We start from the raw sequence: 242,449 nt of genomic DNA, 5'->3' as shown, positions 1-242,449 counted from the left end.
GAGGACAAGCTCACATTTCTCTTATTCATGTTTTTATCCTAAGAATGAAAACAGTTTCTAGTATATTAGCTTGAGATTACTTATGAGATTAGTTATGAGCAGATGGAGAGGGACAGAGGACATAGAAACGAAAGAGGGAGGACTTCCTGGAATTAAATTGAGGTTTTCCCGAATACAAAATACTACCCTAAAATGATCATTCCCCAAAGAAATTGAGAGTTTCTAATAGAAGCAATGAAAGTTCTGAACAGTAATGTTTTGCTTTATATGAGATGTTACTTTATTATTTTCAGAAACAGTATAAAATATAAATTAAGATATAAGTATACTCCTGCCAAAATAGGCAAGTCAGTAAAAATGCAATTCAAGATCCCCTTTTAACAAGGCAATGTGTTGTAACCACAAAAATCCTAAGTCTGAGTTACACCTTTTATTTTGAACATTTTGCTCAAGAGAGATTTGAAATACTGGGCCCAAGTGATGACACATTCCAAACTAATGGAACCTTCCTGTAGCTTAAATAAGCAAATTTAGACCATCAAGTAAAATCAAAGCCAAGTGTATTTGGACAACTCAAGAATGATATGAATGAATTCGAACTTCAGTGGTTTATAATTCACCTTATAACCAACTTTGAGAGTCCTCTTAGTGGCATGATATTAGACTGTGCATTTCCAAGAGCCAAGCACACAGAATACTGTCTCTACTCACCTGTTAAAAGACTAAGAAATCTGATACAAAGATATGAAGTGACTAACGACATACCCTCGTCATTTACAGAGGAGTTCTCTGAGGTGATTCTGGGCCAATCATCATGATCAACCTTGTGCAAGCTCTCTTCCTCATTGGTCCTGCTTCCTACAAGTGGAATGATGTGCCATAACTAAAAGGGAACAGCTGTTGGTTATCTGTTCACTGTCTTCTTTCATTTCCTGCGAAGGCACCAAAAAAGCTCTTTGCCTAAATCCCCAAAGGCACATAAGGATATCTTGCTGTTTGAATCATTTGGCTGGAAAGGTCTTAAATCAGATCTGTTTGGTGAGGGAGACCAAGGAAGGCCAGAAGATCTCACTAATCTAGGACAAACCCAACTTCTGGTTATAAATGACCCCATCTCTACTCTTTGAAACTAGCTGTTACTAGGGAAATGTGACAAGAAAAGGAGCATACACTAAGTTTATGAGTCTCTTCCATTTTATTTTCAACAAGCAAATAATAGAACCCAAATCCTTCTCAAATATCTAGATTTTTCCTTTGTGAGCAAAAGATACATTTTGTTAGAGTCTGTTAGGTTCAATCTCATTTTCCTTCTTCCTTTGTAGAGTTTTTCAGAACTTTTTAAAGAGCAGAAGAAAAATGGCTCTTCAGTCAAATATTGGTAAACTATTGGCTAACATTTATTTAGCACCAGTCTTAAGTCTTGTGGGTTATAAACGGATGATAAAATTCTAGCAGTCTCTTAGGCCCAGATCAACTGCTTCTTCTGTTAAGCTTCTTACTACACCAGAATGAATGAATATATTAATGAATGAAAGAAATATTTGAATGCCTATCTAAAGGAAGCCAACTGTTGTTTTTCTGGTTAAAACTCAGCTAAGACTATAGAAGTTTAAGGTGACATTTAGAAATGCAGTAAAAAGAATCCACATCTGTTGTTTTAAAATTTTATTTGCTTATAAAAGAGAATGGAAATGGGTTTGCAAAAAACGTATCTGCATGTACAAAGTAATCCATGTAGATAAAGAGGGCGAGCCTTGGAATACTGCTAGAAAAGTTGTTCATCAAAATTGGATCTCTGCATCAGAACTGGTGGAAAGTCACTATTTTACATATCAAACCACTGAAAAACTAAAATCTATTTTTAAAATCACCAAATTCAAAAAGGTTATATTCTAATACATATTCTTAGATACCAGTAAAATGAGGTACCAAGTGATCTCAGAGCTGGACAGATCAGTTAATCAAGAGGTAGTTTCTCCAATAATATCCCTTTTTCTTTTTAGCACGGCCATAGGAGATAGGGATAAATGGCATAATCTTCAAATCTCTTTAAATCTTATTCTCCTAGGGCCCCATTTCCTTTGAATACAATCATAGCTGTCTTGATGCATTTTAGGACTTGAGATCATCTAACACAGAAAAGATTCCAGAGTTCAAAAAAAATTTTTTTTTTTTTTTGCCAATTTTTCTTTGAGCACTCTTCTCTGGAAAAACAAATAATCTGGCGTGACATTAAAATAACAAAGAAAAATAAATCCTGTGGTGTCATAGATTAAGGGGATTTTTAAAAAATATAATTTTTGTTAATAATAACAATATTAACAATATCCAAGGAGGAGATTTAGGTTGATGAAACAAGCCCCCAAAAGGTAGCATACAAACCACATAATGACATTCTTCTTGAATAAGTTTCTCTGAGTTCTTGTAGTTGGTCTTCAACTTTGTTCTGAGGCTATCAGATCCCTGAGCCCCACAGTTCCATGGCTTCCAGTTCATCTTGGACAGGAGTGAATTCCGGTTGATCAGGATGGGGAGCTAGAGAGGAAGAGTGGGGTGGGGACTTGATAGGACCCAGGAACCATAAATTGATATTCTCCCCTCATATGGGTCCATAAGAGACATAGATTTGGTCAATAAACTACAAAGAAAGCCTGCTTGGGTAGAAAAGTGGCTACCTCTACCCACCATGCCGCTTGCACCTTCCCCATGAGATTTCAGATGGTTAGTAAAGGAAGGGACAGATACATTACAGAAATTGTTAGAAAACTGGAATCACAGCCATCTGCTTAAATAGTATGTGTTTTATTTACAAAAGGAACCCTGAATCTCAGCAGAATTATAACAGAAAAATAAATTTTCAAAACTGATCTCTTGTTAGGAACCCATCACCAGGGGACGATCGGGAAGGGAGGGCATCCAAGGAGAATGGAGAGTAGGGTGGTCAGGAAGAAAGATGCCCCTCCATCTCGTGTGGGGACAGGAAAGAGGAGAAGGCACATTTAAACAACTATTACTGAGCCTTCGTGTAGAAAGTTTGGGCTAGATTCTCAGTACACAGTGATATACCTATATCCAGGCTGATACAGAGCAGTCAGTTTCTACTGCAGTGGACACTTGTGCTCTGGTTAAGTTCCAGGACTATCAGTGTATGTGTTTGGAGCAGGGAGGGCAAGAGATGTGACAGTGGGCAGGTGGGGAAGCAGGTGAGGCAGGGAAGCGGAGTGCCCATTGTTAGGGGAGGGGGCTGGGTGGCGGTGGTCAACAGGACAGTTCTGTATCCGCAGCCAATTGCCCAGGCCAATGTAATCAGAGTGGAGGAGTTCCACTTCAGTGCTGGTAATCATTGTAAGGGATCAGATCTTAATAAGGGACAGGGAGATTTGAGAGAACAGGGAGGGAAGAGATGAACAGAGAAAAACACATCAGCAAAACTCTGACCAGTTCCTCTGGCAAATAAGGTTAAATTTCTCCTAAAGTAGAACGCTTAAATTTTTTTGACTAAGAAGTTTATTGCCCCAAAGCAGACTCTGAACATCTCTCTCGATGCTTCCAAGAGTGACTATGTCAGAAAACGTCCCATTGCACAACTCGCCGACATGCAGGCTGCAGATGTTTGTAGGAAACATTATCTTTCACAATCTCAGGCCAGTAGTTAGTAATGAGGCAGATATAGCATGGCCACTCTTGTTCCTTCTTAAAACTATCTTTGGTCATGAAATGGTGGACATGTGACGGGCAGGATGTCACCCAAAAGAATCTAGGGGGCCCTCCACATTAGGGGAAAGTTCTAAGTTGTAGGCTTTTCCAGAACAAGAGTAAAAGATGACAGGGCATCACAACCACACCCAGAAGTAACAGAATGTTGGGCCTCCCCCCAAAAGTTCAAACATGTCCCCCAATGATCAGATATGAGGTTGGAGACCTAATTAGTGTGGATTGCCATTTGTAAACAAGGAAGATTTAGTGGTGTTATTATTTTCATTTTCCTCTTAAGGTCTTAAAGGGGTAACTTTTATAGTAAATTTGCACTTTACAGAAGAGTCTCTGGATAACTTAAGGTAATGAGGCATTCAAGTTCTGCTTCCCTCCCTGAATTGGTCTACTGTTCATTGCACCCTCATCATTATGGTTCTAACCATAGTGAAACATTGCTCAAAGCCCATGAGAGGCTGGCACTCACCTCCTACGCCATAGGCAGAACACGAAGAGGGGTCGCAGTATCCAGGCTGGCCAGAAGGACCCTGTGGTCCAGGTACCCCCAGGTGACCAGGTGGACCCCTGGGTCCAGGAGATCCAGGGGGCCCAGGGCTTCCTGGCCGACTCTCCCCTGAAGGTCCTACAAAGCACCCACAAATGAAAACAGTTGGTCTTTTACCATCACAGAGTGAACTTTGAGACTACCAACAAGTAAACTAACTCTTAAAAGGAACCACCTCATGCTTTCTTAACAATTAGGATAATATGTCTTTCTCTGCTTATTGAATTTTTATTCCACAATTGGATTTCCTGGATAGAAGATCATACTGTAATCATACATTCTCCTGAAGAAGATTTTCATTCAGCTCAGGAAACTGGAAAGCAAAATGTATTCTTTTCTGTCACCTCCTGGACATTAAAGGGTAAAGAAGATGCCACTGTCAGCCTGGTTTTCTTTATGGAGCTTCTGTTTCCTAATGCAGCTCCTTATGAATGCAGCGTACAGGCATGCATGGGCGTGCGTGCACACACACACACACACTCTCTCTCTCTCTCTCTCTCACTCAATCTCAGCCTCATAATCTGTACTGCTTTATAGCCCCAGGCAACTGAAATAAATTAGCCTGCGTGTGAAATAAATTATCCTGCAAGAGAAAAAGGAAGAGTCTGAAATCGGATCTAAAACACTAATCCAAAATTTCTTTAGGCTATCTATATCAGTTGAGAACTTAGACTGAGTGAAAATAGGAAGGAGATTAAAATTTTTGTGGTTTTAGGAAGTGTATCAGGCTGGGTGTTTTTCTTTGTTTTTATGGGTTTTTTTTAGACCTAGATTCCAATAGTATTTAAAAGGCATTCTTCAACCCAAAATGATATTCTTTAACTAGAATCTAAATGAAAACGAGGAACAAGTATCTTCTTGTTCCTAAATATCTGAAAAGGGTTGGAACTCTAAGTAGATCCAATCCCATTCAATCAGCACTCACCAACCATCTTTCTATGTAACATGTGATGCTAGACCAGCTTCTCACACAAGCCCTTAGTGATAGGAGCATTTATGCTCAAAGTGAATCTTTTCCATTAGGAATGCCTTCCAGGAAAAGTACTTTCCAAAATCATTAGGTTGGAAAGAAAAAATCTGCAAGCGCTTGATTCAGTGTGGCTAAAACTGAATTACAAATGTCCAATAGGACTGCACATTTACAATTCTAATAATGAGGATGATAATCTGGACACCATTAAAAAGCACACAGTAATACACACAAAACTCAAAACTGACACAAAACTCAATCAGTAAGGCTGCCACGGTGGCAGAAACTAAGAGTGTTTATCAAGTATCCATGTGTTCCTCTCTATGTGGAACCTCCCGTGTGGTTCAAATGAGACAGTGTGGCTAGTTCCAGCCAGTGAAATATGCATCTGTCATTGTCCATTTAGGAAGGTGAAGGTTGATGTGCCTCCTTTATTTTCCTGGAGGCCTTTTGTCCCAGAATGGGGAAAAGCCACCTCACCCACATCAAACTTTGGGGGAGTATAAAATAAACTTTTATTATGTCAATCTGTTAAGCATTTGGGATTGATTTATTACTACAGCATAGCTTAGCATGGCCTAACTCATGAAGCCAATAGGATCCCAGAATATGCTATAGGCTTTTGAGGCTTCTGTACTGGAAGGATCATCACTTGACAAACTCACCTTCCAATGAAATGAGTGAGAAATACAGCCATTCTGGTAAGATACAGGATGTAATATGGCCATTTTCCTCACTTGTGATGTCAGGTAAATATAAAGCTTTAGGATTTCCATCTTGCAGTTTCCTGTTAGGTAGGAAGATTTACCTGCTGGTCCAGGGGGGCCTCTTGGACCTTGGGTTCCAATGCCTGGATTTCCTTTTTCTCCCTTGACACCAGTTAGACCTGTTAAAAAAAAAAAAAAAAAAGGAAAGAAAGAAAAAAAGAAAAAGTCCTTAAAATAAAATCTAGGTAAAATCTTTCAAAAGGACCTCTCTGGTAAAGATCATGATGTGGGTTGGTTTGGGGTTATGGTTACCAGGGGGCTTTTAAATTAAATTCTGACACTGAATTATGTACAACCACATATAGAAGGCTGGTTCTGTAGCAGAGCATGTTGTCCATATTTGCAAGACTGCAAGTTTATCCACCTTCCTACCGAAGTGGTTCAGCCTGCCAGGAACCGGCCGGTGTCTTTACACGCACCAGGCCATTAGATGTATGCAGTTGGCACTCCACAGTCACACAATAGAAATCACAAGTGAACATGTCTAACATTTTCCTTTTGGTCCACCCTGTAATGTATCTGCAAAAGGCATGAATTATAATTAGGCAGCAAAGTTTTGAAGAGCGTGAGTTTCCATTAAAAACTTGGAAGCTTCAGGAAGGCCTGTGTTTGATTTGGCTGATTCAGCCCCATAAAAATCTAAACCTATTCATGTTTCTTTTCCACTGAGTGGACTCCTTATTCCAAATACTTTACAGTGCTATTAACAAACTATACATTTTCAGAGGCAAAAAAAATAAAGAAACATATACTCTGACACCTCATCATCCAAACAACTTCTATCACAAGACTGCTGGACAGGTGAGAACATGCTGTACTGAGGCCCACCAGTCCAAGAGAGCGTTGCATCAGATCGGGGGCTGGGTTACCCAGGCTCACATCACAGAAGGTCTCTGGTGCCTGTTTTTCATATACAACAATGCTTTGAAGTAGCAGAATGCAGAAATGCATCTGTGTGTAATTACACTTACAAAGAAATTATGTGTGAATTGGCAAAGCCTGGAATGAAACATAAATAAGTGACAATAACCAATTTGATAGGTGGCAGGCATGCAAGTAATTTAAAATGTTTAAAATTACAAATAACTTTTCGCTTTTACTAAAGGCAGTGCATATTCACTATAGACAAATTAAGAGATACAACAACAAAGATTCCAGCCCTTGAAAAGAATCACTTTTAACATCTTGGTTTACATCTTCCAGAAAGAAAGGCGTTTATGTAGTATTTGCGATGGGAATAGTTGGAAAAAAAAAAAAAGACTGGTGAGCAACTGGCACTTTTTTTCTACACTGCAAGCATAATGGCTATCCCTTGATATGAACGTTGGTGTCTGCTGTGTTCCTTGGGATCACCTTTTGGGGTCAAGGTATACTTGGCACCTTTAAAAAAAAGTCCTCCTTCTTTGTTGGTGGTCCTCAGGGTTGTTCCACCCCCTGTTATGCTTCCCCAACACTCATGCCTATTGCACATGGCGTCAGTGGTATATTCTGAGCTCACAAGACAATAGTACTATAGAGAGAGACAGGGCACTGACCACTGAGCTGCAATGACCTCCTGTTTTGGGTCTGACTCTTCTCTTAGGAAACCATAAGGAAGACAGTGGTTTCTCAAAAGCAAAAATACAATTTCATCTGAGCTTAAAAAGCACACAACATACTCAGACTAATTAACATGTAATGCTCAATTGCCAATCAAGTTGTTCAGAGAGAAAAGCACCCTGGGTACATCTACCAGATACTACCTAATCAGCTACTAGTTTTGCCATTAGTTTAGTAGCTAATTGGAATAAGTACTTTTTAGCTGGTAGGTGTTCTCTCAGTTGCAAATGTGCACTACCATGCTTTTGGGAATTTGGTAGAAACTGCCTCTTCTTCTGTTTGAATGAGAGTCACTTTCCCCACTGGGAACCACTAATTTTTAAAGAATTAGAACACAATAAAATATACAGATGACTAATGGCAGGCTGCTCGTGATTAAGTGTGTGGTGACTCAGAGGCCTCCCGTGACCTTATGGTACTCAAGGATCAACATTAACAACATTAACAACATGGCTTCTCAATGATCATCCGTAGTAGGAGATGCAGTTAATTAGGAATGAATAGGACATGCAGGAAAGTATTCTTAGGAATAATTCTCTGATAAGAGTTTCTTGACTTTTCTGTTGGTTCTTCATTAAGAAAGCAAAAGGTGAGGAAGACTGGGGAGTAGGAAATCTGGTTGTTTTAATTTTCTAGTTATGTAGAGAAGAGCAAGTGGCATTTGATATGCACCCCAATGTTTATAGCAGCAAAGTCCACAATAGCCAAACTATGGAAAGAGCCCAAATGTCTATCGACAGATGATTGGATAAAGAAAATGTGGTGTACATATATATATACATTGAAATACTACTCAGCCATCAAAAAATGAAACCTTGCCATTTGCAAGGATGTAGATGGAACTAGAAGATACTACGCTAAGCAAAATAACTCAATCAGAGAAAGACAGTTATCATATGATCTCATTCATATGTGGAATTTAAGAAACAAAACAGAGGACGATAGCGGAAGAGAGGAAAAAATAAAATAAGACAAAATCAGAGAGGGAGACAAACCATAAGAGACTCTTAATCATAGGAAACAAACAGGGTCGCTGGAGGGGAAGTGGGTGGGGGGATGAGGTAACTGAGTGATGGACGTTAAGGAGGGCATGTGATGTAATGAGCACTGGGTATGATATAAGACTGAGGAATCACTGAACTCCACCTCTGAAACCAACAATACATTATATGTTGATTAATTGAATTTAAATTTTAAAAATGAACTAATAAAAAATGTTGATACTACCCAAAGCAATCTACAGATTTAATGCAATCCTTTCAAAAAACTACCAGGGAACTAGGGAAAATTAGCAAACAATCCTAAAATGTGTATGAAACCACAAAAGACCCTAAATAGCCAAAACAATATGGAAAAAAGAAAAAAAAAAGACTGGAGGTGTCACAATTCCAGAATTCAAGTTATGTAACTAAGTCATAGTAATCAGAACAGTAGGTGTTTGGCACAAAAATAGACACCTAGGTCAATGGAACAGAAAACCCAGAAATAAACTCACAATTATATGGTCAATTAATCTCTGACGAAGCAGGAAAGAATATCCAATGGAAAAAAGACCATCTCTTCAACAAATGGTGTTGGGGAAACTGGACAGCAGCATGCCAAAGAATGAAACTGGACCACTTTCTTACACCCTACACAAAAATAAACTCAAAATGAACTAAAGACCTAATGTGAAACCATAAAAATCCTAGAAGAGATCACAGGCAATAATTTCTCTGACATTGGCCATAGTAACATTTTTCTATATATGTCTCATGAGGCAAGCAGGTTGGGAAATAAAAGCAAAAATAAACTGTTGGGACTACATCAAAATAAAAAGCTTCTGCATAGCAAAGGAAACAATCAACAAAACTGAAAAGCAACCTATGGAATGGGAGGAGATATTTACAAATGACATATCTATGATTCAGGGTTAGACTTAGGAATCTTTCCAAATTTCTAAAATGTAAAAAGCAATGTAGATATGAAAGATATTATCTGTGAGATGTTAAGATTAAAAATATTACTAAAACTAAGAGCCATACTGTAAAAAAAAAAAAAAAAAAAAAAAAGTAGGAGGGAAGAGTCTGGCAAAAATATTCCAGCCTCTCAAAATGTCTTGAAAAAATTCTAAGGATGTAATTATATTAACAGAGAATTTTAGATTTTATTATCCTTGAAATGAAGATCTGTTCCAACTACACACAGGCTAATAGATTAATATTTGTCCATGTGTTCACTTACGGTTCTGAGACTGAAGGAACATTCATGTCCACATAAAATGTCCATTTTTTGTAAATCTTTTTCTTAGAATAAAAAAAGTCATGTTGAAAATCAATAATTAAGTACCTAAGATGAGGACTGAAATTAAGGGCTAGACTTAGAGACTCTGAGGTCTCTAAAATTAGGTCTGCATTTTTGACAAGCCTATAAGCCATGATTAAAAGGAAACAAAATCAAATGTCCGAAAATGCTAGCCTGTCTTCTAAGATGTCAGAGGGCATTGGAACCTGGGCATAGTCAGTCTTTACAGACTAAATGCAGTCATCACCCATAATAAGGGCCTCCCCCATCAATCCCTTTGTGAAGACTGAAGGTGGAGCCATTTGGTGTTGAGATGGAGTCACCAGAGCCAACTGCAAGCATCCTCTCCACAAAGGCACTGGGACTCCTGAGTGCACAGGATACCCATCCTTCTGAAACACCCTTTTCACATTGGCTATCTCTATAAATACTTATTCTTCAAGACTCAACTCAAGGCTTCTCTGAAACCATAATGAGCAGAAGCACACTGAATTCAAGAGGACAAGAATTATCGATCTGATTCATGGCTATATCCCTGACACTGCTAGGGTGTTTTCCACATAGTATGAAACTCTGGGAAACGAACTAGGGGTGGTAGAAGGGGAGGAGGGCGGAGGATGGGAGTGAATGGGTGACGGGCACTGGGGGTTATTCTGTATGTTAGTAAATTGAACACCAATAAAAAATAAATTAAAAAAAAAACCTACAGATATTTACTGAGTGAATGAATGAATGAATGAATGAATGAATGAATGAATTCCCTGATTCTATACTGTTCATGCTTCCTCTGGCACCTACCCCATTGCACTGCTTGTCCTCACGTTCCCCTAGCCTAAGATTAGAAGCCTGATGATAGCAGGGATCACGTCTTACCTATCATTAGTGTCGAATCCAAGGTGAACCTCACACATAGTAGGTGGCCCAGTAAGTACTACAAGCCTAACTGAATGATTAAATGTCTACGCCGACATACAGCTGACCATTAAAAGCAAGTACGACCTTTGAAAGATCAACAAACAAAATTCCTTACCCTGGAGCTTTGCTTTTTTACTTTCACATGCCTAGCTAATGGGAACACTGCTTTTTCTAACAAGTTCCTTGTGTGGCAGTCTCAACTGCTAGTGTTTTTTTTTTTTTTTTTTTAAGATTTATTTATTTATTTATTTATTTATTTATTTATTTATTTATTTATTTATGTATTTATGATAGACATTGAGAGAGAGAGAGGCAGAGACACAGGCAGAGGGAGAAGCAGGCTCCATGCAGGGAGCCCGACTTGGGACTCGACCCCGGGACTCCAGAATCGTGTCCTGGGCCAAAGGCAGGCGCCAAACTGCTGAGCCACCCAGGGACCCCCTGCTAGTGTTTCTTAGAGATGAACATAATGGATCAAAATTAAGTTTCTGCCATTTCTAAAAACTGAGCATAGCTGATATAAGTGAAGCTCTTACTAAAAATATAGATTCAACTATCTTTTCTTTTAAGTAACCAACAATATTTGGGATAATCAGACAGACTATTATTATTCATCCACTCATCTGTTCTTTCTTTTAAAAATGTTTTAATAGATTTATTTTTTTTTTGTGGGCAGTTTTATATTCACAGTAATGCTGAATGGAAAGTAAGAGATTTCCCATATACCTCCCACCCCTACATGTGCATCATCAACATCCCCCATCAGAGAGGTACCTATGTCATATTCATTCCTTTTTTAGGCTCTCATTAGAAACCATTTCAGAGCTACCTGATTCTCCTTTACCAACAGCCTAACAGTGACCCTCCAATATTTTCTTTTAGTGTATACAAAGGCAGAGACCTGTTCTCATTATATTCCCAGTTCCAGGCACATACTAAGGCATTCAAGAAATATGAGTCAAATAAATGAATGAGTGAAATATTAAGTCCAATTGTAAACTTTGACAAACCAAGAATGTGGCTAGTCAGTTCATTTAAGTTCAGTTAAGCCTATAAACTACCTCAGCAGATTTTTTTAAAAAGATTTTATTTATTTATTCATGAGACACAGAGAGAGAGAGAGAGAGGCAGAGACACAGGCAGAGGGAGAAGCAGGCTCCACGCAGGGAGCCCGACGCAGGACTCGATCCCAGGTCTCCAGGATCACGCCCTGGGCCAAAGGCGGTGCTAAACTGCTGAGCCACCCGGGCTGCCCACCTCAGCAGATTTTAAACACTAGATGCTTGACATGTGTGAGCTCATTTAGGCTTCATAAGAACCAAGAGGGCGGGCAATACTATTACTCGAAAAGGAGGCTGTGATACCTGCCCTTAGCTAGGAAGAAACAGAGCCAAGATTTCAACCCAGGCAGGCTGGTGCTGAAGCCCAGACACTGAACCACTGCCCTCCTTGCCTTTTCATCCCAAGTGGGCAGGCCACATCTCTTGCCTTGCTCTTTGTAGTTGAGGCTTCCTGAACTGCCTGCCGAGCCAGTCTGCACATTCTCTCCAGCCCCGTGCTCAGGAATCAGCCCTGTGGTTATCACATTTCCTCAGCTTACTTCCCTCAGTTGGCATTCTTGTCCTCTGCTCTGAGTAACATTCAAGGTTGATTTTTAGAGGATCTCTCCTGCTCACGCTGACTACATGTCTAGCATCTGGCACTTGGTTGTCCATTTCCTATTTTCTTTGGCCTGTTTGTCTCTGAATAGAGAAGTTTTACTCATTTTTTCTGCCTCCTGACCACACCAAGCACTGCACACTGGAGTCTTATGCTACTCGATGGAGCACAGTTATTCTCTTGATCCCAGACATTTTGAGCAACTCTCAGGATTTATGCCCAGGCAGATATGCAAAGCCTGGGCAATGCTTTCATTGTAACCATACCAAAAAGGCACAGAAACAGTGAGACAGAGCTTCAGCTATGTTATTATATTGTCTGTTACCTAGGAAATGCTGACAATGAATGGCAAGCACAGTCTGTTTTCCATTCAAAATATGTTTGAAGCACTACTAGAAGCAAGGTCCTGGACAGGTACCTAGCTACAAAGTGACAGATTAATTGGACATAAATCACTAAATACTTGGTGCAATTTTCCAGAGTCTGCTCTTTCTACATTTTGGGCCTGTAGCATTAGTACCAGCATGTGGGACTCCATGTTTTGGCTAAGGTCTAGGTTAAGGGGGTTAAGATTGGAAAATAAATGACTGTTTCAAATGCAAAGAAACTTTGCAAACCATTGTTAAGGATTCCTATTCTTATTGTCTTTTTTTTATAAAATAACTGCCCATCTCCTATGACAGTATAATTCAGGATTTAGGGAAAGATAAAATATTCTAGATTGTTCAGGCAGAGAGAATTTAATCCAGAGACTTGTTTATATGGGTGATAGAAGGACTTAGAAGACAATTAAAGATGATGAGGCAACCGATAAATTAGCAAGAGCAGGAAGTCATTCTCATCTTTAGGAGCACAGTCGAAAGATGAATGGATAAAGAAGATGTGGTTTATGTATACAATGGAATATTCCTCAGCCATTAGAAATGACAAATACCCACCATTTGCTTCAACGTGGATGGAACTGGAGGGTATTATGCTGAGTGAAATAAGTCAATCGGAGAAGGACAAACATTGTATGTTCTCATTCATTTGGGGAATATAAATAATAGTGAAAGGGAATATAAGGGAAGGGAGAAGAAATGTGTGGGAAATATCAGAAAGGGAGACAGAACATAAAGACTCCTAACTCTGGGAAACGAACTAGGGGTGGTAGAAGGGGAGGAGGGCGGGGGTGGGGGTGAATGGGTGACGGGCACTGAGGGGGGCACTTGACGGGATGAGCACTGGGTGTTATTCTGTAGGTTGGTAAATTGAACACCAATAAAAAATAAATTTATTATTTAAAAAAAAGGGACAATGGAAAGAAATGGTGTGACTGGAGCCCAGAACCTAGAGTCTTCTGGTAGGGTCTAGAACCAGAGAGAGAGACTTCAAGTGGCAGCAGGAACCATGTCAGGGTTGTCACCACAACTGGAATTACTGGGGAAGCAGGGGTTGGAGTGAGCGGAGAATTATCCTGACTTCTCTTTGAACCCTCTAACCCTCCTTAATGCCTCCCATTGGCTCAGCCTTCCCAGGAGCAGGGTCAAGAGAGCCTGGAAAGGCAGTGATGCACAGCTAAAGGACGAAGAACAGCTGACTGAAGGGAAATTGCCTGGTCCTGCCCCAATATCAGGCTCTGAGTGTTCTGAGTCAAAAGCACCCTCTCTCACCATGCAGTAGAGAAATGGACAAGCGGAGAGCTATAATGCAGCGTGAGAAGAGCTACAATAAAATATGAAAGCACAGAATTGAGGCATCTGTGGAGAATCACAGGGGGCTTTCCAACAGAGCTGACCCTTGAAGTTAAGTCTTGGAGAACAGGCATTAGCCACACAGAGAAGGGCAGATGGAAGTGCATGCACCAAGTCTTGCAAGTAAAAGAGAACTGGGCATGCCTGGGGAACAACAACAGGTTTGGCAGGACTGTGTAGTACCAGGTTGGGGCAGAGTAAGTAGCTAGTCTAGGCTAGGTCATGACACGCTAAGGAGTTTGGATACGGCCCCTTACGTGCACAGGCCCCTTCAACACCATCTACCTAATTTTTTGTGTGTAACTTCACACTCTCTTTCTTAAAGAGGAGCTCCAAACTGTCTGAGCCTCAGGCCCCATAAAACCTGAACCTGGCCCTGCTGGGTGCTACAAAGCAATACAATTACTTATGGTGGACTGAAAAAATCCTGCAGAGCTCAACTCCACCAATAAACACTGAGCTCATCCCAGAGAAAAGCCAGAGGAAAACATGTCGAATCATTAAGTAGAGCTATCCAGTGGTCAAAGGAACCACTTCCAGATCAAGATCAAGACAATGGGATGTTTTGCACTTTAGGTTTTTCTATCAGTTAGAGACATGGTAATATTGGCAGGAGGTCCTTTGGTCTTTTGACCACACACATCTAACTTAGACACACCGACCTCTGGGCAGTGAGAGAGAAGGAAGTGCAGCAAGGAGAAGGGAGGTAAAAGGGGCAGGATGGAGGCTGTAAAGGGAGAATGGATTAGAGAGGAAAGAGGAGGAGAAGGAGGATCCCTCATCAGCACACACCAGCCCCCCTGTAGTCACCTACAGGTTGTTCACTCTTGCAGGTGTATGGCAAAAATGAACAGTGATTAAGTCTGGGACCAGAAATCGTGGATTTTCGTCCACACAGTTTTGCAAACTGATGCTATGATCCTAAGGGTACATAATAAGAGCATCAGACCAAACAGCCATCTACCAGTGTTAGCTCCAAAGTATTGACTGATCCCCCTTCAATGCCATTGTATTATTTCCAGCATGCACTGTTAGGAAAATTATAAATAATTCAAAGTGAACAGAAAAATGAGCTGATTTCTATGGCTTCAAAAATGAATATTTCAGGTTCAGCATGAATATTCAAGCAGTCAATGATATTTAAATTAGAGTTTGGTCTGCTTTCCATTCCTTGCCGAAATGAAAAGCGATCTGATGCTCTCTACTTTTGGAAAGGAAGAGAACTGTGTCAGGGCACTGTGATAAGGCCAGAGTCTTCAGAGTTTAAAACAAAATGCATTATGACCAACAACCCTTCATAATAAGCATGAAGAATACACTATTAAGATAAATACATCTTATATCTAGTTAAATTTAGGACCAATGAAAATGAAAAAAGTTAATGAATGTATCTTTTCTATGTATGTTTTCCCTCAGTTATACAAATGCATTTTGGTATAGTTATTTATTGTATGTATTACTAGAGGTGATATACACAGCTTTAGTTTTATCATCTAAATTAGTACATGCTATATTTCCATTTTACTTGTTTATGTTCAAGGCCAGAATTTTAGAAAATGGCTAAGTACAGTCCTACATTTAAAAGAAAGTGTCTCTTGGGATGCCTGGGTGGCTCAGTGGTTAAGGGTCTGCCTTTGGCTCAGGGCGTGATCCTGGAGTCTTGAGATCGAGTCCCACATTGGGATCCCTGCATAGAGCCTTCTTCTCTCTCTGCCTGTGTCTCTGCTTCTCTCTCTGTGTCTCTCATGAATAAATAAATAAAATCTTAAAAAAAATAAAAGAAAATGTCTCTGTCTCTGCCTCTCTGTTTGCCTCTATCAATATTTACATATAGATATAGTAAGCACACACACACACAGGCATAATAAGCAGAGGTCCCTTGATCTTTTGACCTCAGAAATCTAAATTAGACACTCTAAAATCTGGGCACTGAGATGTCCGAGATATTTGCTACTATTTTATATATTTTTCCTACTCAGTATAACCAAACCTCCTATTTAAAAATTTCACCTTTTTTTCCCCCTTGGACAAATTGACACAATAATGACTTGAAGAAAATGCTGACATTCTCAAGTTGGCCGTAACTGGCTATTAACAGGATGTCTTAGGATTGATGTACTATAGCCACATGGACTTCTGTTTTTTCATGGCTCTAGAGTGAAGGACAAATGGCAGCCAAAAAACTAGCCAAGTAGTAATCAACACCATAAATCCTTTATGATTCATGAAATGACTATTGCAATTCAGGTATTATGAAAAATAAAAGGAAAATAGGCATTAAGTTTGGCCTTTGGGAAACATGCAGCCTTATTGGTGAGACAGGATTAATAGAAGTGAAATCATTAATAAACAATTCAAGAAGGGATAGTCTACCTGGGGGCTAAATGATACGTCTTACACACTAGTGAGGTAGCCGTCTGTTCATGTATGGAGTTCTTGTTCAAGCTTCTGGAGGTGCGGAATATAGAGATGAAAGGCACAGCCCCACTCAAGGAACTCAGAGTCCAGTGGGAAGACAAATGAGTACACCAACAATTAGAGTATAATGAGAAACTGCTGTGGTGGAGACATGTGCTCAGGGAGCAAGAATCGGGGAGATCTTACTCAGTCTAGCTCAGCTGGAGTAGAGCAGGGTAGCAACAACCAATACACTGGCCAAACAAACAAACCAAGGGGAAAGATGAGCGGTCTGGAAGAGGTGACTCTTGAGATGAGTTTTGAAGTTTGAGTCTGAATGAGCCAGAGGAAGAAAGAGGGTTCTGGGGAATGGGAAGGGCAGGTGAAAATCCATGAAATGGCACAAGAACAGGGCACAGTGGGGATTAGCTTTGAGGGCAGTAGGAAAGGAAAAGACACATATGAAGAATGTGGTAAACTGAATTAATAGTCTGAATTCCTCATCACTCTGCAAAAGATCTATACACCAATTTTCTCTTGCTTTGGATCCATGCATCTCCTTAGCTCTTGGGTGTTGGGCTTGGCCATGTGACCCGCTTTGACCAATGAGGTGTTAGTGGCAATAATATGAACAGAGACTTGAAATATGGTTGGGTGGTTGGGTTGCCCTGTTTTGTTTCTGCCACTGCCATGAGGATTACCTACTCTAGGAAACTATTAGCCCCTCTAGCCAGGGCTCCAAGGAGAGCAGAACTGTCCCTGCTTCCCACAGATATGTGGTGAAAAAAATAATATTTACTGTTGTATCCTAGTGAGATTTTTGTGGTTTGTTATGCAGCAAAAGCTAACTAATACTGAGGCACAGAGCAGTTCAGTTTGGCTAGAGCAAAAAGTACATACTTGAAGTGAAGCAGAAAATATGAACCAGGACCATACAAAGATATCTTGCTGAGATGGCATTAACCTTGAGTGGTATTTCTAGCATGATATCCATTACCCCAGACAAGGACTGAAACCCAGTGCAAGAATCTGATAAGATCCACTACACAAGACCCTCCAATTAAGGGTTTCAAAATATTTTAAGTTACAGAAATTCTATTAGCTTTCATGGCAAAAAAAAAAAAAAAAAAAAAAAAGACAAAAGGGAGTGTAGCTCCTGCCGACTTTTTTTTTTAATAATAAATTTATTTTTTATTGGTGTTCAATTTGCCAACATACAGAATAACACCCAGTGCTCATCCCATCAAGTGCCCCCCTCAGTGCCCGTCATCTTGACTTAACCTCATGGAAGACTCTGAGTCAGAAGCACCCAGCTAGACCACTCCTAAATCCCTGACCCATAAAAACCATGATCATATATGCTTTGTTATTCTAAGTTGCTAAGCTTTAGGGTAATTTGTTATTAGTAATAAATTAGTATCACATAGACCTTCTCTCTGCAGCCATGTTGAATGTAAGGAGTCAATTTGTAATAGAGAAAAAAATAACCCTAACAAAATAAAAGATGATACAGTGAAGAAAAAGAAAAAAACATTCCTTTTCTATGCATTTGGGTTACTATACTTTAGGAAAAAACAATGTATCAAACCTTCAGAGAAAAGTCTTATTCCAGAGCACCTCAAGTTGGACTTTACCACATAACTATTGGGTGAGAAAAGAGAAAGCTACCTTTCTTTCTCTGGAGTTTATCTCTCAGGAGATGAGAGACAGAGGATGAGTAAAGAAACATGCATGTCAGCAGATTTTTAACAGCAATGAAAAGACTATGCCTTGTGCAACCGAATATCAAATATAATACAACATCACAGGGAAGACTTGTAAATATTTAAGTACCAACAAGCCAATTATTACAAGAGCCCTGCCAACCCTTTATCTTTAATCAAGTTGATCTGTCCCATAAAGATAATTCTTCCAGGAATAAGCCAGGATAAAAGGGACATCAAGAAGTTCCACAGATGCTTAGCATCAAGGCATTCCTGTCTGGCAACTGCGATGCTTTTACTCTGCATTTGTGACCAAAGCCTTCAGCCAAATTATCTTCGGTGCCAACAGCTCTTTTCAACCACAGAAATATTGAACACAAGAACCCTATTTCTCTCTCTCAGCTTCGAATCAGCCTGAGACCCAGCTCTCTCTAGCCTTCTTCACACTTGTTAGTTCACATGAAATGGGCATGAGCCTTAGGGACTCAGATTTAGCCATTTCTATGTTTCCAAAGGGGCTTGTCATTGACTTCCGGCAACCAGAGTATGGCAGGTTCCTTCTCTACATGTGTTTGCTTTGGGGGCTGGGTTGCGTTGCATCTTCTCATCCTTCTCACCCTTCTCACATACCCCCTTTCTCATTTTCTGGAACAGAGTCCATCTTCTTCAAATTAATCACAGTGCCTTAGGACTTATATAAAAAATTGATCCTTAAGTCTTATCTTTTTTTACATTCAATCCTTAGAAATGTGGTCTTCAGTAGCAGGGAAAACTAAAGGGGAATAAATTTGCAAATAATTTTGCAACTTCGAAAAGTCATTCAGGGATTATATCCTCAAAGAACAATACGAAATTAATCTGGGCAACAAACAGAGTGGGGAAACTGCCCTAGCATCAGGCTCTTAAACAAAAACATGAAATTTTCTTGTGATTAAAGATGACATTCCAACACTTATTTTTTTAAGCCTCAATACTAATATTGCATCCCAAGTATTTGATCCCACAGAGTAGGTATAAAGTGCTAATGACATTTATAGAAACTAATGCATTCCAATGTGGAAAATCTTTGGAATGATACCTCCCAGTCATTTCCACTCAATTTTTTTCCAGGCACTAGCATGGGTGAAGACATCACGACTGTCAATGGGTGGAAGGAGATAGTGGTATAGGGTTCTCTGGAGAAAGCCCCAGTAGGAAAAAGAAATATAATAGAAAAATCAAAAGATCTGTTAACCAAGGAACAGGTGTCTGAAAAAAGTAGATGATTTACTGATTTGCATAATGCCAATGATGTATTTGCTCTTACAATCTTCACTGTGAACACAATAGGGACAAATGCAGAATGACATGTTATTGATAAAGCTTGGCTACATCAGCCTGAACTTGTAGTTGTTGCATTCTCAGTAATTATTTAATATAAATACATTTTGACTTCTTCGTTCTGTTTCCAGTGTAATTATGATCAGATTGCATACTGGAATAAATGATTTAACTATAAATAACTTTCATTTTACTTCTTTACGTTACACTACATGGTACTCTAGTTTTTAACTAGTATGAAGGCAAGCTATATTTATTATCTATGAATTTCATTTTGGAACAGTAAAGGAGATGTAAATTATTTGTTGAAAACGAGACAAATTTTTGAGAAACTACTGTTGAGAATCATGGCTTTAAAAGTTTCAAGCCCTTTCCCACCTCAGGACCTTTGCACAGGTTATTGCTGTCTCTGCCTAGAATGTTCTCCTCTGACTCTCTTATTGATATGCCAAACTCCTCAACTTTCAGGTCTCAGCTAAAACATCACTGACTTGACAGAGTAAGTCAGAGTCCCCTCTTCTACATTTGCATGGCATCATGGATTATTTTTCCCCTGGCACTTACAACTTATGTAACTAGATGAAACTATTTGTGTAGTTTTTTTGTGTGTGTGTGTGTAGTTTTTGTAAGTCTGTTTTATACCTATGTCCATGCTAGGTAAGAAAAGGTAGAAAATGTATGCCCGGTTTACCACTATGTCATTAACATGCAGCACAGTGCCTGACAAGTAGCAGATGCTCAGTAAGTGCTGGTTCAATGGATGAATGAAGATAAAAAAAGATTAAATTGTCTGATTGGGATCCCTGGGTGGCTCAGCGTTTTAGTGCCTGCCTTCAGCCCAAGGCGTGATCCTGGAGACCCCGGATTGAGTCCCACATCAGGTTCCCTGCATGGAGCCTGCTTCTCCCTTTGCCTGTGTCTCTGCCTCTCTCTCTCTCTGTCTCTCATGAATAAATAAAATCTTTTAAAAAATTGTACAATTAATCAGCCAAGATTACACACCTAGTAAGTGGCAAAGCTCGGGTGCTGGCATATATGATTGATGCCCAAGTGACATCCCGTCCTGCTACTCATCTAAAGCAGCATCAAATAGTGAAGTGAAACTGGTTCCCTTCTAAAATACCACAAGTAAACTGGTTCCCTTCTAAAATACCACAAGAGGAAATTGCCTTGTTCCAGGTTTCTCCTCTATTTCCCCCAGGATTAGATGTTATAACAGAAGTATAATTCTATAGGTGCACTCTAAATTGCCAGACCCATGGCCAGTTTCCCTCCATGTAGTTTCCCTACTTAGACTCTTCTGTAGCCTGGGCACATGCTAAAATCCTAAAAAAAAAAAAAAAAAAAAAAAAAAAAAAAAAAAAAAAAATTCAAGTGCCAAAATGTAAAATCATGGAAGATTTTTTTTATCACATTCATATTTATCCAACAAATCACCTCAAAGTTGGTCATTTGCTGGTTCATGGATGTCCCAAGTCTCTCCAAATACAGAGCAGAGTGTGCAAGGAGCTTACAAAAAATACAACCATGACCCGCTGTGACATTCGGGTCAGTTCAGCTGTTGACTTGTTTGTGTGAACTGAGCCATGAATTGTGGTTAGTAAGAGCCACAATGAAACAGGGGTGACCTAGACCCTGCACGGTTCTGGCCTCTCCCATGGGAGTCCCCAGCAATAAATTCCAAGGTAGCCACAGGGCAGAGTAGAGCAAGCACAGATATTCTGGAATGATGCAGATTTGGACTTGAACTCTGGTACCCTATCGTCTAGCGATGTGACCTTGGATAACTAACAAACAAGCTGAGTCTGTTTTCTCACTTAAAAATGGAGCTAAGGGCACCAGGGTGGCTCAGCTGGTTGAGTGTCTGACTCTTGGTTTTAGCTCAGGTCATGATCTCGGGGTCCTGGGATTTAACCTTGCATCAGGCTCTGGACTCAGTAGGGAGTCTGCTTGAGATTGTTTCTCCCTCTGCCCCTCCCCCTATGCTTATGCTCTCTCAAATAAGTAAATAAATAGATAGATAAATTTTTTTTAAAAAATAGAGCTAATATTGACATTGTAATATTTTTATGAGCATTAATAATGTGTCAAGCAACTAACAGTCGCTTAACAACACTAGTTGGTTAAGAAACATTGGCACCTTTTCTTTTCAAAGGCCACAGTGATGTCTTCCTCTATATTCTGACAGCATCTACTTTCAACGTAACTCACTTAGCATTTTCTCTCCCAACCTGCATCTTCAGTAATGTTTCACATTCCTTCCTTATCCAGACCACGTCTTCTATTTTATCCAAATGAGAGAGTGTGTATATAGGACTGAGCACAATATTGGCAGATGCATTTAGTGCCTAATAAATGAAAGCCATAAATAATAGTATTATCTCACACACTATGAAGCCAAAAGCCTTACACTAACCCTGCATTCAATAAATATTTACTGATTTATTGTACAAAATAAACCAGATCTAAATTATAGCTTCATGGATGTATAATCTGAACACAAAAATCTTAAGTTGGATGGCTCCTATGATCCAATATATTTTGGAGAAAGATGGAAACAGAAGGGTTTGCATTAATACTGAGATCAAGAAACTGTCTCAGTTCTTTTCAAGTAAATAAGAAACTTAATTTTGCCAAATATAGACCCAACAAACTTATTTTTGACTGTGTTAATATATGGTTCAGGACACCAGAGTGAAATATGAGCATTTAAATAAATGGAATAAGGAAATATGAAATTAGTCATCTGGAAATGATACACAAAGATCAGAATTAGAAATGAAGTGGTCTTCTGGGGTCTAGTTAGAATCACACAAGGCTCTGACTGGAGAGTGAATTTAGGTCAGAAAAGTCAAGATTCGGTTGTTTCAGGTCAGGGAACAACAGAGGAACTCTAGAGCCTTTGAGAACTTTGGAAGCCAGGATAGAGAGCCATTTTCCTGAAGACAGTGCAATGTTTAATGGGGAAAGGCAACAAAATCATAGCCCATGGAAGAACAGCTTTTCTTTGCTCTGCATGAGCCATATCGTATGAGTGACAAGATGAAAAAGAAGGTGAGAAATTGAGCTGCATAACATTTTGCTTCTGCTATGCAGACGGCACCTCTTTACTTCTGGGTGCTAATAATCACACAAGTCCAAGTTGGAGTTCAAGCCTTAGATGAACAACATGAGCAACAGGAGTCCTTCAAATCCTTAAATTCTAAGGATTCTGTATATATTGGGATTCATTTTGTGAACACAGCTAAAAGACTGCTCCCCACAGTTATGAAAAAATACTTTGTTTAAGTTAAAGGAGACGAAGGGTTAATGAGAGGGAGATGGCTAATCAGATGGAGGCAAAATATAGTCTTCTGTTGGGTGCTTAAGGTAAGTCGAGAACAGTCTCTATTTCACACTGCTGATGTGGGAGTAGTATTTGTAATTCCTTTTCTGTTCTCCAAAAATGCATATTCTTTGGCTAGCTCAGTGCTAATGGTTGGGTTAATCAAAGATTTTGTAGTAGGGCAATGTATTCTGAACTGAGGTAATAAAATACAAGGCTGCCCCTCAACCTTTTTACAGAGGAAAACAGGAAATGATAGTAAGGATCAGTAGTATTCCTTTTTGCTTCAGTTACATACGCATACACATGCATACTGCATCATGATGAAAAATGTATTTCTTACTGTATATCCTATGTAAAAGAGTTCCAAAAATTCGTTGAAAAATTAGGGGTGCCTGGATGGCTCAGTTGGTAGAGCATACAATCCTTGATCTCAGGGTGATGAGTTGAAGCTCCATGTGGGCATAGAGCTTACTTTAAAAACTTTGGAAAATTATAAAAAAATAAAAATAAAAAATAAAATAAAAACTTTGGAAAATTATAATAAGGAAACCAGATGAAGCACTTCTTTTTTTTTAAAGATTTATTTATTTATTTATTCAGAGAGAGTGAGTGAGAGAGTGGCAGAGACACAGGCAGAGGGAGAAGCAGGCTCTATGCAGGAAACCCAACGTGGGACTCGATCCCGGGTCTCCAGGATCACACCCAGGGCTGCAGGCGGCGCTAAACCGCTGCGCCACCGGGGCTGCCCCAGATGGAGCACTTCTAATGAAAAATTAGACAAGCCAATGGAGTGGTGAATTTCTTTTATGAAGATTCATGTGGGACACACAGGAAGCCTCAGAAGAAAGTGAGGTTCACTTAAATGCTAGGCTGAAGTACTCAACAACCATATTTCTTTTCACATTGCTTTTGTAGTTTACCACTTATCTAAATGCATTCCTGAATAATAATAGTTATTTTTCCTTATTACAATATAGTATCCTTTCAAAATCATTTATAGAGCACCGTGATAATCATATTTTATATAGAAAACAACACCACCAACCTTACGATCCCTGGTTTTTATTTCTAGTCCTGATGTTGGCTGATTTCAAAATTCCTTGGGCTTCAATATTTTCATACACTCTCTTTTACACAAAATGAGGGTGAGGAGAAAAGATGGCTGAAGTGTTTTCAGGTTTAAAATTCAATTGTTTTGATTTAGCGGAAAGGTAGATATTTCTCTCTCAACACTTTCTGGGTATTTGGGCAATAAGATCAAACAAAAACTGTTCCTTGCAGTAACAAATCCCAATTGCAACAGGATTGAAATACTTTGCTAGGAATGAAAAGTCCCTTGGTGGGGTGCCTGGGTGGCTGCTGGTTAAGGTCTGCCCTCGGCTCAGGTCATGATCCCAGGGCCCTGGGATTGAGCCCCGCATCAGGCTTCCTGCTCAGTGGGGAGTCTGCTTCTCCCTCTGTCTTCCCCTCGCCCCTGCTTGAGCTTTCTCTCACTCTCTCTTTCAAATAAATAAAATCTTCTTTTTTTTTTTTTAAAGGAAAGTCCCTTGGGCCTTGACCTATAAACCCTAGCCTCAAGTTCAAAACCATTACTATCAATTGGCGATGATCTAAAATCACTTTCCCTCATGCTCAAAGGGCATGTCTCACTTTTCTGTTGCAGTGTCATCCTCCATGTATCTTCAGGACAGGATTTCGCTTGGTCTACTACACTCTAGGAATACATGTACATCGATACAGAGGTACAAAAACTATATCGTAGAAATTCATATTTCAAAAGTGGTCTGGGCCACTGTTTGAGAATTCCTGGAAGATTTTTCTCTGGTCTAAGCATTCATGTCCTCTTCCAGAGCAGAAAAGGCTAGTCAGTCTGGCAAGAACAAGAACAGGACTTCCAAAAAGAACAAGCACAACTTGTGACTTGCAAACAGTGACTCAGGCACTGGCTCCGGACCTCCTGCATCACAGGTGATCCATCACCGACACCATCAGAGGGTGCCCAGCTGACAGAGGTGGCCACCTTCCCAGCTGCCACCTCATCCGTGTGCTGTGTGAGAACTATGCGCTTCTCTACATCTGCTGATTTAGTGTCCTGGCACTAAAAACCTTCAGAAAAGGAAAACCAGACCCAAGCTGCCCATTACAGCAACAGCTACTGAATGAGGACTTATCATGTACTATACAATTCAGCCCTGATCTTGCTCTTGGCAACTAGGTGCCCATCTACACCTGGTGAGTGCGAAAATGGATGGGAAAGAAGGTCAGTGCATCAGGTGTTCCCGGGGGGTGGAGTCACACTGTCATCCGGGGCAATCAACAGAAACTTCATTCCTGAAACAGAAGTTCAGCTGAGCCTTGAGCTATGAGTAAGAACATATATAAGACAGGGAAGGCAAAGGACATTTCTGAAGTGAGGAACAATGTGTATGAAAGTGCAGAGGCAGAAATGCACATGGCCCGTTGGCATGGATCGAGAGTGGGCACAAAGTACTAACTTTGTAATCTGCAGTCTTACATCTCAAATGCTATAAAAGGAAAATATCCTACCCATCTCACCAAAGTTACAGGATTCACGGGGCAAACAGATAGGTTACCTTCTCCCAGATCTACATTCTATAAAATTGTATCTTAGAAAGTACTTTTAGCAGTTCTCTTTTTCCCCACCACTTTCTTTGTGGTTAATAGGTAACTCCAATTCCCCACATTTCTTTAAGTGGCTTCTGGAGTGGGAGATCTTGGTGAATTATAGAACTTGGTGAAATTCGATCAGTCTTATTATTGTATTATACAATGCTGCTAAGACCTATAGGGGAAAACAAGAGGCTGGGTAGATTATATAGACAGAAATATGATTTCTATTGTCAAGAAATTTTAGTAGGAAAGACAAAATGTTGGCCCACAAAACAAATAAAAAGCAACTTACAGGAAGATGAACCACAAGCAGTATTTTCATTTGAAGTTTATAGCTGGCTACATAGGCATATGTAAATCATACGTCAATGTGACTCATGACTCACCTGAGGACTGCCACCAACTGTTGCCCACTATGGGCACTGCACAAAAAAAAGCACCGGATCTAGGAAGTGAGCTCTCCACTTACCATGACATATGTGTGATGCCACATCTGTCCAGAGGAGGGCAGCGTTTTCTAATTCTACCTCCTGGAAGGGGCACCTGTTCCTAATTTCTCCATCTGGAGGGGACACCTTTCTCTTACTCGCTCAAAAGCCTCGGAGAGGTGAATTGGGGGTCCTGATCCTTCTTTTTCATATGAGCAGATATGGCTCTTGATGAAATACTTTGTAGATTACTCAACTTGCTCAATCTTGGGGATAAATAAATAAGAAGCTAGAGAAGAGATGAGGTGGAGTCAATTCACATTCATTATTTTGGACTTCATCATTGTATGAGCACCCCTGTTGCACTGTGCTTCAGTGTATGCACCTCAGTGGTGTTCCAATGAGAGAAGTGGCTCAGCTCACCTCGTTCTCCTGGGGTCCCTGGAACGCCTGCATTTCCTGGAAAGCCTGGGGTCCCTGGGGGTCCTTGTTCACCAGGGGTTCCAGGTGAGCCTGGTCTGCCAGGTTCCCCAGGAGGCCCTTGGATGGTCCGAACTGATGAGGATTGGCTGGGAATCTGGTTGAGGATGGCTGTGTACCTGGCCATGTGACCTGAGACACAAAGGGCAAAGACATCATTCATTGAACTGTCACACACAGAAAGGGAAGACTGGTGGTATTATTTGTCAAGGCTCCGGACAATTCTGTGAGACAACCACAAGAGGAAAAGCACGCCCCTCTGAAATATGCTGATTTCCAACTTAAAAATTATTACATTTTACTTTGGATGATACGAACATCTGGATCGTATTCAAGTCGCATCTCAAGTGTTTGGAATGCTACAGCTCACATCAGCATCCCAGTAAACATCACTGGGCAGAAGTCATATATTTGATCTTTGCCCCCAACATTTATCTGATCCCTAAACCCTCACCGAGCTGCCCCTTTGCTCTATAACAACATCCCCTCCTCCAAAGTATTTGTCTTTTTTCCAACCCACAAAGCCTGCTCCACCCTCTTGCTCACAAATCCCCAGACAAGTGTTTTGTTTCAACTCGACTCTTCGTTGCCAAGCCTTTTTTGCAGGAACCTTTACTTGGGTCCCAGCTGCAGAAACTCCCACTAGCTTTATTATTATTTTTTTTAAATCTGGCTTTTGCTCCTATAATCCCTTAACTCCGTTATGCCTGGAAGAATGTAGTTTAATAATCAGAAGTATAGACTGGTAAAGTGCTTGATAACATAATGCCTCAGTCTTCCGGCAACATTCGAAGATAAGATTTTCCCAGGTGAGTGGATTTTCTAGATGAAAACCTATCCTCTTTCAAACATTCAAATCTAAATAAAGGGTTGTAACCATTTTTAGAGGGGCTATTTCTAAAGTATATTCAATGCATTGTTGAGCACAGGACCATGATCATAACTGATGGGCCATCTGTGGGCATGTCCATGATTGTCCAAGTGGGGTGGATGTTCCTACATCTGCTTTTCCAGCTTCTTCCTTTGACAAGAGACTCTCCATTATCACTTCTCTAGCTGTCATCACTTTGGTCTCATATAGTTTCCCATGTCACCTTTCCTAGAGTAATTCTTCCAATCAGGCTCTGGACTAAAAACCAGATAACTGAGCATGTGAAGAATTATTTGCTAACTGAGGAATCAAGTTCTGAGGAGAAACCTAAGTAATGGAATAAGGAGCCCAAAGGAACCTGAAGAAGCATGTGGGAAGATGGCTGAGGTGTCAGCAACAGCCCCTGGGCAGGTTGGGTTTTGCTCATAAAGTTGCGTGCAATCTTTTCTATTTCTTTTCTCCCAACTGCATCGACAGAAAGGGCCTCCCTATTCTCCAGGCTTATTTCAGCTTCCTTGCATCACTCCCTGCCGGTTTCCATGTCCTCGAACTCATTCACAAGAAGCTGAGAATTCCAGAGGGGGAAAAAAAACTCAATTTTGAACTCTCAATTTTTAGGGCATGTCTTAAATGATCATATGTTTATATAAGATTTTTATTCTACAGTGGACTATGACAGCAACTATTATGAAATATTCCACATACTGTGGTCAGTGAGTCCTATCTGGATTTAACCCCTAGGCTTCCTTCAGATAATTCTCTGCTCATTTACACTGTATACTTGAAATGAGAAACCTACAGAATAATCCAAGGTGCAAGTGAGCTTTGGATGGGTTCCACTCAATGTTCAATTTAACTTTCATAATATATTGTGTTTTTAAAGATCTTGTTTTGGCATTAAACTTGAGTGGTTCCATTTAGAACTGGCAAATTCTCTTTCAGATATACATATTTAATTTGGGCAATATAACATAAATGAAATACAGTTAAGATATAGGGAGCATTACTGTTATGTTTAAAGATGATAGCTTGTACATGGTTTGTACAAACAATTTATGTTTTAATGAAAATCCCCAAGCTAATGTTTACCTTCACTTGATGCCTTCCCAAAGATGAGACTGGGTTTATCTACTACAGATGGAATTTGGGAGCCAGCCAATGGGTCTTCTTGGACATTTACAGGACTTGCAGACATTCCTGGGTCAAAAAAATGTAACCTTCCAAAGCTAATGCAGCCACTCAGGTAATGGAGGTGGAGTAATATGTTACAAGTAGGAGATCTGGCAGCAGAGGTAGGCCAGAGATGGCTGGGTTTGAATATTTCATCTCTACGTGGCCTTAGATCTATCTGGAATTGAACAAATTATTGACAAAGAAGGGCCCACACTAGTAACCCTCTGGTTAGATTATTGAGACAAAATGTCAGGGGGCCTGAGGAAAATGCAAAATGGGGGGAGGGGGTATGCAAGTGAATGAACACAAACCAGTAATTGAAATAGTGTCCTGTTGTAAGGTTCAAGTTTAAAATGAAGACATGGGGCAGGCATCATATACAGTATGTTCTGGTGTAATTTTTGTCATGAAGCCCAAGTGTCATGTAAGATGTAAGATGAAGGCTGCCCCTGTGTGTATGCGTATGTATATGTGTGTGGGGGGGTATTTTTGAGCATAAATGTTAAAGATCACATGAAGGACCTCGGGCTAACCAAAAGAAAAGGATAAAAAAAGCAAGTATTGATTTAAATCTAGTGAGTTGATATAAATCAACTCAATGACTCATCTTTCTGAAAGCAGCTTTTGATTCCTTCGTCCGGCACCTTTCAAGTGCTGAGAACTTGAGAAAACAAAAAACAAAAAACAAAAAACTATCCATTTGAAGACAAGGAAAGAATAAAAAATCTGGTCTGGGCAGTCAAATTAAATCTATATGGGCAAAAGGAAAGCTGTTGGACAGACGCCACAGAGGAAATTTGGTGTCTGTGACATCAATACAGGATCCTAGGGTGATCCGTAATGATCTCTTAAAGAGGTTAGTTGACTGTCATCTGTAAAGCTTGCCTATCTGCACCGAAACAAAGCTATAGCAGAGTTTTTGTGAGTCACCAACTTCTGGAAAAGGCAGATTCTCAATTGTACAAGTAACAGAGAACTGTAATACACTTACTCTGGATGAGCTGTTCGCACACCTGACGTGCCACTGCTCGCACCATGGCTTGAGACTGCAAGTCGCCCTGGATGGGAAAAAAAACCAAACAAACATCTTTCTTACTCTCAGCCATGAGCCTAGCCATGTGGCAAGACTTCCAGGATGCAGATCTGACTTAACCCACTGTTCCCACCTGGCCTCTTTGGCTCCCACAACAGATAGGATTGGTCACCATGATACAGAGAAGGAGTCAGCAATTTGATACTCATGGTGCAAAGATCCTGGAAACCTTTGTTAAATGAAAAATCAAGTAAGTATTTCTGGTCCCAGATTCTAAAAAAGTTCATAGTTTTGAAATAAAACCCATATATATTTAGTACTTTATTTTTAGCTCTTTAGAGCTTATAAAATATAACACTGTCAGCCAATGGCTTATTTGATATTGGCAACAACCCAAAGGAAAAATGTTAAACCCATTTTGTAGATGAACAGAGTTAAAGATGTTGCCCCAGGTTTCACAGAGGTAAGTGCATGAGCCCAAAGTCACTGCTGTTTCTACTACCAGTGACAGCACAATTTCTCAAAAGAGAGAGAAGGCTCCTAAAATAAACTGATTTAAGTTCAACAGCCAGTTCTTTGACTCTACGCCTGCCATTGGGTGCCAATATCAGCCCATCAGGGAAAACACAAGCCCCATTCTCTTACTTGGCATTGTAGAGCTTTTATTTTTTGGAAGCTTTTTTAGATCCATTATATGTCATCAAATCCACTTTGGAATTAGCGGAGTTTGATTCTCTCCATTTTATCCTTAAAGAAAGGGGCCCAAGGTCATCTAGCTGAATGGTAGCAGATATGCAACTAGAAACTAGGTCTCCTGACTCCTAGCCCATGGGGGCTAGTCCATCTGACAATGTGTTCACAGTCCAGTGAGTTGAGGAGAAGGAGGACACAGGGAATGGAATAAGAGCGATGAATAATCATGATAGTAAATGGTCATCCTTTGTCAGGCTAATGCAGTGATAGGTGTGCAGCCAGCTGTGCCTGGTAAACAGAGCCAGAAGATACTTACTCTTTCTCCACGCTCTCCCTTTGCCCCAGGGATACCCTGCAAAAAATTTAAATTGTCAAGTTACTTATTAACACTGTATTCAGCTGGGCATAATGAGAATGCATCTTTTCTAATTTTATTAAGATGTTTTTCTTAGCTCTAGAGATTCTGCAGCAAAAATAGATACATCATAGGAATAAACAGGGACGCCTGGGTGGCTTAGCGATAGAGAGTCTGCCTTCCGCTCAGGGCATGATCTCAGGGTCTGGAGATCGAGTCCCGCATTGGGCTCCCTTCAAGGAGCCTGCTTGTCCCTCTGCCTATGTTTCTGCCTCTATGTCTCTCATGAATAAATAAATAAAATCTTTTTTTTAAAAAAGAAGAAACAAACAGTAACCTGAAACTCCAACAAACAGAAGTACTTCTTTTAAACATCTTACTCCCCCAGCCTTTTAATACGCACAGTATTTTTTTAACACAAAATTTAGATCATGCAGCAATACTGCCTTGTGATCTCGTGTCACCAAATAGGTCATTCACATCTTTCCATTCTACATATCGCTCCATGAACTGTACTCTACTGACGCTTCATAATTTATTTTACAAGCCTCTGCTGAACAGCTACATTGCTTCCATTTTTAAAAGCATATCTCTCAAAAGAAGTAATGATCTTCCATCCTCAGGGATCAGGTAAGACATGAGATTTGTGGAAGCCCGTAACTGGACTCTGTTTTTCATCTGCGTCACAGCACACAGCTCCTTCTCCCTGATTCTTCCTGGTCACGTATTAACGTGAATTCTAAGCTGAATTATTGTTTTGTTTTGTGGTCTAGCTACTCTTTGATCTGTAAGAATCTGTGTTATTATTATCGTAAAAAATTTTACTGAAAAAATAATGGAGTTTTCAAGCGTTTCTGTAATGAAATTACACTAATAAGCAAAACGTGTGTGTTCAGAGCATTTTATTTTTTTGCTTCAACTCTGAAGCAATGTAATAGATTCCCTGAACAATATTTTTACAGTCTCTACCAAAAGGATAGCGAATACCATTTACAGATGGAATTCACCCACATTGTCAGACTGTTCCCCATTGTTACAATAAACTCAACAGGTCCCAACCAAATTCCTTCTCCAGAATCTCTATTCAGTTAACAGTCACCCAAATTCAGAATTCTGGTTTCAGAAATTGGCTTTCTGGGAAAAACAGACACCCTGACTTGCAGTGTTTGCTGCCATTGGAGGCGTAAATCCATCTACCATGGTTGATTTCAAGCTATAAATGTGCTATCACTGAAGACAGAGTTGAGAAAAAAAGAGAAGCACATAACCCACTCTCCTGAGCAGGTGCAAGCAGCTTGAGCCCACCACTGGTTCTGTCTTTTCTGCTCCCTTCCCTTGCATCTTGTGTGTCTATTCAACACAGACACACACACACACACACACACACACACACACACACTTTTTTGCATTGCAATATCTCATAGCCATTCCTCCATTCCATGACCCAGGTGCTACTCTCACCATCTCAGACCAGGGCATTTGTAACTTCTTTCTAATGGACTGCCCTAACAAAGACCCTCCCCCACTAGTTTGTCCCCCACATAACCACAAGTCCTTCCTCAGATACCACCAGCATACAACTTAGAAAGCTCAGGGCCCACTGAGTGAAGGCAGCACTTCCTCTCTTCAGAGCCACTCAGTGATTCTCAGCCAGCCATGTGACAAAGCTGGATTTTCAATTCAAAGTCTTTTGTTATTTAGCTCCAACCTTCCTAACTTCTACTCCTCAAAATTACACATTTGAGTTCCCACAGATCTCATGTACTCAGGGTATGAAAACATTTGAAATGTGAGAAAACTGTTAAAAGTATTTATAACCATAAATCTTATAAATGAAGTATCAACAGTAGGAATATTCTAATGCAGTACTTAGTTCAAATATCCAGTCAAATGTTCAATGGCTACAAGCCAACTCATGGATTTCTCTTCTCTCTGTGTGGATGGTAGTAAGATCTCTAAAACTGGAAACCATAATTTACATGACTTTATATTCCTAAAACCACTTAGCCCGTTTCCCACATAAAAGAGTTACTCAAACATTCAACTAAGTCCAAAATTAAATGGAAATATTCATTATAAATCTAGGACTGCTGGCTACTTCCTGATGTTGAATTTCCTTTTGTTCTGTTAATAAAGTGAGAAGAAAGATATTAGTCAACTTCAACTAGAAGAATAAATCCACCCTTTAGTGTACCATAAGATAATTTTTCAAGATTACAAATGAGATCAATAATCAACAGAGCACAAGAGAACTTTCTTGAAAAATACACATGCACGCATATACATAATAGTAGAATCTCAGTGCTGGGCATATACATGTTCACTCTAAATTCTGTCAATTTTGTTGGAAATTTTTCATTCTAATATTTTGGGGAAAAAGAGATGACATAATATCTGTAAGCCACTTAGACTCTCTGGGCTTCTTTGTCAGATCAAACCATTACATTAAATGGTCACTGGGGTTCCTTACAAGGCTAATGTGTTAGCATCTCATAATGTCAACATTATTTGGAACAATGTAGCACAAGGAACAGAATTTAGGAAAAAAATAGAGCTGAGGAGAATCTCCCCTTTTGCCAGGGGTAAATCTCAAACTCTACAAAGAAAGTATATCCTCGCGGTAACCACTCTGAGCACATCAGTCAATCTGTATCTAGCTCGCAAACTCCTGTCTCCCCAGTTCCTAGGATTGTACTTGGGCCAGGGCAGGTGTTCAAGGAGACATCAACCAAATGAATGAATGACTTAATTTTACTGCAAGTCTGGATGGCAGCCTCATTTCAACTGCCTGGATTGGAAAAAAAAAGAAAAAGGAAAAGAAAGAAAGGAAAGAAAGGAAAGAAAGGAAAGAAAGGAAAGAAAGGAAAGAAAGGAAAGAAAGGAAAGAAAGGAAAGGAAAGGAAAGGAAAGGAAAGGAAAGGAAAGGAAAGGAAAGGAAAGGAAAGGAAAGGAAAGGAAAGGAAGGAAGGAAAGGAAGGAAGGAAGGAAGGAAGGAAGGAAGGAAGGAAGGAAGGAAGAAGAAAGAAAGAAAGAAAGAAGAAAGAAAGAAGAAAGAAGAAAGAAAGAAAAGAAAGAAGAAAGAAAGAAAGAAAGAAAGAAAGAAAGAAAGAAAGAAAGAAAGAAAGAAGAAAGAAAGAAAAGAAAGAAAGAAAAGAAAGAAAAGAAAGAAAGAAAAAAGAAAAAAGAAAATTTAAGACATTCTCAGGTATTGAGCTTCTAGAGCATCAGAAAAATAGTTGATTTTGGAGCTCCTGGGTGGCTCGGTCGATTAAGTGTCTGCCTTTGACTAAGGTCATGATCCCAGGGGCCCAGGATAGAGCCCCACATTGGGCTGCCTACTCAGAGAAGAGTCTGCTTCTCCCTTCCTTTCTCCCTCTGCCTCTTACCCTGCTTGTGCTCATGCTCTCTCTCTAAAATAAGTAATATCTTTTCAAAAAAGAATTGATTCTATTAAAAAGTATCCAATTTCCTTTACAAAACTGTTTGCAAAAGTAAGATTTACAAGGCACCTTTCCCTCACAATTCTTTTGAAATATAGATATACCAGTGTCGTCCTCCTCCTTTCTTAGGCTCCACAAGGGGCCAAGTCCCTAGAGATGCAGTAATGTCCCCTTGAAGTTCTAGCTGGAGAAAAGACCTATATATGTTACCATGAAATAAGTCTTTAATGGAACCAGCTTTTCAAGAATTAGATGTAAAACAAAGCCCAAAAATCGGCAAACGAAAATAAGTAAATAGTCCACATTTTTAATATATTCAGAAAACATCTGTAAATACCAGCAGTTTAACAACTTAAGCTGCTTTTACCATGTTCCAAGCATTGCTCTCAGTGTGTTAACCCATTTAACTCTATAACAGCCCTATATGATTGACTCCCTTATTTAATCCTTAGAAGACTCCTATCAGATAAGAGTAATCTTAGAATAATCTAAGATAATAATAAGGTAATAATATAATCTAATTTATTCTTTGTGACAATGCTAGATGTTATTTCCACCTACACATCAGAAAAGTCACGAAGAGGTTAACTAACTTGCCCGTGGTCACACAGCAAGAAAATGCAAAATCTACGATGAGAACACAATCTGCTGGGCTCCAGAGTCCACTCTTTCCCCAGCAAAGTGTGCTTTTAGCAAAGTGAATGAGAACACTATTCAATAATTCTGCCGATATCTTCAATTCCGTTTCCTAGTTAAACAATAATAAAAAGGCAATCACAAGTCCCTCCAACCTAACCCAGGCAACCCAGAACTTGGTGTTAACCTGACACATTTCTTGAAAAACATTTGACCTTAATAAAAGTATTTTTATTTCTGAACCAAGACACTATTTGACGTCTCCATTGCTAGCTATTGTTTATTAAATTGGCCTCCTTGAAACATTTAAAACTTAGAAAAAGAAATAAAAGGGTGAACCCAAGTGATAATGAAAAGTACAAAGCAGCAGCCCCTTCTGGTACATAGGGATGGGTATGTTCAATCTGGCCTGAAATTCCAAAACTCAGGCTCATGATGCTGGTTATTAACTAGCTACAGGGCACAGCAAGACAGTCTCAGTGAAAGATCCATTTAATAGAATATCTGTACGGCAAGAAGTTATTTTTTATTTCAATGTCTCTGACATCCTTCCTTTGATTTTTGCAAAGTAAAACAAAAACAAAATAAAAATTCCTGAGCAAAGGAAGGTCTATAGCTGCACCAAAGTATGCTTTGAGGGAAAAACATATATTCCCTATAGACGTAGGCAAGAAAAAGTGGCACATTTTCCTATAATTTCAGGAACCCTTGAAATGTAAAGAAAAGAAACTACAGTAACTACATTCATAGATTCATGGGATTTTAGTGCTGAGGAAGGAGGAATGATCTCAGTATGGTCCAAGTCGCCCATCTTAAAGATGCCTGTTAACACAAATCAAAACATCCTAGCTTGGCTCTACAGGTCTTCCATGGTCTAAGCAGCAATCTCTAAGAATAATCTTCTAGTACTCCTCTGCACATCAGCCTACCTAGAATGCAAACATAGTTTCATTCTTTCTTTTTTTTTTTTTAACAAAGGCCTATGAAGAACAAAGACCTAACAAAAACCCTATTAAGAATATGAAACTGAGTTGGAATCTAGGAATAAAAACATGTGAGTACATGGAGTCTGATGACATTTCTGCCCTTGAGGGATGGATCATTTCAGGGGAGGGCTGGATGTGGACCATTTAAATGCAGTGTCTCTGCCTGAGGAGGTGAGGGAGGCCTCACACAGGAAGTGCACAGTTTTAAAAAGAATCTAACCAGAAGCAGCCCGGGTGGAGAAAGGAGGAGAAAACAGCTCAGACAACTGGAAGAGTTTCCCAAAGACTAAACCAGTGTGAAACAGGATGGCATGTGTTGGCAGAATTCTACATAATTCTACATAATTCTCCAAATGAAAAGATGGTGAGAGGTCAGCTGGAAGGGAAAGGAAGGAACCATCAGGAAGGGCCTTGTCTACCTGGTTGAATATTTGGGACTCATCCTCTGGTTACAGGGATCCAGTGAGGCGACTCAAGCCAGAGAAGGACACACCAAAGATGTGCTAGAAGGCTCACTCAGCAGCTGAGGAATGACAAGACCAGGGCTGGAGCAGAGGCAAGGGGGGAGGTTAGAGCTTCCTGTGATAAACTCTGTGAGAAACGAAGAGAGTATGGAATAAAATTGTGGCAGCGGCCATGAAGTAAGAGAAAGAGTTGAAAAATACTAAAACGTATAAAAGATGGGATGGGGTGCCTTGTGTTCGCTTTATGTCTTACCACAGTCCCCATCAATGCCATCTTCCTGTCTTTGTGGGCGGCAATCACGTCCACCTTTCAGGATCCGAGTGAAATGCTGCCTCATTCAGGAGCTATTTTCCCCATTCCATCAGCTCAGGGCATACCTGTTTATCCTTCCCTGTCTCTCAATGGGGCTTTCATAGCAATTTTGTTGTCTTTCCCTCAAGGCACTTCTCACTTCCTGCCTTTTATTATACCTACTTATAAAGAAACATCATTCTCTCTAGATCTTCCATGGATGTTGGAAAAATATTTTGGTTATCTTTGGCACCCCATGTATCTTGCACACATTGTGGCTACCCAGTGAATATTTTAAATGAATGAATCAGGAAACTGGCGTTCTGAGAGCCTATATTAATTGCTTAAGCGATGTGGCTTGCACAGCTAGTTAAGGTCATGGCAGGGCCACATCTAGAACCCGGGCAGCTCTTTAAATGATGAAGTGGACCTAACCAGCTGTACTGATTTCAAGCTAAACTCATGGCCCCTCTGACGTGTGCCTCATCACCCTCTGCTCCACTGCGGCAGAGGCACCACATCTCAGCCTAGTCTCCAACTTCAGGGAGGAATTAGGACTGCAGCAGCAGCAGTGCATGTTCCACCCATCCTTGCAAGTCGGTGGCTATGGCAGAGTGCACGAAAGCACACGTTCCTGGCACCGACCTAGGAAACACGTTGCTATTTTCAGTGGAGCAGTCTGTCTTTCTTGGTCTCTTTCCCTCCTGCCTTCCTAGACAGACATCCATGGGAAATCAATCAAGGCCTTAACACCACGACAACGAGCCTGCTTTACTAGTCACGCCAGTCTGGCAGCCAGCAGGCATCTGGCTGCTTACACCCCAAAGCACAAGGAAAAGTCTGGGCTGGACAGTTTAGAGAACAACTGGCTTTTGAGAAGAAACCCAAAGCCTACTACTGTGGCAACCCCACCCAGTGCCTATACACTAAATGGCTTCTGTCTCTGATAAAAATGCCAGTGGCATGGGCCCCCGTGCTACCATCAAGGGCCCTTTTCCATTGATTTACAATAATTGAAGATAATATTAACGAGTGTTTTATTTGTGGGGGAAAAAGTTTATTGACATTTCTGTATGCCCCATATTGAGAGTCTATTCTGGAGCTACAACAGACCAGTGGATGAACAGGGTGGGGTTCTACTTAACCTAATATATTCTCCACCCCTTGTATGCCCCACTTTCTTCTCCTTAGGACCTCAGCCAGCTCTTCTTTCTCATTCCATTCCTCATGGAGCAGGATCAACCCAGCTTGGGTTAAGGGAAACTAGTTCTAGGAGGTGTTGGCAAGAGTGCAAGGAACGAAAGAGCAGCTGATGCACACATATGGTAGACAGTGGCCTCATCAAATTAAAGCAGCTTTTTGTTTTTTCTCATTTCACTTCAGGACACCTCAAAGCTTTTGGTGTCCTAAAAATCTCATGGCTTTCTGAGAAACAGATTGTGTATGCATGGCCTCAGACACTGCTTTAACCAGCATCCCTTGCTCTCTGAGCCCTGTTGAAATATTCTGGAACTCTCGTTGCCAGGAGCACATTTTGGGAAGTTGACTGAAGCCTCATAGCAGAGATAATGTTTTCAGATGTCTTTTCTGGCGAGAAATAGCCTAGAGCCAAAGGAATAGAAAAGTTTGCAATGAAAGAATGGCAAAGACAGGAGTGTGTGTGTGTGTGTGTGTGCATGTGCACATGTATGTTTGCTTGCATAGATTACATGTGTGAGCGTAGAATATGTTTCCATGTCTGTGATCATTCTTAGTAATATTATTGTGGGTTAAAAAAATTATGTGTGAAGATAAAGCAATCAAATTTTTTTTCTGTGACCCATTATCAGCTGGATTTAAAAAGAGGAGATATAAAAGTGCTTTTGAGCAATGACATTGTATTTGGAACAAGTCTATCACTATATGAAGTGGCTGCTGAGGAGACCATTCATTCCGGTGTGTAAATAGGGACATGCTTGCTAAAGTCTGGAGGCATTCTTTTCTGTTCATATTTTGGGAAAGGACTCTGTGGATGAAATTTTATTGAAATGAGTTTTGAGAATAAAAAGTAATATGGCTCTCTGGGTAGCGAGAGGGAGAGAGGGGTCTTTCCAATGTTTCTGTTATGTTTTGTTCACTGTGGTAGGCAGAAAAAGCAACCCACCTCAAAGTGTCCATGCCCGAATCCCCAGAACCTGTGAACATATTACCTTATGCAGCAAAAGGGATTTTGCAGATGTGACTTAGTCAAGCATCTCCAGGTTATCTAGGGACACTATCTAAGATTATCCAGTGGCCCAGATACAGTGATATAGGTCCGTAAAGCAAAGAACCTTTCTGGACCGTGTTTAGAGGGAAATGTGATTACGGAAGAATGGTCAGAGAGATGAAACGCTGCTGGCTTTGAAGATGGAAGTAGGCCACGAGCCAAGGAATGTGGGAAGTCTTTGGATGCTAGAAAAGACAACAAAATAGATTCTCCACTACAAGTTCCAGAAGGGAAATGCCAGCACCTTGATTTTAACCCAGTGACTTATGATCTGCAGAACCATAAGTTAATAAATTTGTGTAATCTTAAGCCACCAAAATTGCAGAATTGTGTTATGGCAGCCATAGAAATTTAACTCATTAACCTCTTCTACCCTCACCCTTCAAATTTCACTCATGTGCTAATTCTTCACCTGTTTGCAGTAGTACATACATTTACACATCTCCAATTACTTTAGTTTGTGGATACAGACTCAGTATATCACAGATAATGTCAGAATGCTAATACCTGCACCTAGGAGAAACAATTTGAAAGTTACAGGAGATAACAGATGTGGCTTTGGAGGCATTTAATGCAACCACCTCAACTTACAGATGAGGAAACCAACCCGGATGTGCTCATTTCTTTCCCTACCCCTCCCAATGCACAGTTAAACACCCTAAGAGATTAGAGGCACAAAATTAGTTTCATTCATCTGGTTTTACTTACATTTACTTGCTTATATTGTTTTTTTTTTTTTAATTTATTTACTTGACAGAGAGAGAGCACAAGCAGGGGGAGAAGTAGGGGCAAAGGGAGAAGCAGGCTACCCACTGAGCAGGGAACCGGATGTGGGGCCTGATCCCACTACCCTGAGACCACGACCTGAACTGAAGGCAGACACTTGACCAACTGAGCCATCCAGGTGCCCCTAAGTGTGTGTTTTGATGGGAAATCTTGTCTTTCTCATAGAACTTAGAAAAATCCACTCCCATTCTTACTAATTCTTGAATTTCTCAGCTTTTTTTTTTTTTTTTTTTTTTTTTTTTACCCAGGAGACAGGACTAGTTAACACATAGCTGTTATACCCAAGCCCTGTAAAGATGACATTGAATTTACTTAGGCAAATACAGACTAGCAAACAATGGAAATATATATAAGCAGAAACATAGCTGATTATTCTCTATTGGGGCCATCTGTCTCTAGCCATGATATATGCACAGTCTGATCTTAATCTTTCCCCCAGGAGCTTCTCTGGTTTCCTTTATGGATGCCACAGAATCCAGTCCTGAATAAACATTTTTGTCCAACAGAGATGCTGGTAAATTGAAACACATAAACATGCCAAGGATGACTGGCTACTGCTGCATACTCACAGGTGGCCCCAGGGCACCTTGAGGTCCCATGCTTCCTGTGATCCCTGGGACTCCAGGGGCTCCAGGAATGCCCTAAATGGAGAGACAGGAAAATGGAACAAAGGTGAGGACTCACACATTCTTATTGAAGTCAGCCAGCTCTCAAGAAGGAGTAACACACACAGTGATAGCTTCCCTCCCCCTCAGCACCAAGACTAGGATCCACAGCTCATTCCTGTTCCCAACTTCCAAAAATGTAGGGGAGACATTTTTTAGGATTCACATATCAGTCAGGTGCAGTTCTTTCAAATGCAAGACTTAACTAGGTTCAACAAAAACAAAATCAATGCAGGGGATTGAATGGACAAAGTGGCTCTGATAGAATGATCAAGCCACATGGATATATTAGGGAGAGCTCAGCACCAAAGAGCGAGTTGTTACCCTACAGCAAAGATGGCTGCCAAAAAAAAAAAAGATGGCTGCCAAAGTGAAAGGTTGAGCAAACAAAAATTTCTCAAAAGAAATGAAATGCTTTAAAGCAGAGCACATCCTAGTAGTCTGTGGAAATACTTACAATTGGCCCTGGTGGTCCTGGAGGGCCAGAGGACCCGTCCTTTCCAGGAAAGCCCTGGAGAAAAGAAATACAATGTGTCAACTATGTAGTTGCTTGATATGGTTTTCAGAATCGATGTACCTAATTCCATTTAATATTTAGAGGGCAAGTCCTGTTGCTTGCTCTGGACTTCTAAGGATTCACTGCTTTTAAACCCTTCACGAGAATTGTTCTTGGCAAGACTTTTGTGTCTGTTGGCTCCTTGAAATTGTCCAGCACAAAAATTTTAGGTCTAAGACATGCTACTTAAAAACTAAACAGGAACTTGTTTCCAGAAAGTGGTTTTTATTAAAACAAGTATAACAAATGAAAAAGAAGATGAAGTCTCAGTAATTAATCAGAGAAAAAGATGAGTTAGTGTCTTTTATGACCTGGAGTCAGAGAGAGTTTGGGACAAAGACTACTATCAAAGAAATCTGCATTACAAATTACTACAAGATCTGAAACTGCAACTCTTCAGGAGCAGCCTGCAGAAGAATTGGGTGGGGGGGATTTCCTGTTGCAATGATAGTTTTGACTGCACGGCAAGCTTGCTCAGTATATGTCATCACGGGCTTAGAAATGAGTAGATGTTGGCTTCCCATTCCATGTTGGAAGTGTTTAAGGCAGAAAGCAAATTCTGTTCTTCCTAAAAATATATTCCTAAATTTTTGAATGTGGGTACGTGTGTGGTAGTTTTATGTGAAGAATATAAGGGCTTGGATGAGTTACCCTTAAATGCTTATAGTTCTTAATTGTGGATGCTGGTCTTTCCAATGCAGTTAAAAATAAGAAAGAGGTTCTTCAATCTCAATTTTGTAATAAGTTAATAAAATATTGATCAAAACATCATCTTCTACTACTTAGAGAAGTAAACTTTTTGTCTTGAGCTTTGTCTCTTTTTGGAATAATCCATTTCCATCTCAAACCAAATCAAAGCAAACTCTCTTTGCTCACTTGCTGTCTCTTCCAATTCCCCTTCTGAAATTAGTGCCAGTTTTCCAGTGAGCTGTTTTTTCCACCTGTCTTGTCCATGAAAATAATCTTCTTATAGCTCCCTGTCCACATTCAGATTATCTCTCCCTACCTCAAGGTATCAAATGAAAGGGTAAAGATGAGGCTAGAAGAAAGGAAATGGTTTGTGAACAGGGAGGAAAGGAACCAAAAGGGAGTGTGAAGAGGTGTGGGACAAGTGTGTAGGAAAAGCGATGGGCAGCAAGGTCTTCATGCTCTTAATACTGGCAAGTCTGAAAACCAGATAAGGCTGACAATTCTAGATCTCACCAACTTCATGATTTTCATTTTCTGCCCTGGGCACAGCGTGAGGCAAAATTCCCAGCCTCCTGTTCCAGCAATCATCTTGGAGCCACAGGGCTGAATTCTGGCCAATGGAAAGGGGCCAGTTCCAGTTCTGGCTTATGAAAATTTCCTGTGGGTAATCCTCCACTTTCTTTTCCCCTTTTGTAGCAACTTCAGAGCCCATGAGTTGAAGATGGAAGTCTTCCAAAACAGAGAGCCTGTAAGTTCCCAAATGACCATAGGAGCAGAGACTAGACCTCCCCACTCCTCTGTCTATGCTGTTGACAGCACTGGGTTGTGAATCAAAGATAGACTTTATTTTATTTTACTGCATGAAACCACTGGGACTTTAGGGTTGTTACAGCAGTTGTACTATACTAATATACAAGCTAGTTGTTTGTGTGTGTGTGTGTGTGTGTGTGTGTTTTACTACCACTTCTCTTTTTCCATTTCAGATACTCAGTCAAAAATATTAAGTCAGGGGGCACTGGCTGGTTCAGTCAGTACAGCATGTGATTCTTGATCTTGGGGTCATGAGTTCAAGCCCCACATTGGGCTTAGAGCTTACTTAAAAAAAATTAAGTCAGAAGGCTGCAGTAATAGACCTTGATACAGATTGAGTTACATGCACACACACATCTTTTTTTGGATTTGCTAAGCAAAAGGCAAAAATTAATGCTGACATAGACTGAAAGAAATTATTTCGCACATTGTTTAAATACAGCATGTCGGAAGAGGGCATAAAAAGTTAGAATATGTGAGACATGAACAGGACCTGAGAACTCCTCCAGTTCAATCCCTTCCCCTTATAAGTGAGAAAACTTGGAGCCAAGAGAGGTAAGGGGACCTTACAATTAAAAAAAAAAAAAAGGAATTAAAAAAAAATTTTAAAGGAATTCAGCAATTTATCCTTTCCTCAATAAAATTCACATACGAAAAAATGGACTCTGGGCACATATTCAATCATTTACAGAGGTGTTTTAAAAAGGACAATTTTTTTTTTCTTCCTGCCTTAAAACTCTTCCAGCAGTGGATGGGAAGCACACTCGCACCCATGTGTAGCCCACACAGGACACACAGCCAGCACGATGCCCAGCAATCAGCACTGCAGCGCTGCTGACCAGGCCTTCCCCCAAACCCAGGGGCAATTTGATTCACAGAGGGAGGCAAGCCAGGGCCTGTTCTCTTAAAAGAAAACTGTAGAAGGAAGATCTGCAGGAAATAACACATTCACACTCCCTCCCAATCATGTGGAAGGAGATGGAAAAGCAGAGATCTGTCTGTGCTCCTTCACGGAGCACTAAAGGATGTTCTTGTGAACTCTTCTGAGGTCGCCTGATTTCTAGACTCCACATGTGACTCAGCTGGAAGGGAAGACGGTGACATGTTCTTATATAACAGGAACTAAGTTTGGCGGAGGGGTTAGCTTTAGTGTGATCAAGAGGATACTAGACTCTATGTGTGTTCACTTTGTGTTCTTGAACCTACCAGAAGCTGAGAGGGCAGAAATGATTATTTATTCTTTGTTCCACTCCTAATATTTTCCTAGCACATTGCTGGCTCAAAATAGGTACTAACAGAATGTTTAATGTGAATAAAGTTGAGGCTCCTGGAAGAAGTGCTCTGATGATCATGTTGACTGAATAAGTATTAATCTCAGGTACAATCAGTCTGGAAGCATACAGGGCAGAGAGGAAATGCCAGTGTCACCCGTCCTTGCTCCTGAGCCCTCCACAAGCACAGAGGAAAGGCATCAGGAATTGTGTACCCTCAGAAGTTGAAATTTCATTTCTGTGAATATCGTAGGAGTAGCTTCCTAGAAGCAGACCTGGATGTTTTATTTGACTATAAATCAAATCCCTTTGATTTATAGTGAGACAGTTCTTGGGAGAAACCAGCCAGGTAGGAAGGAGCCAGGAGAGGGCAGGGGGAGAGGCATGAGAATTGGCTTTTGCTAAAGTCTGGCCAGTCAGCTTATTCCATGGGGAGAGCTAGAGTGTGAGTTACACCCCAGAGTTGACCCATGGTGAGGTTTTATCCACCCATATCAGTTACTCATTGACTGGGGCCAAGGTGACATTTCCAAGGGCAATCCTCCGTGGAAGGACCAATTCTGAACCATTAGCAATCAGCATCCATAGTAGTTGTAGGATATAATCCACCTCCAGGAAAAGGGGATTCTGTTTGGGACCCCAGCGGTGTCCGCTCCCATGCATCTTACTCTACCCCCTTCTTCCATGGATTGTCATGAACAATTGAACATTTTTAGATACCAGAGTTCAAGAGTAAAGGCATTCTTTTTTTTTTTTTTTTGAGTAAAGCCATTCTTAAGGTTACTGCGAGTTACCCGTTTCCTTGATTGCAAATTAAAATGTACTTGTTCCACTAAAAGGATGTTACTCCTAATACCATTTTAGAAACATCGTTAAACCCACTTTCCCCAAAGTTTCTTCCTAACCCTAGAATATAAACTTCACAGTTTTCATCATGTGCATAGTTCTACATTTTAACTTTTTAATCACAAGAATAAATTTACCTTTGAAAGGTGTACTTGTAAGCCTCGCGTTTGTCACATTAGGAAAGTATTCGCAAAGCTACTGTGTGTTGTGCATTCTGGTAGGTGTTGTGCATTGGGATAGCTGATGATGAATGAGATGGGCTTTCCAAGGAGTTTACAGTTTTGAGCAAAGCCAACAATCTAAAGAAAACGACAGCATGCTATGATGATGGATAATAGAGTTCCCTGGGAACATGTGGGAAGAACAGCTCATCCTGGCATGGGAAGGGAGGGAGGACTTCACTGGAAAGATGTTTGTTTGTTTGTTTATTTTTGAAAGATATTTAAATCAAAGGACTCAGGTTGGCTAGGGCACCACATTAGTCTCCCTGTTCATGGGCCACTGTGGCTCCATGTTACAGTCCATCCTTGTGAGCTAGGCAACGCTTAGTCAGGGCTCAGGTCACACTTCTCACCTCTTCATCTCACAGTGAGGGGCAAGGGCAGCAGTTTTTTTTTTTTATATATAAAAGCAATAAACTTGGTGAAACAAAAAGCTCCGTAAAATGTCTCCATGTTAAAAGGCAAAATAAATGGCAAATTCTAGCTTTGTGATTCAGCTTAATTTTAATCAAAGCTCATTGAATGAATGGTCTTCAACCCTTATCAGCTAAAAATGTGTTTGCATTCCACAGAATATTCTAGACCTATAAATTTTCCATTTCATATTAGCTAGCCAATCTGAGAAGATGTGTCTGTGGATTAAGCACCCTCATAAAAAGCAGAAACTCCAAGTAAGCAATGAAGAATGAAGAGCAGGGGATAGAAGAGTAAGTGATAAGCATAACGTAGAAATTCACTTAAGCTGACAAATATATTTTTGTCATGTGCATTTCAAGTGCATGAAATCAGCCATCCACAAACAGGCATGTTTTATAAAATGAATAGCTCTAGACATTTTTCTTTTTCTGAGATTCCTACCTCAAGGTATTAACATGCACTCACAACCCACATTAAAAATGGGTTTCGCTCTAAAAACTTGAAAGGACTTTTATAATTTTTTTTTTAAATAGTTGACTATGAGCAAGTTATTAAGTTATGGTTGGCTATAATTTATCAGCAAAGGGAAATAAACCCTAACATTTGCTTTCAAAATCACTGATATTTGAATGAATACTAAATTTACCTACGGCTGAAATTTGCAAAGTGTACATTTAATTAACCATTCATTAATGTCCATTTTGCAGTTTTCCTTTCTGAAATATATATATGAAGGTGGCAGGAATTTCCTGTAAGGTCTTAAAAAGTTTGTAGTTTCTAAGTTCTGTGTCTATAGCATTTAAAGGCTGAAACTGATGTGCCCACAAAGAATGTTGTAATTAAAATTAAAGTGAGAAGCTAGAATATTTATGTTTATGTAGCTATCACATAGCACTCAGAACTAGTGACTCAATCATGATACATACCACCCATGCCTTTTCTGAAGCCTGGAATGGTGAGTCACAGATATTAACCCTAAGATTCTGGAACATGCCAATTGTTACGGTCTCTGACTTACGCTACACTCTCAGGTATGGTGGGATCTTAAGCAGCTGCATCCAAGGAGTTTGTTTAGAGGAACCAAATCCAAGCAGTGAGGGCTAGAGAAACACTTGAAGAAACTCCTGTTATGTGATTTCAACCCTGTGGCATGGCTCTGGATGGCTGTGAGCACCAGGAGACATACCAGCATGGCAGTCAGCCATAAGAAATAAGGCTGCTACTTGCTGTGAAGGATTAAGACCAACCACCAGATTAAGAGGCCAAGCACCAAAAAGCCACAGACTCTATAAATACTGGCCCAGGCTAGATACTCAAGATCGGTCCTTATGTGGTACCATGTTGGGCTACCCTGGGGAATTTTCAGACACATACCTACACACGCACACACGCACACAGTATCTGTGTGTGCATACATATTATAAATAAACATGTGCACATATTTACATATATGTACTGTGCACTTGATATGTTCATATATGTACGTATATATTACATGTATAATTTAAATGTACATATAGAGAAAAATACAAACATATTTTTAGTAACCTAAAGTGATGACTTGCGTGAATTGAAACAGCAGCAAAATTCTATTCAAGGAATACTTAGACATACAATAGGCCTAACCCACTATACTATAGTGATTCTAAAACCTAGCTGATTATCAGAATCACTAAGCCTTTTAAAACAATACATTGCAAAGTCACACCCAAGACCCTGTGTATCTGAATCTCTGAGGTAGAAACGCAGAAATCAGTGTAGTTAAAAACAAAGCAAAACTTGAAACAACAACCTGATCTCCTAAGTAGTAGAGCTGCTGGTTTACAAATATAAAATCTCTGGCCTGATCCTGAAGGACAGCACTGGAACCAGAGTGCAAGGCAGACATTATTTGCACCCTATGCTTCAACAGAACTATCTGTAAGCCAGTCATAACATGTAACAAATTCCCTAAATAAGTGTTCTCAAAGGTACCCAGATGTGCCACCATCCAAATAAATGTGAAAAGTAATCGACACTATGTGTGGACTATCAACTTCATCAAGAAAGTAACCCAAACTGGGTTCTTACAGCCCAAAAATTCTAGGCAAGATCTCTTCCATCCATTTAATCTCTTCCATTCCATTAAATATCTTGAATGGAAGACTTTCCTACATGAACAAAATCCCCCAGTGACCTTTATTAAACAGAATTTTGTGGAAAGAAAGAGCACAGTGTTGGAGCCAGAGAGATGGATTATAATCCTGGCTTCCAACACTTCCTAGTTGTACGGCACTGTTCAAGTACTTCCATGTTTTAAGCTCCAGATTCTTCATCTGTAAAATGGAGTAACAGTGCTTAGCATTTGTGGCTATTCTGAAGATTGTAGACCTAACATCATAAAGCACCTGCACCTAGTCAATAATTAGTAATAGTGATTCCTGATATTTTTATTCAGATAAGCTGCCAAGTTCCAATTGCATGTACTATCATCATTGTGGTTGCTTTATAAAAAGCCATCTAGACCCACAAAAAAGAAAATCTAATCATCCTCTCCACTAGCTTTGCCATGGCTTTTTACATTACCTCTTCTGAATGAGGAAGATACTCAAGAGGGTTAATATCTTGAAATCTTCGTATTTAATAAAATATTCCTTAGATGGATGTCTTATCACCACTTAACATTTATGACAGGAATAAATCCAGATCATTGATTCAAGTTCCATTTCTCAAGTATATTTCAAAGTCAATTCGGTTTGATGAAATGGGACATTCATCACAAAAACAGCCTTGTATAGATTGAACCCACATCAAAAGGAGGAATGCTCCAAGTGTCCTTTCAACGTGGAATCCAAGGAAGTTAAACAACAGTAACAAACCGTTTGCATTTCCTTTAGACTCTTTTTTTAATAGTTCTTTAAAATCTTCTAAGGCATCTTACTATGCCAAGCACAGGCATGCTAAAACATTATACTGTCCTGATTTATTAGGTTTACATTGAAAATAGTGAATACTAAGATTAGCTAAAATTAAATTTTTATATAAAAAACTCTTTATGTGAATTAATTCCCACAGAAACCTTACAGAGTCAAATATTTTTTCCACTTCCCAGATGAGTAAAGTGAGGCTTGGAAATAGTAACTGGCCCAATGTCATTATGGTAAGAGTTCAAACTCAGGTCTGGCTAACAGCCCAAATCTATCATATTCACCACTGGCCCATCCCACTAATCATAACCTTGCAAGTTCAGCACAATTCATATGCGCAAGATTTTTTTTTTTTACTATTTCATCTTTTACAGCTGAGAAAAAAAGGCTGTGGTTATGGCACGGAAATGCAGGGAACCTGGGGCAAAGGAAACATTCCAAATTCAGTTCATCTGGAATTTAAAAAAGAAACCCTCTGTATAATGGAGGAATTACTACCTTCCAGGTGCTATCTGTCTATCTATCTATCTATCTCTCCATATATCTCCTTGTCATTTTTATTTCTTGTCTCTCTGCCTTTTTTATATAACCATATTAAGAACTGGAAAATAAAAATAATTTTTACAGTCTCTATTTGGAGCGTTTAACAGTAAACTTGTGGTCTTGGACGTAAGTAAACCTCAGAACTGGGAAAGAGGTAGTGTTTTCTATGCGTTCTTCCTTTTTTGGTTTTTCTTCTCACTTGTATTTATCACCCATGTCTTGCCTGGTCTTCCTAGTTTCACTAAGGACCACCTGATGTCTAGGGTGGGGGTTGAGAGACCCACCCTACATTAGAGGAGCTCAAAGGCCCCAAGAAGTCCCTGGCATCACAGACAGCAAGGAAAGAAGACAGGGGAACAAGAGGGAGGTGGTGAGATATAGAGTGAAAAAGAAAGATGAGCCCCAAATGCTGATGGCCAGAATGGCTCAGAATGAAGCTTACTACACTCTACTGTTGAGTTTCAACTTCACTGTTGCTTTCGATTTCTATTTACCTTCTTAATTTTTATTTTTTGAACATACAATTTCTTCTCAGCTTTACTGAGATATAACTGACATATAATGGTCTATAGGTACCAACGTGCTGATTCGATACATTTATATACTGCAAAATGACACCACCGTAACTTCGGCTACCACCTCCATCCCATCACATAATGACCATTTCTTCTTTGTGGTATGAACTTTTGAGACCTACTCTTTTAGCCATTGGTGCCTTTTAAAATGTGGTCCTGCACTGTGCTCTATCGCTTGCCAGGAGGCAGGCCGAGATTTATTCAGTGAAAAAGTCCAACTTTTGCTGGACTTGCTTATGGCCCCAGGCCCAGGGTTGAATATGAGTTGCCTTTAAGAGTCAAAGATTCCCCATGGGAATAGCCAGGATAAGCTAGAAACATTAGAAAACATGTTCCCTGTTTAAAGAGATGTTTAATTTTCTTTTTATTTTTGCTTAAGCTCTCCCTCCTTCCAGGCCAAATTAAGGGGTAACTGTGACACCAGCTCCAGGACAGAGATGCTAACCTCTCCCTAAGCTGATAGGCAAAGTGATGGTACTGCCTCTGGGCTGTAGGTTCTCACCTGTCAACAAGAGAAGACAAAGATTAAAAAGAAAGATGGATGAGCAGTAAGGAGTAACCTACTTTCTCACTTCCTGAGAGACTCCAAGGACTGAGAAGCACTGGCTGGACACTGTCACACAGATTTATCCCAACTGCTCCCTTCTCTGTCTAGAGTGGCCTTTCCTCCCTCAGGATCAGGGGCAATGAAGGTGTAGTAATAGGAAGTGATTTCAGGGGGTAGTGAGAAGAAAAGACAAAATAGCTGCTTTCCTAATTTTCTTTCTTTCTTTCTTTCTTTCTTTCTTTCTTTCTTTCTTTCTTTCTTTCTTTCATTTATTTATTTATTATTTTTAATTGGAATTCAATTTGCCAACGTATAGCATAACACCCAGTGCTCATTCCATCAAGTGCCCCCCCCTCAGTGCCCATCACCCTAATTTTCTAGACAGTCAAGGCTAACTGAGCAATTTTCTAGAAGTGGTTTTTCAGGAATTTCAGTGGGAAGTCTCATCATCCAGTGTTTGCTCTCAGTCTGTTCTATGCCATGGTTGTTACTGATATTTATTTTATTTTTTTCTTTTTAAAAAGATTTTATTGATTTATTTAACAGGGAGAGAGCATAAGCGGGTGGAGTGGCAAACAGAGGAAGAGGGAGAAGCAGGCTCCCCACTGAGCAGGGAGCCTGGAGAGGGGCTCAATCCAAAGACCCTGGGATCATGACCTGAGCCGAAGACAGATACTGCACTGACTGAGGCACCCAGACACTCTTATTTTTTTTTATGACTGAAGCTCTGCCTTTTAAGATGGCCAAAGGCAGAGGATGACTAATCATGGAGCTCTGTCCCTAGTGCTCTCCCCACCGTCAAACCACAGAGACCCGCTAACCCAGAAAGTCCAGGCCGTCCGCAAAGATGCTCCATGTCTTGGATCTGCTATTACCACCATAAACATTGGCTCTGGACCTCCTACTCTACAATCCTGCTAACTATAGAATTGTTTTAGACCTTTTACTTTCCTTAAGCCCCCACATATTGACTGAACAGATTGGAGCCATCTAAATAATTCTGTTTTCATCTACTTTTCCTTCCTTCTCTGTTGCCTCTGAGGAAGACCTGTTTGCTTTCCTGGCCTAGGTTAAAAGTCATGTTCCTGACACTACCACATTCTTCCAAGTCCTCCAGGTAGATGGTCTAATAGCTGCCTCCTTTAGCTATTGAAAATCTCCCCTCTTCTAGATCCTTCTCCTCTGGAGGCAGTAATGGACAACTCTCTAGGCTGAGCACAGCATATGGCATATAGTATGTGCTCAATTAAGATATGTGCTCAGTTAATATCCTATTCAATAAGATATATATATAGTCCCTCCCTCAAGCAGGGTAGCCATGTTACACAGTTCCAGGGGGCACCATTATATTTTATTCTGTGTGAATGGCACCCCCTAAAGTTCTACACTGGATCTGCACTGTCCTTTTCTAAAACAATGGTCACAGAATTTATATACATTGCATGTATACACAGAATTTACATTTTTAAACATGACCCTACAAAGAATGAGTATCTTCTGAAAGCCAGTTTTGAAAAGCAAATCCTTTTCCATCCAAGATTTTTTCAAAATAGGAAGTGAATACATTCTGAAAGTTTTTGGCCTCCTAATTGAGGAAAAGAGGAAAATAAAACCCACGTACAGATATCTTATCACTTTATTACAGCTCTAAGACTGGTCATTCTCTAAAAGAAAACATGTTTGAAGGAATAGCACAATAGATGCTATTGTCTGTTCTGTTCCTTCTCCAGGGAGCTTCTCTAACACCCCCAAAATAATTATAAATAATTATAAAATAATTATAAAATAATTATAAAAGGTCTGTGTTGGTATATTGGTTTTAAAAGGGAAAAAAAGAATTCTTAAAAGAAAGTATTCTAAAGCCAAATGATCCGAACACCAATCCAATATGTTTCATTTGGAAGTTTTTTGCCAAGACTTGTCTCCATGCATATATAAATCAAGTAAATTCACTGAACCAAATCTTTAGAATTGCCATTTTCAGAGCTTCAGGAATCATGAAAGAATCTAGGTGTGTAACCAAACAGGATCTTAGCTTAAGCCCTTTGCCAAAACATATAAATACTTCTAGACACTCCTACATATACAAGAAACCTACATAAATCTAACTTTTAGAGAATGCCTCCTTTAGATACAGTAATATGGACATGATTTACAGACAGTAGTTCCATTTAATGGGCAAAGACTAAACGGAGATTATAAGCAAACTAAAGTTTGGTGTAAAAAAAAAAGAACATGGAAGGAATTTAAGGCCACACACCTACATTTCTATAGAAAAACCAATCTCCTTATTCTTGAGCCATATAGCTATTCTGAGCTAAAGGCAAGTCTTGTTTGAGGGGAGAAGTGAGTTTTTCAGCCAATCATTTACTAACCCAGTGGGTAAGTTGTACCAAAAATAACCAGTGCATGCCAAATGTGCTGTCTTTGATTGGATTGGATCTAACTGGTTGCCACTCCACATAATTCAGTCTTGAGGGAAGCAGTGGAGCCACATATATCCTAAGTCAGTGACAGATACAAAAAAAAAAAAAAAGATTTCCTTGAATTTGTGTTTTTACTTCTCTCCATCTTCATTTCTTGATCATCTTTCCAAATCTAAGTGTGTGCATGTGTGTGTACACACACAGGTGTACACACTGCACTCAACTCTCCAGCCACACTGAACTCTGTGCAATATTGGGAATGCCCCACCTTCTCCTCATCTCCACGCTTTTTAAAATTCTGTTCTGTGCTTGTACCCACTTTCCAACCCTCATTCACCTAGCTACTTTTTGTCTCTCATTTGAGAGTTGGCCTTGATGGTGCCTCACTCAGGACGCTCTCCCCAACATTCCAAGACTGGCTTAGTTAACTATTCTTTGTAAATACCTCATAGGGCTATGCAAATATCCCCATTGTAGCATGCATTACAGATTCTTCCTTGGTTATATTTTCTCCCACTAAGCTATCAACTTTTTGAGGATAAGAACTTTAAATCTGGCTTAGTGAAAACCTGTTGACTAAACCAACAACGGATGTTAACTTATTCCTCTCCTGACCATCTTTATAATTTTTTCAATGCTGTTCGTTTGAACATGTTAAAAGACTAGGTAATTGACATGTATCAAATACAGGTTTGTGCCTAGAAAAGTGAAAAGACCGGGAAATTTGCTAAACCAACGCATACAATTCAGTGCAAATGGTAGCCAGGGTATGGGAACATTCAGAAAGAAGTGTTGCTAATTTTGGAAGATTTGATGAAAGTTCTCAGGTTTTGATGAATCTAACAGACATAGAAGATGTCAGTGAAGAGAAATAGACACAGGATTGGTAGAATGTAGATAAACAGGAAGAATAATTAGGGGAAAAAAAAAACCACCTAGTTTGACTTGCTTGCATAGAAAAGTACCAGAAACAAATAATGTCTTGGTAAGGAACCTACTGTGTTAACAACCCTGTGCAGGTCCTTACCCTCTGGCCTGGAGAGCCATCGCGTCCTGGTGAACCAATGCCTCCTGGGATACCCTAGGTAGAGCAAGGACCAAAAAAAGTCAGAATCAGAGAAATCAATTGCCTGCTTTCTTTCTTTCTTTCTTTCTTTCTTTCTTTCTTCTTTCTTTCTTTCTTTCTTCCTTTCCTTTCCTTTCCTTTCCTTTCCTTTCCTTTCCTTTCCTTTCCTTTCCTTTCCTTTTTTACGCTTTTATTTATTTATTCATGAGATACCCAGAGAGAGGCAGAGACATGGGCAGAGGGAGAAGCAGGCTCCCTGTGGGGAACCCGATGTGGGACTCGATCCCAGAACCCCAGGATCATGTCCTAGCTGAAGGCAGACGTTCAACCACTGAGCCACCAAGGCACCCCTCAATTGCCTTTCCACCCAGCTTCCCTGAAATAGATCAAGGCCTCCAAACACACCTAAGAGCATGAAGATGAATTCAGAATCCAGAAATGATTTACGTGAAATTTGCCCTCTGGAGCATCAGTATGACTCTCAGAGGAGGCTCGAGTAAATGAATACAGGCTAATAGTTTATAATACTTATTGCTAAAATCACAGCTGACTTTAGAAGCTACAACCATTTTCCCCCCTAGGCAGGGCTCTAGCGCTAAGAGCATTTTTTCTTTTCTTTAGGGAGGGGAGGGAAAGAAGGCCAAGGAGACAGAGAACCTTGAGCAGGCTTCATGCGGAGCCTGACATTGGGCTCAATCCCATAACCCTGAGATGGTGACCTACTTGGAAATCAAGTCGGTCGCTTAACTGAGCCACCCAGGCGCCCCAAGCCAAGAACATTTTTTTTATTATAAATTTATTTTTTATTGGTGTTCAATTTGCCAACATATAGAATAACATCCAGTGCTCATCCCATCAAGTGCCCCCCTTAGTGCCCGTCACCCAGTCACCCCCTGCCCACCTCCCCTTCTACCACCCCTAGTTCATTTCCCAGAGTTAGGAGTCTCTCATGTTCGGTCTCCCTTTCTGATATTTCCCACTCATTTTTTCTCCTTTCCCCTTTATTCCCTTTCACTATTGTTTATATTCCACAAATGAATGAGACCATATAATGTTTGTAGCAGACTTAAAAGTAAAACTCATACCTGGGGGCCAGGAAGACCAGTCTCTCCTTTTTCTCCTTTAGCTCCAGGCATTCCCTGAAGAGCCAAAAGTATGCAGAGTTAAGCTCAGGTAGGTAAATGCTTAGTCTTTTCTTTTTCTCCACTGACTGTTCTAATGTTTTCGACATTAATTCGCTTTCACACTAACATCCGAACACAGCACGTTTCACTTCTCACATCTGCTACCCCACGTAGGTGAGCATTCTTACAGAGCTGAACACTGATACAGCAGAACAGTGGAAACAGAACATATAGTCTGATGGGGCTGAGCCCATACTGTGAATCTGTGGAGGAGAGATTGAATTTCTCCATACTACTGGTTGTTTAGATTTTTAAAGTTCATATCTATCTAGAGTTTTGGTTGTGTTTTGGCTAGAGAGATACAAGAATGGAAAAGCAAACCGAATCTGGCAGGTAGCAAGACCTTCCCAAAGGCTTAGTAGTAGTAGTAACAATTGTATAACTGGCATGCCAATGCCTTCTAAGCTGTGAAAATTAACCCTGGAACAGAAAAGTTCTCAGCTAGGGAGATACAATCGTGTGCCCAGAAAGATTGCTAAAAATGTGCTTAAAAGGCTTGTTTGCATCAAATATTAATTTTAATTACTAGAAATCAGTTTTATTCTTTCAATCTGCATCCCTAGAGGAAGATTAATGAAAATCAGTGAGTTGCATTAAATTTGTCTTCATGATACAAATACCATGGCTATATAAAAGTATACTGTCTATAATATAAAACTCCAACTAAGTGCACTGTACGTTGATGACCATTGAGATAAAAATTAAAAATAAGTGGTTTTCATGAATTTATATCCATGATTACTACAAATACATAACAAACAACTTAAATTTAAGTAACATTTGGTACTTTCTAGATTTTATCACATTTGTTAAGGACTTGATCCAACAAGAAAAGGACGATACATATCATGGCCCTCTTTCTATAGACAAACTGCTTCTGGATATACCTACTCTGTGTGGATATATCTATTTGTAAAAGACCCTTGTATTTAACAGAAAATTGGCTAAGGAATGAACTCTCAGTTACTACTGTTGTTTCTCAATTCTCAATCCCAAGTGTTTACACACAACTCACAGGCATTCCTTGAATGGACAGACCACTTGGTCCTTGAAGTCCAGGGGGACCCTGAGGTCCTGGGGGACCTGTTTCACCCCGAGGGCCTTCTGGTCCCTGGAACACAAGAGAAGAAAATCATTCCAGAGGTAAGTTAGACTCTCGGTACTCAAAAGATATTTCTGCTTCCAGTACTTATAATTTATTTCCTTACATAAATTTTCCTAAGACACAAAATGTTGATAGGATAGAAAGACAACATGCCTCAGATGGTGCACCTGCCAGACAAGATGTCATCAGTAAACCAAAAGAGTAAACACATAGGGGTTGCCACAACTTAAATTTTTTTCTTCTGTAAATAAGAAGGCTATGCCAACTATGTGAGTAACTAGACCCCCCACACTCCATAACAAATCCAAAAGATATAAGTACTTCGAGACCACCCTCCTGGTCTGTGGTGTGCAGGTTCATACCATCCAGCTGAACTACATTCTCTCCACCTCCGCCACTGTCAGCTACTCATCTCGGGGGCACTCCTGCGTTACTGAAGACTTTGCACCCAGTCCCTGTTTTCTTCCTCCTTTTCATCCTCCCATCACTCCGTACCTCTTCAGTGTCTGCTTAATGACCTGCCCTAGTGCAGTATTACTTGATTTTCTTTCTTCTCAGGATCACGCACTCCTGTCATTTTAGCAACTCTTATTCCCATAGTTGGGCCTTGTTGTTTAGCTAAAGCTGTACCACCTCGGGAATCTTAGATCCAGAAAAAAATACATCCTCAACCCTTCTTCTTTTCCTTCTCTCATTCTGTGACTCCAGTGAAAACTAGTACAAGACTTCCAACACCTGGATATCATGTTAAATGTGATACTGATGAATCCACTAGTTGGGACAAGCAATACAGAAGAAAAGGTGGGGATAGATACCGAGCATAGTCTGTTAATTTTTAGGTTCATGGGGATAACTGTGTGGACATATTCATCGGCCCGGGGATCAAGAGATGTCTGAACTGGGATGGATTTTGGAGTAGTTGAAGATGTGTTTGTGGGTGAGGTTACTAAGGAGACTGTTGATAGAGTAGCAGAGGAAATTGATAGAGATGAGATGAAAAGCACATAGAAGGGAGAAGAAGAGAAGCCTGAGCAGTGTAGGAAAGGCCAAAGGAGGAGAAAATTTCAAATAGAAAGGTATCCAACCATGTCAAATGCTGTTGAGACCTCAAGTAAGATAGGAATTAAACCATAGTCTGTGGATTTGACAACAAGGAGGTAATCAGTGATTTTAATGAGAGCAATTTTATAGGATTCTTATAGGAATGGAAATCATATGCATGTTAAGTATGATTCTGGTTATATAAAAATGGAATCATATACTATGCACTCTGTTGGTTCACACTTCTTTCATGTGGCAGAGTGGTGCATTGAGGTTCATAAATTTTGTTTCATGTTCCCATACTATGTTCCTTTTGATTGCTGAGTGGTATTCCATTGCATGGATATACAGAAAATTGTTCATTTGCCTATTAATGAACATTTGAATTGTTTCCAGTTTTTTTGCTATTTTTAATAAACATGCTATGAACATTTATGTACCCCCCAAAAAGTATTTTGGAAGTGAGGATGCAGAAAACAAATGAAAACTCTTCTCACAAGAAACATAGTGTAAGAGGAGGGGAGACAGAGATAGCTAGATTTTAAAAATATGATGGCAAAGACAAGCCAGTAATTGATAAACATTAGTTAATGCTTATAATCGTTTAATCATATATCACTTAAATGTTATTGAGGAACTGAGAATGGAGCAGAAAGGAAGAACGGACATGGTCTCATTTTGTTCTGTACAGTAAGACAAAAATGACTAGAAGAAACCAGCAGCAGAGCTGCTTTAAGCTCCTAAATTCTTATGATCTATTTGCTACAACTGAAATATGGACCCATAAAATGGAAAATAATAGTGTGGGGCTTTCCATATGGAAGGTACACTTTATCTGTTCCCACACTATAACATTGGTGGACATGTGAGCATCCTTTGTCTAACAAGACATTTTCCTAAAAACACTTCACGCTTAAACCTGTGATTCATCAAAATCGTCGTGTAAAAATAACCACATCAGTAGTGGACCTGTGGAAATGAATTATCAGATGTGAGGGGTAAATGTTGGAATCATCAAACACATCTTTATTTAAACTCCTAATACGTTCACGATCAGAACCACCATCCAGTGAGAATGTTGGAAAAACAGTAGGATCATGCAGGAATCCCAATGGGAAGAAGAGGCCAGAATCTACAGGAACCCCTGGGCACTGCCCTGAGGTGGAACTGAGGGAGACCCAGGGTATTGCTGAGAAGAGACTTCCAAATTACTGGCCTTCCCTGTAGGACCATAAAGGAGAGAGCCAGGTATGAAACATCAAGTCCACACCTAAAATATGTGTCACAATCTCAGAAAAATGAAACAAACAAAAAAGGAGATATCTCATGATCTGAGTTTTGGGTTGGCTAGTGCCTAATTATCTTCAGACTTCTTTCAGTTACTTCTTTCCCCCCGCCCCCATATTAGCTCCTAACTTGCTTCACTTGTTTCTGATTTTATAGCAAAAATTTTTGCAGTGTTCTCTTCTACATGAAAAAATATCATGCAAATTTAGTAAGGGACCCTACTGAAGCAGTAAGTCAGGACTGCAAGGTGGGTGGAGAAGTGGATCATGTGGCGCAACAGGTACAAATGAAATAGGGAGTCAAATTATAGAGGACCTTGAATGCCCTGCCAAAGAAGGTGGATTTATTCTCAAGGCAACAGCAAAGGACTACAGGTTTCAAAGTATGATATGACCCAGCATAGCTTTAACAAAATAAATCTGCGGGCAGATGTGAAGAATCAATCAGAAAATCAAAATCACTGGAGCCAGGAGACCAGTTAGAAGATTTGCCAAAAGCCAGATAGAAGATGGTGAGGCCTGAATTCAATTAGTGGCTGGGCCCTTTAGGGCGCCTTTGTGCAAAGTAGGAAAACATGTGCCTGGACATGGCTGGGCAAAACTTGGCCTTCTCAGCTGATGCCTTCGTGCAGCACAGGGCCTAAACCAGCGCACTTGGTGGCCCTGGGCAGTGCGAAAGGTAAACAGAGCTGTGTGTTTGATTATGCAGAGTAGTGGGTAGGGGGGAGGACTCTAAAACTTGAGAAATTTCCTGGAAGTGCTGCCTAGTTGTGATTCAGTTTTGTCCTTACTGTTGTAGGTAGAGGAACAGAAGAGTACACAGGGAAGAACATTACCTCGGAAACTAAACCACTCAGAACACTGACATTCTACTTTTGGCCTGGAAACCAAGCTTTCTTCCACTAAGTTCTAAAATATTTTTATGAAAATACAGAAGTCCTTAAGAATAAGGGAAAAGACTTAGACATAACCTTCAGAAAAACATAAGGGGTTCTAGATTGCAAGGCGTAAATAGTACTATACTCCAAAATTATTCATTGCTAGTTATGAGAGAGACAGAGAAAACATTACCTTTGGACCCTGTTCACCTCGTTGGCCCTTTGGTCCGCGGAGTCCTGGACCACCCTGGCAAACAGATGTTAAGTATTAGCACAAAGACAAGTCTTAAAGCAGCATATTTCATCCATTTTCCTCAATAATATGGATTATGTAATTCTTATTTTGAAGAAAGGCCAATTCATTGTGTAATGGTATATGTTCATTATGATCCTTTCCTGGAAATCGGCCACCTAGACTCACCTCTTCCTGCTGATGATTTCATAGTTTGAGAAAGCTTTCTATGCCAAATCCTTTCAAGTTAAAAAAAGCTACAGTATTTTGAAATTCAGTGTGTAAGACTACTGCTATTAATGGATGCAAATAATGAAATACACTGTTAATCCGAAATTGTGCCTTAGCCACAACTTTGAGACTATTTAAATTATAAAAAACATATAAAAATAGTAGCAATTTAATTTTATTTACCCCATAAAAGGCTAATCAGTGTTATTGAAACTTCAGTTATTTGCATTTTCCCTAATATTTTTGCCCTATTAATGCACCATCTGCACAATTACTTACTATCATTTTCTTTATCTAGATAAATATTTACACACATATGTACATACGTATTCTTGTGAACATATTTTTTTACTTGTGAACATATTCTTTGTATATATGTGCATAAATATATATGTGCATACACACTGAATATTTTTCAATTGACTCCCTCTTTCACTTAAATCTAACCTTAAAAGCAAATATTACAGCGCTTTAGTTAATGGAAAATTGTCTTACTTATTAAGAATAGAAGGTAACAAAAAAAAAGAATAGAAGGTAACCTTAAAAATATACTATAAATAATGTTACTGAATTTAGCTAGATTTTGTCCCTATTGAAGCCTAAGAGTCATGAGCTTGTTTGTTGTTAAAAAGAGAAATGAGTAAAAGAGTGTACAGACTGAGAATATCTCTTTCACCTAAGCAGAAGGATTAAAAGTTCATTGACAATGGAATAGCTTTCTCAGTTGTGATTCCAATTTATTTCCTGCTACGCACATGACTACTGCAAAGTATGTTGTGTACCATCAGCGGAACACTTGCATCAATTGGGAAAGACTGGATTAGGTGACCTTGAAAATTTCTTTGGGCTTGTTTTAACTACTTAAATTCAGTCCCCTCCCCAATAACACCTGGTTGCTTATCTTTGAGTCTTTAAAAATACAAGTAGAAAATTGAATTTTATGTATATATGGACCTATAGAAAATATTACCTATAGTATTTTTGTGCTTTTATATAATGTATTATAAGTTACATATGTGACATCACACTTTTTAGCTACTTCTTAGTTTTTAAACTTCATATATTTTGGAGATTCTTTTCCATGACATAGCATATGTATGATATAACTTATTCTGAATGAGTTGCATAGTTTTCTGAACCTTGGATTATATAATCATTTGTTTAACCATTCTTCATTACTGGAAATGAAGGGTTTTCTTGGTTTTGTTTTTGTTTTGTTTTGTTTTGTTTTGTTTTTTTTCTGTTCAAACACTTCTGCAGTTAACATCCTTATCAAACCCTTAAGTACAAACTTTAACATTTAAGTGCAAATGTTAATATCTAGGATATCAACAAGTAGAATTATAAATGAAATTTGATGGATAGGAAGATATATCATCAAACTGTGCTCCAAGAAAACTGTGCCAGTTTACTCATCTACCAAGAGTTTAAGAAGGTTCCTGCTTCTTTAAACCTTAGTCACCACTTGAGATTGAAGGGGAGCAGAATTTGTCACATCACAGTGTGCCTCATTGGCATAAGAATTATTTTAGTTTGATTATTTAAGAAACTGCAGACACAGAAGCAGCCCTGGAAGGCAAAAACTAAGTTTTATAAGAGACCTTCACATTTATAAGGGAAATCTCCATTTGTACTCCTTGTACCAGGAAAGAAGAGATGACTCTAAATCTCTAGAAACTTACTTATGAAGAGGGAGAGACTGGGGTCTGCAAAACAACCTCACCCTTGTTTGCTGTCCCTTTCCTGGTAACCTCCCAAAACAAACTCCCAACCCCCAACCGCTTTTTTTTTTTTTTTTTTTTTTTTTGGTCTTTAGCAGAAGATAATGGTTAGAGTGAGGGCTTCAGGGATGCCTGGGTGGCTTAGTGTTTGAGCATCTCCCTTCAGCTCAAGGCGTGATCAGGGGTCCTGGGACGAGTCCCACATCGGGCTCCCTGTGAGGAGCCTGCTTCGCCCTCTGCCTATGTCTTTGCTTCTCTCTGTCTCTCACGAATAAATAAATAAAATCTTAAAAAAAATAAAGTGATGGCTTCAGCCACTACCCAGTTTTCCTGGGTATCTCCCATGTGTACAGGAGATATGTGTGTTATTAAACTCTTGATTGTTTTTCTTCTGTTAATCTTTTTTTTTTAAGGGTTATTATAGCCAAGAATCCAGAGGGGTAGAGGGAAAATTATTTTTCACCCCCACAATGTTGTCAAATGTTACATTTTTACCAAATTAACTGGTAAAAAATAATATTTTACTCTTATTTTAATTTTCATTTCCTTTAAAACTAATGGAGCATCTTTTCATAATATTTGCCCATTTGCATTTCATCTCAATGCAGCTACCAATTTCTATATTTTACTCAGTGTTCTAATGGGTTGCATGTCTTCTCTTCAGTGTGCAGAAATTCTTCATATATTGGATACCACATCTTTCCCTATTATATGGAATGCAGATATTTTCCCCCAGAGTGGCAGACACTGTTGGTTGGCTACCAAAGAGTCTTTCCTGACTCCCTTGTCCATTTTATTTCTCCTGCTATAAAGGCTAAAAAGACATATTTGCTTGCTCAGCCTCCTTTGCAACCAGGGATGGGCACATTAACTACTTTGGGCCAATATGATCAAGAGGCCACAAGCCTATGGAAAGGTAGGTGGGAAACTAGACAAGTTTGAGTCTTTGGGACCATTCACCTCTAATCTTTTGTTGAACAAACAATTGCCTAAATGTCCCAATGTTTTACACTACTGTGTCAGTCAAATTTCCTGTTCCTTGTAGCAAGTGCAATGCATCCCAATTAAATTAATGTACCATCAATATACCATTCAGGCACAACTCTAATTTTGTCTGTGCATCTTTAATGGTCCTTTTTTTTTTTTTAAAAAAAAAAAGACTTATTTATTCTCTTGAGAGAGAGAGGGAGTACAAGCAGGGGGAAAGGCAGAGGGAAAAGGAGAAGCAGACTCCTCACTGAGCAGGAAGCCCAATGCTGGGCTTGGTCTCAGGACCCTGGAATCATGACTTGAGCCAAAGGTAGACACCTAACTATCTGAGCCACTCATGCACCCCTAATGATCAATTTTTAACCACAGGTTTTGTCCAAATGTGACAATTTGGCTCACAGATATTCGTGCCAGAGGCACCAAGTCTGAAAGCCTGGAGTCTTTCATATTTCTAACTTATTTTGCACCTTATTCTTAGTCTTCAACACTGAGTGCATGACAAGAATTCAATACATTTTTTTTGTGGATGTTAACGTCCACCCTTTTATTTAAAAAGGGTTAGTCTAGGCGAAGGGAATATGGTTCATTCACCCATGCCTTCCTACAGCTCTTTTGTAGCTTTACTGGCACAAAATACCACTCTGTAAGATTTTTCTTTTGAATGAGAAAATCATCCCAACTACGTTCAATTAGAAAGGGTTTTATTCCCTATTGTTTGGGAGACTATTTCTTTTTCTTTTTCTTTTTTCTTCTTTTAAAGGAGAAGCATTTATTTATTTTTTTATTTTTTAAAGATTTTATTTATTTATTCATGAGAGACACAGAGAGAGAGAGGCAGAGACACAGGCAGAGGGAGAAGCAGGCTCCACACAGGGAGCCAAATGTGGGACTTGATCCCGAGTCTACAGGATCACGCTCAGGGCTGAAAGTGGCACTAAACCACTGAGCCACCGGGGCTGCCCTGGGAGACTATTTCTTGAAGAGTTTATTATACTTTGAATATTCAAAAATTGCCATAGCTTTTCTCCTATTTTAAATCTTTCTCTCCAAGTCAAAGCTCAATCCTTCTTTCACTTCTCCCTGCCTTTTTTCTCATTACAAAGGTTGACTCTTAGCTCATATGTAAATAGTTTATAACTTGTTCCAGCAATATTGCAGATGAAAAAACTTGAAAACCCTCCAGCAAAAAAAGCCTATTAATGCTGCTTAAAATAAAATAAACATTATTATCATTAAGAACTGCATGCATAAATACCAGGAATGAAGAAGAAACAAAAAACCAGAGAAGCAAGCATGTGCACAGAGACCGCCCTTGGGGAGGATAAGGCAAAAGGTTCAAGTTTGCTGCCAAGTTTCTATTTTATAGCCCACACAAAGCAAGGAAATGTGAACTTACGTCTATGATAGGTGGGGGTAGGGTGGAAAACGAAATGTTCTTTAAAGCTGAGGAACTTGAAAGGCTGCACTGTGAATCAGCTAGAAAAAAAAAGCAAAACTAGCAGGTGGATGACCAAGATGTTTCCAATTTAGCTATGAGAGGAGTAGGAAATGTCTCTGCTAAGAAATATTACCCAGAAGCTGATTCTCATACAATCCAGGGATCAGAGTTATTCACACTGCCTGTCAGGAGCAAACAAAACTCCAAAGTCAAATGTCTAAGGTGGATTTCAATTGATTATATATGAAAGAGCTTAGCAGGAGCAGGCACAGATATTCTCTGGAGGAATACAGCCCAAAACTGGCTCAAAATATCCCCCAAGATAAAATTTCAAGTAATACAAACTCAAATATACACCAAAAAAAAAATCACAAAATACTTATCAAAACAAGATAGCATAAGAACCATCAGCAGGAAAAAAAAAAAAAAGGCTCAGAATCACATACAATGCAGATATTGAAATAATCAGATTAAAAAAATAAACTTTATTTAAAACATTGAAAGAAAAAATATTTTTGAAGTGTCACAAAAGCAGAAAGACTATAGAAATGCCCAGAAGGTTTGAAAAGGAACCAAATAGAACTTCTAGCTGTGCAAAATATAATCATCAAAATCAGAAATACAACAGATAGTTGAAACAACCTATTAAAGATAGCTAAACACAAAATACACTAGAAACTAAATTTGAAGAAATTACACAGAATAGGCCTGGAAATACAAGCAGAAATACATCAAAAAAGTTAGGAGACATGAAAGTAAAAAAAGTACATCTAATTGAGTTTCATAAAAACATAATCAAGATGATGGGAGGGAGACAATATTAAAGAGGTAATAACTAAGAAAACTGCAAATTTAATGAGAAACATTCAAACTCATGAAGTCATAAATTTTCCAAAATGGCAGATTAACAACATCAAAACCCCTCGCCAAAGCATACTGTAGCAAAACTTCAGAACACCAAAGACAAAGGGATCTTGAAGATCTTCCCTTTTATTAGTTTGGGAAGTTGTTTGACTGCTTTAATTGAGGCCAATATTAAATTTTTAAGTAAGACAAAAGGCTTATTATTCTCTTATATTAAAATCAGAGCTGATAACTGGTTCAGTGTAGTAGCTTTACCAAGTAAGACAATGTGGAAGCTTAGCTTCTTCATTTTATTGCTCTGCTATTTTCTAGAACACTGCTTACCAAAGTGAGCCACTACCACATGTTCCCAGAGTAGCCTTTTAGAGAGGTAAGAATGGATAAGGAAGGTATTTTGTTTACATTTAAGAACAACGTTGAGGTTGACTGCATATACCTTTTTTCTCACTTGCCAAAACTTGGTCATAGGTCAATACCTACTCATACAGATGCTAAGAAGTCAAGTCCCTAGTTGAATGGCTATGTGTTTAGCTCAAACTCAGGGAATTCTACTTTGAAAAAGGAGTGGCAATGATTATGGGGGTTACAACAACAATCTCTGTAGCAACCATTAAAACTATCTTTTGATAATATGGGAAATAAAAACATTAAAAGATGAACAAAAATTGAAAATTTACTACCAATGGTCCCTCATTAAAGAAACATCGTGGGGCGCCTGGGTGGTGCAGTCAGTTAAGCATTCGATTTTTGGTTTGGGCTCAGGTCATGATCTCAGGGTTGTGAGAACAAGTCTTGTGGAGGACTCTGTCACTGGGGAGTCCGCCTGAGATTCTTTCTCTTCTTCTCCCTTTGTCCTTCCCTCTGTTGCTTTGCACTCACTCTTTCTCTCTCTAAAATAAATAAAATCTTTAAAAAAAAAGAAGGAACATCCAAAGGTTGTGTTCCAGGAGATATAACAAGATACCAGAAGATATTGTGAGCAAAGAAATAGAAAGTATGGAAGCAAGTCTTAACACACGTTATTTATAACAAGTACTAATAAAATGTCTAGTTTGTGATGCTAAAAAAAAAAAGTGCCAAAATACTGGATAGCAACAGCACATAATTATAAAAAGAATGATTCAAGAGAAAAAAAAATTCCAAGAACATCGTATCGGTTGAAGTAAGGGTGAAAATCTTGATTCTTTTTAGACTTTGTTAAGCTACATATGCTTGTTAAAATCTCTTGGTTAACTATCAAAAGAACAGCTACAGAGAGTATGATTTCCAAATTAGTGGAGGGGAGAAAAAGGAATAACAACAAAAAGCTAAAAAGTGTAAATAAGTAAATAAAATCTCAAACAACCAAGAGAGCCACATATATCATGTGGGACAAATAGAAAGCAAAAACTAAAGTGACAGATACAGGAATACTTGCCCAAAGAGGTTAATTATCACAAACAATTGAATGAAAGAACTAAACTCTAAAAGAATTGCAAAACCAGATTGAAAACAAAATCTACCCATATACTATTTAAACAGAACACATCTCAAACATAAAAACATGGAAAGGCTAAAACCAAAAGGATAAAGAAAATGGGCATTAAGGAGAGAGCACATGATGTGATGTGCACTGGGTGTTATAGGCAACTGATGAATCTTTGAACTCTACATCTGAAATTAATGATGTACTATATGTTGGCTAATTGAAATTAAATTTTACATATATATATATATATGGCACATATTTGTATATATGTATATACGCCAGGAAAATAATCCAAAAGAGCAATGTTGATATTGCAAATCACTAGCAAGATGACTGTTCTCAATTTTCTGTATGCTGTAGCACAATCTTAGGATATACAATGCAAAATTACAAACAAATATAACAGATTGAAACTGAAGTAGAATATTTTAAACATCTATCTCAGCAATTGAAAGATAAAGAATTAATGCAGATAAAGAAAATTCTAACAAAACAATTTTTATAGTTTGATTTACTGGATATTTATATTTAGAATTCTGAACTCCACAATCAGAAAACATACATTCTTCTAAAGCATACACAGAACATCTGTAAAACTTGACTAAAGGCCATAGAACAAATGTCAAAGAATCAACAAATGTCCAGATATTGGTACTATACAGACTATCTTCCATAAAAAAGTGCAGTAAAATTAATACAAGAAAAAAATGTAAAAATTGCACATATGAAGGGAAATTTAAGAAGACACTTCTAAGTAAACCATGGCTAGAAGAAGGTATAAAGAAAAACAAAAAATGATAGCTCACAGAAATATCAATTTTAACTACACTGGCATTAAAATTTCTATATAATAAAAAGTCCCATGAACAACAAGCAAGCCATAGATTAGGAAATGATATTTGCAAACCATATCATTAATAGAGGATTAGTGTCCAGAATGCATAAAACCACTTAGAAACCAATAGGCAAAAAATCTGCACAACAAAAACCAGAAAAGTTTATAAACAGATATTTATATAGAAAGGAATCCAAATGACTCAGAGACAAATGAAAAACTGCTCCATCTTCTAGTACAAAGGGAAAGTCTTATTTAAAATAACAACCACAAGGGCACCTGGTGGCTCAGTTGGTTAAGCATTCAACTCTTGATTTTAGCTCAGGTCATGATCTCAGGGTCTTGAGATCAAGCCCCAAGTTGGGTCCTGTCTGCTTAAGAACCCCTCTCTTTCCCTCTGCCCCTCCCCACTCATTCTCTTTCTCTCTCTCTCAAGAAAAATAAATAAATGAATAAAATAAAATAACAACCACAGAGGATTTTACAGTCATCAGACAAGCAAAAGCTCTTGAATTTGGCAACATCACAGTGCTGGTGAGATGCAGGGAAACCAGACCTCTTCTAGAGTTTGTGGGAAAGGATATTGGGACAACCATCTAGAAAGGCAATTAGCAGTTTCTTCATGAAACTGAAGGTAAACCCATCCTTTTTCTCCAACAAATCCGATCCTAAGTATATGAGCACTCAACTCATGGGCCAACAAGCTGTAGTTCATATAATGGAACAATATGCATTACCCTTGATAAAGTTCAAATACATACATTTTTTTAAAAATATATTTATTTATTTATTTATTTGAGAGAAAGAGAGAGCATGCATGAGCACAGAGGGTAGAGGCAGAGTAAGAGGGAGAGGGAGAAATGATATTAAGGAGATTCCAAGCTGAGTGCAAGTCCCACACAGAGCTTCATCTCACAACCCCGAGGTCATGACCTGAGCAGAAACCAAGAGTCAGATGCTTAATTGACTGCACCACCCAGGTGATCCTCAAAGACATACTTTTGGGTTAAAAAAAAAGCAAGCTATACACAGCTGAAAATAAATCTGTGTTTCCAATTCCAAGATTAAACTAAAGACAAACTCTTACATTTGATGGAAGTTTTATAATGTACAGAATACTTATGTGCATATTATCTTGTGTATTCCTCAGAATGTCAGAGAGGTGGTTGCTATTTTACATATGAGGAAATGGAGGTTCACAGTGGTTCAGAGACTTGCCTAGTCTTACAATTTAAATTTAATGCTCTTACCATCACTCCACATTTGCTTTTTTGGGATAAAGAATCTTCTGTTAAAAAAAAAAAAAGAAAGAAAAAAAAAAGAAAAGGATTTGAGTTCTACATCTGCACTTGAACAAATGTTCTATGTGCCAAAGGTAAAGGAGGAGAAGCTATTGGGATGTATTTCAGATACATTCAGCAGGTTCTCTTCCTTTTTATTCAGTTCAGGAAATGTGGTACACAGATAAAAATTCTAGTGGAGGGGGGCCAACCTGGAGTGAACCTTCATGCTGCCTGTGTGATCTACTGCATGCATGTTGCTGGGGTCCGCCTGCCTCCCATGAGTCAATGTGCAAGGGCTGGTGAGACATCAGAATATTCCTCCAGTAAGGTCTGGATTTTTTTTATTTGCTTGTGCTTCTTCTCCCTGTTTTCTCTCTCTGCCTTGATCCATTTGCCATTTCTTAACTACAAACCAACTGTATACTACCTTAAGGAAATACCCATAGCCCCAGGTTAGCAGGTCAGACAGCAAAGGAGCACTTGAACACATTAAATAGAAAGATTCACCAAGGTAAATTCAAAGACCCAGGTCATAAAATTATATATATTTTAGATTTTACAAAAAAAATGTTTTTTTTTTTGTCTCTCTACCTTCTACCTTCTTCCTCCTCCTCTCTCACCCCCACCCCCAACCAGCCAATCTCCCCATTCCTTCTTTTTTTGCAGGGAGTTCCCATCAGCAGTGGAGAACTTTATGTTCAGAAGGGGTATTTTTCCTGGAGAATTCAAAATCCTTCCTTCACCTATCAATTTTAACACATGTGAGGCAAAGGGAGGGATACACAAATCTTAAAGGTACAAGTAGAGGGCCGATGTTTGAAACATTCACATTGAAAATAAACCACAGGCTATTAAAGGGAAGATTTGAAATATGTAACAATTTGAAAGATAGTTTGGTATAGAGGTTAAAGAGCATCATATATAGGAGTCATAGAGACCTGGATTTGAAGAGAAGCTGTGTTCTTTAGGCAAGTTTCTTAACATCTCTGTGCTTCAGTTTGCTCATAGGATTAAGTACGTGTTTAGCATAGTGGCAAGCACATTTAAGACACACAAGTGATACCTATTATATTATTAGAGAACACTTAAATATGAACTAGGCAAGACTTACTGGTGGGCCTGCTGGTCCGAGAGTCCCTGTATTGATTTCAGAACAGGAACAGGAATGTGGTAGCTCTGGACAGGTCTCCTCATCCCTCTGAAGAGAAAAAAAAAAAACAAAAAAAAAAACAGCATAACTGTTAACAAGACAATCTATACAAATGGCTTTATGAGTTCCAAGGAAAACACTTTAAGACACTTTAAAAAACCTTTTAAAGTCAATATTGGTATGGAAAGGAAAAGAATACCCTCTCCTGCCCACAGAATATTCTCCTTAAAGAAAAATGAATGAGTGTCTCATGAGTCATTGATGATCATCATTACCAAAGGATGTTGATAAAATGACTTGGGGATGTAAGTAAGGAAGGCAGAGTGGGTGTAAAAAAAGATCCCAGTTACGGGATCCCTGGGTGGCGCAGCGGTTTAGCGCCTGCCTTTGGCCCAGGGCGCGATCCTGGAGACCCAGGATCGAATCCCACGTCGGGCTCCCGCTGCATGGAGCCTGCTTCTCCCTCTGCCTGTGTCTCTGCCTCTCTCTCTCTCTCTCTCTGTGTGTGTGTGTGACTATCATAAATAAATAAAATAAAAAAAAAAAAAAAAAAAAAAAAGATCCCAGTTACTATTCCATTCAGTTTAAGTAAGAGTACTCTATGAACTTAAGGTTTGGAAAACTTTCTGTTTTCTATTTCAAAGGATTAAAAAAAAACCCATATTGGAATAGTCAATCAGAATAACTGCAGCTAACTAAAACACACAAACCAAACTAAAAACAATGCTTAAACACATCATCAATTCCCTGCAACAACTTTAATTATGACTCACGTTTGAGTCATTTTGTGGTTGAACATAAGGAAACACCACAGCATCGATCTAAAAAGCTTTGGGATTGGAGCTCATTTTTCTTCTCTTCAACAACCTTTTCAGCACAAGACATTACAAGATATATTATGAATGTCAGGCTGAACATCTCTGGATGAGTTACTGGGGTATGAAGACAGAGCACCTGCTAATAGCTATCGAACCATTTGTGAATATCCTATTTGAAGTATCAGCCAAAATGAAGTCTGCACCGGAATAAGAAACTGCAGAAATAGGGCTCACTAGTCCCACTGGATAGAGAGAAAATAAGCTTCATTATTTAAGACTTGGGGACAGGGGGTTGGAGGTGGGGTGGAACTAAAGCTGGAACTAATAGAGCACGGATGACAATTAAGTGATCAAGTAGAAAATAAACCCAGTCTCTGAAATGTTCACAACAGAAACTCAAAAAAAGCTGAGCAGAGGGCCTCTCTATACTGTATATACTTCCCTCTAAATGTTGGACAATAGTCAAAGCTTTCAGCTCATTACAGGAAACCCCCCTGCTAACACTTCTGGCCTGATATCTGGGCAGCTAGAGTGGAATACAAACTGAAAGAGCCCCCCAATAAGGCTAATATCAGGCCTCCTGTGACCAGAGGCTAAATAATGGCTTTGCCATTGCTGCCGACTCTATCTCCACCCATGTCTTCCTACCGTGGAATTGGCATGTCTTCAGTGATAGAAATAAAAAGAAGAGCTCTCATCAAACCTGGGTTGTTCCTCAGAAAAGTGGTGATCACATTTTACTTGATACAGGATAGGCTTCTGAGTATTTCTGCTTCCAATTTCCAATCCATCTGTGCTTAAGCCTAATATCACAGTGTCTCTGATTTAATTCACCAGAGTTTACTTGAAAATTAGATGTGATGAAGGAAGAGTAAGTTACAGTTAATTCTTGAGCAACATGGGCTTGACCCACACTGGTCCATTATATCTGGACTTTTTTCCCCAGTAAATGCAGTACAGTACTATGTTTATTTTTCTCTTCCCTGATTTTCTTAATCTTCTTTCCTCTAGACTACTGTAAGAATTCACTATATAATACATATTACATACAAAATACATGTTAAGCAACTGCTTATATTATCAGCAAGGCTTCCAGTCAACTGTAGGCTAGTAGTAGTTAAGTTTGGGGGAGTCAAAAGACATACACAGATTTTTGACCGAGTGGGAGAGGGAGCTGCTGCCCCTGTTGTTCAAGGGCCAACTGTATTTCCTTCTGAAACACAGTCATCACGAATTTAATGCCTGCAATAGATGTTGTAATCTGGTGTAAATTTAAAAAGGCAAATCTCTTAGACTTTATAAAGGCTGCTCCATGCCCATCTTCAAGTTCAATTATTAAGACATGAGTACTGTCCAACCGTAATAGGGTCATCCATTTCAGCTCACTGTCCCTAAGGATCCTAAGATAGGAATCTGTTTTTATTTTTATTTTAAGATTTTATTTATTTATTCATGAAAGACACAGAGAAAGAGAGAGGCAGAGACACAGGCAGAGTGAGAAGCAAGCTCCATGCAGGGAGTCCGATGTGGGACTTGATCCTGGGACTCGAGGATCACGCCCTGGGCAGAAGGCAGGTACTAAACCACTGAGCTACCCAGGGATCGTGAAGAATCTGTTTATATATATACAGGTATAACCCTGTGAATTATACTTGGTATTCATAATGACACCTTAGCAAACTTCCAGAAGTACCATGAACGTTTTAAAAACTCAAGAGAAATAGCAATATTTGGTACCCATTGGACTTCATATGAACAACTAGCTCAAGGCAGTTCATAGTCATAACATTAGATATTAAGATACTTTTTTGATGATGTCATTTACTTGCAGATCTGGGGTTCTGGCAGTTGCTATGATGGAAGGTAAGTACCATGGGAAAAGTCAATGTGGAAAAAGAAGTGAGGGTGGCAACGTCCAATCAAAATCCAGGGTATGAAAAATTGTGCATAGGCCCATCCATCCCATTAGTACATAATTGTGGTTATTTAAGAATAAAATAAAAATGCCATTTTTCTCTCAAATCATGTGTATTATTCTTTCATATGGTTGGTTACATTAGTTTTTAGAGTATAAACATTTAAGATTTCTGGGCCTAATGAATTCATAGATGGAATTGTTCAGCATTTCTTTTGCCTGAAGGGTATCATGAAAAAATTATTGCAACACCAAAGGTTTTCTGAACCAGGAAGTTTGAGAACATCTGGACTCTGTAAATGGCAGCCCCTGGAGCTGTGCAGCCCCCACCATGTATGTATGTCAGTATGTCCTGCTGGTGTCAGACATGCCTCCTTCTTAGCCTCTTCTGATTTTCATTATCATCACAATGAAATAGCTTGTTCTGAGTTTTATGAAATAGCATTTCATTTTCAAAGAAAATTAAATACAACTTTAGAACATTTCAATAAAGAACAGACCTACTAATAAAAGAATTCTTACCAGGCCTGGAAGTTCACAGCATTTGTCTCTATCGGCCCACGATGTGGAACAAATAATATCAAACATTTGTAACTGGAACTGCAAGTTAAAAGAAAATTGTCACTCAATAAAAAGGAGATGCGCTATGTCTATAATTATGATTACATATTCTCTATCACATAATAGAACATGGATACATTTGCAATATAACCCGACAGTAAATAAAGTCATTCTAACAATATCTAACTTTGTTCCTCAAAGATACAGTGATTTAAGATTTTGTCTATAGTTAATCCAAGCAGCCTCCAAACTCTCTCATTTATTACAACTTTCCCTCTCATCTCTGCCTAAAGAACTTAGCACCCCTGCTAAAACTCGGCCTGTACTGCCCTCACGGTTACTACAAGCGCCTCTGTAGTCTCACAACACTCCATATATCTGTCCCATAGCATGTCTCCCACCATAGTGTGATTATTTACATTAGCTCCTCTTTAGACTGTGAGCTTTTCAAGGGACAGAGAATCACTTATTCATTTTCGTGTCCCCATATGTGGTGGGTAGTAGATATTCACGAAGACTTGTTGAATGAATTCTGGCTTCCATCGCATATGCATAATTCCACAAATTTTTTCTTTAACGGGTAGTGCAAGCCAGATACTACATCAACCTTTAGAATATGAAAATGAACAAAACCAAAATCCTGCCCTCAGAGATCTTTACCAGTGGTGAGAGGTAAGCCCATGAATACTGTTTATAATTGTCATGACAGGATCATGACAAATTCACAGATTGTACTCTGAGAATCTGTGATGAGTGTATTTTTATTGGAGCCATTGATCACGCCATAAATACTTACTCTTGTTCTACTCATGTATGTCGGCAAAACTCAGTGTACATTTCGAAACAAACAGAAACATCATTAGAATGTTATTAAGGGCTAACAACTCACTTCATGTCCCAACCACTTGTAATATTATATTTCTTCCAATATTATTTTCAAGTATTACAAGTATCACCAAATGCAGAGCTGGGGGAAGGATGCAATCTTTTCACTTTAAATCTATAACCTTCCTTCAGCAAGTGTTTTCACCAAGTGCTAAAAACTCTCTTGGTGCCTTATTTTCTCCCAAAGAATACTATTCATCCCTGTCAGGGGTCCTATGGATGAAAATGAGAATGCCCAAGTGCATCGTACTCCTGAAAGAGTTACTAACAATGCATGCAGCATCACAGAAGAGTCTGCTCTGACAGTAAAGAGAATAAAGTCAGGCTTTCTCTTGTAGTACATAAGAACTGTGCTTTGCTGCAAATATCCTTTCCCAAGTGAGTTATGCAAGATTTATAAAATAAAGCTTAAATTTTGAAAGCAGATCCATGAATCAAGGCATCAGTTTTTTGTTTGTTTCTATATACAACTCTTGAGTTGTCTGAAGAAATATGTGCATGGTTCATACTCTTTTCTTCTCTATTAAAAAAAAATTCCCAATGGGTAGGATATCTAGTCTGTGGAGGGCAATCATACAACAAAATAATGATCATTTAAGAATTTGGTTTTTAAGGTTTTCAGACCAAGAAAAAATGTTTTTTTTAATTAAAACATTTTTAAGGAATGCAGATGTTGATTTTTATGAACAATAGCAACAAAAATATTTCAAGGGTCATAGGGGTTAAAAGGCTATGGAGCTAGACTGCCTGGGCATAAGCCTCGAATCCTCCATTCACAAACTAAGTCATTTTGAAGAAATTATGCAATGTGTTGAAGTCCAAGTTTTCTTCATCTGCAAAATTAGTATAATAATAGTAGCTCTTTAGTAATAGCCATTCATTGGTGTAATAGTAGCTATAATAGTAAAATGAGTTAATTTAGACAAATATGTGTAACAGTGCCTAGAATATAGTTATGGTAAATAATAAATGTTATTTAATCTTTAAAAGATTTTATTTATTTGAGAGAGAGAGTGAGCAGGGGTGGAAAAGAGGGAGAGGGACAAGCCGACTTTATGACTTTATGCTGAGTGTAGACCCCAGCACGGGGCTCAATTTCACGACCCTGAGATCATGACCTGACCCAAAGTCAAGAGTCAGATGCTTAATCAACTGAGCCACCCAGGCGCCCCTAAATATTATTTTAATGGAGCATGTACAGCTCTTTCATTATTGAATTCATTAAGGTACAGAAGAATATAATACAAAGGCCAAAAGAGTAGAATCTAAATGGAAGTGCTATGTATTGAAGGCAGAAATATAACAGTAGTTTGTTTCCACAATAATCATAACTGTTTAATTCTTTGGTTGAGAAAAATCTAAGCAAATAATGACAATAATAGCAGTGAGCATTTGTTGAAAACCTACTATGTGTGGGGCACTACCTAAAGGACTTTGGCTGTGTCATGCAATCCTCAGATGACCGCTGTGAGGTATAATAATAGTAATACCAACCCCATGCTGCAGATTGGGACCTGGGAAGAAAAAGCCTAAGAAATGTAAGCACATGTTGAAAGTCGTGTTCTGGCTTGGGATTTGAATAGCACATTTCATTTTCTTGTGGTTCATTTTGCAGTGAAAGGATCTTTGGTCTGTTTAAAATGCAGATACTCCAGCCTAATTAACATTACAATGCCATTTGTCTGGGGGCATTTATTAAATGGGTCCCATTATGACAGTATTAGATAGATTCAGTTCAATCTGTAAGTCATTCATCCATTAAAAAATTCCCCGTTTCTGAATAGAGCCCTCAGTGTAAGGGCATTTTCCTGAATGGAAAGATATATGTATAGGAAAAGACTTTCACTAGCTCCAGTAAGGACCAGGCTTTCTTGAAGTTTTTCAAATAAACATTCACCACCTAATCACCTGTAACAGTTTAGTGTCAACATACAGATCTCTGGCTAAACTTCTGTCCTATTGAATTAATGGGATTCTTATGAGTTTGTTTTATTTATTCAAAGGCTTGAATGCCTACTAAGTGCTGAATGAAACCAATACTATCATTTGAAGAATCCTTGTGGGCTTTTCATCTCCCAGTTTGATGCAGTCAACAGCCTTTTGTGTGTGGTTGTGAGTACAACAAATTTATTCATAATTGTTTTGGATTTGTAATAGCTTAGATTCCTTAGGCTTATTTAGGGACTTCTTTTCCAGGGCACATTTCTGAAGATTGATTAAAAAAACTTTCTGGCTTTTATTCTAAACGTAAGACATACATATTTGTAGAAATCATGTAGGAAATGGTACAGACACGGTATGTTAAAAGATCTTATATTTGAGTACCTGAAAATGCGAGACAATGTGGTTCCAAATGAATCAGACTTCCAGCAACTAATGCAAGAGTCAGCCTTTTTTTTTTACTTTTTGTAACTTCTTTCCTTTGTAACTAACTGGACATTATAAAAAATTTATGTGCGAAAAAGAGAGAAGGGGGTGCATAAGCTCCTACTTTAACTTTTTATAATACCTTCCAAGGGAATGCTTAGCCAATTACAAAGGCTCATTTTTCATTATTGGACATTTTGGTCTGGGTGGAAGACAAAAGGCAAGTCATTTGGGGTCAAATGTTAGCATGAAAATAAGATTAAAATATTTCTCATCAGTTGGGTCACTGTGATCTGTGAATGGGAATAAAAATGTAGCCTGGCTCAACTTTCCACTCATTACCACATTTTATCCTCTGATTTTTCTCCAGAATAGTATAGCTTAGTTTGTAACTTGAAGTCAAATTGTACCCGAAATCATACAAATATTTACAGAAATTTACATTGCACAGGCATACTGGAGAAAGAGCACCGAGGACATCGGTCATCTTCTGCTTTAATTTGGTGTTTAACTTTTACTGACACCATCTCAAAGCTAAGATTTATTAAGCACTTACCCTTTTCTAGCCATTGAGCAAGGCGTTTTTACTTGCTTTCAGTCAATTTATTGAAATTAAGGGAGACTCATTCAACAAGGAGATAAAAATAAACAGCCGCTGTACCTCTTGGTAGTCACTAAAATATTTAGGTTTAGGCATACTTTGTGGGGAAACTTTTTGATTGCATATACTTTCAAGGTCAGAGTTTAAATAATGGTGAGTCTTTGAACATGTCAGTGAAGAGACAGGGCATAGGCACAGACCAAACTCCCTCCTCTGCTTTAAGTCCCTTAATGATCCACCTGACCCCATGGAAGAGAGCTTAGCATGGCAGGCAGGAAACTTTGTGCAAGTCAGATATAGTCTCATATCTTACTTTCCTCACTTTTTATTTATTTTTTTAAATAAATTTATTTTTTATTGGTGTTCAATTTACCAACATACAGAATAACACCCAGTGCTCATCCCGTCAAGTGCCCCCCTCAGTGCCCGTCACCCATTCACCCCCACCCCCCCTCCTCCCCTTCCACCACCCCTAGTTCGTTTCCCAGAGTTAGGAGTCTTTATGTTCTGTCTCCCTTTCCTCACTTTTTTAAAGGGGATCCCCCCAACTTCTTCAAGTCTCAGTTTTTGAATATATAAAATGGGGATAATATAAATACCTCTTCCCATGGCTATTGGAAAATTAAATAAGATAATCTCAGAAAAGCACACACTGTCTGGTCCATAGTAGGCATGCAATAAATATTAGCTACAATTATCATTTTAAGAGTTCATATGTAATTCATATGAAAGCATAACCATTTTCTTATAATTTAAAAACTCTTGTTTCCACAGCATCATTGACTAATCTACTGTTGATTCTGACATCAAAGCTTTCACTCAGTAAGTTATGTTATAAAAAAAACTCTATAACATAACTTGTATTTGTCTTTATTTACATAGCAGAGAACTAAACCAAAGTCAATTGGATAATCATATAAGTGTTAGATTTGAAAAGGGGGAAGAAGGATACTAAGAACATAGTCACACACCAGAAGCTCAAAATATTTTTTGGATCATCACTGGCAGCATTATAATTTCATCAGGTATCACAAAAGGTAGAAGAAACCTCTTAGGAGAGAGAGGAACAGAAAGTAGAAGCACAGTCATTAAGTTTCTTCTCACATGTGTTCTGACAGCTGAGTCAAGCCAACTTATTAGCTTACTCCTCACTAGGGATTTTTCGCCGTCTATAAAATCTTGCATCACTGCACGCAAGTTGTTTTTATTACAATTGCGAGCAATTTCAATATAGTTACTGTATCCCTAAATCCATCAATCTCTCCTCAACTCAACTTTGGTTTAAAAAGAATTTATTTTCTTTAAGGACTGAATATTTAGAGGTTTTCCATCATCTGGCATTTTGTGAACCTTTGCTAAATTTGTCAGGGAATGTTAACCTATAAATTACTAATCTTTCTTATATGATAATTACTGATCCTGGAATAATCCAAAACTTGCATTTACATGTTCCCTTTTGCTGGGTATTGGGTTCCAGATGTAAATTAAGATTATGTTACCAATTTGTGACTTCTAAATTGAAAACTGAAGACTGAAGCCTCTCTCCTGCTTTGCACTGGAATAACTAAGTAATAACCCGAAAGAGCAAGTGAGTTTCCGATCACATTCTTGAGATCTAATCTAATATTATCCATTTCAACGTAATCAAATTCTTCAAAAAGTGGGCAGACTGAAAATCTATTTAGTAATCCTTTGTAGACTTCTAGATTCTAACAAAACCCACATCTTTTTTCTTAGTGGCTTTACAAAGAACTCTTTAATTATTGACTTCTATAAATTCCCCTTTGTCTGCTACTGGCTGGAAGTTACCACAGAGGGTGCTCTGTTTAATTGCTTTTCTTTCATGTCCCAAAGTAAAGATTTATTACTGGTAGACTTAAAGCCTACAGGCATTTTTGCTTTCAGAAATAAATCCCATGATATTTAATTGGTCATATATTTGGAGTACAATTATTACATAGAATATAATTTGAAATATGATTCTTATAATAATTATAAAACTGTAATTGTAACACACAAATTTTAACTAGGAAAAGGTAGGATATACATAACTGTCTATTATCACTGCCACATATGGAATATAATATATACAAACAACATTTTAAGAAAGACACAATAAACTTCAAATAGATGACATTCTATTTAATTTCTATCATGTGTTACTTGAGAACCGACGCTGTTCATCTGAATTTATTAGATACTGTGAGGTAGGGTAGAAGGAGTTGTAAATGAAGACCATAATATGGTTTCTATTTTAAGGGATTTATACTTTGGCTAGAGAGGCAAAATGTAAATATATGGAAAAGTGAGAAAATAATAGATGGCTACAAATAATCAAGTGTTAAATAAGCATTAGAGGTTTAGAAAAGGTGAGATGGAGAAGGCAACATTGACATCCTTCAATAAGAGCTGCTCTTCATTGAATGCCATTAAATGTCAGGGATTTTATATGCATTATTTCTAAAATTTAAAAAAATAATATTATTAAGTGATTTGGGCCCAGAATCTCAAACTCTAGAATTATTTGTATTTCTTAAATTGGAGTCTATTCATTCACTCTCGCAAGCACCCATCTATATAAATCCACTTATCCCTACAAGATATCCCTAGTTTGCTAATTATGGAGCCTTATAAACTCTGGAGTATGCGATCATAAAAGTCTCTTCCATGAAGCAGAAGATGGTGTGTTTCTTAATCAGCACGAAAGACAAAACACTAAGAGTTGACAACTCCTCAATATAATGTAAACATTCTTTTATTATGGTGAAAAAAATTATATTTATATTTAGCCAGCTGAACTCAATAATCCTAATTTTGCTGGCAACATTCAAAGCATCATAGTCAGGAGCCAGTCAAACATATGCATATGCCTTCTCTCCCCTGGTCCTGACAAAAGAGCTGACCTTGGCCATGACAATGTCATTGAGCTTCTTTACAGCCTGTTTGATTTGGTGCTTTATGGCTTTGACATCTACAATGAACACATGTATGTTGTTGTCTTCTGGTTTCCTCATGGCTGACTTGGTGGTCAGAGGGAACTTGATGATGGCATAGTGGTCAAACTTGTTTCTCCTTGGGGCACTTTTTTTGAGGATATTTGAGCTGCCTGCAGAAATGCAGCACCTTGGGCCCTCAGAAGGAGGTAACATGTGGATTTTTTGTGTGTGCATCTGTGGATGCCTTTCAGCACTGCCTTCTGGGCTTCAAAGATGTTGCATTGGCTTTGGCTTTGGAAGGAGCAGGGGCTTCCTTCTTTGCTTTCAGCACCATCCTCATGAAAGCATTATTAATGTTAACATCCTTAAAAGTCCCTTGCCATAACTGAAAACAAGAGAGCCTTCCATAGCTTTTATATTCTCTCTTTCTGAACATCTAATCCATGGTTCTCCAAAGGTAAGTAGAAACAAAAGTACTTTTAAAGATACAACAAAGCTAAGTGTTACACTAAATAGCACATATCTATCAAGGTCTGAAAGTATTAATGTTCTCCTATGTACACAAGGATTTTCCTTGTATTGTTATCACAATGAGAAATGCCACTAAATAGTGAAATGTCCCAAAGTGAATCACATTATTACTCTGGGACTATTTGGGGGTGTATAAAGTGAATGGGTCATACTAGAATAGTGGAATTAGAACTGTGCTTCTTGAAGCTCCCTTAGGGACCTTTAGAGGGTGGGAATACCTGCTACTCCAGATCCTCTTGCCCATTCAGTTAGCATGGATGTGTTTTAATCTTATTTTTATATGTACTATACTAGAAGATTTCATTTGTACAAAGTGATCTTCAGCTTAAAAAGACTCAGAACCATCACAAGGCATTCTTCAGTTCCATATATCTGCCTAGTTCTACAGATTGAGAAAGCATAAGATAGTAATAGTGACTCATAATTAACCTGATTATTCTGTTACATAGAAATGTTCATTAAAATAATTGGAATTGTTTACAAGAGTAAAATGCTCTCCAGGCCAATTGGTTCTAATTATAGAATGACTCAAATTAGAAAATGTTGCTAATTAGCTGTGAACACATAGTGTTAAAACAAAAGCTTGTGTACACTATTCTTTTTTTGTGGGTAGTGAGAGAAAGGAATGTGATTTCTTTGCCAATTGAAAGTCTCCTGGTCTTAAATTCTATGTTATATGATAAAAAATATATTATCTTTGAATGATTTGTTACTTAAATAGCAATTAAAGGGTCAACATCACATTAGCAAATAACAGAGAGCTATTTTAAAAGTGCCCAAATCTAACCCAAATGAGAACCTTACATAAATTTCCTATATATACTATGCATAGTGGTCACGTATTTTGTATGAATTTATATTTGCTTATTTAGAGTTCTAATTTACAGTCTTGATTCTCATTAACAAACATTTTATGCCATAAACCATTTCATGAATATTTTACTATTTGCACTTTTAAATGCCTTTAGAAAACAAACTAGTTTAATTCCCAGAGCATTCTCCTTATTATAATATAGTAGAATTATACTGCCGAGAACTTTGAATGTATATTTTAGCTCATTTAAAGAGGCTGTTATCTATTTATCCATCCATCCATCCATCCATCCATCCATCCTTATACCCAACCATTCATTCATCCATTCTCTTGTCAAATTTTCCTCCTGGAAAACCCTCCTTTTTTTTTCTATAATAAACAACACAGCTCCACTTGTTTATCCACTTACTGGTGCAGAGTTTCCATTTGGTCCCCTCGATCTGACCATCCTCCCCAGGACTTCAACACCATCCGATGTGATATTAGCTGAGGCATTTATTGCCTTCTCAGCCACATGCTTGCAGTCAATAACCACTTGGACCAAAGTCTTGCTGACAACAATGTGTATCTGGGTAAAAGTAAAGATGTTTTAGGAGGCGGGAAGAAGGAAGAAATATCAATCAAACATATAATTTCATGACTTATCACTTAAAAGCAAGAAAGAAAAGGAATTCCGTCACTATGCATTTTGCTAGAAGAGAAAGGTTCTACTTTTACCACCACCATGATTGTCCCACATTCGGGTTGTATTTCCACTTTTATTTACTTAATACTTTCTTTAAAATGACTTTTTTTAAAAAAGATTTTATTTATTTATTCATGAGAATAAATAAATAATAAATAAAGAGAGAGAGGCAGAGACACAGGCAGAGGGAGAAGCAGGCTGCATGCAGGGAGCCCAATGTGGGACTTGATCCCGGGTCTCCAGGATCACAGCCTGAGCCGAAGGCAGCGCTAAACCGCTGAGCCACCCAGGCTTTGAAAGGACTCTCAATCTAGCCTTCATCTAAAGCAGCAATATCCTGAAATGACAGGATTGGTGGGCTGGCTATGCCTTTCCTGAATGCACAAGAAAATGAACATAAAAATTTTAAATGAGAAAAGCTAATGGATTTACCAGCAAAGGTACTACCAGTTATTGGCAAACCACACTTTAATAATATTTATTTAATTTAAGATGAGGAGAAGAGATCTAGAATCTGACAGGGAAGGAGGAATGCCTTCTTGTGACTCCAGGACCAAAAGAAATAAAGCTCTTTTGCTTAATGTGTGGTACCATTTTCTCAAAGGAATTTCTAGAATCTGCATGTCTCCGGTAATATATTCAGGAGTCTACAATTCTTTGTGAGGATCTGTAAAAATGTGTGTCATCTTGGAGGTGATAGTCAAGGGAAAGTATATTCTAAATGAACCACATTGTAAGCAAGTTCCGCCATGAATTTTCAGACCTTTTAAGTGTATTTCAGTTGATGATGCTCTTTGCCTCACAAGTATTTCTTTTTCGTGGAAGGTGACTTTTCAGGGAGCTTAAAGAGTGGAATTAATAGGCAAATAATCATTTCACGTTAAGTGAAAGTCAAAGAAAGTTACAAACAGCTACATAAGGGAAGGTATGGTAGTTTGAAGAAAAGGTTATGGGAGTTAGAGCAGCTAGGACCAGTTGTAAGTAGAAGTCAAATATCATGAAACATCATCTTTCATATTAAAATAGCATTACTTTTCACTTTATTGGTCTTTTAAAAAGATTTATTTATTTATTTTAGATAGAAAGAGTGTGCGAGTGGGGGAAGGGGCAGAGGGAGAGACAGCAGGAGCCTCACGACTTGGAGCTCTATCTCAGGACCATGAGAGCATGATCTGAGCTGAAAACAAGAGCCAGACGCTTAACCAACTGAGCCCCCAGGCACCCCATTAACCTTGCTGGCTTTATTCAATTTTTATTTTTTTATTTTATTGTTTTTTTATATTCTATTTATTTACTCATGAGAGACACAGAGAGAGAGGCAGAGACACAGGCAGAGGGAGAAGCAGACTCTCTGTGGGGAGCCTGATGGAGGACTTGACTCTAGCACCCAGGGATCACACCCTGAGCTGAAGGCAGACGCTTAACCACTGAACCACCCAGGTGTCCCTCAATCTTTATTTTTATTTCATAGTTGCACTGGATCTGGAAACATAAGGATATATATCAATTTTTACTGAATGTTTTATTTATGTTACATCATGACCAAAATAATTTAGGTCAACAGGAGAAGCGCTTGAGAATTCTTTTTCCTGCAAAGAGGAGTTAAACCATTATTCAACTGGAGAAACACTGCAGGAGTTTTTCCCGCACATTAGTTCCTTCATACTAACATCTCTCTCATGATCATTTAGAAGGATCTAATTTGACTCTTGTGTATTTTTGAGACTTGGAATACTTTCATTATTACGAATTACAGAAATTTTCATGCTGGGTGCTAGACAACCTCGTATATAATATTCATGCTTTAAGAACCATTAACCTAAAAAAAAAAAAAAGAAAAGAAAAGAAAAGAAAAGAAAAGAAAAGAAAAGAAAAGAAAAAAAAAGAACCATTAACCTGTGGGGAGACTATCCAGGTTTGTTTTTTTAAACAACTTTTGCTTTACAACAGGAGACACTGAAAACTTTTCAAAATTATTTTGCTTCTTTGATTGCATTTAAGGATCTTTTTACATAATTATCAACTTTTGAAAGGCGTTGGTTGGGGCCATACTTCATACCCAAAGTGTAGAAATTAAAGCCAATTGAAAAATAACAAATTAAGGTAAAATATTCATTCAATTAAATACAATTCTATGAACAAATCAAATTTTATCTTTACATAGTGTACTTGCATCAAGATTTTCCATTAGTAGATCTATTAACAGAATAGTTTGCTACATGATAAGCTTTTCCTTTCTGGTTTGTTTTGCTGTTTGGCTCTATTAACAATACTGAAAAGAGTAGAGGAAAGGTCTTTAAAAATAACTTTAAAAAACTGGAAGGATTTTATAAATTTATTTTATTTATTTTTTAAAATTATTTATTTATTTATTCATTCATTCATTCATTCATTCATGAAAGACACACATGGAGGCTGAGACACAGGCAGAGGGAGAAGCAGGCTTTATGCAGGGAGCTCAATGTGGGACTCGATCCCAGGACCCTGGGATCACACCCTGAGCTGAAGGTAGATGCTCAACACTGAGCCACCCAGGTGTCCCAGGATTTTATAAATTTAAAACTAAGTGTTTAATGACTCTTACTTATAAGGTCTTTATGATCTTCCAGTAAGGTAAATAAAGCTTAACATTCACCTAAGGCTCTTTTTTTTTTAATTTTTTAATTTATTTATGATAGTCACACAGAGAGAGAGAGAGAGGCAGAGACACAGGCAGAGGGAGAAGCAGGCTCCATGCACCGGGAGCCCGATGTGGGATTCGATCCCAGGTCTCCAGGATTGCGCCCTGGGCCAAAGGCAGGCGCCAAACCCCTGCGCCACCCAGGGATCCCCACCTAAGGCTCTTAAATGATTCTTTGGAATGAGAATTACAAGTTTATGTTAAGATGGCAATGTGTTTTTAACACTCATGAAATTTCACATCTCCCTTATTATTTTTCTTGACAACTTCGCAATAGATTTTGCTTAACCAAGAAAAAGTCTTGTCAAGACAAGAGGAACTTGGTGAGTAAGTGCTAATGGGACTATTTTGAACTATAAACTAAGAAATCTCTAAGTGCATCTTGTGTTTTTAAGGTATTATACTTCTGATTGTACAGTCCTATTCAACAACAACAACAAATTTTTGAGTGTAACTTTTCTGGTATACAGTTGTTCTCAGGCAGTTAGGGTATTCAAAATCCCATAAAGTAGGAATATTGTGCAAATTAGATGGATTTGACCATGTTCTAGGTCAGGAGATAGCAGCCAAGAAGAAGTTTGCTCTGTAACATCCCTTTCTCCACTCAACACACAAAAGGGAGGGTCAAGAGACAAGGCTTTTTGCAGCACCGCCTATTAAATGCTCTGCTCTCCCTGCAGCCTTGGCAAGGTTGCATTCCTTAACAGCCCAGAGATCAGTGGGATCATTTGCTAAACACAAAGGAAATAGTACATGTTGGAATGAAGCATGGCTATTCTAGTGATCAGCAAAATTCAGTGTTTCAGAGACATGAAGTGGAAAGGAACAGAGTTCTAGTACAAACACCAGGTAGAAATAAAAACTACAGACAGGTTACAAAGTTCCTCCTCAGAATAACTTTTATAATGGTAGTGATGAGTTGTCTGTATTTATATAAATATATCAGTACAAACTATCTTCTACAACATGAACTGGCTGGTCTGTACTATACCACCATCTGTACTGGTGGCTGGGTAGACCAGCAATCCTTTCCGAATCACACATACTGTAGTGAATTAATAATTGTCCTCCTAGTAATGCAGTATCCTCTACCATACTGTTGCTCAGAGCATGAACCTGGACCACTTCTAACAACATTCCTTATGGTACCTGGTAAAAATGCACACTTTGCTTTCATATATTAGAACTACAAAGTCAGAAGAAGCTCACAGATAATTCTTACTCCAATTAAAATATGAAATCCAAAGCTCTATGGGATTTATTTTACATTTCTCTGTTGCTTGGCCCACAGCAAATAGAATATAAACAAGTAAATAAGTAAACAAACAAACAAACAAATATACATGTTGGAAGGAAGCATGGCAAATAAATAAATAAATAAATAAATAAATAAATAAATAAATAAATAAATAAATAAGGCGTTACTCACCTTGTGAAAGCTACCATGGAAAATTTTCCTAATTTCAGGTCCTTCAAAAGTAACTGTTTGAAAATCCCCACTGTAGTCGTAGTTGAAATACGTTAAGGTTTTACCTCCATCTAATCAAAGAAAAATAAAAACAGTTCAGAAATTATTATAATGGGTAAATAATTTTTCTAAAATTCAAGCCAAGACAAAATAATGCATACTTTGTTTTGAGGCTGTGTTTAGAACAAAGTGATGGAAAAGTAAGGAAATGTTGATCTATAGTCCTTGGTTTACACCAGGCTTTCAATTGGAGAATTAATTGAAATAACTATGTGGCAATAATAGTGACATACAGACACCTATATATATTCTTCCTCTGTACTTCTTTGCCTATAATCTTATGCCCAACACCCTCCTAGAAGATGGTTGTCTAAAACTGGGAGTAGAAGTAGACAAAAAGGGACAATAAAGTTAATCATATCTTAAGACTCAGAAGCCAAACGCTTTGCTTTATTAACCCCTGGAGCAACCAACTTTTCCAGGACATGGAACTTACACCACCTTAAAAGTGATATTCCGGTATGTCTTTTATTATGAACAAACTAAATCCACAAACAAACTAACTCTTCCTAATCTTCAGGACTTCATGTTAAAAGGAATTACAAAAAAGAAAAAAAAAAGGAATATTTCTTAACTAATTAATTCCTAGGTTACAATTTAATTACTCACTGGAATTTCAAAAGGAATAAGCTAGTCTCTTTTTAAAGATTTTTTTAAGTTATTCATTTTAGAGAGAGAGTGTGTTAAATGTGAGTAGGAGGAGGGGCAGAGGGAAAGACAGAGAAGCGGACTCCCTGCTGAGCATGCAGCCTGATGCAGGGATCCATCCCAGCATCATGACCAGAGCTGAAACCAAGAGTGGCATGCTGTTATAATGGACTGAGCCACCCAGGCTCCCTGGAAATAAGTAGTCCTAATCATTTTGAGAGGTTTCTTTCTTGTCAAGTCTCATGTGAAGATGGGGTTAGTTATGTATACTCTTTTAATCTACGCTTTCCCTTAGTTTCAGTATGTATGCAAAATGCTTTACAATATCATATTCAGTCATTGATTCATTTCCATGTACTAGAAAGTCCTTTTACAAATACTGGTTGGAGATAAGATTAAATACATTTTTTATCCAAGTATGTGAGTTAGCACCTAACAATAGCCACCAAATTTTGGTTACTAGCTTGACTGGAATCCTAAACAAAAAGGTATTTAGAAAACTTAGTGACATTAACTGAAAATATGATGATCCTCTTAAATGGTCTTCATGTGTGACATCCAAGAACATGTGATTGAGAAGCTTTTTCACTGATTCCCCTCATCTTTCCAAACTCCAAACAATAGAATGCCCCAGGCTTCAGACCTATTCTCTTCTCCTTCCAGATTCAATCTCTAGATGATCTCACACAGCATCATGGCTTATATGCCACTTATATACAACTTGCAAATGTATGTCCCCATCGCAGAATTCTTCCCAATATATGCTGCTGCAAATCTGGAATTTTTTTCTGGGATATGAAATAGGCATTGTGATATTGCAATTTATAAGAAATATATATATGGTCATTCAAATATATATGAAAAATATGTATTTGGTCTTGGTCTATGGTTCCTGGCTCACAGCTCCCAAAACACTTGGAATTTTCTGTGATAAGAGCTATTAAGATGTTTCTTGTTACATTACTGAAGTAACTTTCAGAAAACCGTAAGGTAACCTAAGGATGGAAGGCTGGTTGTCAAGAGAAACAACCCTGTGATGAGAGGGCTGGTACATTCAATTCCACTTTTTTCTCCCACCGCTAAGGAGTGCCTAGAGATTGAGTTCAATTGCCAATAGCCAATAATTTAATAAATCATGCCTACATAATGAAGCCTCAATAAAACCCAATGGATGGGGTTCAGAGAGCTTTTAGGTTGCTGAATACAAGGTGAATATTTGCCTGGAGAGGATATGGACCCTCTGTGCCTCTTCCCACACACCTTGTCTTATGCATCTCTTCCATCTTGCTGTTTCTAAGTTATATCTTTTTATAATAAAGTAGTAATCTAGCAAGCAAAATGTTTCTTTAAGTTCTGTGAGCCATTCTAGCAAATTAATCAAACCCAAAGAAGAGCTTGTAGGGTTGATGATTGATTTTTTTTTTTTTTTGTAAAATCTCTGATTTATAACTAGTCAATCAGAAACACAGGTAGTGGGGGTGGAGGAACAGTCTTATGACACTGAACCCTTACATAGGGCATCTGATGCTATCTCTGGATAGATAGTATTAAAACTGAGTTGAATTCTCAGCATCCTCCTGATATCTGAGAACTGCTTGGTGTTAGGTGTAAAATTTCCACTCTCCTCATATCCCCAACACACATTGGAATTGGGTTAAGGAACCCAAAAGAAAAATCTTATACTTATCATATCCATGTGCAAAAAATGATTCTGGTTTTACCCCTCCCAGTGACCTTCCCAACTCCCCCAATCATCAATTTTGTTCTTCCTGCAATCCTTACTATCCCAGTAATTGTCTCTTTCTGCCTTGCCCACTACTGAATCCCAGAGCCTCGTGCTGGCACATAGTAGAAAGTCAGTGAATATGTGTTAAAAGGACGAGTGGATGAATGGATGAAACAACTGTTACATAATTTATTGCTAGTATTTACTCATGGCTTAAGATAAATGAGTTACTCTACAATATATAATTGACCCTTGAATAACGTGGGGTTGAAAATCCACATGTAACTTCTGACTTCCAAAAAACTTAACTACTAATAACCTATTGTTGACCAGAAGCCTTACTTATAAACAGTTGATCAACATATATTCTGTATATTATAGGCATAATGTATTATATTCTTACAATAAAGCAGGCTAGGGAAAAATATTATTAAGAAAATTATAAGGAAAATTAATTTATAATATTTTACTACATTTATCAAGAAAAAAAGCCTTGTAGAAGTGGACTCATGCATTTCAAACCCAGGTTGTTCAAGGGTCTATGGTACACAAAACAGGCATGATGGCATGCCATAATCAGAGAAGGACAAACATTATATGGTCTCATTCATTTGGGGAATATAAAAGTTAGTGAAAGGGAATAAAAGCAAAGGAGAGAAAATGAGTGAAAATATCAGTGAGGGTGACAAAACATGAGAGACACCTAACTCTGGGAAACGAACAAGGGGTAGTGGAAAGGGAGGTGGGCGGGGGATTGGGGTGACTGGATGATGGGCACTGAGGGGGGCACTTGGCGGGATGAATACTGGGTGTTATGCTAGATGTTGGCAAATTGAACTCCAATAAAAATTTTTTTTAAAAAGATGGCATGCCATATACATTACTCATTACTCATACGTGTATATGCAAATACATAAATATACTTACTATCTAAAATGACTCCAACCAGTGGGTCAGAATTTTTATTTAAAATCTCCCAAAGAGCAAATGGCTCTTCTGGAGTGTCAGGAAGAATCCGGAATAGAAAACTCATTGTGTAGTCAGAGGGCAGTCCTTCTGGATGCAAATATCTGAAAAATGGAAAGAAAATAACATTTTCTTGCATCCCTTTCAAAAAGTTATTTATCTGTTTATAAAAGCAAATATGTTTTAATTATATAAGATTTGGAAAAACAGAAAAAACACAGAGAACTGTTAATCCCATCCATAGGTGGCCACTGTTTTGATGTGGTACATTTACCTTCAGTTTTTCAAGGATTCTGTAAGTATTTCTCCAATCTGTATAATGTTGCCCCTTCTCTTTTCTTAGCACCATTTACCACACAGTTTATATTTCCTTAAATATTTTTTTAAAATATGATATTTAATGTCTGCACAAACTTTTCTTGTCTGGCTATTCCATAACTTGTCTAACTGGTCATTTCTTATCAAACATTTAAGTCATCTCAAAAGTTTTGGTATTATAAATAATATTTACCTACAGCCTTTTTGTAAAACTTAAGACATTGTCACTTTCTACTATAGGTTGTAGTTAGTTGCATTCCTGTCCATGCTTCTTGCTGGGATGCAACATCTAGATCTACCTTCAAGAGTTAAGAATAATACTCTTCCTGTTGCTGGGAGTGCTGTAGGTAGACAGCTCTCAAATGCCAACTCCCTTCAGAGACTGCCTTAGCAGAAGGAAGGACCCTCCCCAGGTCATGCCAACTTTTTTTATGGCACCTGTTTTCAATGACTGGTCTTTGGGGACATATGAGGACCAGAGCCTTTCATTCCAATGGAGGTAGCTCCATTTTTCAGAACTCCTCTATGTTCACCAATGGAGACTTTCAGTGAGACTGTTTCACAGCTTGACTTTTCTTCTTTGTCTCCTCTCATGTCCTTCCATTACTTTCCATGAGAGCATGTCCACATCAACCTCCTTGAACCCTCATCTCCACACCTCGATCTGCCTCTGGGGAACCAAACCTGTTACACCATCTTATCTTTCCCTAACAATTAAGTGGATCACTGATGTACTTTTAAATTTTTTCTCAAAGCAATAAATATAGGCCTTTACATATGTAGGAGCCCTAATTAATAGTTATTAAGTGGTTAGATTTGTGAATATGAGACCTCAGCATTAATTTGAAAATGAGATTTTGGTTTGCATGGATAAAAATCTTTCATTCATTTTATTTATATATTAGTTCATTCATTCATTTGTTCATTCAACTAACATTTATTGTGTCCCTACTATGTGCCAGATGTTGTAATAGGACTTAAGATACATCAGTGAGTAAAACCAGCAAAGCACCTATCCTTGTAGAAGCACTTAAATTCCAGCAGGGTGAATTATACAGTGTGTTAGAGGTAAGCATGCCATAGAAAAACAACAACAACAAGAAAAATAAAACAGTTTAATGGGGATTGGGAATGCTAGAATGTATTATTTTGCAATGTCAATTAAAGTCATCACCACTGGCTTCACTTAGAAGGCTCACTGAGGTTACATCTGAAGAAAACCTCCAAAAAGACAAAAACATCCAGCTAGCCCAAAGACACCAAAGTGGAGTGTGCCTGGTATATATGGAGAATGGACTGAAGAAGACAGGAGGTAAAGTCAAAGAGGTAATAGGTACTCAGATAATGTAGAGCCTATGGGCCATTCAGTAGTTTTGACTTTTAATGCAAGGGGAATGGGGAATCATTGCAGATTTTGGAGTGACATAATGTACATTTTGAAAAAATCACTCTGACTGCTACTTGGAGAATAGACTCTGGGAAGGCAAGGGTTGTCGGAGCAGGAAGAAGCCTGCTTCAATGAGCCTGGGAAGAGATGACAGCGCCTGCTTCAATGAGCCTGGGAAGAGATGACAGCGCCCCATATGGGGTGAAGGCAGTGGAGATGGTGAGAAGGCACAGATGACAGGATTTCTTGGTAAAGTGGATGTGGGATATGAGGGAAGAGTCAAAATTTTTTGCCTGAGAAACAAACTAGTTAGATGTAGTGATCATTAAGATTGAAAAGGTTGTAAGCGAAGCCAGTTCTGGAGCGAAGGTCAGATGGTCTTGAAATGCAGAGTCTGAAATGCCCATTTAGATATCTTGAGTGAGATGTCTAGTATGCAATTAGATATGCTAGTCCAAATATGGGGGAAGGGGTCTGGACTAGAAATATAAATTTAGGAGTCACTGGCATATAGACAATGCTGAACACCACTCAAAAGATTGCTAAGGAATAGGTATAGACAGAGAAAATGAGAATGTCAAGGATCCTCCAGCATGAAGAAGTGGAGGTGAGAAGAGGCAGCAGTGAAAAGAACAGCTGGCAATGTAGGCAGAGCTCAAAAAAGTGTGTCCCAGAAGCCCAGTAAGGAGAGTGAATCCAGGAGGAGGAAGTAAGTAACTGTGTCAGATACTTATACTGGTGGAGTCAGAGGAGGCCTGGGAACTGGTGAATGGATTTAGCAAAGGTAGATGGTATTCACTGGATGAGCCATTTCAGTGGGGTAGAAAGGATTTTCCCTTAGGCAATTCTCATTTTTGGTCAGGCCTCCACAGAGGATTTCTTTTAAGATTTTATTTCTTTATTTGTGAGAGAGACAGAGAAAGCACGAGTGGGGTGAGAAACAGAGGAAGAAGCAGACTCCCCACTAATTAGGAAGCCCAATGCAGGTTGATCCTGGAACTCCAGGATCATGACATGAGCCGAAGGCAGATGTTTAACTGACTGAGCCACCCAGGTGCTCCCACGGAGTGTTTTTCAAATACCCATTTTAATATTCAACCCTAAACTCTGAAAAAAGAAGCTCTCCTAAAAAGTAACACCAGATGTTGGCTTTATCTAAAAGCACATAAATTCTATAGGTCAAAGGCATTTATAACAATTTTCCGGAAAATGAAGCTACACTTACAACAGCAAATATTTTATATTATTAATAGAGGTCTGCTTATTTCAAATATTATCCTCCTAAATGAAGCACAATAAAATAATCTGGGTAGTACTGAAATAAGCTAGAATTTAATAAACAATATTTTCGAAGAAGATAGGAAAGCAATTTGTGTATAATTTGCATAGATGAATTTAATACTCTAATATGATCTCCCCCATTTGTTCATGCACATGTGCACACTACATCACAATCTGGGCACTGAAAATGTTTCACACTGGAATGGAAAATAGCAGATAACATCTTGAGAGATGATCCCTTGAACCAGAAATTTGCTGTAAATGGGCCCAGGAATCCCTATGTACATCACAACTGTAAAGCGAGTAGACAATGTGGTTTGTACATAAACTCAATACTACTCTTCAACTATATGGAGTCGCTGTTATGACTTCTCAAAGATGACTTCTTTGACTTTGTCAAAGAAAAATGAGCTGAATTCATGGCACTAGCATGAAACGGCTCAGGGTGTGGGCTCCGGGGCCTGATTGCCAGATGCAAGTCCCAGCATTTTCGCTAAGCAACCATGTGATCTCACTTGAGTCATTTAGCTTCTTTGTGCTTTAGTTTCATTATTTGTAGAATTGAGATAATAACTGAATCTAACTCACAGAGCTGTTTGGAGCTTTGAGTGAGTTTATATATATAAGCACTTAGAACAATGCTACGTAAGTATCAACTGTCTTTATATATTTTTCAGACTAACAGATAAAGTTAAGCAAGCATTATGCATGAGTCCAGTGTTTCTAAAACAAAGAAATCTAATAATTTGCTCTTATCATCACGGAAAATCCTACTGGGAACTATTACAGCATATTTCAAGCTGACATCATTTTCACATTGAGATATAATAACAAATGATTGGCTTTAATATCTTGCAATGGAAACATACTTGGTTGGCTGGGAAACCAGGGCATCTTTATGAATTCGGTAACAGGGATACACATTGAAGGTACCGGGCTCCATGGAAACCCCTTCCACAGATGAAAAATCCTTTTCGACCAAACCAAACATTTCCATCATCTTAAATCCTAAAGAGAGAGAGGGAGAGAATAGGCATTTTAGGATTTTAAATTTCAAAATTAGTCTTTTAAAGATAGAAAAAACAATCTGGACCCCAAATGGGAGTTAATATGTTTGTATTTGGAAAAAGTATGATAATGCATACCTGCAAGGTCAGTGCCATCCTTGTACAACAGTGGGCAGGCTAGGAAAAAAATAAACAATATAAAACCCTAATTTAGATATTTTCCAAACATATTTTTTCCCTATCCTGAGAACAGGAAGCTAACATAATCTTTGCGGAAGTCAATTGTGAAGGGAATTCAAACCAGATGTGGCTATGGTTTTTTGTGGATTCCTAAAGACTGAAATGCTCTCACTTGGCTTCTTACAACCAAAAGGACATGGCTTCCTTCTCCTCTTGCAGGTCTATTAAAAATCGATGGTGGTCTCTTGAGAGCATGTGTTGGGAGAAGTCTCACTTCTAATGTGTTACCCTGATGAGCAGTCTTACTAGATTTTGAAAACCATTTGCTACAGCTGTTTCGGGAGAGTTGCTTTCAGACATAGGCTCTCATCTCATTAGGGAAAGTATCCACCTAAAACTCTACATGGGGGAGAGCGGAGGTTTATTTCCAAATACTCAAAACCACAAAACTTAATGTCTGCATAATAAACAGCTCTGCAAGTCCATATTCTTTTCTCAGATCAAGATGGGACTCATTATTTAACTGGTATGAAATATTTCAGCCATTAAGCAACATGAGTAAGTACAAATTCCAAAGAACTAACTTGCTGATGCGGTTTCGCAGACAAAAGTAATCAACTCATCTTCAATTTTCTTAAAGGCGTCAAAGTCATCCACAAAGAAGACGTGCCGTGAACTGGGCTTGCTGCCAATGCTAACCAACTCTGAATAATCTGCATCAGCCACACCGACTGCAAAGATGCTGTAGCCTGTGGCAGGAGGGGGAGAGATTTTTGATTGTTTTAAACTGTACAAAATACAAATAATGCAATGTAAGACACGTCCCAGTGTTTAAAATGTGTTTATGAAGAAGGCCTGGTTGGGGGGATGGATAATTCATTTTTTACAGTCCACCAGAATTCTGCATATCCATATGCCACTATATGATACTTATTCCATCATCCCCTAAGCAATTTTCCATTTTAAAGAAACTCAAGGTGGTCAATGCCCCAATCAGTGCTTGAGACAAAATAGTTGCCATTGAAGGAGCATCTGTATGCTACATATTTCTAATAATTATTTTAAGATTTATGGGATGAAATGGAATTGAGACAGAGAAACTTATCTCAGGTGTTTTTTTTTTTTTTTTTACATGTAATACCTGAGATATTAATCGACTAGCAACCTAAGGTGGGTCATGATTCCATTCTTGGCAAATAAATAATAAACTACTATTCGCCAGACAGGTCTTAAAAATGGAATCTTCATGAAAATCCTATGAGAATCTCCATTTTAAAGATGAGAAGGCTGAGGAGTTTGAGGAGTTTCCATGATCAGGTTCCCTCCCTGACCCTGCATATTGGTCCTTTGCACAGTTTTGCACTTAATTGATGCTCTCTCTTACATAAAGTGCCCTATATGTAACAAAAGTATTAGAGAAAATGTAGCAAAATATTGGATTTGTAACTTGGAATGTTTTTAAAAATTTGCATCATCTAGTTAATATTAAGAAAGATTTAGATTAAATATTAAGAAAGAGAAACAATTAAGTCGTTCAGATGTGGCCTATAAATTTGTATTCAGAAAACGATGGCAACATTACTATCGGTGGCTTACCATTTGACTGCATCTCCCCGGAGATTTTGTTCACATCATCTTGTGACCTGCCATCAGTTATAACCACAATGACCTTCGGGATGCCCCTTCTGGTCCCTGACTCTGCCGTGAACAAACTATCTCGGACATGCTTGATTGCTTTTCCTGAAACAAAGGAAGGCAACTGTTCAATTTCATTCTTTTCCTTGTTTGTTTCACTGGGGAAGAGAGGGTGGGAGTGAAGTTCTTAGATGGGTGAAAAATCTTTTTAGAAAATCTCTCTCTATTACTATGCCTCCAAAAAAGTCATTTCAGTAATTACTAATAATGAATTACTTTTGGATTTTTGCCGAGTTTTGTTGTCTTACCTGTTTTTGTATTTCCCCCTTTGTATGAAATATGTTTAATTGCATCAAGAAGGGTCTCTTTGGTGTTGTATGCATTTAGTTTAAATTCTGTTCTGGGGTCATCAGTGAACTGAACCATTGCAACCTGGAGAGAGACAACGTATTTGTTTTCATATATATAGAGACTTCCTCTGGGCCAGAGAGCACAGACAATGGTATGATCACATTACATTTTTAATTTCTTTCTTAACCCAAACCACAATTTCTTTGGCTTAAAATTTCACACAGGTTACAGAGCAAATCTGACAGCACATCAAATGGCATTTTTGTTCTCTAAGTATTTTTCAGGAAGCAGTTTATTTTTAAAAACTTCTCTCAGTCTCATAAAAATCTTTCACTAAAGTATGTAAGCCTTTTGCCACCTCGTTTGACAGATGGAAAAAATGTAGCCTTATAATTTGGCAAAGGTCAGAGAATCAGAGGTGGATTCTTTACAAGGATGTCCTCCTGAAACAAACCTGTGAAGTAATTACTACTCTTCCATGTTTTATACAAAAGAAAATGGAGGCACTTAGAGTCACGTGCTTTGGACAATATCCCAAGAGTAGAGCCCACAGTTGAAGCCAAGTAAATCCTACTTCAAAATCTGTGTTTTCTTTTTTTTCTTTTTCTTTTTCTTTTTTTTTTTTTTAAGATTTCATTGATTGTGGTTAATTTAGAAAGCAAGTGGGGGAGGGGTAGAGGGAGAGACAGTCTCAAGCAGACTCCCTGCTGAGCATGGAGCCTGCCCTAGGGCTCAATCTCAACATCCTGAGATCATGACTTGAGCTGAAATCAAGAGTAGAACATTTAACTTGTTGAGCCACCCGAGTACTCCCAAAATCTGTGTCCTTAACCACTGTGATAAAAACCTTCTTGGCTTCATTTCCTATTGTTTGCTTTTATTTCAGTGGAATTTGGGGGGCCATCTTTAATTTATTGGGCTTTTCTTTCTTTTTTTGTTTTTTCAGCACAGTCATGGAGGGAATAAATACAGCATCTTCAAAGTGTTTCCCTTGTGTGAGCCTTCGGCTGCTACCCACTTATCAGGGCCACTGCTACACATCTCACCATCTCTAGGAGCCACATCTGACCCCTCTATCCAAAACAAATTTCTCCTTCCACAAAATGCCTCAGCACTTTATGAATTTTCCCTTATGGTTCTCCTTACATCCAAATTTTCTCAGCCATTCCTCCATGACACATTCCAAAACGGCTCCTATCCATGAATCTCCTTGCTACCACCCATGCCCAGGCCTCCAACTCATCTCTTTGTTGGACTATGGTCTCTCTGCTTCCACTCTTATCTGTGTTACTATTCACACTCCACAAAACAGTCAGAATGACCTTTTTTAAAAAATTTTTATTTATTTATTCATGAGAGAGAGAGAGAGAGGCAGAGACACAGGCATAAGGAGAAGCAGGCTCTATGCAGGGAGCCCGATGTGGGACTCGATCCTGGGACTCCAGGATCACACCCTGGGCTGAGCAGGTGCTCAACCACTGAGCTACCCAGGGATCCCAGAATGACCTTTTTAAAAAAGCAAATTAGATCTTCCCTCCTCAAAACTTTCCAGTGGCAGGGGCGCTTGGGTGGCTCAGTCGGTTGAGTGCCTAACTTTTAGTTTCTGCTCAGGTCAGGATGTCAGAGTCATGGGATCAGGCCTGTATGGGCTCTGGGCTCAGCGGGGAGTCTGCTTGAGATTCTCTGCCTCTGCTATTCCCTTCACTCAAGCACACACACACACATACACAGTCTCTCTCTCTCTAAAACATAAATGAATCTTTTTAAAAAAAAAAAAAAAAAGCCTTCCCAATGGCTTCCCACTGCAATTATGATCACATCAACTCCTTCAATGGTTCATAGCAGTCAAGATGGTCTGGCTTTTTTTTCTTCTGCCTCTTTTCCTACTCTCCACATGCTCATCCACTATGTTCTAGCCACAAGTTTTGGCACCTGAAGCCTCAAAACTCATTTTCCTTTTGGGCCCCTCGCACTTACTATCTTCCTTTTCTGGAAATTCTACACTTAGCATTCTCTGCATCATTAGTATCTCAATTCAAAGATCACCTTCTCAAAGAGGGCTTTTTTGACCACACAATTTAAAATAACCCCACACACAAATTAAAATAACTTTTAGCTAATTTAAAATCATATAACTGTTTTAAGTAGGTTGCATCCCTACCCTGTGAATTTATTTGTTGCCTATTTTACATCTGTCTCTCATCCTCATCCTCTCCCTGCCTTTAGTATTATGAGCACTCTGAAACTGGGAACATTGTCATCACCATTATGACAGTGCTCTACTTGACCAGAATAAATCCTCAATAAATATTTACCTGATTGAATGGATAAATTAGATTTATGTTTTATGTGCTACTTGATCTACAGGAATTTATGGCCACAACCTTTCTCTTTCAAGATTTTAATGTTCTGGGGCACCTGGGTGGCTCAGTCAGTTAAGCATCTGCCTTCCACTCAGGTTATGATCCCAGGGTCCTGGGACTGAGCCCAAATCAGGCTTCCTGCTCAGCAAGGAGTTCACTTCTCCCTTTCCCTCTGCCCCTCCCCACCGCTTGTGCTCTCTCTCTCTGTCAAATGAATAAACAAAAAAATATTTTTAAGATTTTAATGTCCTTGAAGGCAGGGGCAATATTAGGTGTATCCTTAAAGGAGCTGCTCTGTCATAGTACATAAAAGAAACATATACTGATGTGGCTGTTCTAACCTTTCTTAGTTTTCTGAACTTAACAGCTTTTAAGAATTAACCTCTTCTCAAGTTTTGTCATGCATCAGTAAGCTGCCCCCAAACCCAGACTTATCTATCCTCTCATCTAGCGGTCAGATCTCATCCCTATATTACCCATATCAGCTGACAAGTATCCATAACAATAGCTTGGAATAATTTTTTAATGCACAGAGTAAACTAAAGATTGTTCAGCCTTACTTGAGTTCCATCTGCACCAATCTTGTTCAGGGCTCCAACAGTGCTATACAGAAAGTTAATGATCTTATTGAAATTTTCATCTCCAATACTCCAGGATCCATCCACCATAAATACCAGGTCTGCCTTGGCAGCACGACATACTGAAGACCAGGAATAAATTTTGAATTAGAGACAAGAATAAAACATAGTAGTTATTACAACCAACAAAGTAGATGATGGTTTCCTTCTGGTAACTGCAGCTGTTTCCCAAAGGAAAGGTATAACTCATATTCCCAACTCTTACTCATTATACCTCCTGACAAGCATTTCCTTCTCATAGTCAACTTTCTATTCACAACTGGAAGCTTTTCTCAAACATGTGGAATTAGAGAGGAAGAAAAAAATCCACCAATCTCAGCCCCCCAAGACAGAAAATGAAAGAATAGAAAAATGAGCCACTTATTAGAAGAGAGTCCAAGCTACTACTCTAGGTATCCTATTCTCTGCTTATTAAGTCAGTAACTTCAGAGAGATTCAAATTCAGAAGGAAGGCACAGGACACAGTGGAAGCAGATTAATCTCCAACCTGATATGCATGATACTGCTGATACCATAAGCAAACTTCCAGCTTTGCTCTCAAATTCTGTTTCTGCCTTTCTGCCGCCAATTGGTACTTGTCAAGAAATATACACTAATGCTACCCTGGGGAGACTATTATCAGTAGTTATTACTGATACCAACATAACAAGCAAAAACCACATGAACAAAACGCACCCCACCAAAAGCATTTTTCAGTAGTCCTTTGTTGGTGCCCTGTGTTGTTTCAGATTATCTATGCCTGTCTTCCCCTCATTAGGGTGTATCATTGTGGTTGATTCTGTTTTATGATGAAACAAACAATTTACTCTTCAATAATATGAATCTTTTAATCTTAGGCCAGTTGCACACAAATATGCTCTGAGATAATATTGCCTTTCTCCCTTTTTTAGGAAAAAAATACACTTGGTTTTTATTTTATTAAGCACAACTTTATCCCTTAATGCTATTTATAATACAGAATAAACCATCTCCAGGTGAGGTAATACTCCAGGAACAATAAGGATCTGGTAAGGTTGTTTTTCTTAGTTCTGAGATTTATAAAGTCTTACAAATTTGTGGTCTGAATTTAAAGCTGAAATGGATCACAAGATCTGCTAATTATAAGCTTATGAAAGAAAACCTGGTCCGCTGTATCCAAGGACAAATTAAATCAAGATCAGATGTCAACTTTGAAATGAGAGCGAAATCTATTTGAAGATATACTCAAAACGAAAATTTTATTTAATAAATCAGAGCAAAAAATACACTAAAATGCATGAAGGAATTACCTCTGGGATATGAAATTCTTTTCAATTTTCTTCTTTGTACCCTTTTCTACTTTTTAATGTTTGTTTAAAAAACAAAACCAACAGAAACTCTAAACCTAAAATTACAGCATTATCATCTTATTTTTTACCTTCCTTCGCTGGTGGAATGGTCGGAGGAAAAGTAGGTGGTTGAGTAGGAAGTGATTCTGTAAAGTAGAGGGAAAAAGAACATTGATTAGCCATCACATCTGTGGTGACAAGAGGGAGGTCATGGAGTAATAATTCTTCAGGAAAGTCAATGATTTTCACCATTGTCTTCTTGGAGAATTCAGTGAATCTGGGGACTACTATAAATCAGCCACAGCCTGTGAAAACTCGCTCCAGCCACCCCCTAAAACTCACACCGAAGGCCTGAAATGCCATTTTGCCACAATTCAGTTTGCCCAGCAGGAGTCCATGCAATCAAAGTGTCAACTACAAAGTGGTTCTAATGCTGATTTAAGGCAAGAGTCTTGCCAATTCATTTCAGATTAGTCTTTGGCTGCCTTCACACATACAATAAACTTCATTTCCATTCTGCCTAAGGACTGACCATCAATCCTTGTTCAATAGCACCTTCTCCCCTTCTCACCCTGCATCCACAGGATGTGGTGCCCAGTGGAACCTAGCTTGCTCTCTGTTCTGCTCAGACTGTGTCTGGAAAACTTTCAGTTTTGAGGACCAAATGTCAGGACACTGGGAGGCTATCATGTGTCCAGATCAGTTCAAACTGGATGATGAGGGATGAGAAGTCCAGGTAATATGCAAAATGGGATTGGCTAAAGGAATGGGAGATAGTTACGTGACAGTGGTGACTATCATAGCAGTTCATGTGGCAAAGAGCAAGGAAATTATGGCATCATTAGGTAAACATCCTAAATGTTACTATATTCTTTACTTGTTCTTATTTGACGATAAAAATGTAAGAAAAACTGAGAAAATACTTTTTGTTATCTCAGTTTAATATGAGGAAAGCTCTCAACTAATCATAGTCATTCAACCTGGAGACTCGTAAAGCACCAAATATCTGGAAAGATCTAAGTTGAGGCTGACTAATTTTATGTCAAGAATATTGTAAGGGGAATTCCTTCACTGACAGGAAGGTTTGAAGGTTTAATTGTAAGGTCTCTTCCAATTCTAAGAGGCAATGAGATAAAACTTTCTGAGTAAAATAATTCAATATTTAAAAAAATGAAGTAACTGTATATTTACTGAAATAAAAAAATGTTTGAGATTAATTAGTATGTGAGATGAAGTTAGTCACAAAATACCATGGCATGATCCCTTTGTGAAACAAAAAATATATATGATATTTATATATATATGTATATGATATATATCAACATATCTGCATATGTCTATATAGCTATAGATTAGGTAGATAGATGATAGAGTAGAATTTCTTGAAGGAGACCAAGCTGGTACAAATAGATATTTCTGGGAAGGAAGGATAGGAAAACAGGGAGGTCAGCAAAGCACTTTTTACTTTCTACTGCATTATTAAGGATATATATATCCTTTCTACTGCATTATTAAGGATATATATATATATATATATATATATATATATATCAGTTTTATCTTTTAAAGGCAATTTTTGAAGCTAAAAAACACCAAAAGTAAAATAAAATAAAATAAAAATTGAGAAATCTTAATACCAAAACTAGGATTGTAAAATTTTCTTGAAAGTACCATAAAATGCTTCTAAAGCCAGATGTATTTATCTTAAAACCTATGGAAGTGCTGGATCATTTTTATAATTGTCCATGTTCTTTAATGTGGAAAACTGAGGCATATCCTAAGTCCTAAATTCCAAGAACCAAATTAATGAGAAGCAATGGTAGATAGGTCAATATGTCTGGGTAGAACACCTGGCCAAAGACTCTTCTGGGTAGGAAGAACCACAATGATATGGTGACACACATTCATATTCTCTATGTGGCACACAGATGGTCCCTGTCTTCAATGTGAGAGGCTGTCATAGAGAAGAGGAAGAAGTCTTGATCTGCACTGATTCAGAAGGTTAAACTAAATCCAGTGGGTAGAAGCTACAAGAAGACAGACATCTCCAATGTAAAGGAAGCATTTACATCAAACAGAGCTATCTAAATTAACCCTGGATTCGTAGTTATCACTGGTGGAGTTAAGGTTAGGGGATGTTGAAGTAGACCAGGGATTGAAAACTCAAATTTTTTTAAAGGTCAGGCAGGTAATGAAAATGAACGAAGAATTAGCCTAAACATCAACAAGTAGCAAACTTGAGAACACATACTGTGCAAAAGAGACAGCAGTTGGTCTCAGTAGATTTACACCATGGTATATGTATCCTGTGTTGTCAAATCTTTCGAACTTTCCTCAAATTCTTTAAAGCATGGGGGCAAAAAAAAAAAAAACTATGGTTGAGAGAAAACCTCTCTCATGGTGATATCTTACCTATGGCCATTAGTTTGTAACTTCTAAGAAGATAGCCATGGTGATATCAAATACTTTTCAGTAAGATACAGGTAGAAATTTCCTCAACAGATTATCTTGGATCTTTACCATCACCACACGGGATAAGAAGGCAAGTGTTAAATTTTACTGCTGAGCAAAAAATGTTTAGAGATGTGGGACTGCCCAAGGCCTCAATGTTAGAAAGGGTCTCAACCAAGTCTGTTTGACTCTAAATCTTGTGCACTACCAGGCCGCCAGTAACTTCAAAATTATATGATCTCCTCTCCATAAAACAGAATTCTTTTTTTTTTAAAGGCTTTACTTATTTATTTATTCATGAGAGACACAGAGAGAGGCAGAGACACAGGCAGAGGGAGAAGCAGGCTCCCTGTGGGAGCCCAATGAAGGACTCGATCCCAGGACTCTGGGATCATACCCTGAGCCAAAGGCAGATGCTCAACCACTGAGCTACCCAGGCATCCCTATAAAACAGAATTCTAATCAGCGACAAAAAGAAACATACTACTGATACATTCTACAATGTGAATAAATCTCAAAAACATATGCTAAGTGAAAGATGCCAGATGCATCTTTCAAATGTCCAGAAAAGGCAAATGTATAAGAAAGCAAAGAGCCTGGGGCTGAAGATGGGACAGAGATTGTGGATGAGTATGAAAGGTCCCTTTGGGTTGATGGATATATTCTAAAATTGGATCATGGTAATGACTATACAGCTCTTTAAACGTACTAACAATCACTGAGTAGTACACTTAGGTGAATTTTACGATGCATAGATTATACCTCAAAACTATATATGTGATATAAAATGTGGAATATTTTAGTATCATAAAATAAAATCTTCATATTAGAAAAAAATTGGATGATTCCATTTATTACGCTTTCACTGTCTGTTTCTAAAGGTCACACGTTGCTACTGATTCCTTCCTACTTGTGCCAGACCAACTGAAAGATTTATACATAGACAGAACTTTCCAAATGTCAGATATAAGATGGAGGGGCTACCAAGAAAACCCATCGCCCACCACCTATTCAGAAACAAATCCTCAGGGACTTTGAGTCTAAGTTCAAGATACTGAGTTAAGTACATAAATTTCCCAGAATTCACTACAATTAAAACCATTTTCATGTTTCTGGCCTTTACGTCAGGAATCCTTGATTAAAAGCCATTCCAAGAAGTTGACACTCTCCTTGGTCTTTAGAACATGTAAAAAGTGCTTTGTTTTAATTTTATAATTTGCCTTTCCTTTCAGTACATCAGATCTGTAGCCAACTTGGAAAAAGTGCAAGAGCCTCTTAAGTAGGCAATAACTTGAGGGTCAGCCATTTGGAACATCTTGGCTCCATTCCCACCTCATAGCTGTGGTAATATGCCATTGTTTGAATGTCAGGACCGGGTCCTTAAACTTCATTTCACACACTGCATACCACAAACGTTCCTTATGGATATAGATCACAATAAAGGTCATTGTTTCAAGCACTTTGCTATCTTATGGCCTTACAGTCCCTTGTGAAACATATGGAGGATGGAAAAAAAAAAAAAAAACCCATACAGATGACATCAGTGGGCCACATGCAGTGAATTATGGGACTGGAGAAGAGGAAGAAAACTTGTATTACAGATATGCCTGGGCAGCAATAGCTAACATTTTTCTAAATGGAATAAAGCTTTTGAATCAAAACAGGATGCCTAAAATACTATTTGTCCACGGAGACAGGGATCAGGAGAGGACACATTTGACTTACGTGTTTTTTCCAGTATGCTCACACTGGGTCCCTCAATCTCCTGAAGCTTTGTGTAAACACTGATTTTATATTCTGAATCGGGCTGAAGTCCATAGAAGCAATGCCTGGTTGTCCCTCCGCTCACTGTGGATTCTTGCTTTTTTGTGTCTATAATAAAACAAAATGTACACACAGGAAACTTTTAAAAAGAGATAGATAATTTGCTTCGAAAATGCCTAATATGCATGGCCTAAACAGATAACTTCAGAATGAATTATACTTGTTTAGGTATTGTACCTTTTTCTAAAGAGTTAATACATCCACTGAGTTTTTTACAATTGAAAATCACATTTTCATATGCTCAAAAATGAGAATAAAAGACTCCTGAATCAACCCTTTAATGGAAAATTATTAGTATGTATAATGGTGTGTACACGTCGTAACTGATCTTTTGGATTGATGTGGAGGTGAGCACATTTACTTTTTAAAAATTGGAATATTCTTACACAGTCAACCAGTTACAAATTGATAAAAAGACACATACTCTTGGCCCCATACCACTTACTACTATTCAACAAGATGCTTTCCGGGCAGGATCCTAAAAGTATAAGTATGCTGGGGCACCTGGCTGGCTCTGTCAGTAGAACGTGAGACTTAATCCTATCTAGGGTGGTGAGTTCAAGCCCCACATTGGGTGTGGAGCCTACTTAAAAAAAATAAAAATAAAAATATAGGTATGGAGTTAGGAATTATAGAGGTCTAGGCAGTCCTTTTGCCTCTGGATGAAGAGATGTGCTTCCAGGGTCTCAGAAGCTTTATCCACAGGTCTAGATTATTTCCAGAACTGCATAAATGCAGGCAAGAGTTTGGAGTGGCACAGAGACAGCCAGGAAGTCCCCAGAATGCTCAATTTCCTTCCTCTCAGCCATGATTTCTAACTCATGATTTCTCTTAATGGCAATGAAGACTCCTAGGAAGCTCAGAGGAAGAAGGATCCACTCTGAAAATCATTTCCTAGTTTCAAAATCATAACTGAGTAAGCAAAACAGAGTGCTTCCATGGCTTAGGGCCCCACATTCTGTAGAACTCCCCACTCCTGGTTTCAAAGTTCTTTTTGTTCTACCAATAAGACAGCCATATACAGCCACCTCCACAAAGGATCTTCTTTCTTGTCTCTCCCATGGCAGAAGCACAGAGAACCTGGCAGATCCAATTTAACTGTTGACTACTTTCTTCATTCCTACAGGCCAGATGGCTTTGCCTTCCTGGGGAAATTAGTACTGGCTCTTGGGTCTGTAGTCCAGGGTAGCTAGAGTAATTATACTCATCATTTTCTGAAGGCTTACTATGTGCCAGGTTCTATGCTTTGTATTTAATGAAACAACAAGATGATAATAGCCAATCTTTAATGAGCATTTATCATGTGCCAGGCATTATTCTAAAGATTTTATGTGTACTGACTCATTTGATCCTTATAATGTTTACAATTATCCTCAATCTAAAGACAAGAAAGGCCAGAAAAGTTAGTAACTTAATCAAGTCCAGATGATAATAGTATAATTGAAATTAAATTCAGAACTCTAAATCACAGTCTCAGAGGACACTGCTTTAATTTCTATTAATATATCATAGAATAACAAAAGTTACACGTATGGTTTTTCTAAAGAAAGCAGTTTGAGAGCTGCTGAGAGCCTATGAAGTAAGCAAACTTGATAGCTGGCAGAGATTGGATGAGGATCCCTATGATTCAGTGCTTTCTCTCCCCACTGGACAAAGCTGCTTACTCTGGTGGTTTTAATTGCTGAAGGGTTCCAAATGGGTTTTCTTCATTGGTATATAGGTGTTTTTCTTTCTTTTCTTTTTTTTTTTTCTTTTTTACCACATGGATAATTGGTTAAAAGGAAGAATCACTGCTACCATGAAAAGAACAACTATTTAAAAAGATCTAGATTGAGCTTTATTTCAGCCATAGTTGTATCCGTCTATTTAATGTCTTATGTAGCTTTATTTCTAGGAATTTAAAAGCCTGTGTTATGACTGAATACGTTACATATATTATTTAGTGGTTAAAAAGAATTTCAAAATGTTCATTGCAGTTTCTTAAGTATAAACAAAACATAGAAAACTTAAAAACAAAGCAATACAAAATACAAAAAATGTCAAATAGTAATTCTTCTATTTTGATTGTATAATACCTATTAAATTTCAATCTATATTTTAATATATTGGAACAAAACATACATCTATTATAATACACATGTATCAGAACAAATCTGATGTATGTCATTTAAAATTTGTCTATGCACAAAATCCTTTTTGAAAAATTTTAAAATAAGATTTTTAACAATATAAATTAAAGCAACTTGTTAAATGGAATTTGAAATGTATTTTTTATGATTGAGAATATAAAGGAGTTTCAAAAGTGAACTTTATGATATAATCTTTCATAATATATTTGTTCAGAATGAATTAAGGTCTACTTCAAAAATTTTCTTTTCACCGAGGCTCCTTCCACAGTTTGGCTATTGTGGACATTGCTGCTATAAACATCGGGGTGCAGGTGTCCTGGCGTTTCATTGCATCTGTATCTTTGGGGTAAATCCCCAACAGTGCAATTGCTGGGTTGTAGGCAGGTCTATTTTTAACTCTTTGAGGAACCTCCACAGTTTTCCGGAACATAAAGACTCCTAACTCTGGGAAACGAACTAGGGGTGGTAGAAGGGGAGGAGGGCGGGGGTTGGGGGTGAATGGGTGACGGGCACTGAGGGGGGCACTTGACAGGATGAGCACTGGGTGTTATTCTGTATGTTGGTAAATTGAACACCAATAAAAAATAAATTTATTATTAAAAAAATAAAAAATAAAAAATAAAAATAAAAAATATTTTTTTTCTTTTCAAATATACTACCAAATGATGAAATTAAAAAAGTTGCTTGGAAAAAAAAAAAAAAAGTTGCTTGGGTGTTTTTGAAGTCATATCTCACTGTGACAGGAATTCAATAGTAAGAAAATGCTTGTAAACCCTGAACTCTGCTTTACTCATGCCCAAGTTCAGTCTGTGGCTCCTAGGCCCAAAACCCCACACGAGCTGCTTCTTTCTAACCTTTACCCACAACTTTGGAACCTCTTGCAAGCTTTTGTGAGTCACCTGTAAAACAAACATCCTATGGCATGGGTATTAATCCATCTCCATAAAACCTTCCAGGAACTCTCCAGGAATCAATTCTAGAAAGTGCTTTATTGAGATCCCTATTTCTTATGGATACGCATGTAGTTTATAGACCCTCGACAATAGAATATAAATGGATTTTACCACTAAAACAACAAAGAAATCTCAAAACCATTGGAAAACTGGAATATGCACTGTAAAATTATTGGGAAATGATATTGCTTTAATTCCCAATAATAACAAAGAAGGGTTACATGAATGGGGATGTATCCATGTTGCTTTTGGCATGTGTGATTTAGGTCTAATGGCTTTGCCTTAAAGGAAAAACATTTAAATTGATCAAATGATGACTAATTTCCTCAACTCCTTGTTCCAAAAGCAAGGAGTCAATTTATTTCTTGGGAAACAGGGAAGAAATTCTCTCTTGGTGCCTTCATCCTTATGAAGCAAGGCTAAATACATCGTCTGGGTTATTACTCTGCTGATACCAATGCCACCAGCGTGACTCACCAAAATGTCCTAGGAATAGTTACTGAGACCCACAAGCAAAGAATATCCAGAATCCAGAATACTCCGCTGGAATTTTATGACATAAATGCTTCCATCCCCAGGTCCCTCAACTACCCTGACCCGCAATCATGATGTTACCACTTCAAAAAGTTTAATCTTGAGGACATGTTTTCTTATGATCTTTTGCTTTGGATCTGGCACCTGAAAAGGAAGGCTCTCCACTATGCTGTGATTCTATTTGTCAATGATACTATAAAACTGGCATTTCAACACCCAAAGACAAAGTTGAGCATCATGTGAAACCTTCCTTAAGCAGTTTAGAAAGAAATTCACCAAGTTATGGAGATTAGGAAGGGAAAAAAGTATTTGGGACCACGTGGAATCTAAATACGTGAACTTCAAGGTAAATGCTATACCCAACCTTGGGTGCCAAGTCAACTCAAAAATAGCTAGAGAGAGGGACAGAATTCCAGAACATCAACAGAACAAATGGAGGCTCTCTTGATGTGTCTGAGCTACCCAAGATCAACTAGAAGTCTCTGACTTTTTTAACGAAAATCCTACTCTTTAATTTGGCATGTGGATGAGTGACTCAAACACAGATTTATTTCAGTTTCTCCTGAGAGGACCTCATCCTTCTGGTAATCTTTTTTTTTTTTTTTTTAATTTCTTGGCTATAAAAAAAGTCATAATATTTACATGAGAAGAAGACATCTGTTGTTCCTGCCTGTTTTGCATCTATCTCTTCTTTCTTTGAATCTGTTGTTCCCCACTCTTTGTCTTTATGATTTGGGAAGGACTGAATAACAACCCTCTTCCCCTCCAGATACAGAGGTAGGAGGCAACCAAGTCTGACCAGTCAGTTTATTTCATGCCCTTGAACTCAATGACAGATTTAGGGGCATGTGACCCAAGCCAAGCCAATATGACTCAGTTCCTGGACTTTTGTTGGAATTATTGAGAAAGAGAAGCTCTCTTTTCACTCCGACTGGTAAAGCTGTAAGCTGGGAGGATGTCATTCTGGATCTGACTGGGGCCAACTCAGAGAATCCGGGTGAGCATAAGTGCAGAGCAGAAGAGAGCAAGACTTAGTTTTGATGACATTATGGGAATACTTAGATCCAGATGTGCCTGGTGCTAGACACTTCTAAAACTCCCAGCATATTAGCCAATAAATTGACCCTTTGCTTAAGTCTCTTTTACCTGCATTTCTACCCTTGACAAGCAAATCTGAATGATACAGCCTGACTACTTTATTCACAAAAACCTTGGAAATTTGTAGGTATTACTTCAGATAAAAGCCTTAGAAAAAGTAATTTAAAGAAACTAAAGCCCAGAGAAGTTGATCAGCAATTATGGTTAAAACAGAGGCCTCTCCACTGACTTCATCTCAGAATACAAGGGCATATGACCAGACCATGCAGACTATATTTTTAAAAAACTGGAAAAAATTACCTGTCAAACAGTAGGAATTTGTCAGAAGCATTCAAAAATAGGTCACTCTGGGACCAAGCTTTTCTCTAACACTTGGAGGAATTAGATCTCCTTTCTCTCTAGTATCTCCTCTGAGGTAGAAAGACTAAAATTTCTGCCCAGGCAGCATATGTAGCCAATGGGAGATATTACAAAGTTAAAACAAAGGGGGCTCTGAAACTCCTCTACCTATGGAAGAAACTCATCTGACCATAAGTCCTTCAAAGACACCCATGTGGAAAATGGCTGCATTTCTCTGTAAAATAAAGGAACTCAACCTAAAATCAAGCTCATAGATACAAGAACAGCTTCCTAGTTGCCAGAGGCAGGAGTTGGGCTTGAGGGGATTGGGGCATGGATGGATAGGAGAAATGGGTGGAGATCAAAATATTTTTAAAAAAATAAAGAAAAAAAGCCCACAACCTAATTCCCCCTTACTCTAAAGTAGGAAGACTTTTCCTTGATCTAAACTATTCGCTAAAATATTTAAATGTATTCCTCACTGCTATCCCCACACTCCCTTCCCACACCCAACACGCCTCTTTGAGGCTGTGAATTACAAAGTGTTGCTGTCTGTTAATTAATATTACTCAGTTAGACAATTGGGTGAATGAGATGTAAGCTAATTGGACTCATAAATCTCTCAGCTACAAATGTTGATGAAAAATCAATTGAGCAACACTTTGTTCATTCTTGTTTAATTGAGGCTTCTATCAAGGCTTAGTTGAAGAGGTTTTTGGCAGCCTGGAAATAATAGTGAGGGAGTACAAGTTAACTTTGCTAGAAGATAAGAAAGAAATGTGGACTCATTTTTTTTTTTTTTTTTTTGCTAACAAAGGTCTTGGCTTCAGAAAGAGCTCTTTGAGGTTTTGGACTACCAGATCAAGGCTATCAGATATACCCATCATATTCTCTGAGAAAAATCCCAGTGCAGTTTTACAAATGTGCTAAAGACATTTAATTTAAAAATAATACATATGGAGCTCACTAATTCCATTGATAAAGCCAGTTTTGACATATCTTTATGTCAGTCTATATAATTATAATCTTTATGAAAGACAATGAATATCCATAGGAGCCTATGTCCCTTCACGTCAACTTCTTAAATAGCATAAGAGGATAAAAAAAAAATGTGGGGTAGAGAGTGTGATTTTTATCCTTAGCGTTTTTCTTAAAGCCTAACCAATACAACTAAATGTCAACCCTTCCATATGAAAATGTGGCTTAGCTGGTTTTATAAAGATATATGAAACATAATTCTTTGAGATTTTATACTTGTTTCTCAAACAGTTGCATGGCTATCATATACTTTTGCTCACACATCCCATAAATCATATTAAATTAAACCAAAAAATCCGTATGACTTGTCCCGAGTTTTCCTTACTCTGTGTTTATCCCAGAATAAAGCCACTCCCATATGTTCAGTCACATCAGGCTAAAGGGATCCTCATAAGATCACAAACAGGGAATTACGGAATTAGAGACTTAGCACGTCTATTGAGACAGTGCCTTGGCTGGGGTTGGCAGGAGTCTCTTCTTATGTTGCTTATGTTCTATTTTCATATTCTCCATGTATCTCCAAATCCTCTCACCACTTTACTAATCTGTGCTTTCTACTCTCTGGATTGAATAAGTGAGATTTCTGCACTTTGGATGTAGTTATAGCCTGATATATGGACTACTAAGCCCAGTCCCATTCAAACCCCCAGAATTAGCTCCTTCTGCTTTTTTTTTAAATGAGAACCATGATCATTTGTCAAGAAAGAAAATTTTTAACAATTTTATTACCAAATTTGAAAGATATTAGAAAGACCACTCAGGATTCTCCAGTGTCTCCTAGAATCTCCCCCAAATAACAAGACATATATTTTCTACTGATAATACAAATCAGATAAAAGTAATTTTTCATTATTTGATTTCACATTATCCAAACTGACAGTGTGAAAACAGGATGAACAGTCCCTAGAAACTCACTCTTTGGGAATCAGCCTTTGGCTGTTGTTCTTGAAACTTTTAATTGAAGTAAGCAGACATTTTTAGTGTTCCAACTTTCAAACAAAATCCCCAATTGTAAATGTACTTGAGAAAGGCAATAATAAAAAACCTGCCCATGATGGTATAGATATATTAAACCATCTCCTGAATGAATCTGTTGTTCACCAATTATCCCCCAAGATAAAATGAGTCAGTAAGGGAAGTCAGTAAAGTCAAACTGAGATACCCATGGAGTAAATACCAAAATAATAATACCATATAATTTTCCTGTGTGTTAGTCCTGGTTATTTGTCTCTTACTACCAATAGCAGCTAACATTTCTTTGGAACTTAATGTGTCCAAAGCACCGTTGTAAGTGTCTCACATGGATTCACCTCAGCTTAAGCTGAGAATACCATACCATAAAATTGGCACTGGTTGTAGCCATTAACATATGAGAAAATGATCATTTGGAGACGCTAAGTAATTGGCTTAACTAGCCATCCTGACTCCATATCCTTCATGATCCATAATACAACACTGCCTCCTCAAGGGAGGGCTCTGGTCTAATGTAACCTACATGTTGTCCATAGAGATTTGCCTAGAATCAAGTAAATGAGTGCCCAACAAAATCACCTGTGATGGGTTGCACTTACCCTGGAGTGATTCTATAACCACCCTATAGGCAGTGGCATGACGATGCACCTGCCATCGAGCACACAAGCTGGTCATTTGAATCTGGTCTGCTTGAAGATTGGTCACACCTAAAAACACTATAATGAAATAGAAACATATTTATGTCACACTAAAGACAATGCCATAAATGTCCCCAAGTCTGAAATTAACTTTATTTAATGCAATAAAATTCTAATTCAAAGTTCACATAGCCACTGGTAGGAAATTCATCAACTCATAATAAATTAGTACACAAAAGATAATTATTTTATTACTGAAAAAACGCAGCTGCAAAACATTATGTGTAATATGGTCTGTCAGATATTTGTAAACAAAAAAGGAAATATCTATTTACAGGGAAAAGACCAGATACAATGGATGGGGAATTCTGGGTAATTTTTAGTCTTCCCTCTTTATTTGTGTTTTCTAAATATCCCACAATTAATAAATAATACTTTTATAATTAAAAAATTAAATACCATATGCACTTATCAACCACTGAAGGATGGCCTTGGCTTAAATAAAAGAGACTACAAAATTGACAAAAGGTAAGTCTTACTCAAACAGGAGCAATCTCATAAGGACTGGCCTTCAAAACACGATTGAAGGAGAATGAACACAGTTTTGTTTTGTTTTGTTTTTTAATTTTTTATTTATTTATGATAGTCACATAGAGAGAGAGAGAGAGGCAGAGACATAGGCAGAGGGAGAAGCAGGCTCCATGCACCGGGAGCCCGACGTGGGATTCGATCCCAGGTCTCCAGGATCGCGCCCTGGGCCAAAGGCAGGCGCTAAACTGCTGCACCACCCAGGGATCCCCGAACACAGTTTTGAAGATGTAAAAATGAAAGATTTAACACATAAAAAATTATAAAAATAAACAGATTCCTATTTATTGTAGAACACTGTGATATACAAAAATGATTCATAGAAAGGTTTTTTGGGGAAGCAATAAAAATAATATTTCTTCAATACAAGAAGGAAGTAAATATATCTGATGTTAATCAGTTAGACTCAAACAGAGAAAGTAGAAAATTAATGTTTACTTTCTCTAATGACTTCTGACTTTTGTCCACAACTTTTTCTTACTTTTATCTACCTCACATAATAAAAATAGTTTAAAATTAGTTTTCAAAATGGTAAAAATGATCTTGTCTCATCAATATTTACATCTTCACATTGTTCCTTTCTGTTAGATCAGAGAGAGAGGACCCCTTTTCCTAAGACCAAATCAATAAGCCTTCTTGTTCCATTAAAAAGAGGAAATCATTGATGATTTATGTCCCCATGCTAAATTTTAAAAAACGTACTCAATTAATTTATTTGCCATTGTATGGGCTTTTGCTTGGCTTGGGATAAAGAAAGAAAACAAATACTAAGCCCATCTAATTTTTACTTTAAGGACAGAATATAAAACAATACCATCTGTCTTTTAAAATATATTTGGGGGCACCTGGCTGGCTCAGTGGTTGAGGGTCTGCCTTTGGCTCAGGTCATGATCCTGGGGTCCTGGGATTGAGTCCCACATCCGGCTCCCTGCAGGGAGCCTGCTTTTCCCTCTGCCTTTGTCTCTGCCTCCCTCTCTTTCTGTGTCTCTCATGAATAAATAAAATTTAAAAATCTTAAAAATATATATATTTGGCATAACCAACATACTTATTGAAGGAGAGAAGAGGGTTGGAACAGAAGACGGAAAGAAGCAGAGAAAAGAGGGCAGAAAGTGACAAGACAGATCAGGGAGGGAGAAGAGAGACCAATAAAAAAAAAACTCATCGAGACAGGAAAAAAAGTGGCCCAGACAGAAAGAGTGATCTAGAAAGGAAAATGAAGATAAGCCAGTGAAGGGAAGAGATGGGGTGGGGGAAGGCACAGGAGGTTCTAAGTGCTCCTAAGGAAAGATGGTGGGATTGCTAATAATAGAACACCAGAGGGAATTCCCTTGGAGATCACCATGGTGCCCAGAGTGGCATCACTTCACCATCCCAGTACAAAAGTCAGAACCACAGGCCAAAGCCTTCCTAGATTTGTTGGGACAGATTATTTCTTCTAAGATTAAATTGATTTTGTAACCCAGCCTTTAAGGTCTTAAAATAATCCATTAAAAAAGATCCAGGAAGCCACTTCTAATGAAAAGCCTGGTCCTATCCAAAATGCAGGTGGCTAAACATATAGTCCTGGTTTAATATAGGTCCCATTCTTGCATCATTCTATTCATCAGATTAATTATTTGATTAGGGATGAGAGTGATTTATGGGCCAAGAGTGTAAAGCACAATTATTAAAATAATAATAATGGTTATTCAGTAGTGCTTGCCATATGGTAGCCACTTTTACATATTATTTCTATAAGCCTCACTATCAGCCTGTTATCTTCATGTTAGAGTCGAGAAACCTTGAGCTCAGAGAAGTGAAGTAATTTGCTCAAGGTCACAGCTGATAAGAGGCAGATTTAAGGCTTCTACTTTTGACTATCCTTCTCAAGTGTGGGGCATGCACAGTGGATAGCACTCAGCATGATTTTAATTAGCACACAGCCACCCCATTTTTATTTTCATTATTTATGTATTATCTTAAATGTGTATTAAAAATGCTGGTCTTAAAAAAATGCTGGTCTTCTGTTGTGGATAATTACGTGGTTTTGAAAAGTATTTAAGTTAAAAAAATTTAAGTCTATTTAAAGAAATACATTAAACAAAAAAAAGAAATACATTAAACAGATGGTGTGGAAGGATAACAAACATGAGGAATATGGAATATACATGCTGGAGTTTGGAAAACGTTGCATTATACCATGGGAGTCTGGACGTGGTATATGCCAATGAGGAGTCCCAGATGGTGTGCAGACAGCATGAAAACCCTTAAAAGGTAAAGAAGGAAGTCCTTTTTATATTTTTTTTATGGGCAAAAAGTGTGTGTGTGTGTGTGTGTGTGTGTGTGTGTTCACGTAGGGGGGGAAGGCAAAGACTCTGAAGAAAGGCAAACTCCCCCTCCCCACCACCCAACTTTGACTGGCGTTGGCCATGTCAGGCTACAGGCTGGTTGGAAAATTTCACCTAATGTGAAAAGTGCCAACAAAGACTTTCCAGAAGGAAATCCTATCCACCACCATCAAGTGATTTGAATGCCAGGTTCTGACATTCGGCCTGCCAACCGGGACTCTGAACTCCAGCCCTGAGTGAGGAGCACACCTTTCTTTCCATGAAACACCATCGAGAAAGGGCAATGCTGAGGAAAATAAAAACCCACTGCCAAGTTGAAGCACGGCTTGTGTTACAGTGAAAACAAAGCAGCAAAACCACATGCAGGGGCTGAGGCAACAGGACATTAGCCTTACGTGTTTTCACCACGCCCGTCAGAGCATCGCTGAAGCCTGAGGCCTGGGAAGCAAATATTTTCACATTGTAGTCCATTCCGCTGAGGAGGTTTGTGATAAGAATGGTGTTAATGCCGGATCCCACAAAAGTTTCTAGGGTCGGGCCAGCAACTGAGGGAGAAAGAATATATTTCAGTTACACCAGAACATGGAAAGATAGAAACACTCTTGACAGGATTTGTATTTACTCGACCGTGTTTCAGTCACCCAGGATTACATAGAAGACAAACAGCAGAGTTGGGGTTTGAACTTAGCCCCGTCTGGCTCTGAGAGTTACATACCTGAATGCCATGCAAGGGCTCTTTTTAGGGAACTAATCCTTTTCTCAAATATAGTGCTTTCCCTCGTGCTTTCTTAGAGAAGCTGGTCTGCCTCACAATCCACCATCACCATGTTGTAAGGCCTTCCCAGTGGAGCTACCATATTACCATAGGCTTTGGGGCCCTTGCCAAACTAAAAAAGTCATTCTCAACTGTCCCTTTGAAGACACCCAGCCTTGTCCTCCACAGGTATGCAAGGGGCAGTAGCAACAAATTTTATCATGGACACTGTACTCTACCTTGCCACATGGGGGTCCAGCGTAAATGTTACCACTACCAGTTCTATCCCCTCCTTTTAGCATTTTTTTAAGAACAAACAGATGACACTATTATTCCAAGGCCCTTGACCAGCTGGTTTCTTTGGGCCTTTACATTTTCACCTCTTTGTCAACCCAGTGGAGTCTTTGATTTAGCATTAAAAACATTCCTGGCTAAGTCCTATACAAACTTATTTACCTCTGCCTTTTCCCATCTGTGCTCCTTCGTTAAGAGTTTTGAGTTACTAACAAGTTCCTAAAATACTCCTCACTTTATTTCAGAACCCCTTCCAACAATCTGTTTCTGTATTTCCGTATGTATGTGTCATTTCAGTAGTGATTTTCGCATGTACCAAACTCTTCATTCAAATGACCACATATAACTCTTCCACTTGACTTAGAGCAAGATTTCTCAACCTCAGTGCTAGTGACATTTTGGGCAGGATAATTCCTAATTCTGGGGTGTGGGGAGCAAGTATTGTGACTTGTAGATGCCTAACAGTATTTGCCTGATGCCAACAGCAACCCCCGCCCCAAGTTGTAGCAATCGAAAATCTCTCTGTTGGGCATCAAAACTGCATCAGTTGACAACCACTGGCCTCAAACAAAGCTAGGCTGTGCCTAGGTTAGGTGCATAACAAGTATGTATTCTGCTGATAAACATGCCCAGTCATTTTTTAAGTAGGGTCATAACTCCATCCTTCTAATAATATCTACCCTAACACTGACTATACAAGGAAAAACATTTTTTTTAAAAAAAGTAAGACCCTTCCCACTTCTCAAAACTAAAGATAAAATCAAAGATAGAAAATCAAAAGAGAAATAATTTATCTTAAAAACCATTCCAGATGCCTAATCATGGTAATAATATTTTTTACAAAGCATTACTTACCACTAACAGGTTTGTAGACAATCCTATAGCCCTTTACGGGGGAAGATGGGGGATCCCATGTAATGCGCAACCTGTTATACCATTCATCTGAGACCCGTAGGTTTTGGGGACCAGAGGGAGGCACTGCATAGAGAAAAGGGAAAAGAGTGGTTTAGTGTGGTTTCCATCTTTACAAACTACACTGTTAACAAAATGTAAGCTAGCTTCTCATAATGTTAAATTATTTACAAGTAAAAATGTATTTAAAAACACAGATTTTGAGAGTCTGTGGTTCTAAAAATTAAATAAATAGAAAATAAATGCTCATGATGAAACATTTTCATGTGAAGATCTGCACCTCATCCAAGGTCATTCTTGTTCCTTTTTATTCAGTTTACTATGAGTAAAACTGAATTGAACAGTGTTTATTACACATTTCTGTCTATTCACCACTGTGTTTCACTGTCAAGGTATGTTTGTACAGCAATATCAAGGGTGCTCCCACCATGGTAATGATGGTAATTATAGGAGGTAAGATTGTGGTGATTTTTTTTTGCATTCACTTTCATATTGTCTGTATTGTTTGAAATTATATATTATCAACCGAAAAGCTGGGGAAGAAACTTGATTTTCTTTTTTACATAAACCAGAAAAACAGCTGGTGTGCAGTTTCCTTGTTGACCTCAGTAAATGAACTGAGCTGAGAGTGTTAATTCAGATTCAAGAAATTATCTGAATCTTGGTTTGTACATATGCATATAGTAATTACAATATATTTTAAGTCTATACTGTAGACTTACAATCTATATGCTTTTATATTTTTATATTTACAATCAGATAGCTTTTATATTTTCAATTGTGTACATAGGCTCTTCCCACCCTTTTCAACATCCGTTAATTGGTCTTTGTAAACTGGCATTGAAACATTACAACAATGTTTTGTTGCACCAACTTTATAAACTTTTACAGTGCAATACATATCATTTTTCTGAGACAAACCAAAGGGTAACTTCTCAAGGTTCTTGCTGCCTGCCTTGGGAGCATTTGATAGGAGGTTCTTTTATATACATTTTTAATAGATGAAAAATAAACCAGATTGTAAATCCCTTTTTTTTTTTTAAGTTTAAGCCAAGCTTTTGGTCCAAATTGTGTAGGATAAGTTAAACTTAAATTGCATTCTATTAACAAATATGATTGTATTTCTATTAGCATAGTTATGTTGAAATAAAGTCTTAAAAAGAAAAAAAAGAAATTATACATTATCGTTTACCAATGTTTTTCTTTTTCTTTCTTTTTCTAACTTTTTATCAAAACAGTAATCTATATGTGGACAACCTTTGTTTTTGTTTTATAAATTTTATTTTTTTTTTAACATTTTTATTTATTCATGAGTGACACAAAGAAAGAGAGAGGCAGAAACACAGGCAGAGGGAGAAGCAGGCTCCATGCAGGGAGCCTCACATGGGACTCGATCCCGGGACTCCAGGATCACACCCTGGGCAGAAGGCAGCGCTAAACTGCTGAGCCACCCAGGCTGCCCTGTGGACAACCTTTGTAAACCAGTGTGCATACTGACAGGTACCACCATCATCATTTTTGTTGCTATTGGTGGAATGGAGTTGTGTTGACTACCGTTCAAACTAAGATCATCCACGAACATCTTGAAATAATTTTACTATATAGATATTGTTACATGTGGTGGTATTTTTGCAATGAGATTTAAGTCATAGTTCTATAGTAAAAGTCTTTAAATGGTTTTTATTTGTATGGCTGTATATATTTGCTCATTGTGGAAGCCTTTTACATATTACGCTAATTTTTGACATATGAAAGTTAAAAGTAGATCTTTGAGCCCAGGGCAACAGCAATTAGATGAAGCTCCTTTGCCTTCCCATCACCTCCTTTCCTTCTCTTTCCCTCCCCTCCCCACAGTAGCAGGGTTTACAGTAACTTTATGAGGTATTAGGGTGTTAAAAATAATCCCAAACCAACTCAGAACAGCTGAATTCACTAATGCTTATTTTGAACCAGCAGCTAGGGATGACTGGGTAGCTCAGTGGTTGAGCCTGACTTCAGCCCAGGGCATGATCCTGGAGTCCTGGAATTGAGTCCAATGTTGGGCTCCGTACATGAAGCCTGCTTCTCTCTCTGCCTATGTCTGCCTCTCTCTCTATCTGTGTCTCTCATGAATAAATAATTAAAATATTTTTTAAAACCCAGCATCTACAGGATTTTAATGACTTGTACACTTAACTTGAAAAAGCCACACTTAGGTGCCCAAGTACAGAATTCAGCCCTTGCCACCATTCTGCATCTAGTTGCACATAACTGCTTGGTAACTGTGGTGGATTAAAGATGGGTGCATCTTTAACCTTCCTCCCAGTGGGTGGTGGAGGCAGGCAAACTTCAAACCTGGGTGGGTTCTATGAACACCTCGCCCAAAAAATTACAGCAGAAGTGACACTGTACCAGTGCCACACATAGCCTTTAACTTCCCTGACAATCTCTACTTTCCACTCTTAGGCTTCTGAGTCATCACTTAAGAAACTATGACTCTCCTGCTGGAAAGAGCACACGGAGAGGCTCAGAGGTGAAGCAGAGAGAAAGAGAGAGAGAGAGGCTCAGCTGAGTCCAGCTTTCCAGGCAACCCCACCAACATGCCAGACATGTAGGTAAAGTTGTCTTGGATGCTCTAGATCAATCCAGCCACCAGGTGACCTTAATCCGTACCAAGTGGAGCAGAATTTCCAGCAAGCCCCACCTAATTTCCTGACCTATAAAATCATGTACTGGAATAAAAGGCTTCCCATTTTATGTCACCAGGTTCTGGGGTAATTTATGCCAGCACAGACAACCACGCAGTAATGAAGACAGCTAAGACTTTGTAGTACTGTAACCAAGGGTGCTCCTTGGCTTGATCATCATGGCCAATCTACCCAAAACAGACACTGAGTGGTGCCCCCTCCATGCCACACAGAGCCACAGGGCCTTTGCACAGAAAAGCAAACAGTAGGAATGAAGTCCTGGGCTTCTGTGATGTGTTCTCCAAGGAGAGACAGACAAACAAAAAATACTCCTGTATTTGAGTAAACAGAAAATATCAGATGGCAATTAGTGCCATAGCATGATAAAACAACAACAAAATAACAATTAAAAAAAAAAAACCCAGGTTGAGAGTTTAGAGAGCAAAAGCTACTTTGCATGGAGTAGTCAGAAAAGTCTGAGGAGGTGACTTTGAGCTGGAATCAAAATGACAAGAAAAAGCCTCCAATGCAACTACCTGGGGAAGGCCATTCTGTTTGGGGGAAATGGCCAGTCCATCAGTCCTAAGGTGAAAACAAGCTTCAAATGTCCAATGAAGAGCAGGAAAGGAGGTATGGCTGGGGCATTTGTGAAGGGATGAGATTACAGAAATTGGCAGGGCTCAGGTCTTAGAGCACCTTGTAGGACCAAGGGAAGGATGCTGCATTTTATCCTGAGTACAATGGGAGGCCCTTGGGAAGCTTGAAACAGAAGCCTGACATGAGATCATTTTTATTTTGAAAAGCTTCTTGGGCTGCCATGAGGAGAACAAAGGATCCAAGAGTGGAAGCACTCATTTTAGTGACAGAGAGTGAGGCGTGGATCAGGGCGGAGCAGTCAGATGAAGACAAGACGATTGGCCCGAGGAACACATGTTGGAGAATCAACAGAACTTGTGATGACTTAGATACTAGAAGAGGAAGACTTAGTTGTTTGTTAAGTCTTAGCTTAACTACACAAGAGGGATCCCTGGGTGGCGCAGCGGTTTGGCGCCTGCCTTTGGCCCGGGGCACGATCCTGGAGACCCGGGATCGAATCCCATGTCGGGCTCCCGGTGCATGGAGCCTGCTTCTCCCTCTGCCTGTGTCTCTGCCTCTCTCTCTCTCTGTGACTATCATAAATAAATAAAAATTAAAAAAAAAAATTTAACTACACAAGAAAACTGAAGCCCAGAGCAATTGCTCACCTTGCCCAAAGCCATACAGCTTGCCCAGGTAGAGACAAGATTCAAACATGGATTTTCTGTCTCCAATCTCTTTTGCTCTTTTCACCCCGTGCTTTCAGGGCACACTACCGGGGATGGGCATTTTCAATTAATTAGTCAGCTAGTGTGCACAAGGAGAAAGCTTCACTCACAGGTTTTTCCAGGGGCAGAGACGCTGACACCTTCTCCATCATCATAGATGGGAGTCACCGTGACTTTGTACTCCGTATTGGGAAGGAGAGGCTTCAGAAGGAGATTGTTCTGGCTTCCAGGCACCATAACCTGAAAAGAAAGGCAAAGGGTCATGGTCTTAGTGAAGACCTTTGTTTCTGTTGGTCTACTAATGGAGCAAGACGATGGGGACCTTGAAATAATCAAAAGCAAGGCAATGTGGTTGGACAGTGATGAGAAAAATAAGCATCCATGCAAAAGCATTTCTCTCTAGAATTCCCCTACAGCAGCCCTTAGTTTATAACTTCTAATGCAGGTTTCAATGTGAAGAAAATAAGCTCTGGGGACAGACATCTCTCTTGACATCTCTTCTCTTGACATCTTTTCAGCATGTGTAAAGTACCTAGAAGTGAGAATAGTCGTCTATTTGGAAAGCAGGTGTTTATAGCTGAGGAGTGTTCATTCTATAACCCAGCCTGCTTATCATTTTTTATTCTACTTAAGTATCCTCTTGAAAATCCAGCCTTCTCTTCTTTACCCTCTCAGACATAATCTAATCCCAGTACTTTAGAAAAGAATAGAAGCTAGCCAAGAACAACCACACATTAAATCCATGTTTTCCAGAGGGGGGGAAAAATGTGGCAGGCTTATTTCTAAAAGGAGATTCCTTCTTCCATCTGAAATCACCATCACTCTACCTCTCAAGGCTGCAAAAAGTGAAATGCAGTGGCGAGATCCACGCTGCACAAGCATCAGTGTAACATGCCATGTGGCTCAGTGGTGCAAATTCTGGTATCCCTAAATGAACATATGGACCACATGAGAAAAGCCACATGTTCTCAATGTTAAAACCACAAAATTTTTTGCCTCTGCTTCTGCAGTCAGATGCTGACACACCTCTGGGCCATTTAAGGAACTTAATCGTGGCTGGAAAAATGCTATGTAAGAATCTAAGTACTGACCCAAACGTGTTTAAAGGAATCACAAGACTGGGACAGCTGGAGATGCTTTTTGATTCAAGGGCTGGGTAAAATGCCAGCAGGCAAAGGGCTGTGCTGTCTACTTCTGGATGAGGGAAGAGACCAATAAATCATGGAATAAGCCCTAGGAAGCCTCAAGTTGAACCCAGAAGCAGCTGTTGCCAAGATACCACTAAGATCTAAAAGCAATTTTATAAAATATATTGTTAAAAATGAAGTCTCAATTAGGTGATCTTTTATTGAATTAGTATGATTTTACTCCTTATATGAAAGGGACATTGAAATATACTAGAGTTGAGTTGATGTGGACCTGAGAGGGAGTTTTTTTTTTTTTTTTTTTTTTTTTTTTTTAAGAGCTCTGCTTTATTTTCGAATGAGTGAGATAACCCTGGCATTAAGACGGGTAAAGGAAGAACAGTGGTTGCCCTGACTTGCATTACCCCATCAATGTAGCTTCCTCCAGGGCACTTCTTTTAAATAGAACTCTTCCGAAGCACAGAGCCTGGGCATTCCATCCGAGCTGTCTGTTTAGCAAACCACCCATGTTGATCCTCCTTAAATAAGATCATCTTGCAAACTGAGAAATGCATGGGCTTGGAAGCAATCACACTTAGACTGTGGGATTCCAAAAAGCAATAGGGCCACTGTGGAGGAATCACTGAGCTTGCTAGGAAGTAATTGCTGTGGTTTATAATAACAGCCATCTTTTACCCATCAATTATTATATGCCAGGTGCTACCCTAAGGATTTTAGTATAGTAATTCACTTATTCTTCACCACAACCCTTGGAGGTAAGGAGAAACATTACATTACTTTTACATATGGGGAAATTGAGGCCCACACAGCTTCTGAGTAAAGAAACCATCCTGAAATCCAGGATATCTAGCCTGAGCCTTGCTTTAACTACTATACCCTGCTCCCTGTGGCTACACCACTTGAACCTTTTTACCCTAATGATATTCCATTCCAAGAATAAAATGTAAATCTCCTCTTGGAAATGCAAAGTCCCTTCTGCTTGGCCTCTGCTTGTTTGCACAAAGCAGGGTAAAGATGGGCTCATACCAAAAACAGATGCTGTAGATCATAGCAGATGGTGGTTTTGTTTATAAAACAATTCTATAAAAGATGCTTATGGTTAAATGAGATGCAAATCTAACCAGTGAACTTTCACGTTTTAAATTTTCTTTTAGAAATGGAACTTCATGTCTGGCTCCATTATTGCCCAAAGCTGTTCAGAGCAGCCTGGATCCCATCAGCAGAAAGAGGGTTCCCTGCCTCTCCTTGTGTTCCCATCTTACAAAATTCTGTGTCTAGACAGTGATTCAAATGCTATCTGCGGTAGAGGACTAGGTAGCGTTGGCACTGCTGTTTTAATTCCAATCAACTGAAGACAATATTTTTATAAAGTACAATAAAACAAAATTGCTGGTAGAAACGATCATGTTCCTGGATGTTGCTGCAGTGTCAACTCGCTACAAATGTTTATAAAAGCTAAATCTTAATATCCCAACTTATCTTGTAAGAGACACAGACACACACTGAGTACACATACGTGTTCTGGAACATTTCTTGCAAATTAGAATTCAGGTCATGGTTATTGATGTTGACATCCAGGCTCTAGAAAAGTCTGAAATCCTGATCAGCCTCTCACAAATAAAGAAGTGTGAGACCTCCAAACCCTGACAACAAATTCAGGTCAAAGTCATTGCTGGCCAAGAAGCATTACTTTCTAAAAGTTCAAAAATATTTTATTGGAAATATTTGGTAGATTTGATTATGTTTAGAAAATACATGAATACTTCGCTTACTCAGCTGGAAAAGGAAATTGGATTCTCCTTGTTTTACATATGCTAAAGTTGTACTTTGGTTTACAAATGTTATATACATATAGCATTCTCTCACTTGATCATTTCCTCAAGCAAATCTAATTAAATTTTATAGTTAAGGAAATTTTAGAAAGATGTTAAGAGGCATTTCTCTTATCTGGACACATCTCCTTTCTCACTTTTATAATGTGCTTTAGCTCTCTGCCTTTCACAGTCATGCATTATTACTTAAAGATACTCAATTGGTGTTGGTAGTTCAAGGGCTTTGGATTTTGATAGAGATCTGCATCTGCCTGCCCTACTTTTGCTTTATAATCTAAATCTATATGCACCCACTTTCTACCTCTGGTAATAATACACTTATGAAGAAGTAACATTTTCTAAAACACGGAGATAAATTCTCAATTAATCCTCAACTGGGTCCCTGAAAATATGCCTGTAAACGAAGTGTGCACAAATCCAATTCAAATGGAATTGAGTGAAAGAGCTTGAAATTTAAAGAATTCTACACTACTTTCTTCTGTTTAGCAAAAACACTTCTGCACAGTAAAAATCACCACCAAATTTATCAATATTTTTCATTTTTATGAAGAGTTTGCTTAACTGGGGCATATGTGTGTTTCAGACTTTTGATCTTTTTTTCCTTCATGTAGGTGTCCAAGTGTTTCAAAATAAACAGTGTGAAATGAAAGAAACTAGCAAAGGGACTATTATCTAGAGAACAACCCAAAGTAAATATTATTATTATTTTACCTTGCATAGCTTACAAGTGCATGCATGAGATTAAATTGTTAAATCTTTCCAAATTAGAAATAATAATTTAGCAAGAAGCTTAATATGTTTCTTGGAAAGAGTAGAAATAAAAAAACAAAAAAACAAAAATGAAACTCTTACTCTGGGAAGTTTTTATGGGTCTCATTTTTAGGGACTATATAAAAATATGGGACAATAATAGGGAAAATTAAAACAACCAAACTATGTCCCTACTTACCATTGGTAAGTACAATTTTATTTTGAATTTTTCAATCATGGACCACTTGAAATGTATTATCTGAGTGAATTTATAATTCAATTAATTTTGTTTAACTATCTAAATATTTTATTAGCTTTAACTTTCTAAAGTACTTTCATTAATTTTCTAAAAGTACTCCCAGACCAGTTTCAGGGACCTTCTGGTTATTCCCAGTGGACGTGGCTATCTTCAGGGGTATCACTGTGTTCTGTAACAAGTCCTGTACCAACCCGAAACTAAGTACTTTCCTGAGACAATTTTGGGCTCAAATCATTGTTTATGTAAGCACATAAATAAATATAATTTTCCATCAAAGGCTTTATATGTGAGGAGGAGGAAAAAAGGATAATAGTGTTATTCTTGAGCAATAATGAATTTGGAGACGTCTCTCCTAGAGTGTCTCAAAATAATGTAGGCAAAATAATAAGAAGAAGAAATGCAAGCAATGAGGCTAAATAAAGCATATTCCATGACTAAAAAGAAAAGTTTCTTTTGGATGAAAACTGGAGTTATTTGGTCTGATGGGAAGCATGTCCAGGAAACAATGGAATGATATAAATTAAGAAAATATGGGAAGGCCATGGCTAAAAGTGTACCCAGGTTTCTAATACAGAAAAACAAACAGGTTTCTAATACAGAAAAACAAATTAAACCAAACAAGGAAAACTCAGCCTATAAAAATCCAAGTTCCCTAAGGAAAACACTCATATTTAAGAATAAGCTAGAAATGACTATAGAACTAATCAAAGTGAGTTGATGTCAGTGAAAAACATAGCTATGCATTAATGGATGCTATTATTAGGAACACTTCAACTATGTAAAAACAACCCTTCATGCATGCTTTGCATAGAAGATTTAATCATATTCCCAAGGGTGAAAAAGTTTAATATATGCGTATATATTAAAGTTTATATGTTAGAAGCCTATACACACACACACACACACACACACACACACACATATATATATATATCCGTGGTTGATCCTTGAAGAACATAGGAGTTAGGGCTGGCGACCCCCTACACAGTCCAAAACCCATATATAACTTTTGGCTCCCCTAAGACTTAACTACCAAAAGCCTTCAGTTGACCAGAAGCTTTCTCGATTTGTGAAAATAGTCAATTAGCACACATTTTTATATGTTATATGTGTTACATAGTGTGTTCTTACTATAAAGTAAGTTGGAAAAAATGTTATCCAGAAAATCACAAGAGAAAATACATACACAGTACTGTGCTGTATTTATAAAAAAAAAAAAATCCACATATACATGGACCTGTGTAGTTCAAACCCATGTTGTTCAAGGGCCCACCATATATACACACAGAGACAGTGTACCGTGGACTACATATGACCCAACATTGGTGCTCTAACTAATTGTCAAGGCAGCATGGAAGACAAGGTTCAGAAGCTTTATCAGTTTGAAGCAAGTTGTATGTGGAGCAAATTCTAGAGATAGAAAGGTCATCAAGAAACCAGTATTTAAGTTTGGATGAATAGAAAACATTAGTTTCTCGAGATGGTAGAGTCACCAAGAGAGGAGGGGTAAAGCCTGCACTGATCTGAGGATAGCCTTGTTAGGTCTGTTAGTCAGGAAACCCAGTAGTTTCTAGCCAGTCGTATGTATACAGACAGTTCCTACCACTTCTTCCGTATGGTCCCCTGGAGCAGTCAGATAGGTCACCCTGAACTGCTGCACGTTGCTGTCTGAAATGTCCCATTTTACCCGCAGGCTAGAAGTGGTTTCATCATCTACAACCAGGTTTCTGATTCCTGTTCGGAAAACTGGAACAAGCACAACCAAGGATTAAAGGCCTATGAACCCATCATATTCCACAATGAGCTCCAGAGACCATTTGTGGACATGGCACCAAGTATCACTTCATGTATCTCTTTAACATAGAGCCATATGAAGAGCAATTCAGCTTTAGTAGGTAAGGGGGGTGGGGAGGCCATCACACCTACTGGTAGCAGGTAGAAATGAGTTTCAGAGATGCTTACAGGGTGAGACCATGGACCCCCCCTATCAGTTCTGTATATACACCAGTAAGGGGAACTGGGGAGAAGCCATTAGACTAGGAAACCTGATGGGGAGCCTCCAAGAGAGCATGCCCACCAATACCTCCCACCAGTGCTCTGCTGGAGAAGCAGAAATGAGGGACCAGATGTGGTCAGTCTCAGTGTGCGATCCAGCATCCAATATACATCCTATTCGCCTGTACCCTCATTTCTGTTTCAAGACTTGTCACTCAAAGCACTCATCTCTCACCATGGTTGCCTCTACCCATTCAGCCCACATAGATATTTATCCTTTCTCTAGTATCTGTCCAAACTCCTTCACCCATGGTCTCTGACACATTCCTTCTCCTCTCCCGAGATGCTGACTCCCTCATTTATCCCACCTGACTTCTTTATCTCTCCCTCATTTATCCCACCTGACTTCTTTTTATCCTTCTCCAGTGACACTTTCTTTTCTTCATTCATTCAGAAAATATTCACTGAGTTTTTCCTTTGTCAGACTCTGTTAGGCCTTTGAGACATACAGGGATTGACACTTGACAAAAATACTAAAAGTGTCACAGAGAAGCAAGAGAGTGACATGTAGCAGTCAAAATTGGGGGAGGGTACCAGGCAATGCCTCACCTTCAGGGCTAGGAGTTCTAGCTGGGAGAAGGAAATGGGAGAGCTTGAAAAACATGGTTGAATCCAAGAAGAAAAGCAGAAGGATCTTGAATGTTATGACAAAGAGATTTGGGAGCACCGTGATAAAGAAGAGCTCAATAAAGATTCACTGGAGAATGAATGAATCAGTGAATGAATGAATGGGTGATGGACAGCCACTGAAGGGTTTTAGGTAGAAAAAGAAATGGTATAATCAAACTTGTGTTTTACCTAGTTGACAGACAGCTAGTTGGGGGACAGGGCGGAAGTTAAGTTGAAAGAGAAAATAGCTGAGGTAGAAATCCCATTCTGTGGGTAACTGAGACCTATCAGGTTAGGTTACCCATAGAAATGCAAGGATACCATAAAGTGAATAATTCTCAACAGACAGCAACAGAAGTCACTGTGATCAAAAGAAGGGATAGATTCCTGAGGCATTAACACCTTCTAAAAGACTAGGAGAGTCTAAAGACTTGGAACCCAAAACAAAGATGGAAGTAGAGAGATGTCACAGTAAGGTCTGAAGACTCATTGGCCTTTAGGGCTAAGAAGAGGTTAAAAGGTTCTAAGAGGATTAATTTTTGAATTGGGAGGCCCCACTTCTAAATAATAATATAAAATAAATAAAACTGGGATAACAGCACTTCTATTAAATCAAACTTTTCTTATGGGGAAATGGGGACAAATTCTATTCATCCTTACCTGAGGTCACAGGTCTGGTGGGGGCTATGGTTGTAGATGGTTCGGTCCAAAAACTGTCGACTAAAAAAATATTCATTACTTTAAAATTCTGCAATGATTGTAACTACACATTTGCATATAGCATTTTATAGTTTTCAAAGAAAATTTCATCTATATTATCTTACTTGCTCCTCTCAACCATCTTGACCGTGGTTGCAAGAATGAAGAAATGAGCTGTAAATAAAGCAGACAAGGCATCTATTCTGCTGATAAGGAAACTGAAACCCAAAGAAGTGAATGTTTCTAATCACAGATACCAGCTTTCACATAAACATTTGAATGACACATGCAACTTTGTGAAACCTCCCAGTTACTGTGAAATGGGGCATAGCTATGGTAATTAAAGGAAAATAAACAAGCTGTAGATCAAGCTATGAAAGGGCTGCCAAACAAGACCACCAAGGGGAAAATAGGCATTATTTTCTATGTCGTGTATTCACCCTGGGCATGGGAGCAGTTGTGCAGTTCTCCACCCAGAACCCCTCTTCACAGTCAACATGCTCATCCACAGCTTCTGGAATACTGGCTGCCAATGGCTCAGAGCTCTGGGAACTGCCTCGCCTCAGGTCACAGACACTGTTAGGGGATGGCCCACCTCCAATGACTGGAGATGGAGGGATACAAAGACTCAGCCCCATTGACTCAGTTTGGGACAACTCTGGAGGGTCATCCCAGGTCCAGAACTCCTCAGGGAATTAGCCAAAGGCTCAGTTATAGCTTCTCCCTATGTCTCATTCTGCCATCCTTACTTCCTTACAGATCCTCTCCCCACTACAGTCTTCAATTAACCTTCTGGATGCAATTTTCTGTTTCAGAATATGATCCCAGGGAACCTCATCAAAGAAAATTTAATATGTGGTTAATACCTCATATTTAAAAAATGAAGGGATGAATGAATCAGCGAGTGAACTTTCTACAGGATTTTTGGAACCAAGATTGATTTGGGAAATTCCAAACGCTCTTGGACATGCTTGCCCTCAGTTTATTTGTTCACTCATGTATTCATTTATAAATTATCTTACCCATCCATCCACCAATTCAACAAGTATTGAAATATAACACAGTAAAAATATAACAAGTACTAAGCTCGATACTGGGGATATAATGGTGAGCAAGACAGAGATGGTCTCTGCCTCTATGGTGAGAATACCCTAGGATTCTCATATGCTTCACATATCGGTTTCATTAAAGGTGAGAATATATGAAGAATTCTGGGGGACACAGAAATTGGAGCCTCTGTAGCCAGGAACAGGTGGGCAGGAAACCAGGTGGGTGGGAGGCTATAGGAATGACCACTGGTGATGTCCACCTCAGCCAGAAAGACACTTACGCGTGGTCCCCACAGCAGTCACCACCTCACTCTCACTCCCATCATCCAGTACAGCCAATAGCGAAACTTCATATTCGGTGCCGGGCTCCAGGCCTTCAATAACATATGAGTCTTGGTCTTCTTTTAGGAGAACCTGAAAAGCATCTGGTGCTTAGTAACTGGGTTTACTTAAATAGAGGTGAAAGTTAAGAAAAAAAATAATAAAAAGGAAAAAAGGTATCCTGAGCATGAGCAAAAAACTAAGTATACAACACTCCAGGGCCACTGAACTCAATTTTAAAGTCAAACCAGAGACTTCATTCCTTTCAATTTCCCCAACAAATGTGCTATTAATATTGCAAAAGTGCCAACTGAAGCTTTATTCAATGTCATTTATCAAAGAACCTATAAATATATTAAATATATGACTAAGGCCCAAGGGGGAAAAAATGCCATTTTAATCTTACAAAAAAAAATCATATGATTTGACATTTATAAAACTCCATGCCAGGCAAAATATTAATTACTTCAAGGATTCTTAATCTCTTTGAAAGTGAAGACCAACTCAAATGTGCAATGGGTATCCACTTCCAGAGAAAATGCTCCAGATTACTTTCCAGGCTGTTTCAGAAACTCACTTCTTCAGTCTTCCCACCATAGACTGGAATCCACATCAACTTGTGCTGCCCTTCATCAACTGAAAGGGGATGCCAGGTTACTCTGAAACCATCTGTCGTCACTTCATCAATTTCCAAGTATTGCTGGGCTGGAACTTCCTCTGTGAGCCAAGCAAGGAGACCTTGTTAGAGAATGGAGAAGCCAACAAAGCCAAACTCAAGCAGCTCTCAGGGCCACAGGAAGAAGACTCTGTGAGGAGCCTCTGGCTTTAGGGAAGCCCATAGAAGTCATAAAGCAGTGCCCATGGGTCCAGTGTGACCTCAAGTTTCTGGTGCCATCATTTACCCACAGTATCAGGAAGACCAGGGAAACACCACATTTCTTAAGTTTTCCAATAATTTCCAGAACTCTTAGATTCTCTCTTTGGCTCTTTACTTGAACTACAAAAAGTAAGAGTGTCACATTCATTACTTTACAAAGATATTTTTTCTTTATGTTGAGGAAATTAACAAATTGGTGCCTTTGAGGCCTGGGAAATGTTCCTTTTAGTTTTATTTGCTTTCGTGCCTAAATTATCCGCTAGTAATAAGCTAAAGAAAAACCTTATATCTTTTAAACCTTGTACATATGGGTGCCATCGGAAGTGAAATATAATTTATCAGACCTTCCAGAATTTCATATTTCAGGGGTGTACAACAAGAGCACGACATCCAACTGCATGTCAGTCATTGTAAGTCACTGATTTTTATTACTCGAGATTAGAGATTTTAAAACTCTTTCACAAGACACCAGGAGAATCCCAACTGGAGTCAGTCCTCAGGAAGTTCTGTGGAATTACTGTACTTTTTTCTGTGAATATTATTTCTCAATGGAGCATATTTCTCATCTCTCCAAAATAGTTTCTCATCTCCTCAGTATAGCACTCAATTGTTTTCCCAAGCACAATTGTTTAACTTTCCTTGTTAAGTTCAGGAAGCAAACAATAGAATCATTGCCACCATGAGGCAAAAATTTTTGTATTTATTAACTACAGGGTGTATACAGGAAAGGAAAATCGTGCGGTCATGCCTTACATTTTTGTTTTTGTTTTTAGTATTTAAAAGATTCCATATTCTTATATTAATAGTCAGGCTGCATGAATACATTATTGGTTACAGAGTGATGTCTTAGGTTAAACAGCATGAAACTTTCATTCTTGCAGGTCAAAATATTGTTGGGTTATCATCAATTTTGGGAGTCCATCTTAATATGCATGCACATGAAGACAGAAGAAAGCTGTGAAGTTTTTAGATTCATAGAGAAAGAAATGGTCTAAGATTAGGAACAGAACGGTACACACATTTACTTAACTGAGACTTTTTGAGTTTAGATGATCTTTCCTCTTTTTGCTTTGATAGAAAATAATTAGGCAATACACATTCTAGTCACCTAACTGGTTGTTAATAATAATACAATGCAGAGGCACCCGGTGGCTCAATCAGTTAAGTGTCCAACTGCTGGTTTTGACTCAGGTCATGATCTTAGGGTCATGACATGGAGACCCAAGTAGGGTTCCGTGCTCAGTGGGGAGAATCTCTGCTTGAGATTCTCTCTCTCTCTCTCTCTCTCTCTGCTCTCTGCCCAACATGTGTGCACACACACTCTCTCTCAAATAAATAAATCTATAAAAATAATAATACAATATCAACAAATATTTAAATGCAGTCTCTTCAGGCACCTGGATGGCTCAGTTGGTTAAGCCTCTGCCTTTAGGTCAGATCATGATCCCAGAGTCCTGGGAATCTCTGTTCAGCAGAGTCTGCATCTCCCTCTCCCATTGCACCCACCCTTTGTCCCACTCATGTATGCATGTGTGTATGTGTGTGTTCTCTCTGCCTCTTTTCTGTCTCTCTCAAATAACAAATAAAATCTTTAAATAAATAAATAAAATAAAATGCAATCTCTCCAAAATCACAACTGAAGAATCTGCTCCAGCTTCTGATTTCTGTATAGTTACTCTTGGAAATGTCCAAACCATGACAAGGCTCACCTGTGGTAAAAATTCCAGTCAGAGGCTCTGACTGTCCCTCATCATAGATAGAGAAAATGGCAACAGTGTAGTCTGTGAGTGGCGTCAAGCCCTTCAGAGGGAAGGTAGTAACAGGATCAACTTCAACCTGCAAAGCAGAGAAGTCATAACAGCTACCTCAGATACTCTCTAGACACGGGCGACGGAAGGCATTTTATTATTGTCTGTAGTTTACTTGGCTTGGCAGCAGAGCTATAAAGACTTCAAAAGTATTACTGAATTACATATAAAACCAGTCTGCTTCTAGATTACACATTTCTAATTTTCACCTTTAAATAGATTACCTCTCAGTTAATTCTCAGGACATTTTTACAACCAATATTATTTCCACTTGTTGAAGATATGGAAAGGAAAGTGCACACAACTTACAATGCCACTAGAAATAAACATAATGCTTCCAGCCTGATCTTCTAGGAGCAGCCAGTTTTTGGCTTCACTGCCTGGGCTCCACTGACCCATGACTAAATATCACACATTACTCCTATCGGAGCTACACAGACGAGCAACCAGCAGGGAAAGAATCAGGAGATATTCATACCAAAGATCACTGTAAATATTTGAAATATTCCTTTATATTCCACGGGGAGATATATTTGGGAAAAAAATATGTACCAATCTCTTTAGAGTACATAAGGGGTGAAGTGCTAAGGATAAGGACCAAGGGTATAGGAAAGGGAAGGATCAGAAGAGGAACAGCAAAGAATGAAGAAAGAAACCATAAAGTAAGAAGAAATGCAAGCAGGATCTAGAACACAGAGCCCTGAGCAAAGCCATCCTCAACAAAGAGCAAAAGCAGACACAATTTTATCACTGAAAGGTTGGGTCTTGGGCCTCTGAACCCCATAGCTCTGGGGGCATATTATAGACCAAGTAAATGGTGCCACACGTATACATTTTCTATACCTTGTCTCAATTAACCCTTACAAAACTCCTGTAAGGGAGGTACTTAATAAGACACTCTAGCTATAAAGATACTCCAAGGAATTGAAGAAGTGAACCTATTTACCTAAGAGGAGACTCTGCCAAAAAAGATCATTTAAAATGTTTTCAAGAGACATTTAGAGCAATTTCAGTACGATCTGTCATTTACAATACTATCAATGACTAAACTTGATAGCACCCGAGGTTAAAGGGAAGATAACTACGCTTACTGTATAGATTTGCTCATGGCAGTCAACGTGACCTTTACCAAAATATGAAATGGGTCACTGTCCTACTTAAATTTCTTTAGCTATCTATGGCTTTCCAAATCAAAACCAAGCATCCTGTGATGACCTCTTGGCTTTTCATAATCTGGAGCAGGCTCCTTTTTCCTGCCATGGTTCTGATCACCCACTGGCCTCTGGCTACACTGGCTTGTCAGCTCCATGTCTAATTCACCTCAGGGCCTTTGCACATGCAATTCATTCTGTTTGGGACCCTATCTCCCTAGCTCTTTTCAAAACTAGGCCTTTGCCATCTGTCAGGACCATGCTTAACTTTTACCTCCTCACAGAGGGTTTCTCTTTCCACCTATCTCAGTAGGGCTATCCCCTAACACTGCCCTTATTTGTTTCCTCCCAGCACCAAACAGCCTGAAATCATTTTATCTCCTATATACCTATTTATTTTCTCCTGCATAAAGTGTAAGCCCCTTCAGGATAAGACCCTGTTTAGCTTCCTCAGTATTGCATGTTGAATTATATTTGTTTTTGAGTGAATAGGGGAGGCACCAAAGATCATTTTTAAGAGAGATGATAATGGGCTCATCGGAACTCAGAGCCAATCCAGAAACCATATACATCACTAAGAAATCAATAGCAGGTAAAAAAGACAGTGTCAGTCCTTCAGGAAGGAGCTTCCACTTTCATACTTTTGGAACCCTGAGCCACTCTGCTGGAGAGGGCCAACCAACCTCAGCCTTCTCAGCCACCCCGGCTAAGATACCAGACACAGGAGTGAAGTCATCTTGGAAGTTCTGGCTCAGTCAAACTCCCACATGAATGCAAGAGTCACCTCAGCTGACACCACATAGAGCAGTAGAGCCAAGCTGTCCTTGCTGAGCTCTGCCCAGGTTGCATAACCAGGGGTTATTATTTTAAGCCAGGGTGTTAGTTCCGTAGCGGGAATTAACTGAAAATATGGATTCTCTTCTTCTGAATTTGGGCCTGATAAGATTATAGGCCATTCTTAGCACTTAATGTTTACTTTGGTTTGGGTATTGTCTGCATGCTTCCTGTGTAATAGCTCTTTTGATAGGTAGTACACAACGTTGTAGAGTAGCTAATTGTCAACTTTAATTTGAAGATAGTAAAAGTGAGAGTCTGAAAAGTTAAGGAACTTGCCCAATGGAAAATCAGCTAGTACCCAGTGCTTCAACATAGGTATTTTGGACTCAAAATCCTGCGCACAGAATGGCTTCATAAAACTCACAGAAAAGACAAATCCATATTTAAAATATTAGTTCAAGACATGTTCTTCAAATCATATTTATGTATTGCTTTGGATTATAATAGCTGAGTTTACTGAGCACTTAAATATGTCAAGGACTTTATATTCATTGTTGTGTTTAGCCTCCTCTTCCCCCTCAACCAAATTCTAGGTACAAACAAGGAATGTGAAGCCCAAGGACTTGAACTAATTTCCCAGACAGAAAACTATTAGCTGGAATGGATAGTTATGCCTTGACCTTTAAGTCTCAAATCTGTGACAAACAGGAATTTCATGAGGATATCAAACATACACAAAGCAGTTAAAAATCAAGCCATCTTACATACACCAAGAGACAAAAATATGCATGTTTTCCCCTTATATATTCTTATATATCTATCTTATTTACTAAAGCATTTTATTTGACTCTGAATAGACCATATTTTATGCATTAACTATTGATCATTTTATTCCATCAAATGAAAACTCTAAGGTGTCACCTATTTTTATTAGTTACATTATGTTTTAGACTAAGTTCTGCAACTGATTTTTTTGGTAGTATTTTTAAGAGGTAGGAGGAGAACAATTTGGGAAAATGATAACAAGTGACCATGATCTCATGTTTATATAACTATTTTTGAAAAATTTTCAGTCTGGCCTGAAAGCTTAATTTCAGTCTAATTCTGGGAGGGATGAAGAAAGAGTCCTCAACGAGGAACAAGGGACTGGGCTCCGCTCTGGGCTCTCTCGTTGAGTCATAGCTGTCGGGAACTGGACTTGCATCTGAGTCTAAAAACTGGCCTTTCATTTATAAAACTCAAATGGCAGCACTTTAGTTTTCCATCCTGTGTGTACATTTCCCCAACCCCTCTCCCAGCACATACTCTCTGGGATGGCCCTGTCGTCCGTTGACAAGTCATGCTTCCAGCATGTTTTCTCTAAGGATTGCATTAAGGGGGCTCTCTGTAAAGCTCTCAGAACAGTGGCTGGCTCAAGGTAAGCACTCATCATGTGTTAGCACCATCATCGTCATCATCATCATCACCATTGACATTTGGGTGCCCTGTTTCATTTTTGTTCCTTTGTCTCCAAGCAGTTGGAGAGAGGGATAATGCAGAAAGAACAAAAGGGAGAAAGAGGAATTAAAGGAAGGAGGGGGATCCCTGGGTGGCGCAGCGGTTTGGAGCCTGCCTTTGGCCCAGGGCGCGATCCTGGAAACGCGGGATCAAATCCCACATTGGGTTCCTGGTGCATGGAGCCTGCTTCTCCCTCTGCCTGTGTCTCTGCCTCTCTCTCTCTCTCTGTGACTATCATAAATAAATAAAAATTTAAAAAAAAGCTTTAAAAAAATAAATAAAGGAAGGAGGATGGGAGGAACAGAAAATAAAGCAAAGAAATATAAATTGAGTCAAAAGCAAAAGCTTCGGGGCACCTGGGTGGCTCAGATGGTTAAGCATCTGCCTTCAGCTCAGGTCATGATCCCAGGGGCCTGGGAACAAGCTCCACATCCGGCTCCCTACTCTGCCCTCTCCCTCTGCCTGCCACTCCCCCTGCTTGTGCTCTCTCTCTCTCTGTAAAATAAGTAAATAAAATATATATTTTTTAAATGCAATCAATTGCATATTACAATCAGTTGCATATTACATACTAAGCATATTTTGGTTGGGACATTTTTAAGTTCATTTTTAAGTTCATTTTTAAGTTCCAGAATGTTTTGAAAGTTTCCCAAAAACCCAAGCATTATCTACAAATAAAAGCCTAATTAATACAAGTTAAAGCAAAATATAGTAGGAATACTCATCCTTAAAGTCATATATTCCAAAATTAGACAAAGTAATATTACACTTAAACAAAAGACATTTGTCTAACAACATTTAGTCTCAATTGCATGGTTAAGAATTAAGAAATAAGAACACATACACACACACACACACACACACACACACACACACACCAAATTGGAAATGCCACAAAACCACATATTGTTTATGCATTTTGCTCAAATAAAATTTTCTCAGATTTTCATTTGTAGACCATTTTCTCATGTTTTAAATTCAGTTTTGCCAAATACAGTTTTCTAGTTTCCCAGCACAATACAAATTAGGAATAGTAAGTGCCAAAGGCATCCCTAAGATTAAAAAAACACTACAAAAAAGCACATGTAATTCTCAACTAATGTATTAGTCTGGGGTCATTCTTTATAATGGCAAATAACCTAAAATAGCATAAGAGGCCACAAGATCTATAATTTTTTTGAGTGGATGTTAAGTACATTTCTTATGCTGATCATTTCACAATATATACAAATATCAAATATTAGCAAATGTGCAATATTGTGTATTCAATACCCAATGTCCCATGTGAGGGGGCATTCTGCAAAATATTGCTTGAATTTAATTGTAGGAAACTGTACAAATGAAAATAGTTTCTTCATTTGGGCAGAAAATAGAAGTGATGTAATCCAACATATTTCTCTCTTGGTCTTAACTTCTTGGACCAAGTTGAGGAAAAATAATAACAACTTTACTAACTATCCTGCTAACATAATATTCGAAAGGAAAGAATTTGTGAAGTTTATTAGTGACTGAGCATAAGATACTGTATCTTCATGAGTTCTAAGAAGTTCTATTACTTAAAAGCATCTTCCTACATAAAACTTGAATTATTCAGTTTTGTATTTATCTAACTAGCATCTTTCAGATGTTTGTTTACTCAAAAGCAGAGGGATAAAGTGGATGACACTGACATTATTTCTGGGGTACAACATCTAGGAAGATACTTACTTCCCCACCCCCTGCACGGGGCAGACGGTATATTTCAAAGATGGTCAGGTCAACATATATCTCCCATCCCACCTGCCTCCCACCAGAGGTGGGACCAGTGCTCCTCCTCATGTTGAATCCAAGTGGGGACTTGTGATATCTCCTACCAGTGGAGTGTGGCAAAGGTGGTATTCTGTGACTTCTCTAACTAAAGGTGACACCGCTTTTACCTAGCACTCCCTCATGCTCTCTGTCTCTCTTTGGACATATGTCTGGGGACTCCTGGGCCCGCATGTAAAAAGTCTAGCTCCCCTAAAGCTGCCATACTGGAAGGATGATGTGAAGAGTCTAGTTAGACATAGAGAGCTGCTCTGGCTCCCAGCTGATCTAATCTTCCCAGACCAGGCACCAGACATTTGAATGAAGAAGCAGTTGTGATGACACCAGCACCAGCCACTATCCAGCTATGATCTCATGAGTGACCCCAAGCCAGAAGTATAGATCCAAGTAGTTGATACGCTAATTCCTGACACACAGAAACCAGGAGAGAAAATAAACAATTTGGATTGTTTTAAGCCACTGTAGCTTTGGGATGATTGGTTATGCAGCCATAAAAAGCTAATATACAACCACTAAAAAGAAACCAGACATTGTGATCCACAGCTTACCTCATTAATTTCAGTGCCATCTGCATTGTTATATACAATTCGATAACCACTGATCTTTCTTGAAGTTGGGTCCCAGGCTAACCGAGCACTGTTAGAGCCAACATTGGAGATTCTCAGGTTTCTCGGGGGACTTAAGGGCACTTTGCAGTAAGTGAAATAGAAAATAATTAAAATGTTAAATAGCATATATATGTATATAAAAAAGCCAAACAAAAACCCCATCATCTTTGATTTTGAAACTACTTAGACATGAAAAATTTCAACCAGATAACAAAGAAAATTAACAAAGAAAAAACTTCCCTTGTAAAGAATGAATAGTATTAATAAATTATACATGCTTAGAAAGAAATAAGATTTAGGTACATATTGTGTCTTTCTTCTCCTATCAACGCTATTATTACAGCTGCTATAAATAAAAAACCAGGGCACCTGAAATTAAATCGTAGCTATTTCACTCAACTGTTGTATGATCTCTCTTGCTCCTCTCTACGATTTCCCATGTGTAAAGGAAGGTTGATGGCCTCTGTCCACTCCACTCGAGTATCTACTAGGCATTTCCAGCTTAACCTGTGCAAAACTGAACTACTAACTCCTGCCACCTCTTCTAATCTTTTCTCTGAATCTCTCCCTCTGAGCAAATGGAAACTCCATGGAAAGCCAAAATCTTTGAGTTATCCAACACTTAGGGTTTTGAACATATGTCATCTACCCATTGAGGCTTTTCAGGATCATCGTATGTAAAATAATGCTTCTACCCCAATGCTACCTGTCCCTGGTTTATTTTCTATATTGTGCTTTTATTGATCTATTGTCTCTCTTTCTCAATATATTCTAATTTCGGACAATTAGAGATTGATTTTGTTCCCATCTTTATCTCCAATGTAGCAAGTTCTCAATATACATTTGTTGACTCCAAGAGTGTAGGAGTCCTGCCCTGAATAAATGCCCCTGGCTTTGTGAGACCAAGTGAATACATTGCTGTTGCTTTAAAATTATTTAAAGAGAAAAAAATTATTTAAAGAGGCACTGTATTTCTGCAGATTCTTAATATCAATTCCATAGCTTTTTGCACTTCTTCAAAAATCCCCTTCTGAAAAAAAAAATCCCCTTCTGATTCAATAGATTAAAATTTGTCAAGAATCTTTGAGAGTTTCATGAGCCTTTGTAGGTTTATAGTAAAACCAATTGTTAAGGTTTATCGCATGCCCTTATGAGTCTGAGAAGCTCTGGAACTAATCATTATAACTCATGTTATCTCATTAAACCCTTACAATAGGCTGCAAGGAGACTACAATATCCCCATTATATAGGTCATAAAACTGAGGTAACTTGGCCAAGGTCATAGTTAGTAGGAGCAGAAGAGCAGTTAGAGTTTAACCAAGCAATCAATCGATTGATTTGAGAGACCGTGATATAGTGCTGATAAAACCAGCACAGCAAAAACCTAAAAGACAAATGATGACAGTTGTCAGCCACAGCCACAAAGTATGATGCTTCCTCACCCAATTAGTGAAAAGACTAATTATTTTCACTAATTCAATACATATTGATTATTTGGCAATAAAGAGCCTACAGAATTTAGTGACTCTCATACTACTCAAGGGGCTAGAGAGAATGCATAAGAGAGAGAGAGAAACAATATAATTATTTAAGTGTTGTACACACTTAGCTCCAAAATGTTCTGGAGTTCAGATAAATTTAGCAGTATGGTGGAGCAGTGCCTAGTTTCCATACTGCACAAAAATGCCAGTCCTAGGATCACGTACCCAAGGACATCATTTTTTTAGGAGCATCAGAAGGATGCCTTTTTAAATCAACTAATACATATCCTGCCACTAAATAAAATGCACATTTTCTTAAGTTACAATTAGCTTTTAAGAGGTTTCAACCTAAACCAGAATTTCCTATTTAGAATCCCAACGTCTTTTTGGGCTTTTATTCCAGCATTTCCTCTGAATGACTGAACTGCTTACGTGTTGTTTCTTGGCCTGTAACAGGATCACTGGCCTCTTCTCCAAACATGGCATAAACTGTAACTGTGTACTCCGTATTGGGCAACAATCCTCTTAATTCAATATCTGTGTGGGTCTCTCCAATTTTCATCTGAAAAGAACACATGTTATGAGATTGTTGCCAATGTGTGCCATTCATGTTGATCAATGTGCAACTGAGTAAAGGTAAGACTCCATGGAACAAGATTTCATCTCCTCACAACCCCTTATTCAAATGCTTTAGCCATAATCTTTCATTGTCTTGTATCATTTTATATTAGGAACAGATGCCATGGAGCCATATAAAGCTGAATGTACCCATGTGTGCTGTTTGAGGATAACTCTTTACATCTGGACAAGTGGGAATCTGAGCCAGAATAACAGTGTCAAAAATTTAGTCCTCAGAACAGTGTGGGTGGAACTGAGTTAGAAATGTTGTCTAGAAAGAGTACAAAGTCTAGGGCAGCACACTGGGCACAGAGTCAAGTGGGCATCTCTCACCACTGGCTAATTCTAACCAGTCGCTTGACTGGTTGCCCAGTTTTCACTTCAGGCCTAATTGAGCTGGACCAGTTTTGTTGCCCCATTCAACAAAAGGGCCTATGCACTTAGATTGCGAGTTCTTCCCAGGATACAGAAGAGATCAACCCACTTTGACATCCAATGTGGCAATTTGCTTTTTGATTCTGGAATGATTTTTCTGACCCTTGGAGTCAAATAAACTAACCAACATTCTTAGTTGCGTGACAACTGCATGATAGCATGGTTTTATTTTGTTTCGGAAGGAAGAAAAATATCTCCATAATCAGTCTCCAGTCACACAACTGCCAATGTTATTGTCAAATTTGAAATTGTAATTTTGAAATAGCTCAATGTATATATAAAATAAATGTAAAGAATTTAATTCACCTTGATGCACCCACCACTCAAATTCAATAAATATGAACATTTTGTCATAATAACTTCCAGTCATATTTTAAAAAGAACTAATATATTTATTTATTTTTTAATAATAAATTTATTTTTTATTGGTGTTCAATTTGCCAACATACAGAATAACACCCAGTGCTCATCCCGTCAAGTGCCCCCCTCAGTGCCTGTCACCCACTTAGATAAAACAGAAGCTCTTTCTCATACTTTCTGTTCACTATCTCTATCCTAATATTGAGGTGTACCTTATTAATCCAGTTCTTTACTTCTACTTTGTATATAGCTGTAATAATATATAGTTCTGTATGTTTAACAATATATAAACGGAATCTTATCAACATAATTTTTGCAACTTTTTTTCTGTCAATACTATGTTTCAAGATTTATTCATGTTGACACACAGGGATAGAGGTGACATTATTAGTCCCCTTATGGTATTCTTTTGTAGAAATATTCTGCTCTTTTCCATCCTTCTGTTGATGCACATGTCAATCAGTCATTCCCAAAAAGCCGTGCAGGAGGTTTCCTTATGATACATTCCTTAAAAAATTATACATATCTTCAACTTGATGATAGATTTCAAATTATTTTCCAAGGCAGCTGTACCAATTTACATGTCAATTTACATGAATAATTCTATTTCCCATATGCTCACTAATATGCAGTTATTAGTAAACTTTAAAAACGTTTTGCTAATCTACTGGGTGTGAACTGGTATTCCTTTCTTTCTTATCTTTCTCCTTATTGGTGAAGTTGATCTTCTTTCTAGCATCATTTGCTAAGTATCCCTTCTGCCAAAATAATTCAGATCAACATTATATCCAAATGAACTAAAGCTGTCTAAACCTTAGAAATAAAACACACACACACACACACACACACACACACACACACAATCACCAATGCTCTGCTCCTGATACTCAGATTCACCATACTTTTGGCCCTAAACATTTCTGTCACCAGAAGCAATGTTAAAGAAAATGGTTAAACAATATTAAAGGGGATCCCTGGGTGGCGCAGCGGTTTGGCGCCTGCCTTTGGCCCAGGGCGCAATCCTGGAGACCGGGGATCGAATCCCATGTCGGGCTCCTGGTGCATGGAGCCTGCTTCTCCCTCTGCCCGTGTCTCTGCCTCATTCTCTCTCTCTCTCTGTGACTATCACAAATAAATAAAAAATTTAAAAAATAAAAAAATAAAAAAAATAAACAATATTAAAGATTTGAGTTCTAAACTCCCTCTCTTGACCACTCTATCTGCCTACTCAAACACTCCCAAGTGTTACAGACATTTCCTCATCATTCATTGAATATCTACATTATAGTAATTGTTCCCCATAAATTAAAAACAAAGACTAAAATAAATCATTTGAAAGTCAAAGATTCATTCATTAAATGTAAAAAATATCCATGCATTTTTCTACTTCTCATATTCGTAAAAGAAAAAGTTTCTTAAGTATGGGGAAAATAGCCATTTGTGAATCGCATACAGCAATATAAATTATAACAAATTTCTCTAGGATCATTTGCTAATACTCCTTATAAGCCTTAATAATTTGCATGCCTTTGAAAAAACAGACTCCACTTCTAGGAATTTATCCTAAAGAAATAATCTGACAACCTTATAAAGTCATATGTTAAGAATGATCACAAAAGCATATTTATACAACACTATCCTAATGTCTAATAACGTGAAATTAATTGATCCTGACCTAGTACAAAGCAACAATGTGATACTATAACACCCATTTAAAACAATCATATAAAACATTATTTAATGGTATGGAAAGATGTTCATAATAAAATGAGAACAAAAGACTACAAAATCATTCCCATTTGTTGTGTTAAAAAATCATTAAAAAGGACTTAATTAAGTGTTAATAAGAGGTATTTCTAGGTGGGGGGATTACAAGTAATTTTCCTCCTTTTACTAATGTGAATTTTCTAAATTTTATACATTAAACTTTAATAATTAAAAAACCTTATTTTCAGGGAGTCAACGATTCTAGGACTCTAGTAGGCAGCAGATACTTACCTCTTTTTCATCCCCAGCCAGACCCTCTGTGAGAGGAGCATAGAGAATCAGGTATCCTGATGCTCCAGGCACTGCATTCCATTTTGCCCTCAGACTGTTCTCAGTTACATCGTACAGTTCAAGGTTGGAAACCATGGGTAAAGCAACTGCAAGAGATTTTTTTTAAATGTTCACCCATCTATCAATATGCTGTCTATTTCAAAGTATCTACGTGTTACTATTTACTAAGCAAACATAGCTTACTTTTCAGATAATATTCGTCCTGAAATAGGTTCACACAGTCATGCAAACCCCTTCTGAGAGGGTAAACATAAAGAATGCTTAAAAACAGGAACAACATCTTCTAGTTACTTATATTCTACTACAACGATGGGCACATTTCTCTGGGAACCAGTCAAGAACAAGGTGACTACTCAGACTACTGTTTTATGCCCATTGCCAAGCATAGTGTCTGATATGAAGCAGCTATTAAAAACAGTCATTGCGTCACTTAAAGACAGAATGGGTGGCCGGATGAACAAATTCATGAGTCAATATATACTCATCAATGCAATCAGAGACAGTGAGGAGATGTGAATGAGTCAGTGGTTAAATTAGTTCATAATACACATTCACTAAATATTTGTTTATTAAATTGATACATGTATTTTGCACCCTTCACCATCAAGATTGCTCTCTCCTAAACAAAGCAGAGTTTATAATGTCCCTCTCAATAGCATCTGCAAACTGTAACTGCAGCATGCGTCAGTACTGCATAGAATACCACAACTATTTCCTATGAATTGGATTCAGGATGGCCATCAATACAACCTGAGCAGAATTCCCGTTTAAGAAAGGCCACCTAAGCAATGCTGTACAAGGTCAGATGTGGGGTAGAATTCAATACATACGTGTGGTTTCGGTTCCCCGTAGGCCTTCACTAGCCGTGTGAGCGTATATTGCGAAGACTGCTATCTGATATTCAGTTAAAGACATTAAGCTTTTCAACACCGTGGAAGATACACTTCCATCCACCACCACCTGATTAAAGAACAGTTCGAGGAATGAGAGTGTGGAATATCTCACATGCAGAATTGAAACCAAAAAGCAAAACATTTCTAGCAAGAACATGTCATTAAATATTTTATTTGTGCCACATCCTCTTTTCCACTGTGGCAGTCAATTCTCCTTGAATTCCTCCATGAAGTGATATACATTTTATGGAATATGTCCAAAAGTCCCTTATTAATTCATATCTAATGGAGTGTGTCTTTCTCAGGCTAATTGTTATCTTAAACACCTCCATTTAAAACAGTTGACATGTGATATTTTTCCATGGGGCTTTGGGAAGCATTTAAAGAGCTTATTAGGCATGAAAAAGATAGAACCACTGGAAGCACTCAAGACTTCTTTTTTAGTCGAGATGATTTAAATATCCCTGATCTACTGCTTCTCTAACACACACACACACACACACACACACACACACACCAACCTAAAAATCTTGTCATAATAAATAAGAATATTATGAAACATGCTGAGGTCAATCAAAGGTTAGAACAACAAAAGATTTTCACTTCAAGAAAAGGGGGGGAGGGAGTTCATCACATTTTAACATATTCCTTGGGATTACTCTGTCAGAGATAGGAAATGGGAAAGATCCAATCATCTGGCAATAGGTGTTCTCTCCTGTGATGGCCAAACCATGAAAAAGGCCAGCGACAGATACTTTATTATGGCTTCTCTATTGCACTCGTCTCGATAAGTGTCCAGGAAATCCCAAACCTTGGAGGACTATATGACCACATAATTTGGAACACACAGACTTCATTAAGGCAGAAAATCCAGACCACTTCCAAAATAGAAAGAATACATGAATAGCAAAAAAGAGTTCTGGCCATATAATTAACTACTGATTCCTTCTACTTTAGAACTTGTTAATTTTAAAAAGGAAAAAAAGTGAAAATAAGTTATGTAAGAAATGAACACATGACCAGTTCTGAGGGTTATTTGATAGAGGTGGGAGGAGAAAGTATAAATGCCATACCAGAGAGATGGGAGAACAAAGTAAACACTTGGAAATGTATTTCAGTCCAATGAATTTTAAATGTTTGTGACAGAATAATCTCCTTATATATGCATTTCTGTCTTGTCTTCACTACTGTGGAAGACTTGAAAGAATGAAAATAATGGTTTGAAAATATCGTCTCCTTATTACCTCGTCTGGTTTTCCACCCCTGGCAGGATAATACACGACTCTGTATTTTTCCACTTTTCCTGGGGCATGAGTCCAGTTAACCATAAAGCTTCTGGCAGTGACTTCAGAAGTAATCAGCTCTGTAGGCGGCCCAATGGTGGCAAGAGCTGAGGCTAAAGTAGAGAAACACATAAAGTGAACCTCTTTCCCAGTTACTTCTCATGAGCCTAAGATACTCCATTAGTCAGACATGACTATTGACCTCGTGCTCCCTCTGAGATTTCATCTCTAGACAAGTTGACTCAATTATTGACGCCTGCATTTGTTCATTGAAACACTTAAGTGCCTATTATGTACCAATCACTATGCTGGGTTCTGAGGATACAAACTTAAATAAGAGTCCTTGACTCTAAGAAACTTTCTTAAAGACATTGTCATAGGATAATTTTTAAAAAGCATAGAAACACAACAATGGTTGACCATGTGTGTATCTAAGAGTACTCTCCTGAGCTCTTTAGAAGTATTATTTTAATTCTCAATAGTTATTATTATTGTTTCCATTCTGTAGATAAGAAAAACCAAGGCACAATGAAGTTAAATAACGTGACCAAGTTTCACGATTAGTAAGTATCAGAGCTGAGATTGATAATTGAGTTTTGGACATAAGAGCCTGTGTTTTTAAGCATCAGGGATACAGACTCTTTATGGAAGCCTTCAGTTCAACAAATGGCCAGTATCTAGAAGTAAAAGGAGAAGAAAAGGTAACTAACATAACATATATTGAATGTTCCCTATAAGCTAGACACTATGTAAACACTTTGTTTGTGTTACATACATGTTAAAACAAATGACTCTATAAAAGATTTGGGGCATGTAGAGTTCAAAGTCCTTGAACTTTAGGATTTCTTACCCTCTAGAGACTTACCCAAAGGGACTTTAGTAACCATATTAATGAGAAAAAAAATATGTATTGAACACAACTATAACCAGGAACTATATTATATGCTCTATCAAAAACCACAGGTATAGAGTTTTTTTGTGGGAAAAATTGGTCTCTAAAATAGTCTCATTAAGAAGCTCAGAGAAATGTATTCAAGAAACTATTGCTTGGCTGTCCAACCTATCCCAAGAGATCTGGTCCAGAGAAAGAGGAATGATGGAAGAGATGTAGCCAAATAGAATCATTCCACACCCTGAACACAATGAAGGCAAGAAATAAAACCAAATTCTCAAAGGAGGATCCTGATATTACCTTCTCAGTTCATATCCCTATAAGCCAGATATAACCTCTAGATCAATGATATCATAACAGACAAAGGTTAAAAAGTACATGATGGTTGTGCTTCATCATGGAAGCACAGGAAGATAGGACTGATGTACTTTCCCTATTATTTCTGCTAAGTACAACTAAAAATTCTGGAAATTATGTAATAAGACAAGCATAAGAAGACACTAAAAGAGAGAAGAAAGTATGTGGGTAAGAGATTGCAGAACCCAAGGAATGATATAGTGATGGGTCCCCAGAGTTTTCCTTTTACCTCATATGTCCTAGACATGGAGTTAAAGAATCTAACTACCTAGAAATACCAATAGATACAGACAAAAAAAAGCCCCAACAAAGCCTGCTCTCTCTAGCCAAAGGACAAGGAAAGGGCCAGCCTGCCAAGATAGAACAATTTTAGGCAATAACTGCTCTACTCTAGACAAATAGCACACAAAAACCTGTGGCCCCACCTCTATTCATGTCAGCAAAGGCCAAGTGGGGAGTCAACACTCTCAACTTTCTTGGCTGTAATGGCATGTCCCAGCATTCAGCCCTTCCCAGCCCACAGCCAGAGTAGTGTAAGAAAAGACTAAGTAGGGAAGAGAGATAATCATCCCTGACAGATGGTAACAAATCTTTCTACCACATCCCTATCTGTGATACAAGTGGAGACCATAAGGAGAGCTTGGACATCCAACCCCACCTACTAGTACTAAAGCACCACTCCCCTTCCTCTTTGGGATGTTGTTGGAGGAGATCTAGTGATGGGTTAGTACTTAAAGAAATAATGACTGAAATTTTTCCAAATTTGGCAAAAACTATAAATTACAGATTCAAGGAAATGAGTAAATGGTCCCGGATAGAGCCACAGAAACTCACACCAAGGCATATCATAGTCAAACTTTTGAAAACCAAACACAAAAGAAAAATCTTGAAAGCTATGTGGAACAAATGACACCTTAACTATAGTGGAAGGAAATTCTAATCACAGCAGATTTATCATCAGAAATCATGTAGGGCAGAAGAAATTGGCACATTTTTCAAGCATTAAAAGAGCTGCCAACCCCGAACTCTATATCTAGCACAAATATCTTTCAAGAACGAAGGGAAAATCAACACATTCTCAGATGAAATAAAATTAATAATTAAAAGAATTTTCCACCAGCAGACCTATACTAAAAGAATGACTAAAGGAAGTTCTTTAAACAGAAAGAAAATAATGAAAAACCAGAAGCCTAGGGCCACAGAAAGGAAGAAAGAATGAGGACACAAAAATATGGATTAATACATTTTACTTCTCCTTTTGAGTTCTCTAAATTATGTTTTATGATTGAAGAATTATAATACTTTCAGATGTGTTTCTGAATATATAGAGGGGGTATTTAAGCCAACTATATTATACACAAATATGATAAGGGGACGTGAAGGGAGGTAAGGTTTTTACACTTCACTCAAACTGCTAAGTGTCAATAGCAGCAGACTGGAATGAGTTATATGACTATATAATATTATACTTACAACAACCACCAACAAAGCTATACAAAGAGATTCCAGAAAAAAAACACTATGAATAAATAAAAATAAAATTATAAAAACTGTAAGTAACCCACAGGGAAAGAAAATAAGGAACACAGAGAAATGAAAATCAGAGAGAACAGCAAGGGGAAAAAACCAACAATAAACTAAATATTAGGCTTAAGCCCCATCATGTCTATTATTACATTAAATGGAAATGGCCCAAAATACCAATTAAAAGAAGGATATTAGCCGAGTGGATTACAACATATGACCAATTATATGTTGTCTATCTAAAATCCACTTCAAATATGATATAGGTTGGTTGAGCATAAATGGATTTAAAAAGTTATATCATATAAACATTAATCGAAAGGAACTAGAAATGGCTATACTAGTATCAGATAAAGTAAACCTCAGAACAAATAAAATTAGTAAAGATATAGAGGGACATTACATAATAGTAAGTAGCTAATCCATCAAGAAAACATAGTATTCTAAATGTGTGTGCACCAAAAAGCTGCAAAATATATAAACTAAAAACTGATAGAACTGAAAGAAGAAATAGACAAGTCCACCTTTATAGATGGAGACTTCAATATCTCTCTCTCTCAACTATTGATAAGATGGTGGACAGAAAATTAGCAATGATATAGAACTCAACAAGACCATCAACCAACCATCCAGTCAAAATTTATAGAACATTGCACATGACAATAGCAGAATATATGTCCTTTTCAAGCACCCACAGAGTATATAGCAAGATAAACCATATCCTAGGCCATAAAACAAACCTCAGAAAATTTAAAACAATAAAAATTACACAGAGTGTGTTCTCTAATGACAGTGAAATCAATTATCATTTAGAAACCAATCACAAGGGATCCCTGGGTGGCGCAGCGGTTTGGCGCCTGCCTTTGGCCCAGGGCACGATCCTGGAGACCCGGGATCGAATCCCACGTCGGGCTCCCGGTGCATGAAGCCTGCTTCTCCCTCTGCCTGTGTCTCTGCCTCTCTCTCTCTCTGTGTGACTATCATAAATAAATAAATAATTTAAAAAAAAAGAAACCAATCACAAAAAGGTAACAGAAAAACACCCAAACACCCTGAAACTATAAACAACCATTTCCAAATAATCAATGGGTCAAGTAAGACAGGTCAAAGAAGATAAAAAAATATTTTGAAATGAATGAAAATGAAAATACAACATATCAAAATTTGTAGAGCACTGCTAGAGCAGTGTTGACAAGGAAAATTATAGCATTTTTAGTAATTACATTAGACAAAGCAGAAACATGGCAAATCCATAATCTAAGTTCTCATCTCAACAATCTAGAAAAGCATGAGCAAGAAAAACTCAAAACCAGTAAAAGAAAGAAAATAAGAAAAATAAGTGAAGAAATCAATGAAATCAAAAACAGAGTAAAAATAGAGAAAAATCTATGAAACCAAGAGCCAGCTCTTTGAAAAGTTTTTTTTTTCCCTAATGAACAAAGCTCTAGCAAGCCTGAGAAAGAAAAAAAAAAGAGAGAGAGAGAGAGAGAGAGAAGACAATAATTACCAACATCAGGGAAAAAAACCCACAGACTATCACTAGAGACCCCGCAGACATCAAATGAATAATAAGGGAATACTCTGAATAACTCCACACATATATTCTACAAATTCTATGGAAGGAACCAATTCTTTGAAAAGCAGAGAGTCTCCCCCATAAGATGGGGTAGAAGGCAAAGATGTTTATTCTTATCATCACTCTTACTCAACATAGTATGGGAAATTTTAGCCAGTAAAAAGGCAAGAAAATAAAAAGCACAGAGATCAAAAGCAAAGAAATAAAACTATCTATTTGCAAAGGATATGATTTATTTCCTATGTAGAAAAATCCCTGAAAATCTAAAGGGAAAATTCTTGATTAATTAGCAAATTCAGATAAGAAGGTTATTGGATACAAAATAAACATACAAAAATGTAATTGTATCCATATATACTTGCAATGATCATGTGGACACCAAAATAAAAAATAAAATATAACTAAAATTTCTCAAAAGAAATTAAATACTGAGATGTATACAGAATAAAACCTGTATAGAACTTGTATCCTGAAAACTACAAAATGCTGATGAAGAAATCAAAGGATATCTAAACAAATGGAGAAATTTACCATGTTTGAGGACTGGATTCTCCACCCAGTAGTGATTAACAAAAGTCCAACAAGATATTTTGTAGAATAAAGATTTTTCTAACATTTGTATGGAAAGGTAAAGAAAGTGAAATGCTGAATGGAGGGATCCCTGGGTGGCGCAGCGGTTTGGCGCCTGCCTTTAGCCCAGGGCGCAATCCTGGAGACCCGGGATTGAATCCCATGTCGGGCTCCCGGTGCATGGAGCCTGCTTCTCCCTCTGCCTGGGTCTCTGCCTCTCTTTCTTTCTGTGTGTGACTATCATAAATAAATAAAAATTAAAAAAAAAAATACTGAATGGAATTTTCAAACAATAATCAAGTGGGAGAATTCAGTCTATCGGATCTCAAGACTTATATAGCTACAGCAAATCAAAATTGTATAATATTGAAAGAGGGTTAGACTCATAGACCCAAAAGAACAGAATAAAGAATCCAGATATAAACCAACAAAAATTTGCCCAACTAATATTTAACAAGGTGCAAAGCAATTCAATGGCAGAAATGGAGCATTTACAGGAAGTAGTATGCTGATAGGCAAAAAAAGAAAGAAGAAAAGAAAAAAGAAAGAAAGAAAGAAAGAAAGAAAGAAAGAAAGAAAGAAAGAAAGAAAGAAAGAAAGAAAAAACAGGCCTTGAACTAAACTTAAAATCTTTTACAAAACGTTAACCTAGGTCATGGACTTAATGTAAAACATTTTAGAATAAAACTACAAAAGAAAATTTTTAACATTTATGGCCAAATAATCCTTCAACTTGATACTAAAAGCAATAACCATATAATGAAAAACTGATAAATCGGACCTCATTTAAAACTTTTGCTCTTCAAAAGACCTTGTTAAAAAGATGAGCAGATAGGCTACAGGTTGGGGGAAAATAGTAACAATTCATATATCTAACAAAGGATTTGTAGCTAGAATATAAATGAATTGTCCAAACTCAATGGTTAAAAACTTAACACATGCACACCCAACTAACTAATTAGAAAATGGGCAAAAGACATGAACAGCCAAAGAGCAAATGCATATGTGAAATAAGCATGCAAAAAAATGTCCAATTTCATTAGCCATTAGGGAAATGCACATTAAACTGACAATGAGATAGGATTACATACTTATCAGAATGCCTAAAATAAAGCGTGTTAACAACAACACATATTGGTGACAATGCACAGAAACATAAGCACTCATATATTGCTGGTGGGAATGCAGAATGCTGCAGCCACCCTGGTAAACAGGGTGCAGTTTCTTAACACTAAGCTAAACTAAGTGTGCTACTACAATATGATGCAGCAATTGCAGCCTGGGCATTATCCCAGAGAAATGAAAACTTATATTTACACCAGAACCTACATCAACATTCATAGCAGATTTGTTTGTAACAGCCAAAAATGGAAACGACCCAGATGTCTTTCTTCCTTTTTAAAAAATAATTGTATTTTATTTAAAATTAATTAATTAACATAGAGTGTATTATTAGTTTCAGAAGTTGAGTTCAGCGATTCATGAGCTGCATATCACACCCAGTGCTCATTCTGTCACATGCCCTCCTTCAAGCCTGTTACCCAGGTACCCCATCCCCGTACTCACCTCCCCTCTAGTAACTCTGTTTGTTTCCTAGAGTTAAAAGTCTCTTATGGTTTGTCACTCTCTCTGATTTCATCTTATTTCATTTTTCCCTTCCTCCTCCTATGTCATCTGTTCTGTTTCCTAAATTCCACATATGAATGAAATCATATGGTATTTGTCTTTCTCTGATTGACTTCCAATCTGTTCATGGTTAAACAGACTGGTTCATCCATACCATGGAATATGACACAGCCATAAAAAGGAAAGAGCTACTGATACATGCAACAAGTAGGATGAATGGCCAGGGAATTATCCTGAATGAAAAAAAAAAAAAACTAGTCCCCAGATATTACATACTGCATAATTCCATTTATACAATATTTTCAAAATGAAAAAATATTTAGAGATGGAGCACCAATCAGTGGTTGTCTGGGGTAAGGGAGAGGTTGTGGATAGAGATGAGTGAATTGGCCATAAAAGGACAACAGGAATGATCCCCATGGTGATGGAAGTGTTCTGTATTGTGGCTACCAAATCCAGTATCCTGCCTGCGATACTGTACTGTAGTTTTGGAAGTATGTTACCATTAAGGGGAACTGGCAAAGTGGACACGATCTCTCTTTACATTTTTCTTAAAATTTTATGTGCCTGTACAATTACTTCAAAATCCAAAGTTTAGTTAAAAAAAAAAAAAAAAAACATGATGGTCTAAATGTAACACTATGGAGAAAATTATGTAGTAGTTAAACTATTCCTCCCCCATGGGATGTCAGTATATTCCCTTTCTAGTCTGATGATTCATGTCTTAGGGGAATAAGGATTCTATTTAGAAAGTCAGCATGAAAAATGATGAGAATTTTCATAATCCACGATAGACTTTTGAAGAGTAATATCCACATGCACAGAATGACCGCCTTCTGTTCCTCGCTTTACCTTTGATCTCTCTGTCTTGTTCTTCCACCCGGGAGCAGACAGTCCTGGTCAGGCTCTCCACTACTGTGTGCATCAGGTCAAATTCGGCGACATTGTACACATGAGTGCTGTCTGGTTCAGAGGCGATCTCCCGCAGCTCATTCTCATCCGCGTTTTTCACCCCTTACATTGAGGACAACAGGGAGGGTTGTCACACTCATGCCCCATTTGAAAAACCAACCTCCATGAGCCTGTCCTGAGCCCATCAGTACCCCCTGCCATCGAAGCATTTGCTCCTTTCAAGAGGTGCATCTCATGTCAGTTTTGTAAAATTCACCTTCAGAATCATTTTTAAATGATTACATCCTAACTTAGGTGTATCTTAACAGATAATGTGTTAATGAAACTAACTTCTGGGGCACCTGGGTGGCTCCATGGTTGAGCGTCTGCCTTTGGCTCAGGTCATGATCCCAGGGTTCTGGGATCAAGCACCATATCAGGCTCCCCACAGGGAACCTGCTTCTCCCTCTACCTATGTCTCTGCCTCTCTGTGTGTCTCTCATGAATAAATAAATAAATAATCTTAAAAAAAACACCAACTTCTGTCTTGGATGAATATTGCAGAGGCAATAATAATTAAACCAGCATTCTAAACTAACAAAACCTTTGGTTTAAAGTTCTATAAAATAATTTTACTTAAATTAAGAGTAACTGTAGAATAAAAATTAAATATATATATATTTTTAATATTTACAGTACCATTATATAACATTAAAGGAAAGCTTGGGAAAAAAATTTTTAACATATTCAAGTACAACTGGCTGACTAGTAACCACTGCAATTTTGCTAATGCAAATAGGGAAGCTCTGCTTCTTCCACAATATTTGTAGAATTCCATTGCTACAAGTCAAGCACAATTCTGGGTGTTTGGAATGTAGCAGGAAACAGAGTGAGACACAAAACCTTCAGCTCCGCACAACTTTTCCAGTCTGTCTTAGCAGTAGATGCTAACACTTACAGGGTACCTGCTATGCCCCAGGAACTGCAATGGTTTAGGTGTATAAATGCATTCAATCCTAACAATCAACCCTATGAGTCTGGCACTATTGTTTCCCCCAGTATATGAATCAGTAAACTGTTGCACAGAGAAGTTAATTAACTTGCTCAAGGGAACACAGCAGTAGGTGTATAGCTGGAGTTCCCACCAGGTAATCTAGATCCAAAGTCATATCCTCTTAACTACTATAACACACCCCTTCTCAGAAGATCAACCATTAAAACAAGTAAGAGAAATTTTAAATAGAAAAGGAAGGCATGGGGTTGGGTTTTATGGGCGTAGAGGTAGATTTCTCTTCCCCAGGGTTTAGCAAACAAGGAGCCTTTCTTTATAAATCCATCATTGCAATCATCTAAGGGTATTTTTTTAAGGTACTATGGAAGCAAGGAAGGGAGATTACCTAGGGTAACATGAATGACTTCTCAGATGCCTGGCTGTGCCATTTAATTTATCTTCTAACTTTGACATATTAAGTGACAAAGTGTTGGCTGTCTCTGAACTATGTGCTTTAGAGGGTTATAAGATAATAAATACTAATGATTTCCAGGTAATTTCCAAAGAAAAAGTCCAAATTACATCTGTATGAGTTCACACAAAGTTTTGTTTCAAAACTCATCCATTTATTATCAACAAGACCACAGAATGGAAACTAAACACATAAATTAATCCCATTAGTTTGTCGTCTATAAAGATTCCCCTTGGTGACGCCTGGTGGCTCAGTGGTTAATCCTGGGTCCTGGGATGGAGCCCTACAAGGGGCCCCCTGCTCAGCAGGGAGCCTGCTTCTCTCTCTCCCTTTGACTACTGCTCCTCCTGCTTGTGCTCTCTCTTTCTCTCTGTCAAATGAATAAATAAAATCTTTAAAAAGATTGCCTCTGATGGACAAAAGGATAGTATAGTAAAAAAAAAAAATTGATTAATTTCTCTGATGTTTCCTGCCTGAAGGATTTCAACAAAAGCTTCTAAAATATACAGCTGGATCTGTGTGCACAGGAACAAAATAACACTGAGTACTTAAAGAGACAAGCAGTTTAATGTCAATAATGCTTTTGATGACTTTTAGGTAAAATCAACAAGTTTGCATTCATATAAGAATATACTGGGGAAAAAAAAACCCTACCACCATCACCAATGACAAAAAGTATATTCTAGGGGAGCTAGTCCCAAATCTCTACTATCTCTCTCTCTCATCTTTCCAAACTGAATAGTTTGTTGCAAACAGCTTGGGAAAGGGAAGAAGAGGTCATGATGACTTGGAAGGAATTTGTTCTGTAAGGATTTTGCCTTGCTCATCTTCGTGTCCCAGCACCCACCACAATGCCCGGCACACAGCATTTAAGCACAAACATCTTGAATGCAGCACTCTATAAACTATATTTCCAATAGAAAATCTAGGAATGGGTCAGATGAACTGTTTCTTGTTTGGGGATTTTGTTTTGTTTTATTTTGGTTTGTTTTGGTTGGTCTCTACTAAGTAAAAGACCTTCCTGCTGCCAAAGAAACTGTAAATATTTTCATCAAGAGCGAAGTTGCATCATCTAAATGGTTTGCAGTTATCCTGAATGTGTGCCACATGTCTCCTTTTCCACAAGGGTGATACCTTATAGAGAGTTAGTTTCAAAGAAATAATATTGCATAGCTAGAACTTTATGCTTTCCAAATAGCTGCAGGACCTTAATCCCTTGAAAACAATAAACTGGTTTCTCCTCTATACTACCAGAGAAGAGATTGCTATAATGTGATACTAAAGAGAAAGTCCTGGGGTGCCTGGGTGGCTTAGTTGGTTATGCATCCACCTCGTGGTTTCAGCTCAGCTCATGATTTCAGGGTCTTGAAATCAAGTCTGGGTCAGGCTCTGAGCTCAGCAGGGAGTTCGCTTGAGATTCTCTCCCTCACCCTCTGCCCTACTCTTCTATGTGTGTGCACGCTCTCTCTCTCTCACACAATCTTTCAAATAAATAAATAAATCTTTCTTTAAAAGAGAGAAAGTCCTTACTAATTAAAAGCTAACAAACATGACCTAACCTTTGCATGCTACTTTATGCTTTTCACAGTACTTTATGGATGGCATCTCATCCAGAGATTCTCATGCTATGGGGTACATGAAAGTTACCACCGCTTCAATCTTAAATGTAATGATGTTGGGCTCAGAGCACAAGACTGGCTACCACTAGAGCCAGGACTACAAACTATTCAGGTCTCCTGGCTTTCAATGAAGTGTACTTTGCACTATATATTGTTTTAAGTGGTTGTGTGTCTGTGCCCATTGTTGAAATAGGACCACAAAAAGTACATACCTATAGCAAACAGTTCTACACCAGATTCACGAAGGTTTCTAGATGGTGGAATTATATCATCTTGGGACTTTCCATCTGTGATTAAAATGCCAATTTTGGATACTCCAGTCCTTGCTCCTGCTTCTGGTTTAAAGCTATTTTCAAAAATGTAGTTCAAAGCAAGACCTGGGGGAAAACAGGAGAAAATAAAACAAACCAACCACCTCTAATAAAAAGCTTTCCAATTCTGAAAAATGTAACCACAAGATGAGTAACTTATTGAGCTAAAAGTTTTTCAAAAGATATGAACTTTCATCTTCATTTTTACAATGACCTTTTTCTCAACAGACCTGATGAAAACCTAAAATCCACCAGAATACAGATAACATAAATAACTGAATAGTCCATCATTTCAGAAGCTAGCATTTATAAAGAACATTAAATTCATCGCCAATAGATGTTTACAGAATTAAGTACAAGAAAACCTAAACCTTTATAATTTAGGATAAAGCAGGAATACCCACACAGAAGCAACAATCCTAAATATTAACAAAACCTTGTTTATGATGGTCTAAAGAACCAAATTCTCTTTCTTTTTTTCGGGATAGTGGAGGCAGATCCAAAATGATCACTGAATTCCTGCCTTTTGAGTGTGACACTTTTCATTCAGAAAAAAATAATACATGCTGCAATACTGTTATAAGATTTGTGTTTAATAAAGTTTCCTGCTTTTAACAAAAAGATTATGCCTCAAACTGGCAAAGCAATTATCAAGATTTCAATGGCTTACTTAAAAGTCAATGATAGCATCACTACTCTCTAAAATGAGTATCTACATTGTGCACCCATAGAAGAAAATACCAGGTACTAAGGTTAAAACCTGTGACAACCCCTTGTGGCTGGAATAATTATAATCTAGATATTCTTATATTCCTTGTTTATCAAAAAATGGGTGAGCCAGGGATGCACAAATATTTTCATGACACTACTGCTTGTAGAATAAGGCAAAGAAAATACCTTCCTTGAAAGTAAATAAGGTAAAAATTTGTTTTCACTTAAAATGATGGGATGGCTAGAAGCCCTGGGTGGCTCAGTTGGTTGAGCGTCCAACTCTTGATTTCAGCTCAGGTCATGATCTCAGGGTCCTGGGATTGAGTCCCACTTCAGGCTCTGAGCTCAGGACAGAGTCTGCTTGGAATGCGCTCTCTCTCTCTCTGCCCCTCCCCCCACTGGTGCACATGCATTCTCTCTTTCTAAAATAAATAAATAAATAAAGTCTAAATAAATAAATAAATAAATAGAATGATGGGGTGGCTAGAGGAGAAAAGAGGAAGGGAAATGAACTGGCAAAAGCTAAGACACCCGCAGCTAAGACAGTCGCTGAAGATTGTCAGCATCCAGGATTGCTCCATCTCTTCCTGGCCCAGCCAAGTCCTTCTGGAGACATTACATTCACACAGCGAAAGGAATGGTGGGGGGGGGCGGGGGGCGGGTCTGGGTTTTATTTTATTTTTTGGGGGGGGGTCTAGGTTTTAATTCTTAATGCTAAGTTTGAGAAAAGAAGCCATCTAAGAATTTTAGATTTTAGTTTGGTTTAAAAATACTAGACCAAGTCTTATAAAGTGGCAGATTAAGAAATGAAACTAATCTTTGGCAAGATACGTTGCTAAAAACATGAAATGAATGAAACATACCTGTTAGCGTATTTCCTCCCTTGTATGGTAGATTTCGGACGGCTTCAATGACCTCATCCTTTGTGTTAAAGGCATTCAAGTGCCACTCTATTCTGGGGTCACCGCTGTACTGTGCAAGACCTGGTAAAAAAGATGAGATAGCCCAACCAGAAATGATGGGTTAACTCAAGCATCTAGTGGACTATTTGTGAAACCAGAATAATAAAGGGCCTGATCTTTTTAGCAATTCTTTCTCTGCTTCACTATGTAATTTCAAAAAGAATTCTTGGCATCAATTTAAGGAATTAGTTTGGACATATCTTGGGACAGGAGGAATGTACATGTTTTCTAGCCATTTAGTAGTGAGCACCTAATTAGGTACTTGGTATTTAAAAAACAAATCTGATTGTATTTGTAGATAAAACCTCTAATTTATTGGTTCATTTTTGTCCTCAAAGGAAGGACTTTCCTTAATGGCTATTTAAAAGTGAAACTATGAGACTCTATATGATAAAGTGAATATATTGCTCAAAGCTTTATAACCTTTTCTTTTTATCTTGGCTAGAATTAACTTGGCAGAGATTATTTTGTACTATAAAACTATTTCCAATTCCCAATTTTCTTAGTTCAAAATTCCAATGGATTCAGCTGTTTCTTTTAAATAAGAAGGAAACTTCTACCCGAAAAATTCTTAAACCTGTTACAACTTTGTTATTATTATTATTAGGCAGACAACATTTTGACTTTTTAGAAAACTGAAATGTGTTCAATAATTAATTGAATGACAGCATCCTTCAGCATAAATTAGCAGGAATTCATTGATCCAAACTTGTGCTCTTAGGAATATCATGAAAGTTGATCCTATAATTCTGAATGTCGCTCCGTAAAGTTTTTGAAATCTCTTATGAAGCTTCCCAGCAGATTTACACTGACAGCTGACTTCTGCTAACAACAGAATATGTACCAATTCGTGTCTTCTCTGAGCCCACATTGAATGCTGTAACCAGGTTTTCCAAGAAAAGCCGAACCAGTCTGAAGTTGAATCTTCCAATACTCCATGAACCATCCACCAGGATTACAATATCAGCAATAGCTGGAATTTCACAGAAAAACTTCACTTCTGCAAAGCACAAACCAGAAAAATTTCTATATCACTTCTGCAACTTTTTAAAAAAGTGATCCTATTTTATATCTTTCAGATAACTTAGTGCTAATAATACAATAAAATTCCCATTAAAGCAACCATGTTTTTACAACCCTTCCCTTAAATGCATTCTTACTAGGAAAAAATTGTGGTAACAGCTGGCAGCAGAGTCAGTGTTCTGGAAATAGTTAGCAAAACACTGGCAGGTTCACACTGTCCTGGCGACTCAAGCCTTCTGCGTATTTTAGAAAAGTAGTGTCTGTGAAAAATCATCCAGCTTTGGGTTTTAGCCTGTAGATTCTTTCCAGGAAAGGTCTTAGCAACCAGTGGTGAAGGATTCAGCAGAGATGGGACGATGGCCAGAAAACAGAGAGGCAGCTCTCCTGATAAGCGCATGCTGGCGGAAGTGATATAAAAGAAACAGGAGCTTCCTGAATTTAATCTATGCATGCCATGCATTTAATCTAAGAAAGGTAAGGGCACCTGAGTGGCTCAGTGGCTGAGCGTCTGCCTTCGCTCAAGGAGTGATCCCTGGGTCTTGGGATCAAGCGCTGCATCAGGCTCTGCAGGGAGCCTGCTTCTCCCTCTGCCTATGTCTCTGCCTGTCTCTGTGTGTCTCCATGAATAAATAAATAAAATATTTACAAAAAAAAGAAAGGTACACAATGTGATGTGATGAGCACTGGATGTTATATGCAACTGATGAATTACTGAACTCTACACCTGAAACTAATGAGGTACTTACTATATGTTGGCTAATTGAATTTAAATAAATTTGGTTTAAAAAAGAAAAGTATGCAGGCCTTTGCCAAAGTAGGAAGGGTTTGTGGAAGAAGAAAATTGGGAAAAGGCCCAGGAGTTTCCCTATATTCAAATTCTTTAGCATACTGCATGTGACAATAAGATTTTGTCCCTAAAAATCATTTAGCATTTGATTTTTTTAAATGGCTCAATTAGGCTTTAGAATAAGGAGCTAGAAAAGGATGCCCAGGAGCCAGAGTAATACTTAGAGACCCTTAGAGAAAATCACAACTGGAGTTGATCTTTGCAACAAACGAGGAGGCTGTGGGCAGTATGGTAGGTCTGTGCTTGACTACATGTTGTCACACAGAGCCAAGGTATTAAAATAGTCTTCATGTAGTTCAGAACCTGTAGAGATTTGCAGTCTTGTTAGCACCTTTAGTAGCATTGCTTCCTACTCTAGTTTGTGCTTTCAAATGGGCTCCTTAACTTTGCTCAATGTTCATATTAGGACTGGTGATCATAAAAAAAAAAAAAAAAAAAAAAAGGACTGGTGATCATGAACAGTGTGTGTATCTTTGTGTCCATGTCAACTTCTTGAAGTTGCCCAGCAAATCCCTATTTCGTGTGTTTTCTAACATTAAAATGACAGTAAAACAATATTTGAAATACAATACAGTTTATGTACTGAAAACTGAAACACAGAAGTGTTTATGAATAAACTGACTAAATTTTTCCAGCAGGGAAAAATAATCAACCTACTATGTTTGGGGTAGGCAATATAACAGATACCCCTGCACCTACCAGACTACATTATTCCCGAAAAATCTTAGTTTTCTTCCCCCTTCCAGACATAAGTATGCAAGGAATACCTAGATCCTTTTACCAGAAGGGATAAAATGTACTTGCCAATGAAACAATCAGATACTCATTATGGAAGCTAAATAGTACAGCTCAATCTGAAGTTTACATATTACATTTTTGGGCACCAAATATCCCTTCATTAATAACCAGATACAAAGCCACTACGCTGAAGTATTCTAAGAATTATTTTAAGAAGCCATGAAGTAAAAATTAATTTGGTTTTTGGAAATAATCAGGGAAAACTGAAGTCTTGAAGCTCTAAGAGTCTATTTCTCTTGGTATTTATGGGGAAACTTACTTGAAATGGAGAGTCCTCTCTTTTCCAAAACTGTTGGGGGGATACTGTTTCACTCTTTAACTAATTGTTTGGATGCATTGCAGACAGGGTGTTAGAAAGGGACCTATTTCTCCCTGGTTATTTAGAAGAGGACTATGAAAACCTGTATTTTATGTAGGAGCAAAAATAAATGCAATAATCTGGATGAATCTTAGCAACATACTGCTCTTTGGTAGGTAGCAATATTTGGGGATGGGGAGGAATAAGTTCCAAAAGATTGCTATTAGCCTGACATCTTTTTATAGAGATAAAAATAACTAATATAAAAATACTCTTTTAAGAAATATATATGGATGCCATAGAACTATGTCTAAAAGTGAGAGGAGGTTGGGTGATGAATACAGAGTCCAAGATAGTAATTGCCTTGGGTGAAGAGAACCAAGGAATTGGGATGACAGCAGCACCATCTGGTTATATGTGGGTTATGGGCAAAGTATTAGCTTTCCTGGGGGAGAGAGAGGGATCTGTATGATTATTATGCCATTAAAAGTAACAAATTAAGTAACTAATCAAAAACAATCCTATCTGGAATGCAGAGAATATTGACTATAAAAAAAAATTTAGTCTTTATGTCACACAATTTAAACACCAAGCCTTAAACACAAGGTACAATTCCACACACTTGATTTGAAATTAATGGCCTATTCATGCCCTGTTTTCTAACTAAAGACCAGTATCTGTTACATCAGCAGAAAGACACAGTTTTTAAGATGTTGGATTTCAGAAATCAAAATATATCATTGGTTCTGCATTCCAGAGTATGATTTTTCTTCAAGATTAGTGCACATGCACTTGGGAACTCTGAAAACACTATTTTTTAAAAATGCCCTAAACCCTGGTTATTAGCCCTAAGATCTATCCAAGCACAATCACCCTAAGGGCTATTTCCCACTATGGCAGGCACGAATGCAGCATGTCCAACTCCACTAAGATTTACTGTAGGTAGAACAAACTCTGTACATAGTGTGCACCATGCTTACCCTGCCAAGTATGTTTGTGCCAGAGGCAGACAAATGTTCGAACACTTCAAGCAAGAGGTGTTTTAAAGCTGTCATGCTTGAGTTCAATAACCACACATCTCAAACATGATTCCAGCTGCTCTAGTGAATCTTTTAAAATATATACTCACATTTTACTAAATGTTGAGTATATTCAAATTTTATTAAAAATAAGAGCGCAGATTCAGCACTGATGACAAATATTCTCCTTCTACTGGAAAATATGTTATCCACGTCAGCATTCTCCAATGGAGAGAGACCAGTCAGGGAAAAAAAAAAAATGAAGCATCATAAAATGTGTTAAGGAATCAAGTGGTGGAAAACCAGACAGACCTGGAAGCCCAGATAAATGTCATGTAAAACTCTGTAGGCAAATGTAATTTAAAAATGCATTTAAAGGGATAAGTACATGTCTACAACAGCCAAACTATGGGAAGAGTGCAGATGTCCATCCACAGATGAATGGATAAAGATGTGGTGTACACACACACACACACACACACGAGGAATATTATCCAGCCATCAAAAAATCTTGCCATTTGCAACGGAGCTAAAGGGGTAATATGCTAAATGAAACAAGTCAGAGAAAAACAAACATCATATGATTTCACTCATGTGGAATTTAAGAAACAAAACATTAACACAGGGGAAAGGAAGGAAAAATAAAAGAAGATGAATCAGAGACCGACGCAAACCATAAGAGATTCTGAGCTCTAGGAAACAAACTAAGGGTTGCTGGAGGGAAGGTGGTAGGAGGATGGGGTAACTGGGTGATGGGCATTAAGGATGGCACTTGATGTAATGAGCACTGGGTGTTATATGCAACTGATGAATCACTAAATTCTACCTCTGAAACTAATAATACAGTATATGTTAATTACATAGATTTTAAATAAAAAGAGCCCCCCCAAAAAACTTGTGAAATTCCAGTTTTGCTAGTTATCAAACTGCAGATCAGCCAGCCATCAAACATGACTGTTAGTTCCTAAAAATCAAATTACAAAGAGTTTACTGGTAAAAAATAAATAAATAAAGTCATTAATATCTTTTCATTGTTAAAACAGTATTCTGTAATTATTTTATTTTTTTAAAAGATTTTATTTATTTATTCATGATTGAGAGAGAGAGAGAGAGAGAGAGAGAGAGAGAGAGAGGCAGAGACACAGGCAGAGGGAGAAGCAGGCTCCATGCAGGGAGCCCAACATGGGACTTGATCCCAGGTCCCCAGGATCACGCCCCAGGCTGAAGGCGGTGCCAAACCACTGAGCCACCTGGGCTCCCTGTAATTAATTATTTTAATAAATCCTTTCTGCCCCTCCATATTGTATATAAAGTTAAAGCAGAGGAACAGGGAAAATTATTTCTTTAACTGTATTTTAATTCAGCTCTTAACATGGACTTTATCTAAAATGCAATTCTGGAAATGCGGGGAGTGCAAAAAGAAGAAAAGAAAGCTAAGCAGCTGATGGCAATCAGCTGATAGCAAAGGAAAGCACCCAATCTATGTGTTACATCACAAACATCACACTGATGTCACACATGGCATCAGAAGGAGCAGCTCCCAATCGGTCTTATACCCTCTGGATGTGCAGGATGAAGAGGCCTGGGAGAAACCAACAACTTCTTATCTGAAAGTTATGCCCATCATGACATTAAACATTAAGCTCTCTATGCCTATCTATTGATTTAGTCCTCACAACAGCTCTGTTAGGTGCCATTTTTATCAGCCCAACTTCAGGCCAGAAAGTATGATATACATGGGTTGAGTGATTTGCCCAAGGGGTCACACAGGGAAGGAGGGGCAAACCTGGTGTTTGGATCCCAGTATCATGTGTTTAAAATCTAAGCTTTTAGGGGCTCTTGGGTGGCTCAGTTGTTAAGTGACCAACTCTTGGTTTTGGCTCAGGTCATGATCTTATGGTCTTGGGAGATCGAGCCCCACATCAGCCTCTGTGCTCAGTGGAGAGTCAGCTTGAGATTCTCTCTCTCCCTCTCCTTCTGCCCCTCACCTCCATGCTCTCTCTGTCTCTCTAAGAAGGAAATAAAAACCTTTTAAAAATAAAATCTAAAAAATAAAAAAACAAAATCTAAGCTTTTAACAACTGGGCTGTATAGACTTCTTTAAAAAAAGATTTTATTTATTTGCGAGAAAGAGAGAGCGCGAGTTGAAGGAGAGGCAGAGGGAGAGGGAATTTCAAGCAGACTACTCGCTGAGCATGGAGCCCAATGTGTGGGTCAATCTCAGGACTCTAAGATCATAACCTGAGCCAAAATCAAGAGTCAAACACTTAACCGACTGAGCCGCCCCATGCCCCATGGGCTAGATAGGCCTCTATAAGGCACTCTACAGGATACAAATTTAGAAAGCGGAGGGAAAAGTCTTCAATACGAAGCTGTATCCCCACAGAACTGGCCTCTGCTGTGACAGCTGCAGCTAGTATGTACCGTTTGCAAGCATTTCTAATTGTCTGTCTAAAACTTTTTCCCTTCCAAATGCAATCACCTAGTACTTAAATAGCCCATGCGAAAAGCATCTCTTTAACAATAATTTTATACCAATTTTACTATGCTGCTGACATCCCGAGAGAATTTTGTGTTGAAAATACAAGTGAATTCAAGCACCCTAGCTGTCTGCAGGGCTGTCCTCCAGGCCAATTCCTCCAGAACCAAGCAGCAGGACTGAACCCTTCCCCACCACCCACTGCCCCAGGGTTTTTAACAAAAGTTTTGCAGTTGTCCACAAAAAAAAAAAAAAAGAAAGAAAGAAAAAAGAAAGAAAAGAAAAAAAGAAAAGAAAAGAAAAGAAAGAAAAGCCAACAACCCTGAATTAAATCAGTCTTACTCTAAATTTGTTTATTAATTTGATAGTATGAGATGAATTTTCTGGATAAAATTTATTTATTTATGAAAAATGTATTTAATATTTACTGTATACCAAGAGCTGTTCAGGGCAACTGGGTGGCTCGGTGGTTAAGCATCTGTCTTTGGCTCAGGTCGTGATCTCAGGGTCTAGGATAGAGCCCCATGCTCAGCAGAGTGTTCGCTTCTCCCTCTGCCTTTGTCCCTCCCCCCTGCTCATGCTCACTCTTCTCTCGCTCAAATAAAGAAATTTTTAAAATAAAGAAATTTTTAAAAATAAACATAATGATATAGAGAGTGGCTGTGTATGTGGAAAAGAGGTGTTACTCTGGTGAGAATGACACAAAATTACCAAATTAAAAGTCTTTCTTTTATACTGTATTATTATTTTTGTTCTAATAGCATTCAAAGTAATAACCTAATTGTGGCTTAAACGGAAATATACACAATGTATTCATGAATAAAAGCAATTAGTTCACCAATTTAGTTAATGAAAACAGAAAAGAGAGAATTGACAGAAGCAGCATTTTTCTTCCAGGCAAACTCCTATTCATCCTTCAAAACCCAGTCACGCTTCACAACTCCATGTAGCTTTTCCAACAATCCTCAGACAGGACTCACTATCTGCCCCTCATTACTGCCTCTGCATTTGTACATGGTTTGCTGTATTCATGACACTGGACTATTATGATTTGTTTCCATTTCTACCTCTCTGATTTGATTGAACTCATTGTGAGAAAAGAAGTTGGCATCTAATCTTTTTCTCTCCTTTCTCTGGCTCAGCTCTTGGCATGAAGTACATCAACAAATGTGAACTACATTGAATTGTGTTGTTAAAAAGGAATTCCTCTTTTCACATAATTTATGCCTCCAGCAAGGCACTAGAAAAATAAACCCTGACGGCTCAATTAAATGTGGTCTCTCCTCCCACCCTGGCACTCTACCACACTAGGAAAGTGGATTATGGATATTTAGGGATCATAGACATTATATCAGGTTTGCCTGTCTTCCTCACTATTTTTCCGATGTGTGAGGCAAAGCTGAATTAAAGGGGAGTGTGTACTATTTTCACTCACATTATCTCAATATGCACTAGGAAAATCTCATGATGATTTTTACCACAACTGGTCAGATTCATTTAGTGGCTTTAAATTATTTTTTCTATGCCACTAGCAAAATACCTAGCGAGGCCATTCATTAACCAAGACATCTGAAGGAAAACTGTGGTCACTTAACAATTTTTCACTTAAGTCTCCCATGAGGTTAAGTTTAGATCTCCAAACCAAAAGCTCACTTCCAAGATTGGCTTCAGCAACATCACTGATGATTTTTTTTTAAAGAGTTAACATTATTTTACCAATGGTTCTAAAAAGGGTTTTTTCAGTACTTTGGCACATTCTGGTTCTTTTCAATGTTCTTGGGGGTGCTATTATTGTTCTCATTTCTCAGAAAAGAAAGTGAGGTTCAGAGAGACAAATGAATGAATCAGTGGTTACCTCACTCAGGACTGGATGCCAGGTCTTCTAAAGGTTTGGTCCAACATGCCTTTTTCATCAGACCATGCTACCACCACCACCATAGAAAATGTCCTCAATGCAACATGGATGGCAACTAGTTATCTGTCATACTAACGTTACAAGTTGTCCATCCAGAGGATCCCTGGGTGGCTCTGCGGTTTGGTGCCTGCCTTTGGCCCAGGGCATGATCCTGGAGACCTAGGATGGAGTCCCACATCGGGTTCCCTGCATGGAGCCTGCTTCTCCCTCTGCCTGTGTCTCTGTGCCTCTCTCTCTCTTTCTCTGTCTAATAAATTAATAAATAAATGCTTAAAAAAAAACAAGTTGTCCATCCAGTAGGTGGGGAGCTTACCCTTCAGAGCATCCCTGACAGGGGACTGCCCTACCTAAAACAGCACCCCTCTAACACTCTCTTCCTTTATTCTGTTTTTTTTGTTTTTGTTTTTGCATAACTTCTTGCTTTCTAGAAATATGATATACAGTAGAGTGGTTAATTTTATGTGTCAACTTGACTGGCCCACAGGGTGCCCAGACATTTGGTGGAAGGTCATTCTGAGTGTGTCTGAGGGTTGTTTCAGGATGAATTAGCATTTGAATCTACAGACCAAGTAAAGCAGTTGCCCTCCCTCATGTGGGTGGTCATCATCCAATTGGCTGAAGACCTGAAAAGAACATAAGACTGAGTAAAACGGAATGGCTTCTGCCTAAGTGCCTTGAGCTGGAACAGTGGACTCGAACTGAAACACTGGTTCTTCTTGGACATTGAGCCTGTCAGATTTCAGGCTAAAATTTACACCATCAGCTAGCTCTCGTGTGTCTCCAGCTTGCTGACTGCAGATCTGGGGATTCTCTAGCCTCCATCATCATATGAGCCAAGGGACGCCTGGGGGGCTCAGTGGTTGAGCGTCTGCCTTTGACTGAGGGTGCGATCCTGCAGTCCCAGGACCGAGTCCCACATCAGGTTATCCACAGAGAGCCTGCTTCTCCTTCTGCCTATGTCTCTGCCTCTCTCTGTGTGTCTCTCATAAATAAACAAATAAAATATTTTTTAAAAAATCATGTGAGCCAATTCCTTATAATTAATCCCTTTATATTTATCTATGTACATATACATGTAGATAGATACAGAGACAGAGGTAGATATAGATACTAATATAGATACAAAGGTATATGTTATTATAGTTACATAATTACATATGTATATGTGTAAATGGATACATATATGTATATATATGTGTGTGTGTGTATATACATAGTTATTTATTTGTTGACTGTGGCAGTTTTCATTGCTTTCTTTTTTTTACAATAATAAAAAGACCTGCCATTTAGTGACTGCTTTCACCACATGCTTTGCGTATGTCTTTTCCATTTAAGCCTGATATTAATCCTATGAGGTAGATGTTTTTCTCAATCCAATGAAAGGTTAGAAACTTAGAAAGGTTAAGTAACTTGCCATCATCAAACAGTGAGCAGGGGGCAAAGGTGAAATTCGAATCTAGGACTGACTCCTAAACCTGAACCACTTAGTTATTGTGCTTTGCAACTCTGTTCACAGAAGTATTTGCAAGGAAGGAAGGAATGGAGGGAGAAAGGGAGGGAGGAGGGAGGAAAAAGAAAAGGAAAGGAAAGGAAAGGAAAGGAAAGAAAGGAAAGGAAAGGAAAGGAAAGGAAAGGAAAGGAAAGGAAAGGAAAGGAAAGGAAAGGAAAGGAAAGGAAGAAGGAAGGAAGGAAGGAAGGAAGGAAGGAAGGAAGGAAGGAAGGAAGGAAGGGAAGGGAAGGGAAGGGAAGGGAAGGGAAGGGAAGGGAAGGGAAGGGAAGGGAAAATAGAGGAGAGGAGAGGAGAGGAGAGGAGAGGAGAGGAGAGGAGAGGAGAGGAGAGGAGAGGAGAGGAGAGGAGAGGAAGGAGGGAGGGGGAGAGAAGGAAGGAGGGAAGGGGAAAGAAGAGGGGAGTTTGGAAGGGAGGGAGCCATTAAAAAGAGCATGAAATCAACATCATGCCCACTTGCCCTACATCCAACTGGGATGAATAATACCATGACATCTTGTAGGCATGTGAAGCTCAATCCCAGAACCACAGCAGAAGGAACATCTCAGCTGTCACTCAGAGCCCTGCATCTTAACAGTAACTTGACAGTCCCATAAACATCACATTCATTATGTTTCTTCTCTGCTCAAAAGCCATAAGGGACCAGGAGAAGACACTACAGCGGTCTCCAAATATTTAAAGGACTGTCATACAAAAGAGGGATTAGGAGTGTTCTATTTGTCCACAAGAAGACAGATTTCAATTCAACTCAAGACAGAACCAACAGTCAAGATTTCCATAGATCACCGCCTGGGGAAATAGTAAGATCCCTGTCGATGAAAGCAAATGCAGGCCAACCCTCAAGGCCATGACTGCAGAGTCTCAACCATCTTCTCAACCTGATGGAACTAGACGGCTCTCCAGGTACTTCCCAATTCTTAATTTTTTTGTATATTTTTTTTACTGGAGTTCGATTTGCCAGCCAATTCTCAATTTTAAGATTATTTCTCCCCTCCCTCACCTACCAAATTAAACCTAAACTATTCATTGTGCTCTTCAAAGCTGTCCATAACTCAAATCCACTTGACCTATCCCTATTTATTTCACACTTCATTCCAATAAAATTACCCTCCTCTCTCCCCAAAACACTCCCATCTCTGAGACTTTTGATTCAGTTTTTATCTCCTTCTGCCCTTCCACCATTTCTTCCTACCTATCCTCTCCAAATTTACTTACCCTTATGCAAAACTCTTAAAATAGATCTTCCTTCCTTGAAAAATATATGGTCCTTTTAGAATAATACTTTTATATAGAATTTGCTCTAAAATTTATTTGTACAATTATCTGGTTATTTCCTGATTTTTCTAAGATAATACAGACTTAAGAGAGACTATTTCACCTGAACAACATTATTTAAAAACAAAACTTGCTCAACTTCAGAAGCCAGTGTATTATATTCACATTTATTTTCACCTCTGTATATAGTATAGTACTACGTAATGGTAGATGTTTACTTTGGTTGTTAGTTGATTTTCTGAAAAGTGCAACTCAAATCATCTCTGTAATTCCAATTTGTCCATAACAAAGATTCTGACATTTTGCGATTTCTGAGGCTGAGACACCTGCTCAATTTGACACCAATAGTCAAGCCTGCAGGTATAGAAATAAGATGTTTAACATGAAATTCTTAGACAAAAAGAAAGGTATCATTCAGAAAAGCTCAAGCATTCCCACAGGGGACAGACTACCAAAATCTCTCCGAGTGCTCATGGCTGTAAAGCATCTGATTTTTTAAAAATACAAGTTCTTTTGAAAATGATGACATTTGAGGGGTACCTGGGTGGCTCAGTTGGTTCAGCATCTGTCTTCAGCTCAGGTCATGATCCCAGGGTCCTGGAATCAAGCCTTGGGTTGGGAATATCTGCACAGCGAGGAGTCTGCTTCTCCCTCTCCCTCTGCACCCTCCCCCACTGTTGCTCTCTCTTTCTCTCTCTCTCACTCTCTCAAATAAGTAAAATCTGTTGAAAGTGAGGATATTTGAAAACTTATTTAAGGAAGAACTATGGTCTCTTACTACTGGAGAAGTCACGGGTTAACAATGATAACATTTGTTGGAGGTCCACAGACAAGGTGTCAAAATCCTTCTAAAATGTATTACTTATCAAGCTTGGGAGAGGAGGACTAAGAAAACTGGAAATCTATTGCTAGAAGAATCTCATCCCCTTGCCCTCAGGAAATCTTGTCATTTTATATATACACAGGTATAACGTACTTGGCAGGTGTTCAACAATCATTTTCTGAATGACTGATTCTGCCTCATGTCTCTCTGAATTCCTGAAAACATGAACTGTAATGTTTCACATCACAGAAAAAAAAAAAAAACAGAAATCAACTTTCTACTTTTTTACGATAAAAACATGCTTTCCATTAACACAGTCTTTCCTGACCTTCTGCACAGGATTGTGACCCTCTCTCCTTGAGTCTAAAACAAGCCACATCCAGATATTCAACAAATAGCTGTTGATGATGGAAGACACTCTGTTGCATCTGTATGTTATTTTCTCTTGGAAATGAAGACATTGAAATAACAGAAAATGGAAACTGGGTTGGAAACTGACAGTCTTCAGGTGCCTGGGATGTCCCAGGTAGGTCATCTACGTGATAGTGGTTCATCCTCACATGGCTGTAAGCTTATTTTGACCATCATGCTGCTTTTGCATAAGAAATTAGAGCTTAGAGAGGTTTATGCAATAGTTCTCCCTCACCCATGGTCCTCCCTTATCCTGTGGTCATCACGGTCTAGAAGCAGGCAATCCTCTCTCTGAGGTATCACCAGAAGGTCAATAGTAGCCTAATACTTCATCACAATGCCAACGTCACTCCCCTCACTTCCTCTCATCACGCCAGCATTTTATTATCTCACATCATCACAAGAAGAAGGTGAGTACAGGACTATCAGGCAATTTCGACAGAGAAAGAGAAACCACATTGACAGAACTTTCATGACAGTGTATTGCTATAATTGTTCTATTTTATTAGTAGTTATTGTTGTAAACCTCTCACTGTGCTTAATTTGCAAATTAAACTTTATCATAGGTATGCACATATAGGAAAAAGCATCCTATATAGAGCATTTGGTACCATCTACGGTTTCAGAAGGCACTGATGGAGGGTCTTGGAATGTATTCCCCTGCAAATAAGCGGCGGGGGGGGGGGCAGGGGGAGACTGCTGTATGCCTAAGATTGCATGGCTAAGTAGCAAGTGAGGGAAGATTTCACTCCAAGAGATGTTTGACCACAAAACCTGTGTGTGGTATTCTAAGGCATAGTGATCTCAAAAAGTAATAAGGAATAAAGGGGGGAAAAAAGAAAGTTCGGTATGGAAAGGAATAAGTAGTCTGATGAAAATGTTTTTATTTATTCTCTTAAACCTCAGGCTGGAAAGCAATCCATATCATCTTCTGATGTCTCCTTTGAGCAAGTTTACCCAGACTCAGGGACCTACAATGTGTCTACTGCCTTATGCCTGATGGACAATCTTTGCTTGCTCTGTGCTTCTATGAAATGTTATGGAATGCTTGGAGGCAAGATGTGAGAAGAAACAGGGACATACTTATGTCATAGTTTTTCTGCTACACACTTGTAACAGATCAGGATTTCTCAACCTTTTTTTATTAATAAATTGTTTTCTTCCTCAAACACGTCACCAGTTTATTGAGCAAGCTGAACTTGCTGAACTTCTCAACCTTTTTGTTAATAATAAGTACAATTACCTAACATCACCTTTTAAAAACAGTGGGGTTTTTTTTGGTGGGGGGTGCAGAGGGAGAAAGAGAATCTCAAGCAGTCTCCAAACTCAGTGCAGAGCCTGACATGGGGCTCAGTCCCACAACCTGAGATCATGACATGAGCTGAAATCAAGAGTCAACCGACTGAGTCACCTAGTTGCCCCTGAAAACAGGGGTTTTATTTAACACATCAAAAAGCTGAAGAACATACAACAGCACATAGCTAGATCTCTATCATTTACAAATGGCTTCAACCAGTCCATCTATTTCTCTTCATTCTGATTTTGTCTTTTGAAGCCTTATGTTTGAATCTGGCATTCTACATTTTCCCCAGTGTGGATTCAGGGTGGGGCTATCTATTAATGTTCTTCATAACTCTTCATGCTCGATTTGATTCTTTCTCAAATCTACATATTCTCTTTTTCATAGTCTCTCAATTTTTTCTACTCTTGTTTTGAATATTTCTAAAGCTTTAATAATAGTGTTTATTTATTCTTCTGATTCTAACTCATAGCACATGGTTTACTTTTGTATTTCAAAAGTTGGGATTACGTGTTCTTTCTTGGCATTGCTATATTTGTGGCAATCTTTAGAATTTGAGTTATACGTATGTACTTCAATTGTGATTTTGTGTTCGCATCTTCCAGCACCCTCCTTTTACCAACTCTGAGCAATTTTTATAATAATCTCTTGAATGGAAGGATCCCAGAGTATTTGAAGACTATAGATTTGAAGGCTTAATTTGAACGTAGTACAGGCCCACGATTATGAATTCTCAAGAAGTTTTCCTCAATTCAGGGCACAGGCATGAACAGAGATGCTTCCTCAATTTTCCCCATGCATTTTAGCAGAGATGTTTTAGTCTATCCTGGTGCTGTGACTGGTACACTATATCAGCTGTCTAGATACTAGTAATTATAACAATAAAGGAAAAAAGGAAAAGGAGAAAAAGGAGAGTGAAGCAAAATAAGAAGGAAAAGGAGGAGGAGGTACATCTACAGAGCATATCCAAGGGCCGGGCAAACTTCTAAACACTTTAATGTATGAATTCCAGACCGCAACCTAATTCCAATGTTCAGGTTATGAATGGACCCAATTCCTCCGCTCTCGCCTTTAGGAGTCAAGATCTGGGCAGCATTACCTTTCAAATCCTGCCCATTCCCCTTAGGTCTGGCTGATTTTCTGACTGCGGCCTTACCAAAATTCAGATCCCAAGTAGTCCCAGTCCTGTTGCACTGAACTCATAGACCTGGGTTTGGTAGACTTGAGACCCAGAATAACTGATGGAAATGGTGGTAAATTTTCAAATTTATTTTTATTTATTTATTTTTAAAGATTTTATTTATTTATTAGAGAGAGAGAGAAGAGAGAGAAGTAGAGACACAGGAAGAGGAAGAAGCAGGCCCCATGCAGAGAGCCCAACATGGGACCCAATCCCGGGACCCCAGGACCACGCCCCAGGCCAAAGGCAGGCGTTAAACCACCAAGCCACCGGAGCTGCCCTCAAATTTATTTCTTAACTGTAAGCCAAGAACTCATAAAACTATTAACAGGAAATACGCAATCCTAGTAAGTAATAATACACTTTCAAAATTATCATATGTTCTGGCTGTGCTCAACCATAATGCCAATACATAATGCAGAATTGACTTTTCTCCTGAATCCTTGCCAGAATATGTTAGTTGAGTGAGGGTAGGATCTTGCCTACTGTGATCACCAGTTAAATCCTACTGAATAACTCAATGCTCAACACTAAATGATAATCACCAAACCTCCTCTACACACTTATTGTTAAATCAATGACATAAAAGATTGGTCTATAGCTATATTGATTCTTGCAAACTATCCATTGTAATATCAGTAACCAATATCTATGTAGCACTTACTATGTTCTAGGCACTTCACACATGTTAACTAATTTAATCCTCACAACCAACTTTTGGGAGTTATGTTTCAGATTTTTAAAAAGTCAAACATGTTAGTATGAGCATTAAGATCCACTGTAGGTTTATATGGGAGAGCACAACCTATGTAATTCTTACTGGAAATGCCAACATAGACCAGATGTCCTCAGAGAAGCAATGAATTACTCGGGTCATCAAATGACTCTGTTCCAACACATTCAAAAGCAAGGAACAGGGATGCCTGAGTGGCTCAGTGATTGAGCATCTGCCTATGGCTCAGTTGTGATCCAGGGATTCTGGGATCAAGTCCCACACCAGGCTCCCCCGCTCCCCGCAAGGAGTCTGTTTCTCCCTCTGCCTATGTCTCTGCCTCTTCCTCTGTGTCTTTCATGAATAAATAAAATCTTAAAAAAAAAGCAAAAAATGACAATCTTTTTCTGAAAAGAGCAGGATAGAAAATATTTTAGTCTTTGCAGGTCATGTGATACCTCTTACATCTGTTCAACTTGGGTTTTGGGGGAAACCAGTAACAGACAATACATAAAGGACTGAGCATAGCCATGTCCCAAGAAAACTTTTTATAAGAAAACAAGATTGTATGTGGCCTGTAGGCCATAGTTTGCCAATCCTCAAAAGAATAACTTGTACTCATCTCATTTTTTTCCTAGGAAAAAAAAAAGACCCTCTTCTTATCTTCTTATTGTAGAAAACAAAAAAATTTTTTTTCATTAAAAATTATTTCATTAGGGGATCCCTGGGTGGCTCAGCGGTTTGGCGCCTGTCTTTGGCCCAGGGCGTGATCTGGGGATCCAGGGATCGAGTCCCGTGTTGGGTCCTGGCATGGAGCCTGCTTCTCTGTCTGCCTGTCTCTCTGTCTCTCTGTCTCTCTGTCTCTCTGTCTCTCTCTCTCTATCATGAATAAATAAATAAAATCTTTAAAAAATTATTTCTTTTTTTTTTCATTAAAAAAAGCCAAGCAGGTCAGAGACTTAATTAAAAAACCACTAAGAGGGGGAAAAAAAAATTCTATGTGGACTTTTCCTATCTGTTTCATAATCTTCAATCTGGCTTTGCATTCTTGTGCAAAACACTAAAAATAACTGAAGAAAGCTGTTTGGACAACAAAGGAGAAATAGCCGTTGAGGCAAACATGCCAGTATTATGCTCAAAGGCAAATACCACTTTTGTTTGGGAGTTTGTTTTGGATTATCGAAGAAACATGTACAGTAGATGGAAAGCAAGTAACTATTTAACTGCACAGCGACTTCTGTTAAGGATCTGAGCTCTTTATATTTAAGCTAAAATTCTAAAATATGTGAAATATGTATGATTGTATCTGAACCACTATCAATGTAGACTCTTGGACCAAAAGTATAGAGTGTAAACAAAAAAAGAGCAGCATACTTCAGTGTGAATTATGGAACTGATACATTTGGAAGAGGGGAGGTGGTGAGTGGCACATCCCAACTCGGGTGGGGAAAGGCTTCTTGTTGCCTACGGGCCCCATGAACATTCTTCCTCAATCTTCTGGGAGCCCTAACTCTTGCTTGGATTGTTACCACTCTTTATAACTTACTTTTTAAGACAATTCTCCCCCATAGCCAGTGCCCTCACCATCCTCACTGTCCCTGCATATGCCTCACAGGAGCCCCTGCCAAAAAGAGGAAGCCAACATTTTTTTCCACAAAATTGCTGATGGTCTTCGTCCTAAACCAGGTCCTAATCACTGCAATAAATACTTTGAAACAGTTCCTGGGCTCAAGGAAGGCCCCGCCATAATCATGTTAAGTGAGTAAAACAAATCCTCTGCTGAAGGAATGGTCCTCTGGGTATTCATTTAGTTATCAAAACATGTTTGCATGTTACTCTTAATTTTTCAATTTCCATTTTCCTATATTTAATTCACTTCACCCAATCTTTCATTTTAGAAAAGCAGAAGGAAGGTGAATCAAGGGGAAAAATGAAGAACTTAACGATATGTAAGAATAGCTATAGCTAAACCTGGGGTCAACTCTAATCCATGGATAGAATATGGATTTCACCTTGAGTGCCATTCTTCAAGCACCACATGGCAAAGAATGCTAAGCCAAAACTCAGCTGAGAACTTACATAAAATCCTCCAGAAAATTATTTACAAATCTGTTTTTTTCCAAAAGAAATAGGAAAGATAAATCAGAAACTAATGAATTTGGTTATTTAGAAGGGGGGAGGGGTAAAAATAGGTAGGCGAAATAAGGAAGTGATACTTCTTCTGAATAAAGTGATACTTCTTTTGTATAATTTTTGCTCTCAGAACCACATTAATGTCTTATGCATTCACAAATTAACCTAGCAGTATTAAAAATGAATAACAAAACCATGGTGAATAGGGAGGAAAGGAACTAACCCATGATACTTTTGAACACCTATTTTATTATATACCCACACTAAAAGCAAATATTTAAACTTTTTAAAAAGACTTTATTTATTTATTCATGAAAGACACAGAGAGAGAGGCAGAGACATAGGCAGAGGGAGAAGCAGAGGAAGAAGCAGGCTCCATGCAGGAAGCCCGATGCGGGACTCAATCCCAGAACCCCAGGATCATGCCCTGGGCCGAAGGTAGACACTCAACCGCTGAGCCACCCAGGTGTCCCACAAATATTGAAACTTAACTAATAATTTTTTTTACAGTGTGTATAGATTAGAAATTCTAAAACTTTTTCTTTAATTTATTTATTCATGAGAGACTCAGAGAGAGAGAGGAAGAGACATAGGCAGAGGGAGAAGCAGGCTCTCTAGGGGGAGCCTGATATGGGACTCAATCCCAGGTTCTTGGATCAGGACCTGAGCCAAAGGCAGATGTTCAACCACTGAGCCACACAGGTACCCCTCTAAAAATATTTTTATGGTTGAGCATGTAAGTAGATATATTTAAGACATAGGGAGCCATGTTTCTAACTCTCTTGCAAAAGGGTTATTAATATGGAAACAGGAGGACTAAAATGAACCCTGTGATAAAGGTCTAAGGTAGATACAAGATAGAATAAGACAGATGATAGATAAATAGATAGAAGAGTGTGCATACGTGTGTGTATGGTGCATGTGTACCTAGAGAAGAGGACCTAGAAGCAATGACAATCTAGATGCAATAAGCACATCTCATGTCCACATCTTGGCTTCTAAATACCATTTTCCATGAAAACAAACCAGGACTTTCTGACGATTAATTTCAGAGAAGCAGAGAAAACAAACAAACAAACAAAAAACATGACTCTGGAATGTAAGATTTGTGCCACAAAATAGGCAAAGCTTAAAGAATGATAGGCATAGGGGACAGCATGAAATAGCTCCCACTGAACAACTCTGGAAGAATTTGAGCATCAAAATAAATAATGATAGTAATGGATTATAATCCATCCCATAAAATAAGAATCCATGGGTCCATATTGATACAAATAGACAAACAAATGTAAGAGAAGGGAAAGATCTCCCTTACAGGAGAAAGCCAGCTATTATATGCAGAGTAAACAATGAAGTTAGGAAAATTACCATTTTATAAACAGCACAGCAGTAACAGATTAAGAATCATCAATGAAGGTTAAAACAAGTGGTAAAATTTTAATGAAAAAAAACAATATTTTCATAGTCTCAAAGTATTTCTTCACAAATTATTTATTGCAAGGGGGCAGATTTCATATTAACCAGGAGTTTATAAGTCAAGAGGTTCAGCTAATGGTCATATAGGAACAAGAGACAAGACCTTGTATGCATTCAAAGTAGGAGGCTGAAATTGATACTTCTCAAGTGAAAGCAGCACCCTCAATGGGCTTAGAGAAATAATGGGCTAGAAAAAAATATCTGCTTTCCAGCAAGGGAGATAATAAAGAGTTTGTATTGGCCTAAGCTCTGTGTGGAAGAAAACTACCTCTCCTATGAACTTGTAACTGTAAACAACCTCTGAGTGTCCCAAGACAAAAAATAAACATAAATAGTTACTACCAAAGGGCACCTCTCTGGAGAGGGATACTCCTAAACCATGCTGTGAAGAATTCCCACAAATAAGCTCACAAACCAATGTGACACATCAAACAAGAAAACAAGCACCATGAATGAAGACCAGTATGGAAAAGAAAAAGAAGAATGTAGACTCCAAATACTTTAAATAATATAATTATTGGGCTCAGAATATAAAACAAATATGATGGAGATATTGCAAGAATTTTTTAAAACACTAAAATAGAACAAAGTATCATAGAAATTTATTAAAGACTAAATATAATTTCCAGAAAGAAAAGATTTACTCATTGAAAAGTACAGGTTAAAAAGCAGATTTGTAAAAGGAAAAGATATAATTAGTGTGCTAGTAGAAAGGTAAAGGAAATTACTCAAAATGTCATTGATAAAATCAGAGAGGTGAAAAAGCATGAAAATGAAGAGACATTGGAGGAGATTATCTATGAGAAATCTAATTTAAATACACAAAAAGAGTGTAGACAGAAAGGAATGGATAATTGGGGGAAAATATTTGAAGAGTGAAATGTTAAGAATTTTCCAGAACTGGTGAAAGACAGAACTCCTAATTCTGGGAGCACAAAGAAATCTGTAACTAGGCTGTTGTAGTGAAACAACAGAATGCCAGAGAAAAGGGAAAGAAGACTGAAAAGCAACTAGAGAGAAAAGAGAAGTTACCTGAAAACGACAACCTTTAGATGGATACAGGCTTGTCAAAAGCAGGAGCCAGAAGATAGTGACACCATAAATACAATCAAAGAGGTTAAAGATATGCATGTTACAACTGCATAATTCAAAATCTAGGTATACACTCTAGAGAAATTCTACTGTGTGTACAGAAGGAGACATAAACAAGAGTATTTATAGCAAGTCTGTAATAGCAAAATGTTGGGAACATTAAGAGTAGAAGGATTAAATACACTGGGGTTTATTTATCCAATGGGATTCTAGTCTACACAACAAAGATGAATAAATTGCCTCTACATAAGTAATGTAAATAACTTTTAAAAATCTAATATTGTGTTCTAAAAAAAGGCAAGTTGCAAAAAAGGTACATATAATAAAATGTATATAAAATTTAAGATATAAATGTATAATTAAAATATGGTTTCAGGATTCAGATATATGTAATAAAATGATAAAGACACATATTGGAATGATAAACACTGAATTCAGAATACTGATAGCCTCTTATGAAGAGGGGAAGGGCATATGTAGGGATACACAGGGAGCTCCAACTATATTTTAATGCATTTATTTTCTTAACTGGACAAAGACATTTATTATGTTATTTTTATACTTTTTGTATATCTGATATATGTAACAATAAATTATAATATTATAGTTAAATATAAATATAAAATGATAAATTATTAGACAAGAAAATGTTTCATAATCTAAGAAAGTCACAAAGCCATCAAGAAAAGGTAACAACAGTACAATTGTCATGAATTTTTTAAAATTGTATTAAAAATTCTCAAAAAACAGGATGCTTGAGTGGCTCAGTGGTTGAGCATCTATCTGCCTTTGGCTCAGGGCATGTTTCCAAGATTCCTAGGATCAAGTCCTGCATTGGGCTCCCTACAGGGAGCTTGCTTCTCTCTCTGCCTATGTCTCTGCTGTCTCTCTGTCCCTCATTAATAAAAAAATAAAATCTAAATAAATAAATAAATAAATAAGTAAATATTTTCAAAAAGCATAAATAAAGTTGCAAGGCAAATAATACATCAAGAAAAGATATTTTCAACAATATGACAATATAAGAGAAAAAGTTTTAGCATCTCAAATGTGGAGATAGAAAACTATTCTTAGAAAAAAACAAGGAACACAGAGCAAAAATAGACCATGGACCAAAGATGGGAAAAAAAATACCAATGACCACTGAAGATATGAAAAACAAAAAGGCTCAACCTTACTAGTAATTAAAGAAATCCAAAGTAAAGCAATTAATATTGTGGAGAAAATTTTTTAAATATTGGAAATTCCAAATATTGGAAAGAATTTATTTTTAAAAATAAATTATTGGAAAAAGTATCACTATGATAGACACTTTCAAAAATTCTAAATATGCATATCCTTAAACACTGAAATTCTATTTTTATTTTGTTTAAAGATTGTATTTATTTATTTTAGAAAGAGAGCGAGCACAAGAGGGAGAGTGGCAGAAGGAGAGGGAGAGAATCCCAAGCAGACTCCATGCTGAGCACAGATCCTGATACAGGACTCGACCTCACAACCCTGGGAGAACCGAAACCAAGAGTCAGATGCTCAACCCACTGAGCCACACAGGCACCCCTCCACTTTTAGAAGTATGTTTTTCCAGCAGGTTTGCAATAGTGAAAACTATAAAGTAACTAAATGCTCATCAGTATGGGAAATAGTTACTATATTATCTGGCCCTTAAAAGGAATGAGGTAGATTAATATTGACAGCTAACATTATTTACTGATAGGCAGTATTATAAGTATTTGACATTTGTCAGCACAGTTAATCTCTAAGAAGCCTATGAAATAAATTCTAGATGAAGAAACAAAGACATAAAAATTAGAATAACCAGCATAAATCACCCAAGCTTAAGGCAAAGACAGCATAAATCACCCAAGCTTAAGGCAAAGCTTTGAATTCAGGCAGGTAAATGGCATGTTGATGCAATTTACCTCTAGGCTATCCTCCCTCCTGTATGCAGCAACATAGAAAGTTCTCAAAGTGAAGAAAAAAAACAATGCAGAGAACAACAAATACAATATGGCAGGCTGTGCATATATGTCTGTATATTCACAGAAAAGTCATATGTCAAAGCATGAAAATAATCACTGGGGCAGGTTATTGGGTGACTATATTTTTAGCAATTCATATTTTGCATTCTTCATAAACCATTTAGTTGTCTTTGCATTCAGTGAATATTAACTTAGACTCCTGTTAGGTAGTAGAAATTACTAGATACTGAGGAGTCAGTAAGGAGCAGAAACAGACACAATCTTATTCTCTTGGATCATACAGTCTAGTGGAAAAAGCAAAACATTCCAATTATAAGTAAATGTAAAATTATAACTACAGCAAATGCTGTGAAGGAAAATTAGTTGTTGTTTGAAGGCCTGGAAAGAAAGAAAGGAGTCAGGGAAGGTTTTAAAGAAAGTGATGACTGAAATGAGCTTTGCAGGAAAAAGAGGCAGTATTTACCTAGAGCAGTGATGGGGGAGAGTGTCTCATGTAGACAGTGCAGCAGAGAGAAACCAGATCTTTAAAAGATCTGAATGAGCCAGCGGGGCTAGACAGCAGTGAGCTGTTTGGTGAGGAAGGAGAGGAAGATACAGGTAGGTAGGCAGGGCATGGAGGGCCAGTTAAAAAGTTTAGCCTCTGTCCTAAGAGCAGTGCAAAGCTCTTGAATGAGCTTTAAGGGGTGTGCAGAGGGAGCATAAGGTCAGATTTGTTTTGAAAAGATTCCTCAAACTTCCTGGTAGAAAATAAATGGAGAGTGTGCTAACTAATCCTTTATGCCAGAAAAGAAACTTAGCTTAGCTGAGTATTGGCAATAGATGTGGAAAGAAATGAACAGATCCTGCCAGTATTTTAATAGAAAATAAATCCACGAGAACTTGGTAAGGTACTGAAGACAGAGAGGAAGGGAGAGAAAAGTACTGGCAGTTACTAGATGTGAGGAAGGGAGGAGTGGCATAGGGCTGAGGGAGACTTCTGTATCAGATCTGCACTCTTCTGATGGGGCCAATAGCCAGGTGTGTATATATCACTTGTGTTAATTAGAACAACTCAACCCCCAAAATAAGAAAATCCCCCCCCCAAAACAAAACAAAAAACTGACCTTCTTCTGGTGGAGACGGTTTGTGCCCATTTCCTTTATCCACAACCTTGACTCTGGGTTTTGGTTCCTTTCTTTTTTCCAAATCATTAACTGGAAGAAAAGTAGAAACACAGCAGCATGTCATATTAAAGACTAAAGGAAAATATTCCATAGCTAAAACTCTTGCAAGTATTGAGAGTATTAAGTAGAAATTAGCTCCATGATAGGATTCCATTCCCAAAGATTAGAAGTGCTATTTTGTTTCAACCCTGCCACGAGAAGGTGTGGAAGACACTTAAGAAATTATTTTGGTTGAGTACTCACTACAGGCAGATGTATTAAATAAATCCAACCTGTCATAATTGTTATAAAATCAGCATGATTACCCCCATTTCATGCATGAGAGAAGGAAAGACCAGGAGGCTAACTAATTAAAACATATTTCATAAAACCAGGAAGTATTGGCCCAGGATTCAAGACATATCTTCTGGTCTCTGAAAAAGGCCTATGTGATGGCCCCTGTTCTAGAAAGATCTTGGCCATGAAGATACTCATTTGGAGTTGGTCTATCTGCAACTAGAGAGTGGAAAACCCAAAATAATTTCCTTTCAAACTTAAAAAAAAAAAATCCCTACTAAGTAGCAGTAGAATTTCTTTGTCAGTACCAGTATGAAATATTCAGGAGCCCAGAATTAATATATCCATACCAATGGATATATTACTACTCTCTCATACCTTCACTTCCCACTGCTTAAAACCCCACAGAAGTTTCCTGCTATTGCTTGGCACCCTACCTTGTTTTGAGCCAGTTCAGACCACTACCAGTGGCAATGGTTTTTGCACAAATAAAATATCCATGAAAAGGAAGAAGTGATCCTACAGTGAGATATTTAATTTAATTGTTGCCTTCACTTCATGGAAATCAGCAGATTTATTACAGGGTGAGCTAAGAAGGGGAAGGAAGGATTTCCTCTGAACCATCCTTCTTGCCTTCTCTAGGGCGTTATTTCATTAACCCTGTCTTATCATCCCTCCCTCCTCCTCTTCATTGTACTGGTTTCCTTCCTTTTGCTGAAAGGGTTTGAGATTTGCCAGCTGCCAAGGTCATGTTTGCTCTAGCTCTATTATTTGTTTCCTTAGAAACCTTCCTTGGCTTTGTGGTACCTAGAGGTTATATTCCAAGATTAAAAAATAATAAGAAGAAGATGCCTTGATCCTATTATTCCCACTGACCCTCTAACTTTCTAAATCCATTTTTTTCAGACCTCACTCTCTGACTTCTTTATAAGCGTTGACCACTTTGGAACACCTCCTTCTTTAAATTCTTTGTCAGTTTTTACAGAGGCATTATCCTGGATTTTCTTGTATTCCTCTGACTCTTCCTTTATATTATCATTTTTTTTGGATCCTTTTTCTGCTTCCATTCCTGAAACATGATCATATAGTAAGTTTGCCCTACATCTCTGTACACCCCGCCTATAATTTTATCACCCCACAATTTTAATGTGCACCCTCCTGTGGATAATCTCCAAATCTATATCTTCAACCCCACCCACCCATAGGCCATGGCCTCAAATTGCTTACATTCAGTAAAAGAAATCTGCAATTTTAATATGAGAACAACTGTGCTGAGTGGCGATAGAAGCAGAAATAGATCTGGCAAAGAATAATTCCAGAGGAGGAAACTCAGGGACACTTCATAGGGAACATGATATTTGAGCCAGACTTTGAGAGATGGGCATGATTTTACAGGCAGAGATTAGCAAAATATCATTCCAAAGAGGAAAATGATAGCCAAAAAGAAAATTTGCCAAATAGGGCCATAAACCATTCTGCTATATAAATATATCAAAACAGTCACTTTCAACTGCGTTCCTAGGTTTTATATATAAGTTGCAACACATATGTCATACGACACTGCTCTCTTCTTCATGCAGGAGGCAAATTAAATTGGAAAACAGACTGTCATAAGCAAAGTGGCCTTAATCATGACAACAGCAACCATGTCCCTAGTATGTGTTGAAGTGAGTTAAATCCATGCAGTAATAGGCTATATCATTACCCCCATTTGCAGATGAAAAAACTTGAGGCCATGCTTGATTTGCTTGGCCAAATGCATACACTACATCAGACATGCCTTTCTATCTTTAAAAATCCAACAGCATTGTCTCATGCTTCTCTGTGTATCAGAAGATGGACTCGTGAGGACTCTACACTAATTATAAACCTAGATGCACAGCATTTGTTTGATTCATCATTTTCCTGGACCTAACCATGGAAGTTTTCCAGGGAGTGGAGACTAGACTCCATCTCACAAGGAGCAAAATGAAAAAGAAAACCATCCAAAGTTATTTTAATTTTTATTTGGGAACAACGAATCCTTGACAATAATAATGATGTAATTAAGAAATATATACACTTACATATAAGTGAATCAACTACCAGTTAGACTGTCTTAATAAGATGATTTCAGCAGAGCTAAGCAAGCTGAAAACAACTGCATTTCCTTTGAAGTGCTTTGAGTAAATAGCTATTGGAAAAGCTTTCTTAGGTTACCTGTTCCTTATGCTGCTCAGCCAATGGACTCTCTGGAATCATAAACTGCAATACCCTCAATCTAAAGTAAAATGTCTCCTTGTCCGTCCACTGTTTCTCATAAACTTTAAGAAGAGTTATTTCGCTTACTCATTTCGGAATGTCGGAGGCCAGAAACTGAAGCACAGTGCCAATAAAAGGCAGACAGAGGCTGATTTATATTGGAAATTACATAAAACCCTTTTCCAGAGCTTCCAGACAATGTGAATCTCAAAAGAATGTCATGTTTAAAACATCTGCATGTCCTACTGACAGGTGGATTCACCAAATGTCTTTGTTCAGAAGTTTCAAGCGGTAGCTGGTGAACAAAGTTGGGGTTTTTTTTTATTTCGAAATCCCAAAATATGTGTCATAAAACATTACTTAGAAGAGGAAGGGGGAAAAAAGGAGAGAGGGGCAGAAAATCCAGCTAAAACACTGTTGCACACGCAGTTCTAGATTCGTGGATGAATCTCACAGCCTCCCAGATTTGTGGATTAAGCTAATGGCAGGATTTGAAAAGCTATTGTGATTTGCAATGAAGTCCAGAATTTGCTTCAAAACTAGGGCAGAGTGGTGGGGGGAGGATAAAAGATGTAACAAGATGGGCTGTGAATGGGTAATTATTGAAGTGACTGATGGATACTTTGGGGGTTTTTTATACTACCCTGCTGATTTTTTTAAATATGTTTAAAATTACCCTTTAATAAGGTGGAATTTTTAAAGAGTCTGTAGTAACAATGAAGTAACACAGAAAGTTAACCAGGACAGGCCTCATCTGTTTGCATTCACAATACACAAAACTTTGCCATCCACATATGAATGGCCACTCTCAGGAAGAGGGAGTTACTGTGGTCTCTTCTTAGAATAAAAGGTCCACAGGGGCAGGGATTTGTCATGTTCCCAGGGTCGAAAATAAGGCCTGACACTTAGTAGTCATGCAATATGTACTTGTTAAATGTGGGGGAAGAAAAGAACACATAAATGAACGAATATCTATCTCCCCAAAAGCAAAAAAATCACAGCCTGTAAAAACAATTTTTACACTCAGTAAAGGGGAGGCTTTCTAATGACAGGGATTAAGTACCTCAAGAGTTTTCTCCCCTGCTTAGAATATCTCTGCATGCCTACCCTGCCCTGTCTTCCCAACTTACTATTTGATAATTGGCTCAAATATGAAGCCATCCCCCATCCATTCTCATCCTAGCCCATTATTGGGACAGACAGAACATCTCCCTTCACAGAGCCCTGAATTTAACTATCTCCTTAACATTTACCATGTTCACAAAGCTGTTTGTCATGGGACCCAGCACATAACAGGAAAACAGTAAAAGTCAACTGATTCACTATTAGAAAGAGTTGACTTCCTTGTTGTATAGATTGTTTATGTAGAGGCTAGACTGGCACTTGCTGGGGATACCATAGATCAGGTGCAGGCATCATCCACTGAGTCATTCGGTGAGTGTTCACTAAGCACCTACTATGTACCAGGTCGACGAGATGTCTGCATAAGGTTCAGAGGACAGTGTGAGCGAGAGCATTTAAGAAGTAAAATTTAGAGGATTTAAGTAGGCATTCAGTGAAATGGGTTAAGGGAGGGACAGAGGTGTATTAGTGCTAGAAGGAAGATTTCACTAAATATCCTTCAAGAACTCTTCAAATCTAAGTAATCCAATTTTAACCTGTTACAATATTTACCACAGACTCCAACTCAGAGCTGGAACAGAGTCCCCTGGTAACACTTTAAGAACTGTAAATACGTACTTCTGAATTGACCTTGGGCTGGCTTGCTTTCTTTGTCTTTACTGTATGCAATAATTTGAACCGTGTAATTCTGGTCTGGCATAAGACCTTGAATAATTGCTTTAGTTGCAGTGTTCTGGAGATTCAACTGATTGGTTTTTCCACCTATAGTAAAACAGAAAGGTAAGTCAGTACTAAGTAACAGGCCAATTGCATATATTATGAAAATATATTAGTAAACAAGATTTTCAAGGTAAAAACATTAAAAAATATATAAGGGTGTCTATGGACACAGAACTTACTTTTAATATATTGTTCTTTCTCATTCTTAGTTGTACTTTTTGCATTAGGTAACTAAAACAGTTGTCCAAATTAGATAAAATGCATCTACAAAAATCTTTCATCATAATGCAATTATTGCTTTTATACACAGGAAAAGCCATAGTACAGGATTAGAGGACAGTAAGCCCTCGACATCAGATACAGTCTTGAAGGAAAGAACTCCACTTAAAAGTGAAGGGAAAGATATGAACAGACTGAATGTCATTACCTACCCTGGAATTTTTGCTGTGGTCTCTCTAAACTGAGTCAAAGCATCCCCGAAGCATTAGCAATTTAATTGTCTTAAATCTGAGCATAACTGGCTCAGTGTGTTGATGGAACCAATCATTGCCCGGCTACTTAAAAGTTAGCTTGGTTCGTGAAAGTATTTCAAACCTCCATTATCTCTCCACCAAATTAGACTGACATCTAAGGCTTTCCTGGAAACACTGTTGCTTAAATACTCAACTTTTATGCAAAATTCCAAATATGCCTATCTTTTCTAATTTCTGGCAGCAGTTACTGAGTCTGAGAAGGGAGAAGTTTAAAACTTCCACCCCGCTAGCACTAACAGCAAAGAGGATCTGAAATTTGCTGAATGAATTAAACGTAACACAGATTACAATATATTTTATATCATAGTCTCATAAAATTAATGATGTTATGTCTGAAATTTGATGCTGCTATCATCCACGCAGCCTGCTACTAGAAGGCAGAACTGAGCCTTTCTCTTGCCAAAACCCATTCCTTTAAACTCATTTATGTGCAAGATGTTAAACCTGGTTTCACAAACTTCTACTATTTAGGGCAGCCCTGGTGGCGCAGCGGTTTAGCGCCGCCTGCAGCCCGGGGCTTGATTCTGGAGACCTGGGATGGAGTCCCACGTAGGGGGCTCCCTGCATGGAGCCTGCTTCTCCCTCTGCCTGTGTCTCTGCCTCTCTCTCTCTCTCTCTCTCCTCTGTCTGTGTGTGTGTCTCTATGAATGGATAAATAAAATCTTAAAAAAAAAGACCTGTATTTAAAAAAATGCTTCTACTATTTAAAACTCATCTACTACAAAGTGCACCAAATAAATCTTTCTTAATGTGTGTTTCACTAAAAAAAAAGTATTCTTAGAATACTCTGTATTAGAATCCCTCTCTGAGAGGCATAGGTATATTACTAAAGGTGTTGATAATTCTACAATAAAAGAAGCTTTAAACTCTTTAAAATAGGACTTCTTAAATTTCTTTGACCATTAACCCATTTGGTGGTATAACAGCTATTAGGACCTTGCAGATTGCCATGGAACACACTTTGGGAAAGCCTGGTATAAACTATACTTAGAACAAGTCTTGCAGTGCTAAAATGTCTACATTTTGTGTCTAGCTACATTGATAACTCTTTTTATTTACTCTATTTATTTTATGCTTGATCAAGTAGATACCAGAGTGTCAACACTGTCTTATTGGCTTGGGTCACTGCATAAAGACATTGGGTCGCTGGACAAAATATAGCCAGTATTCATGAAGAAATAATTTGCTTTCATTCTCAATTTTTATTTTTTGTCTCTGGAGGTGTTTAAGTAAGAGCTGGAGGTACGCTTTGTGGGTGTGCGATGGCAGAGGGGATTGAAGGATCTGGCTGAGATTTGGTTCGGAGATTACACAAATTACTTCCAAGGCTCCCTGCTTCCTTAATGATACCTACGTGGGGTACTCAATAGTTTAGAATTATCAGCAATTGATCAGGGAAAATTAAAATGCCAGTTGCCTGGAGGAAAAAGAATAAACTTTCAGGATCAGACATGGGGAATTCTCAGAGGTACCACAAATGGAAACTTGTTTTTTGACCTTTAAGCTCATAATGATGTTCACGAATCTCTTTTTTTTTTTTTCTCACAAGATTTATTTAAATTCAAGTTAGTAGAGGGAAGTACTTGTTACAGGAGAATTTAGTGATTCGTCACTTACGTTTAACACAGTGCTCATCACAAGTGCCCTCTCTTAATGCCCATCATCCAGTTACCCCATCCCCCCACCCACTTTCCCCTCCATCGACCCTCAGTTTGTTCCCTATAGTTAAGAGTCTCTTATGATTTGCCTCCCTCTCTGTTTTTATCTTACTTTTTCCTCTCTTCCCCTATGTTCATCTGGTTTCTTAAATTCCACGTGAGTGAAATCTTACAATATTTGTCTTCCTCTAACTTATTTGGCTTAGCATAATATACTCTAGTTCCGTCCACATTGCTGCAAATGCCAAGATTTCATTCTTTTTTTTTTTAAGATTTATTTTATTTTTTTATTCATGAGAGACACAGAGAGAGGCAGAGACATAGGCAGACAGAGATGCAGACTCCCTGCAGAACTCAATCCTAGGACCCTGGGATCAGATTTCATTCTTTTTGATGGCTGACCAATATTATATATAATAAAATAAAATAAAATAAAATAAAATAAAATAAAATAAAATAAAATAAAATAAAAAAATATAATATAATATAATATAATATATATGCCACATCTTCCTTATACATTCATCAGTTGTTGGACATGTGGGCTCTTTTTCCACCTGCTGATAGTGCTGCTATAAATACTGGGGTGCATGTGCCCCTTCAAATCAGTATTTTTGTATCTTTTGGATAAATATCTAGTAGTGCAATTGGTGAGTCATAGCATATTCCTATTTTTAATTTTCTGAGGAACTTCCATACTGTTTTCCAGAATGGCTACACAGTTTGCATTCCCACCAAGAGTGTAAGACAGTTCCCCTTTCTTTGCATCTTCTCCAACATTTGTTGTTTCCTGTCTTGTTATTTTAGCCATTCTAATTGGTATAAAGTGATATCTCACTGTGGTTTTGATTTGTCTTTTCCTGTTGACAAGTGATGTCGAGCATTTTTTCATGTGTCTGTTGGCCATTTGTATGTCTTTGCTGGAGAAATGTCTGTTCATGTTTTCTGCCATTTTGTAACTCAATTATTTGTTTTTTGGCTGTTCAGTTTGATACATTCTTCATAAATTTTAGATACTAGCCCTTTATCTGATTTGTCATTTGCAAATATCTTCTTCCATTCCTTAGGTCACTTTTTAGTTTTGTTTCCTTTATGTGCATAAGTTTTATCTTAATGAAGTCCCAATAGTTCATTTTTGCTTTTGTTTCCCTCACTTACGGAGATATGTCTAGCAAGAAGTTGCTGCAGCTGAGGTCAAAAAGGTTGCTGCCTGTGTTCTCCTCTAGGATTTGATGGTTTTCCACCTCACATTTAGGTCTTTCATCCATTTTGAATTTATTTTTTGTGCATGGTATAAGAAATTGGCCTAGTTTCATTATTCTGCATGTCACTGTGCAGTTTTCCCAACGTCATTTGTTGAAGAGACTGTCCTTTTTCCATTGGATATTCTTTCCTGCTTTGTTGAAGCTTAGTTTAACCACAGAGTTATGGGTCCATTTCTGGGTTTTCTACTTGGCTCCATTGATCTATGTGTCTGTTTTTGTGCCAATGCCATGCTGTCTTGATGATCACAGCTTTGTATTACAGCTTGAAATATGGCATTGCAATGCCTCGAGCTTTGGTTTTCTTTTTCAACATTAGTTTGGCTATTCAGAGTCTTTTCTGGTTCTATACAAATATTAGCATTGTTTATTCTAACTCTGTGAAAAATGTTGGTGTTATTTTGATAAATGTGAAGGCTGTTTTGGGGTAGTATTGACATTTTAACAATATTTGTTCTTCCAATCCATAAGCAAGGAAGGATTTTCCATTTCTTTGTGTCTTCTTCAATTTCTTTCATAAATATTCTAGTTTTCAGTACAGACATTTTACCTCTTTGGTTAAGTTTATTCCTAGGTATCTTATGGTTTTTGGTGCAGTTGTGAATGGGATCAATTCCTTGATTTCTCTTTCTGCTTCTTCATTATTGGTGTATAGAAATGCAACAGATTTCTGTACATTGATTTTGTAGCCTGTGACTTTGCTGAATTCATGTATCACTTTTAGCAATTTTTTGGTGGAGACTTGGTTTTTTTACATAGAGAATTATGTGGTCTATGAAGAGTGAAAGTTTGACTTATGCCTTGGCAATCTGGATGCCTTTTATTTCTTTTTGTTGTCTGATTGTTGAGGCTAGGACTTCTTTTTTTTTTTTAGATTTTTTAAATGATTTTATTTATTTATTCATAGAGACACACAGAGAGAGAGGGGTAGAGATACAGGCAGAGAGAGAAGCAGACTCCACGCAGAGAGAGGCTAGGACTTCTAATACTATGCTGAGTAACAGTGGTGAGAGAGACATCCTTGGTGCATTCCTGACCTTCCAGGAAAAGCTCTCAGTTTTTCCCCACTGAGGATGATATTACTGTGGGTCTTTCATATATGGTCTTTATGATATTGAGGTATGTTCCTTCTATCCCTACTTTCTTGAGGGTTTTTATCAAGAAAGGATGCTGTGGGTAGCCCCAGTGGTGCAGTGGTTTAACGCTGCCTGCAGCCCAGGGCGTGATCCTGGAGACCTGGGATCCAGACCCACGTCGGGCTCCCTGCATGGAGCCCACTTCTCCCTCTGCCTGTGTCTCTGCCTCTCTCTCTCTCTCTCTCTCTCTCTCTTTCTCTGTGTCTCTATGAATAAATAAATAAAATCTTTTTTAAAAAAATAAAGTACAAAAAAAAAAAGAAAGGATGCTGTACTTTGTCAAATCCTTTTTTTCTGCATCTATTGAGAGGATCATGTGGTTCTCATCCTTTTATTAATGTGGTGAATCACACTGGTTGATCTGCAGATATCAGTCCAGGAATAAATCCCACTTGATCATGATAAATAATTATTTTAATGTACCGTTGGATTTGACTAGCTGGTATCTTGTTGAGAATTTTTGCATACATGTTCATCAGGAAAACTTGTCTGTAATTCTCCTTTTTAGTGGGTCCTTCGTCTGGTTTTGGAATCAAGGTAATGCTAGTTTTATAGAATGAGTTTGGAAGTTTTCCTTCCATTTCTGTTTTCTGGAACAGTTTCAGAAGAACAGATATTACTTCTTCTTTAAATGCTTGGGAGAATTCCCCTGGGAAGTCATCTGGCCCTGGACTCATTTGTTTGGAGATTTTTAATTACTGATTCAATATCTTTTTTTAAAGACTTTTATTGATTTGACAGAGGGAAAGAGAGAGCACAAACAGGGGGAGCAGTGGAGGGAGGGGGAGAAGCTCAGCAGAGAGCCTAATATGGGGCTCAATCCCAGGACCCTGGGATCATGACCTGAGCCGAAGGTAGACGCTTAACCAACTGAGCCACCCAGGTGCCCCTGATTACTTATTCAATTTCTTTGCTGGTCATGGGTCTGTTGAAACTTTCTATTTCTTCCTGTTTCAGTTTTGGTAGTTTTTGTTTCTAGGAATTTATCCATTTCTTCCAGATTGCCCAATTTCTTGGCATATAATTGCTCATAATATTCTTTTATAATTGTATTTCTGTGGTGCTGTTTGTGATCTCTCTTCTTTCATTCATGATTTTATTTATTTGGGTCCTTTTTCTTTTCTTTTTGATAAGCCTGGCTAGGAGCTTATCAATGTTATTAATTTCAAAGATCCAGCTCCTTGTTTTGTTTATCTGTTCTATTGGGGTTTTTATATTTCTAAATCATTTATTTCTGCTCTAATCTTTATTATTCTCTTTTTCTGCTGGTTTTAGGCTTCATTTGCTATTCTTTTTCCAGCTTCTTTAAGTGTACGTTTAGGTTGTATATTTGAGACTTTTTTTGCTTCTTGAGGAAGGCCTGTATTGCTATATACTTCCATCTTCTGACTGCCTTTGCTGCATCCCAAAGGTTTTAGACTATCATGTTTTCATTTTCTTTTGTTGCCATGTATTTTTTTATTTCTTCTTTAATTTCTTGATTAATCCATTCATTCTGTAGTAGGATGTTCTCTAAATTCCATTTGTGTAGTCTTTCCAAATTTTTTCTTACGGTTGACTTCAAGTTTAATAGCATTGTGGTCTGAAAATATGCATGGTATGATCTCCATCGTTTTATACTGGTTGAGGCCCTATTTGTGACCCAGTATATGATCTATTCTGAAGAATGTTCCATGTGCCTTGAAAAGAATGTGCATTTTGCTGCTTTAGGATGAAATGTTCCGAATATATCTGTGAAGTCCATCTGGTCCAGTGTGTCATTCAAAGCCATTGTTTCCTTGTTGATCTTCTGCTTAGGTGATCTTTCCATTGCTGTGAATGTGGTGTTAAAGTCCTCTACTATTATTGTATAATTATCAATGAGTTTCTTTAAGTTATTTATTAATTAATCTATATATTTGGCTGCTCCCAAGTTGGGGGCATAAAAATTTGCAATTGTTAGATCTTCTCGTTGTATAGACCCCTTTATTATGATATAGTGCCCTTCTTCATCTCTTATTACAGTCTTTGGTTTAAAATCTAGTTTGTCTGATATAAGGATGGCTACGCCAGCTTTCTTTTGATGTCCATTAGCATGATAAATGGTTCTCCACCCCCTCACTTTCAATCTTTGGATCTATGAGTCTCTAAACAGTATATCAATGGGTTTGGGTTTTTTATCCATTATGATACCCTATGTCTTTTGATTGGAGCATGTAGTCCATTAACATTCATAGTAATTATTGATAGATACAAATTTAGTGCCACAGTATTACCTGTAAAATTGCTGTTCCTATAGATTGTCTCTGTTCTTTTCTACTCTTTGTTGCTTTTGGTTTCTCTTTTCCATTCAAAGGGTCCCTTTTAATATTTCTTGCAGAGCTGGTTTGGTGCTCATGAACTCCTTTAGTTTTTCTTTATCTTGGAAACTCTCTATCTCTACCTCTATTCTGAATTACAGCCTTGCTGGATATAGTATTCTTACTGCATTTATTCCCATTCAGCACACTGATTATGTCATGTCACTACCTTCTGGCCTTCCAGGTTTCTGTGGACAGGTGTGCTGCTAACCCACACTGTTTTCAGAACTCTCTCTTTAACTTTGTATTTTGCAAGTTTCACTATGATATGTCTTGGTGTTGATCTACTTTTGTTAATTTTGAGGGAAGTTATCTGTCCCTCTTGGACTTAAATGCCTGTTTTCTTCCCCAGATTAAGGAAATTCTGAGCTATAATTTGTTCAAATAAGCCTTCTGGCCCTTTTTCCTGCTCTTCTTCTTCTGGGACTCCTAGGATACAGATATTGCTGTGCTTTATGGAATCACTGAGTTCTCTAGTCTATATCCTTGATCTAATAGTTTTCTTTCTTCTTTCCAGTTTGATTATTTTCCATAATTTTATCTTCTATATACCTAGTCATTCCTCTGCTTCTTTCATCCTCACTGTGATTATATCCAGTCAGTTTTGCATCTCAGTTACAGTATTTTTTATTTCAGCCTGACTAGCTTTTAGGTCTTTTATCTCCACAGCAGGGCTTTTCTGCTGTTTTCTATGATTCTTTCAAGCTCAGATAGTATTTTTGTGACTGTCATTCTAAATTCTTGTTTAGATATATTACTTATATCTGTTTTGAGTGGATCCCTGACTGTGATTTCTTCTTTATCTTTCTTTTGGGAAGAATTCCTCCTTCTTGTCATTTTGCCTAAGTTTCTGTCTAAAGAAAAAACTGTAAGCCTGATTCCAAAGAAAAAGAAAAAAGGAAGGAAAAAAAAAGAATAAAAAGGCTGATTCAAAAAATGAGAAAAGGAAACAAAAAACAAACAAACAAATGAACAAATACCATAAGCCTGATTCTAAAGAAAAATTTAAAAAGTAAAATAAAAAAGGGAAAGCCTTGTCCTATTCCCACCAGAACTGAAGCTGTTGCTTTGCAGCACCCTATGATCAGTAGACTTGGGACATGGACATCAGATACATTATATCTGGGCCTGTGTTGATCTTCTGGGGGAGAGGCCTGCTGTGCAGGCCCACAGACCTGCCCTAGAAAGGGTACAGGGGGTTGGGTTTGGTGTAAGCAGCTCCAGTTTCCACTGGGGGTGCTGACCCTGCTGGTGGGCAAGGGTGGATGGTGGTATCACTCCCCTCCCTCCTGTCCCAGGGAAGAGGAACTAGCACCCAACACCGTTCAGGAAGCCCTCACAGAAAAGCAAACACTCTCCCCTCCCTCCTCCCATATCCCAGGCTTCTATTAGATCTCTGCCCTCAACCTGTCTGTCTCCAGGCTGTCAGCACACCTGGCACCACAGTTCTCCTGTGTTTTATCTCTGGTACAGGGCTGGCATTAAAAACTCCCAATCTGGCAAGGTGTGGACCCACTCCCTCCCCTGGAGGGGAGCCTCCCAGCGCTGTGCCCGGCACAATTCTGTCCCAGAAAAGCAATCGGAAGGCCGAGCAGGTGCCTGGAGTCAATGATGCAGCACAGGGAAAAGCTTCCACCTTGTTATTCCCCCTCTGCGTGGGCTTCTGTCCCCTTCCATTGAACTCAGTGGTGCCTGGTGGATTTTTTTTTTTTTTGTCCTTGGAGATGCAATGTACCATCTTCAAATATACTCCAGGAAGGAGCAGGTTCTCTCCTCGTGTGATCCAGGCAATCCCCATACCATTTAGTCCTCACAAACAGTGCTTCTCAAATTTAACGTGCATAGGAGTCATCTGGGGATCTTTGTAAAGATCAGATGGTGATACAGCAGGTGGGAGGTGCTGACCAATATTCTGCATTTGCTCTTAGCTGATGCCTATGGTACTGATTTCCAGACCACATTTTGAGTTCCATGCTTACAGCAAGTCCATGAGATGGGAACTAGTGCTATTTCTGCATTTTACATAAGAACTCAGAGAACTGGGATGCCTGGGTGGCTCAGCAGTTTAGTGCCTGCCTTTGGCCCAGGGTGTGATCCTGAAGTCCTGGGATGAAGTCCCACTTTGGGCTCCCTGCAGGGAGCCTGATTCTCTCTGCCTATGTCTCTGCCTCTCTCTCTCTCCCTCTGTGTGAGAGGGAGAATAAATGAATAAATAAATAAAATCATGAATAAATAAATAAAATCTTAAAAAAAAAAAAAAGAAAGAAAGAAAAACTCAGAGAACTGAGAGGATAATAAGTTGCCCAAGGACATTTCTTATACACCACAGAACCAGGTGTGGAACTCAAACATTCCATCATGTTGACCTGCTCTTTGCCACCATGCCCCCTGTGTAACAACAGCAATCCCTATATATACTCTGTTGTTTTAGTTGATTCTATTTGTATAACAAAAACATACAATAGAAGAAAGAAAAAACTTCAAGCAAAATTTAATGTTAAAAATTTTGCATAACTACTTTATCTTCATGATCAATAAATCTAACTTTTGCTTTTCCTGATTTAATTGATCACTTATTTTCACAATGTCTATTTAGCTTACATCATTTTAATGTATAACAGCTGAATAATATACTATCAAGTTAATTAATCATAATTTACACAGCTAGCCACAAGCGTTGGCCTTCCAGATGTACTCTATTCTTTTTTAAGTGTCAACAGACCAAAAATATTCATACTATGTTGAAACAGAGGTAGTGAACAGAGGTAATAGTCAATAGCCTGGAAATTTCTCCCAAGGAGAATTATGGGGAACCTAATAGTGACTCTTTAGACTTTAGGAATATTATTGCCTTGATTAGGTTTCAAGTTCAAATATTAAATTAAAAAAAAACTTTGAAATGATTTTAAAGCAACACTCAGTACTTCACATGTTTAGTTACCAATGTGTAAGAAGTTGCCAATGCTCTAGAAAACACAATCAACTGTTTTTACCTGAAGCTGGAGTCACAAGAAGTTTGTATCCACCAAATTTCCCCCTTGGAGGCTTCCATGAAATCTGTATACTGTCATGAGATATTACATTATATCTTAACCGTGTGGGTGGAGCCACTGCAAAAGAAAAAACAGTAATTGTTTACATGTTGGAACACTGGAGCTTCCATTAGTTAAACTGAAGTCAACATAATGAAATCAAAACATATGACTTCATCAGCCTCAAGATATGCTCTTTCTATAACCCCATTAATGAATTGATCAGTTCGCACAATGATACAAACCAAAGAGCATCTGTTTCTTACTCAAGAGATAAGCATTTATCAAATGGTACTGACCTTATGACAAAGACCAATGATTGAGGGTTAAAATTTAATACTCTAGTTTAAATTGAAGCCAATCTTGTAAAATGCATTCATTATGTTACAAGGATGATTTTTTTTTCAACTCGGAACATGTGAGCTTTTAAAATCTATTCCACTGGGACCTGTTTTATGCCTTCAGGGTTTTCACGTTAGTAATCCAGTATTTTTTACGATAAGGTCATTTAAGAAGGTTGTCATGGACATATTATAGTAATAAGATCTTTATTTATAAACATTTGAGAGATTATAAAAGACCAAAATAAAAAGAACCAAATAAAAGATAATTATATTTTACACACTTTGATCCATTCTTGAGGTGTAGTTGATTTATATCTTTCAGAAAGAAACACAGCATATGGTCATGAACCATGCCAGTACATTTAATCCTTTCTGATAGTTCATAAAATGGATAGGTCTCTATTACTTTTGTGTATGTCATTCAAACTTCAAAACATGTTTTTGGAACTCTACATCAGTGTTCCAGAATTTCAAAAGAAATATTTTAATAAGATTTTAATTACATAGTACCAATATTAGTTTGTCAAAAAAGAAAAGCTTTCATGTAACAGAAGATTTAACACTACCCACTTTTATGCCCTATCTTTCTTTCTCACTTTAGGAAACAGAAAGAATGGGTGGGGGTGGGGGAAACAAACATTCTCCTTAATAGGCATGTGGCACAATATGAGGTTTGGACATTAATTTGACTCCAGTTATGTCACTTATTAGATAATAATCTTGAGTGATCATTTCTTCCAAAGCTCTATTTTTAGAAAAGGTGACAGCAATGCATTCTGCACAAGATAGATGGCAAACGTACAATAGGATAATGGGTATACGCAATGTAATAGGTGGTCAATAAATGTTTCCTCCTCCTGCCCTCACTTCATTAAAGGGGTGAACTCAAAAGCTCATTTAATTCTCACAAAAATACACTGATATCTGAATTTTATATATAAGAGAACCAAAGAGAAGCTAGAGACTTGCCCAAGTTCACATACTGGTGAGTGACAATCCCTGACCCCAATGAAATGCTCTGTTTCTTTGGCAGAAGAGCCATCTCAAGAAGGCACCCTTCACTGAGCTAGATGAATAAGTGACTTACTCTACAAACTACCCACTCATCCAAAATCAATAAGCAATGAAATAGACAATCTTAAGAGTAGGTATTCTCCTTCTACTGCCCTTTACTACTTCTAGTAGAAAATGCTAGCCATGCAAAGCAAAAACATTAACTTCCCATTCTCAATTTGAATGGAAGAAAGAATTTACATTTCTCTCGTTTATGGGAAAATATGGATTTATCATAACTATTTTGAAATTCAAGAGGAAGGTGGCCAAACCTAACATTTGGATGAACCGAAGAACTATTACTATTTTGCTTAATCTGGAACTTGGCGAGAATAATCTATGCATAGGTAGGCTCCTATTAATTATGGAAGAAGATGTAAAATAAGAATTAAAGCATTTTAAATATATCCAGTTTCTTGGCCAAATCTTGCCAGTGGGCTTGTAGACATCATTGGCCATGCTTATTACAAAGCTCTGCATGAATGTTCTGGCAAAATACAGCTGACATGCCTAGGAATCAGCAAGTGGAGAAGAACAACAAGCAGGATGAAGGCCTCAGTCTAGACCATTGTAAGAGGATCAACCAATTCTATCGGTACCCCAGGGATGCTGACTTCTCAAGGAGGGCAAATAAGTCAATGACATTCAGAATTCCTAGATTAAAGATGAGATATCTTTACAGCATTTTCTACCCAGGCTACTGTTCTTTAAATGTGGTCTGAATTTACAGCCATGCCACATATTTTTAATCAATAGCTCCAGTCTTCTGAACCCCCAGGAGAAAGTGAAGATGACAATGACCATGCTCTGATCCCATGGATCATGCCCAGACAATACAGATGGTACTCCAGACCCAGAGTGGCATTGGCTTCCATTAAACTACTCTTGGAAACACAGCTTCCGCAAATGCAACAGCTAAATCCATCGGTGTTCAACTTTTTAAACAATTTACAAGTGATACATATGACGGCACTCCTATTAGAACTGCTGGCAAAAGGCAATACCACCATTCTCTTTTAACAACAGACCACATTCATTGCCTATATAAGCAAAAATATTCTCACAATCAGTAAATAAAAATCTGGGTTAGACACAAAGTTCACATTTCCTTTATATTTTTTGCCTTTAGGGGGTTAAGAGTGAACAGAAAAAATGCTAGTTAAGAAAGAAGGAGGAATGAGATCATAGTTTCAAACTTCAAAGTTGGTTATTTTCTCTGTATGGAAGACACTGGGACTTGTGCCAGAGTGAGATAGCAAAGATTGACAGAAACACTGTAAATGCAATGTAGAAATAATTGTTCTTATCTCATGAAACAAAAAGTTGGGTATATTCATTGCCAGACCCATTAATTATCTTTTTGCAAGCACAAAGGAGGTGCTTCTATACGTACACTTAACTTCCAATAATAATTATAAATGCTGACATGAATTTGACTCAGAATTTAATTCATATCAGTTAAAATTCTAAGCTTTTAAAGAAGACAAAAAACAAGTGTAAAGTTTGCTTTCTAGTACACAGCAAGAACCCAGGGCAAGCCAACCAACTCATTCCTTGCATGGTGAAGCCAGGCTTCCTGTGTGGGATTGAGCCAAATACAACATTTGTGAATATATGTATTACATCCTGAAGGAAAATTGAGGAGAAAGAATGAGAAGGATCCATTCCTTATTTTCCTCCCTACTACAGGGTTTGGCTTGTTACTGAATGTATAGAGCTATTTTTGTTTTGTTGTGCTGTGGGTGTTTTTTCTTTTTGAGAGGGAATTTTTTTTAAACCCCAAATTTCACTACAATTATTCTCATAGAAATCAAATCTATAGTCAGAAAAATGAATGTTTATGTTATTTATTGGAGCCTCACTGTTATCAACAGGCATTTGGGAAGTTATATTTCATAATGTGACTATTAAGTGTTAACTTTCCATCCTTCTCTCCTTCCCTTCCTTCCTTCTCTCCCTTTCTTTCTTTTTTCCTTTCTTTCACTTCAACTCAACAACTGAAATCTTGTTGTTTTGATATGTGACTACCTATGCAGAGTCCTTTTTTTTTTTTTTGAGAGCCTGTGCATGTGTTTTGGAGGGGGGTAGAGAGAGGTAGAGGAAAAAGGGGGAGAGGGAGAGAATCCTAAGCAGGCTCGAAGCCCAGCACAGAGCTGAGGCTGGGCTCCATCTCACCACCCTGAGATCATGACCTGAGCTGAAATCAAGAGTCAGATGCTCCACTGACTGAGCCACCCAGGTACCCTCAAAGATTTATTTTTAATAAAATATTTTCTTTAATTTCCTGAAACACTACTTTTTTTTATTTAAAGATTTTTTTTAATTTATGATAGAAAGAGAGAGAGAGAGAGAGAGGCAGAGACACAGGCAGAGGGAAAAGCAAGCTCCATGCAGGGAGCCCAACCTGGGACTTGATCCTGGGTCTCCAGGATCACACCCTGGACTGAAGGCAGGCGCTAAGCGACTGAGCCACCCAGGGATCCCTCTTATCCTTTTCAAACTTAATTACTTAACTTCAACTTTAATGATATGAGCTACTTCGTTACTTCCCAGCAATTTTTTTTTCTTCCAGTGTCCAGAAAAAGTTTTTTATTTTAAGATTTTATTTATTTATTCATGAGAGAGAGAGAGAGGCAGAGACATAGGAAGAGAGTGAAGCAGGCTCCATGCAGGGAGCCCGACATGGGACTCAATCCCGGGTCTCCAGGATCTTGCCCTGGGCTGAAGGTGGTGCTAAACTGCTGAGCCACCAGGGCTGCCCGAAGTTTTTTTTATTTGCAACCAAAAACCTCTGACTGATCTAGATGGAATAGTATGGGCAGTGAGAATGTGTTCTCTTTCAAAACGTAGTTTTAGGTACAGTATCAATAGAACAACGTCTTATATTTATTAAGTAAATGACCTTTAAGCAGCAGAGTATTTGGCTTATTTTTCCAAGTGATCTAAAAACACCCAAACAAACAACAAAAACCTTGGCTTTTTATCTCGGTCATTTTTCAATTAAATGCACTGCCCAGGGGCGCCTGGGTGGCTCAGTTGGTTAAGTGTTGACTCCTAATTTCAGCTCAGGTCAGGATCTCAGGGTCCTGGGACTGAGCCCTGGGTTGGGCTCCGAGCTCACCAGGGAATCTGCTTGAGGATTTCTTTCCCTCTCCCTCTGCCCCTCCTCTTGCTCTCACTTTCTCTGGGTCTCTCAAATAAATAAACAAATCCTTTTTAAAAATGTACTTCCCAATGTTCTATAAATAGGAGAACTTAAAATTTTAGAGAAATTTACTGTGGGATATACTGGGGGGGGGGGGTCTTTTTATCTTGCTTAGAACCTACTATGTTACATTTCATGACCTATTATAAAGATGCTGAAAATAGCAGTAAAGAAAATATTCTCAACTGTCCAAATATGTTTGACTACTACTAACAACAAAAAATATGTATTAACTTCTTAACACGGGGATCTTTACAAAGTTAAATCTAGCCCTGATGCAAAGTCTTCAATTTTATATGTTTGAGGTTTTTAATGACAGTTACTTTATCTTCAGTGGTTTCTGCTTGTAACCATCCAAAATAAACACTGCTGGAAACAAGTACAGATTTACTATGAAATACTGAGAAAATATTAGTCCCACCATTCTGTGATGCAATACACACTTTTTTTTCTTACAGCCAACACAATATGTTTTCTGTGTTCCAGTTCATTTAACAACTTGTCTTAAAAAAAAAAAAAAGATGCTGGAATAGTCTAGCTATAAACAGCTATTTTGAGCCAATGTAGGTTCACATTCTCTGCCAGGATGGCCATTCCTGAATTACGTTAGACTAAGGTGGCAACTCTGAGGGGCTTTGTGATTTTCCTGCCCTTTGTTCCAAAGGACTTGTGTCTCATATCCCACAGCATAGATGGCGGGTTATCTGGGATTTCTAGGATCACTGCTGAAAGCGTTCTTGTATTAATACAAACAGGAGAAGAAGAATTTGTCTGTCTGTTTCCTATGTGCTGCATGAAGCAGTTGGAAATAGGGCTTTAACACTATTTGAACATGCAAAGGGTCAAGTTCCATGCTTTTCCAAACAAGCATGCCTCACTTTAAGGAAGTAGGGTGTGGTGGTTCTTAACATTTGACTTTTCTATAACCATAAATTCCAAACATTAGACATTTAACACTCCTAAAATAACGTTCCTTATCACATTAGGATTTCCTTGCTAAGCTGATGAATGACTATTTCAGCACTAACATTTCTGTTTTTGCAAGATTAGCACGTTTACCTAGTAATAGAGTTTTGCTCACTTATACATGTTGTGCACTTCAGAGGTTAGCACACTTTATCTGCAAAAGCCCAGATAATAAATATTTCAGGCTTTGCACCCTACAGTCTCTATCACAACTACTGGACTTCACAATGTGAAGCAGCCACAGACATATGTAAATAAATATCTGCATTCTAATAAAATTTTAATGACAAAATCAAGCAGTGGGTCGGATGTGGCCCATGAGAGGTAGTTTACGGACTCTTAACATACTTAAAAAAAATGAGTAGAAATTGAGAATAAAATTGCAGACCTAAGTAATACAAATAATAGATTTCAAAAACTAAGTTCAAATAAAACAAAGCAAACAAAACAAATCTTTGGAAATGCTTAAAATGGCATATCATCAGCCTCTGTCAGGCTTTTAGTGACCTTTATGCTATGTGCTAGTTTCTAAAGAAAGGAATAGAATAATAAAGACTAAGTAGGAAGTGGTAGCTATACTTTGTAGACCTTCTATTTAAGAGACAAGGCATGACTAGGGTAGATATCTACACCCATTATAGCTTCTCATTAATGGAACCGATTTTGGAGCATGTGAATTTGACTTTTACAAATTAAATCTGCACAGTCTTTCCAGAAGCATGTGAAGAACAAGCTGTTTAACAAACCACCACAAAATTACTATGCTTAGTCACTGGTGAGGGCTTAACCCTCATCAAAGTTGTGGCACATTTCTACAAGGTAAACAGTAAAACTGAGTAAAAGCCAACAAATGACCCTGCCTAGAAACACAGAAGAAGCCATGAAATACTGTAAGAGTAAATAAAGTAAAAAATAATAAATAGAACCAATGCATCTAGAGTCCCAGACCCTAATGATTATCTTAAAGTTTTGCATTACCTTGACCCTGGACAATGGTACAAAAATAAGCAATTGCCAGAAGAGCTGGAAACAGCCAGTATTGCATGTTGCACTGAAAAATCTTCATTTTATCCTCTGCTTTTCATATGGGATGCAGCAGCAGTCCTGGAAATAAAGAGCACAGGAATATTTTGAGAAGCCTGAAAATAGAGTATATGTAGTCATCTAGGACAGGCAAACAAGCCAACACAGATTCGTAATGTGAGGAAGTAATTCATTCCCCAGAGTACCATATATTACACTCTAAAATTTAAACTGATAAAAGAAAAATTTTTGAGAAGATGTTGCAAATGTAAAGAATCATCTGAAATATTTAAGAAGCTCAGATAGTCCCCCGTGACTCTTTGTAAGGCATACATTGCACAGTGTATTTTCCAAATGGATAAATTCCAAAAATTTACCTGAAATGACCATTATAACCAGACAATCACAATTTTCTTGACAGTAATGTGCTCCTCCATATTTTTCACATACAGTTAAAAGCCCTACTGTTGCCTTCTATTGCCTACAAAGAAAAGATGATATATGGGACCTTTCCTCTGGTAATCAAAAAGAAGTTGAAAAAACCACTTGGTGCTAATATGAAATCACTTTCTGCTTTTATTACATTGGGCTGAAAAAACCAATGATCCTTTCATCTTTTCTCATAACTTTTTTCTCTCTGGTATGAATCTAAAAACAAGTCCAAGTTTTTCTTTTTCACGAGGACATAAAGAAAACCTCTAAGAAAAAGGGAGAGAGATAAAAAGGGGAAGAAGGTAGGAAAGGAAGAACAGGGAGGGAGGAAAAATGGAAGCAGAGAGAGAAGCAGCAAAGGTGCCTGGTATTAATTTACGAAGCCAGTCTACAAACTGTTGAGCACAACTCTACTACAAGCCATTATAGAGGAAAAAACTCTGAGTCCTTCCTACAGACTGTAAAAAGATATCTCAAAATTTTCCTTCTACCCAGGGCATTTTTTTCATCCATTTGTTCATTCATTTATTCATTTATTCTCTAATACTGTTTCACAAAGGATCTGAGGCGAATTTCAGATAGCAAATAGCAAATAGCAAATAATGTTTTTAGAGTGTCCGCTGCGATATTTGGGACATATTTAATTATACAATTTATTGGCACAGAGTTGTGATCTCTCAAAACCTATCTTTCTTGGTTATAGCTCCATGATAGTATCAAAGTGGTGTGTTTCTGACTTCTCCTCTCCCTCCAGAATGGAGAATCTATATATTTGTCTACTTTGTAATTTCTTTGAGAAGTTTTTCTTAACTTGTCAATATTATGTTTTTTCTAAATTTATTTCTGCATTTATCATTAGGAATTGCTTCTTTTTGCTTTTCTGCTTTTATTGTTTTATTTGCTCTTTGTTGTTCTTTGGGGTTTTTTGTTGAATTTTTAAGTAATGTAATATTATTCTTAATTTCAGGCCATTAATTTTCCTCTGAATATGCTTTGGCCACATCATAAGGCTTTAATTTCTCTTTTAACTGAAGGGTAATCTCAGTGAATGTATCAGAGTATAAGTCTATGAACTCTCAAAGCAATAGGACTGATGCACTTACACCTCTGAGATTCTGATGTTATTTCAGAGTACCCAGAGGAATAAATAATTGTACTTCTTTCAAGCAATCATTCAAAAAACAAATTTTTTGGCAAGTACTTTTTTACAATACCTAATGACAGTTTAATGTGCAACTCCTTTGTGTTCCCAATAAAAGAGATCTATACTTCCATTTTACTGTATATGATTAATCATAGAAATCTGTACTGTATTTATATGATCTAATAATCATATAAATAATCAAGTTAAGATCCCATAATTAAAATTAAAGAATGTACTCAATTTTATCTAGAGATCCCAAAAATATCTTTCCTTACCAGCCTACCATAGTTTCAAAATGCTAATTACAAAAGAATATTTCCTTAGATTGGAGCGCCTGAGTGGTTCAATCGGTTAAACATCTGCCTTCAGCTCAGATCGTGATCCCAAGGTCCTGGGATCTAGCCCAGCATCAGACTCCCTGCTCAGCAGGGAGTCTGCTTCTCTCTCTGCCTTTGCCGCTCCCTCTGCTCTGTGCTCTCTCTCTCAAATAAATAAATAAAATCTTTAAAAAATGTTTTTTTTTTAAAGAATATTTCCTGGAATTATGACATTCACATACTGGCAGCTCCTTAGAATTCCTAATGGAATAGACAATACATTAAGTGCCTATCCTAAAAGAATAAGCAACACATTCAGGGACTAACATATGTATTTTATTTTATACATATTTAGCATTTTAGCTTGGGTTGATTCACTACAGATTAGTAAACCAACCTTTTGTCACAACACAGAGGAAAAGGGACAAATGGTGAATAAATTTTGATGAATCAAAGGAGGAAAGACCCTGGGGCATATGTAGAATCCTCACTCTTCAGAGGCAAAAGGAACAAGATTTAGGGGATTATCCAAAGGGATGTGAGTTGCACTTATATAGACAAAGGCACAAATACAGAGGAATTGAAAAGATATGGGAGTGGGTTTCAGCCCTACTGCAGCCAAGACATCAACAACTCTGTCAGTCACCCAGATAGCTGCCACTATACCCCCCCAAAACACCCCATCCAGTAGAACCACTCTCTCAACTCAAATAAAACATTCTCAGATTTTGTACCCCAACACTATAAACACTAGGTTTCAACCAGAACAAGGCAAAGAAAAAAGAGCAGTAAAGAAATAGGCCACATCTGTGTTCCTGGCATACACTTTAGGATCAGGGACTTTCATCAGAAACCATATGATAGTATTTTAACGTAGGACCAAAAGGTCCTTTTACAAGCCATAATCCAAAAGCCTTTCTCTGTCCTCTTTAAGACACTACAGTTCCTGGGCAGCCGGGGTGGCCCAGCGGTTTAGCGCCTCCTTCAGCCCAGGGCATGATCCTGGAGACCCTGGATCCAGTCCCAGGACGAGCTCCCTGCATGGAGCCTGCTTCTCCCTCTGCCTGTGTCTCTGCCTCTCTCTCTCTCTCTCTCTCTGTGTGTGTTTCTCATGAATAAATAAATAAAATCTTAAAAAAAAGAAAAAGCCCAAGATTCATTATAAAAAAAAAAAAAGGACACTACAGTTCCTGTGTCCAGGTGTTTTGAAGCAATAATTAACAAGCCACATTGGAAATTACTCTGCATTGCACAAAATTTAATTGTAATTAATTAACTAATTCTACCCTACTCCTGGTAATCTTTTTTTAAAAAAGATTATTTATATGGAAAAATTGTAGCCATAGCTTATCTTTAAATCTTCCTTTTTGTTGTTTACTTTAAATTAGGATGAGTAATACCATATTGAGAGAAGTGGAATTTAGTTTTCCCAAGGTTTTTTGCCAAGTCTCAAATTTTTGGACAGTAAAATAGGGGCAAGAAAAATCCCAATTCCTATTAAAGTGCCATGAGATACTTTAACATTTACCAAAATGTCAAAGCCTAATTTGTTGAAACTTTGCCCAAAAGCCTGCCCAAGACAAATAACTCTGCCTTGATTTTTTTGTTGTTGTTGTTTAAAAACATGTTAAAAATGGCTGTTAATTTCTAAGTTCAGAAGGTATAAACTAAATTTTCGGAAAGCTGATAATGTCTATTACAGGTTTTCTCAAAACACTCACAATTTTGTAGTCAGTAATTGAAAACTATCCCCATTAGGACTAATTTGCCTTTCTTCTACTTCATATGTTTGTTTTACTTAATGTCATTTGTATAGTTGAGTTTAATAAGGAGCAAAGTCCCTGAGTATAGTCAGTTTTATCAAAATTCCTTAAAACATTTATTCTAAAGTTTTGTAAACCACTCATACACACACACACAGACAGTTGCACAGACTTACACATATACATACATTCAAATCTTGGAAAATGTTCTATTCAGTGAGTGCTAACTTACAAAAAAAAGTGAACTTAAACAAAATTGCTGCTAGCCATCTGGCATATGGTCTTTAGAGAGCCTGTTATTTGTAGTATTAGATACCAAAACTTTCTACTTGGAACTAAGGAAAACACAAAACTTTATACTATATAATCCCTGCCCTCAGTGATCTATTTTATTGAAAAGAAAGATCACAAGCAAACACATTGCAAAGCTACATAAGTACAAAATAGAACAAAGGCCACGAAGTGGTGGTATATATATAGAAAACTGGGAGTTAGGACCAAAATCTGCCAATATATTGTTCAGGGTCCTTGGCTTACTGGTTTAACCATTCTGACTTGGTTTCTTTATACAAAATGTGCTAATTAACATCTATCTTATACAATGATTGAGATAATGCAGATAATGTGCTTAGAACACAGGTAGAGGTAGCTCTCAAAATGTTATAACTCATTCCATCTTAGCAAAGGGTTGAAAGAACACGACAAGGGAATGATAAAGAATTTGCTACTTGAGTAGACCCTAAAGGAGAAAGGAAATGCAAGAAGTCTTTATCTACCCCATCATATTAAGGGGACTAACTTGGCAAAAGGTTTAGACAAAAACTGAAGACCCAGATAATGACAGAGACACAATTATTTGCATGGGTGAACTGCTCTAAACTTTTCAAAATACATTCCTATCTATATTTTATCATTTTCCAGATGACAGGTCTATATAGATTCAAAATAATTAACCATATGAGGATGTGGAAGATTTGACTTAAGAGCTACTCAGAGATAAATAAATAAATAAATAAATAAAATTAAAAAAAGACTTAGTTCTAGTTGACAAGTTCATGCAAAGATTTAAAAGAAATGGGGATGTTTAAGCATGTTTTAAGCCTAGGAAAAATAAGAATCAGAGGCATATGATGAATGTCTTCAAATATTTGAAGAGCTTTCATGCAGAAAATAAAACAAGATATTTTGTGCAGCTTCTGCAAATCAAACTTGCATTACTGAAGATGTGGATTTGGATGTAAAAATTCTCCATATTTAGAACCAGTTCTTTTTTACTAGAAGTTCAGAGGCAGTAGCAGGTTGTTCTGCTCATAGCAGATGTTATAAAAGGGAAGGGGAACTGGACAGTTATGACCTCTAAGATGCTTTTCCCACCCCTCCTTTGTTTATACTTTAATGTTCACTTTATAAAAGGAGAATTTTATAGTCAATCGAAGATCTAGGTCATCATACAGATCTGTAGATTAAAAAGACTACATACAGGTCCAACGTATTACCCAGCACGTTGATGTTGTTTAGCCTTCCTTATTTCTCCTCTCCAATGAAAAAGCCACCCTCCACACATCCAGAATAATCAAAGAAGTTTCCAGGATTGGCTAATGAGGTCTACTTAAAAGCATTTCCCAGAGGAAGTTAGTGGTTATTACTCTTATCTGCTAGCATCACGACTTAGTAGAAAACAATTCTAAGTTCAGAAGAAAGAAAACCTAGTTTTGATACTATTAACTTAGTGATTAGCCTTTTTTCTACCTGAGGGAACTCCCCACTGGGCATGGCATTGTGACTCAAAATCAATTGGAAAGCCAGTTTTATTAGCATAAATTATCAAAGAGCAGAAGAGTTCAGGAATTCAAGAGACTGGAAATTGAGAAAACAGTGAGCTACAATATGGAGAAATAAAATCAGGATAAAAACTCTCCTCAAATCCTTCATATTTCAGAATGATAATCAAAAAAAACTTAGACATCATAAATGTATGTGCATTTAATAATAGAGCTTCAAAATACATTTGCAAAAACTGAAATAGAATGGAATGGAAGAATGGAATAATAAGTAAATTGACTGAATTTACTTATTATTCTATTCAGAAATTGACTGAAAAACTAAACAATCAGTAAAAACACAGCAGATGTTAGTAACTGTGTACAAATTAATATTTATTGAACATTACAACCACCAACTGTAGAATGTACTGTTTTCTAAATGTACATAGGAAGTTTTATAAAATAGGCCATATCCTGGGCCATAACATGAGACTTAAGAAATTTCAAAAGTTTGAAAGTTTACGAGTATGCTTTCTGACAGTAACAGAATTAAATTAGAGATCAACAATATTAATATATCTTTACAAATTCAAAAATTGGAGATTAAACAACATGTTTCTAATTAATCCATAAGTCAAAGAAGAAATCACAATGGAAATTAAGAAAAATATTTGGGAGGGAACAAAAATACAAAGACAACACATGAACATCTGTGGAATGCAGTTGAGGGAGCAGAGAAATTTCTAGGTTAATATATTTACATAAAAAGAAGAAAGATTTAAAATCAATGATCTAATGTTCCACCTAAAGAAGCCACAAAAAGGAAAGCAAATTAAATCCAAATTAAATCGAAAAAGAGAGATTAATAAGAGTAAAAACCAAAGAACTATAAAACTAATATTAGTGAAAATTACCAAGGCCAAAATTTGCTTCTCTGAAATATTAATAAAATTGCAAAGCTTTAAGAAAGAGTCATCAAGAAACAGAGATAGGAAACACAGCTAACAATTCCAGAAAAAAAAGAAATGATATCACTACATATGTCACATACCAACAAATGAAAAAAGGAAAAATATTAATAACTTTATGCCAATAAGTCCAACAATTTAGCTTAATTAGAAAAAGCTCTTGAAACCTTCAGCTTGCTAAAACAGACACATGAAAAAAACAGAAAATCCAAATAGCCCTATATCTATTCTAGAGATTGAATTTGTTATTAAAAATATTCAGGTTACCAGAGGGGAGGTGGATGGGGACTGGACATAATGGACAAAGGGGAGTGGGAAATACAGCCTTCCAGTTATGGAATGAATAAGCCATGGGGATAAAAGGCACAGCATAAAGAACATATCAATGACATTGTAAGAGCAATGGAACAGATGGTAGTTACACTTGTGGTGAACATAACATAATGTATAAACTTGTTGAATCACACACTGTCTCATATACCTGAAACTGATGTGTCAATTATACTCAAATAAATATTTAATATATATATATTCCTAAAAATAAAATCACAACACTAGATGCTTTCACTAGTGAATTCATTAAATATTTAAGGAAGATAAAGTATCAATCCCACACAAACCCTTTCAGAAAACAGAGGTGAGCCAGCATAATCTTTTTACCAGAATCAGATGTCATTACAAAACCTAAAAACCACAGACTATCCCTCATGAACATAGACTAAAAAATCCATTCACCAATATATAAAAAAATAATTTAAAAAGTCATTACCAAGTGGGGTATATTCTACAAATGTTCTGACTAATATTTTAAAATCAGTATCATTCAGCATGTTAAAAAATATATAAATAAATATATGTATTACCTCGATAGAAGCAGAGAAAGCAGTTAAAAAAATTCACTATCCATTCATGATTTAAAAGAAAGTCAGTAAACTAAGAATAGAGGGGAACTTTACCAATCTGATAAAGTGCATCTATGGAAAAACCATATTTAATGGAGAAATACTGAATGCTTCTCTCCTAAGATCAAGAATAGAACATGAATATCAACATGGTAACATTTTACCATTTCATTTGGCATTGTACTAGAGGTCCTAGTTAGTGCAATAAGGGAAAGAAAGAAAGAAAGAAAGAAGAAAGAAAGAAAGAAAGAAAGAAAGAAAGAAAGAAAGAAGAAAGAAAAGAAAAGAAAAGAAAAGAAAAGAAGAAGAAGAAGAAGAAGAAGAAGAAGAAGAAGAAGAAGAAGAAGAAGAAGAAAGGGAGGGAGGGAGGGAGGGAGGGAGGGAGGGAGGAAGGAAGGAAGGAAGGAAGGAAGGAAAAGAAAAGAAAAGAAAGAAAAAAAGAAAAGAAAAGAAAAAAGAAAGAATGGGAAGGAAGAAGCAAAACTGTCTTTACTTAAAATCAACATGATTTTTGGCACAGAAAATCCTAGAGAATATATCAAAGAAAAAAACCTACTTGAACTAATAAGTAAAATTACCAAGGCTGCAGGAACAGATCAATAGGCAAAAATTAACCATATTCTTATAGTAGCAAACAAATGGAAAAGAAAATGTTTTTTTAAATTTCACATACAATAACATCAAAAAACACAAAATACTTAGAAATCAGTAATTTTATACTCTTTGGGTAAAACCTTGAAAGACACAAAGCTGAATTTCTGAGAGACACTTAAAAATGCCTAAATACATAGAGCAGTATACCATGTTCATAGATTGAAAAACATGTTTGGATTGCTTTGAATCCAAAGCAGTCTTATCAAACTCTCAAGTTATTTTTTTGTAGAAATTAACTAAATGATTCTAAGAACTTGCAGGGAAATGCAAAGAACTTAGAAAAACCAAAACAAATTTAAAAAAAAAAAGAAGAAGAACAAAGGGATGCCTGGGTGGCTCAGCGGTTAAAGCGTCTGCCTTTGGTTCAGGGCATGATCCTGGGGTCCTGGGATCGAGTCCCACATCGGGCTCGCTGCGTGGAGCCTGCTTCTCCCTCTGCCTGTGTCTCTGCCTCTCTCTCTCTGTGTCTCTCATGAATAAATAAATAAAATCTTAAAAAAAAAAAAAAGAAGAAGAAGAACAAAGTCAGAGAACTCCTAATTCCTGATAACAAGCCTTACTATAAAAGTAACTGCAGTAACGCTAGAGAGGTGTATTATTCTCTGATGTGTTACTGAGTTCTATTTGCTAATACACATTAATTCATATTAACAAGTGCACTGATATTAATAAGTGAGATGAGTCTGTAGCTTTCTTTTATGCTGTGTCAAATGTGTATATTAGTATTATATTTCCAACTTCATAAAAATAACTTTGAAGTTTCTCTTCTTTCTGTAAATGGTCCTTTGGGACAGTTATAACAGTATTGGTATGACTGATTTTTTTATACATTTTTGTTGGCATTTAATTGCAAAACCATGGAAGTTTGGCATTTAGGGCAGGCTACTTTTTAACTACTTTTCAAAATTTTTATGCTCCTTGTCTTATTTATGATTTATGTAGACCTAGGGTATTTTAGTAATTTGTATGTTGTTTTAAAATAACCCATTTCATCCTAGTTTTCTAATGTATTGACATGCAATAATTGTAATTACTATTCTAGTCTTATAAATTCCTCTAATTTTGTGATTATTTTCTATTTTCATTTCTTATCTTATGTATTTGGGCTTCTCTCATTTTGCTTTTTAAAATACAAAAAAAAGGAGGGGGTGCCTGGGTGGCTCAGTTAAGCTCTGCCTTTGGCTCAGGTCATGATCCCAAGGTCCTGGGATGGAGCCCCATATTGGGTTCCCCTGAATAGGGAGCCTGCTTCTCCTTCTCCCTCTTCTGCTCCCCTTGCATGTGCTCTTTCACAGGCTCTCTCTCTCTCTCTCGCTCTCTCTCTCTCTCTTTCTCTCTTAGTCAACAAATAAATAAAATCATTTAAAAATTAATAAAATATAGAAAAAAACCTTCCAAATCAAATTCACAACATCGAAATGGAAGGGAAAGAAAGAGTAAGCTAGAAATAAGGAAACAGGGGGGAGAGGAACAATTACAAAGACAAAGATGAGAAGGTAAAAAAGAAGAGAAGAAAGGAAAGAGAAGAAGAAAAAGAAAGAAAGAAAGAAAGAAAGAAAGAAAGAAAGAAAGAAAGAAAGAAAAGAAAAGAAGAAAAGAAAAGAAAAGAAAGAAAAGAAAAGAAAAGAAAAGAAGAAAAAAGTTAGACAGTAAATAGTATAAAGACAGAATCACCTACCTGGCCAGATATTAGCCAATGAGTACTAGATTGGTACTAGCCAATCAGTACCTAGATTGGTACTCCTCAAAAATAGCCAGTCTATGAACAGTTTGTTATTGGTCCACAATGAAATAAAGACATTATACTGAAATGTAAATCAAGGCACTGTCTTACTTCCTTCTTCAGGAAAGAGCTTTGCAATGAAGAAATAATATTTCAGCTGAACTAACAGTGTATTTAGTGACATATTTGATTTACGTATCTGTGCCTGGTGACATACTTGATCCTAATACAGTTTTATCTCAGCAGGGAGAAGTAACAGTTTGTGAAAGGACACCAACCAGCAGACCATAGTTTGTTTAGCACCGGCCTAGCTCACTCACTCACTGCACAATGCCAATAGATTGCTTCTCCCCCTTATACCACTGCAGCTCTCCAACTAACTGCAGGGCCTCAGTAACTACTTTTACCTACTGGATTTTGGGTACTAGAAGATATCTACATGGCAGTTTAACCCATAACCAAAAAGGTTCAAAGTGCATAGTAGGTTATGAATAAACATTGATTGATTGAATAATCAATGATTGAATGATCAGGGCTGATGTATACATGTTACAGTTGATGCACTGCACAATTTGCACTTGGCCAACAGTGAGTGATGCGTGAAAAGGGCAGATGCTCTGCTCTCCAAGTTGCATGCAAAGCTGTATTATTCAAAGGAAAAGGCACCATTTTCTTCTTTCAATGGCATGGGTATGCCCAGAGAGACCACCTTTTCCTAATTCCTATGAAGACCCTATGTAGATTAACAGCAAGGGACTTGACTGCAAATTGGCCTCAGAAATGCAGCTGCTCAGTCTTAAACTATGTGCTGTAAATTCTACAGGACAGAAGGCACAGCCATCCCCAAAGCATGGCAAATTAGAGTGACAGCTCCTTCATTCAGGAATGATCCATTACCTGGCTTTTTTTCTCTTTCTTTTTTTAAAGACTGACATAGCTCCTTGGTCAAAGAAATGGGGTGTTGTTTTGAACTAGACTCTATATTATAACCAGTATAAAGGGTAGCTGCACATCTCAGCGTAGATATCCCATTCTTGAGGAAGGCTTCCCTGATCTCCCAAGTCTGGGCCTGGATGCTCCCCCTGGTAGTAATCGATATATTCCATTCTATAGCATTTAACACTGTACTGTAATTGGCTATTTGCATTTCTATCTACCAACGTATATTTTTCCCCACTGTACTGTGGATGCTTAGCACAGTTTTTGTACGTGGCAGGAGGCAGATCAGGGAAGCAGAAGAAGAATAGAAGCAAAAAACCTGCAGTAGAATATCATTTTTAGATATCAATTCATTTCAATATAGACATCAATCTGTGTCTAAAACCAGACAGAAAGCCATCCAGGAACAGATATTTATCCTATGAAGCATCCCCTATAAAGCTCCTATAGGGACTTTAGAGACTATAGGGACTATAGGGACTCCTATATATGTTATAGACACATCCTAAGACCCTTGATGAACTCAGCAAAGCCCAGTCTCCCTCTGTATCAATTTTCATAAGCAATCTAGGTCATTTCTGGGAGGAAAGAGACCAAGCACTGCTCCCTAAAATTGAAAGTTAGGGACACCTGCCAGGGTAGCTCCAACAAAGCCCCAGTGGCAGAAAAGTTTGTCAAAGCATAGATTTAAAAAATCACCTTGGGGGATCCCTGGGTGGCTCAGTGGTTTAGCGCCTGCCTTTGGCCCAGGGCGTGATCCTGGAGTCCCGAGATCGAGTCCCGTGTCAGGCTCCCTGCATGGAGCCTGCTTCTCCCTCTGCCTGGGTCTCTGCCTCTCTCTCAATCTCTCTCTCTCTCTCTCTATCATGAATAAATAAATTAAATCTTTAAAAAAAATCACCTTGAAGAAATGGGAAATCTAGTCTCTAAGCCCTGACATCAACACTCCACTCTCAGAACTTCCCATAGTCTTTCTAGTCACCATCCTCTCAAAACATGAAGCAGAGAAAGAGAGATGGGGGAAAGGAAGATGGGAAGAAGGAAGAAACAGCAGTAGGTGAGAATAGCCATTTTTGTCTTCCAAGCTCTATATGAGATCTTCTTAGATCTTAACCCTATAGAGTGGCTATTGTTACCTCTGTGTTGTATGTGAGCAAACAAAGCTCTAAGAGGTTAAGAAACATGGACAGGAACCCAGAAGGAGCAAGTTTAGATTTCCCCCATATCTTCTTGCTTTCCCCTCCTTGTTGCAGCTACTAGGACTATATGGCCTCAGTTGACATCATCTGTGTGGATCACACACCCCTCCCCCACCCCACCAAAGAAGCTGATGGAGGATGTATCCAGTGGCATCTGGGTTCAAATCTTATACAGATTTTTCTTAATCAGGTATCTGTCACATGCTGGTTTTGTGACCCCAGGCAAGGTAGTTTATCTCCTAGGAGCTCAGCAATCTGATCAGTAAAAGAAGAGTATTTACTTCTGCAAGTGTTTGAGAGACTAAAATATGTTTCTGAAAAAGAAAAAGGCAAGCATTTAATAGGTACTCAAAAAAAAAAAAATGCCAGCACTTCTAACACACATACACACACACACACACACACACACACACACACACACGCCACCCCACCATAACAGGATGAGGTTGGTCTTCACTCAAGGCTTACTGTACCTAGAGGAGGAACTGGATCTCTGGCACTTTGTATTTAATTACAGAAGGTGCAAGAGGAGATTATTTTCCTGACACCTAGCAATATCGAGGGCAAATCTGCCCAGGAGTTTGTTTCTCTCATTTTCCTTTAAGCTTTCCTCTTCCATCCCCTGCCGTCTCTTCTGTTCCCCCAGGGGCCATCTAATGTCTCATTTACCAAGATCCTAGTTGTGTACAAACTCAAAATCCTAGATCATGCGTGAGCTCAGCGGTACACACACAATAGCACTGCACCCGACAGCAATTCAGGAAGGTCCTTGTCCTTTCAAGGAATCATGCGTTACACTAGACAGGCCAGGAAAACAGCAGTCATTTGGATGGATTTGGGTAAAAATGAAGTCAAATGTAGCTCTAGAGTCACATAACTGCTACCCTGTAGGCTTAAAACATGCAAACGATCTCTGTGTTTTACTAGGTGACTTTAGGAAGTATTTAAGAGCCAAAGAGCACACACCCCATTGAGACTTTTTTGTGGACTGGGGCTTGACCCAGGGTCCCTTAGGTCATACCACTCTTCTCAGCTCATTTTTAAAAAGGTTTTATTTATTTATATGAGAGAGAGAAAGAACCAGCGGGGGGCCGGGGCGCAGGGGGAGGAACAGAGGAAGAGGGAGAAGCAGATGCCCACTGAGTAGGGAGCCCAAAGCAGGACTCAATCCCAGAACCCCAGGAACATGACCTGAGCCAAAGGCAGATGCTTCACTGACTGAGCCACCCAGGCGCCCCTGCTCAGCCCATTCTTAAGACAGCCCTGGCTGGTTCAGAAAATCAAAACACGCAGGGAAGGCCCCAAGGGTCTCTGAAATCCTCAGCTGGACCGTTAGCAGCAGGAAAGGGGCCAAAGGGCTCCTCCCATCAATCCTGAAGCCTGGGACCTGCCCAAAATTGTTCCAGGAATTCTGATGGGTTCCAAGAAATCCTTCCCAGGGAATTACTGAGAGGCCTCACCAGTGTGGCTCCTGTTCCTTCAAAGGGACCCCCAGGAGGCCAGGGCTGCAGTGGAGACTCAGGTCTATGCTGGCACGGGGCTCTCCAGGCAGAAGGAGATGTCTAGTGTTCAGTGTGTGAGTATACTGTGCATCATGGATAAACCTTGAAAACATTTTGCTAGGTGAAAGGAGCCCCTCACGAAGGACCACACACATATGGTATGCCTCCATTTATGTGAAATGTCAACAGAAAGTAGATTAGTGGTTGCCAGGAGCCGAGGTGGGGTAGGGGGTCAGCCAGGGGAGAAATGGGAAGTTTCTGCTAAGAAGCATGGAATTTCTTTTTGGAATGATAAAAAAGAATGTTCTAAAATTGCTTGTGGTGATGGCTACACAACTCTGTGAATATAAAAACCATAGTATTGTATCCTTGTGTGGTATATGAATTGTATCTCAATAAAGCTGTTACATATATATATGTGTGTCCTGAAGTCTGCTCACAGTAACCAAGCCATTAGGGCCGGACTCAGAGGCAATCCATCCAAGATGCTCTTGTGGAACACGCGAAAAAACCCAAATGCTATCCTTTCATTCATTCACTTAATCACTTACTCATTCTAAATTTACCAGTGTGCAGAACGGGACCACCTTATCAGAAACATAACACCTATTTTCTTCATTGCACCCAGCTTAAGGCTGTTTTGCTGGCTTTGAATATAGACTCCTTTATCCCACACTGCAATTAGGAAGTGCCCTCCTGGGCCCTTTGTAGGTGATGAGCCCCTAAATCTTTAAAGAGGAATTTTAGGAAAACCTGCTTGCATTTCTGCTCTGCACAGAGCTACCAAAGTCTTACTCTCTATTTCTTTGTTCCTCTCTCTCTCTCTCCCATCCCCTTCAGCTGCTGCTCTGCAGAGTCCCCAACACTTCCAAAAGGGAATCCAAAACTTCCAGAGCGAATGGGGCTTTGGTAGCAGCTCCAGAAGCAATTTTCAGGGAGGAAATCCTGGCCCCTGTGAGAGCTGCACACAAGCTCCATTTGGGCATTTCCCCTAAAGACCAGTCCTGAGCCTGTACCTAAGTAGAAGAGGTCACCTCTGGGCAACCCTGAGCTCGTGTGCCACAGGGCGTGCTTCACACACAGGACCCGAGAACCCAGTCCCAAAATGGGAGTGTCTGTGGTCCTGGACCCACACATGGTGTCCAGGGCGCTGGCCTAGGACAGAGGCGACTCCTGTGGCCTCGGGGTGGCCCCTCTTGGCCCTTCCCTAACCCTACCTTGCCTCGGAGCACTGCATGCGTCCCTGTCCAGACACTGCGTGCCTAACAGGAGGCTTGAAGCAGGAAGGGGTGCAAAGGGATAAAATTGCAGGAGATTCGGTGTGGAAAAGCCAGGGCGGAGAGGACTCTCCAACACCACAGCCCGGGGGTGCAGCTCAAAGCCACAACCTCCAGCGTCCAGGCACCAAAGCAAAAGGCGGGAAGCCCCCGGGTTTCCTCGAGCAGAGCCACAGAAGAGCTGCTGCGGCCAACGTCCCCCGTGAGCGCTCCGCCGGCTGCTGCTCTCCGCGTCCAGCGCCCGCCCGCAGCGCGGATCTGTGCCGGTACCCACGGGGGGGGGGGAGGGGGGGCTGGGTGAGTTCGGTCTCCCACGACCTCCATCCACTACTCTTCCCAGCGCCCCCAAATACAACCTAAATAAAACAGCGTGCTACCCATTTATATACAGCCCTCCACGGCAAATTCCTAAGCCCCTTTCTCACCCTTTCCTTGAGCCCCTTCTACTCCGAAAGGCTGGAATTGCCACAATCTCCAAACCAAACCCGCTTCTTCCCGCCGTGCGCCCACAGCACCCAAGAACAGGGCACAGTTCCCGTGCGCAGCACAAGGCATTGTCACGGTCTTTGCATGCGTATCGCGTAGCACCTCCAAACTCCCTGCCCAGCGACGCCCACGAGGAGGCATCTAGGTGCACCGGCCGGTCCCCCCCCCTCCCCGAGGTCCCCGGGCCATCCTGGGCGCGCGCGTGGAGAAGGTCCGTGGACCTGCAGGTCTGCAGGTGGCTCGCCCTCTCCACTTTGCCTTCCTCGCAAATAGATTTCTCAAAGCTGACCCGGAGCAGGGCGGAGAAGGACTGGAACTGACCTGTGCAGGGGAATGTTCTAGCCCAAGATGGGGACCTCCCGATGCCTAGGCAGGATCCAAGGTCGCCGCGCGTTGCTTCCCGGCGGCGCGAGGCTCGTTCGCTCGCTCCCCGCGTGGTGCCCCCCTCTTAATTAGCCTCTCCGCCCCCTTTCCCTCTGCCTCTCCAGCTCCCACTCTGCAGCCCGGGGCTGCCTCCTCTGCAGCGCTCCCCTCCTGCCTGGCGCCCAGGATCAGATAAGAGGAAAGGAAGGCCAGCCCGCGGCCAATTATAGAGCGGAAGGTGGCCGCGGGGCGGAGGTTGGGGAGGTGGGGGGCAGGCCTACGCCCCAAACGGCCCCCACCTTATCTCCTCCTCCTCTCCCCACCCCCGCCGCCCGACAGGGCCTCCGAGGAGCCCGCCCCCGCGCGTCCCGCGACCTGGCGGCCGCCCCAGGTGCGCGCTGCAACCCGCTGTCCTGAGCCCAGGAAGCGCCGCGTTGGCGCGTCCACTCCGACCCCGGCCTGGGTGGGGCTCGCTGGGTCAGGCCTGCAGTCGCTTTGCGAGGTCGGAGGCCCCTGGAGGCCCCCCTCCAGGACCCAGGTAGTGTGTGCCCACTTCCCCGTTCCCGAGACCCCGTTTGCCTTCCAGCGACAGGGACCTGGCCCTTGGGAGCGCGCGCGCACCGTGCTGGGGCCCCGGCCTCGCGGCCTGGCGCGTCCTCGTCCGAACAAGGCTGCAGAACGCCACGGCAGGGATGCTCAGATTTCCACGCGCAGGAGAATCCTTCGAGGGTGTCGCAATGGCTGTTTCGTAAGCTTAAAAGGACGACTGGTGGCAGCGGCCAGTGCTTGGACTTCCTTGAACTGCAGATTCCCACCCGCAAAGATCCAGCTCCCGCAGCTCTGGCCTGAGGCCGGGGACTCTGCGTTTATCAAACACCCCGGTGGTTCTCGTCTACGCAGGCCACCACCTCACGAGAGTCTCCAGGCCGAGATGTGAAGCACACGAGGTGCGCCACACCTGGCGCCAGGTCTCTAGGAACTAGGGCTGGGCTGTCACCCTCCGGGGCCCCCTTCGAAAGTCATCCGCGTTACCCAGTGTCGGAACCGCGCGCAAACCCTCGGCGGGCGCCGTTCAGCTTTTGCCCGCACACAGGGTGGGGAGGGAGTTAACAGAAACAATTTAGCAAGAACTCCGGTTTTCGCAAGAAAATGCTTTCTCACGTTGGAAACCCACTAAAGGCTGGTGGGGGACCCCAGAGAAAGGGCAAGTGGTCCGCTTAACCCGCTCCCCACGTGCCCAGCTCAGGATACAGGGAGAGAGGCTCTGGGGTTTGACACCTTTAAAGGGGGTCCGTCTGACCGTCCCAACCACTGTTAGCCACCAGCTCAGCTTTCCCCGATGTCGCGCGCAGATGCATCTCCTTGTAACCGCTCCGGACACCCCGCGGGGCCCGCGGTTGGAGTGGGCAGGGCCCGCTCCGGCGCCCACCGAGGCCCGGGTCTCCACTGGTCCCTTTTCTGATTGGCTCAGCCCAGCCGCGGGGCGGGGCACAGCTCGGCGCCCCTTTGCAGCCGCGCTTCACAGAACCAAATTTTCTGGGGTCCGGGCAGCCTGCGCAATTCTTAAGGAGACAGGCTTCGTCCCAGCGCTCCAGAGGGTCTACTGCAAGGGAGGGAGCGCCACCTGGTGTCTCTGCCTGGAGCTTTGGGAACGCGCGGGAGCCGCGAACCTCCCCATCCACCTGCACGGAAGCGCAGAGACCCGAATTCCTGCAACGCCGTTGTTGATCCCTGCAGGCAACCCCCACTCTGGTTGTTCCTCTGCCGCACCTCCCCGCGCAAATGCCTACTTCCATCAGACTGTGCTCCTCCTTTTCATTAATAAAATCTATTTTAAATATTAAGTATAGTCGACCCACAATGCTACATTAGTTTCAGGGGTACGACACGGTGATTTGACAGCTCTAGACATTATGCTGCGGCCACCACAAGTGCCATCCGTCACCATGCAGCACTATTACAATACCAGTGTCTATGTTCCTTCTGCTGGGCCATTTGTCCCTGGGACTTACTCATTCTGTCACTGGAAGCCAGTGTCTCCCATTCCCCTTCACCCATTTTGCCCCTCCCTCTTCTCCCTCCCTTGTGGCAACCACCAATTTGTTCTTTGTACTTGTGGGTCTGTTTCTGGTTTGTTCGGTTGTTTTTTTAAAATTCCACATATAAGTGAAATCATATGACATTTGTTTTTCTCTGTCTTATTCCATTTAGCACAATAAATAGCACCATCCATATTGTCACAATAGCAAGATCTCATTTTTTTTATAGCTGAGCAATATTCTGGTGTGTGTGTGTGTGTGTGTGTGTGTGTGTGTGTGTGCACGCCACACCTCCTTTACCCATTCATCTATTGATGACATTAGTCTGCTTCTCTATCTTGGCTATTGTGAATAATGCTGCCATAAACATAGAGGTGCACATATCTCTTTGAATGAGTTTTTTTCTTTTTCTTGAGTAAATACCCAGTGGTGGAATTACTAGATTGCATGGTATTTCCGTTTTTAAATAAAATCTACTCACATCTTTCATTTTTTACCAATATGTAGATGACTTGTATAAGATCAGCTTTTCCTGTAATTTTTCTGGCGAAGGTAGTGGCATATTAGAGCAAAGTTTTAGGCGGGGGGGGGGATAAAAGTATTTATGATGAAACTATAGGAAATTAGAAATGAGGAATTCTCAGATGAGTTTTAAGTGTGAAATATGTGCACAAAAATCCCTATACAGCAAATAGAGAAGTACACCATTTGGCAAAAACCTTATACCAAAATGTATATTAATTTTGTAATGGAACAAAATGTTATTTTTTAGACTTCTAACTCATCCTTCGTTTCGTTAACTTTTTATTTCTGGCATTTCACTTTCAATGTAAACAAACTTCAGTTAATGTTGAATTAGAATGACTGGTTTTAATCAGTTGTCCATTATGTTGCAGTTGTATATAAATTCCCAACCCCTTCAAGAGAGTGTTTATTCAACATTTATCTTAAGGTCAGCTCTCAGAGTCTGGTGGAGTACTGAAAACTGAATCATAGAAACGACTGGAAGACTCCATTAATGGTCTCCAACACCACCCCCACCCCGGCCCCAATCTAGAGAACAATGTATCTGAATGAACATGTGAACATCTGGGGCCTTCTCAAAGATATCCAAAAATACCCAAAATATCCAAATATCACAATAATTGATTTCAGGACTCAGCAACTCTTATTAGACTCTCATCCTGAGTTTGACGTGACCTCAATCTTGTTTCTCTCGAAGGACTTCCACCCACACACCCTGTTTCACTCCTCTGGTCAATCCCTTGGAATCTTACAAGAAGACGGTGGACCCAAACTTGAATTGAACGTGCTCTGTCTCTTGCTTATGTCACTTTAGTCAAGTTACTTTGCTTCTCTGAGCCTCACTCCTTGGGTAAGAAGGGAGTTATCAATTGTTTCTTAGGAGACAGTCTTGTGGATTAAATGACAGATGTGGTTATGGACCTCATCCATAGTGATGATAAATGGTAGCTATCTCACCCAAACTAGGACTCCCCCTCTTCTACCCATTGCATATGGTTGTACTCTCTTTAGCAGCCCTTTCCAGAAAATTCTCCTTGCAACGTTCCTCAACAGATGTGCTATTGGCATTTTGGATTGGACAGCATGTCTGCCCCAGACATTGTAGGACATTTATTATTTCTGACTCCATCACCAATTTCCAGTAGCACTCTCCCTTTCTCCTAGTCAGTGTGAAAACCAAAAATACCACTGTGCATTTCCTCATACACTCTGTAGCAAACCACACTTTCCAGCTTCTTGAGTTATTTGCATTTCTTTTCCACACCCCTCCCCGTAACAGCCAGCTATGATTTTTCCTCCACCTAGCATTCATTCCCTCTTCTTTTGTTAACACAGTGTTCATACTCAGCCAGTAAGCAGGCATCAGTGCCATAGCTGCGAGCCATAACCATGGTCAAACCCCTGCTCCCATGTTCTCCCCATCCATGCTAACATCCCATCCTTGCTCCTGAGACTACCAGTATTTGTCATGGTCTTGCAACAGCACAGCCATTAACAGAAGGTTAACCCCCAGGGAACTTTCAGAACCCTTCTCTATAGTCAAGGGCTAATGTATTTTCTAATTGATGGATGTCCCTGCTACACCAGCTGTGAAATACTTTGTATCTCACCCTAGAGTAACAGAGCTCTGAGTCATTCCCAGGAAATTGCTTCTACTCTATTGGATATAGTTGTGGTGGGTTGTCATTCAGAACTGTCCCCTAGCCAACTGTGGTCATAAACTCTAAACTAGGCCAACCAGATATCCTATCCTCCAAATGTGAGTATAAAGTGGTGGGACACAAAGGCAGAAAAAGGTATTTACTAAATTTTTATTTTCAAATCATCCTAGCAATGAGGCCTGAAGTAACAATAAATAGACCTAGACATAGTTCTAACATCCAGCAAGAAACTCACCAATATAGCTGTACCTGTTGTTAAAATATTGAAATATATCCATAGCAAGAGGTCGATAATTGCCTCCCCTCACCCCTAAATGTCCTCTTCACCGTCCCATTCCTGGAACCACTATCCCAGATCTCCCTTTGATCCAACAACTGCAGAATTAATCCTCGTGCTACTGTCTGAATGTTTATGTCTCCCCAAAATTCATATGTTGAAATCCTAACCCCTGAAGGTAGTGGTATTAGGAAATTTGCCTTTGAAAGTTGCTTAGATCATGAGGCTAGAACCCTCATGAATGGGATTTGTGCTCTTATAAAAGATGCTCTAGAGAGATCCCTAGCCTCTTCCACCAGGTAAGGATAGAATGAGAAGTCTGGGATCCAGAAGAAGTTCCTTACCCAACCATGCTGGCACCCTGAGCTCAGACTTCCAGCCTCCTCCAGAACTGTAAGAAATAAATTTCTGTTGTTTATAAGCTGCCCAGTCTCTAGCATTTTATTACAGCAGCTTAAAGGAATGGACTAAGACAGCAGGTCCCTGCTTAGGTGTGGCTACTGGCATCCCTTCAGATTGGGCTGTGCCTCTGCCCTACTATTGTTCAATTTTTTAAAAAATTATTTATTTATTCATGAGAAATGGGGAGGGGGCAGAGACAACGGGCAGAGGGAGAAGCAGGCTCCATGCAGGGAGCCCGACGTGGGACTCCATCCCCGGATCCCCGGTCTCCAGGATCAGGCCCTGGGCTGAAGGTGGCGCTAAACCACTGAGCCACCCAGGCTGCCCAATTGTTCAATTTTTTTTTTTTTTTTTTTTTTTTTTTAATATCAGCACAGAACTCCAGAGCATCTTTGGCTTCTGTACCTCCTGAAGCTTTTGTTTCAGTTCTGTGAGCTACCTTTTTCTAAATCTGCTTTCTTTTTTTTTTTTTCCTAACCAAAGAACTCCAATGGAGTCAATCTTCATTTTACCAACCCTAAAGCTGAGACAAAGGACATGAGAGAGATTGTCCAACCTTCCCTAGAGGATTAATAGCAAAGTCAATACTAGAAATCAAACGTCCTAACTCCTAGACCAGAGCTTTTTCCTGCTAGAGTGCACTGACCCTTTTCCAAACACTGGGGACACTTCCCATGCTTATATAGGGTTTTCCCTTTACAGTGTGCTTGCAGGTACATCATCCTGTTTTAATAGATCAGTGCTGCAAGGCAAGAATCGTTCCAGTGGGTTAAAATCATACTGCCTTATTCTGTCTCCTTTGTGAGTCGGGAGTCTTCCCATCTCCTCACAATCACCTTTCATGTTCCTGAACTAGTGATTACGACATTCCTCATCTTCTCAGCTCCATGGACCAGATCAAAGTCAGGACTTTAAAAGCAGCCAAGTTTTTCATGGGTGACAGCACCCCGTCAGTCAGTGTATGAGTGTTGCATAAAAGGTTCTATTCATACCTTAATAGTGTTGGTGCGAGCCTAAGGAATTATACATGTGTGCTAACCCCTCCCCTTTACAAATGAAGAAACTGAGGTCCAGTGAATCAAATCCCCTGTCCAAATCCCCAAAAAGAGTCAGCGGCAGATATTACTAGATTCGGTATCAGCTAACAATAAGCCAAGACTCTCCAATAATAATAACACCATAATAATAAGAAAAGCCTTTGCAGAGAGTCTTTTGGATACCAAACATTTGAGAAAACTCAAATGGACAATTTTTTGTTTTTTAAATTATTATTTTATTAAGGTAATTCATATGTGTAATTTAAAAATTCAAATAATACTAATAGCTTGATTTAAAGTATTGCTTTGCTTGCCAGCAGTAGCCACTTTTGACTTTTTTAGTAGTTTTTTCCTGACATTTTCAAATCTCCATATTTCAAAGTGAAATGCATGTACCGCTCTCTGTTTATTAATCAATTTTAAACATCATTGATAGATTTCCTAGTATGGCGGAATTTGATGTGGTCTTTTAGGCTTCTATCTTCTCTTCTATCTTCCCAATATGAATGGACTACAGTTTTTGTTAAATGTGTATTCACTGTTCCCATGCATATGCTTTGTAAATATCATTCATATGAAGGCATTATAATGTGTGATGATTGTTTTCCCTTTTTACTTTTAGCTTTTTCTGAAGTTCATAATTACCTTGCTTATTCATCTGCTGCATTTGCTTTTTGCGTTTTGCTGATCTTTCCAACTACTTCCAATAACATCTTAGTACAGTGTTCTATAACGCTCTTTAAATTTGGTATAAAAAAATTTTAAACATTTCTCCTTCTTCAGGCAGTTTTCTCTTTCCATCTGCTGTTCAGTGTCATCCTGGCCTTTGCTTGGCATGGTGATGACAGCTTCTCTTGAGTCATGCTGCTTCAATCTGAATGGCTCCCCTCTCCACCTGAAACAGTTATTATTCTGTGGGTTCTCTTTATTTCTTTCCTATGCTGGATATCCTGTTTTCAGTTTTGCACATCTTCCTAGGTCTAATTTTACTCCATTGTTTCAAAGAAGGACCTCCTCTAGTGGTATCATAAGACAGGTGCCTGGAAGGAGGGGAGGATACATTTTTGAGATTTTTATTTACTTTCAAATTTCATTACTAGTTTGGCTATGCACAGCATTTAAGCTGAGAAGTTATTTTCCTTCAGAATTTTGAAGACGTTGCTCCCTTATTTCTTGCTTCCAGGATTGCTGTTGTAATGAAGAAGCCATTTCTGAGATTTCATAACTCCATCCTAGGGAGAACTCACTTTTTCCTCCTTTGAACTCTTACAGTAATTATTGTCTATTTTTGCAAGAAAAAAAATGTTATATTACTTTGAGAGAGCTCATTTATTATTGTCAATTTTGGTTGGTATTTAACATATTTTTTTCTTACCTGTCCAGGTAGAATATACACTTCCTGGGAGGCAATAAAATAGAGCAATATAAAAGAACGTGGATTCTGGTAGAGTTCCGGCAGCACCAGTAACCTGGTGTAAGTGACTGAACCTCTTTGTTCCTGTTTCCTAATTTGTAAAATGGGAATGGTAAGGGTACTTACCTTGTGAATATATTGTTACTATTTAATAAATTAATTCATCCAATCTAATTAATTAATTAAACCCTAAGAAGAGTGTCAGTAAGTTCCTCACTGTTAGCTGATACTAACTGCACCAGATACCACTTGGTATTTTCCATTCTTTTTATTCAGTAATTTTGTTCAATGAGGTCTTAATATATATGTGTGCATTTAAAATTTACCATTAGGAAATTATATAGATAAAATATTCCAGGAAAAAAAATTATGTAAGTTGGCACAAAAGTTAGTCCTAAGTGTTCAGACAATAATGAGAAAAATACATTTATATTTTTGCTGATTTGCAATATGGACTTTTTGTCATTTGTAATATGTACCTTTTTCTTGGTTGAAAATGCACATCAGTGAACAGTGTGGGAGCATGACTATAACAGCTTTAATAGTTGTACTGCCAGGCAGACCTGGTGGCTCAGTGGTTTAGCGCCGCCTTCGGCCCAGGGTGTGATCCTGGAGTCTTGGGATCAAGTCCCACATGAGGCTCCCTGCATGGAGCCTGCTTCTCCCTCTGCCTGTGTCTCTGCCTCTCTCTCTCTTTCTTTCTCTCTCTCTGAGCATCTCTTATGAATGAATGAATGAATGAATGAATAAATAAATAAATAAATATCTTTTAAAAAAATAGTTGCATTGCCAGAGACACTCAGGGCAATACACCTTTGCAAAAGTCTAGAATCCTATGCTGTATTGCTGGGCCAAATTCTTTTTCCTGAGTATTAGATTTGCCATTATTTGAACCACAAAGACTGATGCCATTGTGAAGCACATCAATGGGATAACCAACAGCCTAGTGCCTTACTTATAGTAGGGATTCACCAAAAGCTTATCAGTGTACATTTATTTCAGTGAGAATCAGAAGCAGGGTCCTAACTTGCTGAGGAAGTCTTTGTGCTTTGGTTCTTCCTGTGTAAAAACTATCAATTACAAGGCTTCAACAGAGAAGCAGATGTGCTAATACCAACTGCAACATAGGGCCTTCCTCATAATTGAGGCTTGATAAGTGTTTGCTACATTGAATTGAATGAAATTCATCAATTATGCCTCCTCTATTCTTCCCATATGGCTGTCATCCCTTTTAGGTCCACCTAAATCCATATGTATAGCACATGATGACAGTCTAAGAGGGCAGGTGACAGAAGCCAAAGGAGCCATCCACTTATTTATGTATTCATTCAATCAGTAAATACTTATTCATCACCTGTGACCTCCCTCGCAATATTCTAGGTAGTGAGGATACATAGCAGAGAAAAGAAGTTTCTGCTTCTTAGAACTTACTCATGGTGAGGAGAGACAGAAAATACATAATAAACCAATAAATATATAACATAATGTCACTGGTAAGTGCTAGAAAGAAGAATAAGATGGAGATGGAAATGGACAAAAGCTGCTCTTTTAGATGGCAAGGTCAAGGATGAGTCCCAGGAGAGGGCATTTGAGAAGAGATTGAATGAGGCAGGGAGCCAGCAGATGATCTAGCTGGAAGAAGGGTAGAGAGCATCAAAATGGCAAAGCCTCCAAGGATGGAGGAACTTCCAGGAAGCTCTGAGGTCTAAGAGGAGTAAGCAAGCTGCGCATGGTTGAGGGACAAGATCAGAGGGGTCATTGGGTCCACACAGTATAAAGCCCACAGGCAAAAACTTTGGATTTTACTCTGCATGAGAAGGGTAGTTCCAAACACAAGAGTAATATGGTTGGATTTGACTACCAAGAAGATCATTCAAGCATCCAGATATGTCTCTCTCATTTGCTTCCCTTAGTTGAAAATCTTGTTTTTGAGAATGATAAGAAGAGGAATTTTATGGGGTAGCCATTTTGCTTTCAAAACTTTCTGAAATAAACAATTAGGCATGATCCTCACCACAAAGCTATTGTTACACAATCAGCACATGGTATTTCCCACTAGGAAAAATTAACAGAGGCATGAAAAGAATTAAATAAGAACTAAGTTTCTTGTAGGCCACGGCAGATTCCCAGGAAGATCTACCTCTTCAGGTTGGGGTTCAACTCACTGCATAATTAATTGGCTTGAATTCTCAAACACCACAAAACACTTCCGTTCAGAAACCCAGAGAAGGATCCAAGACCATAAAGGGTTACATATATTCCTTGCCTAAAGGAGGTATCTGGCACAGAGACCCGGCCTTAAACTGGGGAAGAAATGCTCACAAACCTTCAGCTCATTCTAAACCTCCTGTGAAAGGAGCGTGCCAAGTCTGATCTGTCAACACTTGTGATAATGGAGTAATTTTTGACTGCCTGTGATGATAGAACTGAACAAGATTTCAAAATATGTTCTTACTACACACGACAAAAATGCATTCTCATCTAAGAGGTTTCAAATCAATGAGCACAATAAATGTATCCATCTAACTTTTGAAATAAGGAGATGTGTCATGGTTGATTTGCTCCAGGGGTATAACTTGTAGTCATTTGTTAACGGCGTAAGAGCTTTGGTAATTAAACCCAGCCATATCGAGGGAGTGAAAATTCTCTTCCTGAAGGTGTGAAATTCCGGTAAACCCAAGGCATGTCTGAAAAACTAGCTCCCTTTAAAAATTGCGAATATACTTTACGTGTTTGAACTTCACACTTACAATGACTGTTAGCCCCACAGACTTCATCACCAGTCTGTGGGGCTAAGCTGAAAGACGAGAATTGACTTGGATGACCTTTAAAGTCTTTCCCTTTTTTCTAATTGTATGATGCATGCAAGTAGAATTTTCCTGGAGTCTCAAGTGTATTCTTTCTGTTTTTCCCAAACTTTTCATTGTATTACAGCAGCTGCTTTTATGCACAGTTGATCTTGTTGGAGTGGCATTTTCTTGCATATTTACCCAGAAAAGGGTCTGTTACAGTGTCCTTAGAGCTTAGATCTACTGATTTCCATAATAAAGTGCTGTCTATATACTTTCGAATGAATTCTGGAAAGATTTGTTAACAATATAGACCCTAAAAGAGTCGAAAGATGTAAGATTCTTCATCTGGAGTTAGTTAAATGAGGTAGTGGGGGCGGGGGGAATGAGAAATCATTTCAGCCAAGGAACATTCATACAAAATAAAAGAATCATCTGCTGGAAAGCATTTGGGGGATTATCTCCTCGATTTTCTGCTTTCAGAGAAGACATCATCTAAGTCATTTCAACTCCTTAAACTACCCTCAAACATTTGCGAGGCTCCAGTGAAGGTGAACCACCCTCATCTCCTCCTTTTGTACTGACATCCTCATTTTGAGGAAAATATTTCATTCCTAGATACCAAACAGCATTCTAGAAAATAGAAAACCTACCCCCAAAGGATTTTGCCCAGTGGGGGGAAGACATAAACACATATGTATATATATCTAGACTTACATCTACATTTATGTCCAGAGAAGGAGACACTTTAACTCAAAGCTGATAAATGGCAAGAAACTCAAATGGCTATGGAAAAAAATTAATACCATTTCTGCTTAGCACTGAAATGCTTCAGTTCAGATTTATGTAAATTTTAAATACTTCTTTATATTTTTAGCCAAATAATTCATGTGCCTTATGGAAAACTATAAAAGAAGAAATAAAAAAGAATCTCCCAAAATCCAACCTTCTTGAAATAGCTACTGTTAAGAGCCAGTGCTTAAAACTCTTTCTTTGGGGGCACCTGAGTTGCTCAGTTGGTTAAACTGCTTCCTTTGGCTCAGGTCATCATCTCAGGGTCCTGGGTTCAAGCCCTGCATTGGACTCCTTGCTTAGCAAGGATGTTTCTTCCTCTCCTTCTGCCCGCTTATGCTCTCTCTTTCTCTTAAATAAAGAAATAAAATCTTAAAAACAAAACTTGTTCCTCTGTATCTAAGGATCTCTGAAGATATTTTACAATGAGTTCATACTTTTTACATTTTATAGCTCTTTCTTTTCACTGATCATCATAGTACCATCTTTCCATGTTTATAAAATAGATACCTTCATCTTAATTACTTTAATAGTGAGTCCTTTTTTTTTTTATGACAGTCACACACAGAGAGAGAGAGAGAGAGGCAGAGGGAGAAGCAGGCTCCATGCACCAGGAGCCCGACGTGGGATTTGATTCCGGGTCTCCAGGATCGCGCCCTGGGCCAAAGGCAGGCGCCAAAACACTGCGCCACCCAGGGATCCCTCTTAATTACTTTAGAATGTATTTGATGTTTTAAAAATCATCTTAGACCTCCAAGTCTGGTGGAGGTAGGACAGACTGGATACTCTTAACTTTTCCATTGGAAAAAACAAAAAGCTATAAAACATATTTAAATAAGATCTATTAAAATACATTGTTAAGCTAGTAAGAAAGTTTAAAAAAATCTTTAGAAGCCAAAAATTAAAAGGCAAGAATCCAGAAGTGAGCAAGCACTTAAGCATGATTTTGTCCTAGGGCATCTACCAACCCCTGGAAGCCAATCTATTTTTATGGCCTCTCAAGTTCCAGGCCAGGGCCCCCCACGTGGTAATTTTTCTAGGTGACTCCCACAGACAGCTGGGAATCTAAATAACTGCACCATCAATGAAAAGGAGATCCAGAAATAAACCCACTTTGAGAAACAGATAGTAAAGGGCTTTTTTTCTTTTTTTTTAATCTTGGCACTGAGTGAATGGGTGGAAAACGAGATTCTCTGAGAAACTATAGCCCAAAGAGAATCTCGTTTCCCACTCATTCATTCAGTTCCAGATCTGCAAAGACTTTAGGTAGTGAAATTAATAAGCACACAATAAGTTATGTTTAAGAAAATAAAAATACGGGGAACACCTGGGTGGCTCAGTCAGTTAAGCTTCTGACTCTTGATTTTGGCTCAGGTCAAGATCTCAGGGTGGTGAGATGGGGCCCCACTCCCACTCCGGGCTCTGTGCTCAGCAGTCTGCTCATCCTTCACCCTCTGCCCCTCCCCTCTCTTGAATGCTCTCTTTCTCTCAGATAAATATTTTTTTAAAAAAGAAAAAAAAGATGAAATTGAGAATATAAGAAGATTATAAAAATGGCTTAACAGATTTGAAAAGAAAAGGGAGTCTTTAGAAAAGAAAATCCTAATCCTTGAAAAATTAAACTCAGTACATCTAGAGAATCAATATGAAAACACATATAATGTTAAAAACCTGAAAGATAGCAAGATACAAAATTGACACATAAAAATCAATGCCCTTCATATACACAAAAACAATAGAAGAGTGAATTCCATTTACAATAACAATAAAAAGATAAAATACTTAGAAATAAATTAACATGAAATGGGCAAAATCTACATATGTAAAATGACAAAATACTTTTAAAAGATATGAACTTCAGCAAATGGACAGACATCCCTTGTTCTTCAATAAAATGACTCAATGTTATAAAGATGCCAGTTTTCCATAAGTTAATCATAAAGCCTCCATAAAAATATCAAAAAGCTTTTATCTTAAAATGAGATAAGTTCATATGAAAAGTCACATGAAAATATTAATATGTAAGAAGAGCCAGGCAAACACTGAACAATAAGATCCATTAAGGAGTACAGGAGGCAGAAATCTCCATCAGATAGTCAAAAATATCAGAAAGCTGTTATAAGTACAAGAGCATTGCACTAGTTCATGAACAGACACACCAACCAGCGGAATAGACTTAGAAAGTACAACTACATATGGAAATGTAATGTATGATAAAGTTGACATCTCCAACATTTTCTCCAAATTGTGTTGGGACAACTAGAAATCTATTTGGAAAGAAAGAGATAACAATTGTATCCTTAACTCATACTATGCACAGAGAAAATACAGAAAAGAACAAATGGGTAAGAAACCTAATGATAAAAAAGAAGCCATGCAAGTACTAAAAGAAAACTAGAAGTAGGTAGATGTTTTTGAAACCTGTAAGGAAATGCTTTCTAAATGTGTCTAAAAATTCAGATACAATAAAAGGGACGAAGCATGAATTCAACTAGATAAAAATAAAAGACAAATTAAAAGGAAGCTTTGCATGGTACAAAGCTCTATAAGCAAAGTCAAAAGACAAATTAAAAAATGGAAGACAATATTTGCAGCATATATTGCAGATAAAGAACTGATATTGTTAATAGGTACAGAACTTTTAGACATCAAATGAAAAAGGACTAAAACCCATGGGCAAAACCCTAAAAAGACACAAAATATTCCTTACGCTATAGAAAGAACTTCAACCCCACCAAAATTAAAATCAAATTAAAAGGAAAAACACCATTTTTTAATTTTACTTCTCGGAGTGCTAAAAGTTATTAAGAATGATGATGTATTCTGTTGGCAAGGCTGTAGGGGCACTAGTACGCTCTCATGTTGCTGACAGGTGTGCAAAATGGTGCCCTCTCTATCTAGACAGTGGTGTCAGAAAGACTGTTTAATTAGCTCTTGTGGGCATGTTTACTTCTTCACCCTTCTGATGCACCCTAACTGATACAGAGGTTCCAGTGAAGAAGTAAAAGTGTACCTCCAAGTACCTATAAAGCGTACCTCCAAACCTGAGTTGGGCTTGTCATGTAAAATTTGGTTAGTATTAATGTGCAAATCAACCACCTCTCCTATTTTGTAACCTCTCTCCCTCCCTCCCTCCCTCCCTCCCTCCCTCCCTCCCTCCCTCTCTCTCTCTCCTCTCTCTCTGCAATACTGCCTTTTAGGGATACCTCTTAGAAGACAAACTTCCCTGTCTCTCTTTCACCATTGGTCAGGTCACATGCAGTAAAAAGCTAACTCCTCTGTGCTTCTTGGTTATACTTCTATGTCTAAGCACTTGTACCCATGAATTTCAGTGCACCATATTTATATCTAAGATTTATCAAGATTGTCCCTTGAACTCATTTTAATCATATAGTAGATGGATTAAAAATATTTGCAATTTAAGATCGAAGGGAGGAAAACATTCTTTTTCCTCTACTTGTCTTAGGTTTTTCAGCTGGGGCTCTATCAATTAGGCTAACAAAAGACAGATTAAGAAGAGAAACACAAATAGAAATTAGTTAACATACGAATTGTGCATACACATAGGAGTACCCAATGACGGGGAACTCAAAAGGATGGTTTGAACTTGGGCTTACACAGCATCCTAACAAAAAGAACAATAAGTTTTAGATCTGGCAAGCCAAATGAAAAGGACTTTGAGCTTTTAGGGCCAGCAAATTGTGGGAAGGCAAATATATGGGCAAACTAATAGTAAATAAGAGCTAGTTTTAGCAAAGTTTGTTATGTAGATTCCTCTGGTGCCATCTCTAGGCTGATGAGGGTCTAGAATTTTCTCTGGTGATTAACTTCTGTCCTTCCTGGAAGAGAGAGGTGAGGGTGGGGGAGGAAACACTATCAAATTATGTCCTGGTTTTAGGCAAATTGGAGGAGGACAGAGAGTTTTTCTTGTATCTACTTCTCAATAGCTTTTAGCTCAAAATAGTCCTCATACCACAGTGTCATTCCTTAGGGGGTGACATATTCTGATATCCTTCACAGGAATTACCAGACACTGTCTTTTACCAAATAATTCTCAGCAAAAGGGGATATCATGGACTACAACAGAACAACAACACCGCTGTGAGTGTCAATATATGTCCAGGTTGCACGGAAAGGCTGCAGGGCAGAGGCAGGACTGGAAATATGTATGAAAACTGGTTCTACAACAGAGGACCTTCAAACTATGTGTACTGTTTGGCTTAGGAAATTCAGTATTTACACCTGTAGGAATTATCTTAAGGAATGATCATGGCTCTGTGTGAAGTTTAAGTGACAAGGATAATCAGAAAGCAAACAAACGACTATTCCTTCTAGACCTAAAGAAGGTCTGGAAGAAAATATACCAAGGTGCAAACTGAGGTTTTCTGTGAGTCAGGAGATACCAGGTAACACAAATTGTCTTTTTTTTTTTTTTTTTTTGCTTTCTATTGCTAATGTTCTCTATAATTATTATGCCTTGCTGTTACAATTTTTACAGAGGTTATCTCAATTTTTTTTTAAAAATTCTTGTATGTTTTTTGATTTTGAAAACATTTAATAATGTTCTCTACTCCAGGAGTTGAATTCCAGGGAAGAGGAATCTAGTTGCAAAAGGGAGAGTTTGGGAAACATCAAGAAGTCAAGTCCCCTCCCCTCTCTCAGACTATCTGTTCTGATTTTGAGCCAGGTCTTCTCCAGCCCACACTTCTGCCGTGAAACGACTCCCACTGCATCATGGAGACACCTGCAAGGGGCGGAGTGAATCTATGTTCGGGCAGGGAGCCTGGAAAAATGGAGGGTACTTGCCAAAAGGGAGTTCAAATTCCTTCGGCGTTTAATCATTTTCTGTTTCTCCATAGCTAGATGACCTCCTGGTCTTCTCCTTCCCAAGAATCTCCCTCAAGCTTGGGCACTTGCTCAGGTCTCAGGTATAAACCATCTGGCAAGAAGTTATTCTGATAATAAATCTTTTCTATACCAAAGTGTGTCAGACTCTTTGAAACAAGTGCTAGCCCTGGCCCCTCAACAGCCTTTGGATTCTCCTAGGTGTGGAGTGAGTTAGAAAGATACCATGATGGATGATATGTGAGAAGCACATGCAAAGGTCTGCAGGGTCCAGTCCATCATGTTCAGAAGCATATTTGGAGCAGAGCCCCCAAGAGATGCACTTCACAATGTTTTATAAGCAGTAAGAGAGATGAGCTTCCTTATGAAAATACAAGAGACTCTAAATCTTTTCCACAAGACTCTCCCATTGGAGACCAGCAAATGAGCAAGCAAACTAGACTTAGGTTCTCATGAAAATTATAACTGGGCAACTATTTGAACCTTGATGTCTCTGACTCCGAACTTTTGTTTGTTTTCCAAACTATGCAATACTGTCACCAAATATCTTAGTATTTTTAAAATCTTTTTTCACTACAATGAGACAACTTACATCATGATCCCTTACACACATATACACCCTAACATGCTTACAAAGAAAAGCTCCATGAAACAATACACACTTTAACTATGTGCAAATAGTCTACACTATTTCTTCCTTTGTTGATGCAGGTTTCAACCTACTCCATGTATTTCACAACCCAATAAGGCATCAAAACCTACCTACATCACTTACTAAGCTGCTTCAAGCAATTTCTTTCTGAAGCTAACTCTTAAATTTTCATGGGTTTATTTTCCATACAAAATTATCTTTTACCAATACTCCCCAATAGTACACCATCACCACAAAAAGGTAAGAGAGCTTATTCTGTGGTTTTCCACATTTTTAATAAGTTCCTCATTCAGATACAATCTTCTCAAACTTTTGCAATTAAGTATCTGTTTTAAACACTTGTTGAATCTCAGGCATTGGTAGTCAATCTCGGTTTTCCTTTTACGTGTACAAAAGAACACTGCTCCTCTAAGCCACCGCCCTGGCACCTACATTTGGCTTCTCTAGGGCTGGATGCTGTCCCAGGAAATGGGAGCCAGTGACTCAGCCACTGGTTGGTTTAATCTGAATTCCTATTCTACTAAATAACTGTGTGACCTTTGGGAAATAACATCATCCTTTGAGCTCCAGTTCCATTCATTGTCTATTAAACAGGCAAAATGGTAGTCTTTAATTTATAGCATTGTTATGAGAATGAAATAAGATAAATTGGGTGACACATAAATATTCCTAGGAATATGAGCTATCTCTTTTTCTTATTCCTATTTAGATCACATCATGTTATACTATCATTCTCATGGCAGCTCAGAGGTGCAAATATATCATGAGGAATCTGTACACACGTATCTTCGATCCCAAGCTCTGACACTTATTATTAGCTGTCTGACCTTAAGCAAATTATGCAGTCTTGTTCAAATTTCTCATTCCTAAATGGAGAGTGGAATACCTACCTGGATGGAGTCAATATGTAGGTTAAATGAGATAGGGCATGGAAAGTGCCAGACACATAGAAGGTGTTCACCATGTGCTCTCTTCCTGTCCAACCTGATGCTTTTCTTATTTTACCTTTTTCCCTGCTCTACATTCACCATTCCCTCTCTCTCTGTCACACACACACACATACACACCTGTACATTCTTCCCACCAACATATTTACCTGGCTGTGTGCAACTGGATGGTTTCTAGCTCTAACAAAGATGTCTAAGCTCACCACACCCTGTTACATGGCAACAAAATTGACACAGGTAAGCAGTGGTGCAGCTAGCAGTATATCAGGGCCACCACTGAGTCAGGCTTCAAGTGACCGTAAAGATGTTTCTTGACTTTCTAAGCTCACAAGATAGAGACGACGTTACTTGCTGGATTCCAGGAGTTAAGTAGAGTGAGTCTGACCAGACACAGCTACTCCTTGAGAGAAGCAATGAGATCTGGGGACAGGACCACATTTTCTTAGTGATAGTTATTGTATTGAGACAAAAAAAAAATCCCAAAAAGCCCTTGGAGACCTAGTGGAATGGTGAAAATCTAGAGTCGGATCTCCAGAGAAGCCATTAGGCGTCACAAAATTCCAGGTGTGACTGGATTTGTGTATCTGCTTCAATCCCAACTGGAAGGTTCTGCTCCCAGTTGGAACTGAAACAGACTGGAGCAGATGAAGGAGAAAGAACATGTAAACGCGATTCTGGGAGGAAACTTGGAATAGAAGAAGGACCATAGTTGAAAACGGAGGAAACTGGAATAACATCTGCATTTTAGTTAATAGCATAGAGCCCATTTTAATGTCCTGGTTTTGATCATTGTGCTATGGTTATGTAAGGTGTTAACACAAAAGGAAGGCTATTTGGGGCAGCTCTACCACTGAGAATAACTAGAAAAGCTAGGATAGATTACTGAGTATAATCCGCATGGAGCAAAATGTACAAATCTCAGGTATGGAGCTCAACGTATCTTTCTGTGTTTGATTTATAAAATGTGACATCCCCCTACACACCCAGCCCAGATCAAGATACAGAATGCTTGCCCCTCACCTTCACCTTACAAATCTGTATAAGCAACTAAGGGAATGGTTAGCTCTGAGGAGAAGCATTGAGTAGTGATCAGGAAGGGGATCTGGGGAGACTTCTGGGGCCCCCATAATATTCCTTTTCCTCACTCAGGTGTTGGTTATAGAATTGGGTTCATTTTTTGATAACTGACCTAGTTATACACACACACTTTGTGCATTTTTCCTTATACATGTTGTGCTTCTAATAAAATAGTCCTTCAAAATAGATGATTCGCACCACGCCTCACTGAGAAAAACTGAAATCATTTTAAATTCCTTAAGTGCCCCTAGGCACTGGAATTTGTGTTTGAACCGGTTCGTTCTGAATCAAAGGATGACCACCTAAGGACGCCTGGATGGCTCAATCTGACTCTTGGTTAAAGCTTAGGTCATGATCTCAGGGTCATAAGATCGAGCCCCCAGTTGGGCTCTGTGCTCAGTGGGGAGTCTGCTTGAGATTCTCTGTTCTTCTCCCTCTACCCCTCCTCTGCTTGCTTGCTTGCTTGCTCTCTCTCACACTCTCTCTCTAAAATAAATAAATAAATCTTAAAAGATAAAAGAAAGGATGACCATCTTAATGGAGTGGGGTGGGCATTTGGAAGGGGACTTCATTTTTTTAACCAAGTATCAGTAATGTTTTATACAATGGGAGATGAGCATAACAGATCAATTTTCAAGTTAAGAATTTTTAAGCAGTTTTAATCAATTTAAAATTAAGAATTTATTTTTAAGAATTTAAACTAGATGAACCCTGAGAAACACAAGAGGGCAGTATTTCATAACATTTATAAAAATGCTGACCAAGTGTTTTTTTAGTAAAGATAGGTAGTTTGAGGATGGAGCTTAGTGAGAGCATTTTATTGAAAGAGGAAACTCACATCCAAAGAGGTTATTAGGTGAGTCCCTCAAGTTTTTTTAAATCACAGAGGTCAAGAGTAAGCGAAACAAGGACCACTGCTTATGTTTCCCAATGGTGGATTGTTTCTCCAAACCCCGCAATGTTCAACTGCTCTTTCTAGCTTAAAGATCACTTTCTGCATACTGAAAATAGTTGACTTCTCACCAAAAGAACCATAGAGAAATTCTCTATTGATTGTGGACACAGATTAGGGTATCGCTGCCTGGCACCTGTTTTTGAAAATGAGTAATGAGTAGTTCAGTTTGAATAAAACATGAATCAACTTCCAGAGCAGAAACAGGCTCTCTAGTTCATAGTTTAATTATGTGCTAATCTTTAACAGAAAGAGACTTTGGGGGAACAGTTAGACTGTGATTGTTTTTAAAATATGATTTGCTAACGTTAAAGATGTGCATTTTAGTTACACCTTCGAATCTTGTTTTATTGCATTCTCGGACTTCTTCTGAGAAGCTATTATTAAACCTCAGGGTGGTAGATATAATGTGCTTGCTTCTTTATAAAGACAGTAAGATCAGACTCTATGGGGAGAGAAAATAAGAATTTGCTGCAGCTTTTAGCGGTAGGGCCCTTTACTATATCAAGATTAGGCCTGGTCAACTAATTCACAGACTTCCTCGTAATATAGAAAAGCCACCCTTTCTGCTCTTGACAGCCATGAGGCTTGCTGTTCCATGTTTAAAAGTGACAATAATGTCAGGAAAATAAGATGAAAGTTCACGTCTTCTAACAGAAGAGACTGTGGAATGGAAAGGGTGAATAGAGAGGAGGATTGAGTGCTCAGAGGATGTACCCTGCTTTCCCCTCTTTGGGATAAAGCCTAAAACCTGGAGGGGAAGCCAATAGGAAGAGAGGTCTCTACCTCCTTCTCAGTTAAGACTCTGGAAAGGGACTGCCGCTTCCCAGGTTCCCCAACTTGGCAACAGCCATGTCAAAGTAAGCCTGATGGTCCATTGTGGTTAGTGGAGGGAAGGCTTGACTTTGAGCTTCTCCAGGCAATTCCCTGTTCAAGGGTCCCCAGAGTTCCTGAAGCTCCAGGAAACCTTGGAAGGCAGTAGAGTGGGGAGCCTGCAGACTTACCACACACCCATAGTGGCAAAAGATGAGACTGCTCCGAGGCAGAGCCTGAGGGCAGATGGGCAGAGCCAGAGGGCTAAGCAGAAGACTTGGCCAAAACCCAGGTGATCTAGAGGGCCAGGAAGAGCCAAAGTGAGATGAAGACAGGTAAGGAGGAACTTAGGCCCCAGCCAGGCAGAGAGAAAGCAGATGACAAATTACTACAGCTACAGCCTGTTGAAGGCTGAAGCTATTAAAATGTCCTCCCACTTGGGCCAAACTCCTTTATTAAGTCACAAGCAAGACAGTTTTGCTCCCTCTACCCCCTCAGGGTTCACATTAGCCTGGCTCTCCTTTGCTATTTGATTCATTAAAAATCCCGTCGTCTCCCTATTTCTCTAGGGAACTTACACCAAGTCTCTGTGGTACTGAAGCAGAAAAGAACTTGATTGGTGTTGAATTTAAAAACTCTCTTTTTGTTCATCCCCAGCTTCTGTAGCCCCAAAGCACTTCAAGTCTTCAGGGGGGATGCCTTCTGTATCTGGCATGGGGCCTGGGAGGTCAAAAGGAAACCATTGGTCTCTCTAGCTGGGGGAGTCTTAGCCCTAGGGATCAGACATCAGTCGTAACCCATGCACCTAGGATGCAGCAAGCTTTTGTGCTAAAAGGACTCTCAACTGCTGGTCCATGCCTAACCTGGACATTCTCTTCAATGCTCCAATTGGCCATAAATATGCAGCTACTCTCTGAGGCTTTCATCATTGTTCCTTGGAATTTCAATGAAGATGATGATGTTTCTATCAGAAACAGAATTCAAGAAGTTGCATGATCCTCTCATGAACCTGTCTTTCTCCCAGACAGTGGGAGTGGGGATGGCTGCATGTCTAAATTTCTGGGATGACTCCCTCCACTGGCCTGGGCAAAAACTCAAAAGAATTGGTGGAGTGCAAAGAGGGGCAAGAATTTAATGTTGGTTACTTACTTAGATTTATGGGTGGTGACTTGACCACACCCTCTGGATTCAAATCCCGACTCTGCCACTGATGGTGTGGCTTTGGGAAAGTCACTTAACCTCTCTGTAACTCAGCATTTTCACCTGAAAAATTAGGGTTAAAACAACATCCATACCTTAGAGGGTGCCTGGGTGACTCAGTCATTTAAGCGTCTGCCTTCGGCTCAGATCACGATCTCAGGGTCCTGGGATCCAGTCCCACATCGGGCTCCCTGCTCAGAGAGTGTGTTTCTCCCTGTACCCCTCCCTCCTACTTGTGCTCTCTCTTTCTCTCAAATAAATACATAAAATCTTTTTTAAAAAAACAACCATACACCTTAGAGAGTTATTGCAAGCATTTAATGAGACAGAATAAGATAATCTATGTAAGTCTATAGTGTCTGCCTCAGGAAGGACAATAAATGTTACCTGTTATTTATTATTGGCTTAATGGTTTTGCTTGCTAAATGAGACAAAGATTAAATACTCCAGAAATCAACACATTTTCATATGCAGATTTTACTGATCAATACAAAATCATCTTTAATTTATATTGACTGATTCTAAACCCTAACCTACTCAATAGCCACCCCTGGATATAATGAATATGATTCACTCTACCTTTGTTTCCAGGAAGAATTATCACCAGGTTCTTGGGCCAATTGCCTGAGCGAGACAGTACTTACAGCAAGTCTGAAATGGCCCATGAAAGGAACATCAAATGGGCAGAATTGTGCCCTTCAGATACGTGGAGGCACAGCTCTTGCTGGCTTCTGACCCTCTCGACTGGGGACTACAAAAGTGTGGGTTGAGGGGAGTAGGGGGCCTGCAGAGGTGTTTTGTTTTGCTAAGGCAGTGGATTTGTTCCATTTTTTAAAATTATTTATTTATTCATGAGAGATACAGAAAGCGAGAGAGAGAGAGAGAGAGAGAGGCAGAGACACAGGCAGAGAGAGAAGCAGGCTCCGTGCAGGGAGCCCGATGTGGGACTCGATCCTGGGACTCCAGGATCATGCCCTGGGCCGAAGGGAGGCACTCAATCACTAAGCCACCCAAGTGTCCCTGTTCTATTTTTTTAAAATAGATTTTATTTATTTATTCATGAGAGACAAGAGAGAGAGGCAAAGGCATAGACAGAGGGAGAAGCAGGACCCCGCGGTGAGCCCCATGAGGGACTTGATTCCAGGACCCTGAGATCACACCCTCAGCTAAAGGCAAATGCTCAACTTCTGAGCCACCCAGGTGTCCCTGTTCTATTTTGCTTTAAAACAAACAGCACCAGGGGCTGATGCTTTAGGAGGAGTGGGTGTTCTGCACCAACCACAGCCCCACCACTCACTCTTGTCTTAATCCCAGTCTCTCCACACATGCCCACTATCCACCTGTCAGTTGGGTGTTTGAGCATCTCTCCTCACTGCAGAAAGCCTCTTACGCATCTTCTCCCACAAACACAGAATCCACACACAGGAAAAATCCACAGAGTCGACTCCACTCCAGGCTGCCTGTCCCTCTCTCCTTCTACGCCATTCTTGCTCCTCCTACCTGCATGGAGGTTGCATGGGACAGAAGGGGGGGGAGACTCCTTTAATTTTCTCAATGTTTCTCACCTTTCTAACAGGCAAGACAAATTGCTTGCTTCTTTTCACAGTTTTTAAATGGTGTGACTCTTGGCTCCGATTTGTCCTCGGTAAAAAACAAGGCAACCGGCAGACCCAAGTCTGTAGGTATCTTCTGACTCAGAGCACTGGCATAATTACAAAATGACTTTGTCTCTTATCAGCTGTGACACTTTGGTGGTGCCCCTCCCCCCCCCATTACAATTCCCAAAGCCTCATCTCCTTTCATATGGAGATAGAATCAAGTAATATTTTTGAGTCCATCACCTTAGCTAAGAGCTGTGCTTACCCAATAGAGCCAAAGGGGAAAAGCCTACAAGGCATAGTCTATATGGGAGACTGCTTATCTGGCCAATACTACCATGTTGCACAACTGCAGGAGGCGCCATCCCTCAAAGTTTGTGTGAATGTGTCTCCTACCGTTGTGCAGTATGCAACCAGCATGGCCTCATAAAACATAGTTTTACCTATTTTGTACCTGAATATAGCTATTTTAAATAGATAATGTCTGACCATTCCATATATCTATTTATAATAATTCCTACTGAGTTTAACTAGGGACTTATTTGTTGGGATAGACTTATACAACTAATGATTTTCAGCAGTTCCTTGGTGAGGAGTAATTGTTATTCTCTGGTAGAGTATCATTGTATAATAACTGGATTTTGAACTGTATAATTATGGAATGCTAATTGTATAGTAAGGTATAAGTAATTCTCATTCTAGAGTGTGGGTTCAATCTGCCCACATGGATTCTATTATTGTTTCACAAATTCTGAGGTACTGGGGATTTCCTAGCAATTCAACCCATAACATCCATTATCCCAAGGATGGCATTTCTATGTTTGCTAAATATTGCAACCTGAGTCCGGACATGTGCTCAGTTCAATCACTTAGGGTTTGCACCTATTCTTCTAGATCAATAATCTGCTCCTGCTATATCAATGAACATGATTAGAGTCTGCTTCCTTTGATGAGAAAAGAGGCTCGCTGATTGCTAAGATAAAGCAGTGTTCTGTTTGTTTTGTTTTCCCTTTGAGCAGAACATAGACACAATGACATTTACTGTGTAAAACCAGTAAAATAATCTCAGGTTGGCTAAAATTAGGGTTTACTCCTAACTTTTTCACTTCCAATTGGATGTAAGCCAGTATTTTTGTAGTTTATGATTGTGATGAAGTTTCAAATAGATTTCTTGGATTTTAACTAGCATTTAAAAAAAACGAAATAGAATAGGGTCAGATAGGATAGAACTCAATTAAATTGAAAAAGAGAACAACAGTATGTATCCTACATAGTATGGGTATGTATATATTAGCCAGGGGTCTCCAGAGTAACAGTACTAGGATGTATATATAATAAACATAATATATAAGTAGTAGATACAGAATATATGGAAAGTTATTTAAAAGATATATACAGAATAGGGGCAGCCCCGGTGGCGCAGCGGTTTAGCGCCGCCTGCAGCCCAGGGCGTGATCCTGGAGGCCCTGGATTGAGTCCCACGTCAGTCTCTCTGCATGGAGCCTGCTTCTCCCTCTGCCTGTGTCTCTGCCTCTCTCTCTCTCTGCATCTCTATGAATAAATAAAAAAATCTTAAAAAAAAAGATATATACAGAATATATAGTATGTATGTAGAATTCATATGTTACTCTATATAGTATATTGGATATACAGAGAATATATATAATACATATTCTATGTATCTATAATGTATATATAAAGAAAATTATTTTAAGGAATCAGCTTATATGGAGGTTAGCAAGTCCAAAATCTGCAGAGTAGGTCAGCAGGCTAGAGACCCAGGAAGAGCCAAAGTTGCATTTCAGATCCAAAGGCTGTCTCTTGTCAGAATTCCCTCTGGTTCAGGGGATGGCCAGCATTTGGTTCTACTCAGACCTTCAGTTGACTGGATGAAGTCCATTCACATTCTGGATGCCAATCTGCTTTACTTACGGTCCACTAATTTAAATGTAAATCTTATCCAAAAACACCCTCACAGAAACATCCAGAATAATGTTTGACCAAATATCTAAGCACCATGGCCCAGCCAAGTTGACACATAAAGTTAACCATCACAGTACATATTTGTGGTAGTCATTCATGCTGTTCACCAGATATTTTTGATACTTTTCCTGGGCACGCATGGAATTACATTTCCCCACCCCCTGGGTATGGCCAGGTGACTTGGCCAAAGAAATGTGAGCAGAAGTGATATGTGCCGCTCCAGGTGGAAGTTTTGAGTGCTGCTGTGGGATATGCCATGCTCTTCCCCTCTGCTGCCGAGACTAGCAATGTTTGGGAAGGAGGCTGCTCGATGAGTCTGTGTCCTGGAATGAGGATCCCTAGCTGCCTCATGATGCACAAGACATAAGCCAGAACAAAATCTTTGTTGCTTTATCATTTGGAGATTTTTTTTTGTTTCTGTGGTGTAACCTATTGGATCTGAACATTTCACTATGCTCCATAAAACTCATACTTCTGTTCACACATATATATATAATGACCATATATATATCTTGTATATAAAAAAACACATATAACACACACATATAATAAACACGTGTGTGTGTATTGAGCCATTATGCAAAAATTAATCTCTTGCCATATGTTATAAATAATATGTTTGATAGCCAATGGCCTAGACGGCAGTTTTACCTTATATCATTTATTAGCAAAGAATATTAGAACTGGAAGGGCATGAAGAAAACAATTAGCTCAGTGCTCTCCTTTTAGAGATGAGAATACTGAAGCCGAAAGGGGTCAAGTAATTTATCTGAGGTCACAGAGTCAGTGAGGACTAGGATTCAAACACACATAAGACTTTAAGCCAGCGCTTTACCATAAACTCGTGCTTTAGGGATAATTTTGTACAAATGACTTGAAAGCAACAAAACCTCATAAAAACACAAAGTAATGACATTATCACAAGAGATGGGTAGAATGAAGTGGCTAAGGGCTTAGCCTTTGTAAACCTAGTTTTCAAATGCTAGCTCTGTCGCATATGAGCTGCGTGACCTTGAGGACACTATTTAATACCTTTGAACCTCTGTTTCTTAAAATGAGAATAATGTTACTTACCTCATGTTTTCCTGATGAGTAAATGAGATAATGTAGTTTTTACCATAAGTGTTTAGTTCTTAGCACAATGCCTGGCCCATAA

At 38.6% G+C, this 242,449-nt stretch overlaps 1 protein-coding gene across 4 annotated transcripts; it reads right to left on the bottom strand.

Annotated features, from left to right (window-relative positions):
* Nucleotides 1-1,650: 1,650 nt before the first annotated feature.
* Nucleotides 1,651-217,691, bottom strand: COL14A1 (collagen type XIV alpha 1 chain). Of its 4 annotated transcripts, none has more exons than XM_025450239.3 (48): nt 217,569-217,691; nt 200,814-200,939; nt 194,229-194,345; nt 184,206-184,349; nt 179,889-179,978; nt 157,363-157,518; nt 156,420-156,539; nt 154,747-154,911; nt 151,414-151,575; nt 143,978-144,129; nt 142,671-142,800; nt 141,781-141,926; nt 138,802-138,931; nt 136,829-136,968; nt 130,951-131,077; nt 128,942-129,081; nt 128,325-128,457; nt 126,956-127,015; nt 125,235-125,377; nt 119,756-119,885; nt 115,619-115,741; nt 114,111-114,260; nt 110,759-110,875; nt 102,998-103,144; nt 98,911-98,967; nt 97,437-97,576; nt 94,471-94,594; nt 94,124-94,267; nt 93,112-93,276; nt 92,486-92,524; nt 92,210-92,348; nt 88,316-88,458; nt 84,916-85,025; nt 80,531-80,689; nt 71,949-72,026; nt 68,655-68,741; nt 58,675-58,728; nt 55,187-55,282; nt 54,073-54,126; nt 52,949-53,002; nt 40,571-40,624; nt 40,018-40,089; nt 30,558-30,593; nt 29,507-29,573; nt 26,415-26,603; nt 6,037-6,114; nt 4,181-4,336; nt 1,651-2,535 (listed from the first exon to the last, which is right to left on the bottom strand). In XM_025450239.3, exons 2-48 carry the CDS (start codon nt 200,899-200,901, stop codon nt 2,456-2,458), a joined length of 5,385 nt encoding a protein of 1,794 aa, XP_025306024.3. In that variant the 5' UTR covers nt 200,902-200,939; nt 217,569-217,691; the 3' UTR covers nt 1,651-2,455. The 4 variants fall into 4 exon arrangements, with proteins under 4 accessions (XP_025306024.3, XP_025306025.3, XP_025306026.3 ...); XM_025450240.3 differs by lacking the exon at nt 217,569-217,691 and adding an exon at nt 216,912-217,053; XM_025450241.3 differs by lacking the exon at nt 217,569-217,691 and adding an exon at nt 216,249-216,596 and having other exon boundaries at nt 1,651-3,359.
* Nucleotides 217,692-242,449: the final 24,758 nt, after the last annotated feature.

The sequence above is a fragment of the Canis lupus genome, chromosome 13 (genome assembly GCF_003254725.2).
Source record: "Canis lupus dingo isolate Sandy chromosome 13, ASM325472v2, whole genome shotgun sequence".
NCBI lineage: Eukaryota > Metazoa > Chordata > Mammalia > Carnivora > Canidae > Canis > Canis lupus.
Note: the sequence above shows the minus strand (reverse complement) of the source record. Positions and strands in the feature narration are given on the sequence as shown.

Bases quoted from the DNA above. Each gene is read 5' to 3' on its own strand.
- COL14A1 (XM_025450239.3), bottom strand. From the start codon at position 200,901: ATGAAGATTTTTCAGTGCAACATGCAATACTGGCTGTTTCCAGCTCTT. The intron at 110,876-114,110 runs GTAAGGCTAATG...ATTTCATTATAG, and splicing joins GACGGGCGTGGTGAAAACAC to TGTTTTTAGGTGTGACCAAT. The intron at 88,459-92,209 runs GTATGTTTCCAT...TCCATTTTTCAG, and splicing joins CTGGTTTCCCAGCCAACCAA to ATATTTGCATCCAGAAGGAC.